The sequence below is a fragment of the Pelophylax lessonae genome, assembly GCF_965119305.1.
Source record: "Pelophylax lessonae genome assembly, chromosome: 6".
In the NCBI taxonomy this organism is placed as follows: Eukaryota; Metazoa; Chordata; class Amphibia; order Anura; family Ranidae; genus Pelophylax; species Pelophylax lessonae.
The window spans coordinates 331,263-619,620 of record NC_138773.1 but is presented as its reverse complement, the minus strand read 5'-3'; the positions used below and the strand labels follow the sequence as shown (position 1 = coordinate 619,620).

Sequence of the window (288,358 nt, the reverse complement as noted above, 5' to 3'; positions counted from 1 at the left end):
CCCTCATCAGAGACTGTAGAGGAGGTATTGGCCTCCCTCATCAGAGACTGTAGATAGGAGGTATTGGCCTCCCTCATCAGAGACTGTAGATAGGAGGTATTGGCCTCCCTCATCAGAGACTGTAGATAGGAGGTATTGGCCTCCCTCATCAGAGGCTGTAGAGGAGGTATTGGCCTCCCTCATCAGAGACTATAGATAGGAGGTATTGGCCTCCCTCATCAGAGACTATAGATAGGAGGTATTGGCCTCCCTCATCAGAGACTGTAGATAGGAGGTATTGGCCTCCCTCATCAGAGACTGTAGATAGGAGGTATTGGCCTCCCTCATCAGAGGCTGTAGAGGAGGTATTGGCCTCCCTCATCAGAGACTATAGATAGGAGGTATTGGCCTCCCTCATCAGAGACTATAGATAGGAGGTATTGGCCTCCCTCATCAGAGACTATAGATAGGAGGTATTGGCCTCCCTCATCAGAGACTATAGATAGGAGGTATTGGCCTCCCTCATCAGAGACTGTAGATAGGAGGTATTGGCCTCCCTCATCAGAGACTGTAGATAGGAGGTTTTGGCCTCCCTCACTAGAAACTGTAGATATGAGGTATTGGCCTCCTTCACTAGAAACTGTAGATAGGAGGTATTGGCCTCCGTCATCAGAGACTGTAGAGGAGGTATTGGCCTCCCTCGTCAGAGACTGTAGATAGGAGGTATTGGCCTCCCTCATCAGAGACTATAGATAGGAGGTATTGGCCTCCCTCATCAGAGACTGTAGATAGGAGGTATTGGCCTCCCTCATCAGAGACTGTAGATAGGAGGTACTGGCCTCCCTCATCAGAGACTGTAGATAGGAGGTACTGGCCTCCCTCATCAGAGACTTTAGATAGGAGGTACTGGCCTCCCTCATGAGAGACTGTAGATAGGAGGTATTGGCCTCCCTCATCAGAGACTGTAGATAGGAGGTATTGGCCTCCCTCATCAGAGACTGTATATAGGAGGTATTGGCCTCCCTCATCAGAGACTGTAGATAGGAGGTATTGGCCTCCCTCATCAGAGACTGTAGATAGGAGGTATTGGCCTCCCTCATCAGAGACTGTAGATAGGAGGTACTGGCCTCCCTCATCAGAGACTGTAGATAGGAGGTATTGGCCTCCCTCGTCAGAGACTGTAGATAGGAGGTATTGGCCTCCCTCATCAGAGACTGTATATAGGAGGTATTGGCCTCCCTCATCAGAGACTGTAGATAGGAGGTATTGGCCTCCCTCATCAGAGACTGTAGATAGGAGGTATTGGCCTCCCTCATCAGAGACTGTAGATAGGAGGTATTGGCCTCCCTCATCAGAGACTGTAGATAGGAGGTATTGGCCTCCCTCATCATAGACTGTAGATAGGAGGTATTGGCCTCCCTCATCAGAGACTGTAGACAGGAGGTATTGGCCTCCCTCATCAGAGACTGTAGAGGAGGTATTGGCCTCCCTCATCAGAGACTGTAGATAGGAGGTATTGGCCTCCCTCATCAGAGACTGTAGATAGGAGGTATTGGCCTCCCTCATCAGAGACTGTAGATAGGAGGTATTGGCCTCCCTCATCAGAGACTGTAGAGGAGGTATTGGCCTCCCTCATCAGAGACTGTAGATAGGAGGTATTGGCCTCCCTCACTAGAGACTGTAGAGGAGGTATTGGTCTCCCTCACTAGAGACTGTAGATAGGAGGTATTGGCCTCCCTCACCAGAGACTGTAGATAGGAGGTATTGGCCTCCCTCACCAGAGACTGTAGATAGGAGGTATTGGCCTCCCTCACTAGAGACTGTAGAGGAGGTACTGGCCTCCCTCATCAGAGACTGTAGATAGGAGGTATTGGCCTCCCTCATCAGAGACTGTAGATAGGAGGTATTGGCCTCCCTCATCAGAGACTGTAGATAGGAGGTATTGGCCTCCCTCATCAGAGACTGTAGATAGGAGGTACTGGCCTCCCTCATCAGAGACTGTAGATAGGAGGTATTGGCCTCCCTCATCAGAGACTGTATATAGGAGGTATTGGCCTCCCTCATCAGAGACTGTAGATAGGAGGTATTGGCCTCCCTCATCAGAGACTGTAGAGGAGGTATTGGCCTCCCTCATCAGAGACTGTAGATAGGAGGTATTGGCCTCCCTCATCAGAGACTGTAGATAGGAGGTATTGGCCTCCCTCATCATAGACTGTAGATAGGACGTATTGGCCTCCCTCATCAGAGACTGTAGACAGGAGGTATTGGCCTCCCTCATCAGAGACTGTAGAGGAGGTATTGGCCTCCCTCATCAGAGACTGTAGATAGGAGGTATTGGCCTCCCTCACCAGAGACTATACATAGGAGGTATTGTCCTCCCTCACCAGAGACTGTAGATAGGAGGTATTGGCCTCCCTCACCAGAGACTGTAGATAGGAGGTATTGGCCTCCCTAATCAGAGACTGTAGATAGGAGGTATTGGCCTCCCTCGTCAGAGACTATAGATAGGAGGTATTGGCCTCCCTCGTCAGAGACTATAGATAGGAGGTATTGTCCTCCCTCACCAGAGACTGTAGATAGGAGGTATTGGCCTCCCTCACCAGAGACTGTAGATAGGAGGTATTGGCCTCCCTCATCAGAGACTGTAGATAGGAGGTATTGGCCTCCCTCATCAGAGACTGTAGATAGATGGTATTGGCCTCCCTCATCAGAGACTGTAGATAGGAGGTATCGGCCTCCCTCATCTGAGACTGCAGATAGGAGGTATTGGCCTCCCTCATCAGAGACTGCAGATGGGAGGTATTGGCCTCCCTCATCAGAGACTGCAGATAGGAGGTATTGGCCTCCCTCATCAGAGACTGTAGATAGGAGGTATTGGCCTCACTCACTAGAGACTGTAGATAGGAGGTATTGGCCTCCCTCATCATAGACTGTAGAGGAGGTATTGGCCTCCCTCATCAGAGACTGTAGATAGGAGGTATTGGCCTCCCTCATCAGAGACTGTAGACAGGAGGTATTGGTCTCCCTCATCAGAGACTGCAGATAGGAGGTATTGGCCTCCCTCATCATAGACTGTAGAGGAGGTATTGGCCTCCCTCATCAGAGACTGTAGATAGGAGGTACTGGCCTCCCTCACCAGAGGCTATAGATAGGAGGTATTGGCCTCCCTCATCAGAGACTATAGACAGGAGGTATTGGCCTCCCTCCCTAGAGACTGTAGATAGGAGGTATTGCCCCCCCCCCCTCATCAGAGACTCTAAACAGAAGGTATTGGCCTCCTTCATCAGAGACTGCAGATAGGAGGTATTGGCCTCCATTGTCAGACATTTTAGATAGGAGATATTTGCCCCCCCTCATTAGGGACTGTAGATAGGAGGTATTGGCCTCCCTCACCAGAGACTATAGATAGGAGGTATTGGCCTCCCTCATTAGAGACTGTAGAGAAGGTATTGGCCTCCCTCATCAGAGACTATAGACAGGAGGTATTGGCCTCCCTCCCTAGAGACTGTAGATAGGAGGTATTGGCCCCCCTCATCAGAGACTATAGATAGGAGGTATTGGCCTCCCTAATCAGAGACTGTAGATAGGAGGTATTGGCCTCCCTCATCAGAGACTGTAGATAGGAGGTATTGGCCTCCCTCATCAGAGACTGTAGATAGGAGGTATTGGCCTTCCTCATCAGAGACTGTAGATAGGAGGTATTGGCCTCCCTCATCAGAAACTGTAGATAGGAGGTATTGGCCTCCCTCATCAGAGACTGTAGATAGGAGGTATTGGCTTCCCTCATCAGAAACTGTAGATAGGAGGTATTGGCCTCCCTCACTAGAAAATGTAGATAGGAGGTATTGGCCTCCCTCACCAGAGACTGTAGATAGGAGGTATTGGCCTCCCTCACTAGAAACTGTAGATATGAGGTATTGGCCTCCCTCACTAGAAACTGTAGATATGAGGTATTGGCCTCCCTCATCAGAAACTGTAGATAGGAGGTATTGGCCTCCCTCACTAGAAAATGTAGATAGGAGGTATTGGCCTCCCTCATCAGAAACTGTAGATAGGAGGTATTGGCCTCCCTCATCAGAAACTGTAGATAGGAGGTTTTGGCCTCCCTCACTAGAAACTGTAGATATGAGGTATTGGCCTCCTTCACTAGAAACTGTAGATAGGAGGTATTGGCCTCCGTCATCAGAGACTGTAGATAGGAGGTATTGGCCTCCCTCATCAGAGACTGTAGAGGAGGTATTGGCCTCCCTCGTCAGAGACTGTAGATAGGAGGTATTGGCCTCCCTCATCAGAAACTGTAGATAGGAGATATTGGCCTCCCTCATCAGAGACTGTAGATAGGAGGTATTGGTCTCCCTCACTAGAGACTATAGATAGGAGGTATTGGCCTCCCTCATCAGAGACTGTAGATAGGAGGTATTGGCCTCCCTCATCAGAGACTGTAGATAGGAGGTATTGTCCTCCCTCACCAGAGACTGTAGATAGGAGGTATTGGTCTCCCTCACTAGAGACTGTAGATAGGAGGTATTGTCCTCCCTCACCAGAGACTGTAGAGGAGGTATTGGCCTCCCTCGTCAGAGACTGTAGATAGGAGGTATTGGCCTCCCTCATCAGAAACTGTAGATAGGAGGTATTGGCCTCCCTCATCAGAGACTGTAGATAGGAGGTATTGGCCTCCCTCACCAGAGACTGTAGAGGAGGTATTGGCCTCCCTCGTCAGAGACTGTAGATAGGAGGTATTGGCCTCCCTCATCAGAAACTGTAGATAGGAGGTATTGGCCTCCCTCGTCAGAGACTGTAGATAGGAGGTATTGGCCTCCCTCACTAGAAAATGTAGATAGGAGGTATTGGCCTCCCTCATCAGAGACTATAGATAGGAGGTATTGGCCTCCCTCATCAGAGACTATACATAGGAGGTATTGTCCTCCCTCATCAGAGACTATAGATAGGAGGTATTGGCCTCCCTCACTAGAAAATGTAGATAGGAGGTATTGGCCTCCCTCATCAGAGACTGTAGATAGGAGGTATTGGCCTCCCTCATCAGAGGCTGTAGAGGAGGTATTGGCCTCCCTCATCAGAGACTATAGATAGGAGGTATTGGCCTCCCTCATCAGAGACTGTAGATAGGAGGTATTGGCCTCCCTCATCAGAGACTATAGATAGGAGGTATTGGCCTCCCTCATCAGAGACTGTAGATAGGAGGTTTTGGCCTCCCTCACTAGAAACTGTAGATGTGAGGTATTGGCCTCCTTCACTAGAAACTGTAGATAGGAGGTATTGGCCTCCGTCATCAGAGACTGTAGAGGAGGTATTGGCCTCCCTCGTCAGAGACTGTAGATAGGAGGTATTGGCCTCCCTCATCAGAGACTATAGATAGGAGGTATTGGCCTCCCTCATCAGAGACTGTAGATAGGAGGTACTGGCCTCCCTCATCAGAGACTATAGATAGGAGGTATTGGCCTCCCTCATCAGAGACTGTAGATAGGAGGTACTGGCCTCCCTCATCAGAGACTTTAGATAGGAGGTACTGGCCTCCCTCATCAGAGACTGTAGATAGGAGGTATTGGCCTCCCTCATCAGAGACTGTAGATAGGAGGTATTGGCCTCCCTCATCAGAGACTGTAGATAGGAGGTATTGGCCTCCCTCATCAGAGACTGTATATAGGAGGTATTGGCCTCCCTCATCAGAGACTGTAGATAGGAGGTATTGGCCTCCCTCATCAGAGACTGTAGATAGGAGGTACTGGCCTCCCTCATCAGAGACTGTAGATAGGAGGTATTGGCCTCCCTCGTCAGAGACTGTAGATAGGAGGTATTGGCCTCCCTCATCAGAGACTGTATATAGGAGGTATTGGCCTCCCTCATCAGAGACTGTAGATAGGAGGTATTGGCCTCCCTCATCAGAGACTGTAGAGGAGGTATTGGCCTCCCTCATCAGAGACTGTAGATAGGAGGTATTGGCCTCCCTCATCAGAGACTGTAGATAGGAGGTATTGGCCTCCCTCATCATAGACTGTAGATAGGAGGTATTGGCCTCCCTCATCAGAGACTGTAGACAGGAGGTATTGGCCTCCCTCATCAGAGACTGTAGAGGAGGTATTGGCCTCCCTCATCAGAGACTGTAGATAGGAGGTATTGGCCTCCCTCATCAGAGACTGTAGATAGGAGGTATTGGCCTCCCTCATCAGAGACTGTAGATAGGAGGTATTGGCCTCCCTCATCAGAGGCTGTAGAGGAGGTATTGGCCTCCCTCATCAGAGACTATAGATAGGAGGTATTGGCCTCCCTCATCAGAGACTATAGATAGGAGGTATTGGCCTCCCTCATCAGAGACTGTAGATAGGAGGTATTGGCCTCCCTCATCAGAGACTGTAGATAGGAGGTATTGGCCTCCCTCATCAGAGGCTGTAGAGGAGGTATTGGCCTCCCTCATCAGAGACTATAGATAGGAGGTATTGGCCTCCCTCATCAGAGACTATAGATAGGAGGTATTGGCCTCCCTCATCAGAGACTATAGATAGGAGGTATTGGCCTCCCTCATCAGAGACTGTAGATAGGAGGTATTGGCCTCCCTCATCAGAGACTGTAGATAGGAGGTATTGGCCTCCCTCATCAGAGACTGTAGATAGGAGGTTTTGGCCTCCCTCACTAGAAACTGTAGATATGAGGTATTGGCCTCCTTCACTAGAAACTGTAGATAGGAGGTATTGGCCTCCGTCATCAGAGACTGTAGAGGAGGTATTGGCCTCCCTCGTCAGAGACTGTAGATAGGAGGTATTGGCCTCCCTCATCAGAGACTATAGATAGGAGGTATTGGCCTCCCTCATCAGAGACTGTAGATAGGAGGTATTGGCCTCCCTCATCAGAGACTGTAGATAGGAGGTACTGGCCTCCCTCATCAGAGACTGTAGATAGGAGGTACTGGCCTCCCTCATCAGAGACTTTAGATAGGAGGTACTGGCCTCCCTCATGAGAGACTGTAGATAGGAGGTATTGGCCTCCCTCATCAGAGACTGTAGATAGGAGGTATTGGCCTCCCTCATCAGAGACTGTATATAGGAGGTATTGGCCTCCCTCATCAGAGACTGTAGATAGGAGGTATTGGCCTCCCTCATCAGAGACTGTAGATAGGAGGTATTGGCCTCCCTCATCAGAGACTGTAGATAGGAGGTACTGGCCTCCCTCATCAGAGACTGTAGATAGGAGGTATTGGCCTCCCTCGTCAGAGACTGTAGATAGGAGGTATTGGCCTCCCTCATCAGAGACTGTATATAGGAGGTATTGGCCTCCCTCATCAGAGACTGTAGATAGGAGGTATTGGCCTCCCTCATCAGAGACTGTAGATAGGAGGTATTGGCCTCCCTCATCAGAGACTGTAGATAGGAGGTATTGGCCTCCCTCATCAGAGACTGTAGATAGGAGGTATTGGCCTCCCTCATCATAGACTGTAGATAGGAGGTATTGGCCTCCCTCATCAGAGACTGTAGACAGGAGGTATTGGCCTCCCTCATCAGAGACTGTAGAGGAGGTATTGGCCTCCCTCATCAGAGACTGTAGATAGGAGGTATTGGCCTCCCTCATCAGAGACTGTAGATAGGAGGTATTGGCCTCCCTCATCAGAGACTGTAGAGGAGGTATTGGCCTCCCTCATCAGAGACTGTAGATAGGAGGTATTGGCCTCCCTCACTAGAGACTGTAGAGGAGGTATTGGTCTCCCTCACTAGAGACTGTAGATAGGAGGTATTGGCCTCCCTCACCAGAGACTGTAGATAGGAGGTATTGGCCTCCCTCACCAGAGACTGTAGATAGGAGGTATTGGCCTCCCTCACTAGAGACTGTAGAGGAGGTACTGGCCTCCCTCATCAGAGACTGTAGATAGGAGGTATTGGCCTCCCTCATCAGAGACTGTAGATAGGAGGTATTGGCCTCCCTCATCAGAGACTGTAGATAGGAGGTATTGGCCTCCCTCATCAGAGACTGTAGATAGGAGGTACTGGCCTCCCTCATCAGAGACTGTAGATAGGAGGTATTGGCCTCCCTCATCAGAGACTGTATATAGGAGGTATTGGCCTCCCTCATCAGAGACTGTAGATAGGAGGTATTGGCCTCCCTCATCAGAGACTGTAGAGGAGGTATTGGCCTCCCTCATCAGAGACTGTAGATAGGAGGTATTGGCCTCCCTCATCAGAGACTGTAGATAGGAGGTATTGGCCTCCCTCATCATAGACTGTAGATAGGACGTATTGGCCTCCCTCATCAGAGACTGTAGACAGGAGGTATTGGCCTCCCTCATCAGAGACTGTAGAGGAGGTATTGGCCTCCCTCATCAGAGACTGTAGATAGGAGGTATTGGCCTCCCTCATCAGAGACTGTAGATAGGAGGTATTGGCCTCCCTCATCAGAGACTGTAGATAGGAGGTATTGGCCTCCCTCACTAGAGACTGTAGAGGAGGTATTGGTCTCCCTCACTAGAGACTGTAGATAGGAGGTATTGGCCTCCCTCACCAGAGACTGTAGATAGGAGGTATTGGCCTCCCTCATCAGAGACTGTAGAGGAGGTATTGGCCTCCCTCACCAGAGACTGTAGATAGGAGGTATTGGCCTCCCTCGTCAGAGACTATAGATAGGAGGTATTGGCCTCCCTCACCAGAGACTATACATAGGAGGTATTGTCCTCCCTCACCAGAGACTGTAGATAGGAGGTATTGGCCTCCCTCACCAGAGACTGTAGATAGGAGGTATTGGCCTCCCTAATCAGAGACTGTAGATAGGAGGTATTGGCCTCCCTCGTCAGAGACTATAGATAGGAGGTATTGGCCTCCCTCGTCAGAGACTATAGATAGGAGGTATTGTCCTCCCTCACCAGAGACTGTAGATAGGAGGTATTGGCCTCCCTCACCAGAGACTGTAGATAGGAGGTATTGGCCTCCCTCATCAGAGACTGTAGATAGGAGGTATTGGCCTCCCTCATCAGAGACTGTAGATAGATGGTATTGGCCTCCCTCATCAGAGACTGTAGATAGGAGGTATCGGCCTCCCTCATCTGAGACTGCAGATAGGAGGTATTGGCCTCCCTCATCAGAGACTGCAGATGGGAGGTATTGGCCTCCCTCATCAGAGACTGCAGATAGGAGGTATTGGCCTCCCTCATCAGAGACTGTAGATAGGAGGTATTGGCCTCACTCACTAGAGACTGTAGATAGGAGGTATTGGCCTCCCTCATCATAGACTGTAGAGGAGGTATTGGCCTCCCTCATCAGAGACTGTAGATAGGAGGTATTGGCCTCCCTCATCAGAGACTGTAGACAGGAGGTATTGGTCTCCCTCATCAGAGACTGCAGATAGGAGGTATTGGCCTCCCTCATCATAGACTGTAGAGGAGGTATTGGCCTCCCTCATCAGAGACTGTAGATAGGAGGTACTGGCCTCCCTCACCAGAGGCTATAGATAGGAGGTATTGGCCTCCCTCATCAGAGACTATAGACAGGAGGTATTGGCCTCCCTCCCTAGAGACTGTAGATAGGAGGTATTGCCCCCCCCCCCTCATCAGAGACTCTAAACAGAAGGTATTGGCCTCCTTCATCAGAGACTGCAGATAGGAGGTATTGGCCTCCATTGTCAGACATTTTAGATAGGAGATATTTGCCCCCCCTCATTAGGGACTGTAGATAGGAGGTATTGGCCTCCCTCACCAGAGACTATAGATAGGAGGTATTGGCCTCCCTCATTAGAGACTGTAGAGAAGGTATTGGCCTCCCTCATCAGAGACTATAGACAGGAGGTATTGGCCTCCCTCCCTAGAGACTGTAGATAGGAGGTATTGGCCCCCCTCATCAGAGACTATAGATAGGAGGTATTGGCCTCCCTAATCAGAGACTGTAGATAGGAGGTATTGGCCTCCCTCATCAGAGACTGTAGATAGGAGGTATTGGCCTCCCTCATCAGAGACTGTAGATAGGAGGTATTGGCCTTCCTCATCAGAGACTGTAGATAGGAGGTATTGGCCTCCCTCATCAGAAACTGTAGATAGGAGGTATTGGCCTCCCTCATCAGAGACTGTAGATAGGAGGTATTGGCTTCCCTCATCAGAAACTGTAGATAGGAGGTATTGGCCTCCCTCACTAGAAAATGTAGATAGGAGGTATTGGCCTCCCTCACCAGAGACTGTAGATAGGAGGTATTGGCCTCCCTCACTAGAAACTGTAGATATGAGGTATTGGCCTCCCTCACTAGAAACTGTAGATATGAGGTATTGGCCTCCCTCATCAGAAACTGTAGATAGGAGGTATTGGCCTCCCTCACTAGAAAATGTAGATAGGAGGTATTGGCCTCCCTCATCAGAAACTGTAGATAGGAGGTATTGGCCTCCCTCATCAGAAACTGTAGATAGGAGGTTTTGGCCTCCCTCACTAGAAACTGTAGATATGAGGTATTGGCCTCCTTCACTAGAAACTGTAGATAGGAGGTATTGGCCTCCGTCATCAGAGACTGTAGATAGGAGGTATTGGCCTCCCTCATCAGAGACTGTAGAGGAGGTATTGGCCTCCCTCGTCAGAGACTGTAGATAGGAGATATTGGCCTCCCTCATCAGAGACTGTAGATAGGAGGTATTGGTCTCCCTCACTAGAGACTATAGATAGGAGGTATTGGCCTCCCTCATCAGAGACTGTAGATAGGAGGTATTGGCCTCCCTCATCAGAGACTGTAGATAGGAGGTATTGTCCTCCCTCACCAGAGACTGTAGATAGGAGGTATTGGTCTCCCTCACTAGAGACTGTAGATAGGAGGTATTGTCCTCCCTCACCAGAGACTGTAGAGGAGGTATTGGCCTCCCTCGTCAGAGACTGTAGATAGGAGGTATTGGCCTCCCTCATCAGAAACTGTAGATAGGAGGTATTGGCCTCCCTCATCAGAGACTGTAGATAGGAGGTATTGGCCTCCCTCACCAGAGACTGTAGAGGAGGTATTGGCCTCCCTCGTCAGAGACTGTAGATAGGAGGTATTGGCCTCCCTCATCAGAAACTGTAGATAGGAGGTATTGGCCTCCCTCGTCAGAGACTGTAGATAGGAGGTATTGGCCTCCCTCACTAGAAAATGTAGATAGGAGGTATTGGCCTCCCTCATCAGAGACTATAGATAGGAGGTATTGGCCTCCCTCATCAGAGACTATACATAGGAGGTATTGTCCTCCCTCATCAGAGACTATAGATAGGAGGTATTGGCCTCCCTCACTAGAAAATGTAGATAGGAGGTATTGGCCTCCCTCATCAGAGACTGTAGATAGGAGGTATTGGCCTCCCTCATCAGAGACTGTAGATAGGAGGTATTGGCCTCCCTCATCAGAGACTATACATAGGAGGTATTGGCCTCCCTCATCAGAGACTGTAGATAGGAGGTATTGGCCTCCCTCACCAGAGACTGTATATAGGAGGTATTGGCCTCCCTCATCAGAGACTGTAGATAGGAGGTATTGGCCTCCCTCACCAGAGACTGTAGATAGGAGGTATTGTCCTCCCTCATCAGAGACTGTAGATAGGAGGTATTGGCCTCCCTCATCAGAGACTGTATATAGGAGGTATTGGCCTCCCTCATCAGAGACTGTATATAGGAGGTATTGGCCTAACCCTAATCCCTAAATATACAGCCCTATACTTAACCCTTCCCCTAACCGTAACACCTAACCTCTAACACTAACCCTAACCTAACCCCACCCATAACCCGAATCCTACCCCCAACACCTATCCCAACCCCTAACCCTAATCCTACCCCAAACACATATCCCCACCCTTAACCATAACCCTAATCTAGCCCGAACCCTAATCCCTAATCGTAACACCTATCCCCATCCCTAACCCTAACCCCCAACCCTAAGCCTAACCATAATCCTTCCCCGAACACATAACCCTACCCCAAATCCCTAATCCTACACCCCTACACCTAAGCCCACCCATAACCCTAACCTCTAACCAAGCACTAACCCCTAACCCTAACCCACTTACCCTAACCCTAAAACCCTAACCCCTAACCCTAACCCATACCCTAACCCCTAACCCCCTAACCCTAACCCTAACCCTAAAACCCTAACCCCTAACCCATACCCTAACCCCCTAACCCTAGCCCTAAAACCCTAACCCTAACCCCTAACCCTACTCCTAACCCCAACCTCTAACCCTAACACCTAACCATAACCCTAACCCTAGCCCTAAAACCCTAACCCCTTCCCCTAACCCCTAACCCTAACACCATAACCTTAACCCTAATACCCTAAACCTAATCTTATCCCCATCGCTGCTGAGGACGTCGGATGACGAAACGCATACAGCGCTGTCAGGTCACTTCCTTTTCTGGTTTCCCCGTGGAACGCACGGTGTTCCGGATACCTGCACACCTCTCTGTTTGTTTTCCCTTATCGAACCAACGCTGATATATTGCTAATGTGAGTAACCTACCTGATTTTAAATGAAGAACATTTGAAACAGTATTACACTATGTGCCCCCCCCTTGTTCACTCCTTATGAGACATATACCACAGCTGGAGGACAAGCTGAGAGTATATATAACCGGTTATCTGAGGAACCCACCTCCCCCTTTCCTGGATATAGGAACCTAGGATCATCACCCAGGACCTACAGGACCGGGCATTCCAATACTGTACTCCTCAGAATACATAACCCCTGCCTAATACCCCTGTGTGGGGTTAGGCACTCTGGTGAGTGCATTTTATACTAGAGCAATCTCGTGCACTTTTATGTCACAACATCACCCCCAGGGCAAAATGGGATTGCCGCATGAAGACTAAATAATCACCCTGATGTATGGACTATTCTCCTTGATATATGGACTATTCTCCCCGATATATGGACTATTCTCCCGGATATATGGACTATTCTCCCTGATATATGGACTATTCTCCCTGATATATGGACTATTCTCCCTGATATATGGACTATTCTCCCGGATATATGGACTATTCTCCCTGATATATGGACTATTCTCCCTGATATATGGACTATTCTCCCTGATATATGGACTATTCTCCCGGATATATGGACTATTCTCCCGGATATATGGACTATTCTCCCGTATATATGGACTATTCTCCCTGATATATGGACTATTCTCCCTGATATATGGACTATTCTCCCGGATATATGGACTATTCTCCCTGATATATGGACTATTCTCCCTGATATATGGACTATTCTCCCCGATATATGGACTATTCTCCCCGATATATGGACTATTCTCCCTCATATATGGACTATTCTCCCGGATATATGGACTATTCTCCCGGATATATGGACTATTCTCCCTGATATATGGACTATTCTCCCTGATATATGGACTATTCTCCCTGATATATGGACTATTCTCCCGGATATATGGACTATTCTCCCTGATATATGGACTATTCTCCCAGATATATGGACTATTCTCCCTGATATATGGACTATTCTCCCTTATATATGGACTATTCTCCCTGATATATGGACTATTCTCCCTGATATATGGACTATTCTCCCGGATATATGGACTATTCTCCCAGATATATGGACTATTCTCCCTGATATATGGACTATTCTCCCTGATATATGGACTATTCTCCCGGATATATGGACTATTCTCCCAGATATATGGACTATTCTCCCTGATATATGGACTATTCTCCCTGATATATGGACTATTCTCCCAGATATATGGACTATTCTCCCGGATATATGGACTATTCTCCCGGATATATGGACTATTCTCCCTGATATATGGACTATTCTCCCTGATATATGGACTATTCTCCTTGATATATGGACTATTCTCCCAGATATATGGACTATTCTCCCCGATATATGGACTATTCTCCCGGATATATGGACTATTCTCCCTGATATATGGACTATTCTCCCTGATATATGGACTATTCTCCCGGATATATGGACTATTCTCCCTGATATATGGACTATTCTCCCGGATATATGGACTATTCTCCCGGATATATGGACTATTCTCCCTGATATATGGACTATTCTCCCTGATATACGGACTATTCTCCCTGATATATGGACTATTCTCCCTGATATATGGACTATTCTCCCGTATATATGGACTATTCTCCCTGATATATGGACTATTCTCCCGGATATATGGACTATTCTCCCTGATATATGGACTATTCTCCCTGATGTATGGACTATTCTCCCTGATATATGGACTATTCTCTGGATATATGGACTATTCTCCCTGATATATGGACTATTCTCCCCGATATATGGACTATTCTCCCCGATATATGGACTATTCTCCCCGATATATGGACTATTCTCCCGGATATATGGACTATTCTCCCTGATATATGGACTATTCTCCCGGATATATGGACTATTCTCCCTGATATATGGACTATTCTCCCGGATATATGGACTATTCTCCCTGATATATGGACTATTCTCCCGGATATATGGACTATTCTCCCTGATATATGGACTATTCTCCCGGATATATGGACTATTCTCCCTGATATATGGACTATTCTCCCTGATATATGGACTATTCTCCCGGATATATGGACTATTCTCCCGGATATATGGACTATTCTCCCTGATATATGGACTATTCTCCCGGATATATGGACTATTCTCCCGGATATATGGACTATTCTCCCCGATATATGGACTATTCTCCCTGATAAATGGACTATTCTCCCGGATATATGGACTATTCTCCCTGATATATGGACTATTCTCCCTGATATATGGACTATTCTCCCGGATATATGGACTATTCTCCCTGATATATGGACTATTCTCCCCGATATATGGACTATTCTCCCGGATATATGGACTATTCTCCCGGATATATGGACTATTCTCCCTGATATATGGACTATTCTCCCGGATATATGGACTATTCTCCCTGATATATGGACTATTCTCCCTCATATATGGACTATTCTCCCTGATATATGGACTATTCTCCCGGATATATGGACTATTCTCCCGGATATATGGACTATTCTCCCTGATATATGGACTATTCTCCCGGATATATGGACTATTCTCCCTGATATATGGACTATTCTCCCGGATATATGGACTATTCTCCCCGATATATGGACTATTCTCCCGGATATATGGACTATTCTCCCGGATATATGGACTATTCTCCCTGATATATGGACTATTCTCCCGGATATATGGACTATTCTCCCTGATATATGGACTATTCTCCCTGATATATGGACTATTCTCCCGGATATATGGACTATTCTCCTTGATATATGGACTATTCTCCCGGATATATGGACTATTCTCCCGGATATATGGACTATTCTCCCTGATATATGGACTATTCTCCCTGATATATGGACTATTCTCCCTGATATATGGACTATTCTCCCGGATATATGGACTATTCTCCCTGATATATGGACTATTCTCCCGGATATATGGACTATTCTCCCTGATATATGGACTATTCTCCCTGATATACGGACTATTCTCCCGGATATATGGACTATTCTCCTGGATATATGGACTATTCTCCCTGATATATGGACTATTCTCCCTGATATATGGACTATTCTCCCTGATATATGGACTTTTCTCCCTGATATATGGACTATTCTCCCGGATATATGGACTATTCTCCCTGATATATGGACTATTCTCCCTGATATATGGACTATTCTCCTGGATATATGGACTATTCTCCCTGATATATGGACTATTCTCCCTGATATATGGACTATTCTCCCTGATATATGGACTATTCTCCTGGATATATGGACTATTCTCCCTGATATATGGACTATTCTCCCTGATATATGGACTATTCTCCCTGATATATGGACTATTCTCCCTGATATATGGACTATTCTCCCGGATATATGGACTATTCTCCCGGATATATGGACTATTCTCCCGGATATATGGACTATTCTTCATGATATATGGACTATTCTCCCGGATATATGGACTATTCTCCCTGATATATGGACTATTCTCCCGGATATATGGACTATTCTCCCGGATATATGGACTATTCTCCTTGATATATGGACTATTCTCCCTGATATATGGACTATTCTCCCAGATATATGGACTATTCTCCCTGATATATGGACTATTCTCCCTGATATATGGACTATTATCCCGGATATATGGACTATTCTCTCGGATATATGGACTATTCTCCCGGATTTATGGACTATTATCCCGGATATATGGACTATTCTCTCGGATATATGGACTATTCTCCCTGATATATGGACTATTCTCCCTGATATATGGACTATTCTCCCGGATATATGGACTATTCTCCCGGATATATGGACTATTCTCCCTGATATATGGACTATTCTCCCTGATATATGGACTATTCTCCCGGATATATGGACTATTCTCCCGGATATATGGACTATTCTCCCTGATATATGGACTATTCTCCCTGATATATGGGCTATTCTCCCTGATATATGGACTATTCTCCCTGATATATGGACTATTCTCCCTGATATATGGACTATTTTCCCGGATATATGGACTATTCTCCCTGATATATGGACTATTCTCCCTGATATATGGACTATTCTCCCGGATATATGGACTATTCTCCCGGATATATGGACTATTCTCCCTGATATATGGACTATTCTCCCGGATATATGGACTATTCTCCCTGATATATGGACTATTCTCCCGGATATATGGACTATTCTCCCTGATATATGGACTATTCTCCCTGATGTATGGACTATTCTCCCTGATATATGGACTATTCTCCCTGATATATGGACTATTCTCCTGGATATATGGACTATTCTCCCTGATATATGGACTATTCTCCTGGATATATGGACTATTCTCCCTGATATATGAGTAAAAAACCCCAAACTAAATGGGATAATATAGCGCTTGCTAGTAAGAACAGGGTGCAAATAGGGATAAAATACCAATTAAAAAGCTAATAACATAAATAACTAAAATCTATGCCCTTAAAATTGCACAGTGAGACAGTATAGATAAATAAATTGGTGTAGTAATAGTGCCAAGTGAAGTCCAAAATAGTTCATAAGGGACTATGTGATATATAGTCCAAAAAAAAGTGCCAGGAAAAGTGCCAGTGCTTGGTGCTTGGATCCTGCAATGTTCCAGGAAATCCAATCACAAAGGTGACTTTCAGAGGACAGATAAGGAGTAAAGTCACCAGATATGGGGGGTCTCAAACGCCATACGACAAAGAGACCAATAGTGCTTTATGACCCTTCAGGTCAGGGAAATGGTGGCTGCTGGGCTCTGATCCTCCACGTTATACGGATCGGGTCCTCGAGGTCCTCGTACTCCAATTCCAGGGTAGTCTTCTCTTTCTGTTTAATCATGTCAGCTATGGCTGGGTCCACTTTACGTTTAAGCTTTTGGGCATCATAACGAATTTGTGAAAATTCACGGAGTCCAAAGGAGCCTCCAACAACCAGGAGCTATTGAAGTGGGCCACACTGAAGGCTCCGAGATTTCCTTCCTGGCTCCAGTAGATTGTGTCTTATATGTTAGTTGGTACACCTTACCCATTGTATATACACCCCCACACAGGCAGCGCCATATTCCCTCACCCCTATATTTTCCTATTATCCCGATCGCTAACTCTATCCCCCTAACTGTAACCCCATTTAACCCTCACCCTAATCCCTAACCCTAACCCAAACCTTATCCTTAACCCTAACCCTAACACTAACACTAAACCTAATCCCTAAACCTTAAACCTTAACCCTAACCCTAACCCCTAACCCCTAACCCAAACCCCTAACCCTAAGCCTAACCTTATCCTTAACCCTAACCCCTAACTCTTAACCCTAAGCTCTAACCCTAACCCTAAACCCTAACCCTTAACCCCAACCCCAACCCTAGCCCTAGCTCCTAACACTAACCCTTACACTAACCCTAACACTAGCACCCTAGCCCTAACCCCCTAACACACTAACCCTAAACACTAAACCTAAACCCTAACCCTTACCGTAACCCCTAACCCTAACCTCTAACCCTAACCTGAACCCCTAATCTCAACGCTAACCCTAAGAACCTAACCCTAACCCCTAACACTAACTCTAACACCCTAAACCTAACCTTATCCCTATCACTAAACCTGACGCCAAACTCTAACCCTAACCCTAACCCTATTAACCCCTAACCTTAACCCTAAACCCTAACCCTAACCTTAACCCTATCCCTAACACTAACCCTAAATCCTAACCCTAAACCTTAACCCTACCCCCTAACCCTAACCCCTGACCCTAACCCTAACATTTACCTTAACTCTTACACTAACAATAACACTAACCCCCTAACACCCTAACACACTAACCCTAAACCTAAACCCTAAACTTTAACACTTACCCTAACCCCTAACCCTAACTTTAACCCCTTACCCCTACCCCTAATTCCAACCCCTGATCTATACCCTAACCCTAAGAACCTAAACCAAACCCAAACCCTTACTCTATCCCCTGACCCCTAATACTAACCCTAACACCCAAAACCTAACCTTATCCCTATCCCTATCGCTAACCCTCTAACACCCTAACCCTAGCCCCAAACTCTAACCCTAACCCTATTTAACCCTCACCCTCACCCTAACCTCTAACCCTAACCCCTAACCCTTAGCCCTAACCCCTAGCCTTATCCTTAACCCTAACCCTAACCCTAAACCTCAACCCCTAATACCCTAACCCCAACCCTACCCCTAACCTGTAACCCCTGACCCTAACCCCTAACACTAACTCTAACCCTTACACTAACACTAACACTAGCACCCTAACCCCTTAACACCCTAACCCTAACACTAGCACCCTAATCCTAACCCCTTAACACCCTAACCCTAAACACTAAACCCTTACCCTTAACCCTAACCTTAGCCCCTAACCCTTACACTAACCCTAACCCTTACCCTAACCCCTAACCTTAACTCTAAAACCCTATCCCTAACCCCTAATGCCTTACCCTTACCCTAACACTAAACCCTAACTCTAACCCTCTAACCCTAACATTAAACCCTAACCAGAACCCCAATACCTAGACCCCTAACTGCTCAACCCCCCCAACCCTAACACCCTAACCCTAAATGCTTACCCTAACCCCTAGCCCGAATCCCTAATCTCAACCCTAACCCTAAGAACCTAACCCAAACCCTAACCCTTACCCTAACCCTAACCCCTAACACTAACACCCTAAACCTAACCTTATCCCTATCACTAACCCTAACCCCCTAACCACAAACTCTAACCCTATTTAACCCTCACCCTAACTCCTAACCCCTAACCCTAACCTTATCCTTAACCCTATCCCTAACACTAACCCTAAACCTTAACGATAACCCCCTTACACCCTAACACCAACCCCAACCATAACTCCTATCCCTATCCTATAACCCCTGACCCTAACACCTAACCTTAACATTACCTTAACCCTTGCACTAACCTTAACACTAGCACCCTAACAACCTAACACACTAAACCTAAACCCTAAACCTAAACCCTAAACTCTAACCCTTACCCTTACCCTAACCCTAACTCTAATCCTTACCCTAACTCTGATCCCTAATCTCAACCCTAACCCTAAGAACCTAAGCCAAACCCTTGCCCTAACCCCTAACACTAACCTTAACACCCAAAACCTAACCTTATCCCTACCCCTATCGCTAACCCTCTAACACCCTAACCCCAAACCCTAACACTAACTCTAACCCTTACACTAACCCTAACACTAGCACCCTAACCCCTTAACACCCTAACCCTATCACCTTAACCCCCTAACCCTAACATACTAACCCTAACCCCAAACTCTAATCTCAACCCTAACTCTTAGAACCTAACCCAAACCCTAACCCTTACCCTAACCCCTAACACCAACCCTAACCCCTAAACCGAAACCTTAACCCTAAGCCCTAATCCACTAACCCTAACACCCTAACCCCTAACTCCTAACCTTAACCCTTAAACCCCTAACCCTCACCATCATCCTCACCCTAACTCTAACACCTAACCCCAAACCCTAACCCAAAAACCTATTAAAGGTTTAGGGTTAGGTTGGGGCTTAGGGTTAGGGTTTGGGTTTGAATTTCGGTTTGGGTTAGGGTCTTAGGGTTAGGCTTAGGGATTAGGGTGTTAGGGGGTTGGGGGTTAGGGTTAGGGGTTTGGGTTAGTGTGTTAGGGTTAGGGTTAACCCCCTAACACTAACCCCAACCCTAACCTTAACCCCAAACCCCTATCCCTAACCTATAACCCCTGACCCTAACCCCTAACACTAACTCTAACCCTTACACTAACCCTAAGACTAACACCCTAACCCTTAGCTCCTAACCCTAACACACAAACCCTAAACACTAAACCTAAACCCTAAATCCTAATCCTTAACCCTAACCACAAACTCTAATCTCTAACTCTTAGAACCTAACCCAAACCCTAACACTTACCCTAACCCCTAACACCAACCCTAACCCCTCAACTGAAACCTTAAATTTAAGCCCTAATCCACTAACCCTAACACCCTAACCCCTAACTCCTAACCTTAAACCCCTAACCCTCATCCTAACTCTAACACCTAATCCCTAACCCCAAACCCTAACCCTACCCTAACCCTAAAACCTATTAGGGGTTAGGTTAGGGCTTAGGGTTTAGGGGTTAGGGTTTGGGTTTGAGTTTTGGTTTGGGTCTTAGCATTAGGGTGTTAGGGGTTTGGGTTAGGGTGTTAGGGTTAAGGTTAAGGGGTTAGGGTTTTAGGGTTAGGGTTTAGGGTTAGGATTTAGTGTTAGGGGTTAGGGTAAGGGCTAGGCTTTAGGGTTAGGGGTGGAGATATGTGTTTGGGGTAGGATTAGGGGTTGGGATAGGTGTTGGGGGTACGATTAGGGCTGGGATAGGTGTTTGGGTAGGAATAGGGTTATGGATGGGGTTAGGTGTTGGGAGCAGTGTTAGGGGTTAGGTGTTATGGTTAGGGATAGGGGAAGTATAGGGCTAGGGGTGTATAATTAGGGGTTAGGGTTTGGGGGGTTAGGGCTAGGGTTAGATATGGGTTAGGGGTTAGGGGGTTAGGGGTCACGGTTAGGGTTAGGGCTAGGGCTCGGGCTAGGGCTATTGTTAGGGTTAGGGTTATGGTTGGGGGTTAAGGGGTTAGGGTTTTGGATAGAGTTAGGGTGTTAGGGTTAGAGGTTAGGGTTACGGTTAGGGGTTAGAGGTTAGGGTTAGGGTTAGGGATAGGGTTAGAGTTAGAGTTAGGGCTAGGGTTAGGGTTAGAGTTAGGGGGTTAGGGTTAGGTTTTAGGGTTATGGTTAGGATAGGGATAGGGTTATTGGTTAGGGGTTGGGAGTTAGGGTTAATGGTTAGGTTGTTAGGGTTAGGATTATTGGGTTAGGGATAAAAGGTTAGAGATTAGGGTTAGGGCTAAGGGTTAGGGTTTAAGTTTAGGGGTTAGGGTTAACATTAGGGTTTCGGTTTGGGTTAGGGTTTGTGTTAGTGTCTTAGGGTTAGGGGTGAGGGCTACCGTTTAGGGTTAGGGGTTAGGATTAGGGGGTTGGGGAGTTAGGGTTATGGTTTAGGGTTAGGGTTAGGCATTACGGGTTAAGAGGTAGGGTTAGGGCTAGGGTTAGGGTTTTAGGGTTAGGGGTTAGGGTTGGGGTTGGGGTTAAGGTCAGGGTTAAGAGTTAGGGTTAAGAGTTTAGGTTTACTATTTAGGGATAGGGTGTTATGGTTAGGGTGTTAGTGTTAGGGTGATTGTTAGGGGTAGGGTTAGTGTTAGGGTTAGGGGTTTGAGGTTAGGGTTGGATTAGGGTTAGGTGTTAGGGGTTAGGGTTGAGGTTGGGATTGGGGTTAGGTTTAGGGTTAGGGTGTTAGGGTTAAGGTTTAGGGTTGGGAATAGGGATAAGAATAGGGTTAGGGATAGAGTTAGGGGTTAGGGTGAGGGTTAGCTAGGGTTAGGGTTAGAGTTTTGAGTTAGGGTTAGGGTGTTAGGGGGTTTGGGTTAGGGATACGGTTAGGGGTTTAGGGTTATGGTTTTAGGGTTAGGGTGTTAGGGGTAGGGTTAGGATTAGGGGTTGAGTTAGGGGTAGGGTTAGATAGGGTTAGAGTTTGAGGTTAGGGTGCTTGGGGTTTCGGGTTCGGGTTAAGGATAGGGATTAGGTTCAGGGTGTTAAGGTTAGGGATAGGGTTAGGATTAGGGGTTGAGTTAGGGGTAGGGGTTGGGTTACGGGTTGGGCGTTAGGGTTTTTGGTTTAGGGTTATGGGATAGTGATAGGGTTAGGGTTTCGTTTTAGGGTGAGGGTCAGGATCTGAGTCATGGCTAGGGGTAGGGTTAGGGGCTAGGAGTTAGGGCTAGGGGTAGGGTTAGGATTAGGGGTAGGGTTAGGTTTAGGGTTTAGAGTTGGGGTTAGGGTTCGGGGGTAGGGATAGGGTTAGGGGTGGGGATAGGTGTTGGGGCAGGATTAGGGTTAGGTGCTGGGAGTAGGATTAGGGGTTGGGGTTAGCGGTGGGGTTAGGTGTGGGGGGTAGGATTATGGTTAGGTGTTGGGAGTAGGGTTAGGGGTGGAGTTAAGTATATGGGGGTAGGATTAGGGGTTAGGGTTGCAGGTAGGTGTAGGGTGTAGGATTAGGGGTTAAGATTGGGGGTGGGGTTTGGTGTTCGTGTTTGGATTAGGGTTAGGTTTAGGGTCTGGGTTATGTGTTGGGGTTAGGGTTAGGGTTGGGGTGGGGTTAGGTGTAGGGGGTAGGATTAGGGGTAAGGGTTAGGGGTAGCATTTGGGGGTAGGATTAGGGTTAGGGTGGGGTTAGGTGTTGGGGTAGCATTAGGGTTGTGGGTGGGATTAGGTGCTAGTGTTAGGATAAGGAATTAGGAGTGGGTCAGGTATTGGGGGTAGGATTAGGGTTAGGAATGGGGTTAGGGTTAAGGGTAGGGTTAGGTGTTGGGGGTGGGGTTAGGAGTTAGGGATAGGGGTGGGGTTAGGTGTAGGGGTTAGTATTAGGGTTGGGGTGGGGTTAGGTGTAGGGGGTAGGATTAGGGGTTAGGGGTAGGGGTAGCTGTTTGGGGTAGGATTAGGGTTAGGGGTGGGGTTAGGTGTTGGGGTAGCATTAGGGTTATGGGTGGGATTAGGTGTTAGTGATAGTATAAGGAATTAGGAGGGGGTTAGGTATTGGGGTAGGATTAGGGATGGGGTGGGGTTAAGTGTTGGGGGTAAGATTAGGGTTAGAGATTAGGGTTAGGGGTGGTGTTAGGGTAGGATTAGGGTTAGGGATTAGAGTTAGGTATTGGGGGTAGGATTAGGGTTTAGGAGTTAGAGTTAGGGGTGTGGTTAGGTATTGGGGGTAGGATTAGAGGTTAGGTTTAGGAGTGGGGTTAGGTGTTAGAGTTATGGTTAGGGATAGGATTAGAGGTTAGGGTGGGGTTAGGTGATGATGTTAGGGGTGGGGTTAGGTGGGTTAGATGCCGGGGTAGGATTAGGTTCAGGGTTAGGGGTTGGGTTAGGTGTTGGGGTAGGATTAGGGTTAGGGGTGGGGAGTAGGATTAGGGGATATGGTTAGGTGTGGGGTTAGGTGTTGGGGGTAGGGTTAAGGTTAGGGGTGGGGTTACGTGTTGGGGAAAGGATTAGGGTTAGAGGTTAGGGTTAGGGGTGGGGTTTGGTTTTGAGGTAGGATTATGTTAGGGGAGGGTTTAGGTGATGGGGTTAGGCGTAGGGGGTAAGACTAGGGGTTAGGATTAGGTGTTTGAGGTAGGATTAAGGTTAGGTTTAGGGGTGGGGTTAGGTGTTGGGGTAGGATTAGAATCTGGATTAGGGTTAGTGGAGGGGTTAGTTGTTGGGGGTAGGATTAAGGTTAGGTGTTGCGAGTTGGATTAGGGTTAGAGGTTAGGGGTAGGATTAGGGTTTAGAGTTAGGGGTGGGGTTAGGTGTTGGGGGTATGATTAGGAGTAGGGTTAGGTTTAGGGGTGGGTTTAGGTGTTATGGTAGAATTAGGAATAGGGTCAGGGTAAGGTGTGGGATAAGTTGTTGGGGATAGGATTATGGGTTAGGATTAGGGGTGGGGTTAGGTGCTGGGGGTATGATTAGGGGTGGGGTTAGGTGTTGGGGGTAGGATTAGGGTTAGGGGTTAAGGGTGTGCTTAGGTGTTGGGGTAGAATTAGGGGTGTGGTTAGGTGTTGGGGGTATGATTAGGGGTGTGGTTAGGTGTTGGGTGTAGGATTAGGGGTTAGGGTTGGGGTTAGGTGTTGGGATAGGATTCGGATTAGGGTTGGGGTTAGGTGCTGGGGGTATGATTAGGGGTGTGGTTAGGTGTTGGGTGTAGGATTAGGGGTTAGGGTTGGGGTTAGGTGTTGGGATAGGATTCGGATTAGGGTTGGGGTTAGGTGCTGGGGGTATGATTAGGGGTGGGGTTAGGTGTTGGGGGTAGGATTAGGGTTACGGGTGGGGTTAAGTGTTGGGGGTAGTATTAGGGTTAGGTTCTGGGGTTAGGATTATGGGTGGGGTTAAATGTTGGTGGTAGGATAAGGGTTAGGTTTAGGGGTGTGGTTAGGTGTTGGGGGTCTGATTAGGGGTTAGGCGTGGGGTTTCGTGTTGGAGGAGGATTAGGGGTTAGAGTTAGGGGTGGGATTAGGTGATGGGGGTAGGATTATGAATGGGGATAGGTGTTGGGGGTAGGATTAGGTGATGGGGGTAGGATTAGGGGTGGGGTTAGGTGATGGGGGTAGGATGAGGGGTGGGGTTAGGTGATGGGGGTAGGATTAGGGGTGGGGTTAGGTGATGAGGCTAGGGGTGGGGTTAGAAGTTGGGGGTAGGATTAGGGTGGGGTTAGGTGATGATATTAGGGGTGGGGTTAGGTGTTGGGGGTAGGATTAGGGTGGGGTTAGGTGATGATGTTAGGGGTGGGGTTAGATGTTGGGGGGTAGGATTAGGGGTGGGGTAAGGTGATGGGGGTAGGATTAGGGGTGGGGTTCTGTACCAGCCAGCCACACCCACGGGCCCTGTACCAGCCAGCCACACCCACAGGCACTGTACCAGCCAGCCACACCCACAGGCTCTGTACCAGCCAGCCACACCCACAGGCCCTGTACCAGCCAGCCACACCCACAGGCACTGTACCAGCCACACCCACAGGTCCTGTACCAGCCACACCCACAGGCACTGTACCAGCCACACCCACAGGTCCTGTACCAGCCACACCCACAGGCATTGTACCAGCCACACCCACAGGCACTGTACCGGCCACACCCACAGGCCCTGTACCAGCCACACTCACAGGCCCTGTACCAGCCACACCCACAGGCCCTGTACCAGCCAGCCACACCCACAGGCCCTGTACCAGCCACACCCACAGGCACTGTACCAGCCACACCCACAGGCCCTGTACCAGCCACACCCACAGGCCCTGTACCAGCCACACCCACAGGCCCTGTACCAGCCAGCCACACCCACAGGCCCTGTACCAGCCACACCCACAGGCCCTGTACCAGCCAGCCACACCCACAGGCACTGTACCAGCCACACCCACAGGTCCTGTACCAGCCACACCCACAGGTCCTGTACCAGCCAGCCACACCCACAGGCACTGTACCAGCCACACCCACAGGCACTGTACCAGCCATTAAGCATTAAACAAAAATTAACATGTTCAGTACCAGATTTGTGTCAAAAATTGTCTTTATATTTCAAAACTTTAAATTTACAAAATATCGGCCCTGAAATACCATAGCGGTCCATCCCTAGGAGTTGGGGTAAGATCCTTTCCTCCAGCCTAAGGGTACCGGGTGAAGGTGTTTCTGGGTGAAGGTGTTTCTGGGTGAAGGTGTTTCTGGGTGAAGGTGTTTCCGGGTGAAGGTGTTTCTGGGTGAAGGTGTTTCTGGGTGAAGGTGATTCTGGGTGAAGGGGTTTCTGGGTGAAGGTGTTTCCGGGTGAAGGTGTTTCTGGGTGAAGGGGTTTCTGGGTGACGGTGATTCTGGGTGAAGGTGATTCTGGGTGAAGGTGTTTCTGGGTGAAGGTGTTTCCGGGTGAAGGTGTTTCTGGGTGAAGGTGTTTCTGGGTGAAGGTGTTTCTGGGTGAAGGTGTTTCCGGGTGAAGGTGTTTCTGGGTGAAGGTGTTTCCGGGTGAAGGTGTTTCTGGGTGAAGGGATTTCTGGGTGAAGGTGTTTCTGGGTGAAGGTGTTTCTGGGTGAAGGTGTTTCAGGGTGAAGGTGTTTCTGGGTGAAGGTGTTTCTGGGTGAAGGGATTTCCGGGTGAAGGTGATTCTGGGTGAAGGTGTTTCTGGGTGAAGGTGTTTCTGGGTGAAGGTGTTTCTGGGTGAAGGTGTTTCTGGGTGAAGGTGTTTCTGGGTGAAGGTGTTTCTGGGTGAAGGTGTTTCTGGGTGAAGGTGTTTCTGGGTGAAGGGATTTCTGGGTGAAGGTGTTTCTGGGTGAAGGTGTTTCTGGGTGAAGGTGTTTCTGGGTGAAGGTGATTCTGGGTGAAGGTGTTTCTGGGTGAAGGTGTTTCTGGGTGAAGGTGTTTCTGGGTGAAGGGATTTCTGGGTGAAGGTGTTTCTGGGTGAAGGTGTTTCTGGGTGAAGGTGTTTCTGGGTGAAGGTGTTTCTGGGTGAAGATGATTCTGGGTGAAGGTGTTTCTGGGTGAAGATGTTTCTGGATGAAGGTGTTTCTGGGTGAAGGTGATTCCGGGTGAAGGTGTTTCCGGGTGAAGGTGATTCCGGGTGAAGGTGATTCTGGGTGAAGGTGTTTCTGGGTGAAGGTGTTTCTGGGTGAAGGTGTTTCTGGGTGAAGGTGATTCTGGGTGAAGGTGATTCTGGGTGAAGGTGTTTCTGGGTGAAGGTGTTTCTGGGTGAAGGGATTTCTGGGTGAAGGTGTTTCTGGGTGAAGGTGTTTCTGGGTGAAGGTGATTCTGGGTGAAGGTGTTTCTGGGTGAAGGTGATTCTGGGTGAAGGGATTTCTGGGTGAAGGTGTTTCTGGGTGAAGGTGATTCTGGGTGAAGGGATTTCTGGGTGAAGATGTTTCTGGGTGAAGGTGTTTCTGGGTGAAGGTGATTCTGGGTGAAGGTGTTTCTGGGTGAAGGTGTTTCCGGGTGAAGGTGTTTCTGGGTGAAGGGATTTCTGGGTGAAGGTGTTTCCGGGTGAAGATGTTTCCGGGTGAAGGTGTTTCTGGGTGAAGGTGTTTCTGGGTGAAGGTGTTTCTGGGTGAAGGTGTTTCTGGGTGAAGATGATTCTGGGTGAAGGTGTTTCTGGGTGAAGGGATTTCTGGGTGAAGGTGTTTCTGGGTGAAGGTGTTTCTGGGTGAAGGTGTTTCTGGGTGAAGGTGTTTCTGGGTGAAGGTGTTTCTGGGTGAAGATGATTCTGGGTGAAGGTGTTTCTGGGTGAAGGGATTTCTGGGTGAAGGTGTTTCTGGGTGAAGGTGTTTCTGGGTGAAGGTGTTTCCGGGTGAAGGTGTTTCTGGGTGAAGGTGTTTCTGGGTGAAGATGATTCTGGGTGAAGGTGTTTCTGGGTGAAGATGTTTCTGGATGAAGGTGTTTCTGGGTGAAGGTGATTCCGGGTGAAGGTGTTTCCGGGTGAAGGTGATTCCGGGTGAAGGTGATTCTGGGTGAAGGTGTTTCTGGGTGAAGGTGTTTCTGGGTGAAGGTGTTTCTGGGTGAAGGTGATTCTGGGTGAAGGTGATTCTGGGTGAAGGTGTTTCTGGGTGAAGGTGTTTCTGGGTGAAGGGATTTCTGGGTGAAGGTGTTTCTGGGTGAAGGTGTTTCTGGGTGAAGGTGATTCTGGGTGAAGGTGTTTCTGGGTGAAGGTGATTCTGGGTGAAGGGATTTCTGGGTGAAGGTGTTTCTGGGTGAAGGTGATTCTGGGTGAAGGGATTTCTGGGTGAAGATGTTTCTGGGTGAAGGTGTTTCTGGGTGAAGGTGATTCTGGGTGAAGGTGATTCTGGGTGAAGGTGTTTCTGGGTGAAGGTGTTTCCGGGTGAAGGTGTTTCTGGGTGAAGGGATTTCTGGGTGAAGGTGTTTCCGGGTGAAGATGTTTCCGGGTGAAGGTGTTTCTGGGTGAAGATGTTTCTGGGTGAAGGTGTTTCCGGGTGAAGGTGTTTCCGGGTGAAGGTGTTTCTGGGTGAAGGTGTTTCTGGGTGAAGGTGATTCTGGGTGAAGGTGTTTCTGGGTGAAGGTGTTTCTGGGTGAAGGTGTTTCCGGGTGAAGGTGTTTCCGGGTGAAGGTGATTCTGGGTGAAGGTGTTTCTGGGTGAAGGTGTTTCCGGGTGAAGGTGTTTCTGGGTGAAGGTGTTTCTGGGTGAAGGTGTTTCTGGGTGAAGGTGTTTCTGGGTGAAGGTGTTTCCGGGTGAAGGTGTTTCTGGGTGAAGGTGTTTCTGGGTGAAGGTGATTCTGGGTGAAGGTGTTTCTGGGTGAAGGTGTTTCTGGGTGAAGGTGATTCTGGGTGAAGGTGTTTCTGGGTGAAGGTGTTTCTGGGTGAAGGTGTTTCTGGGTGAAGGTGATTCTGGGTGAAGGTGTTTCTGGGTGAAGGTGTTTCCGGGTGAAGGTGTTTCCGGGTGAAGGTGTTTCTGGGTGAAGATGTTTCTGGGTGAAGGTGTTTCCGGGTGAAGGTGTTTCTGGGTGAAGGTGATTCTGGGTGAAGGTGTTTCTGGGTGAAGGTGTTTCCGGGTGAAGGTGTTTCCGGGTGAAGGTGTTTCTGGGTGAAGGTGTTTCTGGGTGAAGGTGATTTTGGGTGAAGGTGTTTCCGGGTGAAGGTGTTTCTGGGTGAAGGTGATTCTGGGTGAAGGTGTTTCTGGGTGAAGGTGTTTCCGGGTGAAGGTGTTTCTGGGTGAAGGTGTTTCTGGGTGAAGGTGTTTCTGGGTGAAGGTGATTCTGGGTGAAGGTGTTTCTGGGTGAAGGTGTTTCTGGGTGAAGGTGTTTCCGGGTGAAGGTGTTTCTGGGTGAAGGTGTTTCTGGGTGAAGGTGTTTCCGGGTGAAGGTGTTTCCGGGTGAAGATGTTTCTGGGTGAAGGTGTTTCCGGGTGAAGGTGTTTCCGGGTGAAGGTGTTTCTGGGTGAAGGTGTTTCCGGGTGAAGGTGTTTCCGGGTGAAGGTGTTTCTGGGTGAAGGTGATTCTGGGTGAAGGTGTTTCTGGGTGAAGGTGTTTCTGGGGGAAGGTGATTCTGGGTGAAGGTGTTTCTGGGTGAAGGTGTTTCTGGGTGAAGGTGTTTCTGGGTGAAGGTGATCCTGGGTGAAGGTGTTTCTGGGTGAAGGTGTTTCTGGGTGAAGGTGTTTCTGGGTGAAGGGATTTCTGGGTGAAGGTGTTTCTGGGTGAAGGGATTTCTGGGTGAAGGTGTTTCTGGGTGAAGGTGTTTCCGGGTGAAGGTGTTTCCGGGTGAAGGTGTTTCTGGGTGAAGGTGTTTCTGGGTGAAGGTGATTCTGGGTGAAGGTGTTTCTGGGTGAAGGTGTTTCTGGGTGAAGGTGATTCTGGGTGAAGGTGTTTCCGGGTGAAGGTGTTTCCGGGTGAAGGTGTTTCCGGGTGAAGGTGTTTCCGGGTGAAGGTGTTTCTGGGTGAAGGTGTTTCTGGGTGAAGGTGTTTCCGGGTGAAGGTGTTTCCGGGTGAAGGTGTTTCCGGGTGAAGGTGATTCTGGGTGAAGGTGTTTCCGGGTGAAGGTGTTTCCGGGTGAAGGTGATTCCGGGTGAAGGGATTTCTGGGTGAAGGTGTTTCTGGGTGAAGGGATTTCTGGGTGAAGGTGTTTCTGGGTGAAGGTGATTCTGGGTGAAGGGATTTCTGGGTGAAGGTGTTTCTGGGTGAAGGTGTTTCTGGGTGAAGGTGTCTCCGGGTGAAGGTGTTTCCGGGTGAAGGTGTTTCTGGGTGAAGGTGTTTCTGGGTGAAGGTGATTCTGGGTGAAGGTGTTTCCGTGTGAAGGTGTTTCCGGGTGAAGGTGATTCCGGGTGAAGGGATTTCTGGGTGAAGGTGTTTCTGGGTGAAGGGATTTCTGGGTGAAGGTGATTCTGGGTGAAGGTGTTTCTGGGTGAAGGTGTTTCTGGGTGAAGGTGTTTCTGGGTGAAGGTGATTCTGGGTGAAGGTTTTTCTGGGTGAAGGTGTTTCTGGGTGAAGGTGTTTCCGGGTGAAGGTGTTTCCGGGTGAAGGTGATTCCGGGTGAAGGTGATTCCGGGTGAAGGTGTTTCTGGGTGAAGGTGTTTCTGGGTGAAGGTGTTTCCGGGTGAAGGTGTTTCCGGGTGAAGGTGTTTCTGGGTGAAGGTTTTTCTGGGTGAAGGTGTTTCTGGGTGAAGGTGTTTCCGGGTGAAGGTGTTTCCGGGTGAAGGTGATTCTGGGTGAAGGGATTTCTGGGTGAAGGTGTTTCTGGGTGAAGGTGTTTCTGGGTGAAGGTGTTTCCGGGTGAAGGTGTTTCCGGGTGAAGGTGTTTCTGGGTGAAGGTGTTTCTGGGTGAAGGTGTATCTGGGTGAAGGTGATTCTGGGTGAAGGTGTTTCCGGGTGAAGGTGTTTCCGGGTGAAGGTGATTCTGGGTGAAGGGATTTCTGGGTGAAGGTGTTTCTGGGTGAAGGTGATTCTGGGTGAAGGGATTTCTGGGTGAAGGTGATTCTGGGTGAAGGTGTTTCTGGGTGAAGGTGTTTCTGGGTGAAGGTGTTTCTGGGTGAAGGTGATTCTGGGTGAAGGTGTTTCTTGGTGAAGATGTTTCTGGGTGAAGGGATTTCTGGGTGAAGGTGTTTCTGGGTGAAGGTGTTTCTGGGTGAAGGTGTTTCTGGGTGAAGGTGATTCTGGGTGAAGGTTTTTCTGGGTGAAGGTGTTTCCGGGTGAAGGTGTTTCCGGGTGAAGGTGTTTCTGGGTGAAGGTGTTTCTGGATGAAGGTGTTTCTGGGTGAAGGTGTTTCCGGGTGAAGGTGTTTCCGGGTGAAGGTGTTTCTGGGTGAAGGTGATTCTGGGTGAAGGTGTTTCTGGGTGAAGGTGATTCTGGGTGAAGGGGTTTCTGGGTGAAGGTGATTCTGGGTGAAGGTGTTTCTGGGTGAAGGTGTTTCTGGGTGAAGGTGTTTCTGGGTGAAGGTGTTTCTGGGTGAAGGTGTTTCCGGGTGAAGGTGTTTCTGGGTGAAGGTGTTTCTGGGTGAAGGTGTTTCTGGGTGAAGGTGTTTCTGGGTGAAGGTGATTCTGGGTGAAGGTGTTTCCGGGTGAAGGTGTTTCTGGGTGAAGGGATTTCTGGGTGAAGGTGTTTCTGGGTGAAGGTGTTTCTGGGTGAAGGTGATTCTGGGTGAAGGTGTTTCTGGGTGAAGGTGATCCTGGGTGAAGGTGTTTCTGGGTGAAGGTGATTCTGGGTGAAGGTGATTCTGGGTGAAGATGTTTCTGGGTGAAGGTGTTTCTGGGTGAAGGTGTTTCTGGGTGAAGGTGATTCTGGGTGAAGGTGATTCTGGGTGAAGATGTTTCTGGGTGAAGGTGTTTCTGGGTGAAGGTGTTTCTGGGTGAAGGTGTTTCTGGGTGAAGGTGTTTCCGGGTGAAGGTGATTCTGGGTGAAGGTGTTTCTGGGTGAAGATGTTTCTGGGTGAAGGTGTTTCCGGGTGAAGGTGTTTCTGGGTGAAGGTGTTTCTGGGTGAAGGTGTTTCTGGGTGAAGGTGTTTCCGGGTGAAGGTGTTTCCGGGTGAAGATGTTTCTGGGTGAAGGTGTTTCTGGGTGAAGGTGTTTCCGGGTGAAGGTGTTTCTGGGTGAAGGTGTTTCTGGGTGAAGGTGATTCTGGGTGAAGGTGTTTCTGGGTGAAGGTGTTTCTGGGTGAAGGTGTTTCCGGGTGAAGGTGTTTCCGGGTGAAGGTGTTTCTGGGTGAAGGTGATTCTGGGTGAAGGTGTTTCTGGGTGAAGGTGTTTCCGGGTGAAGGTGTTTCTGGGTGAAGGTGTTTCTGGGTGAAGGTGTTTCTGGGTGAAGGTGTTTCTGGGTGAAGGTGTTTCTGGGTGAAGGTGTTTCCGGGTGAAGGTGTTTCCGGGTGAAGGTGTTTCTGGGTGAAGGTGATTCTGGGTGAAGGTGTTTCTGGGTGAAGGTGTTTCAGGGTGAAGGTGTTTCTGGGTGAAGGTGATTCTGGGTGAAGGTGTTTCTGGGTGAAGGTGTTTCTGGGTGAAGGTGTTTCTGGGTGAAGGTGATTCTGGGTGAAGGTGTTTCTGGGTGAAGGTGTTTCTGGGTGAAGGTGTTTCCGGGTGAAGGTGTTTCTGGGTGAAGATGTTTCTGGGTGAAGGTGTTTCCGGGTGAAGGTGTTTCTGGGTGAAGGTGATTCTGGGTGAAGGTGTTTCTGGGTGAAGGTGTTTCCGGGTGAAGGTGTTTCCGGGTGAAGGTGTTTCTGGGTGAAGGTGTTTCTGGGTGAAGGTGATTCCGGGTGAAGGTGTTTCCGGGTGAAGGTGTTTCTGGGTGAAGGTGATTCTGGGTGAAGGTGTTTCCGGGTGAAGGTGTTTCCGGGTGAAGGTGTTTCTGGGTGAAGGTGTTTCTGGGTGAAGGTGTTTCTGGGTGAAGGTGTTTCTGGGTGAAGGTGTTTCCGGGTGAAGGTGATTCTGGGTGAAGGTGTTTCTGGGTGAAGGTGTTTCTGGGTGAAGGTGTTTCTGGGTGAAGGTGATTCTGGGTGAAGGTTTTTCTGGGTGAAGGTGTTTCTGGGTGAAGGTGTTTCCGGGTGAAGGTGTTTCCGGGTGAAGGTGATTCCGGGTGAAGGTGATTCCGGGTGAAGGTGTTTCTGGGTGAAGGTGTTTCTGGGTGAAGGTGTTTCCGGGTGAAGGTGTTTCTGGGTGAAGGTTTTTCTGGGTGAAGGTGTTTCTGGGTGAAGGTGTTTCCGGGTGAAGGTGTTTCCGGGTGAAGGTGATTCTGGGTGAAGGGATTTCTGGGTGAAGGTGTTTCTGGGTGAAGGTGTTTCTGGGTGAAGGTGTTTCCGGGTGAAGGTGTTTCCGGGTGAAGGTGTTTCTGGGTGAAGGTGTTTCTGGGTGAAGGTGTATCTGGGTGAAGGTGATTCTGGGTGAAGGTGTTTCCGGGTGAAGGTGTTTCCGGGTGAAGGTGATTCTGGGTGAAGGGATTTCTGGGTGAAGGTGTTTCTGGGTGAAGGTGATTCTGGGTGAAGGGATTTCTGGGTGAAGGTGATTCTGGGTGAAGGTGTTTCTGGGTGAAGGTGTTTCTGGGTGAAGGTGTTTCTGGGTGAAGGTGATTCTGGGTGAAGGTGTTTCTTGGTGAAGATGTTTCTGGGTGAAGGGATTTCTGGGTGAAGGTGTTTCTGGGTGAAGGTGTTTCTGGGTGAAGGTGTTTCTGGGTGAAGGTGATTCTGGGTGAAGGTTTTTCTGGGTGAAGGTGTTTCCGGGTGAAGGTGTTTCCGGGTGAAGGTGTTTCTGGGTGAAGGTGTTTCTGGATGAAGGTGTTTCTGGGTGAAGGTGTTTCCGGGTGAAGGTGTTTCCGGGTGAAGGTGTTTCTGGGTGAAGGTGATTCTGGGTGAAGGTGTTTCTGGGTGAAGGTGATTCTGGGTGAAGGGGTTTCTGGGTGAAGGTGATTCTGGGTGAAGGTGTTTCTGGGTGAAGGTGTTTCTGGGTGAAGGTGTTTCTGGGTGAAGGTGTTTCTGGGTGAAGGTGTTTCCGGGTGAAGGTGTTTCTGGGTGAAGGTGTTTCTGGGTGAAGGTGTTTCTGGGTGAAGGTGTTTCTGGGTGAAGGTGATTCTGGGTGAAGGTGTTTCCGGGTGAAGGTGTTTCTGGGTGAAGGGATTTCTGGGTGAAGGTGTTTCTGGGTGAAGGTGTTTCTGGGTGAAGGTGATTCTGGGTGAAGGTGTTTCTGGGTGAAGGTGATCCTGGGTGAAGGTGTTTCTGGGTGAAGGTGATTCTGGGTGAAGGTGATTCTGGGTGAAGATGTTTCTGGGTGAAGGTGTTTCTGGGTGAAGGTGTTTCTGGGTGAAGGTGATTCTGGGTGAAGGTGATTCTGGGTGAAGATGTTTCTGGGTGAAGGTGTTTCTGGGTGAAGGTGTTTCTGGGTGAAGGTGTTTCCGGGTGAAGGTGATTCTGGGTGAAGGTGTTTCTGGGTGAAGATGTTTCTGGGTGAAGGTGTTTCCGGGTGAAGGTGTTTCTGGGTGAAGGTGTTTCTGGGTGAAGGTGTTTCTGGGTGAAGGTGTTTCCGGGTGAAGGTGTTTCTGGGTGAAGATGTTTCTGGGTGAAGGTGTTTCTGGGTGAAGGTGTTTCCGGGTGAAGGTGTTTCTGGGTGAAGGTGTTTCTGGGTGAAGGTGATTCTGGGTGAAGGTGTTTCTGGGTGAAGGTGTTTCTGGGTGAAGGTGTTTCTGGGTGAAGGTGTTTCTGGGTGAAGGTGATTCTGGGTGAAGGTGTTTCTGGGTGAAGATGTTTCTGGGTGAAGGGATTTCTGGGTGAAGGTGTTTCTGGGTGAAGGTGTTTCTGGGTGAAGGTGTTTCTGGGTGAAGGTGATTCTGGGTGAAGGTGTTTCCGGGTGAAGGTGTTTCCGGGTGAAGGTGTTTCCGGGTGAAGGTGTTTCTGGGTGAAGGTGTTTCTGGATGAAGGTGTTTCTGGGTGAAGGTGTTTCCGGGTGAAGGTGTTTCCGGGTGAAGGTGTTTCTGGGTGAAGGTGATTCTGGGTGAAGGTGTTTCTGGGTGAAGGTGTTTCTGGGTGAAGGTGATTCTGGGTGAAGGGGTTTCTGGGTGAAGGTGATTCTGGGTGAAGGTGTTTCTGGGTGAAGGTGTTTCTGGGTGAAGGTGTTTCTGGGTGAAGGTGTTTCTGGGTGAAGGTGTTTCCGGGTGAAGGTGTTTCTGGGTGAAGGTGTTTCTGGGTGAAGGTGTTTCTGGGTGAAGGTGATTCTGGGTGAAGGTGTTTCTGGGTGAAGGTGTTTCTGGGTGAAGGTGTTTCTGGGTGAAGGTGATTCCGGGTGAAGGTGTTTCCGCGTGAAGGTGTTTCTGGGTGAAGGGATTTCTGGGTGAAGGTGTTTCTGGGTGAAGGTGTTTCTGGGTGAAGGTGATTCTGGGTGAAGGTGTTTCTGGGTGAAGGTGATTCTGGGTGAAGGTGTTTCTGGGTGAAGGTGATTCTGGGTGAAGGTGATTCTGGGTGAAGATGTTTCTGGGTGAAGGTGTTTCTGGGTGAAGGTGTTTCTGGGTGAAGATGTTTCTGGGTGAAGGTGATTCTGGGTGAAGGTGATTCTGGGTGAAGATGTTTCTGGGTGAAGGTGTTTCTGGGTGAAGGTGTTTCTGGGTGAAGGTGTTTCTGGGTGAAGGTGTTTCCGGGTGAAGGTGATTCTGGGTGAAGGTGTTTCTGGGTGAAGGTGATTCTGGGTGAAGGTGTTTCCGGGTGAAGGTGTTTCCGGGTGAAGGTGTTTCTGGGTGAAGGTGTTTCTGGGTGAAGGTGTTTCTGGGTGAAGGTGATTCTGGGTGAAGGTGTTTCTGGGTGAAGGTGTTTCTGGGTGAAGGTGTTTCCGGGTGAAGGTGTTTCCGGGTGAAGGTGTTTCTGGGTGAAGGTGATTCTGGGTGAAGGTGTTTCTGGGTGAAGGTGTTTCTGGGTGAAGGTGATTCTGGGTGAAGGTGTTTCTGGGTGAAGGTGTTTCTGGGTGAAGGTGTTTCTGGGTGAAGGTGTTTCTGGGTGAAGGTGATTCTGGGTGAAGGTGTTTCTGGGTGAAGGTGTTTCCGGGTGAAGGTGTTTCCGGGTGAAGGTGTTTCTGGGTGAAGATGTTTCTGGGTGAAGGTGTTTCCGGGTGAAGGTGTTTCTGGGTGAAGGTGATTCTGGGTGAAGGTGTTTCTGGGTGAAGGTGTTTCCGGGTGAAGGTGTTTCCGGGTGAAGGTGTTTCTGGGTGAAGGTGTTTCTGGGTGAAGATGTTTCTGGGTGAAGGTGTTTCTGGGTGAAGGTGTTTCTGGGTGAAGGTGTTTCCGGGTGAAGGTGTTTCTGGGTGAAGGTGTTTCTGGGTGAAGGTGTTTCCGGGTGAAGGTGTTTCCGGGTGAAGATGTTTCTGGGTGAAGGTGTTTCTGGGTGAAGGTGTTTCTGGGTGAAGGTGTTTCCGGGTGAAGGTGTTTCCGGGTGAAGGTGTTTCCGGGTGAAGGTGTTTCTGGGTGAAGGTGATTCTGGGTGAAGGTGTTTCTGGGTGAAGGTGTTTCTGGGTGAAGGTGATTCTGGGTGAAGGTGTTTCTGGGTGAAGGTGTTTCTGGGTGAAGGTGTTTCTGGGTGAAAGTGATCCTGGGTGAAGGTGTTTCTGGGTGAAGGTGTTTCTGGGTAAAGGTGTTTCTGGGTGAAGGGATTTCTGGGTGAAGGTGTTTCCGGGTGAAGGTGTTTCCGGGTGAAGGTGTTTCCGGGTGAAGGTGATTCTGGGTGAAGGTGTTTCTGGGTGAAGGTGTTTCCGGGTGAAGGTGTTTCCGGGTGAAGGTGATTCCGGGTGAAGGGATTTCTGGGTGAAGGTGTTTCTGGGTGAAGGGATTTCTGGGTGAAGGTGTTTCTGGGTGAAGGTGATTCTGGGTGAAGGGATTTCTGGGTGAAGGTGTTTCTGGGTGAAGGTGTTTCTGGGTGAAGGTGTTTCCGGGTGAAGGTGTTTCCGGGTGAAGGTGTTTCTGGGTGAAGGTGTTTCTGGGTGAAGGTGATTCTGGGTGAAGGTGTTTCCGTGTGAAGGTGTTTCCGGGTGAAGGTGATTCCGGGTGAAGGGATTTCTGGGTGAAGGTGTTTCTGGGTGAAGGTGTTTCTGGGTGAAGGGATTTCTGGGTGAAGGTGATTCTGGGCGAAGGTGTTTCTGGGTGAAGGTGTTTCTGGGTGAAGGTGATTCTGGGTGAAGGTGTTTCTGGGTGAAGGTGTTTCTGGGTGAAGGTGTTTCCGGGTGAAGGTGTTTCCGGGTGAAGGTGATTCCGGGTGAAGGTGTTTCTGGGTGAAGGTGTTTCTGGGTGAAGGTGTTTCCGGGTGAAGGTGTTTCCGGGTGAAGGTGTTTCTGGGTGAAGGTGATTCTGGGTGAAGGTGTTTCTGGGTGAAGATGTTTCTGGGTGAAGGGATTTCTGGGTGAAGGTGTTTCTGGGTGAAGGTGTTTCTGGGTGAAGGTGTTTCTGGGTGAAGGTGATTCTGGGTGAAGGTGTTTCCGGGTGAAGGTGTTTCCGGGTGAAGGTGTTTCCGGGTGAAGGTGTTTCCGGGTGAAGGTGTTTCTGGGTGAAGGTGATTCTGGGTGAAGGTGTTTCTGGGTGAAGGTGTTTCTGGGTGAAGGTGTTTCTGGGTGAAGGTGTTTCTGGGTGAAGGTGATTCTGGGTGAAGGTGTTTCTGGGTGAAGGTGATTCTGGGTGAAGGTGTTTCCGGGTGAAGGTGTTTCCGGGTGAAGGTGTTTCCGGGTGAAGGTGTTTCCGGGTGAAGGTGTTTCTGGGTGAAGGTGTTTCTGGGTGAAGGTATTTCTGGGTGAAGGTGTTTTTGGGTGAAGGTGATTCTGGGTGAAGGTGTTTCTGGGTGAAGGTGTTTCTGGGTGAAGGTATTTCTGGGTGAAGGTGTTTCTGGGTGAAGGTGATTCTGGGTGAAGGTGTTTCTGGGTGAAGGTGATTCTGGGTGAAGGTGTTTCTGGGTGAAGGTGTTTCTGGGTGAAGGGATTTCTGGGTGAAGGTGTTTCTGGGTGAAGGTGTTTCCGGGTGAAGGTGTTTCCGGGTGAAGGTGTTTCCGGGTGAAGGTGTTTCTGGGTGAAGGTGTTTCTTGGTGAAGGTGATTCTGGGTGAAGGTGTTTCTGGGTGAAGGTGTTTCTGGGTGAAGGTGATTCTGGGTGAAGGTGTTTCCGGGTGAAGGTGTTTCCGGGTGAAGGTGTTTCCGGGTGAAGGTGTTTCTGGGTGAAGGTGTTTCTGGGTTAAGGTGTTTCTGGGTGAAGGTGTTTCCGGGTGAAGGTGTTTCCGGGTGAAGGTGTTTCCGGGTGAAGGTGATTCTGGGTGAAGGTGTTTCTGGGTGAAGGTGTTTCCGGTTGAAGGTGTTTCCGGGTGAAGGTGATTCCGGGTGAAGGGATTTCTGGGTGAAGGTGTTTCTGGGTGAAGGGATTTCTGGGTGAAGGTGTTTCTGGGTGAAGGTGATTCTGGGTGAAGGGATTTCTGGGTGAAGGTGTTTCCGGGTGAAGGTGTTTCCGGGTGAAGGTGTTTCCGGGTGAAGGTGTTTCCGGGTGAAGGTGTTTCTGGGTGAAGGTGTTTCTGGGTGAAGGTGTTTCTGGGTGAAGGTGATTCTGGGTGAAGGTGTTTCCGTGTGAAGGTGTTTCCGGGTGAAGGTGATTCCGGGTGAAGGGATTTCTGGGTGAAGGTGTTTCTGGGTGAAGGGATTTCTGGGTGAAGGTGATTCTGGGTGAAGGTGTTTCTGGGTGAAGGTGTTTCTGGATGAAGGTGTTTCTGGGTGAAGGTGGTTCTGGGTGAAGGTGTTTCTGGGTGAAGGTGTTTCTGGGTGAAGGTGTTTCCGGGTGAAGGTGTTTCCGGGTGAAGGTGATTCCGGGTGAAGGTGTTTCTGGGTGAAGGTGTTTCTGGGTGAAGGTGTTTCTGGGTGAAGGTGTTTCCGGGTGAAGGTGATTCTGGGTGAAGGTGTTTCTGGGTGAAGGTGTTTCTGGGTGAAGGTGTTTCTGGGTGAAGGTGATTCTGGGTGAAGGTGTTTCTGGGTGAAGGTGTTTCTGGGTGAAGGTGATTCTGGGTGAAGGTGTTTCTGGGTGAAGGTGTTTCCGGGTGAAGGTGTTTCCGGGTGAAGGTGATTCTGGGTGAAGGGATTTCTGGGTGAAGGTGTTTCTGGGTGAAGGGATTTCTGGGTGAAGGTGTTTCTGGGTGAAGGTGTTTCTGGGTGAAGGTGATTCTGGGTGAAGGGATTTCTGGGTGAAGGTGTTTCTGGGTGAAGGTGTTTCTGGGTGAAGGTGTTTCCGGGTAAAGGTGTTTCCGGGTGAAGGTGTTTCCGGGTGAAGGTGTTTCCGGGTGAAGGTGTTTCTGGGTGAAGGTGTTTCTGGGTGAAGGTGATTCTGGGTGAAGGTGTTTCCGGGTGAAGGTGTTTCCGGGTGAAGGTGATTCTGGGTGAAGGGATTTCTGGGTGAAGGTGTTTCTGGGTGAAGGTGATTCTGGGTGAAGGGATTTCTGGGTGAAGGTGATTCTGGGTGAAGGTGATTCTGGGTGAAGGTGTTTCTGGGTGAAGGTGTTTCTGGGTGAAGGTGATTCTGGGTGAAGGTGTTTCTGGGTGAAGATGTTTCTGGGTGAAGGGATTTCTGGGTGAAGGTGTTTCTGGGTGAAGGTGTTTCTGGGTGAAGGTGTTTCTGGGTGAAGGTGATTCTGGGTGAAGGTGTTTCTGGGTGAAGGTGTTTCCGGGTGAAGGTGTTTCCGGGTGAAGGTGTTTCTGGGTGAAGGTGTTTCTGGGTGAAGGTGTTTCCGGGTGAAGGTGTTTCCGGGTGAAGGTGTTTCCGGGTGAAGGTGATTCTGGGTGAAGGTGTTTCTGGGTGAAGGTGATTCTGGGTGAAGGGGTTTCTGGGTGAAGGTGATTCTGGGTGAAGGTGTTTCTGGGTGAAGGTGTTTCTGGGTGAAGGTGTTTCTGGGTGAAGGTGTTTCTGGGTGAAGGTGATTCTGGGTGAAGGTGTTTCTGGGTGAAGGTGTTTCTGGGTGAAGGTGATTCTGGGTGAAGGTGTTTCCGGGTGAAGGTGTTTCTGGGTGAAGGGATTTCTGGGTGAAGGTGTTTCTGGGTGAAGGTGTTTCTGGGTGAAGGTGATTCTGGGTGAAGGTGTTTCTGGGTGAAGGTGATTCTGGGTGAAGGTGTTTCTGGGTGAAGGTGATTCTGGGTGAAGGTGATTCTGGGTGAAGATGTTTCTGGGTGAAGGTGTTTCTGGGTGAAGGTGTTTCTGGGTGAAGATGTTTCTGGGTGAAGGTGATTCTGGGTGAAGGTGATTCTGGGTGAAGGTGTTTCTGGGTGAAGGTGTTTCTGGGTGAAGGTGTTTCTGGGTGAAGGTGTTTCCTGGTGAAGGTGATTCTGGGTGAAGGTGTTTCTGGGTGAAGATGTTTCTGGGTGAAGGTGTTTCCGGGTGAAGGTGTTTCCGGGTGAAGGTGTTTCTGGGTGAAGGTGTTTCTGGGTGAAGGTGTTTCCGGGTGAAGGTGTTTCTGGGTGAAGATGTTTCTGGGTGAAGGTGTTTCTGGGTGAAGGTGTTTCCGGGTGAAGGTGTTTCTGGGTGAAGGTGTTTCTGGGTGAAGGTGATTCTGGGTGAAGGTGTTTCTGGGTGAAGGTGTTTCTGGGTGAAGGTGTTTCCGGGTGAAGGTGTTTCCGGGTGAAGGTGTTTCTGGGTGAAGGTGATTCTGGGTGAAGGTGTTTCTGGGTGAAGGTGTTTCCGGGTGAAGGTGTTTCTGGGTGAAGGTGTTTCTGGGTGAAGGTGTTTCTGGGTGAAGGTGATTCTGGGTGAAGGTGTTTCTGGGTGAAGGTGTTTCTGGGTGAAGGTGTTTCCGGGTGAAGGTGTTTCCGGGTGAAGGTGTTTCCGGGTGAAGGTGATTCTGGGTGAAGGTGTTTCTGGGTGAAGGTGTTTCTGGGTGAAGGTGTTTCTGGGTGAAGGTGTTTCTGGGTGAAGGTGATTCTGGGTGAAGGTGTTTCTGGGTGAAGGTGTTTCTGGGTGAAGGTGTTTCTGGGTGAAGGTGTTTCTGGGTGAAGGTGATTCTGGGTGAAGGTGTTTCTGGGTGAAGGTGTTTCCGGGTGAAGGTGTTTCCGGGTGAAGGTGTTTCTGGGTGAAGATGTTTCTGGGTGAAGGCGTTTCCGGGTGAAGGTGTTTCTGGGTGAAGGTGATTCTGGGTGAAGGTGTTTCTGGGTGAAGGTGTTTCCGGGTGAAGGTGTTTCTGGGTGAAGGTGTTTCTGGGTGAAGGTGATTCTGGGTGAAGGTGTTTCTGGGTGAAGATGTTTCTGGGTGAAGGGATTTCTGGGTGAAGGTGTTTCTGGGTGAAGGTGTTTCTGGGTGAAGGTGATTCTGGGTGAAGGTGTTTCTGGGTGAACGTGATTCTGGGTGAAGGTGTTTCCGTGTGAAGGTGTTTCCGGGTGAAGGTGATTCCGGGTGAAGGGATTTCTGGGTGAAGGTGTTTCTGGGTGAAGGTGTTTCTGGGTGAAGGGATTTCTGGGTGAAGGTGATTCTGGGCGAAGGTGTTTCTGGGTGAAGGTGTTTCTGGGTGAAGGTGATTCTGGGTGAAGGTGTTTCTGGGTGAAGGTGTTTCTGGGTGAAGGTGTTTCCGGGTGAAGGTGTTTCCGGGTGAAGGTGATTCCGGGTGAAGGTGTTTCTGGGTGAAGGTGTTTCTGGGTGAAGGTGTTTCCGGGTGAAGGTGTTTCCGGGTGAAGGTGATTCTGGGTGAAGGTGTTTCTGGGTGAAGGTGTTTCTGGGTGAAGGTGATTCTGGGTGAAGGTGTTTCTGGGTGAAGGTGTTTCTGGGTGAAGGTGATTCTGGGTGAAGGTGTTTCTGGGTGAAGGTGTTTCCGGGTGAAGGTGTTTCCGGGTGAAGGTGATTCTGGGTGAAGGGATTTCTGGGTGAAGGTGTTTCTGGGTGAAGGGATTTCTGGGTGAAGGTGTTTCTGGGTGAAGGTTTTTCTGGGTGAAGGTGTTTCTGGGTGAAGGTGATTCTGGGTGAAGGGATTTCTGGGTGAAGGGATTTCTGGGTGAAGGTGTTTCTGGGTGAAGGTGTTTCTGGGTGAAGGTGTTTCCGGGTGAAGGTGTTTCCGGGTGAAGGTGTTTCTGGGTGAAGGTGTTTCTGGGTGAAGGTGTTTCTGGGTGAAGGTGATTCTGGGTGAAGGTGTTTCCGGGTGAAGGTGTTTCCGGGTGAAGGTGATTCTGGGTGAAGGGATTTCTGGCTGAAGGTGTTTCTGGGTGAAGGGATTTCTGGGTGAAGGTGATTCTGGGTGAAGGTGTTTCTGGGTGAAGGTGTTTCTGGGTGAAGGTGTTTCTGGGTGAAGGTGATTCTGGGTGAAGGTGTTTCTGGGTGAAGATGTTTCTGGGTGAAGGGATTTCTGGGTGAAGGTGTTTCTGGGTGAAGGTGTTTCTGGGTGAAGGTGATTCTGGGTGAAGGTGTTTCTGGGTGAAGGTGTTTCCGGGTGAAGGTGTTTCCGGGTGAAGGTGTTTCTGGGTGAAGGTGTTTCTGGGTGAAGGTGTTTCCGGGTGAAGGTGTTTCCGGGTGAAGGTGTTTCTGGGTGAAGGTGATTCTGGGTGAAGGTGTTTCTGGGTGAAGGTGTTTCTGGGTGAAGGTGATTCTGGGTGAAGGTGTTTCTGGGTGAAGGTGATTCCGGGTGAAGGTGTTTCCGGGTGAAGGTGTTTCCGGGTGAAGGTGTTTCCGGGTGAAGGTGTTTCTGGGTGAAGGTATTTCTGGGTGAAGGTGTTTTTGGGTGAAGGTGATTCTGGGTGAAGGTATTTCTGGGTGAAGGTGTTTCTGGGTGAAGGTGTTTCTGGGTGAAGGTATTTCTGGGTGAAGGTGTTTCTGGGTGAAGGTGATTCTGGGTGAAGGTGTTTCTGGGTGAAGATGTTTCTGGGTGAAGGTGTTTCTGGGTGAAGGTGATTCTGGGTGAAGGTGTTTCTGGGTGAAGGTGTTTCTGGGTGAAGGTGATTCTGGGTGAAGGTATTTCTGGGTGAAGGTGTTTCTGGGTGAAGGTGTTTCTGGGTGAAGGTGTTTCTGGGTGAAGGTGTTTCCGGGTGAAGGTGTTTCTGGGTGAAGGTGTTTCTGGGTGAAGGTGTTTCTGGGTGAAGGTGTTTCTGGGTGAAGGTGTTTCTGGGTGAAGGTATTTCTGGGTGAAGGTGTTTCTGGTTGAAGGTGTTTCTGGGTGAAGATGTTTCTTGGTGAAGGTGTTTCTGGGTGAAGGTGTTTCCGGGTGAAGGTGTTTCCGGGTGAAGGTGTTTCTGGGTGAAGGTGATTCTGGGTGAAGGTGTTTCTGGGTGAAGGTGTTTCTGGGTGAAGGTGTTTCTGGGTGAAGGTATTTCTGGGTGAAGGTGTTTCTGGGTGAAGGTGTTTCTGGGTGAAGATGTTTCTGGGTGAAGGTGTTTCTGGGTGAAGGTGTTTCTGGGTGAAGGTGTTTCCGGGTGAAGGTGTTTCTGGGTGAAGGTGATTCTGGGTGAAGGTGTTTCTGGGTGAAGGTGTTTCTGGGTGAAGTTGTTTCTGGGTGAAGGTGTTTCTGGGTGAAGGTATTTCTGGGTGAAGGTGTTTCTGGGTGAAGGTGTTTCCGGGTGAAGGTGTTTCCGGGTGAAGGTGTTTCCGGGTGAAGGTGATTCTGGGTGAAGGTGTTTCTGGGTGAAGGTGTTTCTGGGTCGGATGCTGTAATCCAGCACTGGCCATACATCATACAATCTCCTTCAGTTGTGTAGTAGAAGGGCCGGCTGGAGGAATGACCTCATATTAGAAGGAATATTGTAGATGGGCAGCGGTAGAGCGGTGAGGATTTCAGGTTGGTAATAGAAGGATGATGGGAAATTACAGACCGGTATTTTCCTCTTCCCATTCTCACAATTGATGTCAATCTTCTATTTATTGTACACAAATTTACAGAAACCTCCCAGCCCCCGGCGTCCGACCCAAACTGGTTTATACTGGGAAGGATGAAGATCCCATCATCTCTGGGTGAAAGGGCCAACATAGTGTCACAGCTGTGTGAAGATCGATCGAAATTCAGCCGGGACCTCAGAACTTCCACCCATCTCCACCGACTAACCCCCCCCAAAAATCCCTCCAACCATCAACTGTCTATGGCTGCATCCCACCGACTAACCCCCCCCCCCAAACAAAGGCCACGTCCCCCGACAGAAATCCCTCCAACCATCAACTGTCTATGGCTGCATCCCTCCGACTAACCCCTCCCCCAAACAAAGGCCACGCCCCCGACAGAAATCCCTCCAACCATCAGCTGTCTATGGCTGCATCCCACCGACTAACCCCTCCCCCAAACAAAGGCCACGCCGACTGACAGAAATCCCTCCAACCATCAACTGTCTATGGCTGCATCCCACCGACCAACCCCCCCCAAACAAAGGCCACGCCCCCGACAAAAATCCCTCCAACCATCAGCTGTCTATGGCTGCATCCCACCGACTAACTCCCCCCCCAAACAAAGGCCACGCCCCCAACAAAAATCCCTCCAACCAACAACTGTCTATGGCTGCATCCCATCAACTAACCCCTCCCCCAACAAAGGCAACTCCCCCCGACAGAAATCCCTCCAACCATCAGCCGTCTATGGCTGCATCCCACCGACTAACCCCTCCCCTAACAAAGGCCACACCCCCGACAGAAATCCTTCCAACCATCAGCTGTCTATGGCTGCATCCCACTGACCAACCCCCCCCCAACAAAGGCCACGCCCCCCGACATAAATCCCTCCAACCATCAGCCGTCTATGGCTGCATCCCACCGACTAACCTCCCCCCAAACAAAGGCCACGCCCCCGATAAAAATCCCTCCAATCAACAACTGTCTATGGCTGCATCCCACCGACTAACCCCCCCCAATAAAGGCCACACCCCCAACAGAAATCCCTCCAACAATCAGCCGTCTATGGCTGCATCCCACCAATTAACTCTCCCCCCAAACAAAGGCCACACCCCAACAGAAATCCCTCCAACCATCAACTGTCTATGGCTGCATCCCACCGACTAACCCCTCCCCCAAACAAAGGCCACGCCCCGACAGAAATCCCTCCAACCATCAACTGTCTATGGCTGCATCCCACCGACTAACCCCTCCCCCAAACAAAGGCCACGCCCCAACATAAATCCCTCCATCCATCAGCTGTCTATGGCTGCATCTCACCGACCAACTCCCCCCCAAACAAAGGCCACGCCCCCCGACAGAAATCCTTAGGCTTCATCCCAACGACTAACCCCCCCCAAACAAAGGCCACACCCCCAACAGAAATCCCTCCAATCATCAACTGTCTATGGCTGCATCCCACCGACTAACCCCCCCCCCAAACAAAGGCCACACCCCCAACAGAAATCCCTCCAATCATCAACTGTCTATGGCTGCATCCCACCGACTAACCCCCCCCCAAACAAAGGCCACACCCCCGAAAGAAATCCCTCTAACCATCAACTGTCTATGGCTGCATCCCACCGACTAACCCCTCCCCCAAACAAAGGCCACGCCCCGACATAAATCCCTCCATCCATCAGCTGTCTATGGCTGCATCTCACCGACCAACTCCCCCCCAAACAAAGGCCACACCCCCGACAGAAATCCTTAGGCTTCATCCCAACGCCTAACCCCCCCCAAACAAAGGCCACACCCCCAACAGAAATCCCTCCAATCATCAACTGTCTATGGCTGCATCCCACCGACTAACCCCCCCCCCAAACAAAGGCCACACCCCCAACAGAAATCCCTCCAATCATCAACTGTCTATGGCTGCATCCCACCGACTAACCCCCCCCCAAACAAAGGCCACACCCCCGAAAGAAATCCCTCTAACCAACAACTGTCTATGGCTGCATCCCACCGACTAACCCCCCCCCAAACAAAGGCCACACCCCCAACAGAAATCCCTCCAATCATCAACTGTCTATGGCTGCATCCCACCGACTAACCCCCCCCCAAAAAAAGGCCACACCCCCGACAGAAATCCCTCTAACCAACAACTGTCTATGGCTGCATCCCACCGACCAACCCCCCCAACAAAGGCCACGCCCCCCGACAGAAATCCCTCCAACCATCAACTGTCTATGGCTGCATCCCACCGACCAACTCCCCCCCCAAACAAAGGCCACGCCCCCCGACATAAATCCCTCCAACCATCAGCCGTCTATGGCTGCATCCCACCGACTAACCCCCCCCCAAACAAAGGCCACGCCCCCAACAGAAATCCCTCCAACCATCAACTGTCTATGGCTGCATCCCACCGACTAAAACAAAGGCCACACCCCGACAAAAATCCCTCCAACCATCAACTGTCTATGGCTTCATCCCAATGACTAACCCCCCCAAACAAAGGCCACACCCCCAACAGAAATCCCTCCAATCTTCAACTGTCTATGGCTGCATCCCACCGACTAACTCCCCCTCCCCCCAAACAAAGGCCACGCCCCGACAGAAATCCCTCCAACCCTCAGCTGTCTATGGCTGCATCCCAACAACTAACTCCCCCCCCAAGCAAAGGCCACGCCCCCGACAGAAATCCCTCCAACCCTCAGCTGTCTATGGCTGCATCCCAACAACTAACTCCCCCCACAAACAAAGGCCACGCCCCCAACAGAAATCCCTCCAGCCATCAACCGTCTAACCCCCCCAAACAAAGGCCACACCCCCGCCTGAATGTCATTAATATTATTATTACTACCCCCCAAAACAAAGGTCCCGCCCCCTCTCTGAATGTCATTACTATTATTATAACTACCCCCAAATAAAGGCCACACCCCCCACCTGAATGTCATTACTATTATTATTACTACCCCCCCAAACAAAGGTGCCGCCCCCTGCCTGAATGTCATTACTATTATTATAACTACCCCCAAATAAAGGCCACACCCCCCACCTGAATGTCATTACTATTATTATTACTACCCCCCCCAAACAAAGGCCACGCCCCCCGCCTGAGTGTAATTATTATTAATATTATTATAACAGCTTCCCCCCGCCTGAGTGTCATGATTATTATTATTACAGCCCTTCCCCCCCCCCCCCGAGTGTCATTATTATTATTACAGCTCCCCCCCTCCCCCCCGTCTGAGTGTTTTGGGGGTAGGATTAGGGGTTAGGGGTGGGGTTAGGTGTTGGGGGTAGGATTAGGGGTTAGGTGTTGGGGGTAGGATTAGGGGTTAGAGTTAGGGGTGGGGTTAGGTTTTGGGGGTAGGATTAGGGGTTAGGGGTGGGGTTAGGTGTTGGGGGTAGGATTATGGGTTAGGTGTTAGGGGTGGGGTTAGGTGTTGGGGGTAGGATTAGGGGTTAGGTGTTGGGGGTAGGATTAGGGGTTATAGTTAGGGGTGGGGTTAGGTTTTTGGGGTAGGATTAGGGGTTAGGGGTGGGGTTAGGTGTTGGGGGTAGGATTATGGGTTAGGTGTTAGGGGTGGGGTTAGGTGTTGGGGGTAGGATTAGGGGTTAGGGGTGGGGTTAGGTTTTGGAGGTAGGATTATGGGTTAGGTGTTAGGGGTGGGGTTAGGTGTTGGGGGTAGGATTATGGTTAGGCGTGGGGTTAGGTTTTGGGGGTAGGATTAGGGGTTAGGGGTGGGGTTAGGTGTTGGGAAAAGGATTAGGGGTTAGGGGTGGGGTTAGGTGTTGGGGGTAGGATTAGGGGTTAGGTGTTGGGGTAGGATTAGGGGTTAGAGTTAGGGGTGGGGTTAGGTTTTGGAGGTAGGATTAGGGGTTAGGGGTGGGGTTAGGTGTTGGGGGTAGGATTAGGGGTTAGGGGTGGGGTTAGGTTTTGGAGGTAGGATTATGGGTTAGGTGTTAGGGGTGGGGTTAGGTGTTGGGGGTAGGATTAGGGTTAGGCGTGGGGTTAGGTTTTGGGGGTAGGATTAGGGGTTAGGTGATGGGGGTAGGATTAGGGGCTAGGGTTAGGGGTGGGGTTAGGTGTTGGGGGAAGGATTTGGGGTTAGGGGTGGGGTTAGGTGTTGGGGGTAGTATTAGGGGTTAGGGGTGGGGTTAGGTGTTGGGGGAAGTATTAGGGGTTAGGTGATGGGGGTAGGATTAGGGGCTAGGGTTAGGGGTGGGGTTAGGTGTTGGGGGAAGGATTTGGGGTTAGGGGTGGGGTTAGGTGTTGGGGGTAGTATTAGGGGTTAGGGGTGGGGTTAGGTGTTGGGGGAAGGATTAGGGGTTAGGGGTGGGGTTAGGTGATGGGGGTAGGATTAGGGGCTAGGGTTAGGGGTGGGGTTAGGTGTTGGGGGAAGGATTTGGGGTTAGGGGTGGGGTTAGGTGTTGGGTGTAGGATTAGGGGTTAGGTGTTGGGTGTAGGATTAGGGGTTAGGGGTGGGGTTAGGTGTTGGGGGAAGGATTTGGGGTTAGGGGTGGGGTTAGTTGTTGGGGGTAGGATTAGGGGTTAGGGGTGGGGTTAGGTGTTGGGGGTAGGATTAGGGGTGGGGTTAGGTGTTGGGGGAAGGATTAGGGGTTAGGGGTGGGGTTAGGTGTTGGGGGTAGGATTAGGGGTTAGGGTGGGGTTAGGTGTTGGGGGTAGGATTAGGGGTGGGGTTAGGTGTTGGGGGAAGGATTAGGTGTTAGGGGTGGGGTTAGGTGTTGGGGGTAGGATTAGGGGTTAGGGGTGGGGTTAGGTGTTGGGGGTAGGATTAGGGTTAGGCGTGGGGTTAGGTTTTGGGGGTAGGATTAGGGGTTAGGTGATGGGGGTAGGATTAGGGGCTAGGGTTAGGGGTGGGGTTAGGTGTTGGGGGAAGTATTAGGGGTTAAGTGATGGGGGTAGGATTAGGGGCTAGGGTTAGGGGTGGGGTTAGGTGTTGGGGGAAGGATTTGGGGTTAGGGGTGGGGTTAGGTGTTGGGGGTAGTATTAGGGGTTAGGGGTGGGGTTAGGTGTTGGGGGAAGGATTAGGGGTTAGGGGTGGGGTTAGGTGATGGGGGTAGGATTAGGGGCTAGGGTTAGGGGTGGGGTTAGGTGTTGGGGGTAGGATTAGGGGTTAGGGGTGGGGTTAGGTGTTGGGGGTAGGATTAGGGGTGGGGTTAGGTGTTGGGGGAAGGATTAGGGGTTAGGGGTGGGGTTAGGTGTTGGGGGTAGGATTAGGGGTTAGGGTGGGGTTAGGTGTTGGGGGTAGGATTAGGGGTGGGGTTAGGTGTTGGGGGAAGGATTAGGTGTTAGGGGTGGGGTTAGGTGTTGGGGGTAGGATTAGGGGTTAGGGGTGGGGTTAGGTGTTTGGGGTAGGATTAGGGGTTAGGGGTGGGGTTAGGTGTTGGGGGAAGGATTTGGGGTTAGGGGTGAGGTTAGGTGTTGGGGGTAGGATTAGGGGTTAGGGGTGGGGTTAGGTGTTGGGGGTAGGATTAGGGGTGGGGTTAGGTGTTGGGGGAAGGATTAGGGGTTAGGGGTGGGGTTAGGTGTTGGGAGTAGGATTAGGGGTTAGGGGTGGGGTTAGGTGTTGGGGGAAGGATTTGGGGTTAGGGGTGAGGTTAGGTGTTGGGGTAGGATTAGGGGTTAGGGGTGTGGTTAGGTGTTGGGGGTAGGATTAGGGGTTAGGGGTGGGGTTAGGTGTTGGGGGTAGGATTAGGGGTGGGGTTAGGTGTTGGGGGAAGGATTAGGGGTTAGGGGTGGGGTTAGGTGTTGGGGGAAGGATTTGGGGTTAGGGGTGAGGTTAGGTGTTGCGGTAGGATTAGGGGTTAGGGGTGTGGTTAGGTGTTGGGGGTAGGATTAGGGGTGGGGTTAGGTGTTGGGGGAAGGATTAGGGGTTAGGGGTGGGGTTAGGTGTTGGGGGTAGGATTAGGGGTTAGGGGTGGGGTTAGGTGTTGGGGGTAGGATTAGGGGTGGGGTTAGGTGTTGGGGGAAGGATTAGGTGTTAGGGGTGGGGTTAGGTGTTGGGGGTAGGATTAGGGGTTAGGGGTGGGGTTAGGTGTTGGGGGTAGGATTAGGGGTTAGGGGTGGGGTTAGGTGTTGGGGGAAGGATTTGGGGTTAGGGGTGAGGTTAGGTGTTGGGGGTAGGATTAGGGGTTAGGGGTGGGGTTAGGTGTTGGGGGTAGGATTAGGGGTGGGGTTAGGTGTTGGGGGAAGGATTAGGGGTTAGGGGTGGGGTTAGGTGTTGGGGGTAGGATTAGGGGTGGGGTTAGGTGTTGGGGGAAGGATTAGGGGTTAGGGGTGGGGTTAGGTTTTGGGGGTAGGATTAGGGGTTAGGGGTGGGGTTAGGTGTTGGGGGTAGGATTAGGGGTGGGGTTATGTGTTGGGGGAAGGATTAGGGGTTAGGGGTGGGGTTAGGTGTTGGGGGTAGGATTAGGGGTGGGGTTAGGTGTTGGGGGTAGGATTAGGGGTTAGGGGTGGGGTTAGGTGTTGGGGGTAGGATTAGGGGTGGGGTTAGGTGTTGGGGGAAGGATTAGGTGTTAGGGGTGGGGTTAGGTGTTGGGGGTAGGATTAGGGGTGGGGTTAGGTGTTGGATGAAGGATTAGGTGTTAGGGGTGGGGTTAGGTGTTGGGGGTAGGATTAGGTGTTAAGGGTGGGGTTAGGTGCTGGGGGTAGGATTAGGGGTTAGGGGTGGGGTTAGGTGTTGGGGGAAGGATTTGGGGTTAGGGGTGAGGTTAGGTGTTGGGGGTAGGATTAGGGGTTAGGGGTGTGTGTGACGGGAGTCACTTTGGTTGGGGGGCCTGTGGAACCCAGCTTCCCTTGGGGATTGGGGGAAGGATTAGGGGTTAGGATTTGGGGTGGGGTTAGGTGTTGGGGGAAGGATTAGGTGTTAGGGGTGGGGTTAGGTGTTGGGGGTAGGATTAGGGGTGGGGTTAGGTGTTGGGGGAAGGATTAGGTGTTAGGGGTGGGGTTAGGTGTTGGGGGTAGGATTAGGTGTTAGGGGTGGGGTTAGGTGCTGGGGGTAGGATTAGGGGTTAGGGGTGGGGTTAGGTGTTGGGGGAAGGATTTGGGGTTAGGGGTGGGGTTAGGTGTTGGGGATAGGATTAGGGGTGGGGTTAGGTGTTGGGGTAGGATTAGGTGTTAGGGGTGGGGTTAGGTGTTGGGGTAGCATTAGGGGTTAAGGGTGGGGTTAGGTGTTGGTGGTAGGATTAGGTGATGGGGGTAGGATTAGGGGTGGGGTTAGGTGTTGGGGGTAGGATTAGGGGTGGGGTTAGGTGTTGGGGGAAGGATTAGGTGTTAGGGGTGGGGTTAGGTGTTGGGGGTAGGATTAGGGGTGGGGTTAGGTGTTGGGGGAAGGATTAGGTGTTAGGGGTGGGGTTAGGTGTTGGGGGAAGGATTAGGTGTTAGGGGTGGGGTTAGGTGTTGGGGGTAGGATTAGGGGTGGGGTTAGGTGTTGGGGGAAGGATTAGGGGTTAGGGGTGGGGTTAGGTGTTGGGGGTAGGATTAGGGGTTAGGGGTGGGGTTAGGTGTTGGGGGAAGGATTTGGGGTTAGGGGTGAGGTTAGGTGTTGGGGGTAGGATTAGGGGTGGGGTTAGGTGTTGGGGGTAGGATTAGGGGTTAGGGGTGGGGTTAGGTGTTGGGGGTAGGATTAGGGGTGGGGTTAGGTGTTGGGGGAAGGATTAGCTGTTAGGGGTGGGGTTAGGTGTTGGGGGTAGGATTAGGTGTTAGGGGTGGGGTTAGGTGTTGGGGGTAGGACTAGGGGTTAGGGGTGGGGTTAGGTGTTGGGGGAAGGATTTGGGGTTAGGGGTGGGGTTAGGTGTTGGGGGTAGGATTAGGGGTGGGGTTAGGTGTTGGGGTAGGATTAGGGGTTAGGGGTGGTGTTAGGTGTTGGGGGTAGGATTAGGGGTTAGGGGTGGGGTTAGGTGTTGGGGGAAGGATTTGGGGTTAGGGGTGGGGTTAGGTGTTGGGGGTAGGATTAGGGGTGGGGTTAGGTGTTGGGGGTAGGATTAGGTGTTAGGGGTGGGGTTAGGTGTTGGGGGTAGCATTAGGGGTTAGAAGTGGGGGTTAGGTGTTGGTGGTAGGATTAGGTGATGGGGGTAGGATTAGGGGTGGGGTTAGGTGTTGGGGGTAGGATTAGGGGTGGGGTTAGGTGTTGGGGGAAGGATTAGGTGTTAGGGGTGGGGTTAGGTGTTGGGGGTAGGATTAGGGGTGGGGTTAGGTGTTGGGGGAAGGATTAGGTGTTAGGGGTGGGGTTAGGTGTTGGGGGAAGGATTAGGTGTTAGGGGTGGGGTTAGGTGTTGGGGGTAGGATTAGGGGTGGGGTTAGGTGTTGGGGGAAGGATTAGGGGTTAGGGGTGGGGTTAGGTGTTGGGGGTAGGATTAGGGGTTAGGGGTGGGGTTAGGTGTTGGGGGTAGGATTAGGGGTGGGGTTATGTGTTGGGGGAAGGATTAGGGGTTAGGGGTGGGGTTAGGTGTTGGGGGTAGGATTAGGGGTGGGGTTAGGTGTTGGGGGTAGGATTAGGGGTTAGGGGTGGGGTTAGGTGTTGGGGGTAGGATTAGGGGTGGGGTTAGGTGTTGGGGGAAGGATTAGGTGTTAGGGGTGGGGTTAGGTGTTGGGGGTAGGATTAGGGGTGGGGTTAGGTGTTGGGGGAAGGATTAGGTGTTAGGGGTGGGGTTAGGTGTTGGGGGTAGGATTAGGTGTTAGGGGTGGGGTTAGGTGCTGGGGGTAGGATTAGGGGTTAGGGGTGGGGTTAGGTGTTGGGGGTAGGATTAGGGGTTAGGGGTGGGGTTAGGTGTTGGGGGTAGGATTAGGGGTGGGGTTAGGTGTTGGGGGAAGGATTAGGTGTTAGGGGTGGGGTTAGGTGTTGGGGGTAGGATTAGGTGTTAGGGGTGGGGTTAGGTGTTGGGGGTAGGACTAGGGGTTAGGGGTGGGGTTAGGTGTTGGGGGAAGGATTTGGGGTTAGGGGTGGGGTTAGGTGTTGGGGGTAGGATTAGGGGTGGGGTTAGGTGTTGGGGTAGGATTAGGGGTTAGGGGTGGTGTTAGGTGTTGGGGGTAGGATTAGGGGTTAGGGGTGGGGTTAGGTGTTGGGGGAAGGATTTGGGGTTAGGGGTGGGGTTAGGTGTTGGGGGTAGGATTAGGGGTGGGGTTAGGTGTTGGGGGTAGGATTAGGTGTTAGGGGTGGGGTTAGGTGTTGGGGGTAGCATTAGGGGTTAGGGGTGGGGGTTAGGTGTTGGTGGTAGGATTAGGTGATGGGGGTAGGATTAGGGGTGGGGTTAGGTGTTGGGGGTAGGATTAGGGGTGGGGTTAGGTGTTGGGGGAAGGATTAGGTGTTAGGGGTGGGGTTAGGTGTTGGGGGTAGGATTAGGGGTGGGGTTAGGTGTTGGGGGAAGGATTAGGTGTTAGGGGTGGGGTTAGGTGTTGGGGGAAGGATTAGGTGTTAGGGGTGGGGTTAGGTGTTGGGGGTAGGATTAGGGGTGGGGTTAGGTGTTGGGGGAAGGATTAGGGGTTAGGGGTGGGGTTAGGTGTTGGGGGTAGGATTAGGGGTGGGGTTATGTGTTGGGGGAAGGATTAGGGGTTAGGGGTGGGGTTAGGTGTTGGGGGTAGGATTAGGGGTGGGGTTAGGTGTTGGGGGTAGGATTAGGGGTTAGGGGTGGGGTTAGGTGTTGGGGGTAGGATTAGGGGTGGGGTTAGGTGTTGGGGGAAGGATTAGGTGTTAGGGGTGGGGTTAGGTGTTGGGGGTAGGATTAGGGGTGGGGTTAGGTGTTGGGGGAAGGATTAGGTGTTAGGGGTGGGGTTAGGTGTTCGGGGTAGGATTAGGTGTTAGGGGTGGGGTTAGGTGCTGGGGGTAGGATTAGGGGTTAGGGGTGGGGTTAGGTGTTGGGGGAAGGATTTGGGGTTAGGGGTGAGGTTAGGTGTTGGGGGTAGGATTTGGGGTTAGGGGTGTGTGTGACGGGAGTCACTTTGGTTGGGGGGCCTGTGGAACCCAGCTTACCTTAGAGAGGTTGGGAGACCCCTCTCTCAGCCCCCCAGGTCCCTCCTATGTAAGTCTCCCTGTGTCTATTAGGGGCACAGGGTGACCAAGGAAATGATGGACTCCATGGACACTGAGAATATGGTTTGGATTACTTCAAATGGGACAGTGATATTTATCATCCATATATCTGAAGGAATATATGAGGAGTCTGGGATCTGGGTCTAGGATTCATGTTAAGACCTAGCTGCCTATTGTCAAGAAGAGACTGCTCTGCACAGTCAGACTCATAGCAGATGCTAATATCATCTGCTCACCCACCTGTCTTCCACACATTGTTGATTTACTCACCTGTTATCTACTGTGGGTTCTGTGTTTACACTTATGATAATGTGTATTGTATTGCAGGAGCTCGAGGTCGTCTGCAAGTTAATTGGCTCAGGTTGATTGAATAATTGTCATCTGTTAGTTGCTGACTGGAAATAGTATACTGCTTGTGTTGGTTGTTCTTTAGATATGTTTATTCTAGTTCTGTATACAATTTCATCTGCATATGATAATGTAATCAGGCACCTGTCCTGGTGGGGTAATCTGATTAGGAGGGGGATGTCCATCCTGTATATATTCAGTGTGGGTGGTTCAATAAAGATTCTAGTTTTATACAAGCTAAAGTTCCGTCTAGTTTTGTATGGGGTTGGGCGGCTGTAATATTTGATATAAATGTTCAGACTGAAGAAAGCCGTATACTGACGGAAGTTAACAGACACAGTGTGGGTCGGGTTCCGTTACAGTGGGGTTAGGTGTTGGGAGTAGGATTATCGTTAGGGGTTAGGTGTTGGTGTAGGATTAAGGGTTAGGGGTGAGGTTAGGTGTTGGGGCAGGGATGGGGTTAGGTTAGGTGTTGGGGGTAGGATTAGGTTTAGGGGTGGGGTTTGGTGATGGGGGTAGGTTTAGGGGTGGGGTTAGGTGATGGGGTAGGATTAGGGTTAGGGAGGGGTTAGGTGTTGGGGTAGGATTAGGGTTAGGGGTGGAGTTTGGTGATGGGGGTAGGATTAGGGGAGGGGGTAATGGTGGAGTTAGGTGTTGGGGTAGGATTAAGGGTTAGGGGTGAGGTTAGGTGTTGGGGTAGGGATGGGGTTAGGTTAGGTGTTGGGGGTAGGATTAGGTTTAGGGGTGGGGTTTGGTGATGGGGGTAGGTTTAGGGGTGGGGTTAGGTGATGGGGTAGGATTAGGGTTAGGGAGGGGTTAGGTGTTGGGGTAGGATTAGGGTTAGGGGTGGGGTTTGGTGATGGGGGTAGGATTAGGGGAGGGGGTAATGGTGGAGTTAGGTGTTGGGGTAGGATTAGGGTTAGGGTAGGGGGTTAGGTGTTGGGGGTAGGATTAGGGTTAGGGGTTAGATGTTGGGGGTAGGATTAAGGGTTAGGGGTGGGGTTAGGTGTTTTGAGTAGGGGTGGGGTTAGGTGTTGGGGGTAGGATTAGGGGTGGGGTTAGGTGATGGGGTAGGATTATGAGTTGTGATAGGTGTTGGGGATTGGATTATTTGTGGGGTTAGGTGTTGTGGGTAGGATTAGGCTTAGGGGTTAGGTGTTGGGGGTAGGATTAAGTGTTAGGGGTGGGGTTAGCTGTTGGGGGTAGGATTAGAGGTGGGGTTAGGTGTTAGGGGTAGGATTAGGGTTAGGGATGGGGTTAGGTGATGAGGGTAGGGTGGGGTTAGGTGTTGGGGGTAGAATTAAGGGTGGGGTTAGGTGATGAGGGTAGGGGTGGGGTTAGGTGTTGGGGGTAGGATTAGGGGTGGGGTTAGGTGATGAGGGTAGGGGTGGGGTTAGGTGATGGGGGTAGGATTAGGGGTGGGGTTAGGTGATGAGGGTAGGGGTGGGGTTAGGTGTTGGGGGTAGGATTACGGGTGGGGTTAGGTGATGGGGGTAGGATTAGGGGTGGGGTTAGGTGATGAGGGTAGGGGTGGGGTTAGGTGTTGGGGGTAGGATTATGGGTGGGGTTAGGTGTTAGGGGTAGGATTAGGGTTATGGATGGGGTTAGGTGTTAGGGGTAGGATTAGGATTACGGGTGGGGTTAGGTGATGGGGGTAGGATTAGGGGTGGGGTTAGGTGTTGGGGGTAGGATTAGGGGTGGGGTTAGGTGTTGGGGGTAGGATTAGGGGTGGGGTTAGGTGTTGGGGGTAGGATTAGGGGTGGGGTTAGGTGTTGGGGGTAGGATTAGGGGTGGGGTTAGGTGTTGGGGGTAGGATTAGGGGTGGGGTTAGGTAAAGGGGATTGGATTATTGGTGGGGTTAGGTGATGGGGGTAGAATTAGAGTTAGGAGTTAGAATCGGAGGGCCGATATGCCCTTTCCCCGATGTATCGGTATCGGCCCCGGAACTGGCCGATATTTTTGTGATGTCATTCTGACTTCTTAGGCCGCCTCCCTCGCCTTGGACAGCTTCGTCTGGAGGCGGGACTAGTCTCACGGGAGTGTATCACAGCCATACAGCAACCCACAGCAGCCTGGTGCCAGCCACTCACAGCCACTGTACCAGCCACACCCACAGGCATTGTACCAGCCACACCCACAGGCCCTGTACCAGCTAGCCACACCCACAGGTCCTGTACCAGCCACACCCACAGGCACTGTACCAGCCACACCCACAGGCACTGTACCAGCCACACCCACAGGCACTGTACCAGCCATTAAGCATTAAACAAAAATTAACATGTTCAGTACCAGATTTGTGTCAAAAATTGTCTTTATATTTCAAAACTTTAAATGTACAAAATATCGGCCCTGAAAATACCATAGCGGTCCATCCCTAGGAGTTGGGGTAAGATCCTTTCCTCCAGCCTAAGGGTACCGGGTGAAGGTGTTTCTGGGTGAAGGTGTTTCCGGGTGAAGGTGTTTCCGGATGAAGGTGTTTCTGGGTGAAGGTGTTTCTGGGTGAAGGTGTTTCTGGGTGAAGGTGATTCTGGGTGAAGGTGATTCTGGGTGAAGGTGTTTCTGGGTGAAGGTGTTTCTGGGTGAAGGTGTTTCTGGGTGAAGGGATTTCTGGGTGAAGGTGATTCTGGGTGAAGGTGATTCTGGGTGAAGGTGTTTCTGGGTGAAGGTGTTTCTGGGTGAAGGTGATTCTGGGTGAAGGTGATTCTGGGTGAAGGTGTTTCCGGGTGAAGGGATTTCTGGGTGAAGGTGATTCTGGGTGAAGGTGTTTCTGGGTGAAGGTGTTTCTGGGTGAAGGTGTTTCTGGGTGAAGGTGATTCCGGGTGAAGGTGTTTCTGGGTGAAGGGATTTCTGGGTGAAGGTGATTCTGGGTGAAGGTGATTCTGGGTGAAGGTGTTTCCGGGTGAAGGTGTTTCTGGGTGAAGGTGATTCCGGGTGAAGGTGTTTCTGGGTGAAGCTGTTTCCGGGTGAAGGTGTTTCCGGATGAAGGTGTTTCTGGGTGAAGGGATTTCTGGGTGAAGGTGATTCTGGGTGAAGGTGTTTCCGGGTGAAGGTGTTTCCGGGTGAAGGTGTTTCTGGGTGAAGGTGTTTCTGGGTGAAGGTGTTTCTGGGTGAAGGTGATTCTGGGTGAAGGTGTTTCCGGGTGAAGGTGTTTCTGGGTGAAGGTGTTTCTGGGTGAAGGTGTTTCTGGGTGAAGGTGTTTCTGGGTGAAGGTGTTTCTGGGTGAAGGTGTTTCCGGGTGAAGGTGTTTCTGGGTGAAGGTGTTTCTGGGTGAAGGTGTTTCTGGGTGAAGGTGATTCTGGGTGAAGGTGTTTCTGGGTGAAGGTGTTTCTGGGTGAAGGTGTTTCTGGGTGAAGGTGTTTCTGGGTGAAGGTGATTCTGGGTGAAGGTGTTTCTGGGTGAAGGTGTTTCTGGGTGAAGGTGTTTCTGGGTGAAGCTGTTTCCGGGTGAAGGTGTTTCCGGATGAAGGTGTTTCTGGGTGAAGGTGTTTCTGGGTGAAGGTGATTCTGGGTGAAGGTGATTCTGGGTGAAGGTGTTTCTGGGTGAAGGTGTTTCTGGGTGAAGGTGTTTCTGGGTGAAGGTGTTTCTGGGTGAAGCTGTTTCCGGGTGAAGGTGTTTCCGGATGAAGGTGTTTCTGGGTGAAGGGATTTCTGGGTGAAGGTGATTCTGGGTGAAGGTGATTCTGGGTGAAGGTGTTTCTGGGTGAAGGTGTTTCCGGGTGAAGGTGTTTCTGGGTGAAGGTGATTCTGGGTGAAGGTGTTTCTGGGTGAAGGTGTTTCTGGGTGAAGGTGTTTCTGGGTGAAGGTGTTTCTGGGTGAAGGTGTTTCTGGGTGAAGGTAATTCCGGGTGAAGGGATTTCTGGGTGAAGGTGATTCTGGGTGAAGGTGTTTCTGGGTGAAGGTGTTTCTGGGTGAAGGTGTTTCCGGGTGAAGGTGTTTCCGGGTGAAGGTGTTTCTGGGTGAAGGTGTTTCTGGGTGAAGGTGTTTCTGGGTGAAGGTGTTTCCGGGTGAAGGTGTTTCTGGGTGAAGGTGTTTCTGGGTGAAGGTGATTCTGGGTGAAGGTGTTTCCGGGTGAAGGTGTTTCCGGGTGAAGGTGTTTCTGGGTGAAGGTGTTTCCGGGTGAAGGTGTTTCCGGGTGAAGGTGTTTCCGGGTGAAGGTGTTTCTGGGTGAAGGTGTTTCCGGGTGAAGGTGTTTCCGGGTGAAGGTGTTTCTGGGTGAAGGGATTTCTGGGTGAAGGTGTTTCTGGGTGAAGGTGATTCCGGGTGAAGGTGTTTCTGGGTGAAGGTGTTTCTGGGTGAAGGTGATTCCGGGTGAAGGGATTTCTGGGTGAAGGTGTTTCTGGGTGAAGGTGTTTCTGGGTGAAGGTGTTTCTGGGTGAAGGTGTTTCTGGGTGAAGGTGATTCTGGGTGAAGGTGTTTCCGGGTGAAGGGATTTCTGGGTGAAGGTGTTTCTGGGTGAAGGTGATTCTGGGTGAAGGTGTTTCTGGGTGAAGGTGTTTCTGGGTGAAGGTGTTTCTGGGTGAAGGTGATTCTGGGTGAAGGTGTTTCCGGGTGAAGGGATTTCTGGGTGAAGGTGATTCTGGGTGAAGGTGTTTCTGGGTGAAGGTGTTTCTGGGTGAAGGTGTTTCCGGGTGAAGGGATTTCTGGGTGAAGGTGTTTCTGGGTGAAGGTGTTTCTGGGTGAAGGTGATTCCGGGTGAAGGTGTTTCCGGGTGAAGGTGTTTCTGGGTGAAGGTGATTCTGGGTGAAGGTGATTCTGGGTGAAGGTGATTCTGGGTGAAGGTGTTTCTGGGTGAAGGTGATTCTGGGTGAAGGTGTTTCTGGGTGAAGGTGTTTCCGGGTGAAGGTGTTTCCGGGTGAAGGTGATTCTGGGTGAAGGTGTTTCCGGGTGAAGGTGTTTCTGGGTGAAGGTGTTTCCGGGTGAAGGTGTTTCTGGGTGAAGGTGATTCTGGGTGAAGGTGATTCTGGGTGAAGGTGTTTCTGGGTGAAGGTGTTTCCGGGTGAAGGTGTTTCCGGGTGAAGGTGATTCTGGGTGAAGGTGTTTCCGGGTGAAGGTGTTTCCGGGTGAAGGTGATTCTGGGTGAAGGTGTTTCCGGGTGAAGGTGTTTCTGGGTGAAGGTGATTCTGGGTGAAGGTGTTTCTGGGTGAAGGTGTTTCTGGGTGAAGGTGTTTCCGGGTGAAGGTGTTTCCGGGTGAAGGTGATTCTGGGTGAAGGTGTTTCTGGGTGAAGGTGTTTCCGGGTGAAGGTGTTTCCGGGTGAAGGTGATTCTGGGTGAAGGTGTTTCCGGGTGAAGGTGTTTCTGGGTGAAGGTGTTTCCGGGTGAAGGTGTTTCTGGGTGAAGGTGATTCTGGGTGAAGGTGATTCTGGGTGAAGGTGTTTCTGGGTGAAGGTGTTTCCGGGTGAAGGTGTTTCCGGGTGAAGGTGATTCTGGGTGAAGGTGTTTCCGGGTGAAGGTGTTTCCGGGTGAAGGTGATTCTGGGTGAAGGTGTTTCCGGGTGAAGGTGTTTCTGGGTGAAGGTGATTCTGGGTGAAGGTGTTTCTGGGTGAAGGTGTTTCTGGGTGAAGGTGTTTCTGGGTGAAGTTGTTTCTGGGTGAAGGTGTTTCTGGGTGAAGGTATTTCTGGGTGAAGGTGTTTCTGGGTGAAGGTGTTTCCGGGTGAAGGTGTTTCCGGGTGAAGGTGTTTCCGGGTGAAGGTGATTCTGGGTGAAGGTGTTTCTGGGTGAAGGTGTTTCTGGGTCGGATGCTGTAATCCAGCACTGGCCATACATCATACAATCTCCTTCAGTTGTGTAGTAGAAGGGCCGGCTGGAGGAATGACCTCATATTAGAAGGAATATTGTAGATGGGCAGCGGTAGAGCGGTGAGGATTTCAGGTTGGTGATAGAAGGATGATGGGAAATGACAGACCGGTATTTTCCTCTTCCCATTCTCACAATTGATGTCAATCTTCTATTTATTGTACACAAATTTACAGAAACCTCCCAGCCCCCGGCGTCCGACCCAAACTGGTTTATACTGGGAAGGATGAAGATCCCATCATCTCTGGGTGAAAGGGCCAACACAGTGTCACAGCTGTGTGAAGATCGATCGAAATTCAGCCGGGACCTCAGAACTTCCATCCATCTCCACCGACTAACCCCCCCCAAAAATCCCTCCAACCATCAACTGTCTATGGCTTCATCCCACCGAATAACCCCCCCCAAAACAAAGGCTACGCCCCCCGACAAAAATCCCTCCAACCATTAACTGTCTATGGCTGCATCCCACCAACTAACTCCCCCCCCCAAACAAAGGCCACACCCCCAACAGGGTGGTGATAAATGGGGAGTACTCGGATTGGGCGGGTGTGGAAAGTGGGGTCCCCCAGGGTTCTGTCCTGGGACCAATCCTGTTTAATTCATTCATAAATGATCTGGAGGAGGGGATATCAGTATATATTGTACTGATTGTACAATCTCAGTATTTGCGGATGATACTAAACTAAGCATTTGTGAGCGATTGGTCTATCCGACCAAATACAGCGCTTGCTTGGTGTTAAATCTAAACCAACACTCTAGAGAGTATAAAGTACAATAGTGTTAGATACAATTCCACAAATAATTAGTATTAATATCAGTATATATATAAATAAACCGGATAAAAATCAATTCCTGTGAATAAAAACGTGCGTGAATCTATAATATATCGTAGTTGAGAGATATAAATAGTGATTAGTGATCATTTAAAATAAAAAGTTCATACAAAGTGTTCAGACTTAATAAATCTAGTCTCAGCTGTTTCTTGTCCCAAATGGGTAATTAGGTCGGGTCACTTACCAAATGATGTAGGTACTGAATGCCATACGTCACCAGAACCAATCAGGCTTAGTAAGCCCCCTGGGCTCAATGGATCTCCTCGAGATATTATTCAATGGGCTGGTAAAGGTCCCTCAGGCTTCCGTAATATACGATCCGATTCGATATGGGGGAGAGAGAAGAATGATAGTGCAGTATTTGAAGTAGAGGTAATTTTATTCACCCTTATAGTGGTTTTTCAGACGTTTAGCATTGATGGTCAGCGGTGCGGTGCGGGCTGCACGTCCTCTCGGAACTAGCTTCCGGCTTCCGGATTGCGGTCCAACCAACGTAACGTACCCAAGCTATGCGTTCTAAACTAAGCATGCCAATATCTTCTATGCAGGATGTGGAAATCTTACAAGCGGACCTGAACAAAATAATGGGGGGTTTGGGGGGGCAACTACATGGCAGATGAGGTTTAATGTTGAAAAATGTAAAGTAATGCACTTGGGTGCCAGAAACCAGAAAGCAAGCTACTCACTAGGGGGGGAACCTCTGGGTGAGTCTAGGATGGAAAGGGACCTGGGGGTACTGGTAGACAACAGGCTTGGCAGTGGCATGCAATGCCAAGCCGCCGCAAGCAAAGCCAACAGAATACCGGGATGTATAAAAAAGGGGATTCACTCCAGAAATAAAGAGATTATTCTCCCACTCTACGAGACTCTGGTCCGGCCACATCTGGAGTATGCTGTCCAGTTCTGGGCACCGGTCCTCAGAAAGGATGTGCTGGAACTGGAGAAAGTCCAGAGAAGGGCAACAAAAATAATTAGGGGAATGGAGGACATCAGCTATGAGGAAAGACTACAAGCACTGAACTTATTCTCTCTGGAGAAGAGACGATTGAGGGGGGATATGATATCAATGTACAAATACTGTACTGGTGACCCTAGCATAAGGAACAAATTATTCAGAGAAAGGGAATACAATAAGACACGTGGCCACTCACTAAAACTAGAGGAAAGGTGGTTTAACCTTAAAATACGTAGGGGGTTCTTTACTGTCAGAGCGGTAAGGATGTGGAATTCTCTTCCGCAAGCAGTGGTATCAGCAGGGAACATCGATAGTTTCAAAAAACTATTAGATGGGCACCTTAAAGACCACAACATACAGGGGGTATACAATGTACAACATACAGGGGTATACAATGTACAACATACAGGGGTATACAATGTACAACATACAGGGGTATACAATGTACAACATACATGGGGTATACAATGTACAACATACAGGGGTATACAATGTACAACATACAGGGGTATACAATGTACAACATACAGGGGTATACAATGTACAACATACATGGGGTATACAATGTACAACATACAGGGGTATACAATGTACAACATACAGGGGTATACAATGTACAACATACAGGGGTATACAATGTACAACATACAGGGGGTATACAATGTACAACATACAGGGGGTATACAATGTACAACATACAGGGGGTATACAATGTACAACATACAGGGGGTATACAATGTACAACATACAGGGGGTATACAATATACATCATACAGGGGGTATACAATGTACAACATACAGGGGTATACAATGTACAACATACAGGGGGTATACAATGTACAACATACAGGGGTATACAATGTACAACATACAGGGGTATACAATGTACAACATACAGGGGGTATACAATGTACAACATACAGGGGTATACAATGTACAACATACAGGGGGTATACAATGTACAACATACAGGGGGTATACAATGTACAACATACAGGGGTATACAATGTACAACATACAGGGGTATACAATGTACGGTTAACAGCAAACACACACACATCATAGGTTGACCTGGATGGACTGATGTCTTTTTTCAACCTCACTAACTATTAAACTATGTAACCCTAACCCCTAAGCCTCTAACCCTAACCACTAAAACCCCTAACCCCATTCCTAAAACTAACCCATAATCCTACCGACAACACCTAATCCCTATCCTCTATACCTAACCCTAATCCCTAACCGTAACACCTAATCCCTACACCCTATACCTAACCCTAATCCTACCCCAACATCTAACCCCACCCCTGAACCTAACCCTTAGTCCTAACCCTAACACTTAACCCCACCCCTAAACCTAACCCTAATCCTACCCTGACACCTAACCCCACCCCTAACCCCTAATTATACACCTCTACACCTAACCCTTCCCCTATCCCTAACCGTAACTCCTAACACCTAATCTCATCCATAACCCTAATCCTACCCCAAACACCTATCCTCACTCCTAACCCTAATCTGGCCCCAACACCTAACTACACCCCTAAACCTAACCCTAATCCAACCCACCTAACCTAACCCTACCCCACCCCTATCCCTAATCCTATCCCCAACACCTAACCTAACCCCTAACCCTAACACTAATCCTAGACCAACACCCCTAACCCTAACTCCTAACCCTAATCTTACCCCAACACCTAACCCCACCCCTAACCCCTAACCCTAATCCTTCCCCCCACACTTAACCCCACCCCTAAACTAAACCCTAATCCTACCCCCAACACCTAACAACACCCCTGGCCCTAACCCTTATCCCTAATTGTACCCCTTACACCAAACGTCACACCTAATCCTCCCCCAAACACCTAACCACACCCCTAACCCTAATCCTATCCCAACACCTAACCCCACCCCTAACCCTAATCCTTCCCCCAACACCTAACCCCACCCCAAACCCTAATCCTTCCCCCAACACCTAATCCCCCCTAATCCGAATCCAACCTGAACAACTAACACCATCCCTAACCCCTAATCCTACCCCAACACCTAACCTCACCCCAAACCCTAACCCCTAATTCTACCCCAACACCTAACCACAGCCCTAAGCCTAACCCCTAACCATAATCCTACCCCGAACACCTAACCCTACGCCTAACACCTAATTCTAACGCCAACACCTAACCACACCCCTAACCCTAATACTATCTCCAATACCTAACCCCTAACTCTAATCTTAATCCTACCTACAACACTTAACCCCACCCCTAACCCTAGTCCTATCCCAACACCTAACCCCACCCCTAACCCTAATCCTACCCCCAACACCTAATCCCCCCTAATCCGAATCCAACCTGAACAACTAACACCATCCCTAACCCTAACCCCTAATCCTACCCCAACACCTAACCTCACCCCAAACCCTAACTCCTAATACTATCTCCAATACCTAACCCCTAACTCTAATCTTAATCCTACCTACAACACTTAACCCCACCCATAACATTAATCCTACCCCAACACCCAACCACACCCTTAACCCTAACACCTATTCCTAATCCTACCCCAAACACCTAACACCACCCCAATCCATAATTCTAACCCTAATCCTACCCCTAACCCCTCCCCTAACCCTTATCCTACCCCCAACACTTAACCCCACCCCTAATCCTACCCCAGCACCTAACCACACCCCTAACCCCTAATCCTACCCCCAAAACCTAACCCCACCCCTAATCCTATCCCAACACCTAACCCCACCCCTAACCCTACCCCCAACACCTAACCCCCCCATTCGAACCCAACCCGAACACCTAACACCATCCCTAACCCCTAATCCTACCCCCAACACCTAACCCCCCCATCCGAACCCAACCCGAACACCTGACACCATCCCTAACCCTAACCCCTAATCCTAGCCCCAACTCCTAACCCCACCCCAAACCCTAACCCCTAATCCTACCCCCAACACCTAACCCCCCCTAATCCGAATCCAACCTGAACACCTAACACCATCCCTAACCCCTAATCCTACCCCCAACACCTAACCACAGCCCTAACACCTAATCCTTCCCCCAACACCTAACCCCACCCCTAATCCTACCCCCAACACCTAACCCCACCCCTAACACTTAATCCTACCCCCAACACCTAACCCCTAACCATAATCCTACCCCCAACACCTAATCCCCCAATAATCCAAATCCAACCTGAACAACTAACACCATCCCTAACCCCTAAACCTACCCCCAGCACCTAACCCCACCCCTAAAATCTAATTCTACCCCCAACACCTAACCCCACCCCTAAAATCTAATTCTAACCCCAACACCTAACCCCACCCCTAACCCTAATCTTACCTACAACACTTAACCCCACCCATAACATCAATGCTACCCCAACACCTAACCACACCCTTAAGCCAAATGCTATGCCAACACTCAACCACACCCCTAACACTAACCCATTACCTTAATCCTACCCGAAACACCTAACCCCACCCCTATACCTAACCCTAATCCTTCCCCAAACACCTAACCCCACCCCTATACCTAACCCTAATCCTTCCCCAAACACATAACCCCACCCCTATACCTAACCCTAATCCTACCCCAAACACATAACCCCACCCCTATACCTAACCCTAATCCTACCCCAAACACATAACCCCACCCCTATACCTAACCCTAATCCTACCCCAAACACCTAACCCCACCCCTATACCTAACCCTAATCCTTCCCCAAACACCTAACCCCACCCCTATACCTAACCCTTATCCTTCCCCAAACACATAACCCCACCCCTATACCTAACCCTAATCCTTCCCCAAACACATAACCCCACCCCTATACCTAACCCTAATCCTACCCCAAACACATAACCCCACCCCTATACCTAACCCTTATCCTTCCCCAAACACATAACCCCACCCCTATACCTAACCCTAATCCTTCCCCAAACACATAACCCCACCCCTATACCTAACCCTAATCCTACCCCAAACACCTAACCCCACCCCTATACCTAACCCTAATCCTTCCCCAAACACATAACCCCACCCCTATACCTAACCCTAATCCTACCCCAAACACATAACCCCACCCCTATACCTAACCCTAATCCTTCCCCAAACACCTAACCCCACCCCTATACCTAACCCTTATCCTACCCCAAACATATAACCCCACCCCTATACCTAACCCTAATCCTTCCCCAAACATATAACCCCACCCCTATACCTAACCCTAATCCTACCCCAAACACCTAACCCCACCCCTATACCTAACCCTAATCCTTCCCCAAACACATAACCCCACCCCTATACCTAACCCTAATCCTACCCCAAACACCTAACCCCACCCCTATACCTAACCCTAATCCTTCCCCAAACACATTACCCCACCCCTATACCTAACCCTAATCCTTCCCCAAACACATAACCCCACCCCTATACCTAACCCTAATCCTACCCCAAACACCTAACCCCACCCCTATACCTAACCCTAATCCTTCCCCAAACACCTAACCCCACCCCTATACCTAACCCTAATCCTACCCCAAACATCTAACCCCACCCCTATACCTAACCCTAATCCTTCCCCAAACACCTAACCCCACCCCTATACCTAACCCTAATCCTACCCCAAACATATAACCCCACCCCTATACCTAACCCTAATCCTACCCCAAACACCTAACCCCACCCCTATACCTAACCCTAATCCTTCCCCAAACACATAACCCCACCCCTATACCTAACCCTAATCCTACCCCAAACACATAACCCCACCCCTATACCTAACCCTAATCCTACCCCAAACACCTAACCCCACCCCTATACCTAACCCTAATCCTTCCCCAAACACCTAACCCCACCCCTATACCTAACCCTAATCCTACCCCAAACACCTAACCCCACCCCTATACCTAACCCTAATCCTTCCCCAAACACCTAACCCCACCCCTATACCTAACCCTTATCCTTCCCCAAACACATAACCCCACCCCTATACCTAACCCTAATCCTTCCCCAAACACCTAACCCCACCCCTATACCTAACCCTTATCCTACCCCAAACATATAACCCCACCCCTATACCTAACCCTAATCCTACCCCAAACACCTAACCCCACCCCTATACCTAACCCTAATCCTTCCCCAAACACCTAACCCCACCCCTATACCTAACCCTAATCCTTCCCCAAACACCTAACCCCACCCCTATACCTAACCCTAATCCTTCCCCAAACACCTAACCCCACCCCTATACCTAACCCTTATCCTTCCCCAAACACATAACCCCACCCCTATACCTAACCCTAATCCTACCCCAAACACATAACCCCACCCCTATACCTAACCCTAATCCTACCCCAAACACATAACCCCACCCCTATACCTAACCCTAATCCTTCCCCAAACACCTAACCCCACCCCTATACCTAACCCTTATCCTTCCCCAAACACCTAACCCCACCCCTATACCTAACCCTAATCCTACCCCAAACACCTAACCCCACCCCTATACCTAACCCTTATCCTACCCCAAACATATAACCCCACCCCTATACCTAACCCTAATCCTACCCCAAACACATAACCCCACCCCTATACCTAACCCTAATCCTACCCCAAACATATAACCCCACCCCTATACCTAACCCTAATCCTTCCCCAAACACCTAACCCCACCCCTATACCTAACCCTAATCCTACCCCAAACACCTAACCCCACCCCTATACCTAACCCTAATCCTACCCCAAACACCTAACCCCACCCCTATACCTAACCCTAATCCTACCCCAAACACCTAACCCCACCCCTATACCTAACCCTTATCCTACCCCAAACATATAACCCCACCCCTATACCTAACCCTAATCCTACCCCAAACACATAACCCCACCCCTATACCTAACCCTAATCCTACCCCAAACATATAACCCCACCCCTATACCTAACCCTAATCCTTCCCCAAACACATAACCCCACCCCTATACCTAACCCTAATCCTACCCCAAACATATAACCCCACCCCTATACCTAACCCTAATCCTACCCCAAACACCTAACCCCACCCCTATACCTAACCCTAATCCTTCCCCAAACACCTAACCCCACCCCTATACCTAACCCTAATCCTTCCCCAAACACCTAACCCCACCCCTATACCTAACCCTAATCCTTCCCCAAACACCTAACCCCACCCCTATACCTAACCCTTATCCTTCCCCAAACACATAACCCCACCCCTATACCTAACCCTAATCCTACCCCAAACACATAACCCCACCCCTATACCTAATCCTACCCCAAACACCTAACCCCACCCCTATACCTAACCCTAATCCTACCCCAAACATATAACCCCACCCCTATACCTAACCCTAATCCTTCCCCAAACACATAACCCCACCCCTATACCTAACCCTAATCCTACCCCAAACACCTAACCCCACCCCTATACCTAACCCTAATCCTACCCCAAACACCTAACCCCACCCCTATACCTAACCCTAATCCTACCCCAAACACATAACCCCACCCCTATACCTAACCCTAATCCTTCCCCAAACACATAACCCCACCCCTATACCTAACCCTAATCCTACCCCAAACACCTAACCCCACCCCTATACCTAACCCTTATCCTACCCCAAACACCTAACCCCACCCCTATACCTAACCCTAATCCTACCCCAAACACCTAACCCCACCCCTATACCTAACCCTAATCCTACCCCAAACATATAACCCCACCCCTATACCTAACCCTAATCCTACCCCAAACACCTAACCCCACCCCTATACCTAACCCTAATCCTTCCCCAAACACCTAACCCCACCCCTATACCTAACCCTAATCCTTCCCCAAACACCTAACCCCACCCCTATACCTAACCCTAATCCTTCCCCAAACACCTAACCCCACCCCTATACCTAACCCTTATCCTTCCCCAAACACATAACCCCACCCCTATACCTAACCCTAATCCTACCCCAAACACATAACCCCACCCCTATACCTAACCCTAATCCTACCCCAAACACCTAACCCCACCCCTATACCTAACCCTAATCCTACCCCAAACATATAACCCCACCCCTATACCTAACCCTAATCCTTCCCCAAACACATAACCCCACCCCTATACCTAACCCTAATCCTACCCCAAACACCTAACCCCACCCCTATACCTAACCCTAATCCTACCCCAAACACCTAACCCCACCCCTATACCTAACCCTAATCCTACCCCAAACACATAACCCCACCCCTATACCTAACCCTAATCCTTCCCCAAACACATAACCCCACCCCTATACCTAACCCTAATCCTACCCCAAACACCTAACCCCACCCCTATACCTAACCCTTATCCTACCCCAAACACCTAACCCCACCCCTATACCTAACCCTAATCCTACCCCAAACACCTAACCCCACCCCTATACCTAACCCTAATCCTACCCCAAACATATAACCCCACCCCTATACCTAACCCTAATCCTTCCCCAAACACATAACCCCACCCCTATACCTAACCCTAATCCTACCCCAAACACATAACCCCACCCCTATACCTAACCCTAATCCTACCCCAAACATATAACCCCACCCCTATACCTAACCCTAATCCTTCCCCAAACACATAACCCCACCCCTATACCTAACCCTAATCCTACCCCAAACACATAACCCCACCCCTATACCTAACCCTAATCCTACCCCAAACACCTAACCCCACCCCTATACCTAACCCTAATCCTACCCCAAACATATAACCCCACCCCTATACCTAACCCTAATCCTTCCCCAAACACCTAACCCCACCCCTATACCTAACCCTAATCCTACCCCAAACACCTAACCCCACCCCTATACCTAACCCTAATCCTACCCCAAACATATAACCCCACCCCTATACCTAACCCTAATCCTACCCCAAACACATAACCCCACCCCTATACCTAACCCTAATCCTACCCCAAACACCTAACCCCACCCCTATACCTAACCCTAATCCTTCCCCAAACACCTAACCCCACCCCTATACCTAACCCTAATCCTTCCCCAAACACCTAACCCCACCCCTATACCTAACCCTTATCCTACCCCAAACACCTAACCCCACCCCTATACCTAACCCTAATCCTACCCCAAACACCTAACCCCACCCCTATACCTAACCCTAATCCTACCCCAAACATATAACCCCACCCCTATACCTAACCCTAATCCTTCCCCAAACACATAACCCCACCCCTATACCTAACCCTAATCCTACCCCAAACACATAACCCCACCCCTATACCTAACCCTAATCCTACCCCAAACATATAACCCCACCCCTATACCTAACCCTAATCCTTCCCCAAACACATAACCCCACCCCTATACCTAACCCTAATCCTTCCCCAAACACATAACCCCACCCCTATACCTAACCCTAATCCTTCCCCAAACACCTAACCCCACCCCTATACCTAACCCTAATCCTACCCCAAACACATAACCCCACCCCTATACCTAACCCTAATCCTACCCCAAACATATAACCCCACCCCTATACCTAACCCTAATCCTTCCCCAAACACCTAACCCCACCCCTATACCTAACCCTAATCCTACCCCAAACACCTAACCCCACCCCTATACCTAACCCTAATCCTACCCCAAACATATAACCCCACCCCTATACCTAACCCTAATCCTACCCCAAACACCTAACCCCACCCCTATACCTAACCCTAATCCTACCCCAAACACCTAACCCCACTTCTAACACTAACTCCTAACCCTTATTCTAACCACCAAAACCTACATATATAAGCTGTGAAAGGGTTAAATCGCACAGGTGTGATTGGGCCCCTAGAAAATAAATCTTACAATATTTTTATATATAATAGTGATCTTCTCTCATACATTATTGTGCAGAACATCGCATCAGTGTGTTTAGTAATGAGAATTGAATTGTTCTTTCTATAATGTGTGTCTGTCCGGAATCAGACTGGAATGCTATTTATTGTTGTGCTTTACTTTACATTTACACGCATTGCACCCAATAAAGAGTTCAAACATAAAAATCGCATCAGTGTGAGCTGATATTATTATTATCCCAAGGTGGTCTTCTATGGACTCACTCCCCTAGACCCAATGGATGCAAGGGAGGGGGTGTCGGGATCCTTCTAGCCCCACATAGCACCTTTCAGGCACTTCACCCACCTCCATCTCTGTCACTCTCCTCATTTGAGGTATACTGCATTCGCCTTTTCTCCCCTGTCTAAGGATAGCTGTGATCTACCGCCCCCCTGGACCAGTACCTACCGCCCCCCCTGGACCAGTACCTACCGCCCCCCTGGACCAGTACCTACCGCCCCCCTGGACCAGTACCTACCGCCCCCCTGGACCAGTACCTACCGCCCCCCTGGACCAGTACCTACCACCCCCGTGGACCAGTACCTACCGCCCCCCCTGGACCAGTACCTACCGCCCCCCTGGACCAGTACCTACCGCCCCCCTGGACCAGTACCTACCGCCCCCCTGGACCAGTACCTACCGCCCCCCTGGACCAGTACCTACCGCCCCCCTGGACCAGTACCTACCACCCCCGTGGACCAGTACCTACCGCCCCCCTGGACCAGTACCTACCGCCCCCCTGGACCAGTACCTTCCGCCCCCCTGGACCAGTATGGACCTTTCTTGACGACTTCTCTGCCTGGCTACCCTACTTTCTCTCTTCCGAAATCCCCACAATCATTCTCGGCGACTTCCACATCCCTATTAATACTAACACTCCTTCCACTTCCAAACTTCTCAGTCTAACCTCCTCCTTTGACCTGAAGTAATGGATACACAATGGATACACAATGGATACACAATGGATACACAACGGATACACAATGGATACACAATGGATACATGCTTCTACTCCCTCTGAAGGCAATATCCTTGACCTTGTTTTCTCCCACCTATGCACTCCGCACAACCTCTCCAACAATCCTTTCCCTCTCTCTGATCACTACCTTATTAGTTTCACTCTCTCCCTTTCCCTCGCCTTCTTCCCCTTCTCTCCCTCTCCTCCACCTCCTCTCCCTCCAACTGCCTTACAGTTACCCACAGAAACCTACGCTATCTCAACCCTTCTCTTCTCTACTCTGCTACCGACCACCTCTATGACAAAATCGCACCCCTATCCTGCCCCAACCTAGCCACTTCTGTCTACAACGCTTCACTCTTAGCTTCCCTGGACACACTGGCCCCCCTCACCACACACCGAATCAGGCCCCGACCCCTTCAACCTTGGCAAGCAGATAACACTAGAAGTCTGAAAAAGCCTAGCCGTGCTCTTGAGCGCCTATGGCGTAAGACTCGGTCTCAGAAGGATTTCAACCAATATAAATCTGCCCTTCAAAAATACAATTCCAGTCTCCACACTGCCAAACAGACCTATTTGATCACTCTCATTAACAGCCTGTCATAACTAGGGATGATCGAACGGTTTGGGTCGACCATCGGTTCGACCTGAACATTGGGCGTTCGAAATTCGGCCGAATTCTGAACTTTTTGCGGTAAAAGTTCGGAATTTGGTCACCCAAAGCGCCCAGAATGCAATGGGACAGGAAGTGGGCTTTAAAAGCCCGTGATTGGCCCAGAAACATCAGTAAAAGCCAATGAGGGGGCAGGAGTCTGCTAGGAACGTGATTGGAGTGACTACGGGGACCAGAGGCCAATCAGGAGTGAATACGCCCCCCAGTATATAACATAGCCCCGCCTAACCTCTAGCACTGTAATACAGAGACTTTGGAAGAGAGTGGAAGCCTTTGTGTTTCTCCTGCTGCGTTACACAACGTTTGCTGCATAGCCGATTGCTTGTAAAGCTCCAGATCAGCAGAAGAGCAGTCAGCTTACAGAAAGATTGTCAGTGTAGTTAGAAATACAGCGATTGTGCTGTTTGAGTTAGAAAAAAAAAATTTAAAGGGTCAGTGTCAGTTAGAAATTATCTTTTGCTGTATGGAGCTGTTCTTTTAGTGTGAGGAAAGGGATATGCAGTGTAGTTAGGGTACTATATACCACTATAGTTAGATTCAATAATCTAGTTTTTGTAGGGATAGTTTTAAGTGTCAGGGTTCCGTCTAGTGAGCACGTTGCACTGCTGATATATCTACAGCAGGTATACGTGCTTGCTAGTCAGCTATTGTGCAAAATACATTTCAGCGATACAAACATCTGCTGTATTTAGCGACAACTTTGGGTCGCATAGCAGTGTGCGTTTTGCAGGTGAATTTCACAGCGCAGAGTTGCCAAAGCCTCAGTGAGAACTATACATAAATTAAAATTCATCACAAAAAAAAAACAGATTATTTTTCTTAGAATTTCAGTAGCACAGGGTGGTGGTGACATTGTACGGTGGTTCCTATAACTGACACCAATGACCCTGCATTAAAGGCACTGTGTATTGCTCTGTCACTACATAAACAAAGACTTTTGAAGGACTCTGTTCTTACTTTGTTGGATGTTTTGGATTATTTATGCACTTTATGAGAGGAAGGTAACACCATCCCTGCGCTACTGAAATTCTAACGATGTGTCCCCCATCGTCCTTCAGCCTGTGTCCCCCATCATGCAGCCTGTGTCCCCATCGTCCTGCAGCCTGTGTCCCCCATCGCCCTGCAGCCTGTGTCTCCCGTCGTCCTGCAGCCTGTGTCTCCCGTCGTCCTGCAGCCTGTGTCCCCCATCGCCCTGCAGCCTATGTCCCCCATTATGCAGCCTGTGTCCCCTGTCATCCTGCAGCCTGTGTCCCCCTTCATCCTGCGTCCCCCTTTATGCAGCCTGTGTCCCCCGTCGTCCTGCAGCCTGTGTCCCCCGTCATCCTGCAGCCTGTGTCCCCCGTCATCCTGCAGCCTGTGTCCCCCTTAATCCTGCAGCCTGTGTCCCCCTTCATCCTGCAGCCTGTGTCCGCCGTCATCCTGCAGACTGTGTCCCCATCTCGTAGCCTGTGTCCCCCGTCGTCCTGCAGCCTGTGTCCCCCTTCATCCTGCAGCCTGTGTCCCCCTTCATCCTGCAGCCTCTGTCCCCCGCCATCATGCAGCCTGTGTCCCCCCGCCATCATGCAGCCTGTGTCCCCCATTGTCCTGGAGCCTGTGTCCCCCGCCATCATGCAGCCTGTGTCCCCTGCCATCATGCAGCCTGTGTCCCCCGTTATCCTGCAGCCTGTGTCCCCCATCATCCTGCAGCCTGTGTCCCCCTTCATCCTGTGTCCCCCGTTGTTCTGCAGCCTGTGTCCCCCATCGTCCTGCAGCCTGTGTCCCCCTTCATCCTGCAGCCTGTGTACCCCGTCGTCCTGCAGCCTGTGTCCCCCATCATGCAGCCTGTGTCCCCCATCGTCCTGCAGCCTGTGTCCCCCATCGTCCTGCAGCCTGTGTTTCCCGCCATCATGCAGCCTGTGTCCCCCATCATCCTGCAGCCTGTGTCCCCAGTCGTCCTGCAGACTGTGTCCCCATCTCATAGCCTGTGTCCCCGTCGTCCTGCAGCCTGTGTCCCCCGTCGTCCTGCAGCCTGTGTCCCCCTTCATCCTGCAGCCTGTGTCCCCCATCATCCTGCAGCCTGTGTCCCCCGTCATCCTGCAGCCTGTGTCCCCCATTGTCCTGCAGCCCGTGTCCCCCGTCGTCCTGCAGCCCGTGTCCCCCGTCGTCCTGCAGCCTGTGTCCCCCGTTGTCCTGCAGCCTGTGTCCCCCATCGTCCTGCAGCCTGTGTCCCCCATCATCCTGCAGCCTGTGTCCCCCGTCGTCCTGCAGCCTGTGTCCCCCGTCATCCTGCAGCCTGTGTCCCCCTTCATCCTGCAGCCTGTGTCCCCCTTCATCCTGCAGCCTGTGTCCGCCGTCGTCCTGCAGACTGTGTCCACATCTCGTAGCCTGTGTCCCCGTTGTCCTGCAGCCTGTGTCCCCCGTCGTCCTGCAGCCTGTGTCCCCATCTCGTAGCCTGTGTCCCCGTCGTTCTGCAGCCTGTGTCCCCGGTCGTCCTGCAGCCTGTGTCCCCCATCATCCTGCAACCTGTGTCCCCCTTCATCCTGCAGCCTGTGTCCCCCGCCATCATGCAGCCTGTGTCCCCCATTGTCCTGCAGCCTGTGTCCCCCATCGTCCTGCAGCCTGTGTCCCCCATCATCCTGCAGCCTGTGTCCCCCGTCGTCCTGCAGCCTGTGTCCCCCGTCATCCTGCAGCCTGTGTCCCCCTTCATCCTGCAGCCTGTGTCCCCCTTCATCCTGCAGCCTGTGTCCGCCGTCGTCCTGCAGACTGTGTCCACATCTCGTAGCCTGTGTCCCCCATCATCCTGCAGCCTGTGTCCCCCGTCGTCCTGCAGCCTGTGTCCCCTGTCATCCTGCAGCCTGTGTCCCCCTTCATCCTGCAGCCTGTGTCCCCCTTCATCCTGCAGCCTGTGTCCGCCGTCGTCCTGCAGACTGTGTCCACATCTCGTAGCCTGTGTCCCCGTCGTCCTGCAGCCTGTGTCCCCCGTCGTCCTGCAGCCTGTGTCCCCATCTCGTAGCCTGTGTCCCCGTCGTTCTGCAGCCTGTGTCCCCCTTCATCCTGCAGCCTGTGTCCCCCTTCATCCTGCAGCCTGTGTCCGCCGTCATCCTGCAGACTGTGTCCCCATCTCGTAGCCTGTGTCCCCCGTCGTCCTGCAGCCTGTGTCCCCCTTCATCCTGCAGCCTGTGTCCCCCTTCATCCTGCAGCCTCTGTCCCCCGCCATCATGCAGCCTGTGTCCCCCCGCCATCATGCAGCCTGTGTCCCCCATTGTCCTGGAGCCTGTGTCCCCCGCCATCATGCAGCCTGTGTCCCCTGCCATCATGCAGTCTGTGTCCCCCGTTATCCTGCAGCCTGTGTCCCCCATCATCCTGCAGCCTGTGTCCCCCTTCATCCTGTGTCCCCCGTTGTTCTGCAGCCTGTGTCCCCCATCGTCCTGCAGCCTGTGTCCCCCTTCATCCTGCAGCCTGTGTACCCCGTCGTCCTGCAGCCTGTGTCCCCCATCATGCAGCCTGTGTCCCCCATCGTCCTGCAGCCTGTGTCCCCCATCGTCCTGCAGCCTGTGTTTCCCGCCATCATGCAGCCTGTGTCCCCCATCATCCTGCAGCCTGTGTCCCCAGTCGTCCTGCAGACTGTGTCCCCATCTCATAGCCTGTGTCCCCGTCGTCCTGCAGCCTGTGTCCCCCGTCGTCCTGCAGCCTGTGTCCCCCTTCATCCTGCAGCCTGTGTCCCCCATCATCCTGCAGCCTGTGTCCCCCGTCATCCTGCAGCCTGTGTCCCCCATTGTCCTGCAGCCCGTGTCCCCGTCGTCCTGCAGCCCGTGTCCCCCGTCGTCCTGCAGCCTGTGTCCCCCGTTGTCCTGCAGCCTGTGTCCCCCATCGTCCTGCAGCCTGTGTCCCCCATCATCCTGCAGCCTGTGTCCCCCGTCGTCCTGCAGCCTGTGTCCCCCGTCATCCTGCAGCCTGTGTCCCCCTTCATCCTGCAGCCTGTGTCCCCCTTCATCCTGCAGCCTGTGTCCGCCGTCGTCCTGCAGACTGTGTCCACATCTCGTAGCCTGTGTCCCCGTTGTCCTGCAGCCTGTCTCCCCCGTCGTCCTGCAGCCTGTGTCCCCATCTCGTAGCCTGTGTCCCCGTCGTTCTGCAGCCTGTGTCCCCGGTCGTCCTGCAGCCTGTGTCCCCCATCATCCTGCAACCTGTGTCCCCCTTCATCCTGCAGCCTGTGTCCCCCGCCATCATGCAGCCTGTGTCCCCCATTGTCCTGCAGCCTGTGTCCCCCATCGTCCTGCAGCCTGTGTCCCCCATCATCCTGCAGCCTGTGTCCCCCGTCGTCCTGCAGCCTGTGTCCCCCGTCATCCTGCAGCCTGTGTCCCCCTTCATCCTGCAGCCTGTGTCCCCCTTCATCCTGCAGCCTGTGTCCGCCGTCGTCCTGCAGACTGTGTCCACATCTCGTAGCCTGTGTCCCCGTCGTCCTGCAGCCTGTGTCCCCCGTCGTCCTGCAGCCTGTGTCCCCATCTCGTAGCCTGTGTCCCCGTCGTTCTGCAGCCTGTGTCCCCGGTCGTCCTGCAGCCTGTGTCCCCCATCATCCTGCAACCTGTGTCCCCCTTCATCCTGCAGCCTGTGTCCCCCGCCATCATGCAGCCTGTGTCCCCCATTGTCCTGGAGCCTGTGTCCCCCGCCATCATGCAGCCTGTGTCCCCCGCCATCATGCAGCCTGTGTCCCCATCGTCCTGCAGCCTGTGTCCTCCGTTGTCCTGCAGCCTGTGTCCCCCTTCATGCAGCCTGTACCCCCAGTCGTCCTGCAGCCTGTGTCCCCCTTCATCTTGCAGCCTGTGTCCCCCTTCATGCAGCCTGTGTCTCCCGTCGTCCTGCAGCCTGTGTCCCCCTTCATCCTGCAGCCTGTGTCCCCCATTGCCCTGCAGCCTGTGTCCCTCATCGTCCTGCAGCCTGTGTCCCCCATCATCCTGTAGCCTGTGTCCCCCATCATGCTGCCTGTGTCCCCCATTGTCCTGCAGCCTGTGTCCCCCATCATGCAGCCTGTGTCCCCCGTTGTCCTGCAGCCTGTGTCCCCTGTTGTCCAGCAGCCTGTGTCCCCCATCATGCAGCCTGTGTCCCCCGTTGTCCTGCAGCCTGTGTCCCCCTTCATCCTGCAGCCTGTGTCCCCCTTCATCCTGCAGCCTGTGTTCCCCGCCATCATGCAGCCTGTGTCCCCCATCGTCCTGCAGCCTGTGTCCCCCGCCATCATGCAGCCTGTGTCCCCCGCCATCATGCAGCCTGTGTACCCCATCGTCCTGCAGCCTGTGTCCCCCATCGTTCTGCAGCCTGTGTCCCCCATCATGCAGCCTGTGTCCCCCGCCATCATGCAGCCTGTGTCCCCATCGTCCTGCAGCCTGTGTGCCCCGTCATCCTGCAGCCTGTGTCCCCCTTCATCCTGCAGCCTGTGTCCCCCTTCATCCTGCAGCCTGTGTGCCCCTTCATCCTGCAGCCTGTGTCCCCCTTCATCCTGCAGCCTGTGTCCCCCTTCATCCTGCAGCCTGTGTGCCCCTTCATCCTGCAGCCTGTGTCCCCCTTCATCCTGCAGCCTGTGTGCCCCTTCATCCTGCAGCCTGTGTGCCCCTTCATCCTGCAGCCTGTGTCCCCCTTCATCCTGCAGCCTGTGTCCCCCTTCATCCTGCAGCCTGTGTGCCCCTTCATCCTGCAGCCTGTGTCCCCCTTCATCCTGCAGCCTGTGTCCGCCGTCGTCCTGCAGACTGTGTCCACATCTCGTAGCCTGTGTCCCCGTCGTCCTGCAGCCTGTGTCCCCCGTCGTCCTGCAGCCTGTGTCCCCATCTCGTAGCCTGTGTCCCCGTCGTTCTGCAGCCTGTGTCCCCGGTCGTCCTGCAGCCTGTGTCCCCCATCATCCTGCAACCTGTGTCCCCCTTCATCCTGCAGCCTGTGTCCCCCGCCATCATGCAGCCTGTGTCCCCCATTGTCCTGGAGCCTGTGTCCCCCGCCATCATGCAGCCTGTGTCCCCCGCCATCATGCAGCCTGTGTCCCCATCGTCCTGCAGCCTGTGTCCTCCGTTGTCCTGCAGCCTGTGTCCCCCTTCATGCAGCCTGTACCCCCAGTCGTCCTGCAGCCTGTGTCCCCCTTCATCTTGCAGCCTGTGTCCCCCTTCATGCAGCCTGTGTCTCCCGTCGTCCTGCAGCCTGTGTCCCCCTTCATCCTGCAGCCTGTGTCCCCCATTGCCCTGCAGCCTGTGTCCCTCATCGTCCTGCAGCCTGTGTCCCCCATCATCCTGTAGCCTGTGTCCCCCATCATGCTGCCTGTGTCCCCCATTGTCCTGCAGCCTGTGTCCCCCATCATGCAGCCTGTGTCCCCCGTTGTCCTGCAGCCTGTGTCCCCTGTTGTCCAGCAGCCTGTGTCCCCCATCATGCAGCCTGTGTCCCCCGTTGTCCTGCAGCCTGTGTCCCCCTTCATCCTGCAGCCTGTGTCCCCCTTCATCCTGCAGCCTGTGTTCCCCGCCATCATGCAGCCTGTGTCCCCCATCGTCCTGCAGCCTGTGTCCCCCGCCATCATGCAGCCTGTGTCCCCCGCCATCATGCAGCCTGTGTACCCCATCGTCCTGCAGCCTGTGTCCCCCATCGTTCTGCAGCCTGTGTCCCCCATCATGCAGCCTGTGTCCCCCGCCATCATGCAGCCTGTGTCCCCATCGTCCTGCAGCCTGTGTGCCCCGTCATCCTGCAGCCTGTGTCCCCCTTCATCCTGCAGCCTGTGTCCCCCTTCATCCTGCAGCCTGTGTGCCCCTTCATCCTGCAGCCTGTGTCCCCCTTCATCCTGCAGCCTGTGTCCCCCTTCATCCTGCAGCCTGTGTGCCCCTTCATCCTGCAGCCTGTGTCCCCCTTCATCCTGCAGCCTGTGTGCCCCTTCATCCTGCAGCCTGTGTGCCCCTTCATCCTGCAGCCTGTGTCCCCCTTCATCCTGCAGCCTGTGTCCCCCTTCATCCTGCAGCCTGTGTGCCCCTTCATCCTGCAGCCTGTGTCCCCCTTCATCCTGCAGCCTGTGTCCCCCTTCATCCTGCAGCCTGTGTCCCCCTTCATCCTGCAGCCTGTGTCCCCCTTCATCCTGCAGCCTGTGTGCCCCGTCATCCTGCAGCCCGTGTACCCCTTCATCCTGCAGCCTGTGTGCCCCTTCATCCTGCAGCCTGTGTCCCCCTTCATCCTGCAGCCTGTGTCCCCCTTCATCCTGCAGCCTGTGTCCCCCTTCATCCTGCAGCCTGTGTCCCCCTTCATCCTGCAGCCTGTGTCCCCCTTCATCCTGCAGCCTGTGTCCCCCTTCATCCTGCAGCCTGTGTGCCCCTTCATCCTGCAGCCTGTGTCCCCCGCCATCATGCAGCCTGTGTTCCCCGCCATCATGCAGCCTGTGTCCCCCATCGTCCTGCAGCCTGTGTCCCCCGCCATCATGCAGCCTGTGTCCCCCGCCATCATGCAGCCTGTGTACCCCATCGTCCTGCAGCCTGTGTCCCCCATCGTTCTGCAGCCTGTGTCCCCCATCATGCAGCCTGTGTCCCCCGCCATCATGCAGCCTGTGTCCCCATCGTCCTGCAGCCTGTGTGCCCCGTCATCCTGCAGCCTGTGTCCCCCTTCATCCTGCAGCCTGTGTCCCCCTTCATCCTGCAGCCTGTGTGCCCCTTCATCCTGCAGCCTGTGTCCCCCTTCATCCTGCAGCCTGTGTCCCCCTTCATCCTGCAGCCTGTGTGCCCCTTCATCCTGCAGCCTGTGTCCCCCTTCATCCTGCAGCCTGTGTGCCCCTTCATCCTGCAGCCTGTGTGCCCCTTCATCCTGCAGCCTGTGTCCCCCTTCATCCTGCAGCCTGTGTCCCCCTTCATCCTGCAGCCTGTGTCCCCCTTCATCCTGCAGCCTGTGTCCCCCTTCATCCTGCAGCCTGTGTCCCCCTTCATCCTGCAGCCTGTGTCCCCCTTCATCCTGCAGCCTGTGTCCCCCTTCATCCTGCAGCCTGTGTGCCCCTTCATCCTGCAGCCTGTGTCCCCCTTCATCCTGCAGCCTGTGTCCCCCTTCATCCTGCAGCCTGTGTCCCCCTTCATCCTGCAGCCTGTGTCCCCCTTCATCCTGCAGCCTGTGTGCCCCGTCATCCTGCAGCCTGTGTGCCCCTTCATCCTGCAGCCTGTGTGCCCCTTCATCCTGCAGCCTGTGTCCCCCTTCATCCTGCAGCCTGTGTGCCCCTTCATCCTGCAGCCTGTGTCCCCCTTCATCCTGCAGCCTGTGTCCCCCTTCATCCTGCAGCCTGTGTGCCCCGTCATCCTGCAGCCTGTGTGCCCCTTCATCCTGCAGCCTGTGTGCCCCTTCATCCTGCAGCCTGTGTCCCCCTTCATCCTGCAGCCTGTGTGCCCCTTCATCCTGCAGCCTGTGTCCCCCTTCATCCTGCAGCCTGTGTCCCCCTTCATCCTGCAGCCTGTGTGCCCCGTCATCCTGCAGCCTGTGTGCCCCTTCATCCTGCAGCCTGTGTGCCCCTTCATCCTGCAGCCTGTGTCCCCCTTCATCCTGCAGCCTGTGTGCCCCTTCATCCTGCAGCCTGTGTCCCCCTTCATCCTGCAGCCTGTGTCCCCCTTCATCCTGCAGCCTGTGTCCCCCTTCATCCTGCAGCCTGTGTGCCCCTTCATCCTGCAGCCTGTGTCCCCCTTCATCCTGCAGCCTGTGTCCCCCTTCATCCTGCAGCCTGTGTGCCCCTTCATCCTGCAGCCTGTGTCCCCCTTCATCCTGCAGCCTGTGTCCCCCTTCATCCTGCAGCCTGTGTCCCCCTTCATCCTGCAGCCTGTGTCCCCCTTCATCCTGCAGCCTGTGTGCCCCGTCATCCTGCAGCCTGTGTGCCCCTTCATCCTGCAGCCTGTGTGCCCCTTCATCCTGCAGCCTGTGTCCCCCTTCATCCTGCAGCCTGTGTGCCCCTTCATCCTGCAGCCTGTGTCCCCCTTCATCCTGCAGCCTGTGTCCCCCTTCATCCTGCAGCCTGTGTGCCCCGTCATCCTGCAGCCTGTGTGCCCCTTCATCCTGCAGCCTGTGTGCCCCTTCATCCTGCAGCCTGTGTCCCCCTTCATCCTGCAGCCTGTGTGCCCCTTCATCCTGCAGCCTGTGTCCCCCTTCATCCTGCAGCCTGTGTCCCCCTTCATCCTGCAGCCTGTGTGCCCCGTCATCCTGCAGCCTGTGTGCCCCTTCATCCTGCAGCCTGTGTGCCCCTTCATCCTGCAGCCTGTGTCCCCCTTCATCCTGCAGCCTGTGTGCCCCTTCATCCTGCAGCCTGTGTCCCCCTTCATCCTGCAGCCTGTGTCCCCCTTCATCCTGCAGCCTGTGTCCCCCTTCATCCTGTGTCCCCCATCGTCCTGCAGCCTGTGTCCCCCTTCATCCTGTGTCCCCCATCGTCCTGCAGCCTGTGTCCCCCATCGTCCTGCAGCCTGTGTCCCCCATCTCGTAGCCTGTGTCCCCCGTCATGCCGGCACATCATGAAAGAGTTGCCTCTCCTCTCAGCAGTTATATCAAAAGAGGGCTGTGCTTCTCATCAAATCTATATATTTTATATATATAAAACTATATAAAACAAATAAATGGGAGTAAGCGGATTGGTTGCCGTGTATCTGTAAGCGGATTGGTTGCTGTGTATCTGTAAGCGGATTGGTTGCCGTGTATCTGTAAGCGGATTGGTTGCCGTGTATCTGTAAGCGGATTGGTTGCCGTGTATCTGTAAGCGGATTGGTTGCCGTGTTTCTGTAAGCGGATTGGTTGCCGTGTATCTGTAAGCGGATTGGTTGCTGTGTATCTGTAAGCGGATTGGTTGCTGTGTATCTGTAAGCGGATTGGTTGCCGTGTATCTGTAAGCGGATTGGTTGCCGTGTTTCTGTAAGCGGATTGGTTGCTGTGTATCTGTAAGCGGATTGGTTGAGGTTTATTAGGGATGGGACATTGGAACCTTCATTGATCTTCACTATAATGGAGATTTAGATATTTCTCATCTACTAATACATTTAAAAAGAAATGGAAAACCTGGCCAAACAACCCAAGAGCCTCTGTTGAAATTGTTAACTTAAAATTCCAATAAAAATGACTTAAAAATAAAAAGAAGAAATCTATATGTATCTTTGGTTGGGTAGCAGTAACGCTTTCTATAAGATCCATAGAACATCACCGAATGTCGGGCGCATGCGCAGTAGCGTTAAACATCTTGCTGAAAGCTCCAACTCTCGTGCACGGCGTTCTCCATTGTGGACGCGCATTGACTCGCGCACAGCGGAAGTGACGAGGGTGGTTGGAGATTAAGGCAGGAGACGTCATCACTGTTGGGCGGAGCTCTTTGGTGTCGTCATCACCGGTAGACGGCTGCAGAGTCGGCGCATGCGCAGTGAGTTCTCAGCTGACAGATGGCCGTTCCGTCGTTCTCTTCATGTTTGGCCGCTCTGGCGGCGGCGGCGGAGGAGCCGGGCGGGCTCGGTATTGCTCTGAGTGAGCTCCGGAGCCGGTATGTGTCCCGGGTCGGTGGGGCGGAGCGGTTCCGGAGGTCGGGCGGACTCGCTATGCTCATTAATCTTCTGACCGATCCCTCCGGGGCCTCCGTGCTGGGAAGTTCACGCCGGAGCCTGGAAATCGGCCTCAGCCTGCTGGCCAACGGATGTACCGAGACCGGGAGCCGCATACAGGTGAGGACACGCCCCCTCCTACCGGGACTCCGCCCATTATATAGAGGACACACCCCCTCCTACCGGGACTCCGCCCCTCAACACCTCCCAACCCCCATTATATAGAGGACACGCCCCCTCCTACTGGGACTCCTCCCCCAACTCCCATTATATAGAGGACACGCCCCTTCTACTGGGACTCCGCCCCCCAACCCCCATTATATAGAGGACACACCCCCTCCTACCGGGACTCCTCCCCTCAACACTTCCCACCCCCATTATATAGAGGACACACCCCCTTCTACTGGGACTCCGCCCCTCAACACCTCCCAACCCCCCATTATATAGAGGACACGCCCCCTTCTACTGGGACTCCGCCCCTCAACACCTCCCAACCCCCATTATATAGAGGACACACCCCCTTCTACTGGGACTCCGCCCCTCAACACCTCCCAACCCCCCATTATATAGAGGACACGCCCCCTTCTACTGGGACTCCGCCCCTCAACACCTCCCAACCCCCATTATATAGAGGACACACCCCCTTCTACCGGGACTCCGCCCCCAACGCCTCCCAACCCCCATTATATAGAGGACACACCCCCTCCTACCGGGACTCCGCCCCTCAACACCTCCCAACCCCCCATTATATAGAGGACACGCCCCCTTCTACTGGAACTCCGCCCCTCAACACCTCCCAACCCCCCATTATATAGAGACACGCCCCCTTCTACTGGAACTCCGCCCCTCAACACCTCCCAACCCCCCATTATATAGAGGACACACCCTCTCCTACCGGGACTCCGCCCTTCAAAACCTCCCAACCCCCATTATATAGAGGACACGCCCCCTTCTACCAGTACTCCGCCCCTCAACACCTCCCAACCCCACATATAGAGGACACGCCCCCTTCTACTGGAACTCCGCCCCTCAACACCTCCAAACCCCCCATTATATAGACACGCCCCCTATTACTGGAACTCCGCCCCTCAACACCTCCCAACCCCTTTTATATAGAGGACACGCCCCCTTCTACCGGGACTCCACCCCTCAACACCTCCCAACCCCCATTATATAGGGACACGCCCCCTTCTACCGGGACTCCACCCCTCAACACCTCCCCACCCCCATTATATAGAGGACACGCCCCCTTCTACCGGGACTCCACCCCTCAACACCTCCCAACCCCCATTATATAGGGACACGCCCCCTTCTACCGGGACTCCGCCCCTCAACACCTCCCCACCCCCATTATATAGAGGACACGCCCCTTTTACTGGGACTCCGCCCTTCAAAACCTCCCAACCCCCATTATATAGAGGACACGCCCCCCCTTCTACCTGTACTCCGCCCCTCAACACCTCCCAACCCCCCATTGTATAGGGACTCGCCCCCTTCTACTGGAACTCCGCCCCTCAACACCTCCCAACCCCTATTATATAGAGGACACGCCCCCTTCTACTGGGACTCCACCCCTCAACACCTCCCAACCCCCATTATTAGTTCCCAAATATTGGATCTGATCTCTGTGATGTCACAGCTTCCCATTATCCTCTATGGACATTCCCTTCCATTATCCTCTATGGACATTCCCTTCCATTATACTCTATGGACATTCCCTTCCATTATACTCTATGGGCATTCCCTTCCATTATCCTCTATGGACATTCCCTTCCATTATCCTCTATGGACATTCCCTTCCATTATCCTCTATGGACATTCCCTTCCATTATCCTCTATGGACATTCCCTTCCATTATCCTCTATGGACATTCCCTTCCATTATCCTCTATGGACATTCCCTTCCATTATCCTCTATGGACATTCCCTTCCATTATCCTCTATGGACATTCCCTTCCATTATACTCTATGGACATTCCCTTCCATTATCCTCTATGGACATTCCCTTCCATTATCCTCTATGGACATTTCCTTCCATTATCCTCTATGGACATTCCCTTCCATTATCCTCTATGGACATTCCCTTCCATTATCCTCTATGGACATTCCCTTCCATTATCCTCTATGGACATTCCCTTCCATTATCCTCTATGGACATTCCCTTCCATTATCCTCTATGGACATTCCCTTCCATTATCCTCTATGGACATTCCCTTCCATTATCCTCTATGGACATTTCCTTCCATTATACTCTATGGACATTCCCTTCCATTATACTCTATGGGCATTCCCTTCCATTATCCTCTATGGGGATTCCCTTCCATTATCCTCTATGGGGATTCCCTTCCATTATCCTCTATGGACATTCCCTTCCATTATCCTCTATGGACATTCCCTTCCATTATCCTCTATGGACATTCCCTTCCATTATCCTCTATGGACATTCCCTTCCATTATCCTCTATGGACATTTCCTTCCATTATACTCTATGGACATTCCCTTCCATTATCCTCTATGGGCATTCCCTTCCATTATCCTCTATGGGGATTCCCTTCCATTATCCTCTATGGGGATTCCCTTCCATTATCCTCTATGGGGATTCCCTTCCATTATCCTCTATGGGGATTCCCTTCCATTATCCTCTATGGGGATTCCCTTCCATTATCCTCTATGGGGATTCCCTTCCATTATCCTCTATGGACATTCCCTTCCATTATCCTCTATGGACATTTCCTTCCATTATCCTCTATGGACATTCCCTTCCATTATCCTCTATGGACATTCCCTTCCATTATCCTCTATGGACATTCCCTTCCATTATCCTCTATGGACATTCCCTTCCATTATCCTCTATGGGCATTCCCTTCCATTATCCTCTATGGGCATTCCCTTCCATTATCCTCTATGGACATTCCCTTCCATTATCCTCTATGGACATTCCCTTCCATTATACTCTATGGGCATTCCCTTCCATTATCCTCTATGGGCATTCCCTTCCATTATCCTCTATGGGGATTCCCTTCCATTATCCTCTATGGGGATTCCCTTCCATTATCCTCTATGGGGATTCCCTTCCATTATCCTCTATGGGGATTCCCTTCCATTATCCTCTATGGACATTCCCTTCCATTATCCTCTATGGACATTCCCTTCCATTATCCTCTATGGACATTCCCTTCCATTATCCTCTATGGACATTCCCTTCCATTATCCTCTATGGACATTCCCTTCCATTATCCTCTATGGGCATTCCCTTCCATTATACTCTATGGACATTTCCTTCCATTATACTCTATGGACATTTCCTTCCATTATACTCTATGGACATTCCCTTCCATTATCCTCTATGGACATTCCCTTCCATTATCCTCTATGGACATTCCCTTCCATTATCCTCTATGGACATTCCCTTCCATTATCCTCTATGGACATTCCCTTCCATTATCCTCTATGGACATTCCCTTCCATTATCCTCTATGGACATTCCCTTCCATTATCCTCTATGGACATTCCCTTCCATTATCCTCTATGGACATTCCCTTCCATTATCCTCTATGGACATTCCCTTCCATTATCCTCTATGGACATTCCCTTCCATTATCCTCTATGGACATTCCCTTCCATTATCCTCTATGGGGATTCCCTTCCATTATCCTCTATGGGCATTCCCTTCCATTATCCTCTATGGGCATTCCCTTCCATTATCCTCTATGGACATTCCCTTCCATTATCCTCTATGGACATTCCCTTCCATTATCCTCTATGGACATTCCCTTCCATTATCCTCTATGGACATTCCCTTCCATTATCCTCTATGGACATTCCCTTCCATTATACTCTATGGACATTCCCTTCCATTATCCTCTATGGACATTCCCTTCCATTATCCTCCTTGGACATTCCCTTCCATTATCCTCTATGCACATTCCCTTCCATTATCCTCTATGGACATTCCCTTCCATTATCCTCTATGGACATTCCCTTCCATTATCCTCTATGGACATTCCCTTCCATTATCCTCTATGGACATTCCCTTCCATTATCCTCTATGGACATTCCCTTCCATTATCCTCTATGGGGATTCCCTTCCATTATACTCTATGGGGATTCCTTTCCATTATACTCTATGGACATTCCCTTCCATTATCCTCTATGGACATTCCCTTCCATTATCCTCTATGGACATTCCCTTCCATTATCCTCTATGGACATTCCCTTCCATTATCCTCTATGGACATTCCCTTCCATTATCCTCTATGGACATTCCCTTCCATTATCCTCTATGGACATTCCCTTCCATTATCCTCTATGGACATTCCCTTCCATTATCCTCTATGGACATTCCCTTCCATTATCCTCTATGGACATTCCCTTCCATTATACTCTATGGACATTCCCTTCCATTATCCTCTATGGACAGGTGAGGGGAGGAGGAGGGATCGTATACAGACAGGTGAGGGGAAGAGGAGGGATCGTATACAGACAGGTGAGGGGAGGAGGAGGGATCGTATACAGACAGGTGAGGGGAGGAGGAGGGATCGTATACAGACAGGTGAGGGGAGGAGGAGGGATCGTATACAGACAGGTGAGGGGAGGAGGAGGGATCGTATACAGACAGGTGAATGGAGGAGAGGGGGTGGGGGGAAGACATGATTACAGTGATCTTCAATAGAGGAGAGCGGGTTGTTTGAGGGATGTGTAATGCTCTTTGTGAGAATCGGATTTCCTCTATCCATACACTGGTTCTGGTTGTGGGCGAGTCCAGAGGATGCCACCATGGGAGGAGTAGGCAGAGTCAGATTCCTGAAGTCAGGTTTCAGTAACAGCAAGCAGGGTAAAGGATGACTGCAGGCCAGCACAGCACAATGCCTTCTCATTCCTCCAAATAATAGCCATGTATTTATAGAATAGAACGCGTCGGTTATGTCGTACTGTTCTCTGTTGTGTATTTCAGGTCCGAGAACTTGGGGGGATTCCCGCTCTCAGTAAGTATTATTTTCTTTTTTTTTTTTTTGGGAAGATGGGGGGAGGGGGGGTCTACATCCTTTGTGTGCATTTTTTTTTCTGCATTGAGACAGATGTTGGTTTTCAGGTATTGGGGTACACCTGTATAAGGGGGGCCTCTTCATGGTACTGGGGTACACCTGTATAAGGGGGGCCTCTTCATGGTACTGGGGTACACCTGTATAAGGGGGGCCTCTTCATGGTACTGGGGTACACCTGTATAAGGGGGGCCTTTTCAAGTTACTGGGGTACACCTCTATGAGGGTGTATCTTCAAGGTACTGGGGTACACCTATAAGGGGGGCATCTTCAAGGTACTGGGGTACACCTCCTAAAGGGGCTATCCTTAAGGTACTGGGGTACACCTGTATAAGGTTGGCCTCTTCAGGATATTGGGTATACCTGTATAAGGGGTATCTTTAAGGTACTCCGGTACATCTGTGTAAGGGGGGCATCTTCAGGATACTTGGGTACACCTGTATAAGGGGGGTCTCCTTAGGTTATTGGGGTACACCTTTATTAGGGGGGCATCTATAGGGTACAGGGGTACACCTGTATAAGGGGGGCATTTTCAAGGTACAGGGGTACACTTGTATAAGGAAAATATCTCCAGGAAAATGGGGTACACCTGTACAAGTGGTAGCTCTCCATGGTATTGGGGTATCTGTATATGTGGTAGCTCTCCATAGTATTGGGGTACACCTGTATATGTGGTAGCTCTCTATGGCATTGGGGTACACCTGTATATGTGGTAGCTCTCCATGGTATTGGGGTACACCTGTATATGTGGTAGCTCTCTATGGCATTGGGGTACACCTGTATATGTGGTAGCTCTCTATGGCATTGGGGTACACCTGTATATGTGGTAGCTCTCCATGGTATTGGGGTATCTGTATATGTGGTAGCTCTCCATGGTATTGGGGTACCTGTATATGTGGTAGCTCTCTATGGTATTGGGGTACCTGTATAAGTGGTAGCTCTCCATGGTATTGGGGTACACCTGTATAAGTGGTAGCTCTCCATGGTATTGGGGTACACCTGTATAAGTGGTAGCTCTCCATGGTATTGGGGTACACCTGTATAAGTGGTAGCTCTCCATGGTATTGGGGTACCTGTATATGTGGTAGCTCTCTATGGTATTGGGGTACCTGTATAAGTGGTAGCTCTCCATGGTATTGGGGTACACCTGTATAAGTGGTAGCTCTCCATGGTATTGGGGTACCTGTATATGTGGTAGCTCTCCATGGTATTGGGGTACACCTGTATAAGTGGTAGCTCTCCATGGTATTGGGGTACCTGTATAAGTGGTAGCTCTCCATGGTATTGGGGTACACCTGTATAAGTGGTAGCTCTCCATGGTATTGGGGTACACCTGTATAAGGTTCTCTCCAGGCACTGTATAGCGTGGTCAATATGTGATGGGGAAAGCAGACATGTCCTGAACCCTGCAGGTCCTCCTCTGCCTGCTATTGGCAGCTCTGTTTTCCTCTGGGAGGAATCTTGCTGTAATGATGGTGTCGGTATATATGATGTCATTACCGGTAATGATGGTGTCGGTATGTATGATGTCATTACCGGTAATGATGGTGTCGGTATATATGATGTCAGTACCGGTAATGATGGTGTCGGTATATATGATGTCAGTACCGGTAATGATGGTGTCGGTATATATGATGTCATTACCGGTAATGATGGTGTCGGTATATATGATGTCATTACCGGTAATGGTGGTGTCGGTATATATGATGTCATTACCGGTAATGGTGGTGTCGGTATATATGATGTCATTACCGGTAATGATGGTGTCGGTATATATGATGTCATTACCGGTAATGATGGTGTCGGTATATATGATGTCATTACCGGTAATGATGGTGTCGGTATATATGATGTCATTACCGGTAATGATGGTGTCGGTATATATGATGTCAGTACCGGTAATGGTGGTGTCGGTATATATGATGTCATTACCGGTAATGATGGTGTCGGTATATATGATGTCATTACCGGTAATGGTGGTGTCGGTATATATGATGACATTACCGGTAATGATGGTGTCGGTATATATGATGTCATTACCGGTAATGGTGGTGTCGGTATATATGATGACATTACCGGTAATGTGAAAAGAAGAAGGGATAGTGGCGCTGCCTAAATAAAAACTAGATGTGGAGGGTGATCCTAGTGTTATATCATCAATAGCCAAAGATATAAAGTGACTTAGTGCTTAGAAACCTGTATCCAAAATAATAAATATCTAGAGATCCCCAGATATAAATACAATTACTAACATCAAATAGTGTAGAGATCAAAGTGCAATATTTTTAAGGTGCTCTTATAAAGTGACTTAGTGCATAAATTAGCGCTACATGTGATAAATATCAAACCATAAGCATTAAACATCAAAGAGCGCAAAACAATTATTTTGAATTTCATGCAATTATAAAGTGAAGCACTAATTTATCCACTAAGTCACTTTATAAGAGCACCTTAAAAATATTGCACTTTGATCTCTACACTATTTGATGTTAGTAATTGTATTTATATCTGGGGATCTCTAGATATTTATTATTTTGGATACAGGTTTCTAAGCACTAAGTCACTTTATATCTTTGGCTATTGATGATATAACACTAGGATCACCCTCCACATCTAGTTTTTATTTAGGCAGCGCCACTATCCCTTCTTCTTTTCACATTCATAGCATAGTCTCCGGACTATCACTCAGGGAGGCTGCAGCCTACTTCTATATCACATATAATTTATACCATTTATCTATATACACAGAGAGTTTACTTATTTATCCTCATCCCCAAATAGACCTTAGCTCGGAAGTTTATATCTTTTATCATTACCGGTAATGATGGTGTCGGTATTGTAACGGATCACCTGGCACCCAGACCGGGTACCTCCATTGACGGATGCTCCTAGTGCTTCCTGAGGGCTCCAAGCACTCCACCAGACACCATAACCACCGCAGATCCCGCGAACCGCTGCAGCTTGGTTGGGGTCTCGCCGTCTCCTACCCACCCTGGACCAACGACAAGGCTCCAGGTTCCAGTGGGTGAACCTCTCTTTCCCCAGAGAGGGCAGCAGGAACAGGAACAAGCTTTTACAAGAGCTCAGTGATGATTCAAGGGAGTATGAAGAGCATAGCAATCCCTTGTAGCCGATTCCCCCAATAAGAGACAGGACTCTAGATTGAGGGTGAAGTAGAACTCTAGGTTTTTTTTTTTTTTTTTATCAGTGTATTTTAACTATATGTGGTTAACGCTTGACCTTGCGTGACTTGACGGGTCCTAATTGGGAGGGCAGCCAGAGGATTTGCACCGTGAGGAGGAATTTAGATATGTAGAAGAAAAAAAAAAAAAAAAAAAGAAATTCTATAGCGAAAAGCAGAACAAAGAAGGAAAAAAGAAAAAAACAGTTACAACCTAAGACCAATACGGGTCCGTGCACCCTTGGGCATCCACCCTGTTACATTAGACTTACATTAGACTTTAAGGAGCAAACATGGGGGAGAGAAGCGAATTAAAGCATATCTATCTCATAGATTCGCATCAACAATCCAACTCACTGTATTTATATGCTATATATTCATATTCCCTCTATTCAGCTCCTTCATTTGATATTCTCCCCATTATCTCCCCAGTTTCTTTGAATATTGCATCCCTCCCTCCGATTTTAATACATTCATACCTGAGGACCCCTCCAGTCCCCCCCCCCCCCCCCGAAACCCTTTCCCTTAACTTTCCTCCACTATTTTCTTTTAAGATCATGTATTTATAGTTCCTCTCTAGAGACCACAAGTTTCAATGTTGTACCCAGGTGCCCTCCTTCTCCTATTTCTGAGAATATTACAGTCTTTATGATGTCGCTCCTGTGGTGTTCTGCTGCCCTTGGGTTCCCAACCAATCTGGAACCCAGACTGGTTGTGTTTCCAGAAAGGAAAAAAGGTCGGGTAGTTGCTCGGGCCAACGTAATGTAAAGGACGAGTCCCCCTTCATTACTATTAGATGAAATGGGTGTCCCCAATGGTAAGTTGCCCCAGCCTTCCGGATTTCTTCCAATAATGGCTTTGAACTCTAGGTTTAATTATACAGCTGCTCTTTTATACAGTTTTCCCCCACAAGGTTACCGCCCAGGTGGACCTTGTGGGGAGCAGGACATGAAATTCACAATCCAATAAGGATCAGGTGAATAAAGGGGCGGACACCCACCGTCTTCCCCAGTCTTTTCTGTTTCCTCCCCCAAGGAGGAGGCAGGTGTGGAGCTTGGCCGGTACCTGTCCTTTTCAGAGGATCATGGAGGGGATCGGCGGAGGGGGCCGGTAACGATTGGGTGGCAGTTATATAGGTGCATCCCCCTCTTTTTTCTGTTTTGGGGTCTGACCTTTTCCCCCCTCTTCTCGTGTTTCAGGCTCAGCCCAAAGAATCAGAGAAACCGGCGGGGAGGAAAAGATGCTCGGCCTGTGCCTCTAAATTTAAGGAGGGCTGGAGTAAACCTCTCTGTAAACCTTGCATAGACAAATTGGTCTATAAGGAATCAACAGGGGCATGTAAGGACTTAATTGCAGGAGTTCAGAAGGAAATGAATGCGATTAAATCCATGTGGTCTAACATGTGGTCTAACATTGAGGCCCCCTAGTTTGAGCCCCAGAGGAGGGTAGAGAAACAGAGGAAGAGGACTCAGATTCCCTTGAGCTTAGCGAGGCAGCTTCTTCCAGGGAGGGAGGTCCTTGAGCTAGGCACAAAATCTCCTAGGTATAAGCTGTCGCTAGAAGAGGTTGATGCTTTGCTAGGGGTGATTTATGAGACCTTAGAGATTAAGGAGGAACAGGTCTCTTTGTCCCTACATGACAAGATGTACCAAACCCTAAAAGAAACCAAATCTAGGGTTTTTCTGGTACATAGCACATTGTCAGACTCCATTAAAAAGGAGTGGATGGAACCCGAAAAGAAGCAATTTTTTTCCGAAAAGATTAAAAACTAGGTTCCCCTTTGATGAGGATTCCTCGTGCATTTGGAACAAGGTTCCAAAATTGGATGTGGCCTTCTCCCAATGTGCCAAATCTATAGACCTTGCTTTTGAGGACATGGAAAGAGCCCATAGACAAAAGAATAGAGATTCTTCTTAAAAGATCATGGGAGGCAGTTATGGCTAATTTAAAACCAGCTATGGCCACAACAGTGGTGGCCTGGAATTTAGCGGTCTGGTTGGACCAACTTAAGGCCCATTTAGAAGGAGGGACTTCCCGAAAGGAGATTTTGGATTCCCTGCCTATGCTGTCCAAAGCGGCCGGGTATATGGCAGATGCTTCGGCAGAATCTGTTAAACTGTCAGCTAGAACTGAAGCCCTGGTGAATTCTTCTCCCCGAGCCTTGTGGTTAAAATCGTGGTCAGGGGACTCGGCCTCAAAAATAAAACTTTGTGGTATTCCCTTTAAAGGGAACCCTCTGTTCTGTCCAGACCTAGAAAAGGTCTTGGATCGAACAGCAGATAGGAAGAAAGCCTTCCCATCAAAAGTAAAAAAAACTCCGGAAATGCGTTTTTTTTTTTCGTCCCCAAAGACCACAAGGGCAGGCCTCTAACATGCCAAACACTAAAAAACAGTGGGCGAGCGGGAAATAAAAAAAAAAAGGAGGTACCCTTTTTTCCTTGCCTAAAAAAACCCTAAACCCCAGTTCAGGGGCACTCTGCCCACAAGATCATTCCTGACCTCCCCTCCCAGGGATCCACAAAAGGTGTCGGCACTACTGTCTCAAATTGGCGACCTTATGGACCAGAGGGTCCTTGTTCCAGTGCCCCAAGAAGAAACTAATTTGGGTTTCTACTCGCAGGTCTTTGTAGTAAAAAAAAAGTTAGGGAAGTTTCGGCTTATCCTGAACTTAAAACCTCTGAACAGATGGGTGACCTACAAGAGGTTCCGGATGGAAACCATCTTTATGGTGAAGGCGATGCTCCCCCCAAATTGATTTATGGCTTCCCTGGATCTAAGGGACGCATATTTGCATATCCCAATTCACAAGGAATCTCAAAGTCTCTTGAGAATAGCGATAAAGTGGAGGAGTGCAGTTCGCCAGCTACAATTCAGCGCCCTACCATTCGGACTGACCTCTTCCAGAATTTTTACCAAAGTTCTGTCGGTAGCACTGGCTCCCTTAAGATTAAGGGGCATCTCGGTCATCCCTTATCTGGACAACCTTTTATTTTTTTGCTCACTCCTTTCCCCAGTTGTGGGAAGACTTACAGGTAGCCACTCTTTTCTTAGAAGACCTGGGTTGGTTAATCAACCAGGAAAAATCGAACCTGATCCCAGCACAAGACCTGTGCTATCTGGGATACAGGATAAATTCAGTTGAGCAAAAGATTTTCCTCACTACGGAAAAGGTGAAAGCGACAGTAGTCGCTTTACAAAACAACCAACCACTGTCCGTCAGGACGGCCGTGTCAGGCCTAGGGTTCTTGGCGGCAACAAGCCCTAAAAGCATTTGGCAAGGATTTGAATAACCACCATATACAGGTCCTCTCGGACAGTGTGGTGGCAGTCGCCTATGTCAACAAACAAGGAGGGACACGGTGCCCGTCCTTGATGCAACTGACAGCGAACCTCTTTTCTTGGGCGTAAGCGAACCTGAGCTCTATTTCCTCAGTCCACCTCAGGGGAGTGGACAACGGGATGGCAGATTTTTTAAGTCGCCATCAGGTGCTGGAATCAGAATGGTCTCTAAACAGGGAAGTCTTCCAGTTAGTGACCCAGAGGTGGGGCCTACCGGACATAGATCTGTTCGCCAGCAGGATGAACAACAAAGTTCCAAGGTATTTCTCCTTGGAGAAAGGCGAGGGAGCCATAGGGGTAGATGCCCTGGCTCAGGAGTGGACCTTTTACCTGAGCTATGCCTTTCCCCCCATTCAAGCTTTTTCCTCTGATTCTAAAAACGTTTCTCCATGAGGACACCACCTTAATCCTGGTGGTCCCGTTTTGGCCAAATAGGCCTTAGTTTTCGTCTCTGTCGCATCTGTGCCCGAGAGGGAGGACCTGCTGTCCCAGAGACCATTTCAACTATCGAAGATTCAGAGAATGAAATTGGTGGCCTGGTGTCTGAAGAAAGTCTTTTGAAGTCAAAAGGACTTTCAGATAAAGTGGTCCGCACGATTATTTCTAGTAGGAAGAAAGTCACCCAGGCAAGTATTGGAAGTTTTTTTGTTCTTGGCTGGATACCAGAAATCGGGGCAGACAAAGGTCTGGCCACTAGCACCTAAAAAGTGCAAGTGGCTGCATTATCTGTATTTCTGGAGAAACCCCTGGCCTTAGAACCTAGGTTCTTTAAGGGATTATCCAGAATGAGACCAGTTCCATTTAGAGTTCTTCCTAAATGGGACTTATCGATAGTACTGCAGGGCTGGATAAAACTTTCGCAGGATGTAGACCTGTCACTAAAGTATACTACCCTTTAAGACAGCCTTCCTGGTTGCAATTTAGACAGCCAGGCGGATTAGTGAGTTACAGAAGCTTTCAGTCAAGGAACCTTTTCTCCAAATTTGTGAGGACAGGTTGGTGGTACGTACGGATCCAGGATTCCTACCTAAAGTGGCCTCCAGGTTCCACAGGGCCCAGGAAATTGTTACCTTCCTTCTCTTTGTCCCCTACCAATCCTAGGCAAACAGAATTTCATCTTTTAGATGTAAGGGCCTGTGTGTTACGCTAGTTAGAGTTGTCCAAGAGCTTTAGGAAATCCAATGCTCTGTTTGTATTGCATTCTGGGAAAAACGGGGCAGCAAGCGTCACAAAACACTATTGCCAGGTGGATTAAACAGGCCATAGTGGAAGCCTATAAAGGTTTAGACAAAGAGTGCCCTTTTTCTCTCTTGGCTCACTCCAGGCCGACACCAGAACAAATTTGCCAAGAAGCCACATGGTCTAAGGGCTCTTTCACACGGGCGATCCGATCAGATCCGCCTGTCAGTTTTTTAGGCGGATCTGATCAGATCCTCCATGCAGCTCTATGGGGCAGCAGGTGTCAGCGGAGACACCTCCGCTGACACCCGCTGCCATCCGCATCCGTCCCTGTGCGTGAAATCTGGACGGATGGAAACTCTATTTTTCCATCCGTTCAGTAATCGGAGCGGATCGGATGAGAGCGGACAAGCGGTCCGCTCTCATCCGATCCCCCATAGAGGGCAGCGGGTGCTGAGACACCTCCCTCTCCGCTCTCGGAGACGGAGCTGTCACCCGCCGGCTGCGGAGGTGGACCGTGTGAAAGAGCCCTAACTTCTCGACATTCATCAAGCATTACAAACTGGACCTTCTCTCGGCGCAGGACGTTTGGAAGGAAGGTCCTTCAGGCAGTAGTCCCACCCTAAAGGCCCGTACACACGATAAGAAAATCTGTAGGGAAAATTTGTCAGACGACCGATCTGCCGATTTTTGAATTGTTAGTACGGTGCTTTCGACAGCCAACTCCGACTTTTCGGCTGACAAAATCCTGATGTGCAGGCTATAAAATTTTTGTTGTCCGTAATACAACGTCCGATTTTCGTCTCATTAGTACAGATTTCCACAGAAAAAAATCTTAAGAGCAAGACTAGGCATGCTCAGAGAGAAAACACATACAAAGCAATCCAACACATGACATCACTTCTGAAGTAGAATTCTGTCATACGGGAAAATTCGTATGAAAATAACCTCTTCACTTTCCACATCAGACTAGCATGCCACAAAAAACGGACGACAGATCGTTCGATAATCTGATCGTGTGTATGGGGCTTTAATCTGGTAAGTTCTTGTTGATCCTCTCCTGTGCTGTCCTGGACAGATGACTGGAGAAAAACTAGAGTTAAGCTGGATACACACTATCCAACTTTTGTGGTTAGATTTCCTTCAGATTTACCTTTTCTATGTAGTGCAAGGGCCTGCCAGATTGCATACAAATGGAAAGTGTTTAGGTTTGACCTCATATTATATGGTTTTGGTAAGTCTAAAGGAAAAAGTCTTCAGAAAATCTTATAGTGTGTATGGCCCATTAGACTTACTGGTAACTCTAGGAGTCATCCAGGACAGCAGGGTTTCCCTCCCTGTATGCTGTTATAACCGTGGGCGAGTGGTTTTGTCTTGTTTCAGAAAGCCATGTCCGGGGAGTTCTGGGATAAATATTGTGAAGACGGTGGGTGTCCGCCCCATTATTCACCTGATCCTTTGTGGCTGAATCCACACCTGGGAATTCCATGTTTCGGTCGGTTCTCTGTGTTCTAGGATCCTCTCCTTCGCAGCCGCTGTGGCTGAATCCACACCTGGGAATTCCACGTTTCGGTCACTTCTCTGTGTTCTAGGATCTTCTCCTTCGTAGCCGCTGTGGCTGAATCCACACCTGGGAATTCCACGTTTCGGTCACTTCTCTGTGTTCTAGGATCTTCTCCTTCGTAGCCGCTGTGGCTGAATCCACACCTGGGAATTCCACGTTTCAGTCGGTTCTCTGTGTTCTAGGATCCTCTCCTTCGTAGCCGCTGTGGCTGAATCCACGCCAGGGAATTTGGCGTTTGTCGGTTCTCTGTGTTCTAGGATCCTCTCCTTCGTAGCCGCTGTGGCTGAATCCACGCCAGGGAATTTGGCGTTTGTCGGTTCTCTGTGTTCTTGGATCCTCTCCCCCGCAGCCTCTGTGCCTGAATCCACACCTGGGAATTCCACGTTTCAGTCAGTTCTCTGTGTTCTAGGATCCTCTCCTTCGTAGCCGCTGTGGCTGAATCCACACCTGGGAATTCCACGTTTCAGTCGGTTCTCTGTGTTCTAGGATCCTCTCCTTCGTAGCCGCTGTGGCTGAATCCACACCTGGGAATTCCACGTTTCAGTCGGTTCTCTGTGTTCTAGGATCCTCTCCTTCGTAGCCTCTGTGGCTGAATCCACGCCGGGGAATTTGGCGTTTGTCGGTTCTCTGTGTTCTAGGATCCTCTCCTTCGTAGCCTCTGTGGCTGAATCCATGCCGGGGAATTTGGCGTTTGTCGGTTCTCTGTGTTCTAGGATCCTCTCCTTCGTAGCCTCTGTGGCTGAATCCATGCCGGGGAATTTGGCGTTTGTCGGTTCTCTGTGTTCTAGGATCCTCTCCTTCGTAGCCTCTGTGGCTGAATCCACGCCGGGGAATTTGGCGTTTGTCGGTTCTCTGTGTTCTTGGATCCTCTAGCCCAGTTTTCTGGTTCTCCTGTATAAAATGCCGGTACTGCATTCACTTGTGTTTGGGTTTAGTTGCATTTTTTCATTTTACATTGCAGGAAGAAAAGTAAAGATCTCAAAAACGCATGTAAACGTTTGTACGTGACGCACATAGATGGCAGATATTCCCTGGAAACGGTCTGTGTGCATGGGGCCTCCACACACCAGGAGGAGGTTGAGGGGTCATTATGTCTATTCCTGACATTCTTCTGGTCTACAAGTGTGTCTTGGTGGAGGATAGGCCTAAATTCCTGGACTGAGACGAGAAGGATTATATGGATCCACCTTGAAGGGTCCTAATAAGGAATCTGTTATGAGAAGCCCATGGAGGCTGCCATTGCTAAGCTCCTCCTATTTCCCTGGCTGTCATGGTGATGCCTTCCTTCAGTGCCTCTGTCTTCTCTGACACCCATTCACAGCATGCTTGGTCCAGGTCTGAAGCCAGACTCTGTCAGCTTGTATTGTCAGAAGAAGGCCTGCAATGGCCGCCTCTACTTTAAATGTATGTTGAGAAGTACAGTCTAGATTCTGGTCCTGCTGTAGAAATTCCATTAAAGGTGAAGTTCAAATGCACATCTTTTTTTCAGGTAAAAATAGGTGCTGAAGCTGGAACATGTTCCAAAGAGGAACTTGTCCTTGAACCCTTTTGGGGTATTTGCTATAAAAGAGGTTGGTAGTGTGCACAGCATAGTTACATAGTAGTTGAGGTTGAATAAAGTCAATAGTCCATCCAGTTCCCCCCTGTGTAGGTGTGTGTGGACGTATTCATTTCCCAAACCCCTGAATGTTTTGATCTTGGAGATGTATGTCCAAGAGTCTTTTAAAAGTAGCCATACTCCCCGCAGTTACCACCATTTGTGGAAGAGAGGTCCACAATCTTATTGCCCTTACTGTAAAAAAAACCCCTGCGTAGCCTGAGGTTAAATCTCTCCCCCCCCCCCCCCCCCCAATCGCATTGTATGGCCTTGTGTCCTCATGCAATCCTTGCGACTGAATAGCTGTTTTTCTATGCTGAGATCACTGTTGAGGTATTTGTAAATTGCTATCATGTCCCCTCTCAGGCGTCTCTTCTCCAGGGAGAATAAATCAAGCGCTTGTAATCACTCCTCAGAATTGAGGTCCTCCATTCCAATAATCAGTTTAGTTGCCCTTCTCTGGACTCTCTCCAGCTCCAACACATCCCCTCCTGAGGACTGGCGACCAGAACTGGACCGAATACTCCAGATGCGGTCGGACCAGAGTTTTATAAAGTGGAAGGATTATAGTTTTATCTCTGGAATACATCCCTTTCTTTATGCATGCTAATATTCTGCTGGCTTTGGCAGCTGCAGTTTGACATTGCATGCTATTGCCAAGTCTATCTTCTTCTAAGACTCCCAGATAGAGTTGCGCGAACACCTGGATGTCCAGGTTCGGCCGAAATTGGAAAAAAAAGTCCGGGTTCGTGACCTGAACTTAACCCGAACTTTACCCCGATCCCGAACCCCATTGAAGTCAATGGTGACCCGAACTTTTGCGCACTAAAATGGCTCTAAAAAAAACATGGAAAGGGCTAGAGGACTGCAATTGGCAGCAAAATCTTCTTAAGAGCATGGCAATTGCTCTGCAAACAAATGTGGATAGGGCAGGGCTCGACAATCCCCGGGCGCCAGGTCGCATTTGCGACTAGAATTAGCAACCTGGCGCCTGGGGGTGCCCTGCAAAAGGTGTCCTGTCATTTTTGCCCGGACTTCCGTGCACGGACTTCCGGGCCGTCCGAAAATTGAGGCCCCGGCTTTTCGGGCCTACTTGAGATGACAGGCTTCCAATGGGGAACTGGCGCCCTCTTGTGGAGGCTGGGAGTAATGACTGTTGTAATGACTCTTTCCACTGCCTTTTTGTTCTCAATTCATTCATTACCATCTCCCTGTCCAGTTAGTTACCTTTGACAGGGAGTGTGGTTATTATTATTTAATTTATTTTTTAAATGTAAAAAAAAAAATAAATAATATTTTTTCTTTTTTTTTAATTATTAAAAAAAAAAAAAAAAAAAAAAATATATATATATATATATATATATATATATATATATATATATATATACTTTTTTTTTTTTTTCCCTCATCGCCATGCCACACCCGAAGGCCCCTTTCACACGGGCTGTCTGATCAGGTCCGCCTGTCAGTTTTTCAGGCAGACCTGATCGGACCCTTCATTCTCCTCTATGGAGCAGTAATCTGCCGCCATCTGATCCTGTCCACCAAAAGCAGACGGATGGTGGTTCTATTTTCTATCCATCCCGTGGATCGGATCAGATGGCATCGGCTGGAAAGAGACAGACAGTCTGTTTTCATCCAATTGTGCTATAGAGGAGAGTGGGGTTCTAGTCGTATTTTATGTGTAAATTTAGTATCCGTTTTATTAATTAAAGCTTGGTTGTTAATTTAAAAAAAAAAAAACTGGCTCCTAACTTTTTTAGCTGGCTCCTAGATTTCAGGAAAATTTGTCAAGCCCTGGGATAGGGAAATAACTTAAAATAACATAAAAAACATAAAAATAAAAATTAATCATCTTGGTTTAGGAGGACGAGGCCTATATGGAGTAGGAGGTTGAGGTGGAGGTGGATATGGCGGTGTAGGTGGAAGCGGCGGCGGTGGAGAAGGACGAGGCCCATATGGAGTAGGAGGTTGAGGTTGAGGTGGTGGTGTAGGTGGAAGCGGCGGTGGAGAAGGACGAGGCCCATATGGAGTAGGAGGTTGAGGTTGAGGTGGTGGTGTAGGTGGAAGCGGCGGTGGAGGAGGACGAGGTAGCCAACGCTGGTTTTTGTTTTTAATTTTACATTTCTTTTTAAATGAGGGTACACCCCAAAAGAGTGAGAAAGATCAAAAATACAACAATGGCTGGGTAAGGCCGGTATACATGTCTATTCTGCACAAGGTACGGAAAAGTCCAGTGGGATCCATGCCTGGTTCATTTTAATGATTGTGAGCTTGTCCACATTGTCTCTGGACAGGCGGCTGCGCTTGTCTGTGATAACGCCCCCAGCCGTGCTAAATACCCGTTCAGATAATACACTGGCTGCAGGGCACGCCAGCACCTCCAAGGCGTAAAGGGCAAGCTCAGGCCATGTGCTCAATTTGGAGACCCAGAAGTTGAAGGGGGCAGACCCGTCATTCAGTACGTGTATAGTACGTAAGGAACTGTATATGGTAAGGAACAGTGATGGCAGTGGGGGGGGGGGGGGGGTTTCCCCCTTCTTAGTTGAGTCTGGCCTTGGAAAAGGTATGTGTCCCTGGTTGTGGGCCGAGCTCTCCCAAAGCTGTCTAAGTTCTGAGGCCTTCTGGTAGGGACGGGGCTGCACTGGTCTAGCTAGGGACAGGAATTCTGAAAAGCCTGTGGTGTATGTGCCCCTGGAGTGGCAGTTCAGGGGTGCCATAATTCACGCTGAATGGCAACACTATGAGTATGGCACCAAGGACACTGCACTTCCTACACATGTTTTTCACACCTGACTCTAGAACTGGGCCTTTTGGTCAGGAGTCAGGACCAGAGGAATTTTTAATTCCTGGCCGAAGGGCCTGCCATAGTATTGCAACGTGGCACTAACCTTGCACTTCTCCACTATCCCTTTCCCCACTTTAATGTGTTGTGTGTCTCACGTTTTGTGTTTTTCATTGTGGCGGTACACTTTTTTTGCACAGCGTGATTAGAAGGGTGTAGGTCCTTGGGCCTGTCCCTGAAAGTCTTGGGGGGGGGGGGGGGTGGATATGACCTTCTGGCTTGGTTCGCCCTCTCTTATAGGGTCTATCTTCGGGAGAGCCCCACCTAGTACTTGGGGTGGTCTGTTTCAGCAGACCTCCTAAAGAACGGGGTTGCCTGGTTTCGCCCAGGTTAGCCAGTGTAAGTACCCCATTCCCTGTCAGGAGCCTTGCGCCCCGGGGGATCAGGGTCAGGGACCATGTGTACACTCTGTGCACTTTTTGTGTTTCACTTTTTAATGCACCCACCGGGTGATAGCCTGAGTGTGTTCACACACCACGGGCTTTAAAAAAAAAAAAACAGCTGGTGGTCCTGGTTGTTGTGTCGTGCCGACAAAGCTTTTCCACATTTCATACATGCTAACCCTGCCTTCTGAGGTGCTGGTGGTGCCCTGGCTGCGTTGGCGACCTCCTCCTCTGCCTTCGCCTTGTGCTTCCACTGTACCCCCGCTGTCAGGTGGGAATGCCACCAGCATCGCTTCTCGACCTTTTGGCTAAGATCAAGTGTAGTATCTGTTGTTTAGTATCTGTTGTTATCAGTTATCTGGGTGCCACCCTGCTGTGAACATGGTTCCTCCACCTCGTCATCCTCCAGAACTGTGCCCTTACTGGACAATTGTGTACCTGGCGTTTGTGGGTGCAGGAACCCACCCTCTGAGCCACTTGTGAATGACTGCCCTGAAAGCCTTGGGAATGATCACTGCTCCGGAGGCGGTAGAGGATGAGGAAGAGGAGTTCGCAACAGGAGGCAAACTGAAGGGCCCTGCAATCCTCGGTGGTGGAAGGAGATGCGCCAAACAAATTTAAAAGGTGTATCTCGCAGTAACCTAATCAGCAAACGCTGCAAAATTATTATTTTCCCCTAAATGGGTTTTTATTGAATAGCAGAATAGAACAACAGTATCCAAAGGGTGTATCTCACAGTAAAATATGCAGACTAGGCCGCAATTTCATTTTTTTTCCCTAAATGGGTTTTTATTGAATAGCGGATTAGAACAACAGTATCCAAATGGTGTATCTCACAGTAACGTATGAATGAAAATTTTTTATTTTTCCCTTTTAAATTGTTGATTTTTGAATAACCGATTAGAACAGCAGTGTCTAAACACTGTATGTCACTGTAAAATATGAAGGGAAAAAAGGTTGTTTTTTTTTTTTTTTTTAAATACATATTAAACAGACACATATGCACTGAGCTTGCATTACATGGCTGCTACACGCCGCACTCTGCCCACCTAACAGACTGACTGACTTTTTTTTTTTTTTCTCCTTTCTCCTCACTGGGCTCAGGTCAGGGCAAAAAGATCGTGCACTGCACCCCCACACAATACAATCAATGTAGAACGCTGTCTGATTAAAGAAGATTCTTCCTATTCTTTCCCTGAAAGCAATCTCCAGCCTGACCCTACAATAATCTCCCTATCTCTCCCTCAGCAGCAGCAGGAACCTCTCCCTAGTATAGTTATAGCAGAGTGACGTGCGGCGCTACGTAACTCCAGCTTATATAAAGGCTGGGTCACATGCTGCACTGGCCAATCACAGCCATGCCATTAGTAGGCATGGTTGTGATGGCTTCTAAGGGCACGCTAGTTAAATGCTTGTTGATTGGCTGCCCTGCTGCTGTTAAAAAACCGCGCCATTAAAACCGCGCCAAAACATGAAATAAAATTACAGAACAACGGACTGTATCCCGAATATACAGTGAGATGTCCGGGTACCGAATACCCAAAAGTCCGGCACGATCCTGAACAATACAGTCCGGGTTCGCTCAACCCTACTCCCAGATCTTTCTCCATTCTTTATTCCCCCAGAGGTTCTACCCCCCCCCCCAAGCGTATTTTGCGTTTGTTTTTATTCCCTAAGTGCAAAACCTTCCACTTCTCCACATTAAACCTCATTTGCCATGTCGTTGCCCACTCTGTTATTTTGCTCAGGTCATTCTGTATATATAGCAGTTGTCTCCTTTTGGACCATCTGTCGTTTACTTGCTGGGGAGGAGGAGTAACTGCAGCGGAGGGGTGGAGTCACTGTTCTCTCTCATTCACATGCATATGACTATCAGCTTGAGTTATTGAGCTCTGTAAACAGGCTTTGCAAAGGGGAAGTGAAAATCTGAAATGTCCCGTTTGATGTAATAATGATTTATATTATTTTCAACATTTCACATTTTATTTTTCAGAAAATATATATTTTATCTGTATTTTGTAAAATGACACTAAAAGACACAATTTACAGGAGGGAAGCCAACATCTGGAATTATGGGAAAAGACGGAGGGGTTGCCATGTGGCAAGGCCCTGGCAAGGATCCCCTTCCTGTTCAGACATTTGGGGGAGGGGGTGGGGCTGCCTTTGGTGAATAGGATAGGCCAGCTCCCTCATGGTGCTCTGCTATAGGCCAGTCAGGTTCTGGAATGGTTTTTCATACGATGTGATAAATTAATGACGACCATTCTGTCTTTTTTTTTTTTTTGCAGTTTCTATTCTGAAGTCGGTGTGCGTTGATTCCATATGGAACCGGGTATGTCGGGCTCTCGGGAACCTGGCTGTGGACTCCCAAAACAGCCAAATCATTCATGAATCCGGTGAGCAGTGGGATCTGGCTATGCCATCATTGGTAATGGAGAAGAAATAAGACCTCTAATTCTGGTCAGGGGGTGCCTTTGGTCCTGGATCTCACCCACATGTCCATGCCCCCTAGGTGTGGCCTCTCTTTGTGGCAGGACACTGGGCTGTATTATACTGTCAGCGTTCTTATAGAGATGTACCTTATTATCTGCACACTGTAATTAAAGGTACATGTTTCAGCTCTCCCAGTGACAGCGGGTGGGGGTTCTTCTGCACACGCCTGCTGTGAACGCAACCTTCCAGGGCTCCGCCCACACGGTAGCGTCATTCACAGTTTCCTACCATAGTTGCTTTCAGCTTGCAGTTCTTAATGATCTATCGGGGCACTGGTGAGCCCTCGGGTAGTCCATTGATTATTCCTGCTGGCCCATATGGGAGGTACAAGCTGACCGCTATGCTGAGACTCTGCAGGAGGCGGAGATTACGCCCATTGCAGGAGGCGGAGATTACGCCCATGAACAGTTTAAAAGGTGATCTGATCCTTTAATGTATATAAAAGACTAAACTCTGCGCTATCACCATGTCTGTAATCTGGTGTTCTGTGTGTTATCAGCAATCGTCAATCAGAAAAAAACTATTAACCAATCATTTATCCTTAATTGATAATTGCCAAAAAGACACCGAGCCCGAGATGCCAGACCTGAACCCAGAGAAATGATTGGCGCAGGATTTACTCGTTTTATAGAACTCTAGCTGAGCCATGGAAATGCTGCAAACATTCAGCCTTTCTTTTTCCATTCACACAACTCTGTAAAGGAGTGACATGGCTGGGCAGGGGGAGAAGACCCCTGCCCCCACCCCCCCCCCCCCCCCGCTGTCAGAGCAGGGGCTGGTCTTTTCATCATGTTACACCCTGAATATGAATATGGGTGTCGCGTGTGAAAGGTGAACATCTCCTTTAGGTCATTCATTGGGCAGGAATGAGAAGTCAGTACAATGGACTTTCTGCTGACCCTTCTCCCTCTCCTTCTCTCTTTAGGTGCGGTGTCGTCCTTGGTGCAGATCTTGCAGAGTTCTCAGGATGTTGGATGTTTGCAGAGCTGTTTGCGGGCTTTACGTATTCTGGGCGATTCCCCACCACATAGACTGTCCATCTGCCAGCAGGGAGGCCTGGCCCCGTGTGTTCAGATGCTTACCTCTCCTAACTCGGATGTGGTTTGTGAAGCTGTGCGTGCCGTCTGTGAGCTGAGCCGCGCATGCTCATTGGAATGTGCAACAGCTCTAAATCCGGCTGTGCCAACCTTGATGACGTTGGCCAGTGAAGAGCAAGGGAAGACAACCGTACGTCAGGCAGCATTTGGGACTTTATGTAATCTTTGTAACCAGGGAGCATTGAGGCCAATCCTGGGCAATGCGGGGGTCATTAAGCTGCTGATCACTGAAGCCATTGCTGTCCAGCAAGCACCAACCCGTTGCCTGCCCGTGGTCAAAGCGCTGTGCTTTTGTTGCCGTGAAGCCGTGAATCGTGTCCGGGTGCGAGAACATGGCGGTTTGGAACTTCTCCTAGATTTTTTGCGCAGCCCGCAGTATCGATCGGTTCACTATCGCATTATAGTGGCATTTCTCTATTATTGCTATGACCCCCCTGCTCTGTCCTTCCTTGTCCCCAGTGGGCTGACACTTCTGTTAGCTGAACGATTGGAGGAATGTACCTGGGGATGTGTGCAGACCCCGATGGAAGCCCCAGATGAAGAGGAGGTGAAAGGATCTTCTTCTTATGACTTCCCACAAGAGCCAAGAAAAAAGAAGGAACAAGAAGGCTCATCCGAGGAGAGCCTGAGGTAGGTTTTCCTGCATTTATACAAATTAATGAGGTGAAGGGCTGCTATTAACCCCCCCCCCCACACCCTTCCATCTAATCCTCCTAGGGATTCCTTAGAAAAATCCCAAATGCAATTTTCTCCTCCTTTTGGGGAATGCAGGAATTCAGACACTGTTGGGTTACACACAAAGAAATGTGGGCAAGCCTGATATAACCCCTCCCACTCCCAGCATGCCTCAGTTTGTGCTCGTGTCCGGGGAGGAGAGATGTCTTTTCTCAGTGCTGAGAACTTTTTTGCTAGGTGATAGTTTTTCTTCTCAGTCCCCATTCCTGAAATGTTCTCTATATGCAGCTATCCGGATCACACTTTGGAGTGCCGGACCCCGCTGGGGTGGACATTGTGGGGCCAGCCTGGAACGTGATCTTAGGGTTCTGCCTTGTTTACATGGACCACCGTTCTGCTTGTGTACCGAATGATCGGTGGTTGCCGGAGGACATAGAGTTCATGGGACCCGCTGATCAATTCCTGCTGTGCATAATCACAGTGGGAGCGAGCCGCCGGAAGCCCACATTTGCACCCGCTACCCGGAAGTGCGGGATTGTGTGTGTCTGTATAGTATATTACCAAAAGTATTGGGACGCCTGCCTTTACACACACATGAACTTTAATGGCCTCCCAGTCTTAGTCCGTAGGGTTCAATATTGGGTTTGCCCACCCTTTGCACCTATAACAGCTTCAACTCTTCTGGGAAGGCCGTCCACAAGGTTTAGGAGTGCGCACCAACAAGGTCCATAAAGACATGGATGAACAAGTTTTTGGGTGTAGGAATTTGACTGGCCTGCACAAAGTCCTGACCTCAACCCCATAGAACACCTTTGGGATGTATTAGAGTGGAGACTGTGAGCCAGGCCTTCTCATTCAACATCAGTGCCTGACCTCACAAATACACTTCTGGAAGAATGGTGAAACATTCCCATAGACACTCCTAAACCTTGTGGACGGCCTTCCCAGAAGAGTTGAAGCTGTTATAGCTGCAAAGGGCGGAGCCAACTCAATATTGAACCCTACGGACTAAGACTGGGATGCCATTAAAGTTCATGTGTGTGTAAAGGCAGGCGTCCCAATACTTTTGGTAATATAGTGTATATAGAGAGGCGTCCCAATACATTTGGTAATATAGTGTATATAGAGAGGCGTCCCAATACTTTTGGTAATATAGTGTATATAGAGAGGGGTCCCGATACTTTTGGTAATATAGTGTATATAGAGAGGGGTCCCAATACTTTTGGTAATATAGTGTATATAGAGAGGGGTCCCAATACTTTTGGTAATATAGTGTATATAGAGAGGCGTCCCAATACTTTTGGTAGTATAGTGTATATAGAGGCGTCCCAATACTTTTGGTAATATAGTGTATATAGAGAGGCGTCCCAATACTTTTGGTAGTATAGTGTATATAGAGAGGCGTCCCAATACTTTTGGTAGTATAGTGTATATGTGATCTTGCGCACAGTGGCCGCCCTGTAACAGTAAACCTGCTATAGGGCAGTCGTGAATTGGTGTGGAAATGTTATTAGGATTAATGTAGACATTTTTCAGGAAGTGTTTTAGTTAAATTCCCATTATGTCTCCCGGTGTCAGTTTACCGGTAGTCGCTATGCACAGTGAATATTGCTTTACCTGGCATTGAGGAAAGGCCTGTAGTTGTGGAAACCTTCCATGGAGACTGCATACCACTCACCTGATCTCCCAAACAGCGGGCGCTCTGAGCGGCTACCGCTGGAGAGAACGCAGGTCTGAATCTATGGCAGTGCGATGCAAACTCCACCGCACAAATGTAAATCAGCCGGCCGGGGCCCCGGTATTCACTGCGGAGATATGTTTGTGAGGTGGAATTATTATTGGTTTGATAAATATCTGCCCTTTAGCTGGAATAAAGTCTGGTAGCTTTCTATTATGTTCGATCCGTATGATTGAAATACTGCCGCTATTTCCTTTGCAGATATCGTCCCATTTACTGGAATAGTAGTATAATCACTATCAGATATGGTTTATATGAACCCTATTGTATAGGATTCACTCTAACAGGTTATGACGGGAGTGCATGCTTGTACACTCTGGCATGGCCGCGTTCACCAGGATCCACGCTAGTTCCATTGTATGGTGTTGGGCAGCCATTTTTAGCAATATGCATTGCTTTGCTTTCACTTTACAGTTGAAGTCTCGTGCAGACGGTCATGTTTGTCCATAAGCATACACTCCTTTCCTATTGTACTTTTGAAAGTATACTTGTCTGTGATTGGTTGTGTTGACGCCACCTCCCCTGTTGTCCTCTGACTATAAAAATAAACCAGCGCGCTGCCTTGGGCAGGACTGCTTCTATGGACATCGATCGTGACTCAGCATCTTACCTGTTTCTCTCTTTGTCGCAGATGGCGCTAGGAAATCTTTATAGAAAAGAGCTCTACGTTCTTTTCAGTACAAGGGATTAATGGCGCTTGGAGCGCATTATTATCCGCAAGTGCGCTTTTTTGAGCAGCGACGTTTTCAGTGCACCAAGCAAATTTCTTTGCTCCAAACTCCATGAATTTCACCATACAAAGATCAGCAGGCAGCTTCTACCAGAGCTGTACCCAGGCCTGGCACCTTTCCAGCTTCCAAGATTGTAAAATGTCTTCTTCTGTCTGCTATCCTCCATCTTTCTGTATGGAGACTTGAAGAGCCCTGACCAATTCTGTGCCTCCCATGCGTCTTCTCAGCGTTCTACCGGTTTGAGGAGGATTCTGTACAAGTGGATGACAAAGGATGACCATCCCTGTGGAGGATGCACCCATATTCCAGAACCCCAGAGACAAACGGCTGGAGAGCTTTGTTTTCTCTGACAGACCCTGCTATGCAACCTGTCTTAGCTGTGACGCGTCTGCAAAACCTTAGCTAATTGGGCTTAAGTCATTAGAAGGGACCTGAGCACTGTGGAGTTAATCCCGTGTTCATAGAACCTTGGAATTCATTCCAGCAGCCTTAGTATAGACAGATTACTGGGGGTCTCCAAGCTCATCTTTTGGCTGGGACTCTTTGGTTTAAGTGTTGGGGTGCAGGACCTGCATGCAAGAAGCACTTGCTTCACATGCTTTTTGAGGGACATCTCTTTGGGACCACTCTGTATGCTCTTAACAAGGCTGTTATTGGGGGCAAGGGTACCCAACTTCCCTAGCAAAAGTCTAGGGCTCAACTTGGGGAGACTTGATCCCCATTGGAGACCATGAAGAGTCTCTATTTACTCTTTTACCTCAGATTCCATATCCAAACCCAATCAGCCCATAAACCCTTGGCTTTCAAGTCTCCCGAACCTTTAAATAAATTGTCTGTGGCACACGGATTCCAGCAATATTTTAGTATGTGAGGAGGAGATGATCGCTCACTATGCAATGTTATTGGTGGGAGATCTGTCAGGGGATTCCAGCACTGTAGTGATGTGTGAGGGGGAGATGATCGCTCACAATCCAATGTTCTTGGTGGGAGATCTGTCAGGAGGTTCCAGCACTGTAGTGATGTGTGAGGGGGAGATGATCGCTCACAATCCAATGTTCTTGGTGGGAGATCTGTCAGGGGATTCCAGCACTGTAGTGATGTGCGAGGGGGAGATGATCGCTCACAATCCAATGTTCTTGGTGGGAGATCTGTCAGGGGATTCCAGCACTGTAGTGATGTGTGAGGGGGAGATGATCACTCACAATCCAATGTTCTTGGTGGGAGATCTGTCAGGGGATTCCAGCACTGTAGTGATGTGTGAGGAGGAGTTGATCGCTCACAATCCAATGTTCTTGGTGGGAGATCTGTCAGGGGATTCCAGCACTGTAGTGATATGTGAGGAGGAGATGATCGCTCACAATCCAATGTTCTTGGTGGGAGATCTGTCAGGGGATTCCAGCACTGTAGTGATATGTGAGGAGGAGATGATCGCTCACAATCCAATGTTCTTGGTGGGAGATCTGTCAGGAGGTTCCAGCACTGTAGTGATGTGTGAGGGGGAGATGATCGCTCACAATCCAATGTTCTTGGTGGGAGATCTGTCAGGGGATTCCAGCACTGTAGTGATGTGCGAGGGGGAGATGATCGCTCACAATCCAATGTTCTTGGTGGGAGATCTGTCAGGGGATTCCAGCACTGTAGTGATGTGTGAGGGGGAGATGATCACTCACAATCCAATGTTCTTGGTGGGAGATCTGTCAGGGGATTCCAGCACTGTAGTGATGTGTGAGGAGGAGTTGATCGCTCACAATCCAATGTTCTTGGTGGGAGATCTGTCAGGGGATTCCAGCACTGTAGTGATATGTGAGGAGGAGATGATCGCTCACAATCCAATGTTCTTGGTGGGAGATCTGTCAGGGGATTCCAGCACTGTAGTGATATGTGAGGAGGAGATGATCGCTCACAATCCAATGTTCGTGGTGGGAGATCTGTCAGGGGATTCCAGCACTGTAGTGATATGTGAGGAGGAGATGATCGCTCTCAATCCAATGTTCGTGGTGGGAGATCTGTCAGGGGATTCCAGCACTGTAGTGATGTGTGAGGGGGGGGGGGGAGATCGCTCACAATCCAATGTTCTTGGTGGGAGATCTGTCAGGGGATTCCAGCACTGTAGTGATATGTGAGGAGGAGATGATCGCTCACAATCCAATGTTCTTGGTGGGAGATCTGTCAGGGGATTCCAGCACTGTAGTGATATGTGAGGGGGAGAAGATCGCTCACAATCCAATGTTCTTGGTGGGAGATCTGTCAGGAGGTTCCAGCACTGTAGTGATGTGTGAGGGGGAGATGATCGCTCACAATCCAATGTTCTTGGTGGGAGATCTGTCAGGGGATTCCAGCACTGTAGTGATATGTGAGGGGGAGAAGATCGCTCACAATCCAATGTTCTTGGTGGGAGATCTGTCAGGAGGTTCCAGCACTGTAGTGATATGTGAGGAGGAGATGATCGCTCACAATCCAATGTTCTTGGTGGGAGATCTGTCAGGAGGTTCCAGCACTGTAGTGATATGTGAGGAGGAGATGATCGTTCACAATCCAATGTTCTTGATGGGAGATCTGTCAGGAGGCTCCAGCACTGTAGTGATGTGTGAAGAGATGATTAAAAACATAGGCAGATTTACCATCTTACATGGAAGTCGTACATTGCGTGGTGCGAGTCTCTTGAGGTTCATCCTTGCTCCTTTTCGGTTGCTCGGATCTTAACTTTCCTCCAATGGAGTCAACCCCCCGTTGGAGGAAGGTCAAGATCCGAGCAACCAAAAAGGAGCAATGATGAACCCCAAGAGAATCGCACCACGCAATGCCTTGAGTACTATCAAGGGCCAGGTCTCGGCCTTGGCGGTCTTCCTTCAATGACCATTGGCCACACTTTCCTTGGTGCATACATTTATCCAGGGAGTTCGACACTTGACTCCTCTGGTGCAGTCTCAATTGCCGCCTTTGGACCTCAATTTGGTGCTTTCAGTCCTCCAGAAACCTCCTTTTGGTTCTCCTGCTTACGTTATCCAAGAAGGTGGCCTTTTTGGTAGCAATCACCTCTGCGTGCAGGGTGTTGGAGCTAGCGGCATTGTCTTGTCGTTCACCTTACTTGGTGGTTCACTGAGATAAGTTGGTTCTTCACCCCTGTCCTTCTTTCCTTCCAAAAGTTGTCTCTGGTTTTTATTTGAATGAAGACGTGTTGGCTTCCCTGTGTCCCAGGCTAAAACATACTAAGGAAATTGCCTTGCATTCCTTGGATGTGGTTCGGGCAGTTAGGGTGTACCTGGCAGCTACGGAGTCTTTTAAGATGTCCGACTCCCTATTTGTGCTCATGGACGGACCTTGGAAGGGGTTGTCCGCTTCTGCTGCAACCATTTCCAGATGGATCCGACAGACAGGGTTTTAAGCCTATTCAATTAAGAGTCAGGTTCCTCCTTTCCCTGTTACGGTGCACTCTACTAGGGTGCTTAGTGCCTCCTGGGCCTTCCGTCATCGGGCGTCGATGATGCTGGTTTGTAAGGCGGCTACCTGGTCGTCTGTGCACACCTTTACAAACATTTTTAAAGTGGATGTGTTGGCATCTGCGGATGCTTCCTTTTGGGTGCAAAGTTTTGCAGGCTGCTGTTTTAGAGGACCTGGTCCTCTTTGAGGGTCTATTGTGTTTTTTTTTTTTTTCAGGTGAGCTCCAGTTTTTGTTGGTTGAGCTCCATGTTACCTGGTTGACTATGGTTTAGCCTTGGGGAATTTTCTTATGCTCCTCCCACCCCTCATGTTTACACTGCTTTGGGACATCTCAATGGTTAGGAAGATCAGAAGCCGTGTCCGTCAATGAATGATAGAGAAAATGGGATTTCTTTTGTTCATTGATACATTTCCATATCTTCTGGCCCCTTGGTTTATGCTGCCCCCTACAGAAGTAGGACACTGGGCTGATAAGAGTTTGACTACGCCTATAGGGCAGTCCCAGGGGGGTATACTCCCACTTCCTGCTATAGGTCTCCAGTTTTTTTTTTTTCTGCCTAGTCAGGAGTAAGGACCTAGTTCCTTGCTGGGATCTCTGGTTCTAGCATGTGTTTTTTTTTTTTTTTTTTTAAACTGAATTTTTGCTTTTATTATTTTCTGTTCCTGTGAAAACTACAATCAGTTCTGTTTGTGTGAGAGCTACAATCAACTGTTGGACTGGACGACGGACTGGATATTCTAGATCCGGCCAGCGAGCGCGACCCGATCTCTGCTCCGCCGCGACATAGCCCCACCGGACGGGGGTTGGTCGGTGAGTAAACGGCTCGCGATGACGCAAAACGCCCTGGTCATGAAGTGAGTCGTAGCGTGCCTCTGGCCTGCAGAACTCCCATTCCAAGATTGTGCGGTGGTCTGCCTGGAGCAGTGCCGGCCTGGTCCCAAGGTTTGGTGAGTAGTGTCCCCCCCCCTTCCTTCTGTTGGCTTTTCGGGGTGGACGTGGGCCCCTCCCTGGGTTGGTCAGACCCCCGAGCGCCCTTCCTTCCCAAATAACTCTTCCCCTCACTATCAGGGTCCCTCTGCGAACCACCCATTCACCCATGTTTAGCTCCCCTGGGGTGGCTATGCCTGTTATGTTTGGGGGCATCGATCGGGTGCTGGGGGCCAGGTGGGGGGGGGGGCGCGCCACCATCTACTCAAAACACAGTTTTTGGGGGAGATGGTCCTGGTGGGGGCCCCAGCTAGGGCTCCCCCTTGCTGCCCAAATGTACCTGGGAGTCCTCTGGGTGTTCCAGGAGCCACGTGGGTGCCTTTTATGTAGCTGTCATTTTGCTGTGGATGGCTGTTCTATCTGCAGCCATGTTTGTGTTGTCCGGCGGCCATTTTCTTGTAGTTTCCCATTTCTATCACATGACAGCCTTGTTTTTTGAAGCCTATGGAGCGGTGAATCGGTGGTGGGCCTCTAGTGTCAGTTCCTGAAATTTTTTCTTTCTCTTTGATCACCACACGGCATGCAGCCTGGCACTCTGTCTCTAAGTAGGTGGGGGTGAATTTCTGTGGGTGCTAAACGGCTCCCTCTTTCTGCTTTAGCGGTAACTTGGTGTGCTGGGACTTGTGGTGCAGCGGTGGGGGGTACTTTACAGCAATTTTCAAAATTTTTGTTGGCAGTCCCCAGGTTAACCCATGGAGTTCCTGGAACACTTGTCACCACCTGACCCCCTCTCAGAGACTGCGGGGCCTGCATGAAAAGGCGCTAGTGGATGCACTGATTGAATCAGTATGGGAAACTTTAAAATTGGAGGACACAGCTACGGCGACATCAGCTACGCAGGTGCACTTTGGTACCCGCAGAGCCTCAAAGGTGGCAAAGGTATTGCCCTTTCCCACCTATTTCGACAGCATTGTCAAGAGTCAGTGGGGTTCCCCAAAACGCACTGTCGGGGTACCTAAGCGTTTCGCTACGAGGTATCTTTGTGAAGAGTCCCTGTTAAAGAAACAGACAGTACCATCTGTGGTGGACTCTCAGGTTTCCAGGTTAAATAAAGCCACCCTTCTATCGGTGGAGGACTCTCCATCCTTTAAGGACCCATTTGACAAGAGAACTGAATCTCTGGTCCGGTACCTTTTTTACCATGGCCGGTTCCATTCTGCGGCCGGTGGTTGCCATAACCTTGATTTTCCAGACCTTAACGGAATGGGCTAAGCTCCTGCGCCAGGATTTGGAAGTGGGACAACCTCCTCCTGACCCCGCAGACCAGTTAGTCCAGGGGTTGCAGTATATCTGTGATGGCTCTCTGGATGCAGCCCTCTTAGCTTGCAGGGTGTTCGTGTTTCCGTTTGCTCAGTTCCTTACCAGATCTCTGCAAAAGGAGATTCTTGCCAAATGGAACAAGAATGTACAGTCTCTAGACAATCTGAACCTGCTGAGCCGGGATACGAGGGGGTCCCTGATCTGGTGGCTCCTCTCTGGCGCTTCGACAGGGAAAATCCTTTCTCCCCCTGTACTGGGCGGTGGTCACCACGGATGCCAGCCTGTCCGGGTGGGGAGGTGTCTTTGGCACGGATTGTGCTCAGGGGGTTTGGACTCTGAAGGAGTCTAGCCGGCCGAACAATATCCTGGAAATTCGGGCTACCTGGCTTTGCGTGACTCAATGGATGGATCGTCTGCAGGGTGCTCGGTAAGGATTCAATCGGACAATGCCACAGCCGTGGCATACGAAAATCATCAGGAGGGCACCAAAAGTGCCCTAGCAGCCTGGGAATTTTAAGGTGGACAGAACGCTTTGTTCCACAAGTCTTTGGTACACAGACCTGGTACGGCTGGTCGCCGATGTCCCTTGGAAACTCCCTCTCAGAGAAGATCTTTTAGCTCATGGGCCGATCTTCCATCCTGCTTTACAGTCGCTGGCTTTCACAGCTTGGCCAATGAAAGCCAGGTGCTGAAGGATAGAGGGGTGTCTGAATCTGTGATTCCTACGCTGTTGAAAGTTAGAAAATCTACTTCTAGGAAGATTTATCGAGTCTGGAAGTCATACATTGCATGGTGTCTCCTGTCTTGGAGTTTCTCCAAAGAGGTTTTAGATCTTTAGATCAGCGTTTGGCCTTTGGTACCATCAGAGGCCAGATTTCTGCCCCGGCTATTTTCTTTCAGCACCCGTTGGCCACGAATTCCTTGGTTCAGACCTTTGTTCAGGGGGGGTCCGCCACCTGGCTCCCCCGGTGAGGTCTCAGTTACCTCTGTGGGACCTCAATTTGATGCTGTCTGTTCTTCACAAACCACCTTTTGAAAATTATTTGTGAGCTTCCTCTGCTTAGTTTGTCGCAGAAGGTAGCTTTTTTGGTGGCTATTACTTCTGCCCGCAGTGTCAGTTGGCAGCGTTATCTTGTCATTCACCTTACCTTTTGGTTCACAGAAACAAAGTGGTGCTTCATCCCTACCAGCCGTTCATTTCTAAGGTCGTCCTTGGTTTCCAAGACATTGTGTTGCCTTCCTTGTGTCCTAAGCCTAAGCACCCTAAAGAGATTGCCTTGCATTCTTTGGATGTGGTTCGGGGGATCAGGGTGTACCTGGCGGTGACGGAGTCGTTCCATAAATTGGATTCCCTATTTGTCCTTTATGAATGGACCCCGTAAGGGGCTGGCCGCTTCTGCTGTGACCATTTCCAGATCGATCAGGCAGACGGTGGTGCAGGCTTACTCCATTCAATTGGTTGTAAATCCACTCTTATAACTTTTACCTATAGCTAATCCTTTAATAAGGCTTACCTATAGGTACTGTAAATATCTCCTAAACTTGCACCGTTTAGAAGATATTTACATTTCATGCAGCCGATGGTGTCATTGGCGCATGTGCTCTGAAGAAACTGCCGCCCGTGCCCTGTGCCGTCACCGGCGGCTCCCGTGCGCATGTGACTCCCAGCCAGTAGCATAGCAAGAGTCCGCATACCAGGAAGGAAGATGGCTGAAGATGGATGCTGCCGGCAGCAGGGACGAATCATACCTACTACACTATCCGGAGTATTTATTTTTATACCCTGGCCCTTATCTGATGCGGGGAGAGGAAAGGAGGAATCTACCATCACCCTAACATCGGAACGCCACAGGGGAACCTACCCTGGCCTTGGGGGCCAAACAAGCATGAGTGGCCTTAATGCTGTAAGGCATATGAGACCCACAACATCTGGTAAGTTACCCAACTTTATCCATACCACGGTGGAGAGGAACCTGTGCCACATACGTGTCACAAGGTGGATTGGATAAGCTGAGCACCTGCACTTTGATTGTATCGGATGAGCATATTTGGAAAACTCTCTTTAGAACTTTGATCACTACGGTCACTTTTTATGGACTTGAATTAACCCGTTTGGGACCACAGTATAAAATAGAAGTTATTCATTACCAATTTATGCACTTTTATTATTTAGTACACTGGAATATTGCATTGTTTATTTATCCTTCAGCCCACTGATTTAGTTGATGTGTGTGTGTGTGTGTATATATATATTAATTTAAAAATTGCAGTTATTATTCATCTATTTATTGCACTAGCACCTTTATTATTGTTTGAACAAGTCACATGATATTTACTGAAGTATACGGCATATTCTTGAGTTGTTGAGTTTTGGGAAGTGTGTTCATTGACGGACACAGCTCCCACCCCTCTATTAAGTTGGGTTTTATGTTCTTCTGACACTGCTTGTTACAAAACTGGAGACCTATAGCGGGAAGTGGGATTTTACCCCCTGGGACTGCCCTATAGGCATAGTCAAATTCTTTTCTGCCTAGTGTTCTAGTCCTGTAGGGGGCAGCATAAACCCAAGGGTCCAGAAGCTATGAAGCTGTGTCTGTCAATGAACATCAGAGAAAAGGATTTTACGGTAAGACAAAAATCCAGTTTTTTTTTTTTTTGTAATACCGTAAAATCCACTTCTCTGATGTTCATTGGTGGACACAGCACCCACCCCTCTGTGGAGTTTAATTTCTTCTGATACTGAGTGCCTATAGCTGAGAGTGGGCGTATACCCCCTGGTACTGCCCATAGGCGTAGACAAGCTTTTTTTCTGCCTAGTGCCCTACTCCTGTGGAGGCAGTATAACCCAATGGTGAAGAAGATCAGGAGCTGTGTCTGTCGATGAACATCAGAGAAACAAATTTAAACTTTAACACAAAAATCCCATTTTATTTTGTTTTTGTTTTTTTGGATCCTCATTGTTCTTCCCTGAGACAAATGACTCCGGAAGAGTCCAGTGGCTCCTCCTTCCTCCCACCTCTTCTTATTGGCTAAGCTCAGTTTTATGTGGTGTCAAGCCATGGCCTCCCATCTGCCGGCCCTCCCCATATCCCTGAACACATTTTTACGGACTTCCTTTGTGGTATGTTAGGTATCAGTCCTGGGCTGATCGAATTTCACCGACAGACTTCCTTCCCTCCTGCGTTTTGTCTGCGGCTGGCAGAGGAGAGGGCACTCTCTCTTTATCTGACTGTGTCTCTTTCTTGCAGATCTTGGCTGGTATCAGAAGGTTACATCACCAGTCTGGACGATCTACCTGCTGAATGGATCATGGAGAACAGAGAGGAACCCACCAGGACAACGCTTTCTCCTCCAGGAAAAGGGAGCCAGAAGGTCTCTCAGAAGAGGTCCCAAATGTCCGGCCAGCTCTGCTTTTCTTCACCTTCTGATCAATCCTGCCAGTCACCCATAAAAGAAATCTTTGCATCACCCTCCCTTCTGGGGCCCCCATCTCCTGCACCCCCAGAAGTCTATGGGCCCGAGTTCCCAGTCCTACTTCTCCTATCCCGTTTCTCTACACTGTCAGATTCCTCTTCTTGTTTGGTTTCACCTCCAGTTTTAAAAGGGCTTCTGACCTATGTCACCTGCCACCCTAAGCCTTCGGATCAAGCCGCTCGTATTCTGCAACGCCTAACCTGTGACCCCTTGTGCCTGGAAGCCTTCATCCGGACCGGCAGCATTTGCACATTACGAGCAAGATTGCTTCTTCAGGAGTCTCCAGAGGGAGAAGACAAGGAGAGGAGCCGACACCCAGCAAGAGCCAGAAAACTTGGTAAGAAATGGGAGGAATGATAAGGGGAAGGCTAGGAAGAACAATTGGGGGCTCCTGACCTCCTATCTCAGCCATAGTCCTGGAACACGCATTCCGATTGGAAAGTGAATTCAGAACGCATGACCTTCATGCTTGCTCCAGGTCTCGGCCTTAGAAAGAATTGAAGTTCATGTTCAAGCAAAAGTTTTTCTCTTTGTTCCTTGGGGACACCAGATTCGGTGACTTTTGGGTTATACTGCAGCTTACAGGAGGATTCGGACACAACAGGGATGGGTGTCTTTTCTCTGCTGAAAAAAGTTTAACCCCATAATTAACATTAACCGATATATGTGGGGTCCAGGATGTGAGCTTTACAGCTGGGCACCACATAGATGTGCTGGGAGCGATCGATCACTGAAAGTTCCAAGTCTCCTACTAATGATCGGAACCCGGGACTCCTGATACCCGGTAACCTGATCGCCTCTGATTGGCTCTCACCGTGATCAGTCACTGTAAAGCCCGCCCATCTGTATTCTTTCTCTTCTGAATGGAGAGAAAGATACATTGTGTACATACAGTATCTATTATATAATACATTGTATACATACAGGATCCATTATATAATACATTAAAGGATCCATTATATAATACATTGTATACAGACAGGATCTATTATATAATACATTAAAGGATCCATTATATAATACATTGTATACATACAGGATCCATTATATAATACATTGTATACATACAGGATCCATTATATAATACATTGTATACACACAGGATCCATTATATAATACATTAAAGGATCCATTATATAATACATTGTATACACACAGGATCCATTATATAATACATTAAAGGATCCATTATATAATACATTGTATACAGACAGGATCTATTATATAATACATTAAAGGATCCATTATATAATACATTGTATACAGACAGGATCTATTATAGCTGTACCGTCCCCATTAAGGTGCAGCCCATCCTTACTAAAGAGCCGGTAGCCGACTGAGAAGTCAGCCCAGTTCTCCAGGAACCCAAACCCCTCCTTCCTACACCAATTCCTCAGCCACTTGTTAAGTTCCCTAATCTCCTTCTGCCTCTCCTGTGTGGCTCGAGGTACCGGCAGTATTTCAGAGAAAACCACCTTGGAGGTCCTATTCCTCAATCTATTCCCTAAGTCCCTGAAATTGTTCTTTAGGATCCTCCACCTTCCTCTTACTTGGTCATTAGTGCCCACATGCACCATGACCGCTGGGTCATCCCCAGCCCCGCCCAATAATCTGTCTACCCCATCAGCGATGTGCCGAACTCGAGTGCCCGGTAAACATCAAACTGTCCGGCTACCGCAATCTTTTCGACAGATTGCCCTCTCTGTCCTCTTGATGATTGAGTCCCCAACTACCACAACCTGTGTAACCTTTCCTGAGTCTCGGCCCCCCTTCTTCCTGGAGCCACCACTCCCCTGGCAGCTGGGGGAGGGCGCCTGCTCCAGCACTGCCACCCCTGAGCTGATATCCCCCTCAAACTGCAACATGGCAAATTTGTTAGTGTGTACCAACTCAGGACTGGCCTTCCTGGCGCTCTTCCCTCTACCCTTCCTAACGGTCACCCAACTGCCTACCTCTGATGCCTGCGTCTCCTCTACTCCTCCCTCCTCTATGCCGGCCCCTGCCAGCGCCTGATGGGTAATGTCCAAGCTCCTTTCCAAGTTGTTGATGCTACGCAGTGTTGCCACTGTGTTCTCCAGATCCACGATGTGGGCTTCCAGAGAAACAAGTCGCTCACATCTTGCACAGCAGTATTCGTCCTTGATTGGTTCATCAAGGAACGCATACATGCAGCAAGAAGTGCACTGAGTGGCATCCGCTATCCTGTCGGACATTATTACCCTCTACTCTATGGGGATAATTAGTAACGACCTGCTATTCCTTACCTACACTACCTCTATCTCCCCTGGTACTAACCCTAAGGTACTCACCAGTTGCTAATATACCAGTTCACCAGTCGCTAAGATACTCACCAGTCGCTAAGATACTTACCAGTCCTCCCAGGTACTCGGTCGCAGAGCACGGTCGGTCGCAGAGCACGGTCGGTCGCAGAGCACGGTCGGTCGCAGAGCACGGTCGGTCGCAGGTCGCGGTCGGTCGCAGGTCGCGGTCGGTCGCAGGGCACATTTAGTCGCAGACTGATGTTTTACCAGATAGGAAGAGGCAATATAGATAGAAAATAAAAAGGGATTAACTTTAGTAGAGTAGGAAAAGTCTGGAACCCTTGCCAGGTTTTCATTTCTGCTTGTGTCCCTATTGCAGATTTTCCCTCATTTCCTGTCTGATGACATTTGTCACTGAGACAGAAAATGAGAGAACCTCTCTGAGGAACCCCCCAAGGCAGGAATAACCAGGCAGGGGTGCTAGTTCTCCCCACTCCATTCAAAACGTGAAGAATTTTTTGGCTTGATGCACGATTGCATATGATGAGATGTTATATTTTCCTACAGCAGTTTCCATTCATTCCTATGGGGAGGATGTCCATTATTCACACTCTTGCCATAGGAATGTATGGAGATGGAAGGAGAGCCTGGCTGGGCGGGGACAGCTAAGTGTAAGGTTTGGGGAGGAGAACATTTATAAAGGTAAACTCTGTGATCATGTCCAGACTCCATTTTCAGATGGAGCTTTTCACACAGATCTTTGCAGGGGCACACAGAAAGCCCTGCTCACACCAGAACTCGGAGCAGTGCAGCATGGGAATATGCAGCAGTCTGCATGTTTCTGTACACCACAGTTGAGCTCAGTGCATAGAGATGAAGTTCAGAAAAAAAAAAAAACTGGGCCAAGCCTTGGAAAAACTCCGGCCTCCGACGCGGGTTTGGCGCTCGGGCCTCTGACGCGGGTTCGTCTCTTGGGCCTCTGACGCGGGTTCGTCTCTTGGGCCTCTGACGCGGGTTCGTCTCTTGGGCCTCTGACGCGGGTTCGGTGCTCGGGCCCCCGACGCGGGTTCGGTGCTCGGGCCCCCGACGCGGGTTCGGTGCTCGGGCCCCCGACGCGGGTTCGGTGCTCGGGCCCCCGACGCGGGTTCGGCGCTCGGGCCCCCGACGCGGGTTTGGCGCTCGGGCCTCCGGCCTCTGACATGACTGACTTTGTTGCATGTATAATGTGACTATAAGACTACCTTGTTCCCATATAAATCATATATATTAATGAAATTTGTCACAATAATTAAAAGTGTGAAGCAATAAAATATATTTCACCATCTGTGATTAATAAAGTGCAAATATAAATCAACAATAATCTCTAAGTGGGTATATGACATCCGTAAAGTGCAATATATGTGCTGGCAATAATTCATATATTCCGCAAAAAATTATAAATAACGTCCATAAAGTGCAATAGATTTCTATGTATTTTCACAAAATAAAACAAAGGTTATTATAAATAGTCCGTGGTAGGATTGTGCTTGGGGGAAGGAAAGTGCAAATAGTGCAATAAGGTCCTTTCTGTGCAGGTTTGACCGGTGACTATGAAAGTGCTTATGCTGGTACCGTAGTGGTGTGACCCTTCACTTCACCTCGAGTGCCGAATGGTAAGATAGCTCACTTACCAGATCCCATGGATTCCTGTTGGCATACGCCAGCAGAAATCAATAAGGCTTGATCTCATAAGATCCTGGTCCTTGCTGGTACATGGGGGTCCTCGAGTTGCGCCTTTTTGCTCAGGGTATAAAAGAAAAAAAGCTCCTCATCGTGTAGACGGTTAAAAAATCCTTTTATTGTAAAAACTTCTTAAGGGTAAAAACACTGCAAAAATCACTGCAATACCGGTCACTCGCAATAAGATATATAAGTACTGGTGCCCTTACAGACCTTTCCAAGCCTCCCGGCTATTCTCCGGTGTCGGTATGTGAGACTCGCGCCGTGCTCGCCGTACCCGGAAGTGGGGAATTGGCATGCGGTTCACTCTGACGCGGGTTTGGCTCTCGGGCCTCCGGCCTCTGACATGACTGACTTTGTAAATTAAACATCTAAGGTGACCAACCATGTTAACCTTTTCATCTTCTCCTTTAAATATCCAATCTTCATAAGACAAAAGAAATGGTAGTGTGAGCGGACGTTGGATCATACAAGGGATGAATATTCTTTGCATGTTTACGAATGTAGAAATCAAGATGTAATGATGGTGACTGAGGAGAACTGATAGAACTGCTGGCTTTTGAACGGTCTCTCTGTAACTGATGCTCTAAGAAGAGCTTGGTGTGTTATTGGGGGAGTTTCTGTACAAAGGCCCTCAGTGTGGCTTTTATAAGGTTTACTTCAGCAAATCAGTAATTGTGGAATTTAGAGGGGAAGATCTGTTTTTGCACACAGCTGACTTCCAGTCACTTATGTGGTGAAAGGACATAGAGGAAGTCTGTAGGCTACTTAGACCTGGATCATGACTGCACGCAGTGAGAGCATTGCTGGGAGAAATTGGGGTCTGTGTATTTTATGGCTGCATGTCATATGATCTCTGTATTTTCCATCCTTATAGGTCATGTGATCTCTGTATTTTACATCCTTATAGGTCATATGATCTCTGTATTTTCCATCCTTATAGGTCATGTGATCTCTGTATTTTCCATCCTTATAGGTCATGTGATCTCTGTATTTTCCATCCTTCCAGGTCATGTGATCTCTGTATTTTCCATCCTTCCAGGTCATGTGATCTCTGTATTTTCCATCCTTCCAGGTCATGTGATCTCTGTATTTTCCATCCTTCCAGGTCATGTGATCTCTGTATTTGTTGTCCTACAGGTGACATTCTGCTGCGTAATCTTTGCATCCAGGCTGCATCCTCCTTTGGAGTGGGACTGGTGACTCACATGTTGGTGTCTGGGCCTCCGAATGACCGACAACAGTGCGCCCTCTGTCTGCCATTTATTTACAGGTGAGACACTGCCTCATAACTCTTAGTAGCCATCTTTTATCTCCACTATACTCCTACTTCACACACGTCCTTTATAATTATTTCTAAAACTCTCATAAATATACCTCCTACTCATTGATTAATACATCTCTATATACCTCCTCTGTGTCCCCTGTACGTGGCTGTGCTAGGCCCAGGGGTTATTCTGATACCCCATCTATATTCATACAGTGAATGACTGGAGATGTAGGAGGTCCCTGGCCTTCCTTACATACTGAACTAAGGCTGCTATTTCTTCTTATGTTTTATGTCTATTGTAGGAAAGATTCTCCACACCGTCAAAACATGCTAGATGGAGCCATTCGTCTTGTGTTGGAGTCATTAATGATTTCTGTGGACCCCTTGTACTATTTCCATGCCTCAGAATGCCTGTCCTCTATATTGACACCTCAGTCTTCGGAACGCCGGTCCTCCAAATCAACACCTCAGGCTTTGGAATGCCGTTCCTCTTTATCATCACCTCAGGATTCACCAGCACCTCCTAAAGGCTCTTCACCAACTTCCCTCACTTGCTGTTACCTGAAGCTCTTTTCTCAGGGCCAAGGAGATATAGTTTTTGTACTTGATGGGGGTGAACGGCTGGAAGGCAGTCGGGAGTTGGTTTGTCAAAGCTCAGATGTATTTCATGCTATGCTACAAGGTGGCTATGCTGAGTCCCGGCAATGTGAGGTACGTGTGCGAGAGATTCCAGTCAGTGCTTTCCTACCATTGCTTCATTACCTCCATGGCTGCTCCCAAGACTCATTATGTCCTACTTTGAAGAGCTTGCAGCAGATGGAACCAGGTCAAGAGCTGGTCCAGTCACCTCTGTCTTCCACATTGGCTGCAGCTGGACAATTTCTCTTACCTGGTTTACAGGGTGTGCTGGAAAACCTTGTGCGAGACTCTCTGCTGACTCTGGACAGCCTGCCCTCAGTTTATAACTTTGCAGAGATGCATGAGTGTGCCCAGCTCCGAAGAGATTGTTGTATATATCTTCTAAAAAGACTGCACCCTCCTCAGAGACGGGCATGTACCCTTTATCAGTTGTGTGAACAGGCACAAGACAAGCCGACGCTCTCCCGACATCTGGAGGATATACTTCTGAGAAGAGACTGAACCATGCATGGTATGCACTCTGTGCCTTCTCCTGTCCCATCCATCAGCCATGTTCAAGCTGCAGTTATTGGGATACACACATCAATAACCAGTTATCACAGATACGTTTTCTCTTCCATCTAGACAGGAATTGTGCACCATAGTAATATACAGATTAAATAATCATGAAGCCTGTATAATAATTTATACTTGTTAGTCTTCAAAGTAGAGTAGACAATCATTGCCTTCAATAAACACAGGGTGGCCTCTAGAACTAAATTAACTTGTTTTGTTACCCTCTAATTCGGTACCAATAAGTAGGAAAAAGTTGCTGACATCCCTACCCCGCAAGTTCTGCAATTCTCCTGACCCTGTCCATGATCCAGTTCAGAGCATAGTCCCTACCTCTGAGTGCTCTTTCTCTTGCCCTTGTCCATAATCCAGTTTGAAGCATTCTCCCTACCATTAAGTGCTCACATTCTCCTGACCCTCTCCATGAATCATTTCCGAGCAGTGTCCTTTCCTCCAAGTGCTGCAACTCTCCTCACTCTGTACATTATCACTTTTGGAACATTGTCCCTTCCTCCGAGTGCACACATTCTCCTGACCCTGTCCATCATCCATTATGGAGCAGTGTCCTTTCCCCCGAATTCTGCATTTCTCCTGACTCTGGTCATGAAACAAAATCCGAGCAGTGTAACTACCTCTGAGTGACTGGCCTTCTCCTGACCCGGTCCATAATCCAATTTAGGGCAGTGTCCTCACATTCTCTTGACCCTGTCCATGATTCAGTTCAGGGCAGTGTCCATACCTCCTGAGTGCTCTCATTCTCCTGACCCGGTTCATGATAGAATTAAGAGCAGTGTCCATGATCCAATTCAGGACAGTGTCCTTTCCTCTCATTCTCCTGACCCTGTCCATGATCCAGTTCAGAGCATAGTCCTACCTCCTGAGAGCTCTCATTCTCTTGACCCTCCCCCCCGATGCAATTATCCTGACCTTGTTCATGAAACCAAATCTGAGCTCCCGAGTGTTCCTACCGCTGTGTGACTCACCTTCTCCTGACCCTGTCCATGATCTAGTTTGGAACATTGTACCTACCTCTGAGTTCTCATGTAGTCCTGACCCTCTCCATGAACCAATTCCGAGCAGTGTCCTTTCTTCTTGAGTGCTGCATTTCTCCTGACCTTGTCCATAATTCAGTTTGACGCGTCATCCCTACCTCCGATTCTCATATTCTCATCACTCTTTCCATGATCCAATTCAGATCAGTGTCCTTTCTTCCGAGTGCCCATATTCTCCTGACCCTGTCCATGATCTAATTCAGAACAGTGTCCCTACATCCCAAGTGCTGCATTTCTCCTGACCATATCACATTCTCCTGAACCTGTCCATGATCTAGTTCAGAGCAGTGTCCTTGCCTCTGAGTGTGCTGTTTTCCAGACCATGTTCACAATCCAATGCTGAGCAATATATATTGGGTGTGAAATAAACCATGTGCAGCATCTAACTGGTTTGTCATCATTCTGCATTCTTATGGTGTTAGCAACCTACTCGTGCTGTAGAAAGAGATACATAACATAGAGGGCTTACCAATGGCAAAGGCCAATACATGAAGCACGAAGAAGGTGAGTCCTGTCAGAAAAAAATGCGCCGATAGAAGAGGTGAGACTTGGCAGCAGGGATGGGTGTTGTAATCGTCAGTGTATTGATGAAAATTCAACACCAAAGCGAGGGAAAGATGTTGTGGAGGAAAAGGTCATATTATTTTCCCATTGTATCTGGAGATTGAAGGCATGTAGACAGGAGTCCATGGAAAAGGGAACAGTACAAGAGAAGTCTTGAAGAAGTAAGCTGTTATGACCATGAAAGGAATAGGATGAGGGGTAGAGCACCTGGATAGGATGAGGAGTACAATGCCCAGATTGGGATAGGATGAGGGGTATAGGGCCCGAAGAGGGGTAAGATGACTGGTATAGCGCCCAGGGGGGATAGGATGAAAGGTATAGTGCCTAGAGAGGGGTAGGATGAGGGGTATAGTGCCCAGGGGGGATAGGTTGAGGGGTATAGGACCCAGAGAAGGGTAGGATTTGGGGTATAGCACCCAGAGAAGGGTAGGATTTGGGGTATAGCGCCCAGAGAGGGGTAGAAGGAGGGGTATAGCGCCAAGAGGGGTAGGAGGAGGGGTATAGCGTCCATAGAAGGGTAGGATTTGGGGTATAGCGCCGAGAGAGGGATAAGATGAGCGGTAAAGACGCCAAATGCAGAGTAATTGGGGGCAGAGGAACTACTACACCCAGCATATATTGCCCATAAGTATATAGATGTACACCAGTATGGAAATAATACAAGCTTTCTATAAGAAGAGATTAATCACAGTCCATACATCCAATGTACAAACAGCGATTATCAGAAAAGGGCCGATAGGAGTCCTGGTGATATCTCTGGGTATATATAGTTATTAATAGAGATCCCTCCAGATTAGAGTTGGGCCGAACACCATTCAGTTCACATCAGGACTCCCAAACATGTAAAAAGTTTTGACCGGAGCTGCGAACACTAAATTCTATGGAACCTGAACTTGAAAAATCAAAAGTGCCAATTTTAAAGGCTTATATGCAAGTAATGTGGCTTTAAAAGGGTAAATAACAAAAAGAAATGGCTGCACTCAAATGTGGTCAAAATCCAGGTTTATTGGACATCCCAATGTGGCAAAAAAGTGGCAAGGTAGACGCGTTTCACACACTAAGATGTGTGCTTAGTCATTATAAGCCTTGTAATGACTAAGCACACATCTTAGTGTGTGAAACGCGTCTACCTTGCCACATTGGGATGTCCACGGAGGCGAGCCGGGGTGAGCACCGCTGTTGGTCATCAAGCTTCCCATTACCTTGAGCAGTGTATCTCCTTTCCTTTGTATGCTTTAAAAGGGTATTGGGGTCCATGTGCTGCCCTGGGGGAAATGTATCAATGCAAAAATGTTTTTCTCTTTCGTTCACTGACAGACACAGCTTCGATTCTTCAGACAATTGGGCTTTATGCTGTCTCTCTTCAGGAGTAGGACTAGGCGGAAACCTGTTTGGTTACGCCCCTGGGGCAGTCCAAGAGGTTATACCATTACTTCCTACTATAGTACTCCAGTTTTTCTCTATTGTCCATCGACAGACACAGCCTCATCTCCATGAGCTGAGTGGGTTTATGCTCCTCCCATCAGGAGTAGTCTAGGCAGGATAATTTGAATACACACGCCCAGGGAGCTGTCCCTTCAGACATAAACCCCCACTGCACAACCCAACACATCAGTTTGTTTTCTGCCTAGAGAAGGAGTAAGACCTAGGTTTCCTGCTGGGACTCCGGTCTCAGTTTTTTATTCTTTTCAGAATATTTTCTTTTATTTCTCTTTACTCACTTGCTAGCTAGTGTTCAGGTAAGAATTTCCTGATGATCTACAACGATGCCGGCTGGGGCTTCATACTGGATAATCTAGACCCTTATGGTCCCCCCCCCAGTCTGGCCTACGAGCCTGAGCAGGTTATAGTTCTGACCTAGGCCTAGCCACGACGGTGCCCCCTTGTCCGGAGGGGGGACGAGCCTGCGAGCGGATGCCTCGCCGGGACGCAACGACCCAGAACGCCCTAAGTCGCAGCGTACCCCTTGGCTGGCAGCACACCCACTTCAGGTGGGAAGCAGTCTGCCCGGAGAGAAGCCCACCTGGTCCATGGTATGGTGAGTAACTGTGCCCCCCCTTGCCCCTGCTGGCCTTGGGGGGATGTGGGCCCTCCCCTGGGGATAATGGGATTTGTGCCTTCCAAGAGATCCCCCTGGTCTGCCCTGTAGATGGTCTGTGTGTCCTTCCCTGTCCCTGTGGGGGCTGTGTGTCTGAAGTGCTCGGGGGGGGTGACATGGCACCTTGGGCTTGCCGGTCCCTGTTGTTCCTGAGGCCTTCATGTGTCGGTCCCTAGCCGCATGGTGCGCTGTGGGTGTCGCCATCTTAGGTGTGGGCAATGGAATTTTTTTCTCCATAGACTTGTATGGGGCAGCCATTTTCCCTGCAGCTTTCTATTGTTTTGCATGGGCATCCATCTTTGTGTAGCCCTGGTGCTATACTTGGCAGTGTATCCCTATCAGGCGACATCACTTCTGTGTGGTCATTTCCTGCTGCTGAGCCGAGGTCACTTCCTGCTTTTCTCTCCATGCTGTGGAAGATTCAGGAGGCTGTGTGTCTGAGGTGGTACAGTACTTGGGGTCCCTGCGGGCATATCTTTACACTTTCTGCTATCAGTTTGGTTTAAAGGGGCTTCCTGCAGACTGCTCCGATTGGTGGTGGTTCCCACGATCGGCGTTCTTAAAGCTACAGTACTCCGTTTTTTTGCAGTTTGCACTGTGGCGTCCCAAACTGGAATTTCACCCTCAGACCCACTGTGCAACTCCCGGACAGTCCGGATCACAGTCGCTGGCCGCGATTTCAGCTGCCCTGGAAAGCCTGGTGACTAAAGTTGGTTTAGTCATGAAAAAGGTTGATAGCCGTAAATGGCCGCTGCCTTCTCCATCTGTGGAGGTGTTCTCTGATTCAGAGGCTGATGTGGTTGCCCCGGATGCACCCCTTCCTGAGGGGTCACTGTCCTTGCAGTCAGATGGTGAAGAGGACTTGTCTTCTTCAGCTGCAGCGCGGGAACGCGCTTTGGTGGAAGCCCTGATTATTTCAGTGCGGGATACTTTAAAATTGGCTGATGAGCCCACGCCGGCAGGGATGCAGGTGGCTTTTGGCTCCCAGAAGTCTCCAAAAGCTGACAGGGTTTTCCTTTGTCCCGACACTTTTTACGATAAAAAAAAAAAAGTCTTAGCTGATCTCCCCTTTCTGGGAATCAGGTTGTTTGGCGACTCATTGGATGAGTTGATCAAGGGCCTGGCTGGAGGGAAGAGTACTCGGGTAAGACACCCCCTCCTTTTCTGCTCATAAATGTTTTTTCGTGCCTCCCTGGCGCAAGAAAAAAGTAAGCCGTTTAGAAATTCTGGAGGTGCTAAGAAACCCTGGGGCAAGTCCAAGGCCGGTCAGTCCGGTGCTGCAGACAAGTCCTCTTCAGCATGAAGGGGCACCCTCACCCGTCTTAGGGGTAGGGGGGTGTCTGCGCTTCTTTCAGGAACCCTGGATTAACTTCACTCAGGACGAATGGGTTCGCAAACTGGTTTGTTCTGGGTACAAGATTGAATTCTGGTCCTGGCTAGGGAACAGGTTTTTCCAGTCAAATCTTCACCTGTTTCCGGGGTGTTTGAAGGATCTGCGGGAGGCTGTGTGAGATCTCCTGGCTCAAGGGGTGATTGTGCTAGTTCCCCCAACAGGAACGCTCTCAGGGTTTCTATTTAAACCTGTTCACCGTGCCCAGAAAGGAGGGCAAGGTGCATCCAATCCTGGACGTCAAGGCTCTGATCCACTTTGTGCGGGTGCAGAAATTCCGAATGGAGCCAATTCGGTCGGCGGTGGCATCTTTTGAATCAGGGATTTTCCCGCTTTCATCGATCTCAAAGATGCGTACCTCCACGTCCCCATATTCGAGCGACATCAGCGATTCCTGCGCTTCGCGGTGGCAGAGGAGCACTTTCAATTTGTGGCGTTATCTTTGGTCTCGCCTCAGTTCCCAGAGTTTTTACCAAGGTCCTTGCTTTAACTAAGTATCTCCATTGTGGGGTATATGGACGATCTCCTGTTGCAGGCAGTTTCCTATTCAGATCTGCTGGAAAACATCTCCATCACAATTCGGACTCTTCAGCACTTCGGGTGGACGATCAATGTCACCAAATCTGCCCTGACTCCGTCTGTGTGGGTCACCTTTCTGGGGCTGATCATCGACTCTGCTCTGGCGAGGGTCTTCCTTCCCTTGGACAAGCTTCAGAAGGTGCAAAGGGCGGTCCAATTGCTGATGGAGGCCGATCAGTCCTCCTTGCGGGCTTGCATGAGGGCCCTGGGTCTGATCGTCTCGACCTTCGGAGCAGTCCCGTTTGCTCAGTCTCACACGAGACAGCTGCAGAAAGAGGTTCTGTCAAAATGGAAAAGAGATCCTCGGTCATTGGACCAGAAGATTTGGTTGAGCCATCTCACAAAGTCAGCTCTCTTGGTGGATCCAGTCACCTGTCCTGTGCCAAGGCAAGTCCTTCCTGCCGGTATTTTGGGCGGTGGTCACCACGGACACCAGCCTATCAGACTGGGGTGGAGTGCTGGGAAAGTTCTGTGCTCAGGGGACTTGGGCATCGGAAGAGTCTTCTTTGCCAATCAATATTCTGGAGCTGAGAATTGGCAAGCGGATTACCTGAGTCGTCAGGTGTTGGATCAGGGGGGAGTGGTCCCTGCATCCGGAGGTGTTTCATCTCCTGTGTGTCCGGTGGGGGACCCCAGACGTGGATCTGTTTGCGTCTCGCCTCAACAGGAAAGTTCAGAGGTTTGTGGCCAGGTCTTGGGGATAAAACTGGTCGTGGATCCTTTACGGCGTCTTCCTTTGCGGGAAGAACTACTATCTCAAGGACCGATCTTCCATCCTGCTTTACGGTCGCTGGCTTAAACGGCTTGGCTGTTGAAAGCAAGGTGTTGAAGGATAGAGGTCTTTTTGATTCAGTGATTCCTACCCTTTTGAAGGTCAGGAAGTCGACTTCTAGCAAGATCTATCAAGGTACATGGAAATCGTACAATTCTTGGTGTGAATCACTGCAGCTGCACCCTCGCTTGTTTTCTATAGCTAGGGTTTTGGCCTTTTTAAAAAAGGGGTTGAGCAGCGCTTGGCGTTGGGTACGATCAAGGGCCAAGTTTCGGCCTTGGCTATTTACTTCCAACATCCGTTGGCTACTCATAGTTTTATTCACACCTTTGTTTAGGGGGTGCGTCATCTGGCCCCTCTGAGGAGATCCCCGTTACCACCGTGGGGTCTTAATCTGGTTTTGTCTGTTCTTCAAAGGCCTCCTTTTGAGAATATTAGGGAGATTTCTCTGCTTTCTTTGTCGCAGAAGGTTGCCTTCCTAGTGGCTATCACTCTTGCCTGCAGAGTCTGAGTTGGCGGCGTCCTGTCCGCCTTATTTGGTGGTCCACAGGGATAAAGTGGTCCTCCGACCTAATCCGTCCTTTTTTTTTTTTAAGGTGGTGTCGGATTTTCACCTGAATGAAGACATTGTGTTGCCTTCCTTATGTCCTAAGCCTAAACAGCACAAGGAAGTTGCCTTGCACTCTCTGGATGTGGTTTGGGTGATGAGGGTTAATCTGACGGTTACTGAGTCCATCAGGAAGTCAGACTCTCTGTCCTTCCAGATGGTCCTCGCAAAGGTTTGGCTGCATCCGCTGCGACCATTTCGAGATGGATCAGGCAGACGGTTGTTCAGGCTTATTCAATCAGGGGTCAGGTTCCTCCTTTCCCTGTGAAGGCATATTCTACTATAGTAAGAAAAGGAGGGATAGTGGCGCTGCCTATAGAGGAAAACTTAATATGAAGTGTAGCAAAAAATGTTAGTAATATGTCATCAGTTGCAAAACATATAAAGTGACTAATGCTTATAAATAATATTAAACCAGTGATGCAAAGTGATAAGTATCAATAAAATCAGCAATCAACAGTATAAATGTAATTACTAGCAACGAATAATGTAAATATCAAAGTGCAATATTATAAGGTGCTTCTATAGAAAGATTATAAAGTGACTAGTGCGTATAAATAATATTGAACCATGTGATAAATGTGGTAAGTATCAAAGGAAATTGGCAATAAACAACAAATAGCACCCACCAAATATTTTAAAAGTCATGCAGTTATAAAGTGCTTATCAAGAAAGTGCTATAGTGTATATAAAAACCCCAACTCTGCCATATAATATGGTGTAGGGGTAATATAAAGTGCCAACAGCAAACAGTATTCAATATGCACAGCAAAAAAGTCCAATATAAGTAAACAGTCTCTATGTCACATGCAGTGACCACAAGCAGGTATAAATTCCCAAATCAATATAGGTGACAACACTCTGGTGATTATTTATGAGGAGTGACCCCGTGGTGGGCGGTGGGGTGCTGGGTGATCCTTCTGGTAAAAAGACACACTTACCAGAAACACCCACCCCACACAGGGGTATATGGTGGGTGTGTAAAATAAATCCAGCGACCCAGCGATTTCCACTTGTTCCTGGATAGAGATGTCCTACAGGAAACCTGGATGGTCCTAGTATCCGGTATCCCTTATGATGTTTAATGGATCCTAATAGGCTCCTAGTAGCGGGTAAGATCCAGGGTGCCACCGGTGTCACTTGAGAATATATGCCAGAGAATAATAGACAAGGGACATAGTGTAATACCGTAGGGTATTTATTTCACACAAAATATTGAGAGGTACTCGCATATGAGCAGACTTAAACAAGTATGTAGTGGATCGGAGCGCTGTGCGGTCCAAGCCTCGATCTCGAATGGTGAAAACCGGAAGTGACGCGACACGCTGATGATGACGTATCTACTACGAAACGTGCTCAGCGTGTCGCGTCACTTCCGGTTTTCACCATTCGAGATCGAGGCTTGGACCGCACAGCGCTCCGATCCACTACATGCTTGTTTAAGTCTGCTCATATGTGAGTACCTCTCTATATTACCTCTCTCTCGCTACCATAATGCTGTTGACCAGGCGAATCCACTCAGATCGCACCGGGTCCCGAGCTGATTTCCAGTACACAGGAATCAAGCGCCTGGCCACGTTTAGCAAATGAGGTAAAACCGACTTTCGGTAGTGGCACAGAGGAATGGGTGGCACATGTAACAGAAAAAACAGCGGCAAATCCTCTTTCTCTTATGTCCTCCGACAGTCGCCGCCTCCTCTAAGTCATCACAATTGGGTATTGTCCACCTGTCCGTAGGACCAGCTAGGCATATAGACTTAGTCAAAAGACAAAAGGCATTAGCATATACACACCCACGGGGGCTGTCCCATCTGGCCAATTCCCCCCCTGCATCACCACTCCCAACTCAGTTTTAATCTGCCTAGCATCAGGACTAGTTAGGCTTCCCTTGGACTGGAGCTCTGTCTCAGCCTTCCTGATCTTTTATTTGATTTTCTTTGAAAATGTCAGTTTTTTTCTCTCACTTTACTAGCTGTTTATTTTGTCAGCTTTAGTGTTAGTTTATTCTTCGGATGAAGATGGATCATGCGGTGCTGGGAATCGGACTGGCCGCCCTGTTTCTCCAGGGCACTGAGGGTCAGATGGACCCCCAGCCCGCCATTGAGCGTTCAGCTATGGTTCGCCCTGGCACTAAGAACGACCCATCCCTGTTCGATGCAGGGATGCAGCCGTGAGTTGGCTACCTTACAGGACTCGTCTGCGGTGCTGCAGCGTCATGTCCCTGGCTCACGGCACTCCCTGTCAGATGAGAACAGAGGTTTATCCGTGCATAGAGGCTCCCCCACGCCATCGGGTACAGGTAAGTACTTTTCTGTGTGGGGCCTCTGTCTGGGGTGGCAGTCTGTGTTGCTGTGTGTCCCCATGTCTGTGCCTGTGTGACTCCCTGTGCGATCCCTGCGGGGTTCGTTTTTGTACAGATATGTCTGTTTGCTGGGGGTCCCTGTCCCTGTGTCACCTTAGGTGCATGTTTGGGGGTACAGCTGTGTGTCTGCTGCGGCGACCGCTGTGGACGAAAATTCACGCGGTCCGCCATGTTTTTTGCTATGCACACTGTGTGGCCCCTCTGGGGCGAGTATACCGCTCGTTTTTGGCGCCATCCGCCGCCATTTTAGGGGCGGGAGAACGAACGGTTCGGCCGCATGTCGGCGGCCATTTTAGTGAAGCCTCCTATGCTTCCCTATGGGGCAGCCATTTTCCCTGAGGTCTGGCTTATAGCCAGCCCCTCCCAACAGCATTTCCTTTTCCTCTGCGACAGCACAGGCACAGGTAGCAACGATCTGCGGGCTCTGCAGTGTATCCCTCTCAGTCTTCTTCTGCATACTGCTTCTGGCTCAGTTTTTCTTTCTCCTTTGGGGGTCTTCATTGCTGTGACAGTAGCGGTGGGCTGCGCACTCCGCAGCGCTATTTAAGGGGACAGTACACTCATTTTTTACACCAGTTCTCCTGTGGCCCCGCTGTGACCTGATCTGGCTGCTGTAGTTGCGACCTTAGTGGCAAATATGGAAATGCTGATGTCTGAACGGGCTGCGAGAAAACGGCCCAGGCTGTCTCTTCTGATTCAGATGGGGATATGGCTGATGCTGCTGCTGCTGCGAGCGTGCCCTTTTCAGGGTCCCGCTCATCCCTGGACCCCCCGGGGTCTGAGGGGGAGGCTGAAATTGAGGGTGTTGACACATCCTCCCCAGGGTCCCCTGATGAACGGGCGACCATGGATGAGTTAATTGTTTTCTGTAAAAGAAACTTTGCATTTAGAGGATGAGCCCGATCCTCCGGGCATTGTGTCCTCTTTTGGGACGCACAGAACCCGCAAGTCTGCGCAGGTTTTTCCCTGCCCAGCTGCCTTTCATTACACTGTTAATGAAATGTGGCGCACGTTAAAACGTCCGTTCGTGGTGCCTAGTCGGTTCAAATTGCTTTATCCTTTTGCGCCGGCTACGGACTCGCGATGGTGTGTGCCTCCACAGGTAGATCATACTGTGGCCGTGCTGAACAAGGCTACCTTAGTTCCTACTGAGGATACTCCGGTTTTCCGGGATCCCACGGACCGGCGGTTGGAGTCTCTAGCCCGCCATTCCTATACGGTGGCGGGTTCGTTGCTCAAACCCGTTTTCGCGTCCGTTATGGTGGCTCAGGCGGTAGCTGATTGGATCAAGGTGCGTCGTAGCAACCTGGTGTCTGATGACGTGCCGCCTGCCCGTCTGGAAATGGTGGATCAGATCCACCAAGAAGGAACAGGTTCCTTCAAGGAACGGGTTCCGCCCTTCCCTGTTAGGGCGCACTCTACCAGGTCTTTGAGTACTTCCTGGACCTATTGGCATCGGACTTGGTCGTCGGTGCACACGTTTTCCAAGTTCTACAAAGTAGACGTTCTGGCATCAGCTGATGCTTATTTTGGCCGCAAAGTTCTCAGTGCGGCTGTGCCATGATGGACCCTTGAGTTTTTTTTCTCTGGGTCCCTGGCTGTTGGCATTTGCTTTCCTGGGCTGTTGCTCCTGTTGAGCATGTTTTTTTCTCTGTTGCCCGGTTGGTTCTTACAGTGAATGTAAGATTCCTTTCTCTGATGTGGGTACTGCGTTGCCTTTTCTACGGTTGCGTCTCCCACCCCTCATGTCTATACTGCTTTGGGACATCCCAATTGTGATGACTTAGAGGAGGCGGCGACTGTCGGAGGACGTAAGAGAAAACTGAATTTTTGTAAAATCTTACCTGTAAAATTCCTTTCTCTGAGTCCTCCGACAGTCGCCGCCCCCGCCCCTCTTTTGTGGGGTTCTTATTACCTACTGCTATGCTACCAAACTGAGTTGGGAGTGGTGATGCAGGGGGGGTATTGGCCAGATGGGACAGCCCCCGTGGGTGTGTATATGCTAATGCCTTTTGTCTTTTGACTAAGTCTATATGCCTAGCTGGTCCTACGGACAGGTGGACAATACCCAATTGTGAAGACTTAGAGGAGGCGGCGACTGTCGGAGGACTCAGAGAAAGGAATTTTACAGGTAAGATTTTACAAAAATTCCGTTATTTCAATATCCAAGATGACCCTAATTTGTTCTTGAATATCTTGCCAGAAGGGGCGGAGCTTAGGGCACTCCCACCAAATGTAAAGGAAGGAGCCCTGAAGCCCACACCCCTGCCAGCAAGAGTCCGAGAGTGCCGTAAAAATCCTAGTCAGGAAAGTCTGTACCCTATACCATCTAGTTAACAACTTATATCTGTTTTCTTGCATCTTGGTATCAACCGAGCTTTTATGAGTAAAAACATATAAATGGCGCAGCTGGGTCTCTGTAAATGTGTGCCGTAGGTCTCTCTCCCACTCCCGAATGTACACGGTTCTATCACCCGCATCTGGTGCCTGCAAAAGCCCATAGAGCAGCAAGATAGAACGTGGGATCTGTTCAGCCGATACACACAGTTTCTCAAACAGTGTCATGGAGGATGCGGGCCTAACCACTTAAGGAAGGCTAGTAATGAAGTGATTCAGCTGGCTATAGCGCCATTCATCCATTTGAAAACTACCAAATTGTTCGCAAAGCCAGTTCAGAGACACTAGGCCCCCGACCTTGCACAAGCCTCCTACAGCGCACCTCACCATCATCCATCCAAGATCTGAAATAGGATACCTGCTCTCCAGGAGGGAACCACGGGAAACCACCCAGAGGCGCGAGTGGGGACACTGATGGAGACAACTCCTCGCGTTCACGCAGCCTATTCCATAGTCTAAGTGCATGGAGGGTGGTAGGAGATACTAGACTAGAAAAACCCAGAGTCACGGGGCAGCCAAGGTGCATGGGATAGGTTCCTACCTGCCAAGGATTTTTTAAGGGGCTGCCATGCCTGGGATCTGACATGGATGATGCCAGTCCAAAATCCGTTGCAGTGAGATAGCTTCATAATATCGCCGCAACGAAGGGACCCCTAGACCTCTTGTCCCCTTAGAGCGCTGTAGCACCCGAAGAGCGATACGAGGGTGTTTCCCCTGCCAAATAAACTTCAAGAACAAGCTGTTGAAGATTGAGAAAAAGGACCTGGGAAGAGAGATCGGAACCATCTGCATATAGAACAACACTCTCGGCAACACATTCATCTTTATTATGCTGACTCGGCCCATCCAGGAAAAAGTTGTGCTGTCCCACCGCTGTAAATCTGCCCTAACCTCAGAGACCAAAGACGTGAAATTATGAGAGTATAACTGAGGGATGTGGGGGGTCAATTTAATCCTTAGATATTTCAGGGAAGAAAGGCACCATTCAAAAGAGAACAATCTCTACAGCTGAATACAAAGGTCATCGGATATAGTGAGGGGGAGAATTTCGGATTTACTATAGTTTATTTTAAAATTGGACACGGATTGAAACCCCTTTAGCTCAGCCATTATATTAGGTAATTAAATTTTAGGGTTAGCCACGTAGAACAGTACGTCTTTCGAGTACGCCGACAGTTTATGTTCAGTCGTGCCCATCCGGAAGCCCTGTATGTCCGGATTCAAACGAATTCTATTCAGAAGTGGCTCTAGTGTGAGTGCAAAAATGAGAGGGGACAGGGGACACCCCTGTTGCGTCCCATTATTGATGGAAAAGGGGTCAGAGAGAACCTTGTTTACTCTAACACGTGCAGATGGTGAACTATACAACGACTCCAGCCACCTAAGCATGATCTGGCCCAATCTGGTCAACACAGCTCAAAGATATTGCCAATCCACCTGGTCAAACGCCTTTTCGCTGTCTGTTGACAACAGAAGACAAGGGGGGCAGTCCGGCTGGGATCGTGCCCAGTGGATCAATTGGATAGCCCTATTCAACTTGTCTCTGGCCTCCCTCCCCTGTATAAAGCCCGTCTGGTCAGTATGTATGATAGTCCGTAAAACGGGTGCCAAACGGTTCGCGAGGACCTTCGCCAGGATCTTTATATCTGTGTTAAGTAAAGAAATAGGCCGATAAATACCAGGTACAGATAGATCCTTCCCAGGCTTTGGAATGAGTGATATGGGCGGTAAGGGCCTCTGGCGGGATGAGGGCGCCAGAATCCAGTGCATTAAAATACGTGCATATTTGACCAGAAAGGAGGGGTAGAAATTTAAGATAGTAGGCAGCAGTGAAACCGTCCAGTCCTGGGCTTTTGCCATTAGGAAGATCTTTGACTGCTTCAATCTCAGCAGAAGAGATTGGCTCATCAAGCTGTTTACTAGCTTGAGCTGTAAGCTGCGGGGCCTGTGACTCATCCAAATATTTGGAAAGGAGCACGGCCTTCTGTTCAGCCGATGACCATTGGAGAGTAGCCGGGAGTTAATAAAGTCGGGTGTAAAAGTCACAAAACTGAGTGGCGATTTTAGACGGCAACACCATGGAGGAACACTGTCTTTGAAGTGCCCTGGCCAGGAACCTCCCGCATTTATTCCCATACTCGTAGAACTTCTGTGAAACCTGTCTCAATCGCGCTCGTATACGCGTTTCCAAAAGAGAGGACAATTCCTCTCGAATAGTCAGGAGTTCAGCTGTTAGTGCCGTATCTGCACAACGTTTGTGTTTAAGTTTCGCCTCTTTCAGTTTAGCCAACAAAGTCAGCAGTTCATCCGAATGTGCTTTCTTCAGATGAGCGCCCTGGGAGATCAACTCCCCACGAACGACTGCTTTATGACCTTCCCATATTGAAGACATCCCACTTTCCCCCAGAACATTTTCAATAAAATAATGAGAGATGTTGTCGGATACCCGTTTCACCACAACCTCATCATCCAGGAGATTTTCGTTTAGGCGCCATGTCCACTGTCGGGCGCTTTAAAACGGTGAGTTAAGAGTCACAGTGATGGGAGTGTGATCTGACAGGGTAAACAAACCAATCGACGCACCCGTAAGTGATTCCAGAAGATGGTGATCTACCAGCAGGAGATCAATCCGTGTGTAAACATTATGAGGGGGAGAAAAAAAAACTATCATCCTTCACCGTGGGGTGAAGCAACCGCCAACAGTCAACCAAAGTGTGAGACTGCAACGATTTGCAAAAATGATTGAGAGATGCAAAGGAGTGGATCGTCTGTCCAGAGGAGGTGTCCCAACATTGGGTCAGGGCAGAGATTGAAGTCGCTGCCCGCCACTAGAGGCCCCTCCCTGAAACTTGACAAAGAGTCCAAGACCCGGTCAAGAAATTTAAACTGCCGAGTGTTGGGGGCATATAGAACAACAAGAGTAAATTTAAGGGCGAATAATGTCCCCTTCAAAAAGAAGAACCTGCCCTCTGGATCCGAGTAGTGATCTAGGGGGATAGAGGGGCAGTGTTTGTGGATAGCGATGGCCACCCCCCCCCCCCCATTTAGGTCTGTGAGTGGCAAACGAGGGACCGAGTCAGCACGAAAATGGGCTTCATGTAAAAAGAGTGTGTGCCCCCAGTCGTTTAGTCTCAAGCCACAACTTACTGCGTTTAGAGGGAGAACCCAGGCCTCGTACGTTGTACGACACTATCTTTAATTAAGCCATGTCGCTTCATTAATAAAGAGACCTCCATGGACACCATGGGAAAGGGAGAGAAACCTGCAGCAGACCAACCCAGGACGTTCAGAGCGCTGAAAAGGAAAAAAGGTTAAACAGCAAACAAAACAAGTAAAAAACATGACATACATAACAAAAAGTGTCAAACAGACACAGCAAAAATCACCAAACAACACTTGGTGACGGTGCCGACGCTGCCCACCTCTCTCGAAGTAGAGAGGCCAGCAGCCTCCACATCGCCACCCTCCCAGAATGGGATACATTACTCCTTAGAGTAGACCTATTGGGGGTAGGTAGCACAACTGACCAGAAGTAGGTCCTATCAGACCCACTCCCAATAATAAGCACCACAACCCCCCCCCCAAAAAAAAAGAGGGGGGGGAAGGTGCTTGCAATGAGCCTACAGCCTTAGTCATATAATAGAAATCAGATTTTATGCAGTTCTGGAGCTATCCCAACAAAAATAGATAAACATGGTGTACGCAGCAAACCAGCCCTCAAGAAACTTCCCTTAGAGGCGGAAATGTGACTGCAGATCGTGAGGTGTTCCTTGCGAGACCTATTTCGCCCTCTACGGCGTGCCTGTTGCCAAGGATGTGAACGAGGCAATGCTGGAAGATCTGGCAAAGAACGCCATTCAGGAATATCCACCATAGGTAGGTCCAGGCAAGACAGAAACTGTGGCAAGTCCGTCTTGTTCCGTAGTGTTACCTGGGTTCTGTTCTTGGTGACCGATAAACGAAAAGGGAACCCCCATCTGTACATCAAGTGGGCATCTTGCAGCTTCTCCAAAAGAGGCTTGAGTGCCCTGCGCTGCATGAGCGTGTGGCGAGAGAGGTCGTCTGTTTTACGCTTTTCCTCCAATACAACTTCTGTTAAAAGGTAAAAGGGAGTCCAGTCATTATGGTGGGACCAGACTGGCCTCGCCGGTCTTGGTACGCAGGCCTGGTAAGGCTGGTAGCTGATGTCCCTTGGAAACTTCCTCTCAGGGAAGATCTTCTGTCTCAGGGACCAATCTTCCATCCTGCTTTACAGTCACTGGCTTTAACGGCCTGGCTATTGAAACCCAGGTGCTGAAGGACAAAGGGCTGTCGGAGTCGAGGTTTCCTATGCTGTTGAAAGCTAGGAAATCTACTTCCAGGAAGGTTTATCAATGAGTTTGGAAGGCGTACATTACTTGGTGTGAGTCGCGGGGGGTTTCTTCCTGCTCCTTTTCTGTGTCTCGCCTGTTGGAGTTTCTATAATTGGGTATAGATCAAAGTTTGGCTCTGGGCACCATCGAGGACCAGATTTCCATCTTGGCTATTTTTTTTTTTCCAAAGGCCATTGGTGGCGAAGTCCTTGGTTCACACTTTTGTGCAGGGAGTTTGCCATCTGGCTCCTCCATTGCGATCCCTGGTACCTCCATGGGATCTCAATTTCTGGTTCTGTCTGTGCTTCAAAAGCCTCCCTTAGAAAATATTTACAAATTTAAATGACAAATAATTGTAAATAATACAAAGGCTAAGTGATGTCGCCAGGTGGCCCTGCCCCTTACCTATATAAGAACTGTCAAACGGTGGAGCAGGTAGTGCTCCAGAGGAATGCTGGTGATTAAATATCACCAAAAGAAAACTGTATGAAAAAAAAAAAGATAAAAATGTCATATGGGTACAGTGTAGCATGACTGCAGAATTGTCATTCAAAGTGTGACTGCACTGAGAGATGAAAATTGGCCGGGGCAGGAAGGAGGTGAAAATGGCCGGTAGGCAAGTGGTTAAAGGGCTCCTCTGTGTTGAGAAAGGCTGGGGTACAGTGTTGTGGGACTGCTCAATTACCAGTTAAAGTAGCACAGTGCCGAATAGCAAAAAAATGGCCTTGTCTTATAGGGGGTAAAGCCTTCCGAAGCTTAAGTGGTTAAAGGTTTTTTGTGAAATATTTTACTAAAAAAGAAAAAAAAAACATATTAAATCATGTGAACCTATGATAATAAATCATATGCAAATAACCAAATCAAATGCAGATCCCCAAACAAAATACAATATTTTTTTGCATTTTTACACTCCTGTAGAGCAGTTATGACCTGCTGGTGGAATATTTGTATCACAAATTTTATCTTTAGTTATTCTACAAAAGTAACTTAACCTGACGAAATAAAGAAGAGTAAATGAGAAACCTTTCTGAACTTCTTACCCTGACCATGCTGGAATCCATATTGCCTGGCTTGTAGCTTACAAATAATTGGTAAGTCCATTCACCGGTGTCACAGCTCATGTTCACTGATTGTAAAACTTCCAAAGGAGCTCCTTCGTATCATCTCCTACGCCTTCCAATTTTAGTCTTTGTGCAATCCCTCGAATGTCCTGATTATAACATCCAAGATTGGAAATACTGCAACGACTGGTATATGCAAATATATCGCATTCATATGTAGCACACTCCTAGGTAGGGAGTGTAATTTCCTCTGCCTGCTTATCAGGACAGCAGGATTTCTAGTCAGGCCTGATGCATGTGTCCATGTGTGATTTATCTGGTCTGATGGAGTGTCCCACTGTGTCCAATAGGAGAGCTTGTTGGACAGTGGAGGAAACCCAGTCAGTGACACACAGGCTTTTGTGGCTGTCCCAGTGGGTTGGCACAAGCAGTGGTGCATCCAAGGATATGTTATAAAAGGCAAGGGCACATGTGGCAGGGTGTCTTTGGGCGGGAAGCCAAGTCCCAGAAGGAGAGTATGGCTGTTTCTCCTTCTGCAGCTGGGAAAGGTGGTCACAGACAGTCGACCTGGTGAAACTGGAGCTGTTGCTGAATGCAGAGATCCAGTGTATGCTAACAAGTGGAGTTTGGAGGCAACCGTGACTCTGGAAAAAGTGTCCGTGAGTAGAGGAACTTGCCCAGGGGTCTGCCAGGAAGGGGACCACTGCAGAAGCCAGGGTCAATGGACAGGTGTCAGCACACCGGTATTGAGAATAAAGGGGGTGCCAGTTTCAGAACCCTGAAGAAAGTAACTAAAGCAGGAACCTTTCAAACTATCTTCATTTGAGTGGCAAGGTGAAGCAGCGGCCTTGCCACACTACAGCTAGTTATCCCAAAGATTGTGCATAGTTCATAGTTGGAGTATCCCACTCATCCCTTCTCCTATCCTAGTTCTCAATAAAAACACAAAAAACAACATCCCCTGGATTGATTATTGACTGACCCAAGAACTTTTAATGCCATGTATCTGCTGTCAGTTGCTAATGGTAACCCAAGAAGTGTAATTCTCAGCAGCTCTCCAGGGGGCAGTGCTACACATATGACTTCTCATTGTTAGATCTGCTTGACAAATTGGGATCCCAGTGCTACAGAACCCTTTCTGATAAACTCCATCACAGAACAAGTCGCCAGTGTCCTCCTAGACCTAGATTTTCTCCAGTTCTGGAGTCACATGATTCCTCTCATCCAAGGTGTTGTACTGTGACCCCAACGTAGAATGGAAACATTCTGAAATTTTATGGAGAAGAAAACGTAACTAAGATATTTATCTCATTATGTACTTCAGAAAAGAGTTCCAGAACAAATTATTTTATAGAAATAAAAACTCGTTCATCAGAGGATGCTGAATAATTTATTACTCCATGCGACTGCGTGCAACTATTCACATGGGTGTGGTGAATCCGGAAAACAGCCCAGCGGCTCATTGCAGTTCACAGTAAATTACCTTTTAGCTCTTTCTAAATTTGAGTTCCTGCGCAGATGAAAAATATGGAACAGAAATCATAGGTAATCGCCACCACATATCTGTGAGCTTACCAGTCCTACAGTTTTCTGTCTATCATCATATCCTCCGTGCCAACAGATGATCGCAGGAAATCCATACTCAGAGAATTCCATAACACTTAGAACTTTGCAGACAAACTCTGATGCTGACATTTTTCTTCATAAAACCTCCAATAGGGTTTTTCGGTTGCTTAACTTTTCACCCCCTTGAATATTTTTTTTGTAGAATCTCCTCTAGCTGCAATTTCGTTTGTAAACGGAAGCCAGTGGATGAACTGGAAGAGAGGGGTGGAGAACCCTGAATGGAAGCCAGTCAAGGGATCTTCAGAAAGGGGCAGAGTACACTGAATGGAGGCCACTGAAGTGATCGGCAGAGAGGGGCGGAGTACACTGAATGGAGGCCAGTGAAGTGATCGGCAGAGAGGGGTGGAGTACACTGAATGGAGGCCAGTGAAGTGATCGGCAGAGAGGGTGGAGTACACTGAATGGAGGCCAGTGAAGGGATCAGCAGAAAGGGGCGGAGTACACTGAATGGAGGCCACTGAAGTGATCGGCAGAGAGGGGCGGAGTACACTGAATGGAGGCCAGTGAAGGGATCAGCAGAAAGGGGCGGAGTACACTGAATGGAGGCCAGTGAAGTGATCGGCAGAGAGGGTGGAGTACACTGAATGGAGGCCAGTGGAGGGATTGGCAGAGAGGGGTGGAGTACACTGAATGGAGGCCAGTGAAGTGATCGGCAGAGAGGGGCGGAGTACACTGAATGGAGGCCAGTGAAGTGATCGGCAGAGAGGGGTGGACGACACCGAATGGAGGCCAGTGGGGAGGGACTGGCAGAGAGGAGTAGCAGACTGAATGGAGGTCAGTGGACGGGTTGGCAGAGTGGGGTGGAGGACACTGAACAATTGGTGAGGTGAATGAGTCTGGCAGCAACATTCATGAAGGGGGGAAGAGCTTCTATAAAGATAATGCAATGAGGAGGGATTTGCAGTAGTGGAGGTGAGAGATGGCCAGGGAGTGAACTAGAAGCTTTATGGTGTCATTGGTTAGGAAGGTGCATAGTTTAGAGATGTTGAGGATGGCATGATTTGGACAGTGATTGGATGTGGGGCAGGAAGAAGAGTTCAGAGTCCAGGATTACACCTAGCACCCTGGCATGCATTGATGGTTGTGCCATTGCTCTTGACAGGGAAGCCAGGGGGAGGGGATCTGGGAGAAGGAAATATCATGAGCTCAGTTTTGGATAAATTGAGTTTGAGGAAGTGGTGTGACATCCAGGCTGATATGTCTGTTAGTAAATTGGTGATATGTGAGGAGACTGATGAAGTGAGCTGAGGGGAGGAGAGATAGATTTGGGTGTCGTAAGTGACACTGAAGGTGCAGTGGGATAGGTAGGATGAGAACCAGCAAAGCGCACGGTCACCGAGACCAAAGGAGTGGAGTTATTTTTTGAGGAGGGGGTGGTCCACTCTGTCAAAGGCAGCAGAAAGGTCCAGGAGTAGGAGTACAGAATAGTGTCCATTGGATTTAGCTCTTAGTAAATAGTTTGTGAGTTTAAGGAGAGCAGTTTCTGTGGAGTGTTGAGGGCGAAATCCTGCTCTGGGCCTTTCCCTGAACATGGACATAACCAAACAGAGTGAATTGTGGCTATATTGGTCCACTAGCCCACTTCACCATAAGCGCATGTACTCTGCCTCCATGTCCAGGGGGAGATATGAGCAAATTCTGCGATTTATGCATTTCAGCGACAATTAAATCTGTCGTCCTCGGGGAGACCCTGCATATGATCGGCTCCACAAAATTCGGCCCCTCATAGACCACTTCAATCAGCGGTTTGCAGCCTTATTCACCCCCGAACAAGTTGTCTGTGTTGACGAGTCCCTGATTAAATTTACTGGCCGCCTTGCTATGAAACAGTATCTCCCCGGCAAGCGTGCCAAGTACGGGGTCAAGCTGTATAAACTGTGTGACAGGGCCACAGGCTATACAGTTAGTTTCCGGGTCTATGAGGGAAAAGATAGCACTGTAGAGCCCCCCCCCAACTGCCCAGACTACATAGGGAGCAGTGGTAAGATTGTTTGGAACTTGGTGTCACCCTTATCCGGAAAGGGGTACCATTTGTACATGGACAACTTTTACACAAGCGTGCCACTATTTAGTCACCTGCTTGAATTACAAATTGGCGCATGTGGCACCGTGCGACCAAATCGGCGGGGCTTCCCCCAACGGCTTGTAACATCCCGTCTTAGTCGGGGGGCGAGAGCCTGCTTGAAAATGGACAAATTGCTTGCGGTGAAGTGGAGGGATACACGGGATGTTTTCATTCTGTCCTCCCTTCTGTCCTCCCGCAGACACGACGATCCAAATTCCTACGGCAACTGGCGTTATGGAGAAACCCCTCTGTGTCCATGAATATAACCTTAATATGGGAGGGGTGGACCTTAACGACCAGCTTTTGGCGCCGTATTTAGTTGCCCGTAAAGCCAGACGCTGGTACAAAAAAGTGTCTGTTTACCTTTACCAATTGGCTATGCTGAACGCCTTTGTCCTATACAGGGCGTCAGGACGAACTGGATCCTTCCGGGAATTCCAGGAAGAGATCATCCTTGCCTACCTGTACCCAGGAAGCATGCCTGCCCAACTTCCCCTTCCAGATGCAGTGAGCCGGCTGCATGAGAGGCATTTTTCACATGTCCTCCCGCGTACCCCTACCCAAACTCACCCCCAAAGAAGATGTTGTGTCTGTAGCAGGCGCGGATGTAGGCGTGACATCCACTATTATTGTCCCAGATCAACCTGGTCTCTGCATCGGGGAATGTATTGAGCGCTACCATACACTAGTGGAGTATTAGTGCAGGGTACAGCACGACACAGTGTAGGGCACACAAACACAGGGTCTCGAAGGATGTTGGATGTCCATCGACATTTTGAGAGACCCAAGCTGGAAGATCGCAGTCCCAAATCGAGAAACAACAGTTCGAAAAATAAAAGAATCCAAAAACAGTTGTTGTATCAGTTATTTTATATGTTCTTCTACTCTTCCTACTGTACTTTTACTGTACTTTGTTTGTTTTTCATTCTTTTGTGACCTGTTTCTCTTGCAGGTACTCGTCGGCTGCCACATTGATTTTATATATTCTGACACAAACAGCGTTTGCGCTCAGCATATATGGATACCTTTGCTGATAGCAGCTGTGGTGATTTTCTGATTTCAGCACTGCAGTTAAAATCCTATTTTGGTATACATGGAGTAGTGTTGTGTATACCCATCATTAAATTAAGTGGGTGGTTGTTTGGGCGGTTAATGATGAGTAATACTACGCATTATTCCTGTGCTGATTTCTGATAGGTTCTCTTTTTTTTCGTTCAGCCCACAGGCTGCATGAAAAAAAAAAAACCTACACTATATGCCAAACAAGGACCAGCAATGTACTGGTACGTTGCTGGACTTTGAGTGGTTGTACCAGGATGATGCCTGCAGATTTTGGCATCATCTTGGTATCGTTTTTTACAACCAGCGGTCGGCTTACATGTAAAAGCAATCCTAGCAGGTAATTGGCCGCTAGACTGCTTTTACATGCAGTGGGAGGGGCCCCCCCCCCCACCGCCGCCTTCCGCAGCCTTCTGTGGTTTTTCTCGGGCTCTCCTGTCCCACCGGTTAACCCAAGAGTGAAGCCGGTGGTTCAATTATCTAACCATAGAGCTGATTGGAGATGAGAATGTCTCCAATCATCTCTATGGCCTAAGATACCGGAAGCTACGAGCATTTCATGACTTCTGTTTCGCCAGAAATAAACAGGGCCATTGGGAAATTGGGAAAGTATTTTATCACACCAATTTTGGTGTGCTCAGATGCATTAAGGTCAAAGGAGAGATCTAGAGTCTAAAAGACCCCAATTTTTTTTAAAAAGAGTACCTGTCACTACAGATTGCTATCATAGGGGATATTTGAATTCACTGTGATAACAATAAAAATGATTTAAAAAAAAATGAAAGGAAAGGTATCAAAATAACATAAAAAAGCAAAATAAAAAAAATCAAGCCCCCCCTGTCCCCCCCGTGCTTGCGCGCAATGGCGCACGCAAGCGTTGGTCTAGTGTCATATGTAAACCGCAATTGCAGCATGCATGTGAGGTATTGCCGTGAACGCCAGGTCGAGTGCAGTAATTCTTGCAGTAGACCTCCTCTGTAAGTCTAAAGTGGTAACCTGTAAATACTTTTAAAGGCTTTTAAAAATGTACATACTTTGTTGCCGCTGCACAGGCGTGCGCAATTTTTAAAGCATGTCATGTTTGGTATCTATGTACTCAGCATAAGATCATATTTTAAATTTTACCAACCTAATTGGAATTATATAGTGTATTTGTGCAATAAATTAAAAAAAAATGTATTTTTTTCGCAGAAATTGCGTTTGGAAAATCTGTGCGCAAATACTGTGTTACAAAAAAATTTTCAACATCCACCATTTTATTCTATAGGGTCTCTGCTTTAAAGAAATATATAATGTTTGGGGGTTCAAAGTAATTTTCTAGTAAAAAAAAAATATTTTTTAATGTAAACAAAAAGGCACAGAAAAGGCTTGGTTTTCAAGTGGTTAGAAGAGTGGGTGATGTGTGGCTAAGATTGAGCATAAAATGCCAGGACAGTTCAAACACCCCCCAAATGACCCTTTTTTGAAAAGTAGATACCCAAAGCTATTTGCTGAGAGGCATATTGAGTCCATGGAGTATTTTATATTTGGCCCTAAGTTTCGGGAAGATGACATTTTTTTTTTTTTTACAGAAAGTTGTCACTAAATGATATATTGCTCGCGCATGCCATGGGAATATGTGAAATGACACCCCAAAATACATTCTGCTGCTTCTCCTGAGTACAGGGATACCCCATGTGTGAGACTTTTTGGGAGCCTAGCTGTGTACAGGACCCGGAAAACCAATCCCCATCTTCCGGTTTTCTAATGGCGTATATTGCTGATTTTACCTCTGCACTACCTGTCACAGTTTCAGAGGCCCTGAAATTTCAAGATAGCACAAAACCCCCCCAAATGACCCCATTTTGCAAAGTAGACACTCCAAGCTATTTGCTGAGAGGCATGGTGAGTCCATGAAATATTTTATATTTTGCCACAAGTATCGGAAAAATGATTATTTCTTTTTTTGTTGTTGTTTTTTTACAGAAAGTTGTCACTAAATGATATATTGCTCACACATGCCATGGGTAAATGTGAAATGACACCCCAAAATACATTCTGCTGCTTCTCCTGAGTACAGGGATACCCCATGTGTGAGACTTTTTGGGAGCCTAGCTGTGTACGCCACCCCGAAAACCAATCCCCATCTTCAGGTTTTCTAATGGCGTAAATTGCTGATTGTACCACTGCGCTACCTGTCACAGTTTCAGAGGCCCTGAAATTTCAAGATAGCACAAAACCCCCCCCAAATGACCCCATTTTGCAAAGTAGACACTCCAAGCTATTAGCTGAGAGGCATGAGAAGTCCATGGAATAGTTTATATTTTGCCACAAATTTCGGGGAAATTATTTATTTTTTTGTTTTTTGTTTTTTTACACAAAGTTGTTAGTAAATGATATAACTCCCACACATGCCATGGGTATATGTGAAATGACACCGCAAAATACATTCTGCTGCTTCTCCTGAGTACAGGGATACCCCATGTGTGAGACTTTTAGGCAGTCTAGCTGCGTACAGGACCCGGAAAACCAATCCGCAGCACCTTCTGGCGTAAATTGTTGATCTCACTCTTTACTACCTATCACACTTTTGATGTCCATGAAATGCCAAGATGGCACAAACCCCCCCCCCCCCCCCAAATGACCTCATTTGTAGACACTCCAATCTATTTGCTGAGAGGCATGGTGAGTATTTTGCAGCTCTCATTTTTTTTGGAAAATGAAGAAAAAACAGGAAAATGCATTTTTCTTCCTCTTTTTTCAATTTCCAAAGCTTTGTGACAAAAAGTGAGATCTGCAAAACACTCAACATGCCTCTCTGCAAATAGCTTAGGGTGTCTACTTTCCGAAAAGGGGTCATTTGGGGGGGGGGGGGGGATTGTGCTGTCTTGGCATTTCATGGCCTCCGAAACTGTGATAGGTAGTCAGGAGTGAAATCAACAATTTACGCCCTTGGAAAGCCTGAAAGTGGGGATTGGTTTTCAGGGTCCTGTACTCGGCTAGACTGCAAAAAAGTCTCACACATGGGGTATCCCTGTACTCAGGAGAAGCAGCAGAATGTATTTTGGGGTGTCATTTCACACATACTCATGGTATGTGTGAGCAATATATAATTTACTGACAACTTTGTGTAAAAAAAAAAAAAAATATATATATATATATATAAATATTCCATGGACTCACCATGCCTCTCAACAAATAGCTTGGGGTGTCTACTTTCCAAAATGGGGTCATTTGGGGGGGGGGGGTTGTGCTATCTTGGAATTTTAGGGCCTCCGAAACTGTGACAGGTAGTGCAGAGGTGACATGCACAATTTACGCCATTAGAAAACCTGAGAGTGTTGATTGGTTTTCGCGGTCTTGTACACAGCTAGGCTCCCAAAAAGTCTCACACATGGGGCACTCCCATACTCAGGAGAAGCGGCAGAATGTATTTTGGGGTGTCATTCCACATATACCCATGTCATGTGTGAGAAATTTATCTTTTAGTGTAGTGTTTTTGCGTTGTGTAAAAAAATAAAAAAAAAATAAAAAATTTTAATTTTCCCAAAACTTGTGGCAAAATATAAAATATTCCATGGACTCACCATGCCTCTCAGCAAACAGCTTGGGGTGTCTACTTTCCAAAATGGGGTCATTTGGGGGGGTTTTGTGGTATCTTGACATTTCAGGGCCTCCTAAACCGTTATAGGTAGTGAGAAAATGCAATGAAAAATGTACGCCCTTTGAAATTCTGATGGTGGTGATTTGTTTTCGGGGTCCCGTACACAGCTAGGCTCCCAAAAAGTCTCACATATGTGGTATCCCTGTACTCAGGAGAAGCAGCAGAATATATTTTGGGGTGTAATTACACATATAACCATGGCATGTGCGAGCAATATATCATTTCAATGACAACTTTGTGTAAAAAAAAAATTGTTTTTTTTGTCATTTTTCAAACACCTGTGACAAAAAAATGAAATATTCAATGAGCTCAACATGCCTCTCAGAACATTCCTTAGGATGTCTACTTTCCAAAAAGTGGTAGTTTGGGGGAGGGGGTTTGTACTGCCCTGCCATTTTAGCACTTCATGAAATGAGATAGGCAGTCAGAAATTAAAGCTGCGTAAATTTCAGTATTTACACCATAGTTTGTAGACGCTATAACTAGGGTTGAGCGAACACCTAGATGTCCGTGTTCGACGGGTTCGGCCGAACTTTAAAAAAAAGTCCGGGTCCGTGTCCCGGACTTTTACCGAACTTTTCCCGGACACCGAACCCCATTGAAGTCAATGGGGACCCGAACTTTAAGGCACTAAAATGGCTCTAAAACACCAAAGGAAAGGGCTAGAGTGCTGCAAATGGCAGCAAAACGTAATTAAGAGCATGGCAAGTGCTCTGCAAACAAATGTGGATAGGGAAATAACTTAAAACAACAAAAAAAAAACAGAAAAATAAAACAATGTTCTTCTTCATCTCTGAAGGACGAGGCCCATATGGAGTAGGAGGGAGGTTGAGGTGGTGGTGGATGTGGCGGTGACATAGGCGTGCGCACAGGGTGTGCTGGGTGTGCCTGGGCACACCCTAATCACCTAGGGCACATAGCATTGCCAGTGAGGAGATGGGAAAGATCTCCCTGGGACCTGCTCTGCTCTATTTCTCCTTGCCTACAGGTACATGGCCCCGATACATTACTCTCCCTGCTGGCAAACACATGCATGTGTATTTCAACTTTGGGGTGCACACCTTAATGCAATAGGCTGCGCACACCTATGGGCGGTGTAGGTGGAAGCGGCGGTGGAGGAGGACCAGGGCCGGATTAACAGCATCATTGGCTTGGTGCTGAGGATTTTGAAGGGCCTTAAGGGCCGTGCCTTGCCATGCACCCAGAGGAGGAAGGGTGCAGCCATGCATGCCTAATTCAACATGGGATGCTGTCTCTGAAGCCCATAAACACATCCATGCATCGCCAACTGTCCCTCCTTGTCCGGCCTTCACGCTGTGTGGGGAGGTTCTGAGGGTGCTGCCTGGGGAAGCGAGCATAGAAGCCAGACTTCTGTGTTTACAAGTGACAGAAGAGCGGTAACAGTGAATATGGCCAACCCGGGGCCTATATAAAAGGTAGGGGCCTGGAGCTGCAGCTCCAATAGCCCCTACATTAATCTGGCCCTGAGGAGGAGGACGAGGTAGCCAACACTGCTTCTTTTCAAAAATTTTAAATGAGGGTACACCCCAAAAGAGTGAGAAAGAGCAAAAATGGAACAATGGGTGGGTAAGGTCGGTATCCATTGCTATTCTGCATAAGGTACGGAAAAGTCCCGTGGGATCCATGCCTGGTTCATTTTAATGAACGTGAGCTTGTCCACATTGTCTCTGGACAGGCGGCTGCGCTTGTCTGTTATAACGCCCCCAGCCGTGCTAAATACCCGTTCAGATAATACACTGGCTGCAGGGCACGCCAGCACCTCCAAGGCGTAAAGGGCAAGCTCAGGCCATGTGCCCAATTTGGAGACCCAGAAGTTGAAGGGGGCAGACCCGTCATTCACTACATGTAGGCGTGTGCACACATACTGCTCCACCATGTTGGTAAAATGCTGCCTCCTGCTAAGACGTTCCATCTGAGCTGCTGGTGCTGCTGTTTGTTGTGGCGTGCTGACAAAGCTTTTCCACATTTCGGCCATGCTAACCCTGCCTTCTGAGGTGCTGGCGGTGCCCTGGTTGCGTTGGCGACCTCCTCCTCCTCTGCCTTGTGCTTCCACTGTGGCCCCGCTGTCAGATGGGAATGCCAGCAGCATGGCGTCTACCAGCGTGCGCTTGTACTCGCGCATCTTGCGATCGCGCTCCAGTGAGTGAATTAAGGACGGTACGTTGTCCTTGTAACGGGGATCCAGCAGCGTGGCCACCCAGTAATCAGCACAAGTTAGAATGTGGGCAACTCGGCGGTCGTTGTGGAGACACTGCAGCATGTAATCGCTCATGTGTGCCAGGCTGCCCAGAGGCGACGAAAGGCTGTCCTCTGTGGGAGGTGTATCGTCCGTGTCCTCTGTATCCCCCCAGCCACGCACCAGTGATGGCCATGAGCTGGCCTGGGTGCCACCCTGCTGTGAACATGGTTCCATCTCCTCCTCCAGCTCCTCCTCCTCCTCATCCTCCTCATCCTCCAGAACTGTGCCCCTGCTGGACAATTGCGTCCCTGGCGTTTGCGTGTGCAGGAACCCACCCTCGGAGCCCCTTGCGAATGACTGCCCTGAAAGCCTTGGAAATGTTACCTCTTCATCCTCCTCCTCCTCCTCATCCTGTGCCACATCCTCTTCCATCATCGCCCGAATTGTTTTTTCAAGGAGGCATAGAAGTGGGATAGTTAAGCTGAGAACGGCGTCATTGCCACTGGCCATGTTGGTGGAGTACTCAAAACAGCGCAACAAGGCACACAGGTCTCGCATGGAGGCCCAGTTATTGGTGGTGAAGTGGTGCTGTTCCGCAGAGCGACTCACGCGTGCGTGCTGCAGCTGAAACTCCACTATGGCCTGCTGCTGCTCGCACAGTCTTTCCAGCATGTGCAAGGTGGAGTTCCACCTTGTGGGCACGTCACATATGAGGCGGTGAGCGGGAAGGCCGAAGTTACGCTGCAGCGCTGCCAGGCGAGCAGCAGCAGGGTGAGAACGCCGAAAGTGCGCACAAACGGCCCGCACTTTCTGCAGCAGCTCTGACATATCGGGGTAGTTTTTAAGGAACCTCTGCACCACCAAATTCAGCACATGCGCCAGGCAAGGGATGTGCGTCAAACCGGCTAGGCCCAGAGCTGCTATGAGATTTCGCCCGTTATCACACACCACCAGGCCGGGCTTGAGGCTCGCTGGCAGCAACCACTCATTTGTCTGCTGTTCCATGCTCCTCCACAACTCCTGCGCGGTGTGTGGTTTGTCCCCCAAACAGGCAAGTTGTAAAACTGCCTGCTGTCGTTTACCCCTGGCCGTGCTGAAGTTGGTGGTGAAGGTGTTACGCTGTCCGGATGAGGAGGCGGTAGAGGATGAGGAAGCGGAGTAGGAGGAGTTACGAACAGGAGGCAAACTGAAGCGCCCTGCAATCCTCGGTGGTGGAAGGACATGCGCCAAATTGCTATCCGCCTCAGGCCCATCCGCCACTGCATTTACCCAGTGTGCCGTTAGGGAGATATAACGCCCCTGACCGTGCTTACTGGTCCACGTATCCGTAGTTAGGTGGACCTTGGCACAGATGGCGTTGCGCAGTGCACACCTGATATTTTCCCCCACTTGGTTGTGCAGGGAAGGGATGGCTTGCCTGGAAAAGTAGTGGCGGCTGGGCACGACGTACTGTGGGACAGCCACCGACATAAGGTTTTTAAAACTGTGCGTCTCCACCAGACGGAATGACAGCATTTCAAAGGCCAATAATTTTGAAATGCTGGCATTCAGGGCCAGGGATCGCGGGTGGGTAGGGGGGTACTTCCTCTTCCTCTCAAGTGTTTGGGAGATGGAAAGCTGAACGCTTCCACGGGACATTGTGGAGATGGTTGTTGGTGACCCAGGTGGTGGTGTTGCTGACAGATCGTCTGTTTGCGGGGTGGCAGGTGCCGGTATCACTACAGATGTGGCTGGAGCGGCCGAGACTGCAGCAGAAGAGGAAGCAGGATGAGCCAGAGACGTTTCTTGGTTTTGAAGGTGTGTACTCCACTGCAGCTCGTGCTTTGCACTTAGATGCCTGATCATGCAGGTTGTGCTCAGGTTGAGAAGGTTCATGCCTCGCTTCAAGCTCTGATTGCACAGGGTGCAAACCACTCATGTCCTGTCATCAGCACATTTTCTAAAGAACTTCCACGCTAGAGAACTCCTTTGAGCTGACTTTGGTGCGCTCGTTCCCTTGCTGCGTTGGGCAGTAGCGGGCGTAGTGTCTAGGGCACGGCCGCTCCGCTTCTGCACCCTGCTCCCTCTTCTGCTGTGCTGGTGGCTCTGTGCGACCACCGCCTCTTCCTCCAAACTACTCAGGTCACCTGCATGACGTTCATTCCATGTGGGGTCGAGGACCTCATCGTCCTCCACATCATCTTCCACCCAGTCTTCACCCCTGCCCTCCTTGTCGGTCTCCACAATGCTGAACGCCGCAGCAGTTGGCACCTGCGTTTCGTCATCATCGGAGACGTGCTGCGATGATCCTTGCATGTACTCATCTTGAGAAATAAGTGGTTGGGCATCGCTGCACTCAATCTCTTCCACTTCTGGGGCAGGGCTAGGTGGATGGCCCTGGGAAACCCTGCTGACAGAGTCCTCAAAAAGAATAAGAGACTGCTGTATGGCTTGGGGCTCAGACTGCTGGCCTGATTTGCAAGGGGGTGAGGTGAAAGACGGTTGGACATTGGCTGCAGGTGCCAACTCTGACCTTTCTGCAGTAGACTGGGTGGGAGACAATGTGAAGGAACTGGAGGCACTGTCAGCAGCAAACCAATCTACTATCGCCTCAACTTGTTCTGGCCTCATCACTTCTAGGGGCGTTTGATGCCCTACCAAATACTGATGCAGGTTCTGTCGCCTACTCACACTTGAGGAAGGTGTTTCACTTGTGCGTGTAGCTGGCACAGATCGACCATGTCCTCTCCTTGCAACAGGAGCTCTAGCAGCAGCACCACGACCCAGGCCACGGCCCTTATTTGACGGTCTCCTCATATTTCTGTAATTTAAGATCTTGCCCTAGAAAGGTTTTTATTGAATAGCGGAATAGAAAATATGATCCAAAAAAAGTGTATGTATATCACACGTACACAACCACACTAGGCCCCAATTACTATTGTTTGTACCCCTAAAAGGCTAGATGAGGAGTAGGGGGGGTATGGAACAGGCAGCACCCTCAAACCTTCAGAAGTATGAGATGAACCCCAACAACTTGGAAAGGTGGATCTCTCTCACACGTACCGACACAGACTATCCCGCAATTCAATTGATCCTCAAAGGTTTTTATTGAATAGCGGAATAGGAAATATGATCAAAAAAAGTGTATGTATCTCGCACGTACACAACCACACTAGGCCCCAATTACTATTGTTTGTACCCCTAAAAGTCTAGATGAGGAGTAGGGGGGGTATGGAACAGGCAGCACCCTCAAACCTTCAGAAGTATGAGATGAACCCCAACAACTTGGAAAGGTGGATCTCTCTCACACGTACCGACACAGACTATCCCGCAATTCAATTGATCCTCAAAGGTTTTTATTGAATAGCGGAATAGGAAATATGATCAAAAAAAGTGTATGTATATCACACGTACACAACCACACTAGGCCCCAATTACTATTGTTTGTACCCCTAAAAGGCTAGATGAGGAGTAGGGGGAGTATGGAACAGGCAGCACCCTCAAACCTTCAGAAGTATGAGATGAACCCCAACAACTTGGAAAGGTGGATCTCTCTCACACGTACCGACACAGACTATCCCGCAATTCAATTGATCCTCAAAGGTTTTTATTGAATAGCGGAATAGGAAATATGATCAAAAAAAGTGTATGTATCTCGCACGTACACAACCAACTAGGCCCCAATTACTATTGTTTGTACCCCTAAAAGGCTAGATGAGGAGTAGGGGGGGTATGGAACAGGCAGCACCCTCAAACCTTCAGAAGTATGAGATGAACCCCAACAACTTGGAAAGGTGGATCTCTCTCACACGTACCGACACAGACTATCCCGCAATTCAATTGATCCTCAAAGGTTTTTATTGAATAGCGGAATAGGAAATATGATCAAAAAAAGTGTATGTATATCACACGTACACAACCACACTAGGCCCCAATTACTATTGTTTGTACCCCTAAAAGGCTAGATGAGGAGTAGGGGGAGTATGGAACAGGCAGCACCCTCAAACCTTCAGAAGTATGAGATGAACCCCAACAACTTGGAAAGGTGGATCTCTCTCACACGTACCGACACAGACTATCCCGCAATTCAATTGATCCTCAAAGGTTTTTATTGAATAGCGGAATAGGAAATATGATCAAAAAAAGTGTATGTATCTCGCACGTACACAACCACACTAGGCCCCAATTACTATTGTTTGTACCCCTAAAAGTCTAGATGAGGAGTAGGGGGGGTATGGAACAGGCAGCACCCTCAAACCTTCAGAAGTATGAGATGAACCCCAACAACTTGGAAAGGTGGATCTCTCTCACACGTACCGACACAGACTATCCCGCAATTCAATTGATCCTCAAAGGTTTTTATTGAATAGCGGAATAGGAAATATGATCAAAAAAAGTGTATGTATATCACACGTACACAACCACACTAGGCCCCAATTACTATTGTTTGTACCCCTAAAAGGCTAGATGAGGAGTAGGGGGAGTATGGAACAGGCAGCACCCTCAAACCTTCAGAAGTATGAGATGAACCCCAACAACTTGGAAAGGTGGATCTCTCTCACACGTACCGACACAGACTATCCCGCAATTCAATTGATCCTCAAAGGTTTTTATTGAATAGCGGAATAGGAAATATGATCAAAAAAAGTGTATGTATATCACACGTACACAACCAACTAGGCCCCAATTACTATTGTTTGTACCCCTAAAAGGCTAGATGAGGAGTAGGGGGGGTATGGAACAGGCAGCACCCTCAAACCTTCAGAAGTATGAGATGAACCCCAACAACTTGGAAAGGTGGATCTCTCTCACACGTACCGACACAGACTATCCCGCAATTCAATTGATCCTCAAAGGTTTTTATTGAATAGCGGAATAGGAAATATGATCAAAAAAAGTGTATGTATATCACACGTACACAACCACACTAGGCCCCAATTACTATTGTTTGTACCCCTAAAAGGCTAGATGAGGAGTAGGGGGAGTATGGAACAGGCAGCACCCTCAAACCTTCAGAAGTATGAGATGAACCCCAACAACTTGGAAAGGTGGATCTCTCTCACACGTACCGACACAGACTATCCCGCAATTCAATTGATCCTCAAAGGTTTTTATTGAATAGCGGAATAGGAAATATGATCAAAAAAAGTGTATGTATCTCGCACGTACACAACCACACTAGGCCCCAATTACTATTGTTTGTACCCCTAAAAGGCTAGATGAGGAGTAGGGGGGGTATGGAACAGGCAGCACCCTCAAACCTTCAGAAGTATGAGATGAACCCCAACAACTTGGAAAGGTGGATCTCTCTCACACGTACCGACACAGACTATCCCGCAATTCAATTGATCCTCAAAGGTTTTTATTGAATAGCGGAATAGGAAATATGATCAAAAAAAGTGTATGTATCTCGCACGTACACAACCACACTAGGCCCCAATTACTATTGTTTGTACCCCTAAAAGGCTAGATGAGGAGTAGGGGGAGTATGGAACAGGCAGCACCCTCAAACCTTCAGAAGTATGAGATGAACCCCAACAACTTGGAAAGGTGGATCTCTCTCACACGTACCAACACAGACTATCCCCCAATTTAACTGATCCCCAAAGGTTTTTGATTAAATAGCGGAATAGAAAATATGATCCCAAAAAAGTGTATGTATATCACACGTACACAACCACACTAGGCCCCAATTACTATTGTTTGTACCCCTAAAAGGCTAGGAGTAGGGGGAGTATGGAACAGGCAGCACCCTCAAACCTTCAGAAGTATGAGATGAACCCCAACAACTTGGAAAGGTGGATCTCTCTCACACGTACCAACACAGACTATCCCCCAATTTAACTGATCCCCAAAGGTTTTTGATTAAATAGCGGAATAGAAAATATGATCCCAAAAAAGTGTATGTATATCACACGTACACAACCACACTAGGCCCCAATTACTATTGTTTGTACCCCTAAAAGGCTAGATGAGGAGTAGGGGGAGTATGGAACAGGCAGCACCCTCAAACCTTCAGAAGTATGAGATTGTGTTCACTGTACCCCACAAAGATTGAGTTCACTGCACCCCACAATGATTGTGTTCACTGCACCCCACAAAGATTGTGTTCACTGCACCTCACAAAGATTGTGTTCACTGTACCCCCCAAAGATTTTGTTCACTGCACCCCACAAAGATTGTGTTCACTGTACCCCCCAAAGATTTTGTTCACTGCACCCCACAAAGATTGTGTTCACTGCACCTCACAAAGATTGTGTTCACTGTACCCCCCAAAGATTGTGTTCACTGTACCCCACAAAGATTCTGTTCACTGTACCCCACAAAGATTGTGTTCACTGCACCCCAAAAAGATTGTGTTCACTGCACCCCAAAAAGGATGTTGTTCACTGCACCCCAAAAAGGATGTTGTTCACTCCACCCCAAAAAGATTGTGTTCACTGCACCCCACAAAGATTGTGTTCACTGCACCCCAAAAAGATTGTGTTCACTGCACCCCAAAAATGATTTTGTTCACTGCACCCCAAAAAGGATTTTGTTCACTGCACCCCAAAAAGGATGTTGTTCACTCCACCCCAAAAAGATTGTGTTCACTGCACCCCAAAAAGATTGTGTTCACTGCACCCCACAAAGGATTTTGTTCACTGCACCCCAAAAAGATTGTGTTCACTGCACCCCAAAAAGGATGTTGTTCACTGCACCCCAAAAAGGATTTTGTTCACTGCACCCCAAAAAGATTGTGTTCACTGCACCCCACAAAGGATTTTGTTCACTGCACCCCACAAAGATTGTGTTCACTGCACACCAAAAAGGATTGTGTTCACTGCACCCCAAAAAGATTTTGTTCACTGCACCCCAAAAAGATTGTGTTCACTGCAGCCCAAAAAGATTGTGTTCACTGCAGCCCAAAAAGATTGTGTTCACTGCAGCTCACACACAGAAAAATGGATGTGGATCACTGACACCTGCCTATCTCCAATCCCACACCACACAGCAATATCGATTGTAGTTTGTAGAACACAGTTTCCCTAAAATTCAGCAGACTCTGTCCCTAACAGGATTGAGAAGAGATCGTAGATCAGGATTGAGTGCAGACCCCACCCCCCACACAGCAATATCGATTGTAGTTTGTAGAAGACACTGACCCTATAATTCAGCAGACTCTATCCCTAAAATGCCTACAACTCGCCCTGCCTAAACACTCCGACCTGTCCCTCAATTCTATCCGGACACAAATGGTTTTTTCCTGCCTATCTTTCCCTAATCAGCAGCCAGCACGTTGATGTGTGCTCTGTCCCTGAATCTAAGCAGCATAATGACGCCGCTGCGGCTGCCTCGAACTTATAAAGACTTGGTCACATGCTTCAGACGGCCAATCACAGCTACTGAGACATTTGCAGGCATGGCTGGGATGGCTTAAGGCACACCAGTTAAACGATTGTTGATTGGCTGTTGAAAGCCCGCCATGAAAAGAGCGCCAAAGCATGCAAAACCCGGAAATAAAACGACCGAACACGGATTTTTACCCGAACATACAGTAAAGTGTCCGTGTCCGTGTTCGGGTACAAAAAATCCAATTATTCGGTACGAACACGAATAATACAGTCCGTGTTCGCTCAACACTAGCTATAACTTTTGCGCAAACCAATAAAAATACGCTCATTGAATTTTTTTTGTCAAAGACATGTAGCTAAATATATTATTTTTTTATAATTGCAGTTGCCTGCCAGTGAGTGTCAGGTCCACAGACTGTACTATACCCACTGCCCAACACTCATATAGGGTGGCACAGCACCTTGCAAATTAAAAAATAATTTATTTTTTATAATTGTAGTTGCCTGCCAGTGAGTGTCAGGTCCACAGACTGTACTGTGCCCACTGCAGTGCCCACCACTCATATACGGTGGCACAGCACCTTGCAAATTAAAAAATAATTTATTTTTTATAATTGAAGTTGCCTGCCAGTGAGTGTCAGGTCCACAGACTGTACTGTACCCACTGCCCAACACTCATATAGGGTGGCACAGCACCTTGCACGCATAGTACCACTCTATAAAAAAAAATGACAGACAGAGGCAGGCCACCCCGCAGGGGCCGTCGTGGTCGTGGTGCTGTGATTTCCTTTGGCCCTAGAATAATGCCCAGTGTTCAGAAGCCACGTACCCTGAACTCGAAAAATTCTGAGGACATAGTTGACTGGCTTACACAGGACACCCAATCATCTACAGCTTCCGCTCGGAACCTTAATGCACCATCCTCCTCCAGCTCAGCTTCGGGCACCTCTCAATTTACCACTCGCCTGCCCGCCGGCACCACCACCAACACTAGCACCACAGCCGCTTCACTTGATCTGTCAGAGGAGTTATTTACACATCAGTTGGAAGAAATAAGTGATGCGCAACCATTAGTGCCAGAGGATGTAGATAACGGGGATATGTCTCAGTCAGGCAGCATTATACACATGGACGTACATTGTGATGATGATGATGATGATGTTGTACCTGCTGCTGCTGCCTTTGCTGAGTTGTCAAGTGAAGCGGCTGATGATGACGATGTGTCTGTGGATGTCACCTGGGTGCCTGCTCGAGGAGAAGAAGAAGAGGGGGAAAGTTCAGATGGGGAGACAGAGAGGAGGAGGAGACGAGTTGGAAGCAGGGGGAGGTCATCGCAAGGAGCTAGTGGCACAGTCAGACAGCATGTAGATTCGGCACCCGGGGTCAGCCAGACAGCACGCCAATCAACGCAAGCTGTTGCCACCACCAGAATGCCGTCATTGAAAAGCTCAGCAGTGTGGCATTTTTTTTGTGTGTCTGCCTCTGATATCAGCGATGCCATTTGCAACCTGTGCCAAAAGAAACTGAGTCGTGGGAAGTCCAACACCCACCTAGGTACAACTGCTTTGCGAAGGCACATGATCTCACATCACAAACGCCTATGAGATTAACACATGACTACAAGCAGCACACAAAGTGAAAGCCACCATCCTCCTCCTGGTCCAGCATCTTCAGCCACGTCAACCACTGCTGTCCTCCATGCCCCCTATCGACAACCCGCCCCTCCGCCTCTCACCTTCAGCGGTTCCTGCTCATCTGCCCACAGTCAGGTGTCTGTCAAGGAAATGTTTGAGCGTAAGAAGCCAATGTCATAGAGTCACCCCCTTGCCCGGCGTCTGACAGCTGGCTTGTCGGAACTCTCAGCTTTTACCATACAAGCTGGTGCAGTCTGAGGCCTTCAAAAAATTTGTCGCTATTGGGACACCGCAGTGGAAGGTACCCGGCCGAAATTATTTTTCACAAAAGGCAATCCCCAACCTGTACTCTATTGTGGAAAAGGAAGTCATGTCATGTCTGGCACACAGTGTTGGGGCAAGGGTCCATCTGACCACTGATAGCTGGTCTGCAAAGCACGGTCAGGGCAGGTATATAACGTACACTGCGCATTGGGTAAACCTGCTGGCGGCTGCCAAGCATGGAATGCGTGGCTCTGCTGCAGAGGAGTTGGTGACACCGCCACGACTTGCAGGCAGGCCTGCTGCCACCTCCTCTACTCCTCCTACTCCATCCTCTTTGCTAACCTCCTCGGCTGAGTCCTCTACTGCTGTTGCGTCTTGCTCCACACCAACTGCACCCCCCCAGCTCCCCAGGGGCTATTCCACATGCCGGATACGACAGTGTCACGTCGTCTTGGGGTTGACTTGCCTGAAAGCAGAGAGTCACACCGGACCAGCACTCCTGTCTGCCCTGAATGCACAGGTGGATCAGTGGCTGACCCCGCACCAACTGGAGATCGGCAAAGTGGTGTGTGACAACGGAAGCAATTTGTTGGAGGCATTGAATTTGGGCAAGTTGACACATGTGCCGTGCATGGCACATGTGTTGAATCTGATTGTACAACGCTTTGTGCATAAGTACCCAGGCTTACAGGACGTCCTCAAGCAGGCCAGGAAGGTGTGTGGCCATTTCAGGCGTTCCTACACGGCCATGGCGCACTTTTCCGATATTCAGCGGCGAAACAACATGCCAGTGAGGCGCTTGATTTGCGACAGCCCAACACTTTGGAATTCAACACTCCTAATATTCGACCGCCTGCTCCAACAAGAAAAAGCCGCCAACGAGTATTTGTATGACCGGGGTGCTAGGACAGCCTCTGCGGAGCTGGGTATTTTTTTGCCACGTTACTGGACGCTCATGCGCAATGCCTGTAGGCTCATGCGTCCTTTTGAGGAGGTGACAAACCTAGTCAGTCGCACCAAAGGCACCATCAGCGACATCATCCCATTTGTTTTCTTCCTGGAGCGTGCCCTGCGAAGAGTGCTGGATCAGGCCGTAGATGAGCGTGAAGAGGAAGAGTTGTGGTCACCATCACCACCAGAAAGAGCCTTACCATCGATTGCTGGACCTGCGGCAACGCTGGAAGAGGAGTCTGAGGAAGAGGAGTTAGAGGAGGAATGTGGCTTTGAGGAGGAGGAACACCAACCACAGCAGGCATCCCAGGGTGCTCGTTGTCACCTATCTGGTACCCGTGGTGTTGTACGTGGCTGGGGGGGAAGAACACACCTTCAATGACATCAGTGAGGACGAGGAATTGGACATGAGTAGCTCGGCATCCAACCTTGTGCAAATGGGGTCTTTCATGCTGTCATGCCTGTTGAGGGACCCTCGTATAAAAAGGCTGAAGGAGAACGACCTGTACTGGGTGGCCACGCTACTAGACCCCGGTATAAGCAGAAAGTGTCTGAAATGTTACCGAATTACCGGCAGTCGGAAGGATGCAGCAGTTACAAAACAAGTTAAAAAGTATGCTTTACACAGCGTATAAGGGTGATGTCACAGCACAACGGGAATCCAACAGGGGAAGAGGTGAAAGTAATCCTCCTCCTACCACCACAACCACGCCGGCAAGGACAGGACGCTTTACAGACGTGTTGTTGATGGAGGACATGCAGAGCTTTTTAAGTCCTACGCATCGCCACAGCCCTTTGGGGTCCACCCTCAGAGAACGACTCGACCGACAGGTAGCAGACTACCTTGCCTTAACTGCAGATATCGACACTCTGAGGAGCGATGAACCTCTTGACTACTGGGTGTGCAGGCTTGACCTGTGGACTGAGCTATCCCAATTTGCGATAGAACTTCTGGCCTGCCCCGCTTCAAGTGTCCTGTCAGAAAGGACCTTCAGCGCAGCAGGAGGTATTGTCACTGAGAAGAGAAGTCGCCTAGGTCAAAAAAGTCTAGATTACCTCACCTTTATTAAGATGAATGAGGCATGGATCCCGAAGGGACTGACAGTGGGGGATGCATTTGACTAAAAAAGGCCTGATGAGATGCCTTGGGCCATACGCTGCTGTATTTAATCTCTGCATGCCGGATGACTTACGTGACTTCTCCGCCACCAACTAGGGTTCAAGCAGCAATGTTTTAGTGCACTTTCTGCCTGGAAAACATTGATTTTTCCGGCCCCCTTGAACTTTTCGACCTTTTGCCACATTTCAGGCTTCAAACATAAAGATATAAAACTGTAATTTTTTGTGAAGAATCAACAAGTGGGACACAATCATGAAGTGGAATGAAATTTATTGGATATTTCAAACTTTTTTAACAAATAAAAAACTGAAAAATTGGGCGTGCAAAATTATTCAGCCCCCTTAAGTTAATACTTTGTAGCGCCACCTTTTGCTGCGATTACAGCTGTAAGTCGCTTGGGGTATGTCATCTGATTAAATCCGCGCTAAGGCTATCCAGGGATAAATTATGTGCACAGATAAGCTGCAGCCTCCCTTGAACTATAGCCGAAAGGCTATATAAATAAGTATGTAGGAGTGAAGGTGATGGCGCTGCTTAGTCTATGAAGTGCAAATAGGTGCTGAAATATATAAATATATAAATATTGTGTGTTATACTCAAATGTGATTGAAGAATAAATATATAAATGTATGATGTGAAGGTAAAACTCAATAATTGAAATGAAAAATAAAAAAATATAATGATTAAAAAATATAAAAAATGGCCACCAGAGGGCGTAGTGCAAAGTGCTACAATGAATGGATATACCTTCGTATATATATCCAATAATAAATATGTGACAATTTGGATAAATGATCAACAAAATTAATACAGAATAAACAACCTTAAATAAATGTGGACTCAAATTGATAAATTAATAAATATAAATGGTGATAGATGAAACAACAAATAGTGCTAGGTGAATCCAATATCTAAATGGCAAAAAGGTGCGGGAAACTTATATGCAAAATAGATAAATGTGCGGAAAAAAATGTGCAGGAGAATGCAGCAGGGTATGTCTCTATCAGTTTTGCACATCGAGAGACTGAATTTTTTGCCCATTCCTCCTTGCAAAACAGCTCGAGCTCAGTGAGGTTGGATGAAGAGCGTTTGTGAACAGCAGTTTTCAGTTCTTTCCGCAGATTCTCAATTGGATTCAGGTCTGGACTTTGACTTGGCCATTCTAACACCTGGATATGTTTATTTGTGAACCATTCCATTGTAGATTTTGCTTTGTTTTGGATCATTGTCTTGTTGGAAGACAAATCTCCGTCCCAGTCTCAGGTCTTTTGCAGACTCCATCAGGTTTTCTTCCAGAATGGTCCTGTATTTGGCTCCATCCATCTTCCCATCAATTTTAACCATCTTCCCCTTGCTGAAGAAAAGCAGGCCCAAACCATGATGCTGCCACCACCATGTTTCACAGTGGGGATGGTGTGTTCAGGGTGATGAGCTGTGTTGCTTTTACGCCAAACATAACGTCTTGCATTGTTGCCAAAAAGTTTGATTTTGGTTTCATCTGACCAGAGCCCCTTCTTCCACATGTTTGGTGTCTCCCAGGTGGCTTGTGGCAAACTTTAAACAACACTTTTTATGGATATCTTTAAGAAATGGCTTTCTTCTTGTCACTCTTCCATAAAGGGCAGATTTGTGCAGTATACGACTGATTGTTGTCCTATGGACAGAGTCTCCCACCTCAGCTGTAGATCTCTGCAGTTCATCCAGAGTGATCATGGGCCTCTTGGCTGCATCTCTGATCAGTCTTCTCCTTGTATGAGCTGAAAGTTTAGAGGGACGGCCAGGTCTTCGTAGATTTGCAGTGGTCTGATACTCCTTCCATTTCAATATTATCGCTTGCACAGCGCTCCTTGGATGTTTAAAGCTTAGGAAATCTTTTTGTATCCAAATCCGGCTTTAAACTTCTCCACAACAGTATCTCGGACCTGCCTGGTGTGTTCCTTGTTCTTCATGATGCTCTCTGCGCTTTAAATGGACCTCTGAGTCTATCACAGTGCAGGTGCATTTATACGGAGACTTGATTACACACAGGTGGATTCTATTTATCATCATTAGTCATTTAGGTCAACATTGGATCATTCAGAGATCCTCACTGAACTTCTGGAGAGAGTTTGCTGCACTGAAAGTAAAGGGGCTGAATAGTTTTGCACGCCCAATTTTTCAGTTTTTTTATTTGTTAAAAAAGTTTGAAATATCCAATAAATTTTGTTCCACTTCATGATTGTGTCCCACTTGTTGTTGATTCTTCACAAAAAATTACAGTTTTATATCTTTATGTTTGAAGCCTGAAATGTGGCAAAAGGTCGCAAAGTTCAAGGGGGCCGAATACTTTCACAAGGCACTGTACATGTGTCAATTCCCCTTCGTGATCGTTACCTTGTTGTGGTGAAGGGGTTTGCGTATCACAATGAAGCGATCACCTCTAGGAGTGTGTTGGCAATGTTGGCACACCCCAGATGATAAGGTCGTTGCTTCATTGTGAACAGACCAAAAGCGATCCGCTGGATAATTTTTCATAGAAAAAACATTAATTTTCTTTGTGATCATTAAAGCCTACTAGGCCAACAATGGGCCCACACTGCAGAATCATTGTTTTCTGGGTCACTTAATTGTCACTGAACTACCTCAGCACGACCATAGGCTTTGAGAAACCGCCATCGCCTGCAATCTCCGAAACGTGCGCATGAGCACAGTCATCACTACACCAAGATTGACGCATAGAGGAATAAAATTTATGTCATGAGTGTGTCAACTATTGACAACTCTTTGGGGTTGTCTAAAATCTATTCAATACACGTCCCCTGATAGGGGACGTAACAGGGATTAAACTGATAAGAATAGTACTACTTAACACACCACTCATATAGGATGGCACAGTACATTGCACGGCACACGTGCAGTGCCCAAAATTGGAAGTAAGAGGATAGACCAACCATCTTTTTCCATCTCCCGGTTCCTAAAATCTATTCCATACACCGGCCCCTGATAGGGGATGTAATGTAACAGGGATTAAACTGATAAGAACAGATTTTTTTAATTTAAAAAACAGAGGACAGCCTCTGCGGAGCTGGGTATTTTTTGGCCGCGTTACTGAATTCTCATGCACAATGGCTGTAGGCTCATGCGTCCTTTTGCGGAGGTGACAAACCTGGTCAGTCAAACCCAAGGCAACATCATCGACCTCATCCCATATGCGTTTTTTCTGGAGCGCGCCCTGCGAAGAGTGCTGGATCAGGCCATAGATGAGCATGAAGAGGAAGAGTTGTGGTCCCCATCACCACCAGAAGCAGCCTTGTCGTTGTCGATTGCTGGACCTGTGGCAACGCAGAGAGAGGAGTCTGAAGAAGAGAAGTCAGAGGAGGAAGGTGGCTTTGAGGAGGTGGAATACCAACCACAGCAGGCGTCCCAGGGGGTTTGTTGTCACCTTTCGGGGACCCTTGGTGTTGTACGTGGCTGGGTGGAGGAAGAGACCTTCAATGACGTCAGTGAGGACAAGGAACGGGACATGGCTAGCTTGGTATCCAACCTTGTGCAAATGGAGAGTTTGCGGTTGTGCAAATGGACTGACTGACTGACTGTTAAATGGGGAGTTTGGTCTGTCAGAGTTTGGTCTGTCACTGTGAAGCGGGCGTAACCCTTACACTACCTGATTGATACAACATCATACCTGATCATATACACACACTGGATGTTTTAAAGCACGTTATTCCAAGCAATTTAGGGATGTTAGGTGATTTATGCCCTTTATGGATTAAAACCCGACTCTGCGTCAACTACGTAATTTTCCATGGGAGTTTTGCCATGGATCCCCCTCCGGCATGCCACAGTCCAGGTGTTAGTCCCCTTGAAACAACTTTTCCATCACTATTGTGGCCAGAAAGAGTCCCTGTGGGTTTTAAAATTCGCCTGCCTATTGAAGTCTATTGCGGTTCGCCCGGTTCGCCCGGTTCGCCGCTCGCGAACATTTGCGGAGGTTTGCGTTCGCCGTTCGCGAACGGCAAATTTTAGGTTTGCGACATCACTAGATTAGGATACTATGTACCTCATACACATTCAAATGGAGAAGGGGGGGGGCAGGGATCTGGGGGACCCTTGTTAAAGGGCGCTTTCAGATTCCGATAAGCCCCCTCACCTGCAGATCCCCACAACCACCACCCATCAACATGGAGACAAGGTGCTTTTGGGAAGATTCCTCCCTCTCCCCTCCCATATTGAGGGCATGTGGCCTGGTATGGTTCAGGAGAGGGGGGCGCTTGCTCGTCTCCCCCTTTCCTGGCCTGCCAGGCTGCATGCTCAGAGAAGGATCTGGTATGGATTTTGGGGGGACCCTACGCCGTTTTTCTTTTGTTTACATTCTTCTGTCAGGGGTATACAATGTACAACATACAGGAGTATACAATGTACAACATACAGGGGGTATACAATGTACAACATACAGGGGTATACAATGTACAACATACAGGGGGTATACAATGTACAACATACAGGGGTATACAATGTACAACATACAGGGGGTATACAATGTACAACATACAGGGGTATACAATGTACAACATACAGGAGTATACAATGTACAACATACAGGGGGTATACAATGTACAACATACAGGGGTATACAATGTACAACATACAGGGGGTATACAATGTACAACATACAGGGGTATACAATGTACAACATACAGGGGGGTATACAATGTACAACATACAGGGGTATACAATGTACAACATACAGGGGGTATACAATGTACAACATACAGGGGGTATACAATGTACAACATACAGGGGTATACAATGTACAACATACAGGGGGGTATACAATGTACAACATACAGGGGTATACAATGTACAACATACAGGGGGTATACAATGTACAACATACAGGGGGTATACAATGTACAACATACAGGGGTATACAATGTACAACATACAGGGGTATACAATGTACAACATACAGGGGGTATACAATGTACAACATACAGGGGTATACAATGTACAACATACAGGGGGTATACAATGTACAACATACAGGGGTATACAATGTACAACATACAGGGGGTATACAATGTACAACATACAGGGGTATACAATGTACAACATACAGGGGGTATACAATGTACAACATACAGGGGTATACAATGTACGGTTAACATCAAACACACACACATCATAGGTTGAACTGGATGGACTGATGTCTTTTTTCAGCCTCACAAACTATGTAGCAAGGACAGCAGATGAGTCATGGTTGCTAGGGACGATAGCGGACGCCGGCCCCTTGACAAAGCAGCTCACAGCAGGGGGTCCGGTGCGTCCCTGTTCATCCATACATGTGCGCAATGTTTGTCTGAATTCGCACCTGATTTGGAACCAAAGACGCACAGGACCCTTTCCAAATGCAGACCGCGGCCGCCTCGGACCTGTGTGATCCAATGAGAGACGGGCACACTCTCCTGTCATTGGGAAACCTGCATCTAATTCGCATAAGTGTGAGCCGGCCCTTAATGTTTCCATTTAGGAACATTCGTTCAGTTTTCTAACAGATAGTGGAGTCAAAAGAGAAGTTCATTCACAATGAGAACGTTCGAGGAAGCCGCATGGAAAAGAATTGTGGTTTTCGGAATAAAACATTTTCTCCCAAAATCTGCCGGCTGCCTTTATCTACAATCTGCAACTTTGTGTCATTCCAGACCGATGACGTCTGCCAGATGGGGGCGCTCCAGTCCAGCTTTCCCTTCTACAGAAATATCATTCCAGAGACAGGAAATCATTTCTCCAAATTGTTTCCAGAGACATGGAGCTGGGAGCCGCAAAAAAACAAGCAGGGTAAAAAAACTGAGGGGAGGGGGGGAGGCACACGGCGACAGATCGAGCGTAGACATGGAGTCAGATCGAGCGCAGACATGGCGTCAGATTGAGTGCAGACATGGCGACAGATCGAGCTCAGACACGGCAACAGATCGCAGACACGGCGACAGATCGAGTGCAGACACGGCGACAGATCGAGTGCAGACACGGCGACAGATCACAGACATAGCGACAGATCAAACGCAGGCACAGCGACAGATTGAGCGCAGACACGTCGACAGATCGAGCGCAGACACAGCGACAGACCGAGAGCAAACAAGGCGACAGATCGATCGCGGATACACTGACAGACGGAGAGCAGACATGGCGACAGATCGAGCGCAGACACAGCGACAGATTGAGCGCAGACACGTCGACAGATCGAGTGCAGACACAGCGACAGACCGAGAGCAGACACAGCGACAGACCGAGAGCAGACACAGCGACAGACCGAGAGCAGACAAGGCGACAGATCGATCGCGGATACACTGACAGACGGAGAGCAGACATGGCGACAGATCGAGTGCAGACACAGCGACAGATCGAGCGCAGACACGGCGCCAGATCGAGTGCAGACACTGCGACAGATCGAGCGCAGACACTGCGACAGAGCGCAGACACTGCGACAGATCGAGTGCAGACACTGCGACAGATCGAGTGCAGACACTGCGACAGAGCGCAGACACTGCGACAGATCGAGTGCAGACACTGCGACAGATCGAGTGCAGACACTGCGACAGAACGAGCACAGACACGGCGACAAAGCGAGCGCAGACACTGCGACAGATCGAGTGCAGACACTGCGACAGATCGAGCGCAGACACGGCGACAGACCGAGAGCAGTGAGACATAAGCGGTGACAGAATGCTGCCTCATAGGAATAAATTGAGTTTCTTTTCCATAATGAGTAGTGAGGAATGTGATGAGGACACACAGATAGTTCTTATTTCAGACACACAGGGAGTGGATGAGAGGGGAGGACTTCCTGCACTCTCACTGTCAGACATGTGCGGTTTTCTGTCTCTCCGTGTTTATATCTCCAGCGAGGAACAGACTTCTGTTTCCCATAAAAGGAGAAAAATAGACGAGGAGGGACCCTCCCAATCCCACATCCATCCCCATTCCTGCAACCCTCCGAAACCCTCACTCCGACCGCCGGACCCAGGATGCATGTCAGTTCTCTGCTTCTCTCTGCTACCTTCCCTACTACCCACCTACTACCCTCCCTACTACCCTTCTATCCTCCCTACTACACTCCTACCCTCCCTACTACCTCCCTTACTACACTCCTACCCTCCCAATCCCACATCCATCCCCATTCCTGCAACCCTCCGAAAGCCTCACTCCGACCGCCGGACCCAGGATGCATGTCAGTTCTCTGCTTCTCTCTGCTACCTTCCCTACTACCCACCTACTACCCTCCCTACTACCCTTCTATCCTCCCTACTACACTCCTACCCTCCCTACTACCTCCCTTACTACACTCCTACCCTCCCAATCCCACATCCATCCCCATTCCTGCAACCCTCCGAAACCCTCACTCCGACCGCCGGACCCAGGATGCATGTCAGTTCTCTGCTACCCTCCCTACTACCCCCTACTACCCTCCCTTCTACCCCCCTACTACCCTCCCTACTACCCCCCTACTACCCTCCCTACTACCCCCCTACTACCCTCCCTACTACCCTCCCTACTACACCCCTACTATCCTCCCTACTACCCTCCCTGCTACCCCCTACTACCCTCCCTACTACCCTCCCTACTATCCTCCCAATCCCACATCCATCCCCATTCCTGCAACCCTCCGAAACCCTCACTCCGACCGCCGGACATAGGATGCATGTCAGTTCTCTGCTTCTCTCTGCTACCCTTCCTGCTACCCTGCTACTACCCTCCCTACTACCCTCCTACCCTCCCTACTACACTCCTACCCTCCCTGCTACCCCCTACTACCCTCCCTTCTACCCCCATACTACCCTCCCTACTACCCCCCTACTACACTCCCTGCTACCCCCCTACTACACTCCTACCCTCCCAATCCCACATCCATCCCCATTCCTGCAACCCGCCGAAATCCCTCACTCCGACCGCCGGACCCAGGATGCATGTCAGTTCTCTGCTTCTCTCTGCTACCCTCCCTACTACCCACCTACTACCCTCCTACTACCCTCCCTACTACACTCCTACCCTCCCTACTACCCTCCTACCCTCCATACTACACCCCTACCCTCCCTGCTACCCCTCTACTACCCTCCCTACTACCCCCTACTACCCTCTCTGCTACCCCCCTACTACCCTCCCTACTACACTCCTACCCTCCCAATCCCACATCCATCCCCATTCCTGCAACCTTCCGAAACCCTCACTCCGACCGCCGGACCCAGAATGCATGTCAGTTCTCTGCTTCTCTCTGCTACCCTCCCTACTACCCCTACTACCCTCCTACCCTCCCTACTACACTACTACCCTCCCTACTACCCCCCTACTACCCTCCCTACTACCCCCTACTACCCTCCCTACTACCCCCCTACTACCCTCCCTACTACACTCCTACCCTCCCTACTATCCTCCCTACTACCCTCCTATCCTCCCTACTACACTCCTACCCTCCCAATCCCACATCCATCCCCATTCCTGCAACCCTCCGAAACCCTCACTCCGACCGCCGGACCCAGGATGCATGTCAGTTCTCTGCTTCTCTCTGCTACCCTCCCTGCTACCCCCCTACTACCCTCCTACCCTCCCTACTACTCACATACTACCCTCCCTACTACACTCCTACCCTCCCCACTACCCTCCCAATCCCACATCCATCCCCATTCCTGCAACCCTCCGAAACCCTCACTCCGACCGCCGGACCCAGGATGCATGTCAGTTCTCTGCTACCCTCCCTACTACCCCCTACTACCCTCCCTGCTACCCCCTACTACCCTCCCTACTACCCCCCTACTACCCTCCCTACTACCCCCCTACTACCCTCCCTACTACCCTCCCTACTACACCCCTACTATCCTCCCTACTACCCTCCCTGCTACCCCCTACTACCCTCCCTACTACCCTCCCTACTATCCTCCCAATCCCACATCCATCCCCATTCCTGCAACCCTCCGAAACCCTCACTCCGACCGCCGGACATAGGATGCATGTCAGTTCTCTGCTTCTCTCTGCTACCCTTCCTGCTACCCTGCTACTACCCTCCCTACTACCCTCCTACCCTCCCTACTACACTCCTACCCTCCCTGCTACCCCCTACTACCCTCCCTTCTACCCCCATACTACCCTCCCTACTACCCCCCTACTACACTCCCTGCTACCCCCCTACTACACTCCTACCCTCCCAATCCCACATCCATCCCCATTCCTGCAACCCGCCGAAATCCCTCACTCCGACCGCCGGACCCAGGATGCATGTCAGTTCTCTGCTTCTCTCTGCTACCCTCCCTACTACCCACCTACTACCCTCCTACTACCCTCCCTACTACACTCCTACCCTCCCTACTACCCTCCTACCCTCCATACTACACCCCTACCCTCCCTGCTACCCCTCTACTACCCTCCCTACTACCCCCTACTACCCTCTCTGCTACCCCCCTACTACCCTCCCTACTACACTCCTACCCTCCCAATCCCACATCCATCCCCATTCCTGCAACTCTCCGAAACCCTCACTCCGACCGCTGGACCCAGGATGCATGTCAGTTCTCTGCTTCTCTCTGCTACCCTCCCTACTACCCCCCTACTACCCTCCCTACTACACTCCTACCCTCCCTACTACACTCCTACCCTCTCTACTACACTCCCATCCTCTGCACTCCTACTCTCTATATCTCATCTTAGTCTCATCCTAAAGCTCCCCTTTTCCTGCCGCCCTCAGTCCGTTCTCCTCCCTCTCCATACCGGCACCAATATTTCCTTTTATATCCCAACCTCTAAATACCCCCGCCTAACCATTACCTACTTTTCTCTTTGCAGTGCTGGCCCAGCTGCTTGGTGTCCACCTACAACGCTCCTCCTGGTTATTACTTTACTGAGCGCCCCCTCCTGGTGATCTCTCCACAGAGCGCCTCTTCCTGGTGATCTCTGCACAGAGCGCCCCCTCCTGGTGATCTCTCCACAGAACGCCCCCTCCTGGTGATCTCTCTACAGAGCGCCCCCTCCTGGTGATCTCTCTACAGAGCGCCCCCTCCTGGTGATCTCTCTACAGAGCGCCCCCTCCTGGTGATCTCTCTACAGAGCGCCCCCTCCATGTGATCTCTCCACAGAGCGCCCCCTCCTGGTGATCTCTTTACAGAGCGCCTCCTCCTGGTGATCTCTCTACAGAGCGCCCCCTCCTGGTGATCTCTCTACAGAGCGCCCCCTCCTGGTGATCTCTCTACAGAGCGCCCCCTCCATGTGATCTCTCCACAGAGCGCCCCCTCCTGGTGATCTCTTTACAGAGCGCCCCCTCCTGGTGGTCTCTCTACAGAGCGCCCCCTCCTGGTGATCTCTCTACAGAGCGCCCCCTCCTGGTGATCTCTCTACAGAGTGCCCCCTCCTGGTAATCTCTCTACAGAGCGCCCCCTCCTGGTGATCTCTCCACAGAGCGCCCCCTCCTGGTGATCTCTCTACAGAGCGCCCCCTCCTGGTGATCTCTCTACAGAGCGCCCCCTCCTGGTGATCTCTCTACAGAGCGCCCCCTCCTGGTAATCTCTCTACAGAGCGCCCCCTCCTGGTGATCTCGCTACAGAGCGCCCCCTCCTGGTGACCTCTGTACAGTACTTCCCCTCATGGAAGATTTAGGTAACTCTATATCCCTGATATATACTGTATACATGTCTGTCCATATATATTATTTTTACTCCTTTTAGTGGTTGCTGTTGGTTACTGCATTTTATATTTCCCGATGAATAGCCCAGAGGATCCTTGTGGTAATGATTGGTTTCCATCCTTTAGATGCATTACTCGCTGACCTTCAGATAACGTCTCCAACTCGCTGCCCCGTCCTACTGACTGATACTCAGGAAAGAGATGAGGCCAATGAGGAGCAGCGCCCCTCACCCCCGCCCTATGACCCCAAGGTACGTTCAACTACTCTGCTCAACTACTGGCATAGTGATAGTCCAAGGAACTGACAATCTTCTTCTCACAGACAGCAGTGCCGTATTCCGACTCCGAACTGGAAAATTCCGCAGCTGACAAGTCCCACCTGTACAGGTAAGACCCCCTCCCCCCCATATGCTTTTCTGTTACTCTATTGCAGGGCTGCTGATAAGGCAGTACAGTCAGCCCTCCTGTTCTGAGCTCAGGCCCCATCAGTTCAAAAGGGGGGCCCAGGCACCTGCCAAGGAGGAGGGCTGACATTTGTGGGACCCTAACCCTAAGACGAGGTGCCCTGGCAGGTAGGCTCTATGGGGCCCCATGATTTTTCACAGCAGCCCTGCTCTATTGGATAGTTTGTTGTATTCTCCAATCGGTTCCTGCCGGAGAGGATAACCCCCACTTTCCTGTCTGCAGCACGGTGAAGAAGTATGGCTCGCCCTCCGTCTCCCCAGCTGTGGGTGGAGGATTATGTGAACTCGATCGATTACTCAATGAGCTCAATGCGACTCAGTTCAACATCACTGGTATGTCAGTGTCAGGGTTATCCTCCTCTCCCTTCCTCGCATGTCCTGTCCTCCTCCATCATCCAGTGTCAGGGTTATCCTCCTCTCCCTTGTATGTCCTGTCCTCCTCCATCATCCAGTGTCAGGGTTATCCTCCTCTCCCTTGTATGTCCTGTCCTCCTCCATCATCCAGTGTCAGGGTTATCCTCCTCTCCCTTGTATGTCCTGTCCTCCTCCATCGTCCAGTGTCAGGGTTATCCTCCTCTCCCTTGTATGTCCTGTCCTCCTCCATCGTCCAGGGTCAGGGTTATCCTCCTCTCCCTTGTATGTCCGGTCCTCCTCCATCATCCAGTGTCAGGGTTATCCTCCTCTCCCTTATATGTCCTCCTCCATCATCCAGTGTCAGGGTTGTCCTCCTCTCCCTTGTATGTCCTCCTCCATCATCCAGTGTCAGGGTTATCCTCCTCTCCCTTGTATGTCCGGTCCTCCTCCATCATCCAGTGTCAGGGTTATCCTCCTCTCCCTTGTATGTCCTCCTCCATCATCCAGTGTCAGGGTTATCCTCCTCTCCCTTGTATGTCCTGTCCTCCTCCATCATCCAGGGTCAGGGTTATCCTCCTCTCCCTTGTATGTCCTCCTCCATCATCCAGTGTCAGGGTTGTCCTCCTCTCCCTTGTATGTCCGGTCCTCCTCCATCATCCAGTGTCAGGGTTATCCTCCTCTCCCTTGTATGTCCTCCTCCATCATCCAGTGTCAGGGTTATCCTCCTCTCCCTTGTATGTCCTGTCCTCCTCCATCATCCAGTGTCAGGGTTATCCTCCTCTCCCTTGTATGTCCTCCTCCATCATCCAGTGTCAGGGTTATCCTCCTCTCCCTTGTATGTCCTGTCCTCCTCCATCATCCAGGGTCAGGGTTATCCTCCTCTCCCTTGTATGTCCTCCTCCATCAACCAGTGTCAGGGTTATCCTCCTCTCCCTTGTATGTCCTGTCCTCCTCCGTCATCCAGTGTCAGGGTTATCCTCCTCTCCCTTGTATGTCCTGTCCTCCTCCATCATCCAGTGTCAGGGTTATCCTCCTCTCCCTTGTATGTCCTCCTCCATCAACCAGTGTCAGGGTTATCCTCCTCTCCCTTGTATGTCCTGTCCTCCTCCATCATCCAGTGTCAGGGTTATCCTCCTCTCCCTTGTATGTCCTCCTCCATCATCCAGTGTCAGGGTTATCCTCCTCTCCCTTGTATGTCCTGTCCTCCATCATCCAGTGTCAGGGTTATCCTCCTCTCCCTTGTATGTCCTCCTCCATCGTCCAGGGTCAGGGTTATCCTCCTCTCCCTTGTATGTCCTGTCCTCCTCCATCATCCAGTGTCAGGGTTATCCTCCTCTCCCTTGTATGTCCTCCTCCATCATCCAGTGTCAGGGTTATCCTCCTCTCCCTTGTATGTCCTGTCCTCCTCCATCATCCAGTGTCAGGGTTATCCTCTCTCCCTTGTATGTCCTCCTCCATCATCCAGTGTCAGGGTTATCCTCCTCTCCCTTGTATGTCCTCCTCCATCATCCAGTGTCAGGGTTATCCTCCTCTCCCTTGTATGTCCTGTCCTCCTCCATCATCCAGTGTCAGGGTTATCCTCCTCTCCCTTGTATGTCCTCCTCCATCATCCAGTGTCAGGGTTATCCTCCTCTTCCTTGTATGTCCTGTCCTCCTCCGTCATCCAGTGTCAGGGTTATCCTCCTCTCCCTTGTATGTCCTCCTCCATCATCCAGTGTCAGGGTTATCCTCCTCTCCCTTGTATGTCCTGTCCTCCATCATCCAGTGTCAGGGTTATCCTCCTCTCCCTTGTATGTCCTCCTCCATCGTCCAGGGTCAGGGTTATCCTCCTCTCCCTTGTATGTCCTCCTCCATCATGCAGTGTCAGGGTTATCCTCCTCTCCCTTGTATGTCCTCCTCCATCGTCCAGGGTCAGGGTTATCCTCCTCTCCCTTGTATGTCCTCCTCCATCATCCAGTGTCAGGGTTATCCTCCTCTCCCTTGTATGTCCGGTCCTCCTCCATCATCCAGTGTCAGGGTTATCCTCCTCTCCCTTATATGTCCTCCTCCATCGTCCAGGGTCAGGGTTGTCCTCCTCTCCCTTGTATGTCCTGTCCTCCTCCATCATCCAGTGTCAGGGTTATCCTCCTCTCCCTTATATGTCCTCCTCCATCATCCAGTGTCAGGGTTGTCCTCCTCTCCCTTGTATGTCCTCCTCCATCATCCAGTGTCAGGGTTATCCTCCTCTCCCTTGTATGTCCTCCTCCATCATCCAGTGTCAGGGTTATCCTCCTCTCCCTTGTATGTCCTCCTCCATCATCCAGTGTCAGGGTTATCCTCCTCTCCCTTGTATGTCCTCCTCCATCATCCAGTGTCAGGGTTATCCTCCTCTCCCTTGTATGTCCTGTCCTCCTCCATCATCCAGTGTCAGGGTTATCCTCCTCTCCCTTGTATGTCCTGTCCTCCTCCGTCATCCAGTGTCAGGGTTATCCTCCTCTCCCTTGTATGTCCTGTCCTCCTCCATCATCCAGTGTCAGGGTTATCCTCCTCTCCCTTGTATGTCCTGTCCTCCTCCATCCTCCAGTGTCAGGGTTATCCTCCTCTCCCTTGTATGTCCTCCTCCATCATCCAGTGTCAGGGTTATCCTCCTCTCCCTTGTATGTCCTCCTCCATCATCCAGTGTCAGGGTTATCCTCCTCTCCCATGTATGTCCTGTCCTCCTCCATCATCCAGTGTCAGGGTTATCCTCCTCTCCCTTGTATGTCCTCCTCCATCATCCAGTGTCAGGGTTATCCTCCTCTCCCTTGTATGTCCTCCTCCATCATCCAGTGTCAGGGTTATCCTCCTCTCCCTTGTATGTCCTCCTCCATCATCCAGTGTCAGGGTTATCCTCCTCTCCCTTGTATGTCCTGTCCTCCTCCATCATCCAGTGTCAGGGTTATCCTCCTCTCCCTTGTATGTCCTGTCCTCCTCCATCGTCCAGTGTCAGGGTTATCCTCCTCTCCCTCGTATGTCCTGTCCTCCTCCATCATCCAGTGTCAGGGTTATCCTCCTCTCCCTTGTATGTCCTGTCCTCCTCCATCGTCCAGTGTCAGGGTTATCCTCCTCTCCCTCGTATGTCCTGTCCTCCTCCATCATCCAGTGTCAGGGTTATCCTCCTCTCCCTCGTATGTCCTGTCCTCCCCCATCATCCAGTGTCAGGGTTATCCTCCTCTACCTCGTATGTCCTGTCCTCCTCCGTCATCCAGTGTCAGGGTTATCCTCCTCTCCCATGTATGTCCTCCTCCATCATCCAGTGTCAGGGTTATCCTCCTCTCCCTTGTATGTCCTGTCCTCCTCCATCATCCAGTGTCAGGGTTATCCTCCTCTCCCTTGTATGTCCTCCTCCATCATCCAGTGTCAGGGTTATCCTCCTCTCCCTTGTATGTCCTCCTCCATCATCCAGTGTCAGGGTTATCCTCCTCTCCCTTGTATGTCCATTCCTCCTCCATCATCCAGTGTCAGGGTTATCCTCCTCTCCCTTGTATGTCCGGTCCTCCTCCATCATCCAGTGTCAGGGTTATCCTCCTCTCCCTTGTATGTCCTGTCCTCCTCCATCGTCCAGTGTCAGGGTTATCCTCCTCTCCCTTGTATGTCCTGTCCTCCTCCATTGTCCAGTGTCAGGGTTATCTTCCTCTCCCTTGTATGTCCTCCTCCATCATCCAGTGTCAGGGTTATCCTCCTCTCCCTTGTATGTCCATTCCTCCTCCATCATCCAGTGTCAGGGTTATCCTCCTCTCCCTTTATGTCCGGTCCTCCTCCATCATCCAGTGTCAGGGTTATTCTCCTCTCCCTCGTATGTCCTGTCCTCCTCCATCATCCAGTGTCAGGGTTATCCTCCTCTCCCATGTATGTCCTCCTCCATCATCCAGTGTCAGGGTTATCCTCCTCTCCCTTGTATGTCCTGTCCTCCTCCATCATCCAGTGTCAGGGTTATCCTCCTCTCCCATGTATGTCCTCCTCCATCATCCAGTGTCAGGGTTATCCTCCTCTCCCTTGTATGTCCTGTCCTCCTCCATCATCCAGTGTCAGGGTTATCCTCCTCTCCCTTGTATGTCCTGTCCTCCTCCATGGTCCAGTGTCAGGGTTATCCTCCTCTCCCTCTTATGTCCTGTCCTCCTCCATCATCCAGTGTCAGGGTTATCCTCCTCTCCCTCGTATGTCCTCCTCCATCATCCAGTGTCAGGGTTATCCTCCTCTCCCATGTATGTCCTGTCCTCCTCCATCCTCCAGTGTCAGGGTTATCCTCCTCTCCCTTGTATGTCCTCCTCCATCATCCAGTGTCAGGGTTATCCTCCTCTCCCTTGTATGTCCTCCTCCATCATCCAGTGTCAGGGTTATCCTCCTCTCCCATGTATGTCCTGTCCTCCTCCATCATCCAGTGTCAGGGTTATCCTCCTCTCCCTTGTATGTCCTCCTCCATCATCCAGTGTCAGGGTTATCCTCCTCTCCCTTGTATGTCCTCCTCCATCATCCAGTGTCAGGGTTATCCTCCTCTCCCTTGTATGTCCTCCTCCATCATCCAGTGTCAGGGTTATCCTCCTCTCCCTTGTATGTCCTGTCCTCCTCCATCATCCAGTGTCAGGGTTATCCTCCTCTCCCTTGTATGTCCTGTCCTCCTCCATCGTCCAGTGTCAGGGTTATCCTCCTCTCCCTCGTATGTCCTGTCCTCCTCCATCATCCAGTGTCAGGGTTATCCTCCTCTCCCTTGTATGTCCTGTCCTCCTCCATCGTCCAGTGTCAGGGTTATCCTCCTCTCCCTCGTATGTCCTGTCCTCCTCCATCATCCAGTGTCAGGGTTATCCTCCTCTCCCTCGTATGTCCTGTCCTCCCCCATCATCCAGTGTCAGGGTTATCCTCCTCTACCTCGTATGTCCTGTCCTCCTCCGTCATCCAGTGTCAGGGTTATCCTCCTCTCCCATGTATGTCCTCCTCCATCATCCAGTGTCAGGGTTATCCTCCTCTCCCTTGTATGTCCTGTCCTCCTCCATCATCCAGTGTCAGGGTTATCCTCCTCTCCCTTGTATGTCCTCCTCCATCATCCAGTGTCAGGGTTATCCTCCTCTCCCTTGTATGTCCTCCTCCATCATCCAGTGTCAGGGTTATCCTCCTCTCCCTTGTATGTCCATTCCTCCTCCATCATCCAGTGTCAGGGTTATCCTCCTCTCCCTTGTATGTCCGGTCCTCCTCCATCATCCAGTGTCAGGGTTATCCTCCTCTCCCTTGTATGTCCTGTCCTCCTCCATCGTCCAGTGTCAGGGTTATCCTCCTCTCCCTTGTATGTCCTGTCCTCCTCCATTGTCCAGTGTCAGGGTTATCTTCCTCACCCTTGTATGTCCTCCTCCATCATCCAGTGTCAGGGTTATCCTCCTCTCCCTTGTATGTCCATTCCTCCTCCATCATCCAGTGTCAGGGTTATCCTCCTCTCCCTTTATGTCCGGTCCTCCTCCATCATCCAGTGTCAGGGTTATTCTCCTCTCCCTCGTATGTCCTGTCCTCCTCCATCATCCAGTGTCAGGGTTATCCTCCTCTCCCATGTATGTCCTCCTCCATCATCCAGTGTCAGGGTTATCCTCCTCTCCCTTGTATGTCCTGTCCTCCTCCATCATCCAGTGTCAGGGTTATCCTCCTCTCCCATGTATGTCCTCCTCCATCATCCAGTGTCAGGGTTATCCTCCTCTCCCTTGTATGTCCTGTCCTCCTCCATCATCCAGTGTCAGGGTTATCCTCCTCTCCCTTGTATGTCCTGTCCTCCTCCATGGTCCAGTGTCAGGGTTATCCTCCTCTCCCTCTTATGTCCTGTCCTCCTCCATCATCCAGTGTCAGGGTTATCCTCCTCTCCCTCGTATGTCCTGTCCTCCTCCATCATCCAGTGTCAGGGTTATCCTCCTCTCCTATGTATGTCCTCCTCCATCATCCAGTGTCAAGGTTATCCTCCTCTCCCTTGTATGTCCTGTCCTCCTCCATCATCCAGTGTCAGGGTTATCCTCCTCTCCCTTGTATGTCCTGTCCTCCTCCATCATCCAGTGTCAGGGTTATCCTCCTCTCCCTTGTATGTCCTGTCCTCCTCCATCGTCCAGTGTCAGGGTTATCCTCCTCTCCCTTGTATGTCCTGTCCTCCTCCATCATCCAGTGTCAGGGTTATCCTCCTCTCCCATGTATGTCCTCCTCCATCATCCAGTGTCAGGGTTATCCTCCTCTCCCTCGTATGTCCTGTCCTCCTCCATCATCCAGTGTCAGGGTTATCCTCCTCTCCCCTGTCCTCCATTATTAGTTCTGGAATCTTTCTCCTTCATCATCACCAGTCTATCATCCGAATTTCTGTTCCTCATCTGCTTTTCTCTTCTTTCTGTGTGTTGTAGAATGGGACTCCTCGCTCTTCTTGTAGAAGATTCCTCCTTCCTCTCCTCATTCTTGGTTGGTTTCTGTAGATTCACTCGCTGGTTTCTGTAGATTCACTCGCTGGTTTCTGTAGATTCACTCGCTGGTTTCTGTAGATTCACTCGCAGGTTTCTGTACATTCACTCGCTGGTTTCTGTACATTCACTCGCTGGTTTCTGTACATTCACTCGCTGGTTTCTGTACATTCACTCGCTCATCTCTCTGTGAATCATAATCAGGAATATTTGCTGGAAATTCTCTGACAAATCTTTGCTGTTCTCCTCATTTCTGTTTCCCAGATGAGATCATGTCCCAGTTTCCTCTGACAGATAAGAAAGTGACAGACAGAGCAGAGGAAAGAAGGTGAGGTGTGTGCCGGTGAATGGCATCCATTCTGTGTGCCGGTGAATGGTGTCCAGTCTGTGTGCTGGTGAATGGCGTCCATTCTGTGTGCCGGTGAATGGTGTCCAGTCTGTGTGCTGGTGAATGGCATCCATTCTGTGTGCCGGTGAATGGCATCCATTCTGTGTGCCGGTGAATGGCATCCATTCTGTGTGCCGGTGAATGGTGTTTAGTCTGTGTGCTGGTGAATGGCGTCCATTCTGTGTGCCGGTGAATGGTGTCCAGTCTGTGTGCTGGTGAATGGCATCCATTCTGTGTGCCAGTGAATGGCGTCCATTCTGTGTGCCGGTGAGTGCTGTCCAGTCTGTGTGCTGGTGAATGGCGTCCATTCTGTGTGCCCGTGAATGGCGTCCATTCTGTGTGCCGGTGAATGGTGTCCAGTCTGTGTGCCGGTGAATGGTGTCCATTCTGTGTGCCGGTGAGTGCTGTTCAGTCTGTGTGCCGGTGAGTGCTGTCCATTCTGTGTGCCGGTGAATGGTGTCCATTCTGTGTGCCAGTGAGTGCTGTCCATTCTGTGTGTCGGTGAGTGCAGTCCATTCTGTGTGCCGGTGAGTGCTGTCCAGTCTGTGTGCCGGAGAGTGCTGTCCAGTCTGTGTGCCGGTGAGTGCTGTCCATTCTGTGTGCCGGTGAATGCTGTCCAGTCTGTGTGCCGGTGAGTGCTGTCCAGTCTGTGTGCCGGTGAATGGCGTCCATTCTGTGTGCCGGTGAGTGCTGTCCAGTCTGTGTGCCGGAGAGTGCTGTCCAGTCTGTGTGCCGGTGAATGCTGTCCAGTCTGTGTGCCGGTGAGTGCTGTCCAGTCTGTGTGCCGGTGAGTGCTGTCCAGTCTGTGTGCCGGTGAATGCTGTCCAGTCTGTGTGCCGGTGAGTGCTGTCCAGTCTGTGTGCCGGTGAGTGCTGTCCAGTCTGTGTGCCAGTGAGTGCTGTCCATTCTGTGTGTCGGTGAGTGCTGTCCATTCTGTGTGCCAGTGAGTGCTGTCCAGTCTGTGTGCCGCTGAAAGGCGTCCATTCTGTGTGCCGGTGAGTGCTGTCCATTCTGTGTGTTGGTGAGTGCTGTCCATTCTGTGTGTCGGTTAATGGCGTCCATTCTGTGTGCCGGTGAGTGCTGTCCATTCTGTGTGCCGGTGAATGGCGTCCATTCTGTGTGCCGGTGAGTGCTGTCCATTCTGTGTGTCTGTGAATGGCGTCCATTCTGTGTGCCGGTGAGTGCTGTCCATTCTGTGTGTCGGTGAATGGTGTCCATTCTGTGTGTCGGTGAGTGCTGTTCAGTCTGTGTGCCGGTGAATGGCGTCCATTCTGTGTGCCGGTGAGTGCTGTCCAGTCCGTGTGCCGATGAGTGCTGTCCATTCTGTGTGTCGGTGAGTGCTGTCCATTCTGTGTGCCGGTGAGTGCTGTCCATTCTGTGTGCTGGTGAGTGCTGTCCATTCTGTGTGTCGGTGAGTGCTGTCCATTCTGTGTGTCGGTGAGTGCTGTCCATTCTGTGTGCCGGTGAGTGCTATCCATTCTGTGTGCCGGAGAGTGCTGTCCAGTCTGTGTGCCGGTGAGTGCTGTCCATTCTGTGTGCCGGTGAATGCTGTCCAGTCTGTGTGCCGGTGAGTGCTGTCCAGTCTGTGTGCCGGTGAGTGCTGTCCAGTCTGTGTGCCGGTGAATGCTGTCCAGTCTGTGTGCCGGTGAGTGCTGTCCAGTCTGTGTGCCAGTGAGTGCTGTCCATTCTGTGTGTCGGTGAGTGCTGTCCATTCTGTGTGCCAGTGAGTGCTGTCCAGTCTGTGTGCCGGTGAAAGGCGTCCATTCTGTGTGTCGGTGAGTGCTGTCCATTCTGTGTGTCGGTGAGTGCTGTCCATTCTGTGTGCCGGTGAGTGCTGTCCATTCTGTGTGCCGGAGAGTGCTGTTCAGTCTGTGTGCCGGTGAGTGCTGTCCATTCTGTGTGCCGGTGAATGCTGTCCAGTCTGTGTGCCGGTGAGTGCTGTCCAGTCTGTGTGCCGGTGAGTGCTGTCTAGTCTGTGTGCCGGTGAATGCTGTCCAGTCTGTGTGCCGGTGAGTGCTGTCCAGTCTGTGTGCCAGTGAGTGCTGTCCATTCTGTGTGTCGGTGAGTGCTGTCCATTCTGTGTGCCAGTGAGTGCTGTCCAGTCTGTGTGCCGGTGAAAGGCGTCCATTCTGTGTGCCGGTGAGTGCTGTCCATTCTGTGTGTTGGTGAGTGCTGTCCATTCTGTGTGTCGGTTAATGGCGTCCATTCTGTGTGCCGGTGAGTGCTGTCCATTCTGTGTGCCGGTGAATGGCGTCCATTCTGTGTGCCGGTGAGTGCTGTCCATTCTGTGTGTCTGTGAATGGCGTCCATTCTGTGTGCCGGTGAGTGCTGTCCATTGTGTGTGTCGGTGAATGGTGTCCATTCTGTGTGTCGGTGAGTGCTGTTCAGTCTGTGTGCCGGTGAATGGCGTCCATTCTGTGTGCCGGTGAGTGCTGTCCAGTCTGTGTGTCGGTGAGTGCTGTCCATTCTGTGTGCCGGTGAGTGCTGTCCATTCTGTGTGTCGGTGAGTGCTGTCCATTCTGTGTGCCGGCGAGTGCTGTCCATTCTGTGTGTTGGTGAGTGCTGTCCATTCTGTGTGCCGGTGAGTGCTGTCCATTCTGTGTGCCGGTGAGTGCTGTCCATTCTGTGTGCCGGTGAGTGCTGTCCATTCTGTGTGCCGGTGAGTGCTGTCCATTCTGTGTGCCAGTGAGTGCTGTCCATTCTGTGTGTCGGTGAGTGCTGTCCAGTCTGTGTGCCGGTGAGTGCTGTCCATTCTGTGTGCCCGTGAATGGCGTCCATTCTGTGTTCCAGTGAGTGCTGTCCATTCTGTGTGTCGGTGAATGGCGTCCATTCTGTGTGCCGGTGAGTGCTGTCCATTCTGTGTGCCCGTGAATGGCGTCCATTCTGTGTGCCGGTGAGTGCTGTCCATTCTGTGTGTCAGTGAATGGCGTCCATTCTGTGTGCCGGTGAGTGCTGTCCATTCTGTGTGTCGGTGAATGGCGTCCATTCTGTGTGTCGGTGAGTGCTGTCCATTCTGTGTGTCGGTGAATGGCGTCCATTCTGTGTTTCGGTGAATGGCGTCCATTCTGTGTGCCGGTGAGTGCTGTCCAGTCTGTGTGCCGGTGAGTGCTGTCCATTCTGTGTGCCGGTGAATGGTGTCCATTCTGTGTGCCGGTGAGTGCTGTCCAGTCTGTGTGTCGGTGAATGGTGTCCATTCTGTGTGCCGGTGAGTGCTGTCCATTCTGTGTGTCGGTGAATGGCGTCCATTCTGTGTGTCGGTGAATGGCGTCCAGTGTGTGTGCCGGTGAGTGCTGTCCATTCTGTGTAACGGTGAATGTCGTCCATTCTGTGTGTTGTGAGTGCTGTCCAGTCTGTGTGCCGGTGAGTGCTGTCCATTCTGTGTGCCGGTGAATGGTGTCCATTCTGTGTGCCGGTGAGTGCTGTCCATTCTGTGTGCCAGTGAGTGCTGTCCATTCTGTGTGTTGGTGAGTGCTGTCCATTCTGTGTGCCGGTGAATGGCGTCCATTCTGTGTGCCGGTGAGTGCTGTCCATTCTGTGTGCCGGTGAGTGCTGTCCATTCTGTGTGCCAGTGAGTGCTGTCCATTCTGTGTGCCCGTGAATGGCGTCCATTCTGTGTGCCGGTGAGTGCTGTCCATTCTGTGTGCCCGTGAATGGCGTCCATTCTGTGTTCCGGTGAGTGCTGTCCATTCTGTGTGTCGGTGAGTGCTGTCCATTCTGTGTGTCGGTGAATGGCGTCCATTCTGTGTGTCGGTGAGTGCTGTCCAGTCTGTGTGCCGGTGAGTGCTGTCCATTCTGTGTGCCGGTGAATGGTGTCCATTCCGTGTGCCGGTGAATGGTGTCCATTCTGTGTGTTGGTGAGTGCTGTCCATTCTGTGTGCCGGCGAATGGCGTCCATTCTGTGTGCCAGTGAGTGCTGTCCATTCTGTGTGCCCGTGAATGGCATCCATTCTGTGTTCCGGTGAGTGCTGTCCATTCTGTGTGTCGGTGAATGGCGTCCATTCTGTGTGTCGGTGAGTGCTGGCTATTCTGTGTGTCGGTGAATGGCGTCCATTCTGTGTGTCGGTGAGTGCTGTCCAGTCTGTGTGCCGGTGAGTGCTGTCCATTCTGTGTGCCGGTGAATGGTGTCCATTCTGTGTGCCGGTGAATGATGTCCATTCTGTGTGTCGGTGAGTGCTGTCCATTCTGTGTGCCGGTGAGTGCTGTCCAGTCTGTGTGCCGGTGAGTGCTGTCCATTCTGTGTGCCGGTGAATGGCGTCCATTCTGTGTGCCGGTGAGTGCTGTCCATTCTGTGTGCCCGTGAATGGCGTCTATTCTGTGTGCTGGTGAGTGCTGTCCATTCTGTGTGTCGGTGAATGGCGTCCATTCCGTGTGCCGGTGAGTGCTGTCCATTCTGTGTGCCGGTGAGTGCTGTCCATTCTGTGTGCCCGTGAATGGCGTCTATTCTGTGTGCTGGTGAGTGCTGTCCATTCTGTGTGTCGGTGAATGGCGTCCATTCCGTGTGCCGGTGAGTGCTGTCCATTTTGTGTGTCGGGGAATGGCGTCCATTCTGTGTGTCGGTGAGTGCTGTCCATTCTGTGTGTTGGTGAGTGCTGTCCATTCTGTGTGTCGGTGAATGGCGTCCATTCTGTGTGTCGGTGAGTGCTGTCCATTCTGTGTGCCGGTGAGTGCTGTCCAGTCTGTGTGCCGGTGAGTGCTGTCCATTCTGTGTGGCGGTGAGTGCTGTCCATTCTGTGTGTCGGTGAGTGCTGTCCATTCTGTGTGTCGGTGAGTGCTGTCCAGTCTGTGTGGCGGTGAGTGCTGTCCATTCTGTGTGCCGGTGAGTGCTGTCCAGTCTGTGTGCCGGTGAGTGCTGTCCATTCTGTGTGCCCGTGAATGGCGTCCATTCTGTGTGCCGGTGAGTGCTGTCCAGTCTGTGTGCCGGTGAATGGTGTCCATTCTGTGTGCCAGTGAATGGTGTCCATTCTGTGTGTTGGTGAGTGCTGTCCATTCTGTGTGCCGGTGAATGGCGTCCATTCTGTGTGCCGGTGAGTGCTGTCCATTCTGTGTGCCGGTGAGTGCTGTCCATTCTGTGTGCCAGTGAGTGCTGTCCATTCTGTGTGCCAGTGAATGGTGTCCATTCTGTGTGTTGGTGAATGCTGTCCATTCTGTGTGCCGGTGAATGGCGTCCATTCTGTGTGCCGGTGAGTGCTGTCCAGTCTGTGTGCCGGTGAGTGCTGTCCATTCTGTGTGCCCGTGAATGGCGTCCATTCTGTGTTCCGGTGAGTGCTGTCCATTCTGTGTGTCGGTGAATGGCGTCCATTCTGTGTGTCGGTGAGTGCTGTCCATTCTGTGTGTCGGTGAGTGCTGTCCATTCTGTGTGTCGGTGAATGGCGTCCATTCTGTGTGTCGGTGAGTGCTGTCCAGTCTGTGTGCCAGTGAGTGCTGTCCAGTCTGTGTGCCGGTGAATAGTGTCCATTCTGTGTGCCGGTGAATGGTTTCCATTCTGTGTGTCGGTGAGTGCTGTCCATTCTGTGTGTTGGTGAGTGCTGTCCATTCTGTGTGCCGGTGAGTGCTGTCCATTCTGTGTGCCGGTGAATGGTGTCCATTCTGTGTGCCGGTGAATGGTGTCCATTCTGTGTGCCGGTGAGTGCTGTCCAGTCTGTGTGCCGGTGAGTGCTGTCCATTCTGTGTGCCGGTGAATTATATCCATTCTGTGTGCCGGTGAGTGCTGTCCATTCTGTGTGCCGGTGAATGGTGTCCATTCTGTGTGCCGGTGAATGGTGTCCATTCTGTGTGCCGGTGAATGGCGTCCATTCTGTGTGCCGGTGAATGGCGTCCATTCTGTGTGCCGGTGAGTGCTGTCCATTCTGTGTGCCGGTGAGTGCTGTCCATTCTGTGTGCCGGTGAATGGCGTCCATTCTGTGTGCTGGTGAGTGCTGTCCATTCTGTGTGCCGGTGAGTGCTGTCCATTCTGTGTGCCCGTGAGTGCTGTCCAGTCTGTGTGCCGGTGAATGGTGTCCAGTCTGTGTGCCGGTGAATGGTGTCCATTCTGTGTGCCGGTGAATGGTGTCCATTCTGTGTGCCGGTGAATGGTGTCCATTTTGTGTGCCGGTGAATGGCGTCCATTCTGTGTGCCGGTGAGTGCTGTCCAGTCTGTGTGCCAGTGAATGGTGTCCATTCTGTGTGCCGGTGAATGGTGTCCATTCTGTGTGCCGGTGAATGGTGTCCATTCTGTGTGCCGGTGAATGGCGTCCATTCTGTGTGCCGGTGAATGGCGTCCATTCTGTGTGCCGGTGAATGGTGTCCATTCTGTGTGCCGGTGAATGGTGTCTATTCATGTCTACAAACCATTTCTCTTCTTATCTACAACGTTCGATCGACATGTCCTCTCCCATCTCCATAAATACATTTCTGTGACCTTCTCACATTCACCGGCCTGAGGAGGGTGGGAACTCTGCTGAATGTTTGTAGAGCCCTCTGAGGTTCCATGACTTGCATAGACATGTGCAGAACTGATCGATTGGTTTTGTTTCCGATAGATTCGTTATGCTTCTAATTTTGTTTCATAATTTGTTTTGGAATTAATTTTGTTTTTGTTACATTTTTTTCTTTTATTCATTTTCTAGTGAATTCCAAAATTTTCATGGTTGTTAAGCAGCTGGTCAGGAAGCCGGCTGCCACATCCTTAACAACCGATGACTCATCATCTGCCGCGTCCCTAACAACCGATGACTCATCATCTGCCAGCGGCTTCCCTACTGAGAGCTGAATGGAAAGATAAGAAAGCCGGCAATGAAAATTCAGAAGAAGAATAAACAGCGTGAGCCCCCCCAATCGATACCAGGCCTATATCCGAACATGAAGCCCCCCCCTCCTGAACCTTATAAGCCCACATTCCCTCACCATGGGGGCTGCTTTGGGGCTGGGGGCTCTTCCCCCCCACCTCAAAGTACTTTGTCCTCATGTTGATGGGGACAGGGGGCCTCTTCCCCACAACCCTGGCCGGTGGTTATGGGGGCCTGTGGGCAGGGGGCTTATCAGAATCTGGACCCCAGATCCTGCCCCCCATGTGAATGAGTATGGGGCACATAGCACTCATTCACCAAAAATGTGAATAAAGGCAGTACACAAGTTTTTGACAATTTGTTTATTAAAAAAATAAAAACAATGTCCCCCCCCCCCCCCCCCCGATGCAGATCCATCTCACGCCACAGGGAAAAAAACCTCCAGTCTCATCAAACGCACCCCGCTGACTGCCTGCTCCTCCATCTGATATTCCTTCAATAGTCAAAGGGTGGAGTCACCCGATGATGTCATCAGGTGACTCCGCCCCCTTGTGACATCATTGACCCATCATGCCCCTGTCGGTGACGCCCCTTAGTTATTTAAGAAATGTCAGACGGGCAGCAGGCAGTCGGCGGGGGCCTTTGACGAGACCGGAGGTTTTCGGTTTATTTTTTTGGGGTCCGGCGGTGGCGTCATGAATGACGATGGATCTTCATCGGGGGGGCATTTCTTCAATAAAGGAATTGTCAAAAACTCGTGCACTGTCTTTATTCGGGGGTACAAGGTACGCCATACTAATTTACATGGGGGGGGGGGGATCTGGGGGTCCTCTTGTTAAAGGAGGCTTCCAGATTCCGATAAGCCCTGCCCACAAATCCCCACAACTACAGCCCAGGATTGTTGGGAAAAGGACCTTGTCCCCATCAACATGGAGACAAGGTGCCTTGGGGTGGGGGGCAGAGCCCCAATGTAGAGGGCCTGGTATGGACTGGGGGGACCTTACGCAGTTTTTTTTCGGAATCTTCTATTGCTGGCGTTGTTTTCTTTACATTGAACTGTAAGTGGGGGTGGGGAAGCCCGCTGACAGCTGATGAGTCATCGATTGTTAACCACTTGCCGACCACCCACCGCATATATACTGCGGCAGGCTGGCTTGGCTACGCAAATCGCCGTACCTGTATGGTGGTTCATGGGAGCGCTCCTGGGCAGCGGGGATTCTGTTCCATGGGGCCTGCGGCCGCCATTGCCACCGGGCGCCAGCGATCGATCCCTGCTGAGAGAATGATGGTCTCTGAAAGGATCACAGAACGCCTGTGATCCTTTCTATATAGGACCACAAAAGCATTTCACAAGTCCCTCCCCCAAACAGTCAGAAAACACTCCCCTAGGCTCACATTTAACCCTTTGATCACCCCTGGGTTAACCCCTTCCCTGCCAGTGTCATTAGTACAGTGACAGTGCATATTTTTAGCACTGATTACTGTAGTAATGTAGTAGTGTCAAAAATGTCAGTCAGGGGTCCGATCTGTCCGCCGCAATGTCGCAGTCCTGCTAAAAATCGCAGCTCGCCGCCATTACTAGTAAAAAAATAAATAAAAAAAATATAAAATTTTCCTCTAGTTTGCAGACGTGATAACTTTTGCACAAACCAATCAAAATACGCTTATTGGTATTTTTATTTACCAAATTGGCCCAAAATGATGAAAAAATTTGATTTTATAATTTTTTTGGGGGGGGGGGGGGAATATTACAGTATCTGACAAAAGTAAGTACACCCCTCACATGTGACAACACTGAAGAAATGAGACTTTGCTACAATGTAAAGTAGTGAGTGTACAGCTTGTATAACAGTGTAAATTTACTGTCCCCTCAAAATAACTCAACACACAGCCATTAATGTCTAAACCGCTGGCAACAAAAGTCAGTACACCCCTAAGTGACAATCTCCAAATTGGGCCCAATTAGCCATTTTCCCTCCCCGGTGTCATGTGACTCGTTAGTGTTACAAGATCTCAGGTGTGAATGGGGGGAGGTGTGTTATATTTGGTGTTATCGCTCTCACTCTCTCATACTGGTCACTGGAAGTTCAACATGGCACCTCATGGCAAAGAACTCTGAGGATTAGAAAAAAAGAATTGTTGCTCTACATAAAGATAACCTAGGCTATAAGAAGATTGCCAAGACCCTGAAACTGAGCTGCAGCACGGTGGCCAAGACCATACAGCGGTTTACCAGGACAGATTCCACTCAGAACAGGCCTCGCCATGGTCCACCAAAGAAGTTGAGTGCCGTGCTCAGCGTCATATCCAGAGGTTGTCTTTGGGAAATAGACGTATGAGTGCTGCCAGCATTGCTGCAGAGGTTGAAGGGGTGGGGGAGGGGTCAGCCTGTCAGTGCTCAGACCATACGCCGCACACTGCATCAAATTGGTCTGCATGGCTGTCATCCCAGAAGGAAGCCTCTTCTAAAGATGATGGACAAGAAAGCCCAGAAACAGTTTGCTGAAGACAAGCAGACTAAGGACATGGATTACTGGAACCATCTCCTGTGCTCTGATGAGACCCAAGATAAACTTATTTGGTGTCAGATGGTGTCAGGCGTGTGTGGGGGCAACCAGGTGAGGAGTACAAAGACAAGTGTGTCTTCCTACAGTCAGGCATGGTGGTGGGAGAGTCATGGTCTGGGGCTGCATGAGTGCTGCCGGCACTGGGGAGCTACAGATCATTGAGGGAACCATGAATGCCAACATGTACTGTGACATACTGAAGCAGAGCATGATCCCCTCCCTTCAGAGACTGGGGGGCAGGGCAATATTCCAACATAACGACCCCAAACACCTCCAAGATGACCACTGCCTTGCTAAAGAAGCTGAGGGTAAAGGTGATGGACTGGCCAAGCGTCTCCAGACCTAAACCCTATTGGGCATCTGTGGGGAATCCTCAAACAGAAGGTGGAGGAGGGGAAGGTCTCTAACATCCACCAGCTCTGTGATGTCATCATGGGGGAGGGGAAGAGGACTCCAGTGACAACCTGTGAAGCTCTGGTGAACTCCATGCCCAAAAGGGTTAAGGCAGTGCTGGAAAATAATGGCGGCCACACAAAATATTGACACTTTGGGCCCAATTTGGAGATTGTCACTTAGGGGTGTACTGACTTTTGTTGCCAGCGGTATAGACATTAATGGCTGTGTGTTGAGTTATTTTGAGGGGACAGTAAATTTACACTGTTATACAAGCTGTACACTCACTACTTTACATTGTAGCAAAGTCTCATTTCTTCAGTGTTGTCACATGAAAAGATAGAATAAAATATTTAAAAAAAGTGAAAACTGTTTTTTTCTTTTGTTTCTTTTTAGAATTGTCGCTCTTTTTTGTTTATAGTGCAAAAAATAAAAATGTCAGAGGTGATGAAATACCACCAAAATAAATCTCTGTTTGTGGGAATAATGGACTTTCATTTTATTTGGATGCAGCGTCGCACGACCGCGCAATTGTCAGTTAAAGTAATGCAGTGCTGAATCGCAAAAAATGGCCTGGGGTCATTAAGGGGGAAAATCTTCCAGTCCAGAAGTGGTAAAAACGCGTCAGACGGCTTCCCGGCCCCCTGCTTAACAACCAGCAAATCTTCACACAGAATTCAAATCACTCCGAAAGTTTGGAATCGGCTAGAAAACAAAATTTGTTATTATTTCATTCGGAGATTTGGATAACCAAAAACGTGTCGGAATTTGTATTCGGATCGAAACAAATGCACCTCTCTAACTTACACAATGTTTGTAGACAATGAGCCCTCTGAGGTTCCATGACTTGCACAATGTTTGTAGATAATGAGCCCTCTGAGGTTCCATGACTTGCACAATGTTTGTAGATAATGAGCCCTCTGAGGTTCCATGACTTGCACAATGTTTGTAGATAATGAGCTCTCTGAGGTTCCATGACTTGCACAATGTTTGTAGACAATGAGCCCTCTGAGGTTCCATGACTTGCACAATGTTTGTAGACAATGAGTCCTCTGAGGTTCCATGACTTGCACAATGTTTGTAGACAATGAGCCCTCTGAGGTTCCATGACTTGCACAATGTTTGTAGACAATGAGCCCTCTGAGGTTCCATGACTTGCACAATGTTTGTAGACAATGAGTCCTCTGAGGTTCCATGACTTGCACAATGTTTGTAGACAATGAGCCCTCTGAGGTTCCATGACTTGCACAATGTTTGTAGATAATGAGCCCTCTGAGGTTCCATGACTTGCACAATGTTTGTAGATAATGAGCCCTCTGAGGTTCCATGACTTGCACAATGTTTGTAGATAATGAGCTCTCTGAGGTTCCATGACTTGCACAATGTTTGTAGACAATGAGCCCTCTGAGGTTCCATGACTTGCACAATGTTTGTAGACAATGAGTCCTCTGAGGTTCCATGACTTGCACAATGTTTGTAGACAATGAGCCCTCTGAGGTTCCATGACTTGCACAATGTTTGTAGACAATGAGCTCTCTGAGGTTCCATGACTTGCACAATGTTTGTAGATAATGAGCCCTCTGAGGTTCCATGACTTGCACAATGTTTGTAGATAATGAGCTCTCTGAGGTTCCATGACTTGCACAATGTTTGTAGATAATGAGCCCTCTGAGGTTCCATGACTTGCACAATGTTTGTAGACAATGAGCCCTCTGAGGTTCCATGACTTGCACAATGTTTGTAGACAATGAGCCCTCTGAGGTTCCATGACTTGCACAATGTTTGTAGATAATGAGCCCTCTGAGGTTCCATGACTTGCACAATGTTTGTAGATAATGAGTCCCTCTGAGGTTCCATGACTTGCACAATGTTTGTAGATAATGAGCTCTCTGAGGTTCCATGACTTGCACAATGTTTGTAGATAATGAGCCCTCTGAGGTTCCATGACTTGCACAATGTTTGTAGACAATGAGCTCTCTGAGGTTCCATGACTTGCACAATGTTTGTAGATAATGAGCCCTCTGAAGTTCCATGACTTGCACAATGTTTGTAGATAATGAGCCCTCTGAAGTTCCATGACTTGCACAATGTTTGTAGATAATGAGTCCTCTGAGGTTCCATGACTTGCACAATGTTTGTAGATAATGAGTCCTCTGAGGTTCCATGACTTGCACAATGTTTGTAGACAATGAGCTCTCTGAGGTTCCATGACTTGCACAATGTTTGTAGATAATGAGCTCTCTGAGGTTCCATGACTTGCACAATGTTTGTAGATAATGAGCTCTCTGAGGTTCCATGACTTGCACAATGTTTGTAGATAATGAGCCCTCTGAGGTTCCATGACTTGCACAATGTTTGTAGACAATGAGCTCTCTGAGGTTCCATGACTTGCACAATGTTTGTAGATAATGAGCCCTCTGAGGTTCCATGACTTGCACAATGTTTGTAGACAATGAGCTCTCTGAGGTTCCATGACTTGCACAATGTTTGTAGATAATGAGCCCTCTGAAGTTCCATGACTTGCACAATGTTTGTAGATAATGAGCTCTCTGAGGTTCCATGACTTGCACAATGTTTGTAGATAATGAGTCCTCTGAGGTTCCATGACTTGCACAATGTTTGTAGATAATGAGTCCTCTGAGGTTCCATGACTTGCACAATGTTTGTAGACAATGAGCCCTCTGAGGTTCCATGACTTGCACAATGTTTGTAGATAATGAGCTCTCTGAGGTTCCATGACTTGCACAATGTTTGTAGATAATGAGCCCTCTGAGGTTCCATGACTTGCACAATGTTTGTAGACAATGAGCTCTCTGAGGTTCCATGACTTGCACAATGTTTGTAGATAATGAGCCTTCTGAGGTTCCATGACTTGCACAATGTTTGTAGACAATGAGCTCTCTGAGGTTCCATGACTTGCACAATGTTTGTAGATAATGAGTCCTCTGAGGTTCCATGACTTGCACAATGTTTGTAGATAATGAGTCCTCTGAGGTTCCATGACTTGCACAATGTTTGTAGATAATGAGTCCTCTGAGGTTCCATGACTTGCACAATGTTTGTAGACAATGAGCCCTCTGAGGTTCCATGACTTGCACAATGTCTGTAGATAATGAGTCCTCTGAGGTTCCATGACTTGCACAATGTTTGTAGATAATGAGCCCTCTGAAGTTCCATGACTTGCACAATGTTTGTAGATAATGAGCTCTCTGAGGTTCCATGACTTGCACAATGTTTGTAGATAATGAGTCCTCTGAGGTTCCATGACTTGCACAATGTTTGTAGATAATGAGCCCTCTGAGGTTCCATGACTTGCACAATGTTTGTAGACAATGAGCCCTCTGAGGTTCCATGACTTGCACAATGTTTGTAGATAATGAGCTCTCTGAGGTTCCATGACTTGCACAATGTTTGTAGACAATGAGCTCTCTGAGGTTCCATGACTTGCACAATGTTTGTAGACAATGAGCTCTCTGAGGTTCCATGACTTGCACAATGTTTGTAGATAATGATCCCTCTGAAGTTCCATGACTTGCACAATGTTTGTAGACAATGAGCTCTCTGAGGTTCCATGACTTGCACAATGTTTGTAGATAATGAGCTCTCTGAGGTTCCATGACTTGCACAATGTTTGTAGATAATGAGCTCTCTGAGGTTCCATGACTTGCACAATGTTTGTAGATAATGAGCCCTCTGAAGTTCCATGACTTGCACAATGTTTGTAGATAATGAGCTCTCTGAGGTTCCATGACTTGCACAATGTTTGTAGATAATGAGTCCTCTGAGGTTCCATGACTTGCACAATGTTTGTAGATAATGAGTCCTCTGAGGTTCCATGACTTGCACAATGTTTGTAGACAATGAGCCCTCTGAGGTTCCATGACTTGCACAATGTTTGTAGATAATGAGCTCTCTGAGGTTCCATGACTTGCACAATGTTTGTAGATAATGAGCCCTCTGAAGTTCCATGACTTGCACAATGTTTGTAGACAATGAGCCCTCTGAGGTTCCATGACTTGCACAATGTTTGTAGATAATGAGCCCTCTGAAGTTCCATGACTTGCACAATGTTTGTAGACAATGAGCTCTCTGAGGTTCCATGACTTGCACAATGTTTGTAGATAATGAGCTCTCTGAGGTTCCATGACTTGCACAATGTTTGTAGATAATGAGCTCTCTGAGGTTCCATGACTTGCACAATGTTTGTAGACAATGAGCTCTCTGAGGTTCCATGACTTGCACAATGTTTGTAGATAATGAGCCCACTGAGGTTCCATGACTTGCACAATGTTTGTAGACAATGAGCTCTCTGAGGTTCCATGACTTGCACAATGTTTGTAGATAATGAGCGCTCTGAGGTTCCATGACTTGCACAATGTTTGTAGATAATGAGCCCACTGAGGTTCCATGACTTGCACAATGTTTGTAGACAATGAGCTCTCTGAGGTTCCATGACTTGCACAATGTTTGTAGATAATGAGCCCACTGAGGTTCCATGACTTGCACAATGTTTGTAGACAATGAGCTCTCTGAGGTTCCATGACTTGCACAATGTTTGTAGATAATGAGCCCTCTGAAGTTCCATGACTTGCACAATGTTTGTAGACAATGAGCTCTCTGAGGTTCCATGACTTGCACAATGTTTGTAGATAATGAGCCCTCTGAAGTTCCATGACTTGCACAATGTTTGTAGACAATGAGCTCTCTGAGGTTCCATGACTTGCACAATGTTTGTAGATAATGAGCCCTCTGAAGTTCCATGACTTGCACAATGTTTGTAGACAATGAGCCCTCTGAGGTTCCATGACTTGCACAATGTTTGTAGATAATGAGCCCTCTGAGGTTCCATGACTTGCACAATGTTTGTAGATAATGAGCCCTCTGAGGTTCCATGACTTGCACAATGTTTGTAGACAATGAGCTCTCTGAGGTTCCATGACTTGCACAATGTTTGTAGATAATGAGCTCTCTGAGGTTCCATGACTTGCACAATGTTTGTAGATAATGAGCTCTTTGAGGTTCCATGACTTGCACAATGTTTGTAGATAATGAGCCCTCTGAAGTTCCATGACTTGCACAATGTTTGTAGACAATGAGCTCTCTGAGGTTCCATGACTTGCACAATGTTTGTAGATAATGAGCCCTCTGAAGTTCCATGACTTGCACAATGTTTGTAGACAATGAGCTCTCTGAGGTTCCATGACTTGCACAATGTTTGTAGATAATGAGTCCTCTGAGGTTCCATGACTTGCACAATGTTTGTAGATAATGAGCCCTCTGAAGTTCCATGACTTGCACAATGTTTGTAGACAATGAGCTCTCTGAGGTTCCATGACTTGCACAATGTTTGTAGATAATGAGCCCTCTGAAGTTCCATGACTTGCACAATGTTTGTAGACAATGAGCTCTCTGAGGTTCCATGACTTGCACAATGTTTGTAGATAATGAGCTCTCTGAGATTCCATGACTTGCACAATGTTTGTAGATAATGAGCCCTCTGAGGTTCCATGACTTGCACAATGTTTGTAGACAATGAGCTCTCTGAGGTTCCATGACTTGCACAATGTTTGTAGATAATGAGCCCTCTGAAGTTCCATGACTTGCACAATGTTTGTAGACAATGAGCTCTCTGAGGTTCCATGACTTGCACAATGTTTGTAGATAATGACACTCTGAGGTTCCATGACTTGCACAATGTTTGTAGATAATGAGTCCTCTGAGGTTCCATGACTTGCACAATGTTTGTAGACAATGAGCCCTCTGAGGTTCCATGACTTGCACAATGTTTGTAGATAATGAGCTCTCTGAGGTTCCATGACTTGCACAATGTTTGTAGACAATGAGCTCTCTGAGGTTCCATGACTTGCACAATGTTTGTAGACAATGAGCCCTCTGAGGTTCCATGACTTGCACAATGTTTGTAGACAATGAGCTCTCTGAGGTTCCATGACTTGCACAATGTTTGTAGATAATGAGCCCTCTGAAGTTCCATGACTTGCACAATGTTTGTAGACAATGAGCTCTCTGAGGTTCCATGACTTGCACAATGTTTGTAGACAATGAGCTCTCTGAGGTTCCATGACTTGCACAATGTTTGTAGATAATGAGCCCTCTGAGGTTCCATGACTTGCACAATGTTTGTAGACAATGAGCTCTCTGAGGTTCCATGACTTGCACAATGTTTGTAGATAATGAGCCCTCTGAGGTTCCATGACTTGCACAATGTTTGTAGATAATGAGCTCTCTGAGATTCCATGACTTGCACAATGTTTGTAGATAATGAGTCCTCTGAGGTTCCATGACTTGCACAATGTTTGTAGATAATGACACTCTGAGGTTCCATGACTTTTACAATTATATCGCTACCCCAGTAGGAACCGCTTGAATACTCTCTTGCTTTATCTCTTCAGCCAGGCACACGGTATTTTCCACAGCCAGGCACACACTTAGGTTTGTTACTTGAATTCCCAGTCTAGGGGTTTTTGGTGTTTTATTTGAGAACCCGGATAGGGAAGGGAAGATTCTCAGAATTCAGCTCATTACAGAGAGGACTTCTTCTGCGTCTTGACGGTGGAATTCCTATTTGAAGCAACGTGAACTCTCCAGCTTTTCCTCTATGACAGACTATTGCTCTTCAGGACAGAAGCCAGTACCCCCTTTCTGCTGCACCCAGTAGCTGACTTTCCTAGCACAAAGGGGTACAAAAGAAGAAGCCCCTAGATCTTTGGTCTGAACTCACACGAGTCCCCTTCCGATCCTTCCAGGCATGGCTCCCCTCAGTCAGCTCTTCAGAACACATGGGTCAGTTCTCCAGCTTCCAGGCCTCCAGCTTGGCCACATGGCAGCAGGTGCTGAGGATGGCAGAGTGCCCCCTCCTCTGCTGGACTTTCCCTTCCTGTGTCCCTCCCCTGAATATTGTGACCCCTTCCTGTGTCCCTCCCCTGAATATTGTGACCCCTTCCTGTGTCCCTCCCCTGAATATTGTGACCCCTTCCTGTGTCCCTCCCCTGAATATTGTGACCCCTTCCTGTGTCCCTCCCCTGAATATTGTGACCCCTTCCTGTGTCCCTCCACTGAATATTGTGACCCCTTCCTGTGTCCCTCCACTGAATATTGTGACCCCTTCCTGTGTCCCTCCCCTGAATATTGTGACCCCTTCCTGTGTCCCTCCCCTGAATATTGTGACCCCTTCCTGTGTCCCTCCCCTGAATATTGTGACCCCTTCCTGTGTCCCTCCCCTGAATATTGTGATGGGAGTCACTTTGGGTCGGGGTGAACACTGAGAATATGGTTGGATTACTTCAAATGGGACAATCTTGTCTGAGGTGGCTTTCCATTCACCTAATGAACTCCCCTGTTGTCTGCTAAGGGATGTATGGACACTCAGTAATGTGTATTGGGGGCTCGTTATGGAACCATTGTGTGATGTTAGGGGGTGGATTTGGGTCATTATCCAGTGATGACTGCAGTACTCTCAGGTGTACATAAAGAGCCTGTATGGTGTATATAAAGAGCCTGTATGGTGTATATAAAGAGCCTGTATGGTGTATATAAAGAGCCTGTATGGTGTATATAAAGAGCCTGTATGGTGTATATAAAGAGCCTGTATGCCTTTCAATAAAGAGTCTGATTCCTGCTTGACCCTCAATACAGAGCCTCCTCTCGTACTTTGGGGGGGGGGGGGGGATTATTCGTATGGGTTTCTTTTCGGCTGAGTGGAGAGTTCGGTAGCTGCCTTTGTGTTCGGGAATGGGATGTCCTAAACGACTTTAACCCCTTTCATACTCGGGGTGTCGTTACAAATATAAATACCCCTTCCCAGCATGCATAGGGCCCTATTCCTGTAGTTGGCTGAGATGGCATCCATATTCATGCCACTGACCTGCATGAGTCACTCCTGTCCACCCAGCAATTTCCAATACCGCCTGGATACAGATGAGTCACAGCGAGATCCAGGAACACTTGTTACACACAGAACTCTCCGGCTGCATCAATTCAGTCTCCCTGTTAGGCAGGAAACTTCTACATTTACCTTTGTTTCTTGGTAAGTAGGAGACCGCACTATGCTAAGTATATACATCCTAGCAACCTACCTAGGAGGGTGCTACACAATGTTTGTAGATAATGAGCACTCTGAGATTCCATGACTTGCACAATGTTTGTAGATAATGAGCTCTCTGAGATTCCATGACTTGCACAATGTTTGTAGATAATGAGTCCTCTGAGGTTCCATGACTTGCACAATGTTTGTAGATAATGACACTCTGAGGTTCCATGACTTTTACAATTATATCGCTACCCCAGTAGGAACCGCTTGAATACTCTCTTGCTTTATCTCTTCAGCCAGGCACACGGTATTTTCCACAGCCAGGCACACACTTAGGTTTGTTACTTGAATTCCCAGTCTAGGGGTTTTTGGTGTTTTATTTGAGAACCCGGATAGGGAAGGGAAGATTCTCAGAATTCAGCTCATTACAGAGAGGACTTCTTCTGCGTCTTGACGGTGGAATTCCTATTTGAAGCAACGTGAACTCTCCAGCTTTTCCTCTATGACAGACTATTGCTCTTCAGGACAGCAGCCAGTACCCCCTTTCTGCTGCACCCAGTAGCTGACTTTCCTAGCACAAAGGGGTACAAAAGAAGAAGCCCCTAGATCTTTGGTCTGAACTCACACGAGTCCCCTTCCGATCCTTCCAGGCATGGCTCCCCTCAGTCAGCTCTTCAGAACACATGGGTCAGTTCTCCAGCTTCCAGGCCTCCAGCTTGGCCACATGGCAGCAGGTGCTGAGGATGGCAGAGTGCCCCCTCCTCTGCTGCACTTTCCCTTCCTGTGTCCCTCCCCTGAATATTGTGACCCCTTCCTGTGTCCCTCCCCTGAATATTGTGACCCCTTCCTGTGTCCCTCCCCTGAATATTGTGACCCCTTCCTGTGTCCCTCCCCTGAATATTGTGACCCCTTCCTGTGTCCCTCCCCTGAATATTGTGACCCCTTCCTGTGTCCCTCCCCTGAATATTGTGACCCCTTCCTGTGTCCCTCCCCTGAATATTGTGACCCCTTCCTGTGTCCCTCCCCTGAATATTGTGACCCCTTCCTGTGTCCCTCCCCTGAATATTGTGACCCCTTCCTGTGTCCCTCCCCTGAATATTGTGACCCCTTCCTGTGTCCCTCCCCTGAATATTGTGACCCCTTCCTGTGTCCCTCCCCTGAATATTGTGATGGGAGTCACTTTGGGTCGGGGTGAACACTGAGAATATGGTTGGATTACTTCAAATGGGACAATCTTGTCTGAGGTGGCTTTCCATTCACCTAATGAACTCCCCTGTTGTCTGCTAAGGGATGTATGGACACTCAGTAATGTGTATTGGGGGCTCGTTATGGAACCATTGTGTGATGTTAGGGGGTGGATTTGGGTCATTATCCAGTGATGACTGCAGTACTCTCAGGTGTATATAAAGAGCCTGTATGGTGTATATAAAGAGCCTGTATGGTGTATATAAAGAGCCTGTATGGTGTATATAAAGAGCCTGTATGGTGTATATAAAGAGCCTGTATGGTGTATATAAAGAGCCTGTATGGTGTATATAAAGAGCCTGTATGGTGTATATAAAGAGCCTGTATGGTGTATATAAAGAGCCTGTATGCCTTTCAATAAAGAGTCTGATTCCTGCTTGACCCTCAATACAGAGCCTCCTCTCGTACTTTGGGGGGGGGGGGGGGGGGATTATTCGTATGGGTTTCTTTTCGGCTGAGTGGAGAGTTCGGTAGCTGCCTTTGTGTTCGGGAATGGGATGTCCTAAACGACTTTAACCCCTTTCATACTCGGGGTGTCGTTACAAATATAAATACCCCTTCCCAGCATGCATAGGGCCCTATTCCTGTAGTTGGCTGAGATGGCATCCATATTCATGCCACTGACCTGCATGAGTCACTCCTGTCCACCCAGCAATTTCCAATACCGCCTGGATACAGATGAGTCACAGCGAGATCCAGGAACACTTGTTACACACAGAACTCTCCGGCTGCATCAATTCAGTCTCCCTGTTAGGCAGGAAACTTCTACATTTACCTTTGTTTCTTGGTAAGTAGGAGACCGCACTATGCTAAGTATATACATCCTAGCAACCTACCTAGGAGGGTGCTACACAATGTTTGTAGATAATGAGCTCTCTGAGGTTCCATGACTTGCACAATGTTTGTAGATAATGAGCTCTCTGAGGTTCCATGACTTGCACAATGTTTGTAGATAATGAGCCCTCTGAAGTTCCATGACTTGCACAATGTTTGTAGATAATGAGTCCTCTGAAGTTCCATGACTTGCACAATATTTGTAGATAATGAGCCCTCTGAGGTTCCATGACTTGCACAATGTTTGTAGATAATGAGCCCTCTGAGGTTCCATGACTTGCACAATGTTTGTAGATAATGAGCCCTCTGAAGTTCCATGACTTGCACAATGTTTGTAGATAATGAGCTCTCTGAGGTTCCATGACTTGCACAATGTTTGTAGATAATGAGCTCTCTGAGGTTCCATGACTTGCACAATGTTTGTAGATAATGAGTCCTCTGAGGTTCCATGACTTGCACAATGTTTGTAGACAATGAGCTCTCTGAGGTTCCATGACTTGCACAATGTTTGTAGATAATGAGCCCTCTGAGGTTCCATGACTTGCACAATATTTGTAGATAATGAGTCCTCTGAGGTTCCATGACTTGCACAATGTTTGTAGATAATGAGCCCTCTGAGGTTCCATGACTTGCACAATATTTGTAGATAATGAGCTCTCTGAGGTTCCATGACTTGCACAATGTTTGTAGATAATGAGCCCTCTGAAGTTCCATGACTTGCACAATGTTTGTAGATAATGAGTCCTCTGAGGTTCCATGACTTGCACAATGTTTGTAGATAATGAGCCCTCTGAAGTTCCATGACTTGCACAATGTTTGTAGACAATGAGCTCTCTGAGGTTCCATGACTTGCACAATGTTTGTAGATAATGAGCCCTCTGAAGTTCCATGACTTGCACAATGTTTGTAGACAATGAGCTCTCTGAGGTTCCATGACTTGCACAATGTTTGTAGATAATGAGCTCTCTGAGATTCCATGACTTGCACAATGTTTGTAGATAATGAGCCCTCTGAGGTTCCATGACTTGCACAATGTTTGTAGACAATGAGCTCTCTGAGGTTCCATGACTTGCACAATGTTTGTAGATAATGAGCCCTCTGAAGTTCCATGACTTGCACAATGTTTGTAGACAATGAGCTCTCTGAGGTTCCATGACTTGCACAATGTTTGTAGATAATGACACTCTGAGGTTCCATGACTTGCACAATGTTTGTAGATAATGAGCCCTCTGAGGTTCCATGACTTGCACAATGTTTGTAGATAATGAGTCCTCTGAGGTTCCATGACTTGCACAATGTTTGTAGACAATGAGCCCTCTGAGGTTCCATGACTTGCACAATGTTTGTAGATAATGAGCTCTCTGAGGTTCCATGACTTGCACAATGTTTGTAGATAATGAGCCCTCTGAGGTTCCATGACTTGCACAATGTTTGTAGACAATGAGCTCTCTGAGGTTCCATGACTTGCACAATGTTTGTAGATAATGAGCCCTCTGAGGTTCCATGACTTGCACAATGTTTGTAGATAATGAGCTCTCTGAGATTCCATGACTTGCACAATGTTTGTAGATAATGAGTCCTCTGAGGTTCCATGACTTGCACAATATTTGTAGATAATGACACTCTGAGGTTCCATGACTTTTACAATTATATCGCTACCCCAGTAGGAACCGCTTGAATACTCTCTTGCTTTATCTCTTCAGCCAGGCACACGGTATTTTCCACAGCCAGGCACACACTTAGGTTTGTTACTTGAATTCCCAGTCTAGGGGTTTTTGGTGTTTTATTTGAGAACCCGGATAGGGAAGGGAAGATTCTCAGAATTCAGCTCATTACAGAGAGGACTTCTTCTGCGTCTTGACGGTGGAATTCCTATTTGAAGCAACGTGAACTCTCCAGCTTTTCCTCTATGACAGACTATTGCTCTTCAGGACAGCAGCCAGTACCCCCTTTCTGCTGCACCCAGTAGCTGACTTTCCTAGCACAAAGGGGTACAAAAGAAGAAGCCCCTAGATCTTTGGTCTGAACTCACACGAGTCCCCTTCCGATCCTTCCAGGCATGGCTCCCCTCAGTCAGCTCTTCAGAACACATGGGTCAGTTCTCCAGCTTCCAGGCCTCCAGCTTGGCCACATGGCAGCAGGTGCTGAGGATGGCAGAGTGCCCCCTCCTCTGCTGGACTTTCCCTTCCTGTGTCCCTCCCCTGAATATTGTGACCCCTTCCTGTGTCCCTCCCCTGAATATTGTGACCCCTTCCTGTGTCCCTCCCCTGAATATTGTGACCCCTTCCTGTGTCCCTCCCCTGAATATTGTGATGGGAGTCACTTTGGGTCGGGGTGAACACTGAGAATATGGTTGGATTACTTCAAATGGGACAATCTTGTCTGAGGTGGCTTTCCATTCACCTAATGAACTCCCCTGTTGTCTGCTAAGGGATGTATGGACACTCAGTAATGTGTATTGGGGGCTCGTTATGGAACCATTGTGTGATGTTAGGGGGTGGATTTGGGTCATTATCCAGTGATGACTGCAGTACTCTCAGGTGTACATAAAGAGCCTGTATGGTGTATATAAAGAGCCTGTATGGTGTATATAAAGAGCCTGTATGGTGTATATAAAGAGCCTGTATGGTGTATATAAAGAGCCTGTATGGTGTATATAAAGAGCCTGTATGGTGTATATAAAGAGCCTGTATGGTGTATATAAAGAGCCTGTATGGTGTATATAAAGAGCCTGTATGCCTTTCAATAAAGAGTCTGATTCCTGCTTGACCCTCAATACAGAGCCTCCTCTCGTACTTTGGGGGGGGGGGGGGGGGGGATTATTCGTATGGGTTTCTTTTCGGCTGAGTGGAGAGTTCGGTAGCTGCCTTTGTGTTCGGGAATGGGATGTCCTAAACGACTTTAACCCCTTTCATACTCGGGGTGTCGTTACAAATATAAATACCCCTTCCCAGCATGCATAGGGCCCTATTCCTGTAGTTGGCTGAGATGGCATCCATATTCATGCCACTGACCTGCATGAGTCACTCCTGTCCACCCAGCAATTTCCAATACCGCCTGGATACAGATGAGTCACAGCGAGATCCAGGAACACTTGTTACACACAGAACTCTCCGGCTGCATCAATTCAGTCTCCCTGTTAGGCAGGAAACTTCTACATTTACCTTTGTTTCTTGGTAAGTAGGAGACCGCACTATGCTAAGTATATACATCCTAGCAACCTACCTAGGAGGGTGCTACACAATGTTTGTAGATAATGAGCACTCTGAGGTTCCATGACTTGCACAATGTTTGTAGATAATGAGCTCTCTGAGGTTCCATGACTTGCACAATGTTTGTAGATAATGAGCCCTCTGAAGTTCCATGACTTGCACAATGTTTGTAGATAATGAGTCCTCTGAAGTTCCATGACTTGCACAATATTTGTAGATAATGAGCCCTCTGAGGTTCCATGACTTGCACAATGTTTGTAGATAATGAGCCCTCTGAGGTTCCATGACTTGCACAATGTTTGTAGATAATGAGTCCTCTGAGGTTCCATGACTTGCACAATGTTTGTAGATAATGAGCCCTCTGAGGTTCCATGACTTGCACAATGTTTGTAGATAATGAGCCCTCTGAAGTTCCATGACTTGCACAATATTTGTAGATAATGAGCTCTCTGAGGTTCCATGACTTGCACAATGTTTGTAGATAATGAGCTCTCTGAGGTTCCATGACTTGCACAATGTTTGTAGATAATGAGTCCTCTGAGGTTCCATGACTTGCACAATGTTTGTAGATAATGAGCCCTCTGAGGTTCCATGACTTGCACAATGTTTGTAGATAATGAGCTCTCTGAGGTTCCATGACTTGCACAATGTTTGTAGACAATGAGCTCTCTGAGGTTCCATGACTTGCACAATGTTTGTAGATAATGAGCCCTCTGAGGTTCCATGACTTGCACAATATTTGTAGATAATGAGTCCTCTGAGGTTCCATGACTTGCACAATGTTTGTAGATAATGAGCCCTCTGAGGTTCCATGACTTGCACAATATTTGTAGATAATGAGCTCTCTGAGGTTCCATGACTTGCACAATGTTTGTAGACAATGAGCCCTCTGAAGTTCCATGACTTGCACAATGTTTGTAGATAATGAGTCCTCTGAGGTTCCATGACTTGCACAATGTTTGTAGATAATGAGCCCTCTGAAGTTCCATGACTTGCACAATGTTTGTAGATAATGAGTCCTCTGAAGTTCCATGACTTGCACAATATTTGTAGATAATGAGCCCTCTGAGGTTCCATGACTTGCACAATGTTTGTAGATAATGAGCCCTCTGAGGTTCCATGACTTGCACAATGTTTGTAGATAATGAGCCCTCTGAAGTTCCATGACTTGCACAATGTTTGTAGATAATGAGCTCTCTGAGGTTCCATGACTTGCACAATGTTTGTAGATAATGAGCTCTCTGAGGTTCCATGACTTGCACAATGTTTGTAGATAATGAGTCCTCTGAGGTTCCATGACTTGCACAATGTTTGTAGACAATGAGCCCTCTGAGGTTCCATGACTTGCACAATGTTTGTAGACAATGAGCTCTCTGAGGTTCCATGACTTGCACAATGTTTGTAGATAATGAGCTCTCTGAGGTTCCATGACTTGCACAATGTTTGTAGATAATGAGCCCTCTGAGGTTCCATGACTTGCACAATATTTGTAGATAATGAGTCCTCTGAGGTTCCATGACTTGCACAATGTTTGTAGATAATGAGCCCTCTGAGGTTCCATGACTTGCACAATATTTGTAGATAATGAGCTCTCTGAGGTTCCATGACTTGCACAATGTTTGTAGATAATGAGCCCTCTGAAGTTCCATGACTTGCACAATGTTTGTAGATAATGAGTCCTCTGAGGTTCCATGACTTGCACAATGTTTGTAGATAATGAGCCCTCTGAAGTTCCATGACTTGCACAATGTTTGTAGACAATGAGCCCTCTGAGGTTCCATGACTTGCACAATGTTTGTAGATAATGAGCCCTCTGAAGTTCCATGACTTGCACAATGTTTGTAGACAATGAGCCCTCTGAGGTTCCATGACTTGCACAATGTTTGTAGACAATGAGCCCTCTGAGGTTCCATGACTTGCACAATGTTTGTAGATAATGAGCCCTCTGAGGTTCCATGACTTGCACAATATTTGTAGATAATGAGTCCTCTGAGGTTCCATGACTTGCACAATGTTTGTAGATAACGAGCTCTCTGAGGTTCCATGACTTGCACAATGTTTGTAGATAATGAGTCCTCTGAGGTTCCGTGACTTGCACAATGTTTGTAGATAATGAGCCCTCTGAGGTTCCATGACTTGCACAATGTTTGTAGATAATGAGCCCTCTGAGGTTCCATGACTTGCACAATGTTTGTAGATAATGAGCCCTCTGAGGTTCCATGACTTGCACAATGTTTGTAGATAATGAGCCCTCTGAGGTTCCATGACTTGCACAATGTTTGTAGATAATGAGCCCTCTGAGGTTCCATGACTTGCACAATGTTTGTAGATAATGAGCTCTCTGAGGTTCCATGACTTGCACAATGTTTGTAGATAATGAGCCCTCTGAAGTTCCATGACTTGCACAATGTTTGTAGACAATGAGCCCTCTGAGGTTCCATGACTTGCACAATGTTTGTAGACAATGAGCCCTCTGAGGTTCCATGACTTGCACAATGTTTGTAGATAATGAGCCCTCTGAGGTTCCATGACTTGCACAATGTTTGTAGATAATGAGTCCTCTGAGGTTCCATGACTTGCACAATGTTTGTAGATAATGAGTCCTCTGAGGTTCCATGACTTGCACAATGTTTGTAGATAATGAGCCCTCTGAGGTTCCATGACTTGCACAATGTTTGTAGATAATGAGCCCTCTGAGGTTCCATGACTTGCACAATGTTTGTAGATAATGAGCCCTCTGAAGTTCCATGACTTGCACAATATTTGTAGATAATGAGCCCTCTGAGGTTCCATGACTTGCACAATGTTTGTAGATAATGAGCCCTCTGAAGTTCCATGACTTGCACAATGTTTGTAGATAATGAGTCCTCTGAGGTTCCATGACTTGCACAATGTTTGTAGATAATGAGCCCTCTGAGGTTCCATGACTTGCACAATGTTTGTAGATAATGAGCCCTCTGAAGTTCCATGACTTGCACAATGTTTGTAGATAATGAGTCCTCTGAGGTTCCATGACTTGCACAATGTTTGTAGATAATGAGCCCTCTGAGGTTCCATGACTTGCACAATGTTTGTAGACAATGAGCCCTCTGAGGTTCCATGACTTGCACAATGTTTGTAGATAATGAGCCCTCTGAGGTTCCATGACTTGCACAATGTTTGTAGATAATGAGTCCTCTGAGGTTCCATGACTTGCACAATGTTTGTAGATAATGACCCTCTGAAGTTCCATGACTTGCACAATGTTTGTAGATAATGAGCCCTCTGAGGTTCCATGACTTGCACAATGTTTGTAGATAATGAGTCCTCTGAGGTTCCATGACTTGCACAATGTTTGTAGATAATGACCCTCTGAAGTTCCATGACTTGCACAATGTTTGTAGATAATGAGCCCTCTGAGGTTCCATGACTTGCACAATGTTTGTAGATAATGAGCCCTCTGAGGTTCCATGACTTGCACAATGTTTGTAGATAATGAGCCCTCTGAAGTTCCATGACTTGCACAATATTTGTAGATAATGAGCCCTCTGAGGTTCCATGACTTGCACAATGTTTGTAGATAATGAGCCCTCTGAGGTTCCATGACTTGCACAATGTTTGTAGATAATGAGCCCTCTGAAGTTCCATGACTTGCACAATGTTTGTAGATAATGAGTCCTCTGAGGTTCCATGACTTGCACAATGTTTGTAGATAATGAGCCCTCTGAGGTTCCATGACTTGCACAATGTTTGTAGATAATGAGCTCTCTGAGGTTCCATGACTTGCACAATGTTTGTAGATAATGAGCCCTCTGAAGTTCCATGACTTGCACAATGTTTGTAGACAATGAGCCCTCTGAGGTTCCATGACTTGCACAATGTTTGTAGACAATGAGCCCTCTGAGGTTCCATGACTTGCACAATGTTTGTAGATAATGAGCCCTCTGAGGTTCCATGACTTGCACAATGTTTGTAGATAATGAGTCCTCTGAGGTTCCATGACTTGCACAATGTTTGTAGATAATGAGTCCTCTGAGGTTCCATGACTTGCACAATGTTTGTAGATAATGAGCCCTCTGAGGTTCCATGACTTGCACAATGTTTGTAGATAATGAGCCCTCTGAGGTTCCATGACTTGCACAATGTTTGTAGATAATGAGCCCTCTGAAGTTCCATGACTTGCACAATATTTGTAGATAATGAGCCCTCTGAGGTTCCATGACTTGCACAATGTTTGTAGATAATGAGCCCTCTGAAGTTCCATGACTTGCACAATGTTTGTAGATAATGAGTCCTCTGAGGTTCCATGACTTGCACAATGTTTGTAGATAATGAGCCCTCTGAGGTTCCATGACTTGCACAATGTTTGTAGATAATGAGCCCTCTGAAGTTCCATGACTTGCACAATGTTTGTAGATAATGAGTCCTCTGAGGTTCCATGACTTGCACAATGTTTGTAGATAATGAGCCCTCTGAGGTTCCATGACTTGCACAATGTTTGTAGACAATGAGCCCTCTGAGGTTCCATGACTTGCACAATGTTTGTAGATAATGAGCCCTCTGAGGTTCCATGACTTGCACAATGTTTGTAGATAATGAGTCCTCTGAGGTTCCATGACTTGCACAATGTTTGTAGATAATGACCCTCTGAAGTTCCATGACTTGCACAATGTTTGTAGATAATGAGCCCTCTGAGGTTCCATGACTTGCACAATGTTTGTAGATAATGAGTCCTCTGAGGTTCCATGACTTGCACAATGTTTGTAGATAATGACCCTCTGAAGTTCCATGACTTGCACAATGTTTGTAGATAATGAGCCCTCTGAGGTTCCATGACTTGCACAATGTTTGTAGATAATGAGCCCTCTGAGGTTCCATGACTTGCACAATGTTTGTAGATAATGAGCCCTCTGAAGTTCCATGACTTGCACAATATTTGTAGATAATGAGCCCTCTGAGGTTCCATGACTTGCACAATGTTTGTAGATAATGAGCCCTCTGAGGTTCCATGACTTGCACAATGTTTGTAGATAATGAGCCCTCTGAAGTTCCATGACTTGCACAATGTTTGTAGATAATGAGTCCTCTGAGGTTCCATGACTTGCACAATGTTTGTAGATAATGAGCCCTCTGAAGTTCCATGACTTGCACAATGTTTGTAGATAATGAGTCCTCTGAGGTTCCATGACTTGCACAATGTTTGTAGACAATGAGCCCTCTGAGGTTCCATGACTTGCACAATGTTTGTAGATAATGAGCCCTCTGAGGTTCCATGACTTGCACAATGTTTGTAGATAATGAGCCCTCTGAGGTTCCATGACTTGCACAATGTTTGTAGATAATGAGCCCTCTGAAGTTCCATGACTTGAACAATGGCTTGAGACATGCTATGGCCGCTTCCAACATATCCCTATGGCATACCTCTGCTGCTGTCTTGAAGTTCCGGCATGTGCTGTAGAATAGATTCTCACAATCACTGGACTCCAGATGAAGGGGTCTCCAAGGTTACCTCCTGATAATTCACTGACTCCAATTCCAATTCATTCAAAGTGGCTGATTATTATGTCAAGGGAATCTTAGTCTTCTGCTTGGGGGTGCCGGATTATCCTCCTTCTGGCTACTGAGCAGTCAGGACCCCATAGTCCCAGTCACCTGTCCCTGTATACTTGGGTAAATGTTACGTCAGGAACCCTGCTGGAAATAATGATGGTGACCTCCAAGGTGGCGTCTTCCTTCTCCACGAGGGGGCATTAGTGTGGCGTGCATTAGTATTCAGCCCCCCCTGAGTCAATAGCGTCTGTGAAGAGCAATTATTAAGTCTTGCCACAGATTCTCAATGTGATTTAAGTCTGGACTTTGACTGGGCCATTCTAACACATGAAACCATTCCATTGTAGCTCTGGCTGTATGTTTAGGGTCGTTGTCCTGCTTGCAGACTCTAACAGGTTTTCTTTAGTTTTTCCCTAACCCTAACCAGATATTACAGCTGAATATACAAGACTAGACGGCAATAGCTTGTGCATGCAAACTGGAACTCACACAGAATATATAGTACACCAGATCAGGTGAGGCTGATCACATTATCATATGCAAAGGAAACTGTATACAGGAATATAATTAATATAACTAAGGAACAACCAATATATACTATATACTAATCCACATCTAGCAAGTAATAGCTGACAGTGATTTAATTAACTTGTAAGCTAATTAACATAAACATGTAACATCCCACAATAGTTTGCTAACGAGGCGGAGTGCACACAATACTAGCAGACAGACAGAAAGAATAGGTGACCCAATTACCAATGGGAGAGACACAACCCTGTGTATTCTGTCCACTAGACACGTCATCAGAAGACAAACGATGTCCCAGCAGTCTGATACAGTGGAATCAATATTGTCTTCATAGATCTCTCTCCAACCCAGTCTGCAGGAGGGCCACCATATTCCCTCTGACCATTACCCTGTACAAGATTAATATTACACCTTTCCATCCAATGCAGAAAGGAAGCTTTATTGTCCTTATTCAGAGAATGAATCCAAGCCTCGCTCGCAGCGTCCATTACATGACTGTCCATCATTAGAGAATGATCTGCTCTCTCTATGGGCCATAATCAGTAGTTTGGAGGCTTGGCAAAAGTCCCTGTCCTGGTTGGGTCTGTCACAAGCATTCCCACAACATGACGCTGCCACCACCATGTTTCACAGTGGGGATGGTGTGTTCAGGGTGATGGGCAGTGTTACTTTTCCCCCACACATAACGTTTTGCTTTTAGGCCAAAAGTTTGATTTTGGTCTCCTCTGAGCAGAGCTCCTCCCCCCACATGTTTGCTGTGTCCCCCACATGGCTTCTCCCAAACTGCAATGGGGACTTCTTATGTCTTTCTTCCACCAATGTCTTTCTTCTTCTCACTCTTCCATAAAGGGCAGATTTGTGGAGCGCACGACTAATAGTTGTCCTGTGGACAGATTCTCCCACCTGAGCTGTGGATCTCTGCAGCTCCTCCAGAGTTCCCATGGGCCTCTTGGCTGCTTCTCTAAAGAATGCTCTCCTTGCCCGGCCGGTCAGTTTAGGTGGACGGCCATGTCTTGGTAGAGGCCCGGCCGGTCAGTTTAGGTGGACGGCCATGTCTTGGTAGAGGCCCGGCCGGTCAGTTTAGGTGGACGGCCATGTCTTGGTAGAGGCCCGGCCGGTCAGTTTAGGTGGACGGCCATGTCTTGGTAGAGGCCCGGCCGGTCAGTTTAGGTGGACGGCCATGTCTTGGTAGGGGCCCAGCTAGTCAGTTTAGGTGGACGGCCATGTCTTGGTAGAGGCCCGGCCGGTCAGTTTAGGTGGACGGCCATGTCTTGGTAGAGGCCCGGCCGGTCAGTTTAGGTGGACGGCCATGTCTTGGTAGAGGCCCGGCCGGTCAGTTTAGGTGGACGGCCATGTCTTGGTAGGGGCCCGGCCGGTCAGTTTAGGTGGACGGCCATGTCTTGGTAGATTTGCAGGTGTGCCATACTCTTTCCATTTTCCAATGATGGATTGAACAGCGCTCCGTGAGATGTTCAAAGCTTGAGATGTTTTTTATAACCTAACCCTGCTTTACACTTCTCCACAACTTTATCCCTGACCTGTCTGCTGTGTTCCTTGGCCTTCATGATGCTGTTTGTTCACCAAAGTTCTCTAACAAACATTTGAGGGCTTCACAGAACAGCTGTATTTATACTGGGATAAAATGACACACAGATGGACTCTACTTACCAATTAGGTGACTTCTGAAGGCAATTGGTTACAGTAGATTTTAGTTAGGGGTATCAGAGTAAAGGGGGCTGATTACAAATGCCCCCCACACTTTTCACAGATTTTTTTGTACCATTTATCATTTTCCTTCCATTTCACAAACTCACTCAGGACAGGGGCTCTTGGAGGGGACTGCAGGCTTCTTTCCTACTGACTTTGGGCCAGGGCTTTTGAGGGAACCCTACTGTGATGGGAGTCACTTTGGTTGGAGGGCCCGTGGAACCCAGCTTACCTTAGAGAGGCTGGGAAATTCCTCTCTCAGCCCCCTAGGCCCCTCTTATGTCTAAGTCACCCTGTGTCTATTAGGGACACAGGGTGACCAAGAAGCCCAGTCTGGCCTGCCCAAACCAGACTTCCACAGACTGATCGGCTATGAGAGCTCCATGCGCCTTGCCGGGACAAACTTACAAACTATGTGGAACTTTGTCGAGGAGGCAGCAAGGATGGATTGATTCTTCGGGATTTGTTACCCAACTAACTCAGACACAGACTGCGTGGAGGTCTGGTACCTGGTTAGCTACTTTTAGGGGGGAAGATATGTGACGGTATTCACCATCACTGGGAATGAAATACAGACACTATATGTGGGGCCCCTTGGAGTAATGTTACTTTGGATTCAAGTCCATGTCTCCCCAAGACAGTCAGACTCATAGCAGATGCTAATATCATCAGCTCACCCACCTGTCTTCCACACATTGTTGATTATGCTGATTTACTCATCTATTGTTTCTCTCCAGATGGCTAGATAATTAGTTCAGGTTAATTCTGTTTCTGTACACAATTTCATCTGCATAGGATAATGTAATCAGGCACCTGACCTGGTGGGGTAACTTGATCAGGAGGGGGAAGTCCATCCTGTATGGTATATATTTGGTGCGAGTTGTTCAATAAAACGTTCCAGTTCTATACAAGATAAGTTGTCGGCTAGTTTTGTATGGGGGGCGGCTAGAATATCTGCTATCTATGTTCAGACTGGAGGAAGCCATAATCTGATGGAAGAACGCAGGCACATTGTGTGTTGGTCCCATCACATAAAATCCCAATAAAATACATTTATGTTTTTGGATTGTAACATGGCAAAATGTGGAACATTTCAAGGGGTGTGAATATTTGTTCAATGGACAGTTCACATATGGCATGTGTCATGGTATTGTCCATGTATGATATGTTATGGGGACAGTTCACATATGGCGTGTGTCATGGGATTGTCCATGTATGATATGTTATGGGGACAGATCACATATGACGTGTGTCATCGGGTTGTCCATGTATGATATGTTATGGGGACAGTTCACATATGGCGTGTGTCATGGGATTGTCCATGTATGATATGTTATGGGGACAGATCACATATGGCGTGTGTCATGGGATTGTCCATGTATGATATGTTATGGGGACAGTTCACATATGACTTGTGTCATTGGGTTGTCCATGTATGATATGTTATGGGGACAGATCACATATGACGTGTGTCATCGGGTTGTCCATGTATGATATGTTATGGGGACAGATCACATATGGCGTGTGTCATGGGATTGTCCATGTATGATATGTTATGGGGACAGTTCACATATGACTTGTGTCATTGGGTTGTCCATGTATGATATGTTATGGGGACAGTTCACATATGACGTGTGTCATCGGGTTGCCCGTGTATGATATTTTATGGGGACAGATCACATATGACTTCTGTCATTGGGTTGTCCATGTATGATACGTTATGGGGAGTTCACATATGACTTGTGTCATCGGGTTGTCCATGTATGATATGTTATGGGGACAGATCACATATGACTTCTGTCATTGGGTTGTCCATGTATGATATGTTATGGGGACAGATCACATATGACGTGTGTCATCGGGCTGTCCATGTATGATATGTTATGGGGACAATTCACATATGACTTGTGTCATGGGGTTTCCCATGTATGATATGTTATGGGGACAGATCACATATGACGTGTGTCATCGGGCAGTCCATGTATGATATGTTATGGGGACAGATCACATATGACTTCTGTCATTGGGTTGTCCATGTATGATATGTTATGGGGACAGATCACATATGACGTGTGTCATCGGGCTGTCCATGTATGATATGTTATGGGGACAGATCACATATGACGTGTGTCATCGGGCTGTCCATGTATGATATGTTATGGGGACAAATCACATATGACGTGTGTCATTGGGTTGTCCATGTATGATATGTTATGGGGACAGTTCACATATGATGTGTGTCATCGGGCTGTCCATGTATGATATGTTATGGGGACAGTTCACATATGACGTGTGTCATCGGGCTGTCCATGTATGATATGTTATGGGGACAATTCACATATGACTTGTGTCATGGGGTTTCCCATGTATGATATGTTATGGGGACAGATCACATATGACGTGTGTCATCGGGCAGTCCATGTATGATATGTTATGGGGACAGATTACATATGACATGTGTCATTGGGTTGTCCATGTATGATATGTTATGGGGACAGATCACATATGACTTGTGTCATTGGGCTGTCCATGTATGATATGTTATGGGGAGTTCACATATGATGTGTGTCATCGGGCTGTCCATGTATGATATGTTATGGGGACAGTTCACATATGACGTGTGTCATCGGGCTGTCCATGTATGATACGTTATGGGGACAGTTCACATATGGCATGTGTCATCGGGCTGTCCATGTATGATATGTTATGGGGACAGTTCACATATGACGTGTGTCATCGGGCTGTCCATGTATGATACGTTATGGGGACAGTTCACATATGGCATGTGTCATCGGGCTGTCCATGTATGATATGTTATGGGGACAGTTCACATATGACGTGTGTCATCGGGCTGTCCATGTATGATATGTTATGGGGACAATTCACATATGACTTGTGTCATGGGGTTTCCCATGTATGATATGTTATGGGGACAAATCACATATGACGTGTGTCATTGGGTTGTCCATGTATGATATGTTATGGGGACAGTTCACATATGATGTGTGTCATCGGGCTGTCCATGTATGATATGTTATGGGGACAGTTCACATATGACGTGTGTCATCGGGCTGTCCATGTATGATATGTTATGGGGACAATTCACATATGACTTGAGTCATGGGGTTTCCCATGTATGATATGTTATGGGGACAGATCACATATGACGTGTGTCATCGGGCAGTCCATGTATGATATGTTATGGGGACAGATCACATATGACATGTGTCATTGGGTTGTCCATGTATGATATGTTATGGGGACAGATCACATATGACTTGTGTCATTGGGCTGTCCATGTATGATATGTTATGGGGAGTTCACATATGACGTGTGTCATTGGGCTGTCCATGTATGATATGTTATGGGGACAGTTCACATATGACGTGTGTCATCGGGCTGTCCATGTATGATACGTTATGGGGACAGTTCACATATGGCATGTGTCATCGGGCTGTCCATGTATGATATGTTATGGGGACAGATCACATATGGCGTGTGTCATGGGATTGTCCATGTATGATATGTTATGGGGACAGATCACATATGACGTGTGTCATCGGATTGTCCATGTATGATATGTTATGGGGACAGATCACATATGACTTCTGTCATTTGGCTGTCCATGTATGATATGTTATGGGGATTGTTCACATATGACTTCTGTCATTGGGTTGTCCATGTATGATATGTTATGGGGACAGTTCACATATGGCGTGTGTCATCGGGTTGTCCATGTATGATATGTTATGGGGACAGTTCACATATGACGTGTGTCATCGGGCTGTCCATGTATGATATGTTATGGGGACAGATCACATATGACTTCTGTCATCGGGTTGTCCATGTATGATATGTTATGGGGACAGATCACATATGACTTGTGTCATTGGATTGTCCATGTATGATATGTTATGGGGACAGATCACATATGACGTGTGTCATCGGGCTGTCCATGTATGATATGTTATGGGGACAGTTCACATATGACTTGTGTCATGGGATTGTCCATGTATGATATGTTATGGGGACAGATCACATATGACTTGTGTCATCGGGCTGTCCATGTATGATATGTTATGGGGACAGATCACATATGACGTGTGTCATCGGGCTGTCCATGTATGATATGTTATGGGGACAGTTCACATATGACTTGTGTCATGGGATTGTCCATGTATGATATGTTATGGGGACAGATCACATATGACTTGTGTCATCGGGCTGTCCATGTATGATATGTTATGGGGACAGATCACATATGACGTGTGTCATCGGGCTGTCCATGTATGATATGTTATGGGGACAGATCACATATGACGTGTGTCATCGGGCTGTCCATGTATGATATGTTATGGGGACAAATCACATATGACGTGTGTCATGGGATTGTCCATGTATGATATGTTGCAGAGATAGATCACATATAACACGTGTCATGGGATTGTCCATGTATGATATGTTGCAGAGATAGATCACATATAACACGTGTCATGGGATTGTCCATGTATGATATGTTGCAGAGATAGATCACATATAACACGTGTCATCAGGCTGTCCATGTATGATATGTTATGGGGACAGATCACATATGACACGTGTCATGGGATTGTCCATGTATGATATGTTGCAGAGATAGATCACATATGACACGTGTCATGGGATTGTCCATGTATGATATGTTGCAGAGATAGATCACATATAACACGTGTCATGGGATTGTCCATGTATGATATGTTGCAGAGATAGATCACATATAACACGTGTCATGGGATTGTCCATGTATGATATGTTGCAGAGATAGATCACATATAACACGTGTCATCAGGCTGTCCATGTATGATATGTTATGGGGACAGATCACATATGACACGTGTCATGGGATTGTCCATGTATGATATGTTATGGGGACAGATCACATATGACACGTGTCATGGGATTGTCCATGTATGATATGTTGCAGAGATAGATCACATATGACGTGTGTCATGGGATTGTCCATGTATGATATGTTGCAGAGATAGATCACATATGACGTGTGTCATGGGATTGTCCATGTATGATATGTTGCAGAGATAGATCATATATGACACATGTCATGGGATTGTCCATGTATGATATGTTATGGGGACAGATCACATATGACGTGCTACACAAGATACAGGATTGGGTGTAACATGGACTGTCCTAACTGCCCATTTCTTTCTTGCAGGGTATTATCGGCCTCCTCCGCCACACTGGAGCTGGATAGACTGATGGCCTCCCTGTCAGATTTCCACAAACAGAATACGGTCAGAAAGAACTCTGCATTTTTCCATAGTTTGTTATTGACATGTCACTGAATTACAATACAGAGGGACTATACGTGTTACACGCTATAGAGCATGTATGTGTATGATGCTTGGTATACTTCCGGGTATCTGGAATGAGGAGGGATGCTGGGTATAATTCCGGGTATCAGGGATGAGGAGGGATGCTGGGTATAATTCCGGGTATCTGGGATGAGGAAGGATGTTGGGTATAATTCCGGGTATCAGGGATGAGGAGGGATGCTGGGTATACTTCCGGGTATCAGGGATGAGGAGGGATGCTGGGTATACTTCCGGGTATCTGGAATGAGGAGGGATGCTGGGTATAATTCTGGGTATCTGGGATGAGGAGGGATGCTGGGTATACTTCTGGGTATCTGGGTTGAGGAGGCATGCTGGGTATAATTCCGGGTATCTGGGATGAGGGGGGATGCTGGGTATAATTCCGGGTATCAGGGATGAGGAGGGATGCTGGGTATAATTCCGGGTATCAGGATGAGGAGGGATGCTGGGTATACTTCCGGGTATCAGGGATGAGGAGGGATGCTGGGTATAATTCTGGGTATCTGGGATGAGGGGGGATGCTGGGTATAATTCCGGGTATCAGGGATGAGGAGGGATGCTGGGTATAATTCTGGGTATCTGGGATGAGGGGGGATGCTGGGTATAATTCCGGGTATCAGGGATGAGGAGGGATGCTGGGTATAATTCCGGGTATCAGGGATGAGGAGGGATGCTGGGTATAATTCCGGGTATCAGGGATGAGGAGGGATGCTGGGTATAATTCCGGGTGTCTGGGATGAGGAGGGATGCTGGGTATACTTCCGGGTATCAGGATGAGGAGGGATGCTGGGTATAATACCGGGTATCTGGGATGAGGAGGGATGCTGGGTATACTTCCGGGTGTCTGGGATGAGGAGGGATGCTGGGTATACTTCCGGGTATCAGGATGAGGAGGGATGCTGGGTATAATTCCGGGTATCTGGGATGAGGAGGGATGCTGGGTATACTTCCGGGTATCAGGGATGATGAGGGATGTTGGGTATAATTCCGGGTATCTGGGATGAGGAGGGATGCTGGGTATAATTCCGGGTATCTGGGATGAGGAGGCATGCTGGGTATAATTCCGGGTATCAGGGATGATGAGGGATGTTGGGTATAATTCCGGGTATCTGGGATGAGGAGGGATGCTGGGTATACTTCCGGGTATCAGGGATGATGAGGGATGTTGGGTATAATTCCGGGTATCTGGGATGAGGAGGGATGCTGGGTATAATTTCGGGTATCTGGGATGATGAAGGATGCTGGGTATAATTCCGGGTATCAGGGATGAGGAGGGATGTTGGGTATAATTCCGGGTGTCTGGGATGAGGAGGGATGCTGGGCATACTTCCGGGTATCAGGATGAGGAGGGATGCTGGGTATAATTCCGGGTATCTGGGATGAGGAGGGATGCTGGGTATACTCCGGGTATCAGGGATGATGAGGGATGTTGGGTATAATTCCGGGTATCTGGGATGAGGAGGGATGCTGGGTATAATTCCGGGTATCTGGGATGAGGAGGCATGCTGGGTATACTTCCGGGTATCTGGGATGAGGAGGGATGCTGGGTATAATTCTGGGTATCTGGGATGAGGAGGGATGCTGGGTATAATTCCGGGTATCTGGGATGAGGAGGGATGCTGGGTATACTTCCGGGTATCAGGGATGAGGAGGGATGCTGGGTATACTTCCGGGTATCAGGGATGAGGAGGGATGCTGGGTATAATTCCGGGTATCAGGATGATGAGGGATGTTGGGTATAATTCCGGGTATCTGGGATGAGGAGGGATGCTGGGTATAATTCCGGTGTCTGGGATGAGGAGGGATGCTGGGTATAATTTCGGGTATCTGGGATGATGAAGGATGCTGGGTATAATTCCGGGTATCAGGGATGAGGACGGATGCTGGGTATACTTCCGGGTATCTGGAATGAGGAGGGATGCTGGGTATACTTCCGGGTATCAGGGATGACGAGGGATGCTGGGTATACTTCTGGGTATCTGGGATGAGGAGGGATGCTGGGTATAATTCCAGGTATCTGGGATGAGGACGGATGCTGGGTATAATTCCGGGTATCTGGGTTGAGGAGGGATGCTGGGTATACTTCTGGGTATCAGGGATGAGGAGGGATGCTGGGTATAATTCCGGGTATCTGGGATGAGGAGGGATGCTGGGTATAATTCCGGGTATCAGGGATGAGGAGGGATGCTGGGTATAATTTCGGGTATCTGGGATGATGAAGGATGCTGGGTATAATTCCGGGTATCTGGGATGAGGGGGGATGCTGGGTATAATTCTGGGTATCTGGGATGAGGAGGAATGCTGGGTATAATTCCGGGTATCTGGGATGAGGAGGGATGCTGGGTATAATTTCGGGTATCTGGGATGATGAAGGATGTTGGGTATAATTCTGGGTATCTGGGATGAGGGGGGATGCTGGGTATAATTCCGGGTATCAGGGATGAGGAGCGATGCTGGGTATAATTCCGGGTATCTGGGATGAGAAGGGATGCTGGGTTTACTTCCGGGTATCTGGGATGATGAGGGATGTTGGGTATAATTTCCGGGTATCAGGGATGAGGAGGGATGCTGGGTATAATTTTGGGTATCTGGGATGAGGAGGGATGCTGGGTATAATTTCGGGTATCTGGGATGATGAAGGATGCTGGGTATAATTTCGGGTATCTGGGATGAGGAGGGATGCTGGGTATAATTCCGGGTATCAGGGATGAGGAGGGATGCTGGGTAAACATTGGGGTATCAGGGATGAGGAGGAATGCTGGGTATACTTTGGGGTATCAGGGAGGAGGAGGGATTCTGGGTATAATTCCGGGTATCTGGGATGAGGAGGGATGCTGGGTATAATTTTGGGTATCTGGGATGATGAAGGATGCTGGGTATAATTCCGGGTATCAGGATGAGGAGGGATGCTGGGTATAATTCCGGGTATCTGGGATGAGGAGGGATGCTGGGTAAAATTTTGGGTATCTGGGATGATGAAGGATGCTGGGTATACTTCCGGGTATCAGGGATGAGGAGGGATGCTGGGTATAATTCCGGGTATCTGGGATGATGACGGATGTTGGGTATACTTTCGGGTATCTGGGATGATGAGGGATGCTGGGTATAATTCCGGGTATCTGGGATGAGGAGGGATGCTGGGTATAATTCCAGGTATCTGGGATGAGGAGGGATGCTGCGTATAATTCCGGGTATCAGGATGAGGAGGGATGCTGGGTATAATTCCGGTATCTGGGATGAGGAGGGATGCTGGGTATAATTCCGGGTATCAGGGATGATGAGGGATGCTGGGTATAATTCCGGGTATCAGGGATGAGGAGAGATGCTGGGTATACTTCCGGGTATCAGGGATGAGGAGGGATGCTGGGTATACTTCCAGGTATCAGGGATGAGGAGGGATGCTGGGTATAATTCCGGGTATCAGGATGATGAGGGATGTTGGGTATAATTCCGGGTATCTGGGATGAGGAGGGATGCTGGGTATAATTCCGGTGTCTGGGATGAGGAGGGATGCTGGGTATAATTTCGGGTATCTGGGATGATGAAGGATGCTGGGTATAATTCCGGGTATCAGGGATGAGGAGGGATGCTGGGTATAATTCCGGGTATCAGGATGATGAGGGATGTTGGGTATAATTCCGGGTATCTGGGATGAGGAGGGATGCTGGGTATAATTCCGGGTATCAGGGATGAGGAGGGATGCTGGGTATAATTCCGGGTATCTGGGATGAGGAGGGATGCTGGGTATAATTCTGGGTATCTGGGATGAGGGGGGATGCTGGGTATAATTCCGGGTATCTGGGCTGAGGGAAGGATGTTGGGTATAATTCCGGGTATCAAGGATGAGGAGGGATGCTGGGTATAATTCCGGGTATCAGGGATGAGGAGGGATGCTGGGTATAATTCCGGGTATCTGGGATGAGAAGGGATGCTGGATTTACTTCCGGGTATCTGGGATGATGAGGGATGTTGGGTATAATTTCCGGGTATCTGGGATGAGGAGGGATGCTGGGTATAATTTCGGGTATCTGGGATGAGGAGGGATGCTGGGTATAATTTCAGGTATCTGGGATGAGGAGGGATGCTGGGTATAATTTCGGGTATCTGGGATGATGAAGGATGCTGGGTATAATTTCGGGTATCTGGGATGAGGAGGGATGCTGGGTATAATTCCGGGTATCAGGGATGAGGAGGGATGCTGGGTAAACATTGGGGTATCAGGGATGAGGAGGAATGCTGGGTATACTTTGGGGTATCAGGGATGAGGAGGGATGCTGGGTATACTTTGGGGTATCAGGGAGGAGGAGGGATTCTGGGTATAATTCCGGGTATCTGGGATGAGGAGGGATGCTGGGTATAATTTTGGGTATCTGGGATGATGAAGGATGCTGGGTATAATTCTGGGTATCAGGATGAGGAGGGATGCTGGGTAAAATTTTGGGTATCTAGGATGATGAAGGATGCTGGGTATACTTCCGGGTATCAGGGATGAGGAGGGATGCTGGGTATAATTCCGGGTATCAGAGATGAGGAGGGATGCTGGGTATACTTCCGGGTATCAGGGATGAGGAGGGATGCTGGGTATAATTCCGGGTATCTGGGATGATGAGGGATGTTGGGTATAATTCCGGGTATCTGGGATGAGGAGGGATGCTGGGTATAATTCCGGGTATCTGGGATGAGGAGGGATGCTGGGTATACTTCCGGGTATCTGGGATGAGGAGGGATGCTGGCTATAATTCTGGGTATCAGGGATGAGGAGGGATGCTGGGTATAATTCCGGGTATCTGGGATGATGAAGGATGTTGGGTATACTTCCGGTTATCTGGGATGAGGAGGGATGTTGGGTATAATTCCGGGTATCTGGGATGAGGAGGGATGTTGGGTATAATTCTGGCTATCTGGGATGAGGAGGGATGCTGGGTATAATTCCGGGTATCAGGGATGAGGAGGGATGCTGGGTATAATTCCGGGTATCTGGGATGATGACGGATGTTGGGTATACTTCCGGGTATCTGGGATGATGAGGGATGCTGGGTATAATTCCGGGTATCAGGGATGAGGAGGGATGCTGGGTATAATTCCGGGTATCTGGGATGATGACGGATGTTGGGTATACTTCCGGGTATCTGGGATGATGAGGGATGCTGGGTATAATTCCAGGTATCTGGGATGAGGAGAGATGCTGGGTATAATTCCGGGTATCAGGGATGAGGAGGGATGCTGGGTATACTTCCGGGTATCAGGGATGAGGAGGGATGCTGGGTATAATTCCGGGTATCAGGATGATGAGGGATGTTGGGTATAATTCCGGGTATCTGGGATGAGGAGGGATGCTGGGTATAATTCCGGGTATCAGGGATGAGGACGGATGCTGGGTATAATTCCGGGTATCTGGGATGAGGACGGATGCTGGGTATAATTCTGGGTATCAGGGATGAGGACGGATGCTGGGTATACTTCCGGGTATCAGGGATTAGGAAGGATGCTGGGTATAATTCCGGGTATCAGGGATTAGGAGGGATGCTGGGTATAATTCCGGGTATCAGGGATTAGGAGGGATGCTGGGTATAATTCCGGGTATCAGGGATTAGGAGGGATGCTGGGTATAATTCCGGGTATCAGGGATGAGGACGGATGCTGGGTATAATTCCGGGTATCAGGGATTAGGAGGGATGCTGGGTATAATTCCGGGTATCAGGGATGAGGAGAGATGCTGGGTATAATTCCGGGTATCAGGGATGAGGAGGGATGCTGGGTATACTTCCGGGTATCAGGGATGAGGAGGGATGCTGGGTATAATTCCGGTATCTGGGATGAGGAGGGATGCTGGGTATAATTCCAGGTATCTGGGATGAGGAGGGATGCTGGGTATAATTCCGGGTATCAGGGATGAGGAGGGATGCTGGGTATAATTCCGGGTATCAGGGATGAGGAGGGATGCTGGGTATAATTCCGGGTATCTGGGATGATGACGGATGTTGGGTATACTTCCGGGTATCTGGGATGATGAGGGATGCTGGGTATAATTCCGGGTATCAGGGATGAGGAGGGATGCTGGGTATAATTCCGGGTATCTGGGATGATGAGGGATGCTGGGTATAATTCCAGGTATCTGGGATGAGGAGAGATGCTGGGTATAATTCCGGGTATCAGGGATGAGGAGGGATGCTGGGTATACTTCCGGGTATCAGGGATGAGGAGGGATGCTGGGTATAATTCCGGGTATCAGGATGATGAGGGATGTTGGGTATAATTCCGGGTATCAGGGATGAGGACGGATGCTGGGTATAATTCCGGGTATCTGGGATGAGGAGGGATGCTGGGTATAATTCTGGGTATCAGGGATGAGGACGGATGCTGGGTATACTTCCGGGTATCAGGGATTAGGAAGGATGCTGGGTATAATTCCGGGTATCAGGGATTAGGAGGGATGCTGGGTATAATTCCGGGTATCAGGGATTAGGAGGGATGCTGGGTATAATTCCGGGTATCAGGGATGAGGAGGGATGCTGGGTATAATTCCGGGTATCAGGGATTAGGAGGGATGCTGGGTATAATTCCGGGTATCAGGGATTAGGAGGGATGCTGGGTATAATTCCGGGTATCAGGGATTAGGAGGGATGCTGGGTATAATTCCGGGTATCAGGGATTAGGAGGGATTCTGGGTATAATTCCGGGTATCAGGGATGAGGACGGATGCTGGGTATACTTCCGGGTATCAGGGATTAGGAAGGATGCTGGGTATAATTCCGGGTATCAGGGATTAGGAGGGATGCTGGGTATAATTCCGGGTATCAGGGATGAGGAGGGATGCTGGGTATACTTCCGGGTATCAGGGATGAGGACGGATGCTGGGTATAATTCCGGGTATCAGGGATGAGGACGGATGCTGGGTATAATTCCGGGTATCAGGGATGAGGAGGGATGCTGGGTATAATTCTGGGTATCAGGGATGAGGACGGATGCTGGGTATACTTCCGGGTATCAGGGATTAGGAAGGATGCTGGGTATAATTCCGGGTATCAGGGATTAGGAGGGATGCTGGGTATAATTCCGGGTATCAGGGATTAGGAGGGATGCTGGGTATAATTCCGGGTATCAGGGATTAGGAGGGATGCTGGGTATACTCAGAAATATATAGAATATAGAATCAGCTCACTGCAGTACACAAATAAAAATGCTAAAGCAGTTGGACACTCGGGGCTGAAATATCAAATCCCAGAATAAATAATTGTAAAATCACAGTGCAGAGCTAAATAAATGAATGAATTATAAGTCATAAAGAGATAAATGAAGATGCAAGCATCAATAAGAGGCCCAAAGTGATAGGGGTGTTCATGCAGACATCAATAAATACAAGATGTGCTCCAATGTGCAGATCCGCTGACGAAGTCCCGACTTTAGGGGACATAACGCGTACGGAGGGAGGAGGAGTCTATGACGTCACCCGCAGCCATCTAACGCAGAGGTTTTGTACACGCGCTGTGATACCGCGCACTGGTCTCAGTGCCTCCATTGGCAATTTTTATCTACTTGCAATAAATCTACGGCCTTTTAGTACATTACTGTAACGCTCCTGCGTTTTTAGTATAGGCTGGATTTGCAGCTGCAAAATCTCCACTCAGTAGTCATGTAGAGATGTGTTGAATACCAGATCCAACTCTCCAGACTCATCACTGTGGGCCTGTCAGCTTCAGCATACAGATATACACACTCAATAAGATGTTCCTGGAGTGATAGGATGTATATGATAGTATGAAGGTGATGTGCTGAAGGGACAGGTGTGAACAGTGACAAGGATGGTAATCACTTGATAGGTTTGTATAGGAGAGTTCAAGATGGTATTTAGGAATGCAGATAGGTTAGTATCGAGTATGCTAACAGGTGGTGAGGACAGCAGATGACAAATACAGGATAGACTAACCCAGTGCAAGGATAGATAGTAGTAGACAGGAGAGCTAGCAATCTATGCAGCAGTGCAGATGATAGATGGTAGTAGGCTCAAGAGCTAGCAATCTATGTAACAGTGCAGATGATAGGATAGTATGGATAGGTAGTAACAGTCCTTAATGTGCATAGGTAGATAGTGCAAGTAAGGTTATGGAGGGTTCCCCTGCGGGGTACTTATCACTTGTAATGTTAGTAGTTTAGAGAGGTCCAGTAGATAAGGAATGATCCGGTAGCGAGATACAGGGATCAGTAGCGAGGTTCCTTTCTGCTCCAGGTAAAGGGAATGGCTGGAGGTTCCGATCGAGAGACAGGCTTGAAAGCATGTGGATAACAAGGCAGGTTGAACGAACAATGTGAGTGAGACCGCCGGCGGTTGAAATAGCCGCTCTGCGGCGCTCAGCAGTGACATCACTGTCTTAAAGGTATATGCGTACCACCTGAAGAGAAAGGTGGGACACATTACAGAGAAAGTGGTGATTAAGGGTACCGGAGGTACCGGAATCTTACAATTACACACTATGTGCTGCATCTTTATTTTTATATATATCTCATACTGATGAATCCGGTGTTGTTCTGGTTTCTTTATGAGAACATCCCTGCATCCTTTTCCTAGGATTTGCTTAGTTTGACCCGTCTGTTAACCCAGGGGTCATAGCTGGAGGTGAGGAGCTAGTGTGGCTGGTGTAGGATTTGCACATTGGAGCACACCTTGTATTTATTGATGTCTGCATGAACACCCCTATCACTTTGGGCCTCTTATTGATGCTGGCATCTACATTTATCTCTTTATGACTTATAATTCATTCATTTATTTAGCGCTGCACTGTGATTTTACAATGCTGGGTATACTAGTTGCCCCCTATTTTCTATACTGTGTACAATCCAGAAATACACGGTCTCCCCAGCTCTGCACATGCTCAGTTGCTTCCTATTTTTAGGCTCTGTGCTGAGTTTTTCTGGGTAGCGTTCCACTTTAAATTGTGTAATAGAGGAACAAAAACATTCAATACAAAAATGCTGTAAGAATATAAAGCGATAGAACAGTTCTCCCAACACCGCCCAACATTCTCCCAACACCGCCCAATGTTCTCCCAACACCGCCCAACGTTCTCCCAACACCGCCCAACGTTCTCCCAACACCGCCCAACGTTCTACCAACGTTCTCCCAACACCGCCCAACGTTCTACCAACGTTCTCCCAACACCGCCCAACGTTCTCCCAACACCGCCCAACGTTCTCCCAACACCGCCCCACGTTCTCCCAACACCGCCCAATGTTCTCCCAACACCGCCCAACGTTCTCCCAACACCGCCCAACGTTCTCCCAACACCGCCCAACGTTCTCCCAACACCGCCCCACGTTCTCCCAACACCCCCCAATGTTCTCCCAACACCGCCCAACGTTCTCCCAACACCGCCCAACGTTCTCCCAACACCGCCCAACGTTCTACCAACGTTCTCCCAACACCGCCCAACGTTCTACCAACGTTCTCCCAACACCGCCCAACGTTCTCCCAACACCGCCCAACGTTCTCCCAACACCGCCCCACGTTCTCCCAACACCGCCCAATGTTCTCCCAACACCGCCCAACGTTCTCCCAACACCGCCCAACGTTCTCCCAACACCGCCCAATGTTCTCCCAACACCGCCCAACGTTCTCCCAACACCGCCCAACGTTCTCCCAACACCGCCCAATGTTCTCCCAACACCGCCCAACGTTCTCCCAACACCGCCCAACGTTCTCCCAACACCGCCCAACGTTCTCCCAACACCGCCCCACGTTCTCCCAACACCCCCCAATGTTCTCCCAACACCGCCCAACGTTCTCCCAACACCGCCCAACGTTCTCCCAACACCGCCCCACGTTCTCCCAACACCGCCCAATGTTCTCCCAACACCGCCCCACGTTCTCCCAACACTGCCCCACGTTCTCCCAACACCGCCCCACGTTCTCCCAACACCGCTCAATGTTCTCCCAACACCGCCCAACGTTCTCCCAACACCGCCCAACGTTCTCCCAACACCGCTCAACGTTCTTCCAACACCGCCCCACGTTCTCCCAACACCGCCCAACGTTCTCCCAACACCGCCCAACGTTCTCCCAACACCGCCCAACGTTCTCCCAACACCGCCCCACGTTCTCCCAACACCCCCCAATGTTCTCCCAACACCGCCCAACGTTCTCCCAACACCGCCCAACGTTCTCCCAACACCGCCCAACGTTCTACCAACGTTCTCCCAACACCGCCCAACGTTCTACCAACGTTCTCCCAACACCGCCCAACGTTCTCCCAACACCGCCCAACGTTCTCCCAACACCGCCCCACGTTCTCCCAACACCGCCCAATGTTCTCCCAACACCGCCCAACGTTCTCCCAACACCGCCCAACGTTCTCCCAACACCGCCCAATGTTCTCCCAACACCGCCCAACGTTCTCCCAACACCGCCCAACGTTCTCCCAACACCGCCCAATGTTCTCCCAACACCGCCCAACGTTCTCCCAACACCGCCCAACGTTCTCCCAACACCGCCCAACGTTCTCCCAACACCGCCCCACGTTCTCCCAACACCCCCCAATGTTCTCCCAACACCGCCCAACGTTCTCCCAACACCGCCCAACGTTCTCCCAACACCGCCCCACGTTCTCCCAACACCGCCCAATGTTCTCCCAACACCGCCCCACGTTCTCCCAACACTGCCCCACGTTCTCCCAACACCGCCCCACGTTCTCCCAACACCGCTCAATGTTCTCCCAACACCGCCCAACGTTCTCCCAACACCGCCCAACGTTCTCCCAACACCGCTCAACGTTCTTCCAACACCGCTCAACGTTCTCCTCACACCGCTCAACATTCTCCCAACACCGCCCAACGTTCTCCCAACACCGCCCAACGTTCTCCCAACACCGCTCAACGTTCTCCCAACACCGCCCAACGTTCTCCTCACACCGCCCCACATGCTCCTTACACCGCCCAACGTTCTCCTCACACCGCCCAACGTTCTCCTCACACCGCCCCACGTGCTCCTTACACTGCCCAACATTCTCCTCACACCGCCCAACGTTCTCCTCACACCGCCCCACGTTCTCCTCACACCGCCCAACGTTCTCCCAACACCACCCAACGTTTTCCCAACACCGTCCAATGTTCTCCTCACACCGCCCAATGTTCTCCCAACACCGCCCAACGTTCTCCCAACACCGCCCAACGTTCTCCCAACACCGCCCAACGTTCTCCCAACACCGCCCAACGTTCTCCTCACACCGCCCAACGTTCTCTCAACACCGCCCAACATTTTCCCAACACCGTCCAACGTTCTCCTCACACCGCCCAATGTTCTCCCAACACCGCCCAACGTTCTCCCAACACCGCCCAACGTTCTCCCAACACCGCCCAACGTTCTCCCAACACCGCCCAACGTTCTCCTCACACCGCCCAACGTTCTCTCAACACCGCCCAACATTTTCCCAATACCGCCCAACGTTCTCCCAACACCGCCCAACGTTCTCCCAACACCGCCCAACGTTCTCCCAACACCGCCCCACGTTCTCCCAACACCGCCCAACGTTCTCCCAACACAGCCCAACGTTCTCCCATCACCGCCCAACGTTCTCCCAACACCGCCCAACGTTCTCCCAACACCGCCCAACGTTCTCCCAACCCCGCCCCACGTTCTCCCAACACCGCCCCACGTTCTCCCAACACCGCCCAATGTTCTCCCAACACCGCTCAACGTTCTCCCATCACCGCCCAACGTTCTCCCAACACCGCCCAACGTTCTCCCAACACCGCCCCACGTTCTCCCAACACCGCCCAACGTTCTCTTCGCACTGCCCTGCATTCTACCCTCACCGCCCGCGTTCTACCCACGCGGACCAACGTTCTACCCGCACCGTCCCGCTCCTCCATCCTTGCAGCAGAAAGGGTTACCATTCCGAGTCCCAGGATAACCAATAGGAAGGCCTGCATTTATGGCTCTATAAGAGGGATAGAATGTTCCCCAATCTCAGATACCCCCCCCATCATTATTCCACTGGGTCGGCCTATTGAAGAGCGTTGTCGCCATCTTGTGGCCATAGACTATAATGGTAATTATCTTTTCACTCATTGCAGGCTGCTCAGGAACCTTTATCCAGCCTGGTGGAATCCAAAATTCCTCAACCCTCACACCGCCCAACGTTCTCCCAACACCACCAAACATTCTCCTCACGCCGCCCCGCGTTCTCCTGACACCGCCCAGCGTTCTACCCACACCGCCCCGCTCCTCCAACTTACAGCAGAAAGGGTTACCATTCGGAGTCCCAGGATAACCAATAGGAAGGCTTGAATTTATGGCTCTATAAGAGGGATAGAATGTTCCCCAATCTCAGCTCCCCCCCATCATTCTTCCACTTGGTTCTACCTATTGAAGAGCGTTGTCGCCATCTTGTGGCCATAGACTATAATGGTAATTATCTTTTCGCTCATTGCAGGCTGCTCAGGAACCTTTATCTAGCCTGGTGGAATCCAAAATTCCTCAGCCAATCAATAATCCCGGAGCCGGAGTCTTACCAGCCAATGGAGTGGAGGGAAGCCATGTGGCAGTGGCTCCTGCTGGCCAGTCAGAAGAAGTCGCCAGCACTAAATGTGGCCCCAGAAGTGACCTGGACTCCATGCTGGTGAAGCTTCAATCTGGGTTGAAACAACAAGGGATCGAAACCCTGAGCAAAGGACTGTGCCAGAGCTGCCAGCGGCCAATCGCGGGGCAGGTAACGTTCCCTGGAGGTCTGCTGGAACATGAACGCTGTGTGTACAATATGCACATACAACAAACACCAAATATACCATATATACCAAATATACCATATACATCATATATACCATATATACAGTATTCACCGCACACACCATATATACCAAATATACCATATACATCATATATACCATATATACAGTATACACTGCACACACCATGTATACCATATATACAGTATACACCATATACTGTATAGAAAATAAATACCAAATACACCATATATACAGTATACACCGCACACCATATACACCAAATATACCATATATACTGCATACACCATATATACCATATACACCATTTATAGCGTATACATAGCACACACACACATCATATAGGCTATATACACCACACACACCAAATATACCGTATACACCACACCAGTCGCAGAACTACCAGGGTTGCAGCAGTTGCAGTTGAGACTGGGCCCTGGAGTCCGGCACTGTGGGGGGCTCGCCGGCTGTTGCCGCCGCTTTTAGGCAATGATCGGAGCAATATGTCCCGGACATAATTGTATACTGTGGGCACCACCCGCCGCAGCTAATTGCAGGCATCAAGTCAGTCGGAGACATTATACACTCACTGCTACCGGCACAGCGCTCCGCCCATTCCTCTAAGCAGATCAATGTTGGGTGGAGGAGAAAGTCAGCTGATCAGCTGATGGGCCAGTAGAGTAAAGGGGGAGGAGATCTCCCTTGTGTGAGCCAATGTGAAGACAGAGTCCCCATGTCAGGAGAGCTGCTACTGGAGGCACTGTGAAGCCAGGCTGAGAGAGCCCTGAGCAAGGAGGGGGATCAACTGACACTGAAAACAGGTGAGTGCCAGTGTCACCATCCCATCCCCCTCACCATCCCTCTGCCACTGATCCCATCCCTCTATCGCCATCCCATATCCCCCCCCCCACAATCCCTCTGCCATTTATCCCATCCCCCTACCACCATTCCATCCCCCACCATCCTTCTGCAACTGATCCCGTCCCTCTACCACCATACCATCCCCCACCATCCCTCTGCCACTGATCCCATTCCTCTACCACCATCCCATCCCCCACCATCCCTCTGCCACTGATCTCATCCCTTCACCCCCATCCCATCTCATCCCCCCACCATCCCTCTGCCACTGATCTCATCCCTCTACCACTGTCCCACCCCCCCCCCACCATCTCTATGCCACTGATCCCATCCCTCCACCACCATCCCTTTGACACTGATCCCATCCCCACCACCATCTCTCTACCACTGATCCCCCCCCCCCACCATTGATCCCACCACTGCCACTGATTCCATTCCCCTGCCATGGATCCCATCCCTCCCTCCCACCACCACTTCTGATCTCCCCTCTCTTACAGCCACTATTGCCACTGATCCCAAGGGGGCACTCTGCAGGTACTGTTTTTAGTGCCTCCAGAGTGCTCCCTTACATCCTCCAAAATGCCCGCTAGTAATTGTAAGGCCAGTGGCAGAACTACCAGGGTCTTAAAGGTCGTACTTACGCCTCTGCACCACTCACTATATATACCGTATACACCATATACATCACACACACAATATATACAGTTTACTCACACCAAAGACACTATGCCCACCATAAACTCTATATACACCATACACATCATATACAACATACAGCATCTCCCAAAAGTAAGTACACCCCTCACATTTTTGTAAATATTTTATTCTATCTTTTCATGTGACAACACTGAAGAAATGAGACTTTGCTACAATGTAAAGTAGTGAGTGTACAGCTTGTATAACAGTGTAAATTTACTGTCCCCTCAAAATAACTCAACACACAGCCATTAATGTCTATACCGCTGGCAACAAAAGTCAGTACACCCCTAAGTGACAATCTCCAAATTGGGCCCAATTAGCCATTTTCCCTCCCCGGTGTCATGTGACTCGTTAGTGTTACAAGGTCTCAGGTGTGAATGGGGGGCAGGTGTGATAAGTTTGGTGTTATCGCTCTCACTCTCTCATACTGGTCACTGGAAGTTCAACATGGCACCTCATGGCAAAGAACTCTCTGAGGATCTGAAAAAAAAGAATTGTTGCTCTACATAAAGATAGCCTAGGATATAAGAAGACTGCCAAGACCCTGAAACTGAGCTGCAGCACGGTGGCCAAGACCATACAGCGGTTTAACAGGACAGATTCCACTCAGAACAGGCCTCGCCATGGTCCACCAAAGAAGTTGAGTGCCGTGCTCAGCGTCATATCCAGAGGTTGTCTTTGGGAAATAGACGTATGAGTGCTGCCAGCATTGCTGCAGAGGTTGAAGGGGTGGGGGAGGGGTCGGCCTGTCAGTGCTCAGACCATACGCCGCACACTGCCGAGCACACCGTACACACCGGCATGGCATACGCACCGGGCACACCATACACACCGGGCACATGATACACACACCAGGCACGGCATACACACACACTATACATAATACAACACAAGTGTGTTTGGCTTCAGCACAGACTCACCCACCAGGAATGGCTCTCAGTGGGATCCAGGCTGCACATGGTCTCCTCTGTCTGTTCACCTGATTTAATGATCAGGGCTTTAGGGGAATATCCTACCGTCTGCTATTACACCGTCTGGACCGTACCCCAGGCTGACTCTCCTCATCACACACCTCACACAGTCATATCTTCATACGGCAGGTACACCCTGCCCCCCCCCCCACTAAGGACCCCCCTCCCCCCCCACCCACTAAGGACCCCCCTTCCCCCCCCACCCACCAAGGACCCCCCTGCCCCCACCCACTAAGGACCCCCCTTCCCCCCCCACCCACCAAGGACCCCCCTGCCCCCACCCACTAAGGACCCCCCCTGCCCCCACCCACTAAGGACCCCCTTCCCCCCCCACCCACCAAGGACCCCCCTGCCCCCACCCACTAAGGACCCCCCTTCCCCCCCCACCCACCAAGGACCCCCCTGCCCCCACCCACTAAGGACCCCCCCTGCCCCCACCCACTAAGGACCCCCCTTCCCCCCCCACCCACCAAGGACCCCCCTGCCCCCACCCACTAAGGACCCCCCTTCCCCCCCCACCCACCAAGGACCCCCCTGCCCCCACCCACTAAGGACCCCCCCTGCTCATCACATCAGAAGACCGGATGGTTCAAATATTTCCAGTTCAGCCTCAGCATACTGAATGTTACATTCATTGCTCATTGATGGTGACATGGAGTGTTATATTTTCCTGTATATGGAAATCATTGTCTGACATATTGGCTGTGCAGGGGGACAGAATGACTTTGTATTGTCACACTGAGCGGTCTATCCTCATATTGTGTATTACATTGTACTCAGTCTTCTCCTTTCATTCCTCTGCAGGTTGTCACAGCTCTAGGCTGTACTTGGCACCCCGAACATTTTGTCTGTGCTCATTGCAAATCTCTTATTGGAAGTACAAACTTCTTTGAAAAGGAAGGACAGCCATATTGTGAGAAAGATTACTTCGATTTACATGCTCCACGCTGCGCCCTGTGCCATCTGCCCATCCTCAAGGTGAAGTACAATAAATAAAAATGTCCGATATTGCAGTGACACACCTCCATCCCTAAATAATATACACAAAGAGGGAGATAGCCTGGGACACAATGACCATTGGATGTAGAATAAATATATTCATCATTTTATTGAGGGTGAAACAATCAGCATTAAAAACATATAAATATGCCCAATCGGACAGTCATAGCGTACAATAGTAAGCATATCCTCAAGGTGAAAACATCTCAGATCTGCTTGTTCAGCTGCTTTTCTCTATTTGTGTCCTTCATTGTCCATGCAAGTCTAAACCTGACCTGTGTATCCAAATCCTGAACTTACTCTTCTATTATAAACGCCATCTTCATATAATTACATACCAAAGCTGCCCGTTGTGACGGAACCGTCCCACACTCCGCTTGAGTGCTTATGTTAGTATACCACTTCCTCCAGTCTGAACATAGATATCAGATATTACAGCATACATACTAGAGGGAGTAGAACTGGGGGAATCCATAGCGGAGAAAGATCCGGGGGAATCCATAGCGGAGAAGGATCAGGGGGAATCCATAGCGGAGAAGGATCCGGGGGAATCCATAGCGGAGAAAGATCAGGGGGAATCCATAGCGGAGAAGGATCTGGGGAAATCCATAGCGAAGAAAGATCTGGGGGAATCCATAGCGGAGAAGGATCTGGGGAAATCCATAGCGGAGAAGGATCTGGGGGAATCCATAGCGGAGAATGATCAGGGGGAATCCATAGCGGAGAAGGATCTGGGGGAATCCATAGCGGAGAAGGATCTGGGGGAATCCATAGCGCAGAAGGATCAGGGGGAATCCATAGCGGAGAAGGATCAGGGGGAATCCTTGGCGGAGAATGATCAGGGGGAATCCATAGCGGAGAAGGATCTGGGGAAATCCATAGCAGAGAAGGATCTGGGGAATCCATAGCGGAGAAGGATCTGGGGGAATCCATAGCGAAGAAGGATCTGGGGGAATCCATAGCTGAGAAGGATCTGGGGGAATCCATAGCGTAGAAAGATCCGGAGGAATCCATAGCGGAGAAGGATCTGGGGGAATCCATAGCGGAGAAGGATCTGGGGGAATCCATAGTGGAGAAGGATCAGGGGGAATCCATAGCGGAGAAGGATCTGGGGGAATCCATAGTGGAGAAGGATCAGGGGGAATCCATAGCGGAGAAGGATCAGGGGGAATCCATAGCGGAGAAGGATCTGGGGAAATCCATAGCGAAGAAGGATCTGGGGGAATCCATAGCGGAGAAGGATCTGGGGAAATCCATAGCGGAGAAGGATCTGGGGGAATCCATAGCGGAGAATGATCAGGGGGAATCCATAGCGGAGAAGGATCTGGGGGAATCCATAGCGGAGAAGGATCTGGGGAATCCATAGCATAGAAGGATCTGGGGGAATCCATAGCGCAGAAGGATCAGGGGGAATCCATAGCGGAGAAGGATCAGGGGGAATCCTTGACGGAGAATGATCAGGGGGAATCCATAGCGGAGAAGGATCTGGGGGAATCCATAGCGGAGAAGGATCTGGGGGAATCCATAGCGAAGAAGGATCTGGGGGAATCCATAGCGGAGAAGGATCTGGGGGAATCCATAGCGGAGAAGGATCAGGGGCAATCCATAGCGGAGAAGGATCAGGGGGAATCCATAGCGGAGAAGGATCTGGGGAAATCCATAGCGAAGAAGGATCTGGGGGAATCCATAGCGGAGAAGGATCTGGGTCTTCTGGTAGATCATAAGCTTTATAATAGCCTGCAATGCCAAGCTGCAGTTTCCAAAGCAAGCAAAGTATTTTCTTGTATTAAGAGAAGTATGGATTCTAGAGAGAGAGAGAAATCATCAGTACAAATTATTAGTAAGGCCTCATCTGGAATATGCAGTTCAGTTTTGGGCTGCAGTTCTCAAAGGATATCGGGGAACTGGAGAAAGTGCAGCGAAGAGCAACCAAACTGATAAGAGGCATGGAGGAGCTCAGCTATGAGGAAAGATTAGAGGAACTGAATCTATTCTCTCTAGAGAAGAGGAGATTAAGGGGGTATATTATCACATGTACAGTGGGTACTGAAAGTATTCAGACCCCCTTAAATTTTTCACTCTTTGTTATATTGCAGCCATTTGCTAAAATCATTTAGGTTCATTCTTCTTCCTCATGAATGTACACATAGCACCCCATACTGACAGAAAAACACAGAATTGTTGACATTGTTGCAGATTTATTAAAAAAGAAAAACTGAAATATCACATGGTCCTAAGTATTCAGACCCTTTGCTCAGTATTTAGTAGAAGCCCCCTTTTGATCTAATACAGCCAGGAGTCTTTTTGGGAAAGATGCAACAAGTCTTTCACACCTGGATTTGGGGATCCTCTGCCATTCCTCCTTGCAGATCCTCTCCAGTTCTGTCAGGTTGGATGGTAAATGTTGGTGGACAGCCATTTTTAGGTCTCTCCAGAGATGCTCAATTGGGTTTAAGTCAGGGCTCTGGCTGGGCCATTCAAGAACAGTCACGGAGTTGTTGTGAAGCCACTCCTTCGTTATTTTAGCTGTGTGCTTAGGGTGATTGTCTTGCTGGAAGGTAAACCTTCGGCCCAGTCTGAGGTCCAGAGCACTCTGGAGAAGGTTTTTGTCCAGGATATCCCTGTACTTGGCCGCATTCATCTTTCCCTCGATTGCAACCAGTGGTCCTGTCCCTGCAGCTGAAAAACACCCCCACAGCATGATGCTGCCACCACCATGCTTCACTATTGGGACTGTATTGGACAGGTGATGAGTAGTGCCTGGTTTTCTCCACACATACCGCTTAGAATTAAGGCCAAAAAGTTCTATTTTGGTCTCATCAGACCAGAGAATCTTATTTCTCACCATCTTGGAGTCCTCCAGGTGTTTTTTAGCAAACTCCATGTGGGCTTTCATGTGTCTTACACTGAGGAGAGGCTTCCGTCGGGCCACTCTGCCATAAAGCCCCGACTGGTGGAGGGCTGCAGTGATGGTTGACTTTCTACAACTTTCTCCCATCTCCTGACTGCATCTCTGGAGCTCAGCCACAGTGATCTTTGGGTTCTTCTTTACTTCTCTCACCAAGGCTCTTCTCCCCCGATAGCTCAGTTTGGCCAGACGGCCAGCTCTAGGAAGAGTTCTGGTCGTCCCAAACGTCTTCCATTTGAGGATTATGGAGGCCACTGTGCTCTTAGGAACCTTAAGTGCAGCAGAAATCTTTTTGTAACCTTGGCCAGATCTGAGCCTTGCCACAATTCTGTCTCTGAGCTCTTCAGGCAGTTCCTTTGACCTCATGATTCTCATTTGCTCTGACATGCATTGTGATCTGGAAGGTCTTATATAGACAGGTGTGTGGCTTTCCTAATCAAGTCCAATCAGTATAATCAAACACAGCTGGACTCAAATGAAGGTGTAGAACCATCTCAAGGATGATCAGAAGAAATGGAAAGCACCTGAGTTAAATATATGAGTGTCACAGCAAAGGGTCTGAATACTTAGGACCATGTGATATTTCAGTTTTTATTTTTTAATAAATCTGCAACAATGTCAGCAATTCTGTGTTTTTCTGTCAGTATGGGGTGCTATGTGTACATTCATGAGGAAGAAGAATGAACCTAAATGATTTTAGCAAATGGCTGCAATATAACAAAGAGTGAAAAATTTAAGGGGGTCTGAATACTTTCCGTACCCACTGTATAATACATAAGGGGGGGATATGATCAACATATATAAATACATAAGGGGTTGGATATGATCACCACGTATAAATACATAAGGGGTCCATATAGTGAACTTGGTGTTGAGTTATTCACTTTAAGGTCATCACAGAGGACAAGGGGGCGCTCTTCACGTCTAGAGGAAAACAGATTTTGTCCCCAAATACAGAAAGGTTTCTTCACAGTAAGAGCTGTGAAAATGTGGAATAAACTCCCTCCAGTGGTGGTTCTGGCCAGCTCAGTAGATTGCTATAAAATAGGGCTGGATTCTTTCCTAGGTATACATAATATACCTGGCTACTAATATTTATGGGTAAAGTTGATCCAGAGAAAAATTGGATTGCCTCTTGATGGATCAGGATGGAATTCTTTCCTCTGCTGTAGTAAATTGGATCATGCTTTGCTGGGTGGTTTTCGCCTTCCTCTGGATCAACTGCAGGTATAGGATTGTGTATATGCGATTGTATGGTTGTGGTTTTCTTTTTTTTGGTTGAGCCAGAAGAACTTGTGTCTTTTTTCAACCTGACTAACTATGTAACTATATTAGAGCCGCGTATTGCAACCAAGAACTAGGCAGGAATAGTTTAGCTGCAAAACTGGAACTCTCTATTGAACAAACTCACACAGAATATATATCCTTCAGCAGGACAGTCCCCTCCTGATCATATTACCCTAACAATACAAATTGCACACAGGAAAATAATTAACATGGCTAAACAACAACCACATGAACAATAACCCAGATATTTACCCAAAACATCACACAATGGTTTAGATAACGAGGTACAGCTGACTCATGGCTAATCCCATCATAGAGGATCCTTAAGAGTTTAGTCAAATTAGCCAACACATACGGGAAACATTAAGTTGATTAAACGGCTACCTACCTGGACACTCATAGGTCTCATTCCAGGTCAGACTTGTCAGCATCAAGCTCACAAATACACATCATTACAAGTGTAAACATATCCCCCAATAGTTTGCTAGCAGACAATAGGTGAGTTAATTAGCAAAGTTAACAATACAAACCGTGATCTCCCCCCTCCTTTAGACTAGTAAGTGACAGACTATAGCAGGAGACCTAAGAACAATAAACACATTATGGCAGGGGACCCCAGTGGTTTGAGCGAACCACCTCAACATCCACAGTCAACACTGGTTTGAGGCACACAGGCCCCAAATATGGTTTTGGGGAGACATGAACTTGAATCCGAAACAAGACCACTCCACAGATACCCCAGGCATACACCTTCCAAAGAGTAGTGTTCCCTTAAATGCCAAGGCCCATAGTCAGTGGGTAAGAGGCTTGCTCGCAGTCCTCTCCAAAAGCCTCTGTCCTGGGTGGGTCTGTCACACTCCCCCATCAAAAGTCGACAAACAAGGTCCCAGACCTCAACCTGGTCTGGACATGTGTTAGTCAGGCAGAGTGAACTCACCTAGGTAGTCAACCTGATTTCCATTCTTGGCCGCAGGGAATGGCTAATGTCAGGAGGGGTGGGGCAGAGGTCATTGACTCTGTCTGGCCTCCAGCGCTTCAGCTGGATGGTCTTTACCATACCATAGCTCAGTCTGTTGCTGGGCAGAGGGGCGAACTGCCCCAGTTTCCTGAAGCCGTGGAGACACTGTAGGTGCTAGGCAGGGGCCAGCAATGCTCTGCTCTGTTGCCAGCAATTCAGCTGAGAGTAGAAGCTTCACTACATCAGCTTGTTGCTGGGGAGAGGGGCCAACTGGCCCAGCTCACTAGAACTCTGTAGTTGTTACCGGTACTGGGCAGAAGTTGGTAGCACTTTGTCTAGTTGTCAGCACTTCTGCTGGGGACGCCACATCATCCGCTCCAGCTAACCATTGGGGAGGGAGGCCGGTTTAATCCACTCCCAGACGGTGGATCTGCTACTGGGGAGGAAGGATGAGCTCCTTCTCTCCCAAACTGTGTAGCTGCCATTGAGGAGGTGAGCCGGCAGCTGCTTCATCTCCCCTTCCCTCATCTGGCTGCTGGGATGACATTTCTCTGTCACGGTCTCCCCAGTGCACGTATCTTGGCTGGGAAGGGAAGACAACTTCTCCACTCTGGCTGACTGTTGGGGAGGGAGGACGACAAACTCCTCTGCCTTCTCCTCCTGGATCCTGATCTGCTGCTGGGAAGTGACCGTCTCCTTCTCACCCTGGGCCTCCAGAACTGCCGCAGGTGTGGGGAAGAGGTCTTGGACCCTCTGTCCGGTGGCCAGTGCTTCAGCTGGAGGAGTTTGTTGTAACTCCACAGATGCTGCTGTTGGGAAGTCCAATGTCCCTGTCAGTGGTGTAGGAGAAAGGTCAGCAGCCTCTTCTCTCAGGAAGCCTGAAGCTGCTGTTGGTGCTGGGCAGAGCTCAGTGATGTCCTGTACTGATGCCAGCTTTTCCGCTAGGAGGTAAACTGAAAAGTTGGTGGCCTCGCACAAATCCTCCAGGGTCACCGATTGTTGCAGGCCAAGGTCAGCAGTGCTAGGCCTGGATGCCCGCTCTTCTGCTGAAGGCTATTAAATCCCCAGTCTCTGGAAATAGTGTCTGGGGATAGAGGTTCTCCCTTTGCTGTCCCTGAAATCCAGAAGATGTTACCAGTGGTGGGCAGAAGCTAGCAGAGCTCTGCCCTGTTGTCAGCACTTTAAGCTCAGTAAATGTTACATCCTCCGATGAAAATTGATTAAATCAATGCTTTCTGTGATCTGTGGCTGGAGAGATGAGCCGACTGCTCCATCTCCCGTAACCTCATCCGGCTGCTGGACAGATGCATTCCTCCATCCGAGATCATCCCGTGCAGAAACAGGGTCATCTAAGTGAGTCGGCACTTGCTGCATCTGCCATAAGACCTCTGCTTTCATACCTGCGGGCAGAGATGGGCAAAGCACACTGTTACTCTGCCGCACTTCTGACACTTCAGCCAGGATTTCAGGACTGTCGGCTGGTACTTCTGGATAGTCCCAGGCAAAGGGAGCCCAGACCTGCTGCTTAGTAGAGTATAGCAGCCGTCTGTAGGCCAGACCTTTTATTCTTGATCTTTAAGGATAGTCTACAGACGGGTATGGTGCCAGCTGATTGGAAAAAAAGCCAACGTGGTACCAATATTTAAAAAAGGGCCGAGATATATCCCGGGTAACTATAGGCCGGTCAGCCTAACATCAGTAGTGTGTAAGATTTTGGAGGGGATGTTAAGGGACCACATACAAGACTTTAGTAATGAAAACGGTATTATTAGTAGTAATCAGCATGGATTAATGAAAAATCGTTCTTGCCAAACCAATCTATTAACCTTCTACGATGAAGTGAGCTGCCACCTAGATAAAGGAAGGTCTGTGGATGTGGTGTATCTGGATAAAGGAAGGTCTGTGGATGTGGTGTATCTGGATAAAGGAAGGCCTGTGGATGTGGTGTATCTGGATAAAGGAAGGTCTGTGGATGTGGTGTATCTGGATAAAGGAAAGTCTGTGGATGTGGTGTATCTGGATAAAGGAAGGCCTGTGGATGTGGTGTATGTAGATAAAGGAAGGTCTGTGGATGTGGTGTATCTGGATAAAGGAAAGCCTGTGGATGTGGTGTATCTGGATAAAGGAAGGTCTGTGGATGTGGTGTATCTGGATAAAGGAAGGCCTGTGGATGTGGTGTATCTGGATAATGGAAGGCCTGTGGATGTGGTGTATCTGGATAAAGGAAGGTCGGGGGATGTGGTGTATCTGGATAAAGGAAGGTCTGTGGATGTGGTGTATCTGGATATAGGAAGGCCTGTGGATGTGGTGTATCTGGACAAAGGAAGACCTGTGGATGTGGTGTATCTGGATAAAGGAAGGCCTGTGGATGTGGTGTATCTGGATAATGGAAGGCCTGTGGATGTGGTGTATCTGGATAAAGGAAGGTCTGTGGATGTGGTGTATCTGGATAATGGAAGGCCTGTGGATGTGGTGTATCTGGATAAAGGAAGGTCGGGGGATGTGGTGTATCTGGATAAAGGAAAGCCTGTGGATGTGGTGTATCTGGATAAAGGAAGGCCTGTGGATGTGGTGTATCTGGATAAAGGAAAGCCTGTGGATGTGGTGTATCTGGATAAAGGAAGGTCTGTGGATGTGGTGTATCTGGATAAAGGAAGGTCTGTGGATGTGGTGTATCTGGATAAAGGAAGGCCTGTGGATGTGGTGTATCTGGATAAAGGAAGACCTGTGGATGTGGTGTATCTGGATAAAGGAAGGTCTGTGGATGTGGTGTATCTGGATAAAGGAAGGTCTGTGGATGTGGTATATCTGGATAAAGGAAGACTTGTGGATGTGGTGTATCTGGATAAAGGAAGGTCTGTGGATGGGGTGTATCTGGATAAAGGAAAGCCTGTGGATGTGGTGTATCTGGATAAAGGAAGGTCTGTGGATGTGGTGTATCTGGATAAAGGAAAGCCTGTGGATGTGGTGTATCTGGATAAAGGAAGGTCTGTGGATGTGGTGTATCTGGATAAAGGAAGGCCTGTGGATGTGGTGTATCTGGATAAAGGAAGGCCTGTGGATGTGGTGTATCTGGATAAAGGAAAGCCTGTGGATGTGGTGTATCTGGATAAAGGAAGGTCTGTGGATGTGGTGTATCTGGATAAAGGAAGGTCTGTGGATGTGGTGTATCTGGATAAAGGAAGGCCTGTGGATGTGGTGTATCTGGATAAAGGAAGGCCTGTGGATGTGGTGTATCTGGATAAAGGAAGGTCTGTGGATGTGGTGTATCTGGATAAAGGAAGGTCTGTGGATGTGGTGTATCTGGATAAAGGAAGGCCTGTGGATGTGGTGTATCTGGATAAAGGAAGGTCTGTGGATGTGGTGTATCTGGATAAAGGAAGGTCTGTGGATGTGGTGTATCTGGATAAAGGAAGACCTGTGGATGTGGTGTATCTGGATAAAGGAAGGTCTGTGGATGTGGTGTATCTGGATAAAGGAAGGTCTGTGGATGTGGTATATCTGGATAAAGGAAGACTTGTGGATGTGGTATATCTGGATAAAGGAAGGTCTGTGGATGTGGTGTATCTGGATAAAGGAAGGTCTGTGGATGCGGTGTATCTGGATAAAGGAAGGTCTGTGGATGGGGTGTATCTGGATAAAGGAAAGCCTGTGGATGTGGTGTATCTGGATAAAGGAAGGTCTGTGGATGTGGTGTATCTGGATAAAGGAAGGTCTGTGGATGTGGTGTATCTGGATAAAGGAAGGTCTGTGGATGTGGTGTATCTGGATATAGAAAGGTCTGTGGATGTGGTGTATCTGGATAAAGGAAGGTCTGTGGATGTGGTGTATCTGGATAAAGGAAGGCCTGTGGATGGGGTGTATCTGGATAGAGGAAGGTCTGTGGATGTGGTGTATCTGGATAAAGGAAGGTCTGTGGATGTGGTGTATCTGGATAAAGGAAGGTCTGTGGATGTGGTGTATCTGGATAAAGGAAGGCCTGTGGATGTGGTGTATCTGGATAAAGGAAGGCCTGTGGATGTGGTGTATCTGGATAAAGGAAAGCCTGTGGATGTGGTGTATCTGGATAAAGGAAGGTCTGTGGATGTGGTGTATCTGGATAATGGAAGGTCTGTGGATGTGGTGTATCTGGATAAAGGAAGGTCTGTGGATGTGGTGTATCTGGATAAAGGAAGGCCTGTGGATGTGGTGTATCTGGATAAAGGAAGGTCTGTGGATGTGGTGTATCTGGATAAAGGAAGGCCTGTGGATGTGGTGTATCTGGATAAGGGAAGGCCTGTGGATGTGGTGTATCTGGATAAAGGAAGGTCTGTGGATGTGGTGTATCTGGATAAAGGAAGGTCTGTGGATGTGGTGTATCTGGATAAAGGAAGGTCTGTGGATGTGGTGTATCTGGATAAAGGAAGGTCTGAGGATGTGGTGTATCTGGATAAAGGAAGGCGTGTGGATGTGGTGTATCTGGATAATGGAAGGTCTGTGGATGTGGTGTATCTGGATAAGGGAAGGTCTGTGGATGTGGTGTATCTGGATAAAGGAAGGTCTGTGGATGTGGTGTATCTGGATAAAGGAAGGTCTGTGAATGTGGTGTATCTGGATAAAGGAAGGTCTGTGGATGGGGTGTATCTGGATAAAGGAAGGTCTGTGGATGTGGTGTATCTGGATAAAGGAAGGTCTGTGGATGAGGTGTATCTGGATAAAGGAAGGTCTGTGAATGTGGTGTATCTGGATAAAGGAAGGTCTGTGGATGTGGTGTATCTGGATAAAGGAAGGCCTGTGGATGTGGTGTATCTGGATAAAGGAAGGTCTATGGATGTGGTGTATCTGGATAAAGGAAGACCTGTGGATGTGGTGTATCTGGATAAAGGAAGGCCTGTGGATGTGGTGTATCTGGATAAAGGAAGGTCTGTGGATGTGGTGTATCTGGATAAAGGAAGGTCTGTGGATGGGGTGTATCTGGATAAAGGAAGGTCTGTGGATGTGGTGTATCTGGATAAAGGAAGGTCTGTGGATGTGGTGTATCTGGATAAAGGAAGGCCTGTGGATGTGGTGTATCTGGATAAAGGAAGGCCTGTGGATGTGGTGTATCTGGATAAAGGAAGGTCTGTGGATGTGGTGTATCTGGATAAAGGAAGGTCTGTGGATGTGGTGTATCTGAATAAAGGAAGGTCTGTGGATGTGGTGTATCTGGATAAAGGAAGGCCTGTGGATGCGGTGTATCTGGATAAAGGAAGGTCTGTGGATGTGGTGTATCTGGATAAAGGAAGGTCTGTGGATGTGGTGTATCTGGATAAAGGAAGGTCTGTGGATGGGGTGTATCTGGATAAAGGAAGGTCTGTGGATGGGGTGTATCTGGATAAAGGAAGGTCTGTGGATGGGGTGTATCTGGATAAAGGAAGGCCTGTGGATGTGGTGTATCTGGATAAAGGAAGGCCTGTGGATGTGGTGTATCTGGATAAAGGAAGGTCTGTGGATGGGGTGTATCTGGATAAAGGAAGGTCTGTGGATGTGGTGTATCTGGATAAAGGAAGGCCTGTGGATGTGGTGTATCTGGATAAAGGTAAGCCTGTGGATGTGGTGTATCTGGATAAAGGAAAGCCTGTGGATGTGGTGTATCTGGATAAAGGAAGGTCTGTGGATGTGGTGTATCTGGATAAAGGAAGGTCTGTGGATGTGGTGTATCTGGATAAGGGAAAGCCTGTGGATGTGGTGTATCTGGATAAAGGAAGGCCTGTGGATGTGGTGTATCTGGATAAAGGTAAGCCTGTGGATGTGGTGTATCTGGATAAAGGAAGGTCTGTGGATGTGGTGTATCTGGATAAAGGAAGGTCTGTGGATGTGGTGTATCTGGATAAAGGAAGGTCTGTGGATGTGGTGTATCTGGATAAGGGAAGGCCTGTGGATGTGGTGTATCTGGATAAAGGAAAGCCTGTGGATGTGGTGTATCTGGATAAAGGAAGGCCTGTGGATGTGGTGTTTCTGGATAAGGGAAAGCCTGTGGATGTGGTGTATCTGGATAAAGGAAGGTCTGTGGATGTGGTGTATCTGGATAATGGAAGGTCTGTGGATGTGGTGTATCTGGATAAGGGAAGGCCTGTGGATGTGGTGTATCTGGATAAAGGAAGGCCTGTGGATGTGGTGTATCTGGATAAAGGTAAGCCTGTGGATGTGGTGTATCTGGATAAAGGAAGGTCTGTGGATGTGGTGTATCTGGATAAAGAAAGGTCTGTGGATGTGGTGTATCTGGATAAAGGAAGGCCTGTGGATGTGGTGTATCTGGATAATGGAAGGTCTGTGGATGTGGTGTATCTGGATAAGGGAAGGTCTGTGGATGTGGTGTATCTGGATAAAGGAAGGTCTGTGGATGTGGTGTATCTGGATAAAGGAAGGCCTGTGGATGCGGTGTATCTGGATAAAGGAAGGTCTATGGATGTGGTGTATCTGGATAAAGGAAGGTCTGTGGATGTGGTGTATCTGGATAAGGGAAGACCTGTGGATGTGGTGTATCTGGATAAAGGTAAGCCTGTGGATGTGGTGTATCTGGATAAAGGAAGGCCTGTGGATGTGGTGTATCTGGATAAAGGAAGACCTGTGGATGTGGTGTATCTGGATAAACGTAAGCCTGTGGATGTGGTGTATCTGGATAAAGGAAGGTCTGTGGATGGGGTGTATCTGGATAAAGGAAGGTCTGTGGATGTGGTGTATCTGGATAAAGGAAGGTCTGTGGATGTGGTGTATCTGGATAAAGGAAGGTCTGTGGATGTGGTGTATCTGGATAAAGCAAGGCCTGTGGATGTGGTGTATCTGGATAAAGGAAGGTCTGTGGATGTGGTGTATCTGGATAAAGGAAGGTCTGTGGATGTGGTGTATCTGGATAAAGGAAGGCCTGTGGATGTGGTGTATCTGGATAAAGGAAGGTCTGTGGATGTGGTGTATCTGGATAAAGGAAAGCCTGTGGATGTGGTGTATCTGGATAAAGGAAGCTCTGTGGATGTGGTGTATCTGGATAAAGGAAGGTCTGTGGATGTGGTGTATCTGGATAAAGGAAGGCCTGTGGATGTGGTGTATCTGGATAAAGGAAGGTCTGTGGATGGGGTGTATCTGGATAAAGGAAGGTCTGTGGATGTGGTGTATCTGGATAAAGGAAGCTCTGTGGATGTGGTGTATCTGGATAAAGGAAGGTCTGTGGATGTGGTGTAGCTGGATAAAGGAAGGCCTGTGGATGTGGTGTATCTGGATAAAGGAAGGTCTGTGGATGTGGTGTATCTGGATAAAGGAAGCTCTGTGGATGTGGTGTATCTGGATAAAGGAAGGTCTGTGGATGTGGTGTATCTGGATAAAGGAAGGTCTGTGGATGTGGTGTATCTGGATAAAGGAAGGCCTGTGGATGTGGTGTATCTGGATAAAGGAAGGTCTGTGGATGTGGTGTATCTGGATAAAGGAAAGCCTGTGGATGTGGTGTATCTGGATAAAGGAAGGTCTGTGGATGTGATGTATCTGGATAAAGGAAGGCCTGTGGATGTGGTGTATCTGGATAAAGGAAAGCCTGTGGATGTGGTGTATCTGGATAAAGGAAGGTCTGTGGATGTGGTGTATCTGGATAAAGGAAGGTCTGTGGATGTGGTGTATCTGGATAAAGGAAGGCCTGTGGATGTGGTGTATCTGGATAAAGGAAGGCCTGTGGATGTGGTGTAGCTGGATAAAGGAAGGCCTGTGGATGTGGTGTATCTGGATAAAGGAAGGTCTGTGGATGTGGTGTATCTGGATAAAGGAAGCTCTGTGGATGTGGTGTATCTGGATAAAGGAAGGTCTGTGGATGTGGTGTATCTGGATAAAGGAAGGTCTGTGGATGTGGTGTATCTGGATAAAGGAAAGCCTGTGGATGTGGTGTATCTGGATAAAGGAAGGCCTGTGGATGTGGTGTATCTGGATAAAGGAAGGTCTGTGGATGTGGTGTATCTGGATAAAGGAAAGCCTGTGGATGTGGTGTATCTGGATAAAGGAAGGTCTGTGGATGTGATGTATCTGGATAAAGGAAGGTCTGTGGATGTGGTGTATCTGGATAAAGGAAGGTCTGTGGATGTGGTGTATCTGGATAAAGGAAGGTCTGTGGATGGGGTGTATCTGGATAAAGGAAGGTCTGTGGATGTGGTGTATCTGGATAAAGGAAGGTCTGTGGATGGGGTGTATCTGGATAAAGGAAGGCCTGTGGATGTGGTGTATCTGGATAAAGGAAGTCCTGTGGATGTGGTGTATCTGGATAAAGGTAAGCCTGTGGATGTGGTGTATCTGGATAAAGGAAGGCCTGTGGATGTGGTGTATCTGGATAAAGGAAGGTCTGTGGATGTGGTGTATCTGGATAAAGGAAAGCCTGTGGATGTGGTGTATCTGGATAAAGGAAGGCCTGTGGATGTGGTGTATCTGGATAAAGGAAAGCCTGTGGATGTGGTGTATCTGGATAAAGGAAGGTCTGTGGATGTGGTGTATCTGGATAAAGGAAGGCCTGTGGATGTGGTGTATCTGGATAAAGGAAAGCCTGTGTATGTGGTGTATCTGGATATAGGAAGGCCTGTGGATGCGGTGTATCTGGATAAAGGAAGGTCTGTGGATGGGGTGTATCTGGATAAAGGAAGGTCTGTGGATGTGGTGTATCTGGATAAAGGAAGGTCTGTGGATGTGGTGTATCTGGATAAAGGAAGGTCTGTGGATGAGGTGTATCTGGATAAAGGAAGGTCGGGGGATGTGGTGTATCTGGATAAAGGAAGGCCTGTGGATGTGGTGTATCTGGATAAAGGTAAGCCTGTGGATGTGGTGTATCTGGATAAAGGAAAGCCTGTGGATGTGGTGTATCTGGATAAAGGAAGGTCTGTGGATGTGGTGTATCTGGATAAAGGAAGGTCTGTGGATGTGGTGTATCTGGATAAAGGAAGGTCTGTGGATGTGGTGTATCTGGATAATGGAAGGTCTGTGGATGTGGTGTATCTGGATAAAGGTAAGCCTGTGGATGTGGTGTATCTGGATAAAGGAAGGCCTGTGGATGTGGTGTATCTGGATAAAGGAAGACCTGTGGATGTGGTGTATCTGGATAAAGGAAGGTCTGTGGATGTGGTGTATCTGGATAAAGGAAGGCCTGTGGATGTGGTGTATCTGGATAAAGGAAGGTCTGTGGATGTGGTGTATCTGGATAAAGGAAGGCCTGTGGATGTGGTGTATCTGGATAAAGGAAAGTCTGTGGATGTGGTGTATCTGGATAAAGGAAAGCCTGTGGATGTGGTGTATCTGGATAAAGGAAGGTCTGTGGATGTGGTGTATCTGGATAAAGGAAGGTCTGTGGATGTGGTGTATCTGGATAAAGGAAGGTCTGTGGATGTGGTGTATCTGGATAAAGGAAGGTCTGTGGATGTGGTGTATCTGGATAAAGGAAGGCCTGTGGATGTGGTGTATCTGGATAAAGGAAAGTCTGTGGATGTGGTGTATCTGGATAAAGGAAAGTCTGTGGATGTGGTGTATCTGGATAAAGGAAAGCCTGTGGATGTGGTTTATCTGGATAAAGGAAGGTCTGTGGATGTGGTGTATCTGGATAAGGGAAGGCCTGTGGATGTGGTGTATCTGGATAAAGGAAGGTCTGTGGATGAGGTGTATCTGGATAAAGGAAGGTCTGTGGATGTGGTGTATCTGGATAAAGGAAGGTCTGTGGATGTGGTGTATCTGGATAAAGGAAGGTCTGTGGATGTGGTGTATCTGGATAAAGGAAGGTCTGTGGATGTGGTGTATCTGGATAAAGGATGGTCTGTGGATGTGGTGTATCTGGATAAAGGAAGGTCTGTGGATGTGGTGTATCTGGATAAAGGAAGGGCTGTGGATGTGGTGTATCTGGATAAAGGAAAGCCTGTGGATGTGGTGTATCTGGATAAAGGAAGGTCTGTGGATGTGGTGTATCTGGATAAAGGAAGGGCTGTGGATGTGGTGTATCTGGATAAAGGAAGGTCTGTGGATGTGGTGTATCTGGATAAAGAAAGGTCTGTGGATGTGGTGTATTTGGATAAAGGAAGGTCTGTGGATGTGGTGTATCTGGATAAAGGAAAGCCTGTGGATGTGGTGTATCTGGATAAAGGAAGCTCTGTGGATGTGGTGTATCTGGATAAAGGAAGGTCTGTGGATGTGGTGTATCTGGATAAAGGAAGGCCTGTGGATGTGGTGTATCTGGATAAAGGAAGGTCTGTGGATGGGGTGTATCTGGATAAAGGAAGGTCTGTGGATGTGGTGTATCTGGATAAAGGAAGCTCTGTGGATGTGGTGTATCTGGATAAAGGAAGGTCTGTGGATGTGGTGTAGCTGGATAAAGGAAGGCCTGTGGATGTGGTGTATCTGGATAAAGGAAGGTCTGTGGATGTGGTGTATCTGGATAAAGGAAGCTCTGTGGATGTGGTGTATCTGGATAAAGGAAGGTCTGTGGATGTGGTGTATCTGGATAAAGGAAGGCCTGTGGATGTGGTGTATCTGGATAAAGGAAGGTCTGTGGATGTGGTGTATCTGGATAAAGGAAAGCCTGTGGATGTGGTGTATCTGGATAAAGGAAGGTCTGTGGATGTGATGTATCTGGATAAAGGAAGGCCTGTGGATGTGGTGTATGTGGATAAAGGAAAGCCTGTGGATGTGGTGTATCTGGATAAAGGAAGGTCTGTGGATGTGGTGTATCTGGATAAAGGAAGGTCTGTGGATGTGGTGTATCTGGATAAAGGAAGGCCTGTGGATGTGGTGTATCTGGATAAAGGAAGGCCTGTGGATGTGGTGTAGCTGGATAAAGGAAGGCCTGTGGATGTGGTGTATCTGGATAAAGGAAGGTCTGTGGATGTGGTGTATCTGGATAAAGGAAGCTCTGTGGATGTGGTGTATCTGGATAAAGGAAGGTCTGTGGATGTGGTGTATCTGGATAAAGGAAGGTCTGTGGATGTGGTGTATCTGGATAAAGGAAAGCCTGTGGATGTGGTGTATCTGGATAAAGGAAGGCCTGTGGATGTGGTGTATCTGGATAAAGGAAGGTCTGTGGATGTGGTGTATCTGGATAAAGGAAAGCCTGTGGATGTGGTGTATCTGGATAAAGGAAGGTCTGTGGATGTGATGTATCTGGATAAAGGAAGGTCTGTGGATGTGGTGTATCTGGATAAAGGAAGGTCTGTGGATGTGGTGTATCTGGATAAAGGAAGGTCTGTGGATGGGGTGTATCTGGATAAAGGAAGGTCTGTGGATGTGGTGTATCTGGATAAAGGAAGGTCTGTGGATGGGGTGTATCTGGATAAAGGAAGGCCTGTGGATGTGGTGTATCTGGATAAAGGAAGTCCTGTGGATGTGGTGTATCTGGATAAAGGTAAGCCTGTGGATGTGGTGTATCTGGATAAAGGAAGGCCTGTGGATGTGGTGTATCTGGATAAAGGAAGGTCTGTGGATGTGGTGTATCTGGATAAAGGAAAGCCTGTGGATGTGGTGTATCTGGATAAAGGAAGGCCTGTGGATGTGGTGTATCTGGATAAAGGAAAGCCTGTGGATGTGGTGTATCTGGATAAAGGAAGGTCTGTGGATGTGGTGTATCTGGATAAAGGAAGGCCTGTGGATGTGGTGTATCTGGATAAAGGAAAGCCTGTGTATGTGGTGTATCTGGATATAGGAAGGCCTGTGGATGCGGTGTATCTGGATAAAGGAAGGTCTGTGGATGGGGTGTATCTGGATAAAGGAAGGTCTGTGGATGTGGTGTATCTGGATAAAGGAAGGTCTGTGGATGTGGTGTATCTGGATAAAGGAAGGTCTGTGGATGAGGTGTATCTGGATAAAGGAAGGTCGGGGGATGTGGTGTATCTGGATAAAGGAAGGCCTGTGGATGTGGTGTATCTGGATAAAGGTAAGCCTGTGGATGTGGTGTATCTGGATAAAGGAAAGCCTGTGGATGTGGTGTATCTGGATAAAGGAAGGTCTGTGGATGTGGTGTATCTGGATAAAGGAAGGTCTGTGGATGTGGTGTATCTGGATAAAGGAAGGTCTGTGGATGTGGTGTATCTGGATAATGGAAGGTCTGTGGATGTGGTGTATCTGGATAAAGGTAAGCCTGTGGATGTGGTGTATCTGGATAAAGGAAGGCCTGTGGATGTGGTGTATCTGGATAAAGGAAGACCTGTGGATGTGGTGTATCTGGATAAAGGAAGGTCTGTGGATGTGGTGTATCTGGATAAAGGAAGGCCTGTGGATGTGGTGTATCTGGATAAAGGAAGGTCTGTGGATGTGGTGTATCTGGATAAAGGAAGGCCTGTGGATGTGGTGTATCTGGATAAAGGAAAGTCTGTGGATGTGGTGTATCTGGATAAAGGAAGGCCTGTGGATGTGGTGTATCTGGATAAAGGAAAGCCTGTGGATGTGGTGTATCTGGATAAAGGAAAGTCTGTGGATGTGGTGTATCTGGATAAAGGAAGGTCTGTGGATGTGGTGTATCTGGATAAAGGAAGGCCTGTGGATGTGGTGTATCTGGATAAGGGAAGGCCTGTGGATGTGGTGTATCTGGATAAAGGAAAGCCTGTGGATGTGGTGTATCTGGATAAAGGAAGGTCTGTGGATGTGGTGTATCTGGATAAAGGAAAGTCTGTGGATGTGGTGTATCTGGATAAAGGAAGGTCTGTGGATGGGGTGTATCTGGATAAAGGAAGGTCTGTGGATGTGGTGTATCTGGATAAAGGAAAGCCTGTGGATGTGGTGTATCTGGATAAAGGAAGGTCTGTGGATGGGGTGTATCTGGATAAAGGAAAGCCTGTGGATGTGGTGTATCTGGATAAAGGAAGGCCTGTGGATGTGGTGTATCTGGATAAAGGAAGGTCTGTGGATGTGGTTTATCTGGATAAAGGAAGGTCTGTGGATGTGGTGTATCTGGATAAGGGAAGGCCTGTGGATGTGGTGTATCTGGATAAAGGAAGGTCTGTGGATGAGGTGTATCTGGATAAAGGAAGGTCTGTGGATGTGGTGTATCTGGATAAAGGAAGGTCTGTGGATGTGGTGTATCTGGATAAAGGAAGGTCTGTGGATGTGGTGTATCTGGATAAAGGAAGGTCTGTGGATGTGGTGTATCTGGATAAAGGATGGTCTGTGGATGTGGTGTATCTGGATAAAGGAAGGTCTGTGGATGTGGTGTATCTGGATAAAGGAAAGCCTGTGGATGTGGTGTATCTGGATAAAGGAAGGTCTGTGGATGTGGTGTATCTGGATAAAGGAAGGGCTGTGGATGTGGTGTATCTGGATAAAGGAAGCTCTGTGGATGTGGTGTATCTGGATAAAGAAAGGTCTGTGGATGTGGTGTATCTGGATAAAGGAAGGCCTGTGGATGTGGTGTATCTGGATAAAGGAAGGTCTGTGGATGTGGTGTATCTGGATAAAGGAAAGCCTGTGGATGTGGTGTATCTGGATAAAGGAAGGCCTGTGGATGTGGTGTATCTGGATAAAGGAAGGTCTGTGGATGTGGTGTATCTGGATAAAGGAAAGCCTGTGGATGTGGTGTATCTGGATAAAGGAAGGTCTGTGGATGTGGTGTATCTGGATAAAGGAAGGCCTGTGGATGGGATGTATCTGGATAAAGGAAGGCCTGTGGATGTGGTGTATCTGGATAAAGGAAGGTCTGTGGATGTGGTGTATCTGGATAAAGGAAGCTCTGTGGATGTGGTGTATCTGGATAAAGGAAGGTCTGTGGATGTGGTGTATCTGGATAAAGGAGGGTCTGTGGATGTGGTGTATCTGGATAAAGGAAAGCCTGTGGATGTGGTGTATCTGGATAAAGGAAGGCTGTGGATGGGGTGTATCTGGATAAAGAAAGGTCTGTGGATGTGGTGTATCTGGACTTTGCAAAGGCCTTTGACACCGTTCCCCACAAACGCTTACTGTACAAACTAAGGAAGGTAGGTATGGACCATAAGGTGAGTACCTGGATAGAGAACTGGCTCCAGGGGAGAGTACAGAGGGTGGTGATTAATGGGGAGTACTCGGATTGGGCGGGTGTGGAAAGTGGGGTCCCCCAGGGTTCGGTCCTGGGACCAATCCTGTTTAATTTATTCATAAATGATCTAGAGGAGGGGATATCTAGTACAATCTCAGTATTTGCAGATGATACTAAACTAAGCATGCCAATATCTTCTATGCAGGATGTGGAAACCTTACAAGCGGACCTGAACAAAATAATGGGGTGGGGGGAGGGGCAACTACATGGCAGATGAGATTTAATGTTGAAAAATGTAAAGTAATGCACTTGGGGGCCAGAAACCAGAAAGCAAGCTACTCACTAGGGGGGGAACCTCTGGGTGAGTCTAGGATGGAAAGGGACCTGGGGGTACTGGTAGACAACAGGCTTGGCAGTGGCATGCAATGCCAAGCCGCTGCAAGCAAAGCCAACAGAATACTGGGATGTATAAAAAAGGGGATTCACTCCAGAAATAAAGAGATTATTCTCCCACTCTACAAGACTCTGGTCCGGCCACATCTGGAGTATGCTGTCCAGTTCTGGGCACCGGTCCTCAGGAAGGATGTGCTGGAACTGTAGAAAGTCCAGAGAAGGGCAACAAAAATAATTAGGGGAATGGAGGACATCAGCTATGAGGAAAGACTACAAGCACTGAACTTATTCTCTCTGGAGAAGAGACAATTGAGGGGGGATATGATATCAATGTACAAATACTGTACTGGTGACCCTAGCATAAGGAACAAACTTTTCAGAGAAAGGGAATACAATAAGACACGTGGCCACTCACTAAAACTAGAGGAAAAATGGTTTAACCTTAAAATACACAGGGGGTTCTTTACTGTCAGAGCGGTAAGGATGTGGAACTCTCTTCCACAAGCAGTGGTATCAGCAGGGAGTATCGATACTTTCAGAAAATTATTAGACAGTCACCCTAAAGACCACAACATACAGGGGTATACAATGTACAACATACAGGGGTATACAATGTACAACATACAGGGGTATACAATATACAACATACAGGGGTATACAATGTACAACATACAGGGGTATACAATGTACAACATACAGGGGTATACAATGTAAAACATACAGGGGTATACAATGTACAACATACAGGGGTATACAATGTACAACATACAGGGGGTATACAATGTACAACATACAGGGGGTATACAATATACAACATACAGGGGTATACAATGTACAACATACAGGGGTATACAATGTACAACATACAGGGGTATACAATGTAAAACATACAGGGGTATACAATGTACAACATACAGGGGTATACAATGTACAACATACAGGGGTATACAATGTACAACATACAGGGGGTATACAATGTACAACATACAGGGGGTATACAATGTACAACATACAGGGGTATACAATGTAAAACATACAGGGGGTATACAATGTACAATATACAGGGGTATACAATGTACAACATACAGGGGTATACAATGTACAACATACAGGGGTATACAATGTACAACATACAGGGGTATACAATGTACAACATACAGGGGTATACAATGCACAACATACAGGGGGTATACAATGTAAAACATACAGGGGTATACAATGTACAACATACAGGGGGTATACAATGTACAACATACAGGGGTATACAATGTAAAACATACAGGGGTATACAATGTACAACGTACAGGGGTATACAATGTAAAACATACAGGGGTATACAATGTATAACATACAAGGGGTATACAATGTACAACATACAGGGATATACAATGTACAACATACAGGGGTATACAATGTACAACATACAGGGGTATACAATGTATAACATACAGGGGTATACAATGTACAACATACAGGGGTATACAATGTACAACATACAGGGGTATACAATGTACAACATACAGGGGTATACAATGTACAACATACAGGGGGTATACAATGTACAACATACAGGGATATACAATGTACAACATACAGGGGTATACAATGTACAACATACAGGGGTATACAATGTACAACATACAGGGGTATACAATGTATAACATACAGGGGTATACAATGTACAACATACAGGGGTATACAATGTACAACATACAGGGGTATACAATGTACAACATACAGGGGTATACAATGTACAACATACAGGGGTATACAATGTAAAACATACAGTGGTATACAATGTACAACATACAGGGGGTATACAATGTAAAACATACAGTGGTATACAATGTACAACATACAGGGGGTATACAATGTACAACATACAGGGGTATACAATGTACAACATACAGGGGTATACAATGTAAAACATACAGGGGTATACAATGTACAACATACAGGGGGTATACAATGTACAACATACAGGGGGTATACAATATACAACATACAGGGGTATACAATGTACAACATACAGGGGTATACAATGTACAACATACAGGGGTATACAATGTAAAACATACAGTGGTATACAATGTACAACATACAGGGGTATACAATGTACAACATACAGGGGTATACAATGTACAACATACAGGGGTATACAATGTAAAACATACAGGGGTATACAATGCACAACATACAGGGGTATACAATGTAAAACATACAGGGGGTATACAATGTACAACATACAGGGGTATACAATGTACAACATACAGGGATATACAATGTACAACATACAGGGGTATACAATGTACAACATACAGGGGGTATACAATGTACAACATACAGGGGTATACAATGTACAACATACAGGAGTATACAATGTACAACATACAGGGGGTATACAATGTACAACATACAGGAGTATACAATGTACAACATACAGGGGTATACAATGTACAACATACAGGGGTATACAATGTACAACATACAGGAGTATACAATGTACAACATACAGGGGTATACAATGTACAACATACAGGGGTATACAATGTACAACATACAGGGAGTATACAATGTACAACATACAGGGGTATACAATGTACAACATACAGGGGTATACAATGTACAACATACAGGGGTATACAATGTACAACATACAGGAGTATACAATGTACAACATACAGGGGTATACAATGTACAACATACAGGGGGTATACAATGTACAACATACAGGGGTATACAATGTACAACATACAGGGGTATACAATGTACAACATACAGGGGTATACAATGTATAACATACAGGGGTATACAATGTACAACATACAGGGGTATACAATGTACAACATACAGGGGTATACAATGTACAACATACAGGGGTATACAATGTAAAACATACAGTGGTATACAATGTACAACATACAGGGGGTATACAATGTACAACATACAGGGGTATACAATGTAAAACATACAGGGGTATACAATGTACAACATACAGGGGGTATACAATGTACAACATACAGGGGTATACAATGTAAAACATACAGGGGTATACAATGTACAACATACAGGGGGTATACAATGTACAACATACAGGGGGTATACAATATACAACATACAGGGGTATACAATGTACAACATACAGGGGTATACAATGTACAACATACAGGGGTATACAATGTAAAACATACAGGGGTATACAATGTACAACATACAGGGGTATACAATGTACAACATACAGGGGTATACAATGTAAAACATACAGGGGTATACAATGCACAACATACAGGGGTATACAATATACAACATACAGGGGGTATACAATGTACAACATACAGGGGTATACAATGTACAACATACAGGGATATACAATGTACAACATACAGGGGTATACAATGTACAACATACAGGGGTATACAATGTAAAACATACAGGGGTATACAATGCACAACATACAGGGGGTATACAATGTAAAACATACAGGGGTATACAATGTACAACATACAGGGGGTATACAATGTACAACACACAGGGGGTATACAATGTACAACATACAGGGGGTATACAATGTACAACACACAGGGGTATACAATGTACAACATACAGGGGTATACAATGTACAACATACAGGGGTATACAATGTAAAACATACAGGGGTATACAATGCACAACATACAGGGGGTATACAATGTAAAACATACAGGGGTATACAATGTACAACATACAGGGGTATACAATGTACAACATACAGGGGTATACAATGTACAACATACAGGGGTATACAATGTACAACTTACAGGGGTATACAATGTAAAACATACAGGGGTATACAATGCACAACATACAGGGGTATACAATGTAAAACATACAGGGGGTATACAATGTACAACATACAGGGGTATACAATGTAAAACATACAGGGGGTATACAATGTACAACATACAGGGGTATACAATGTACAACATACAGGGGTATACAATGTACAACATACAGGGGTATACAATGTAAAACATACAGGGGTATACAATGCACAACATACAGGGGGTATACAATGTAAAACATACAGGGGTATACAATGTACAACATACAGGGGGTATACAATGTACAACATACAGGGGGTATACAATGTACAACACACAGGGGTATACAATGTACAACATACAGGGGTATACAATGTAAAACATACAGGGGTATACAATGTACAACATACAGGGGGTATACAATGTACAACATACAGGGGTATACAATGTAAAACATACAGGGGTATACAATGTACAACATACAGGGGTATACAATATACAACATACAGGGGGTATACAATGTACAACATACAGGGATATACAATGTACAACATACAGGGGTATACAATGTACAACATACAGGGGGTATACAATGTACAACATACAGGAGTATACAATGTACAACATATAGGGGTATACAATGTACAACATACAGGGGTATACAATGTACAACATACAGGAGTATACAATGTACAACATACAGGGGTATACAATGTACAACATACAGGGGTATACAATGTACAACATACAGGGGTATACAATGTACAACATACAGGAGTATACAATGTACAACATACAGGGGTATACAATGTACAACATACAGGGGTATACAATGTACAACATACAGGGGTATACAATGTACAACATACAGGGGTATACAATGTACAACATACAGGGGGTATACAATGTACAACATACAGGGGTATACAATGTACAACATACAGGGGTATACAATGTACAACATACAGGGGTATACAATGTACAACATACAGGGGTATACAATGTACAACATACAGGGGGTATACAATGTACAACATACACAACATACAGGGGTATACAATGTACAACATACAGGGGTATACAATGTACAACATACACAACATACAGGGGTATACAATGTACAACATACAGGGGTATACAATGTACAACATACAGGGGTATACAATGTACAACATACAGGGGGTATACAATGTACAACATACACAACATACAGGGGTATACAATGTACAACATACAGGGGTATACAATGTACAACATACACAACATACAGGGGTATACAATGTACAACATACAGGGGTATACAATGTACAACATACAGGGGTATACAATGTACAACATACAGGGGTATACAATGTACAACATACAGGGGTATACAATGTACAACATACAGGGGGTATACAATGTACAACATACAGGGAGTATACAATGTACAACATACAGGGGTATACAATGTACAACATACAGGGGTATACAATGTACAACATACACAACATACAGGGGTATACAATGTACAACATACAGGGGTATACAATGTACAACATACAGGGGTATACAATGTACAACATACACAACATACAGGGGTATACAATGTACAACATACAGGGGTATACAATGTACAACATACAGGGGTATACAATGTACAACATACAGGGGTATACAATGTACAACATACAGGGGTATACAATGTACAACATACAGGGGGTATACAATGTACAACATACAGGGGGTATACAATATACAACATACAGGGGTATACAATGTACAACATACAGGGGGTATACAATGTACAACATACAGGGGTATACAATGTACAACATACAGGGGTATACAATGTACAACATACAGGGGGTATACAATATACAACATACAGGGGTATACAATGTACAACATACAGGGGGTATACAATATACAACATACAGGGGTATACAATGTACGGTTAACATCAAACACACACACATCATAGGTTGAACTGGATGGACTGATGTCTTTTTTCAACCTCACTAACTATGTAGGCGATCTACATAGTTAGTGACATAAAATGACATAAATCTTTCCCGTAGTTAGTAGACGCAATAACTTTTGCGCAAACCAATCAAAATACGCTTATTGCGATTTTTACCAAAAATATGTAGCAGAAAACAAATTGGCCTAAAATTTTAAAAAAATATTGGATTTTTAATTTTTTTTTGAGAATTTCATATAGCAGAATGTGAAAAATTATTGTTTTTTCTTTTTTCAGAATTGTTGCTCTTCTTTTGTTTATAGCGCAAAAAATAAAAATTGCGCAGGCGATCAAATACCACCAAAAGAAATCTCTATTTGTGGGAAAAAAAAGGACATCAATTTTATTGGGTACAGCGTCGCACGACCGCGCAATCTAAAAAATCCAGTGGACTAAGCTGCTGGCATTGGTTACAATCCCACTCATGTGCTAACTTAATCAATTTATAGAAATGCCACACTGACAAGTGCTAGGAACGACAAAAAAATATATATAATTGTCTAATAAAATGATGCAAAAATTACATATTGTGCAAATTAACATTTGTTATACTGTGTGCAATAAGTGCAATCACCATATATGAACAAAATTGTCCATGCAAGTGTAAATAAATTCTTCCAACATAATAATCAAAACCACAGTGCTTGATCCGCCGTGCAACTCCTTCTCCGTGCACTAAGCAATGATGTGCCCCCCCTCCCCCACCAGGAATATTCTCACCTGGGGTAATGTGACCACCGCAATTAGGCGGGATCTAAAACCGCGTATTAACAAGTGGCTACATCCAGCTTCTCCAACCTCCTTTAGGTTTTTCTCATAGGGGATTATAGTATCCAGACATCATGAATAAAAGATATAAGAAGACAAATAGTGCTTATATCCTTTTTAAAAAAATGTATTTAATAAAACAAAACACAAGGTACTCACTCCTTCATGGTGCCACCAGCACACCAAGCTATCACAAGTATTAACAAGCTGAAGGTAGATCGTTGTTGGGGAAATCCAGCATGAGAAGTCTAAGCAGCAGCCTTAGGCCCCTTTCACACGAGCGATCCCCCATGCATCCCTATGGGCCAGCAGATGTCAGCAGACATGTCCGCTGATGCCCGCTGCCATCCGCATCCAATCCTGTCCGTGAAATCCAGGGGATCGGATCGGATGAGAGCGGACAGGTGGTCCACTCTCATCCGATTCCCCCATAGAGATGCATGGGGCTCTGACATCTCCGCACACAGAGTGGAGAGAGAGATGTCACCTGCCTGCTCATCGGGGGAATCTGTGTTTACCATCCCCTGCTGAGCAGCATGGATCCGCCTACGGAGGCAGACTGTGTGAAAGAGCCCTTACAGACATGTCCTAGCCTCCAGCTCCACGCTGGTTCCTTGGTGTCCTCACCGTCCTGGCCTCTCCCCTACGCGCATCGACACAGGGTCACGTGTCTTCCTCAGGGGTATTTCCTGTGTGGAACTCATTATTCTATTTTCTATCATCGCATTTCATTTACTTTCTCACTATTATGATTCCAACATTTCATACTTTATACCTCCATCTCTTCTTTTCTATATACCCCTTGTACTTCCCACTACTGTAATTCCTGCCTTCCATTCCTCCCCCACCACTCTCATCTATAATTCCTGCCTTCCATTCCTCCTCCACCTCCCTCTACTACCTTTCCTTCCTTCCAATCCTTCTCCATATCTCTCATCTCTCATTCCTACCCTTCATTCCTCCCCCACTACTCTCATCTATCATTCCTGCCTTCCATTGTGTCGTGGAAATTAATAGGGCTTGGAGCATAGAAACCCGCTTCAGTGCGCTCAAAATTATTACGCACCAAGCTCCATTAATAGCTTGTACTGAAAAGTACAATTGTACTGCTCTTTTGCATAACGATTTACCAAGCGCTCGGCGACAAAAAAAGGAACAGACACTCTGGGTCATTTCGATGCCATCTGCCAGGTCTCTCTCCGGATATGTATGTGTGTGTGTGTGTGTGTGGGTAAGAGCAAGTGTTTGTGGGTAAGAGTTTCTGTGTGTCTGCATGGATGGATGGCTGTGTGAGCATGTGTATGTGAGCTTCCTGTGTCTTATGTGTCTTCTGTGTCCTCTGTGTGAGTCTCAGGGCAGGGCTTGGTTTATTTACAGCAAGTGAACAAAAGGGAGTTACACAACTTCACAACCACCAATCACAGAAAGTACAATGGGCAGTGCTTATGTAGAAACACAGCCATGTGTAGAGATGAGCAGAAATGGCTGCCATCTTATCACTAACAAGTCTTTCCTGCAACGACAGTTAATGCAATAATCACTGTGAACAGCGATTATCAGTAAAACCGACACTGGGAGACATTATGACTATTTAACTAAAGAAATGTCTATCAAAATTTCCACAACAGTCCCTCCTCTTTGTCATATGCTCCCATGTGTCCCTTGATGAATCTTCTTCTTCTTCTTCCAAATAAACAGAACAGTTCTTCTCACGATAAAACAATCCATTTCAAAAAGTTTATAAAAAAGAAAAAGATAACGGGTAAAAACAATCCATCGAAAGGAAACGACACTTGGGTTCCGCTCTTCGGGAGATGACTTCAGAGGGAGGGCATGAGATGATGGGATGCGTTGACCAGCGGTCAGGCTGGAGTCCTTGGCGTCGGATGCAGGGGCGGAATCTTGGGGCGTCTCGTCTCAGCAATCAGGACGAGGTCATCTGCTCGGGCTTTGGTGACTCGGTTGACCAGAAAACAGGACCATATAGGAGGAATAGAAATAAGAACAACATAAGTATATATACTTCTATTTCCTTCAACCAAGATCCAATGGAGAACAAAAAAATCCCCAGAACCTCCCAAAGCATTAAAAGGATTCCAACCCTCATTAGCTATAGCTCTGGTTCTGCCTTGCAATGAAGTTACCTTATCCATATGGGCTTGGACCTTATCACTGCTATTGCTATGCCGGAACAGCAGTCTTCCCCTACAGAAACCCCCCTTGGAAGCTAAAAGAAAATCTAGTACCATTTTCTCCTACACTAAAAACACCTGGAGTTTCATTGGTGAGATGACTGCTATACCTGTCTTACAGGTTGTAGATCCTACAAATCTAGTTCCGGTGCCAAAACTAAAGTTAAAGCCCAGCCGTGGACTACCTGATTGTCCCGACACCCAAATTTTATTGACCAGAAAAGAACAGGAGCCAGAGCTAACATTAAAACTATAACTGATGTTACCCTCTAGGAATGTGTCATTAAATTCTGTGGACAAGTATATCTTGGTTGTCTTCATGATGATACGAACGTCTGCCATTGCTTGGGTGTAATATCTAGGTGGGAGTTTGGAGCACACCCAGCCATTAGACCTGTTTACCGTCTTGGCCAGCTGAAAATGCATTGCCCTTGCTAAAACACCCTTGCTAAATATGTAAATAAAAACGATACTCCTCATTATCATTCTTGGATGGAGTTGAGCAGCTTTTTGCAGTGGTTGGCATGGATCCAGAACCTCAAGGAAGTCGGCGTTGTCAGCTGAACCTGGTAATTCCTCCGCTCCAATCCCGTCCCTTGACGTTTCCTCACAAAGACTCAGTCACCTGGTTGGACAGAATGTACACCGGTTATCGTGTCAGGGTCCAGGAGAGACTCCCGAACCCTATGATGGACCTTTTGGAGCTCCCTTTGCTAGGACTGCACCCACCCCATCAGCTGAGAATGTAAAAATGACAGCTGCTGAGGAAAGTACAATCCAGGCTCTGGTTGACTCCCAAAAAAACAAGAAGAGCCGGATGAAGATTTTTAATAAACTTTACAAAACGTCTCCTGTCGTTATTTCCATACACTGCATTTTATGTGGTGAATGAGTAGGGGTACAGTGTACCCCATACCCATTCACATAGGGAGGGGGTCCGGGATCTGGGGGGCCACCTTGTTAAAGGGGGCTTCCAGATTCCGATGAGCCCCCTGCCCGCAGACCCCCACAACCACCGGCCAGGGTTGTGGGGATGAGGCCCTTGTCCTCATCAACATAGGGGCAAGGTGCTTTGAGGTGGGAGGTGCAGAGCTCCCCCTGCCCCAAAGCACCAACACCCCCCCATGTTGAGGGCATGTGGCCTGGTGTGGTCCAGGGGGGGTAGGGCCGCTCGCTTGTCCCCTCCCCTTTCCTGGCCTGCCGGGCTGCATGCTCGGATAAGGGTCTGGTATGTATTTTGGGGGGGACCCCACGCCGTTTTTTCGGCGTGGGGCTACTCTCAAATTCCATACCGGACCCGAAGGGCCTGGTTTGGAACCTGGGGGGGACCCCCACGCAGTTTTTTTCCCATTTTTGGCGTGGAGTTCCCCCTCAAGATTCTCAAAGTGCAGGTCGCGCCGCAAGTCGGAGAAAAATGTTTGTTAAAGCTCAAAATAGCATTTCAGCCACATGGGTCTTAACATCATTTAACAAAATGGTAATGTGGAGTCCAAAAAAGAGTGGCTGCCACACAAAGGAAATAGCATCATGTTACAAAATGGCTGCCAAGCACATGGTCCACACAAAAGAGTTTGAGCAACCATGTGGTACTTCGTACACAACAACAAAGATATACAAAAGACAAGAAAAACAGGATTTACGATCAGCTGTATTCAGAGACAATAGCTATCTTCATGGAATGCTGATTTTAGGCTGCACAGCACAATCTGCTACTTAAAACAGAAACTTAGTCCAAAACCGTCTGCTCTATGCTCAATTCAAACATCAGAGTCCAAAGCAAAAACCAGTTTCACTAATAAACGAGTTCCCGCCAGAAACCAATCCAGCACACACACCAACCAATCTGCCGCCCAAACCAACATCGATCGATAATATATTGTTATCCCATCGAACGAAGCTGATATCACAACAGAGATGTTACAAGGCAATATTTAACACATATATATAACAACCCCAGGATGTATTAACTGGGAACCTTGTATACAGGTTTCTCCCCCAATTATTAGACCTGATCCCCAGCCACAAATATTAATACTAAACACCCCATCGTTATACAAAAGAGTGAACGCTGCAAATGAAAAGGTTCTTTTGCTAAGCTTTGTTTCTAGCTTCCACAGCGGACAAAGAAAGTAAGCCTTGGTTTAAAACTACAAATTTTCAAAAACTGAAATGAAGTGTCTTTCCACATGGCCGGCCTTTGTTGTAGCAAACCTGACTCACTTCCCTCCTGTTTTCCGCTGAGAACGCTAGGAACTGTTAGGGCTACCTTGCTCGCCATACTGTCGTGAAAATGAATAGGGCTTGGAGCATAGAAACCCGCTTCAGTGCGCTCAAGATTATTACGCACCAAGCTCCATTAATAGCTTGTACTGAAAAGTACAATTGTACCGCTCTTTTGCATAACGGTTTACCAAGCGCTCGGCGACAAAAAAAGGAACAGACACGCTGGGTCATTTCGATGCCATCTGCCAGGTCTCTCTCCGGATATCTATGTGTGTGCATGTGTGTGTGTGTGTGGGTAAGAGCAAGTGTTTGTGGGTAAGAGTTTCTGTGTGTCTGCATGGATGGATGGCTGTGTGAGCTTGTGTCTGTGTGTGTGTGTGTGAGCTTCCTGTGTCTTCTGTGTCCTCTGTGTGAGTCTCAGGGCAGGGCTTGGTTTATTTACAGCAAGTGAACAAAAGGGAGTTACAGGGAGTGGCTTCACAACCACCAATCACAGAAAGTACAATGGGCAGTGCTTATGTAGAAACACAGCCATGTGCAGAGATGAGCAGAAATGGCTGCCATCTTATCACTAACAAGTCTTTCCTGCAACGACAGTTAAAGCAATAATCACTGTGAACAGCGATTATCGGTAAAACCGACACTGGGAGACATTATGACTATTTAACTAAAGAAATATCTATCAAAATTTCCACAACAATTGCTTCTCCACCTCTCTCTACTACTTTCCTGCCTTCCATTCCTCCTCCACCACTCTCTACTACCTTTCCTGCCCTCCATTCCTCCCCCACTACTCTCATCTATCATTCCTGCCTTCCATTGCTTCTCCACCTCTCTCTACTACTTTCCTGCCTTCCATTCCTCCTCCACCACTCTCTACTACCTTTCCTGCCTTCCATTCCTCCTCCACCTCTCTCTACTACTTTCCTGCCCTCCATTCCTCCCCCACCACTCTCATCTATTATTCCTGCCTTCCATTCCTTCTCCACCTCCCTCTACTACCTTTTCTGCCCTCCATTCCTTCTCCACCACTCTCATCTATCATTCCTGCCCTCCATTCCTCCCCCACCATTCTCATCTATCATTCCTGCTTTCCATTCCTCCTCCACCTCCCTCTACTACCTTTTCTGCCCTCCATTCCTTCTCCACCTCTATCATCTCTAATTCCTGCCTTCCATTCCAACCTATAACTCTCATCTATCATTCCTGCCTGCCATTCCTCCTCCATATCTCTCATCTATCATTCCTGCCTTCCATTCCTCCTCCACCTCCCTCTACTACCTTTTCTGCCCTCCATTCCTTCTCCACCACTCTCATCTATCATTCCTGCCCTCCATTCCTCCCCCACCACTCTCATCTATCATTCCTGCCTTCCATTCCAACCTACCACTCTCATCTATCATTCCTGCCTTCCATTCCTCCTCCACCTCCCTCTACTACCTTTCCTGCCCTCCATTCCTTCTCCACCACTCTCATCTATCATTCCTGCCTTCCATTCCAACCTACCACTCTCATCTATCATTCCTGCCTTCCATTCCAACCTACCACTCTCATCTATCATTCCTGCCTTCCATTCCTCCTCCACCTCCCTCTACTACCTTTCCTGCCCTCCATTCCTTCTCCACCACTCTCATCTATCATTCCTGCCTTCCATTCCAACCTACCACTCTCATCTATCATTCCTGCCTTCCATTCCTCCTCCACCTCCCTCTACTACCTTTCCTGCCCTCCATTCCTTCTCCACCACTCTCATCTATCATTTCTGCCTGCCATTCCTCCTCCATATCTCTCATCTGTCATTTCTGCCTGCCATTCCTCCTCCATATCTCTCATCTGTCATTCCTGCCCTCCATTCCTCCCCCACCACTCTCATCTATCATTCCTGCCCTCCATTCCTCCTCCACCACTCTCATCTATTATTCCTGCCTCTTTTACAGACCTTTATTACTATACCTGTTTTTCTTCCTTTACTTTTCTGTACTAACATTTCTTTCTCATATCTAACCTTCTTTCCCATTATTCCTTCTTTCCAGACCCCTTGACCCTCCATTCCTCTGCACAGTCATTTCCCCTCCATTGTCCTCCCTTCCCTGTACTTTCATTTTTGCTCTTTTCCTTTTTTCTTTCCTCATTGATATGCCATCATTTTCCATTTTCCGCTCCCATCCTCCTCTCTTCTTGTTTTTCTCATCTCTCATTTCTATTTGCATCTCCTACAGTTTACTTTTTTATTATTCTGATTTCTCTTTTTATTTCTTCTTTTCAGAATTTGGTGACCGCTCTTGGCTGCACCTGGCATCCTGAACATTTTTGCTGTAAAGTTTGTAGGAAACAAATTGGAGAAGAAGGTAATTTGTATAAATAAGTTTTTGTCTAAATTTCTGTAATTTTCATCAGGAATCAGAGAAGTGGCCCATGGTTAGTGTCTCGGTACACTATGATAGGTCAAAGCTTTATATTATTTCTCATGTATTTTTAAGCTTGTGTTATTCCCAGAGCCTCATCCTATTTACTGCAATACATCCAATCTGCTCATCCCTTCTATGCCTTCTCCTTCACTGCTTCCTTCCAAATACAGGAGGAATAAAGGCCACTTTTCTTCTGGTTACCTCCACTCTCTCCAACATCTCTTCCCTATCTTTTCCCCAACACCTTTCACAGTTGTAGCTGTTTTCTCACACCTATCCCAGGAGCTCACTGTGGACTCCCTTTCCATCTTCAGGTTCCAGCTACAGGACTACAGACTAATTTACTGCAAGACAACCATTAATCCTCTAATCCTAAGAATGTTCCAGCATTACACTTCACTGCTGTATCTGTCTTCTCTTAGAGCATTTAGACTGCAAGCTCTTTTGCTATTACATTAGATATGCACTTTGTCCTTTTTGTGATTTTGGGAAATAAGTGGGCTATTCAATAACAAACTAATATTTTAATATGTTTGACATTTGTTCTCCAGTAATTAGTTGTCTTCAATTGGACATATTTCAAAGCATGTTTATGGGCTACGTAGTGTGTACCCAGCTTTAAAAAAAGTTGGTTGGTTGGTTGTGGATCCAGGGAAATATGTCAACTAGAAAGTTCTTTCTGAGGAGTAAACCCAGATATCGTAATGTTGGGTCCCTTGCAGCTAAACAGAAGAGGTAATTTATAGGAGTGTACAAATTCTGGTGCGAGGGGAGGAACACGTGACAACAAATCCTGACCAAACTTCAGTAAAACAGTCACAGTCAGTAATGCTGTCTATCTCCCTCGTATGGCAGAGCCATGACTGCTGGGAACACGTATTACGTACAGATGTCATTCCATTACCACAGCCATGGTTGGGGGAAGTTCAGCAATGTATGGAGGGATGTGTTGTCTCTCTCCATCGTATGGCAGAGCCATGACTGCTGGGAACACGTATTACTTACAGATGTCATTCTATTACCACAGCCATGGTTGGGGGAAATCCAGCAATGTATGGAGGGATGTGTTGTCTCTCTCCGTCGTATGGCAGAGCCATGACTGCTGGGAACACGTATTACTTACAGATGTCATTCCATTACCACAGCCATGGTTGGGGGAAATCCAGCAATGTATGGAGGGATGTGTTGTCTCTCTCCGTCGTATGGCAGAGCCATGACTGCTGGGAACACGTATTACTTACAGATGTCATTCCATTACCACAGCCATGGTTGGGGGAAATCCAGCAATGTATGGAGGGATGTGTTGTCTCTCTCCGTCGTATGGCAGAGCCATGACTGCTGGGAACACGTATTACTTACAGATGACATTCCATTACCACAGCCATGGTTGGGGGAAATCCAGCAATGTATGGAGGGATGTGTTGTCTCTCTCCGTCGTATGGCAGAGCCATGACTGCTGGGAACACGTATTACTTACAGATGTCATTCCATTACCACAGCCATGGTTGGGGGAAATCCAGCAATGTATGGAGGGATGTGTTGTCTCTCTCCGTCGTATGGCAGAGCCATGACTGCTGGGAACACGTATTACTTACAGATGTCATTCCATTACCACAGCCATGGTTGGGGGAAGTCCAGCAATGTATGGAGGGATGTGTTGTCTCTCTCCGTCGTATGGCAGAGCCATGACTGCTGGGAACACGTATTACTTACAGATGTCATTCCATTACCACAGCCATGGTTGGGGGAAGTCCAGCAATGTATGGAGGGATGTGTTGTCTCTCTCCGTCGTATGGCAGAGCCATGACTGCTGGGAACACGTATTACTTACAGATGTCATTCCATTACCACAGCCATGGTTGGGGGAAATCCAGCAATGTATGGAGGGATGTGTTGTCTCTCTCCGTCGTATGGCAGAGCCATGACTGCTGGGGTATTACTTACAGATGTCATTCCATTACCACAGCCATGGATGGGGGAAGTCCAGTAATACATGGAGGGATGTGTTTGCTTGGAGCTGGGTAATCAGGTTACTCACTTTAAGATCTACCTTGAACCCTAAGTCAAAAAACACAAGGGACATTACTTAATTACTTAACTTCAGTGTGATGAGTCCCTTGTGCTGCTGTGTCTCTGTTTAGAAGAAACCTTTCTCCTCCAATGCTCTCCCCCAACCCCTGCCTCTATTATCTTACAGTGCAGGATACCATGTCAGGTTTACTCGGTAGCAGGGCTGAAGGATAAGGTGAACCGAGTGCTCTGGGAGGGGCTCCTAGGTCAAGGTAGGCAGAGGAGAAGATCCGGGAGGCACAGACGTGGTCTCAGGTCCTCACAGATTCTGACAACAAGTAGCTTCAACAGAAAAGGGGTCTACAAAAATCAGCACACAGCCAATAAAAAAACTACAAGTCCCAGCAGTCCCAATGTCCACAAATCAGCACACAGCCAATACAGAACTACAAGTCCCAGCAGTCCCAATGTCCACAAATCAGCACACAGCCAATAAAAAACTACAAGTCCCAGCAGTCCCAATGTCCACAAATCAGCACACAGCCAATACAGAACTACAAGTCCCAGCAGTCCCAATGTCCACAAATCAGCACACAGCCAATAAAAAACTACAAGTCCCAGCAGTCCCAATGTCCACAAATCAGCACACAGCCAATACAGAACTACAAGTCCCAGCAGTCCCAATGTCCACAAATCAGCACACAGCCAATAAAAAACTACAAGTCCCAGCAGTCCCAATGTCCACAAATCAGCACACAGCCAATAAAAAACTACAAGTCCCAGCAGTCCCAATGTCCACAAATCAGCACACAGCCAATACAGAACTACAAGTCCCAGCAGTCCCAATGTCCACAAATCAGCACACAGCCAATACAGACAATACAGAAGTACAAGTCCCAGCAGTCCCAATGTCAAGAAATCAGCACACAGCCAATACAGAACTACAAGTCCCAGCAGTCCCAATGTCCACAAATCAGCACACAGCCAATACAGAACTACAAGTCCCAGCAGTCCCAATGTCCACAAATCAGCACACAGCCAAAACAGAAGTACAAGTCCCAGCAGTCCCAATGTCCACAAATCAGCACACAGCCAATACAGACAATACAGAAGTACAAGTCCCAGCAGTCCCAATGTCAAGAAATCAGCACACAGCCAATACAGAACTACAAGTCCCAGCAGTCCCAATGTCCACAAATCAGCACACAGCCAATACAGAAGTACAAGTCCCTTTCTTTAGCCAACACTTTCTGCTCTGGGGACAACCTTTTACCAGACAGGAAGAGATGGGAAAAGACAACAATATAATTGGGTTGTAGCATCCCTCTACTTTTCCTTCTATCTGTGTCACTAATGGAGAGTTCCCTGCACTTCCTGTCTGGTAAAAGGCCATCCCTAGGACAGGAAATGGATAAAAATCTTTCTAAGGGATCCGCAGACAAACCTTTACAGGAGCTCTAATTCTTCCCCACTCTTCCCCACGCGTCATATATTCATTTGACAGATGGGTTATGCTGCTCCTCCTAGGAGTAGGACACTAGGCGGAAAAGGGTTAACAAAGATTATCTATGCCTATGGGGCGGTCCCAGGAGGTATACTCCCACTTCCTGCTCCAGGATCTCAGTTTTTTCTGCCTAGTCAGGAGTAAGGACCTCGCTCCCTGGTGGGATCTCTGGTCCTGGCATTTTTTCAGTCTTTTAAACTCGTTTTTTTCCTTTTGTTGTTTTCTTCTTTTATTTGTTCCTGTGAGAACTACAATAAAATGGCGGACTGGGCGACGCACTGGATATCCTAGATCCTTACAGTCGTCCCAGTCAGGCCAGTGAGTGCGTGCAGGCCTCAGCTCCGTGATAGGTCGGCCATGACATGATCCCACTGGAGGAACTGGAGGGATGGGCTTGTGAATGGGTCATCTTGCATGGACGCACACAACCTGGTCGCAGCATTCCTCGGGCCCACAGCACCCCTTGCTCTGATATGAGGAGGTGACCTGCCTGGAGTGAGCCCTGCTGAATTTCCGATGGTATGGTTAGTAACCCCCCTTTCTCCCTCGGGAAATTTGGGGTTAATGCGGGATCCTCCCGGGGTCGGTGGTCTCAGTGATGCTCTGCCTTCCCCCAATCTTTGCTCATCTTCACTAAGGAGGGCTCCCCCCCCCCCAACCCCCATAGGCAAGTCACCTCAGTGAGGTGAGGTGATCGGCACAGGTGGGGTGTAACGGCTAGTCCCCATGTATCTGTGCGGCCAGGAGAGTGTTGTGTGTCATGGGGGGGGGGGGGGTCCCTAGCAGTTCCCTGATTTGTAGCGATCTGGGTGCGCTGGCGTTTTTTCCGGGCTCCATGTGTGGCCATTTTCTCAGAGACTGGCGGCCATGCTTCGGAGGACCGGTCTATTGCACAGATGCATTGGCCATTTTCTAGTAGCCGCATAGTGCGGTATGCGGCGGGCGGCCTTTGGTGACAGCACAGCTGTTCCTACTTCTTTGGAATGGCGTGCTGCATTTGATTGACGCTTATTCTCCTCTCTCCCTTCTGCTGCGGAGACACTTGTGGTGGTGAGTCCTGGGGGTGATATCTCCCTATCTGGTTTGATCTATTGCAGTGTTCTGGGACCTGTGATTCCACAGCCATCAGCGCTGCTGGGGTTTATTCACAGTTATTGTTAAAACTTATACTGTGTTCCCATTGCGGCATCAGGGTGTCGTGGAGCCGGACCCACAGTGAGGATGATTCTTCTTTCACCACCTCCACGCATGAAAGGCGCTTGTAGAAGCACTGATTGTGTCAGTGCGAGAAACTTTAAAAATGGATGACACAGCGGATGCTGCATCGGCCACTCCAGTGCAATTTGGCACCCCTCATGCCATCTAGAATGACCAAAGTGTTTCCCTTTCCTGCCTATTTCTACGAGATTGTTGCTAGTCAGTGGGGGTCCCCAAAATGCATAGCTCGGATACCTAAGCGTTTTGCTAGGGAATATCCCTTTGAAGATTCCCTTTGAAGATTAGCCTGCAGGGCGTCGGTGAAGGCGGTAACCTTGTGCTGCACGATCTGGTTGAAATGCTGGTCTGCGGACCAGGCCTCCAAAAAGGTTCTGACAGATCTTCCCTTGGTAGGTGACCGTCTGTTTGGAGCCTCCATTGAAGAGATCATTAAGGGTCTCAGGGGAGGCAAGAGTACTTTGCTCCCACAGGTTACTTAGAACAGAGAGTCTCGCCGCAAATGTGGTGCGGTCTTTTCGGCTCACAAGCAGCCCTTCCGTCCCACGGAGTCGCAGGACAAGGGGTCTAAACCCTCTCGACCCTTCTCAGGGGGTTCCAAGAGACCCTGGGGTGGTAAGTCCAAAGTGGGCTCCTCCGGTCTCGCAGATAAGCCCTCCTCTGCCTGAAGGGACGTCCCCACCCATACTAGAGGTGGGGGGACGTCTTTGTTTCTTTCCGGACCCGTGGACCTTGTTCATTCTAGACAAATGGGTACTCGAGTTGATTTAGTTTGGTTACAAGATTGAGTTTTGATCCTTGCCCCTGGCAGGCTTCTTCCCTTCCAATTTGCGTCTCTCTGCGGATTGGCTTCAAGGCCTTCTAGGAGCCTTATAGGATTTGTTGTTGTAGCAAGTTTTCCAGGCCTATGGCCTGATGTGGGTCTGCCATCAGTACCAGAAACCTCTCCAGCCCATGTGAGCTGCGACCCTGGGTGTGAGAACTGAAGCAGCGACAACTCCGGCATCTTTGTTTGTGGTTTTTATTGAATTAAAGGGGATGGGAGAAGGGAAAGAGTGGGATACTCCTTTGGGCTCCAACTAATTACACTTAGGACCTTGCTTTTGAAAAATGCCAGTTGGCGCTTCCCTGACGCCACCCGGCGCCAGCCAACGCTCACTAACTCTGAGAACACTCTGTAGAACTATAAAAGTGCTGAATCCTCAACTGGTAGTCCAGAAAATCCAGGACTAAGAACTGTAAAACCTTTGGCACTGCTGTATTGTAAAAGTCACTGAATACTTTTCCCCGTCCTGACTGGTTGAGGTAGTATGATGTAGAATCCTGTATGGCTGTAACTTTAACTGACACACTCTGTACACTTCATGGCCCAACTTCTGGTGCCCCCTTTAACCTTGAACTCTTCAGGGTCCACTGACTATGTACCCCCTTTACAGCTAGCTGACACTGGATCCCAGAACCTCTTCCGGAGTGGTCCCCTTTAACTTCAGGCAGACCCCCAGGGGCAATCCGCAGTAGTCACGACCTATGTATGCTTTCCTGGGACTGGACCCCTCTCTCTCTCTCCACAGGCTCTCGGCACCCGGATCCCCACAGCTCAACTCAGCACTCTCTCTGGACACTCAGACGACACCCCAAGACATCCACCCGAGAGATAGCCGCACTCTCCCTCCTGGGACTCTGCTCCCGCCAAAGACACCGTGCCACGCACTTCTCTCCATACTTATACCCACTCCCAGAATCCTTTGCAGCATAATCTGCCTTCTGGGGTAGTTACAAGCTGGGATGTGTCCCCCGGATTGGGTTTCCCACACTGCCCTATAAGAAGCCTCTCACAGGAGCCAGTGGGGACACTTCTCCCCTCAGCAGCAGGCACATCTGGAAGCCCTGACACCCTAGCTAGACAATCGCAACCCTGCTGTTAGGCAGACAAGGCCCACTATACATTTACCTAGCACCTACCTGTAGGGTGCTCCACCGTCACAGGGGGTAATAGTCCATGTTCAAGAGTTGGAACGTTTTCAGGGGTTTTATTCAAACCTCTTTACTGTTCCCAGGCAGGAAGGGAAGGTTCGTCCTATCCTGGATCTCATGGCCCTGAACCATTTTGTGCGGGTTCAAAAATTCTGAATGAAATCCATTTGCTCAGTTGTGGCTTCCCTTCATCAGGGGGACTTTCTAGCCTCCATCGATATCAAGGACACTTATCTTCATATCCCGATCTACATTGGGCATCAACATTTTCTTCTTTTTGCCATTTTTATGCCAAAGGGAATCATTTTGGATTTACCAGCTGAATATTCTTATTCCAAATGGACTTAATGAAATTATAGAATCATATTAAGAGATCTAGAAATTCAATAAGAATGAATGCACTCTTTATAGATATATCCTCATACCATGATATTAGATCTCCCATTCTATTATGTATAGATATTTTCACATTTTGGCATTATATATATATATTTTTTTTTTTTAGTCCAATATTTTTTTTTCCTTCCATTTCATCTCATTATTTTATTTTTTAATTTTTTTTTATTTTAATTTTTACTCTGTTATATTTTCATTCCATTTATTCATTCATCTTATTATTTTTTTAATATGTTTCAGATATCATTCACTATGTAATATTTATCATTTATTATCCAATATTCATCATTAACAATTTATTATTCATTCATTATCCATTTTCACACACTCATCTTCCTGATATCAGATGCTCCTTGCACGGCTCCTTTGCCTGACCTAGAAGCAATAGAAAGCACTCATTGATCTGGGAATCCATCCTACTCCCCTGTCAGATCCAAACCCCATCCACCAGGTGGATTTCATTTTCACTGGTGCCAATGATCATTGTTATGCTGTTGCTTGGTTGGTTTACAAAATGGATATTTTTGTATCTGCAGATGCTGCTTTTGACCGCAAGGTTTTGAAGGCCGCTGTGGCAGAGACTTCTGCCTCTTGAGGGTGTTTTTTTCTGGTAGGTGAACTTCAGTTGTTCATGGTTGAGCTCCTGGTTTACCTGGTTGGCTAAGTTTAGCCCTGTTGAGAATTGTTGTGTTTTCCCACCCCTCATGCTGATACAGCTTTGGGACGTCCCATCCGTCCAATGAAGATATGACACTGTGTCCGTCCAATGAAGATATGACACTGTGTCCTTCCAATGTAGATATGACACTGTGTCCGTCCAATGAAGATATGACACTGTGTCCTTCCAATGTAGATATGACACTGTGTCCGTCCAATGAAGATATGACACTGTGTCCTTCCAATGAAGATATGACACTGTGTCCTTCCAATGAAGATATGACACTGTGTCCGTCCAATGAAGATATGACACTGTGTCCTTCCAATGTAGATATGACACTGTGTCCGTCCAATGAAGATATGACACTGTGTCCTTCCAATGTAGATATGACACTGTGTCCGTCCAATGAAGATATGACACTGTGTCCTTCCAATGAAGATATGACACTGTGTCCGTCCAATGAAGATATGACACTGTGTCCTTCCAATGAAGATATGACACTGTGTCCTTCCAATGAAGATATGACACTGTGTCCGTCCAATGAAGATATGACACTGTGTCTGTCCAATGAAGATATGACACTGTGTCCGTCCAATGAAGATATGACACTATGTCCTTCCAATGAAGATATGACACTGTGTCCTTCCAATGTAGATATGACACTGTGTCCGTCCAATGAAGATATGACACTGTGTCCTTCCAATGTAGATATGACACTGTGTCCGTCCAATGAAGATATGACACTGTGTCTGTCCAATGAAGATATGACACTGTGTCCTTCCAATGAAGATATGACACTGTGTCCTTCCAATGAAGATATGACACTGTGTCCTTCCAATGAAGATATGACACTGTGTCCTTCCAATGTAGATATGACACTGTGTCCGTCCAATGAAGATATGACACTGTGTCCTTCCAATGAAGATATGACACTGTGTCCTTCCAATGAAGATATGACACTGTGTCCGTCCAATGAAGATATGACACTGTGTCTGTCCAATGAAGATATGACACTGTGTCCTTCCAATGAAGATATGACACTGTGTCCGTCCAATGAAGATATGACACTGTGTCCGTCCAATGAAGATATGACACTGTGTCCGTCCAATGAAGATATGACACTGTGTCCTTCCAATGAAGATATGACACTGTGTCTGTCCAATGAAGATATGACACTGTGTCCTTCCAATGAAGATATGACACTGTGTCCGTCCAATGAAGATATGACACTGTGTCCTTCCAATGAAGATATGACACTGTGTCCTTCCAATGAAGATATGACACTGTGTCCGTCCAATGAAGATATGACACTGTGTCCGTCCAATGAAGATATGACACTGTGTCCGTCCAATGAAGATATGACACTGTGTCCGTCCAATGAAGATATGACACTGTGTCCTTCCAATGAAGATATGACACTGTGTCCTTCCAATGAAGATATGACACTGTGTCCGTCCAATGAAGATATGACACTGTGTCCGTCCAATGAAGATATGACACTGTGTCCTTCCAATGAAGATATGACACTGTGTCCATCCAATGAAGATATGACACTGTGTCCTTCCAATGAAGATATGACACTGTGTCCGTCTAATGAAGATATGACACTGTGTCCGTCCAATGAAGATATGACACTGTGTCCTTCCAATGAAGATATGACACTGTGTCCGTCCAATGAAGATATGACACTGTGTCTGTCCAATGAAGATATGACCCTGTGTCCCTCCAATGAAGATATGACACTGTGTCCTTCCAATGAAGATATGACACTGTGTCCGTCCAATGAAGATATGACACTGTGTCCGTCCAATGAAGATATGACACTGTGTCCCTCCAATGAAGATATGACACTGTGTCCTTCCAATGAAGATATGACACTGTGTCCTTCCAATGAAGATATGACACTGTGTCCGTCCAATGAAGATATGACACTGTGTCCTTCCAATGAAGATACGACACTGTGTCCGTCCAATGAAGATATGACACTGTGTCCTTCCAATGAAGATACGACACTGTGTCCGTCCAATGAAGATATGACACTGTGTCCCTCCAATGAAGATACGACACTGTGTCCGTCCAATGAAGATATGACACTGTGTCCGTCCAATGAAGATATGACACTGTGTCCGTCCAATGAAGATATGACACTGTGTCCTTCCAATGAAGATACGACACTGTGTCCGTCCAATGAAGATATGACACTGTGTCCTTCCAATGAAGATACGACACTGTGTCCGTCCAATGAAGATATGACACTGTGTCCCTCCAATGAAGATACGACACTGTGTCCGTCCAATGAAGATATGACACTGTGTCCGTCCAATGAAGATATGACACTGTGTCCGTCCAATGAAGATATGACACTGTGTCCTTCCAATGAAGATATGACACTGTGTCCTTCCAATGAAGATATGACACTGTGTCCTTCCAATGAAGATATGACACTGTGTCCTTCCAATGAAGATATGACACTGTGTCCGTCCAATGAAGATACGACACTGTGTCCGTCCAATGAAGATATGACACTGTGTCCGTCCAATGAAGATATGACACTGTGTCCGTCCAATGAAGATATGACACTGTGTCCTTCCAATGAAGATATGACACTGTGTCCCTCCAATGAAGATATGACACTGTGTCCTTCCAATGAAGATATGACACTGTGTCCTTCCAATGAAGATATGACACTGTGTCCTTCCAATGAAGATATGACACTGTGTCCGTCCAATGAAGATATGACACTGTGTCCTTCCAATGAAGATACGACACTGTGTCCGTCCAATGAAGATATGACACTGTGTCCTTCCAATGAAGATACGACACTGTGTCCGTCCAATGAAGATATGACACTGTGTCCGTCCAATGAAGATACGACACTGTGTCTGTCCAATGAAGATACGACACTGTGTCCTTCCAATGAAGATACGACACTGTGTCCTTCCAATGAAGATATGACACTGTGTCCGTCCAATGAAGATATGACACTGTGTCCGTCCAATGAAGATACGACACTGTGTCCTTCCAATGAAGATATGACACTGTGTCCGTCCAATGAAGATATGACACTGTGTCCCTCCAATGAAGATATGACACTGTGTCCTTCCAATGAAGATATGACACTGTGTCCTTCCAATGAAGATATGACACTGTGTCCGTCCAATGAAGATATGACACTGTGTCCTTCCAATGAAGATACGACACTGTGTCCGTCCAATGAAGATATGACACTGTGTCCTTCCAATGAAGATACGACACTGTGTCCGTCCAATGAAGATATGACACTGTGTCCCTCCAATGAAGATACGACACTGTGTCCGTCCAATGAAGATATGACACTGTGTCCGTCCAATGAAGATATGACACTGTGTCCGTCCAATGAAGATATGACACTGTGTCCTTCCAATGAAGATATGACACTGTGTCCTTCCAATGAAGATATGACACTGTGTCCGTCCAATGAAGATATGACACTGTGTCCTTCCAATGAAGATACGACACTGTGTCCGTCCAATGAAGATATGACACTGTGTCCTTCCAATGAAGATACGACACTGTGTCCGTCCAATGAAGATATGACACTGTGTCCGTCCAATGAAGATACGACACTGTGTCTGTCCAATGAAGATACGACACTGTGTCCTTCCAATGAAGATACGACACTGTGTCCTTCCAATGAAGATATGACACTGTGTCCGTCCAATGAAGATATGACACTGTGTCCGTCCAATGAAGATACGACACTGTGTCCTTCCAATGAAGATATGACACTGTGTCCGTCCAATGAAGATATGACACTGTGTCCTTCCAATGAAGATATGACACTGTGTCCGTCCAATGAAGATATGACACTGTGTCCGTCCAATGAAGATATGACACTGTGTCCGTCCAATGAAGATATGACACTGTGTCCGGCAAGGAACGAAAGAGAAAACTGGATTTTTGTCTTACCTCAAAATCCTTTTCTCTGATGTTCATTGGCAGACACAGCACCCGCCCCTCTCTGGAATTGGGTTATGTATTCTTCTGACACAAAACTGAGATTCTAGAGTAGGAAGTGGGAGTATACCACCTGGGACCGCCCCATGGGCGTAGCTAAGCTTTGTTAACCCTTTTCTGCCTTGTGTCCTACTCCTAGGAAGAGCAGCTTAACCCATCCGTCAAATGAACATCAGAGAAAAGGATTTTACGGTAAGACAAAAATCCAGTTTTGGCTATAGATAGGCTTGTAACATGTTTCATCACATTTACATTTTATTGACAGGTTCATAAAATCATCTCATTCTTTGACAGCCATCGGGATTGTGGGACCTGGAGACAAATTGCAATGTGGTGATGTGAGGGCTACAGAACACCTTATCCCCATAGAATGACCCTCAGCACCCCTCTCCTATTGAGTTTATGGTTCTTTTGTATTAAAGAATATTTCCAGTGATTGACTCTCTTTTTCCACACAGGGTTCCATGAGAAGGAAGGGGAACCCTACTGTTCAGACGATTTTTTCCGACTGTTCGGAGCAGTTTGCGCTGGATGCTCTGAACCAGTGAAAGAAAGCTACATCTCAGCTCTCAATGGATTATGGCATCCACAGTGCTTTGTGTGTCATGTGAGTATCCCGAAACCTCACAATCTATTCCCATCATCATGTCTCTGACCCTAAGTACAAGATTACAGATAGTAGAGTACAAGAAGGACTATGTACATCAGTGAATGGCAGCTACCAGTGTCTCACCCTCTGATTTCTGCTGGATGGGCTGTCCAGAATCAGAACCCAGTAAATGGTTATCTATTGTCTGACCTCCTTCGGCTGGGGTTGTGTCCTCCTAACTCTTCTAAAAACTGACTTTCATGATGAGTTTTAGAATGGAATGGGACTACATCATTTATTGGGAATATTTCTCCATCCAAGTGGTGATGGATTGAGACCTTGAAGTAATATATCTATTGCTGGGCAGACCTCACCAGAGACTTCAGATCCCAGTTGTGTGCCAGGTCTGAGTCTCACCATCTGTGGTAGTGGCCTCCTATGACAAATTCCCATATTGGGGGATAGCAGGAGAAGCAATTGTAGGAAAGCTGAGTGTAGGAACTGATATGGCTTTGCATGATGCTGTCTTCTGTTCTGCCTGTCTGGTGTCTTTATTAGAGGAACAGCAAGGCTCTGGCCAGTGCAGTCATCATGTAAAGTCATTGTCTGTATTTATCCTTAGTAAATAACTGACAACCCTTTATTGATCAGGCAGCACAGTCTATTGTTTGGCCTGTGATCAGATGGACAATTATTGGATGAATTGGCAATATTGCTGCAGCGTCTGGATCTCCTCTGACTGTAGTCGGCTCTCCTCAACCCTCCTAGACAGACAGTAGAATGGAGATACAGTCCTATAGACAAGCAGGAATCCCATAATATAAGTAGGGATGGGTCGAACACCCCTATGTTCGGTTCGCAACAGTACTCCCAAACAGGGGAAATGTTCTAACCGAACGGTGAACCCCATTGAAGTCTATAGAATCCGAACAGGAAAAATCAAAAGTGCCCATTTTGAAGGCTTATATGCAAGTAATTGGCCATAAAAGGGGTATGGGGGTCCAGGTACAGCCCTGGGGGACATGTATCAATTAAAAAAATAATTTAAAAAAACATTGTTTTTTCAGGAGCAGTGATTTTAATTATGCTGAAAGTGCAACAATAAAAATGAAAAATTCAATGTGCCTGTAAAGTGGCGCATCTGTAACATGCATAAAACATGCTGCAGAAAAATGACATTTCTAAACAAAAAAACAAGTCAAATACCATTTAAACTGACTCGCGGTTACAATTGCTGGCACCCAGCTATTGAAATATAAAAAAAAAAATGGTGTGGGGTCCCCCCCAAAATCCATAGCAGACCCTTATCCGGGTGTAGTATAAAGTTGCGCTGTGCTACAAAGACAGTGAACCAATATATTGTGCATGAAATCAATGTAGGCTGTGTAAACTGAGCCATAAGGAAGAAATTCCTTTCATTGCCGTGATAAACATCAGTGCGAATCTTAAAATGAAGAAAAAGTCCAACAAAAATCTTCCACGTGATATTCTAACACTCTCCGCCACCAAAGTTGTGATGTGACCTCCAACAAATCAGGAATGCCTGCTTACCAGATCGATTGGACCTCTTGGGTGAGCGGTCATTACCACTTATAGCTTAACCCAGCCAGGGTCTCTTAACCCTTCAAGAGGGATGAGCGATTAGGGATGCAGTCTCCTTCCATGCAGCGGTGGTCCAACTTCAGATCCTCTCACATAGTATCATACCCCAAAAATGTAATAGAAAACTCGCCATAGTATAAAATCACTTGAGCGGCGTTCTGACGTCACCGCGGATTGTAATCCTGGAAGGACGGGCGAGGGTGTATAAGCTGACCGGCTTGTTGTTTACATGCGGTTTTATGCCGCACAATTGTAAGTGAAAGATTTTATATAGCAAATGCAGCACAATTCCCAGCCGTTTTGCTGGATGTGAGTCCCCCTGGGTTACCGCTAACAACAAACAGCACATTTAAGCATGTTCTCCAAGTGTGAGCACTGAGACAATGACCAGTCCAGTATCTTTGGATTTTTGTTTTATTTAGGAATTTGGATAGGAGAAGGGATGAGTGGGATACTCCTTTAAATCAACTATGCACAATTTGGTGGAGACACTTAAGAAGTACTGTTTGACGCTGGCTGAATGCCCGCCAATGCTGACTTGACGCTGGTTAACGCTGGCTGGGTGCCGGATAACGCTGAACTATTCTTAAAACTGAGCTTCAACTAAAGGTAATCCTCTCTTAGCTGCGTTAGGTACTCCTTCCTGAGCTACTTGTACACTTTTGCTGCACTGCTGAACACTTAAGGGGCCACACTGGCGCCCCCTTTCACTCCCTTATCTTCAGGGCTTAACACTTGGTACCCCCTTTCTATGCCACAACTACTGGTTAGCTGGCTCCTGGATCCCTTTGACCTTCTGGAGTGGCCCCCTTTCTTAGGCAGACCCCTGGGCAGATATTGAGTACTCACAACAATGTTTTTCCTGAAAACTCCTGCCCAGCAGATCCACTCGGTCATCAACACTCTGGATCCCTCTCTGCAGCCCAGCTCAACCTCCGGTCCTTCAGGCCGACTGCCCATGACACCTTCACTCGCTCTGACAGGAGGAGAGACAGCCGTCAGCCTCCTCCTGGGACTCTGCTTCCCACCCAAGACGCTCTGTCACATGCTCCCGCCAGGTTTATACCCAATCCCAGGGTGCACTGCGGTGAACTCCGCCCACTGGGACACCGATAAACCCTGGTGCGCTATTGGCCAGATTTCCTCCACTGTCCGACAAGAGCCCTCATTGGATACAGTGGGGAGACTCCCCAGACTCAACAGACTACACCTGGAAACACATGACAGCCTAAGTAACTGATCAGGCCCCCCTGATAAGCAAATTGAACAATATAATAGCGCACACATACACAGAAAGAAATGGTTTTCAAAGTTTGCAAGGCTATTTAAAAATACCGGCTCTTATATATTAAATATGGGGATTTAGTCACACCATATGGCCATATTGTGCTTAAGCCCACCCCTACGTCAAAGTACCCCATTGTCAGTGGGTCCTACACTATCCATAGAGAAGATAATCCCACTTCTCAAAACCATAGGGCATTACTCACTCCTGTCATGGGAAAAGTTTGCAGGCTGCAGACTCCTCTGCTCAAACTGCAATGAAGGGACCCCTCCTGGAACTGCTCACAGGTGGACCATGCTGATGAGGTTTTGGTGTGGGAGAGTGGTATTCTCTATGAATAGTGTAGGGCCCACTGAAAATGGGGTACTTTGACGCAGTGGTGGGCTTAAGCACAATATGGCCATATGGTGGAACTAAATCCCCATATTTAATATATAAGAGCCGGTGTTTTTAAATAGCCTTGCAAACTTTGAAAACCATTTCTTTCTGTGTATGTGTGCGCTATTATATTGTTCAATTTGTACATTGGTCTTTTAGCAGCACCAACCAGAGAATTGTGCGTTTTCAGGGTGTGCCCCCCAATATCATTTTTTTTTGTTTGCCCCCTGATAAGCAGACAGGGCCACAAACATACTTTTCCTAACACCTACCTAGGAGGGTGCTACAGAAATAAAGTTATAAGTGATTTTATTCTATGGCGAGTTTTCTATTACATTTTTGGGGTATGATACTATGTGAGAGGATCTGAAGTTGGACCATCGCTGCATGGAAGGAGACTGCATCCCTAATCGCTCATCCCTCTTGAAGGGTTAAGAGACCCTGGCTGGGTTAAGCTATAAGTGGTAATGACCGCTCACCCAAGAGGTCCAATCAATCTGATAAGCAGGAATTCCTGATTTGGTGGAGGTCACATCACAACTTTGGTGGCGGATGGTGTTAGAATATCATGTTGTTGGGCTTTTTCTTCATTTTCAGATTCGCACTGATGTTTATCACGGCAATGAAAGGAATTTCTTCCTTATGGTTCAGTTTACACAGCCTACATTGATTTCATGCACAATATATTGGATATAGATTGGTCCGTTCTCATCAGATCCTATCCGATCCACTGGACGGATGGAAAATAGATTTGACGGATTTGATGCTGACATCCGATGCCCCATAGAGATGCATGGGGTGTCCATTCAGATCCGCCAAAAAACTTACAGGAACCGGATCTGAGCGGTCCGCCTGTGTGAAAGGGGCCTGATTGTTATAGTTTATTTTGAGTGAAGTTTCTTTCTTTTTCCCTTTGCCTTATTTGGGCATGCAGCCTGGCAGGTCAGGAAAGTGGGGGGAAAAGTCCCTCTTGAGCCATACCAGGACACATGCCCTCAACATAGGGGGTGGGTGCTTCAGGGCAGGGGGGCTTTGCCCCCCCCTGCACAATGTCTCCATGTTTATGAAGACAAGGGCCTCTTCCCGACAACCCTGGGCTGTAGTTATCAGTGTCTGTGGGCAGGGGGGGCTTGCTGGAATCTGGAAGCCCCCTTTAACAAAGGGGCCCCCAGATCCCGGCCCCCCCATGAGAATGGGTATCGGGTACATAGCACCCCTACCTATTCACCAAAAAAGGGTCACAAAGTAATAAACACAAGAGACAGTTTTTAACCAATTCTTTTTTAAAAAATAAAAAAAAGTGTCCCTCGATGTAAATCCGTTGTCAATCACCGACCTGAAAAAAAAAAGAACAACGCTCTACCTCCTGGGAGGCCTCCCGCTGTATGTCCGCTCTGCGCTTTGACATTTCTTATATAGGCAAGGGACAGTGCCACCTGACTATGTCACCTGGTGGCACCGCCCCCTTCTGAGGTCACAGACTGGTGCATGCTGGGCATGTGAGGTGGTGTGGGCTCTCTAAACCTGAATGGCCAGACAGCCATTTTGGGGTATTCTGAAGTCCATGAAGTTCCACTCCTGGCCGTGTTCTGTGGGATAAATGTGCCTCTAGTTTGGTTTTATAATTGAGTCATACAGGGCATTATATCCACCCGTGTTCATGTTCTTTCTGGTTCTCTTTAGGTTTGTCACACCCCATTCCTCAATGGAAGTTTCTTTGAGAATGATGGCCTACCTCTGTGTGAGACTCATTACCACTCGTCTCGTGGATCGCTGTGTGCCGGATGTGATCAGCCAATCACTGGTCGATGTGTGACAGCAATGGGAAGAAAGTTCCATCCTCAGCACCTCAGCTGTACTTTTTGTTTGCGGCAACTCAATAAGGGCACTTTCCGTGAGCAAGATGGCAAGCCTTACTGCCAAGCCTGCTTTGTGCGTCTCTATGGCTAGGGGAAGTGCATGGAGCCAGCAGAACTTTTGGGACACTTCAGGACTGTTTGGAATGTTCTGCATCTGCCAGACGTAGATGGTGGGTGGGAGCGATGCCTTTCCTAACATGTGCAATGGGATTGATTTACTAAAGCTGGAGAGTGCAAAATCTGGTGCAGCTCTGCATAGAAACCAATCAGCTTCCAGGTTTTATTGTCAAAGCTTCATTGAAGAAGCTGATTGGCTGCAATGCACAGCTGCACCAAATTCAGTTTTAGCAAATTAGCCCCAATGTGTTCTTCAAGGCTTACTGAAGGTTTTGCTGCAGCTCCAGTCCCATCCTGAATATTTTAGTGCTTGCTGCCAGCCATTACCTCACGCTTTTCTAGGTTAAGGGACGTATTTATAAAGGAAAGGCCCAATCCAGGTGCAGACTAAACCTTCATTTACAGAGCGATGGACGAAGTGAGATGGGGGAGCCGGGCCGTGTTCAGAAGAATGACAATGAGCACAACATTCACTGTGCTATAAATTCAATCACAACATTCACTGTGCTATAAACTCAATCACAACATTCACTGTGCTATAAATTCAATCACAACATTCACTGTGCTATAAATTCAATCTCAACATTCACTGTGCTATAAATTCAATCACAACATTCACTGTGCTATAAACTCAATCACAACATTCACTGTGCTATAAATTCAATCACAACATTCACTGTGCTATAAATTCAATCACAACATTCACTGTGCTATAAATTCAATCACAACATTCACTGTGCTATAAATTCAATCTCAACATTCACTGTGCTATAAATTCAATCACAACATTCACTGTGCTATAACTTCAATCACAACATTCACTGTGCTATAAATTCAATCACAACATTCACTGTGCTATAAATTCAATCACAACATTCACTGTGCTATAAACTCAATCACAACATTCACTGTGCTATAAATTCAATCACAACATTCACTGTGCTATAAATTCAATCTCAACATTCACTGTGCTATAAATTCAATCACAACATTCACTGTGCTATAACTTCAATCACAACATTCACTGTGCTATAAATTCAATCACAACATTCACTGTGCTATAAACTCAATCACAACATTCACTGTGCTATAAATTCAATCACAACATTCACTGTGCTATAACTTCAATCACAACATTCACTGTGCTATAAATTCAATCACAACATTCACTGTGCTATAAATTTAATCACAACATTCACTGTGCTATAAATTCAATCACAACATTCACTGTGCTATAAATTCAATCACAACATTCACTGTGCTATAAATTCAATCACAACATTCACTGTGCTATAAATTCAATCTCAACATTCACTGTGCTATAAATTCAATCACAACATTCACTGTGCTATAAATTCAATCACAACATTCACTGTGCTATAAATTTAATCACAACATTCACTGTGCTATAAATTCAATCTCAACATTCACTGTGCTATAAATTCAATCACAACATTCACTGTGCTATAAATTCAATCACAACATTCACTGTGCTATAAATTCAATCTCAACATTCACTGTGCTATAAATTCAATCACAACATTCACTGTGCTATAAATTCAATCACAACATTCACTGTGCTATAAATTCAATCACAACATTCACTGTGCTATAAATTCAATCACAACATTCACTGTGCTATAAACTCAATCACAACATTCACTGTGCTATAAATTCAATCACAACATTCACTGTGCTATAACTTCAATCACAACATTCACTGTGCTATAAATTCAATCACAACATTCACTGTGCTATAAATTTAATCACAACATTCACTGTGCTATAAATTCAATCACAACATTCACTGTGCTATAAATTCAATCACAACATTCACTGTGCTATAAATTCAATCACAACATTCACTGTGCTATAAATTCAATCTCAACATTCACTGTGCTATAAATTCAATCACAACATTCACTGTGCTATAAATTCAATCACAACATTCACTGTGCTATAAATTCAATCACAACATTCACTGTGCTATAAATTCAATCACAACATTCACTGTGCTATAACTTCAATCACAACATTCACTGTGCTATAAATTCAATGAATGATACTTCAGTCTACTCAGGAAAATACAGACACGGTGAATGTTGGCAGGATTTGTATCCGGGCGGATGAATGTCATGGAATGGGTGAATAATGTAGAGTACATTGATCGTTTGCTGCTGTATAAATACGCCCCGAAGTCTCCATGCACATAGCATTACACAGAGGAACGGACAAGTAGAGATAAAACCAATCTCTGTATATTCAATGCACATTTCTCACTTCCTCCGATGTATTATTCTTATATTTACAATAAAACGCACCATTTCTGTCCCGGTCAGGGATATATTCTTCTTCTTTGTGTATTTCTACAGATGTCATACGGTGCCTTGAAATTTCCCACATTTTCTCATCTTACACCCAAAAACATAAATGTATTTTATTGGGATTTTATGTGATAGACCGACACAAAGTGGCCATAATTGTGAAGTGGAAGGAAAATGATAAATGATACAAATAAATCTGTGAAAAGTGTGGCTGCATTTGTATTCACCCCCCGGAGTCAATACTTTGTAGCTCCGCCTTTCCCTGCAATTACAGCTGGGAGTCTTTTTGGGGATGTCTCTACCAGCTTTGCACATCTAGAGAGGACATTTCTGCCCATTCTTCTTTGCAGAATATCTCATCTCTGTCAGATTGGATGGAGAGCATCTGTGAACAGCAATTTTCAAGTCTTGCCACAGATTCTCAATGTGATTTAGGTCTGGACTTTGACTGGGCCATTCTAACACCTGAATATGCTTTGATCCAAACCATCCTCCACTGTAGCTCTGGCTGTATGTTTAAAGTAATTGTCCTGCTGGAGGATGAACCTCCGTCCCAGCCTCAAGTCTTTTGCAGACTCTAACAGCTTTTCTTCTAAGATTGTCCTGTATTTGACTCCATCTGTCTTCCCATCCACTCTAACCAGCTTCCCTGTCCCTGCTTAAGAAAAGCATCCCCACACCATGATGCTGCCACCACCATGTTTTACAGTGGGGATGGTGTGTTCAGGGTGATGTGCAGTGTTAGTTTTCCCCCACACATAGCATTTTGCTTTTAGGCCAAAAAGTTTGATTTTGGTCTCCTCTGAGCAGAGCTCCTCCCCCCACATGTTTGCTCCTCCCCACATGGCTTCTCCCAAACTGCAAACAGGACTTCTTATGGCTTTCTTCCACCAATGGCTTTCTTCTTCTCACTCTTCCATAAAGGGCAGATTTGTGGAGCGCACGACTAATAGTTGTCCTGTGGACAGATTCTCCCACCTGAGCTGTGGATCTCTGCAGCTCCTCCAGAGTTCCCATGGGCCTCTTGGCTGCTTCTCTGATGAATGCTCTCCTTGCCCGGCCGGTCAGTTTAGGTGGACGGCCATGTCTTGGTAAGGGCCCGGCCCATCAGTTTAGGTGGACGGCCATGTCTTGGTAGGGTTGCAGTTGTGCCATACTCTTTCCATTTTCCCATGATGGATTGATCAGCGCTCCGTGAGATGTTCAAAGCTTGGGAGATTTTTTTATAACCTAACCCTGCTTTAATCTTCCCCACAACTTTAAATCTGACCTGTCTAGTGTGTTCCTTGGCCTTCATGATGCTGTTTGTTCACTACAGCTCTCTAACAAACCTTTGAGGGCTTCACAGAACAGTTGTATTTATTCTGAGATTTAATTGCACACTGGTGGACTCTATTTACTAATGAGATGACTTCTGAAGGCAATGGGTTCCATTAGATTTTAGTTAGGGGTATCAGAGTAAAGGGGGGGGGGGTGAATACAAATGCAGCCACACTTTTCACAGATTTATTTGTATAATTTATCAATTTCCTTCCACTTCACAATTATGGCCACTTTGTGTCGGTCTATCACATAAAATCCCAATAAAATACATTTATGTTTTTGGTTGTAACATGAGAAAATGTGGGAGATTTCAGGGGGTGTGAATACTTTTTCAAGGCACTGTATATATTTGTGGGTGTATTCGTGGCAGACACATTGGTATGGGCTCTATAAACCTGAATGGCCAGACTGACCTTTTACATCTTCCTAGAAGTTCCAGCAACTGTATCCAAAATAATAGCAGAAAGCACAAAGCCAATAGCTATGAGAAATAAATGAGACATTTTAATGCCGACCTGATGGCTAATAATGTGTTCTGATGTGGTAATTGTGACTA

General features: G+C 48.4%; 1 protein-coding gene across 3 annotated transcripts; it reads left to right on the top strand.

The window, feature by feature from the left end:
• The first annotated feature begins 82,139 nt into the window (after positions 1 to 82,139).
• LOC309558772 (transforming growth factor beta-1-induced transcript 1 protein-like) lies at positions 82,140 to 284,367 on the top strand. 3 transcript variants are annotated; one of them, XM_082261821.1, is made up of 13 exons: positions 82,140 to 82,467; positions 87,301 to 87,331; positions 103,765 to 103,872; positions 173,694 to 173,818; positions 173,890 to 173,954; positions 174,255 to 174,364; positions 181,084 to 181,147; positions 217,246 to 217,324; positions 229,831 to 230,106; positions 233,476 to 233,649; positions 266,431 to 266,512; positions 278,784 to 278,932; positions 283,863 to 284,367. In XM_082261821.1, the coding sequence occupies exons 1-13, from the start codon at positions 82,192 to 82,194 to the stop codon at positions 284,127 to 284,129; spliced, it is 1,806 nt and encodes a 601-aa protein (XP_082117947.1). In that variant the 5' UTR covers positions 82,140 to 82,191; the 3' UTR covers positions 284,130 to 284,367. The 3 variants fall into 3 exon arrangements, with proteins under 3 accessions (XP_082117947.1, XP_082117945.1, XP_082117946.1); XM_082261820.1 differs by lacking the exons at positions 82,140 to 82,467; positions 87,301 to 87,331; positions 103,765 to 103,872 and adding an exon at positions 173,291 to 173,540; XM_082261819.1 differs by lacking the exons at positions 173,694 to 173,818; positions 173,890 to 173,954; positions 174,255 to 174,364; ... (5 more) ...; positions 278,784 to 278,932; positions 283,863 to 284,367 and adding exons at positions 104,895 to 105,696; positions 117,148 to 117,710; positions 122,494 to 122,626; positions 122,926 to 123,806.
• Positions 284,368 to 288,358: the final 3,991 nt, after the last annotated feature.

Coding starts and splice junctions, on each gene's coding strand:
- LOC309558772 (XM_082261819.1), top strand. CDS start 82,192: ATGGCCGTTCCGTCGTTCTCTTCATGTTTGGCCGCTCTGGCGGCGGCG. Junction 87,332..103,764: donor TGGGGGGATTCCCGCTCTCA/GTAAGTATTATT, acceptor TTTTTTTTGCAG/TTTCTATTCTGAAGTCGGTG. Junction 103,873..104,894: donor CCAAATCATTCATGAATCCG/GTGAGCAGTGGG, acceptor TTCTCTCTTTAG/GTGCGGTGTCGTCCTTGGTG.